General features: G+C 36.4%; 2 long non-coding RNA genes and 1 other non-coding gene across 3 annotated transcripts; 1 reads left to right on the top strand and 2 right to left on the bottom strand.

Moving 5' to 3' along the window:
* Positions 1-37644: 37644 nt before the first annotated feature.
* LOC132670811 (uncharacterized) lies at positions 37645-222764 on the bottom strand. The gene is made up of 4 exons (XR_009606928.1): positions 222583-222764; positions 43533-43587; positions 42869-42918; positions 37645-37772 (listed from the first exon to the last, which is right to left on the bottom strand). It is a non-coding gene; the product is annotated as an uncharacterized LOC132670811 (long non-coding RNA).
* On the top strand, positions 115382-117141 carry LOC132670812 (uncharacterized). The gene is made up of 2 exons (XR_009606929.1): positions 115382-115459; positions 117007-117141. It is a non-coding gene; the product is annotated as an uncharacterized LOC132670812 (long non-coding RNA).
* TRNAR-CCU (transfer RNA arginine (anticodon CCU)) lies at positions 150961-151033 on the bottom strand. The gene has a single exon. It is a non-coding gene; the product is annotated as a tRNA-Arg (tRNA).
* Positions 222765-279627: the final 56863 nt, after the last annotated feature.

Raw genomic sequence — 279627 nt, 5'->3', positions numbered from 1 at the left:
CCACATAATAAACAACTCACTCAAGACAATGATTTTTCTCTGAAAAAAGAAGAGAGGGAATTTGAAGAAGCAGCCATAAGGAGCTTCACTTGTGTATATAGTTTCATAAATTTTAATATTTTAGTAGGTTTGATCCTTTCACAATTTTGAAAAATAGAAGCAAGAGCTGACAACCTTTCCAATAACCATGATTCTAGAATTAACTTACTCTTTTCTGCAAAAAGTCCAAATCTGATTTCAAATAGGAAACACCCTAACAGTGTGTCCTACTTATTAAAAATGTTTATCTATTAGGCGTTAGTGCTTGGAAGGTCATGTCAGGCATGGAGACTACAGCAATGAAGAAGAAAGATAATTCTCACCTCCAAGAAGCACCATCTAGCAATATTTAAACAAAACATATTTTTGAACATTTGGGACACCAATCCTACTTAGCAAACTCATTCATTCATGTATTCAACAACTACTACATTCTATCACATGTTGAACACTCTTCTGGATTTGTGGGATACAGATGTGAAAAGCAGCAGTAATGGATACTTTAATAATGATAGTGATAATAATTCCTAACACTTAATAGGTACTCACTACTTATGAGACAGTGTTTAAATGCTGAGTATGTAAACAATACTCACAATAATAATCTACCCTAAGAGGAAAATATCATTATTACCGTTCCAATTTCATAGATGTTTCATCTAATTTTCATTTCTGATAGCCATCTTTGTGTCTGAAAAAAATCATCCTCCTAAAGCATGGGGGAGAGAAAACCTCCAACTCCTCTGCACGCTGCCTTTTCTTCTCCCTACTCTAGCAGATCATTTTTTACTGAACAGTATGACCAAAGGAGTTCAAGAAATATTGATACGTAAGCATATATTTTTCTATAGGTACACTAGAGGCCTGTGGAATTACCATGAAACTTCAGCTGATTTCAGTTCCAACCGAAACCCAAGGGCAGTGCACAGTATGATACAGTGACTTTAGGGGACAGTGCAGAACAACCATTTATTAGAGCCACTGAAATTTTCTTGTTTCGAAATATGACTAGGAGATCCTCTTAGAAAACTAGATCTTGTTTTCCATATAACAAAATGTAAATGCAACAGTGTTTGTTTTACTTTCGGCTGAGACCCCAGAGTAGGTGGCATCCAAACTTGCATTGCAAAACCAGAAGCTAGGTTCCTGGGCAGGGCTTCCAAAGGAGGTGGTTGTGAGCAAGCACGGCCATGCTTAGCTGAACCCCTACAACCGAATAATCTACCAAATAATATTGGACCGGTTGGAAGAATGAGACCGGAAATTAAAGGGAAGATTCTTTGAAGAGAGTTCGATGCATTCCTTCTACTTCCCTTATCTTGGTGGACAAGAGGGGACTTCCCCTTTAGCCAAAGCTATGTGAGAAAGGTTTCAAGACCACTCTTCAAGGAACTTGACTAACGTTTTAAGAACTGCTTCCTAAAAACTTTCCTAAAGACGAGTGGTTGTGGCTGGCTGGCTTCTGAGGGTAGCAAAGAGAAGCAGTTCTGTAGGGAATACATCTGAAATACACGGATGGTGAGTGCTTCCCAGTGGGGCAAGTGAGCACCAAAGAAGATATCTTAAGATCAACTTAAATGCACTTTTCCCAAGTGTGGCACTTCATAAGAGAGAGACAGTCCATGTCAAATGGACCATAGGAAATTAGGGGCCCGTAGGGAAATAGTAAGCTAGATGAATTCTTTGCCTGAATTAAAAGAACTGGGTAGGTCAGAAGTCTCCAGAACTGAAGGATCCTCCAAAGAACTCATGAATACAGTGCAGGAGAAAATAAATGACTCAAATTTAAGAAAATAGATGACTTTAAATGTAAAACATCTGCTCTCCTAGATGAAACTAATACCAAATTATCTGGGTTCCAGTCAAGGCCAATCTTCCCTGCCCTTTACCTCTCCTCTCTCTCCACTTGCAAACTGAAGGGGCCAGAGCTATTCACTGTGGAGGAGGAAGAGAAGGGCAGTGAGGTGTGGAGCCAAACAGAGGTGATGCTTCAGGCATTCTGCCCTCAGTAGAACCCTAACTGGGCCTGAGGGAGAAGCTTTAAATTAAAATGAGTTTCAAAGTATTGACTGTTAAGAGCACAGAGCATTCTAATTGCTCAACTAAGTCTACTTTTTGTGATTTAAAGATGTTTATGACAGGAAAGGGACCAAAAGTCATGGGATCCCTCCTAGTTTTTACTCAGGGAAGAGGGAAGAAGAGTCCATAGAGACGGCTTGAGTGAGCATTGGGGGTAGGCAGTGGGGGAGAGGGGGCGGGCAATCGAAGCGGAGAAAATGTGTTTCCTTATTTCTTCTTGAGTCTTGCTTGTTCTGTCAGTCAGTGTTTCGCAGGGTTGTTTAAAAGGACAGTTGACAAAATCAGGTGTAGGAGCAGTATGGGTGACTAGGATTGTCTACAGAGAGAAAGCAGTGACTACGCAGGAAAATCTGAGGAGTGTTTAAGAACAGGGGTATCTGGAATTCAGTTTCCAGTCATTTCTGGTATTAGACTAGGATGTAACTCCCAAGATACCCAGACACGAGGAATACTCTCACCTGCGTACCGTTTCATCTCTCCTGACTGATTTAGAGAATTGCAAAGAGTCTGTGAAATACCTTTGGATGAGTACCAAATGGGGATAAGAGCAGCTGCAGGAGGGTGAGATTCAAGCCACATCAAGTATCTGTGGAACCAAGGGGCAACTGGGTGGCTCAGTCGGTTAAGCATCCAACTCTTGACCTCTCCTCGGGTCATGATTTCATGGTTTATGAGCTCAAGCCCCATGTCAAGCTCCATGTGGGGGTCAGCTCTGCCCTGACAGCCAGCACAGAGCCTGCTTGGGATTCTCTGTCTTTTCCTCTCTCTGCCTCTCCCCCACTCATTCTCTCTCTCTCTCTCTCTCTCTCTCTCTCTCTCTCTCTCAAAATAAATAAACTTAGAAAAAAGAATACATGGAAGCCAGAAATCAGAGCAAGAGGTGGTTAGAAAACTAAGTCTCAGAAAATCCCTGCTTTTAGACATTGTTAATGAGAAGCAATGACTAGGTTTTCTGCCTGAACAGGATGAGAGCTTAAGAAATTTATATTATAAAGCAAAGAAAGACTGAACCTAGGAAACTGGAAAATTTAGTTATGTCCAAGTAACTGCCACCTCTATTAGATATACAGAAAATATCTTAGAACAATTATGAGTAATTAGATTGATAGGGACATATTGTAATAAATCCCTTTCTAAGTAAAATATAGGTTAATTATGGGCTAGCACATATGCCCAACTGACACCCTATGCTATTTAGCATTTATTCTATCAGTCAGAAGAAAATCAAGGCAAAATCACTGAGTGATAAGGTGCTTATTTATTTCTTCTAGTGCCTTCAATAGTGTTTTGGCTGCTGCGTAATCTTCATGAGACTCAGACATGCTAAGTGAAGCTAGTTTTCAAGTGTCACTCTTGGCAAGTGAGATTCCTTTTATAAAAATGTCTGCTGAGCTTTGACACTTAGACTGAAGTGTGTGTCCACATATCTGCTATAACGTGAATATGTCTTTGTTCATTCCGACTCACAGATCCTTCAGTCAACACAAAAGTGCTTTACAGATGAGCAATTCAAGACTGAAAAATCAAAGGTGGTATGCAAAGCTATCTTTCTCCAAGCACTGCTGATCGTCCTACCTTGGGGAACCGGTAACCCTGATGTTGCTATCTAGTTTCCAGATCTCCACAGAATGTTTATGCACGGTCATGTCATTGTCATTCTCTGAGAAGAAGAATGGTTTTGGAGACCAGAGACAGCACCAAATTAGCTGAGAATTACAGGAGAATGTCCCTTTTCTCTGTCTACCATCGGTATCTACCAAATATCTGGAAACTTTATTTCTTCTGTGGGATTTTATGAACCTCTTCACTGAGGGCTGGCCTTGACCACTTTATTAATGATGATGATGTTTGTTAATATATTTTCTAAATCACAACTTCTCCATTCAGATTCTCACATGCCACTGTTTCCTACTTTTAGTAATAAAAATAATTTCAAAGCGGAAGTCTATAAAACAGTCCAAGACATCAGTATTTATGATAATGGCCAAGCAGTTACATCAAGGCACCTCAGAATATTTTTAATGATATTTTTCATACTTGATCGGACAAAAATGGTATTTGTGAGCAGATAGGATTTTGCATTTTCTCCATGGCACTTTCCTGGCAAGTCCCAAATCTTGAAGATGTTCAGAAGGTTGGCAAGTTGCTAAAACAGTGATGACTCTGGCTAGAAGGCAACGTCCAGAAATATTTTTGTAAATATCAAGAAGTCCGCCAAATAAGAGTGAGCTCAGTATTTTGGCTTGGGTGTCTAATCTCCAAGCAGCAAAGCCCATTAAGGAAACAGCCCGCATTTTCAGACATAATAGCAAGGAAGAAGTTATACCTGTCACTGAGTACTTAGTTTCTTGCCTTGCATGTCGAAAACTACCTCTCTTCAATTTAAAGGTGCCCTAGCCTAATTCAACAGGTCAAAGGTCCTAATTTCTAATTTGCTAAGCAATTTATCACATATTACTTACACCCTCTCAAGTCAGATCAAAAGCTACCACCAAATCATGGCAATGAATCCAGATGTGAGGAACTTTGTGATTAATTCACTGGGAGGGTTTGTTGTTAAATATCAGATACATACCTTCAATTTGAAGCATAATGTTTGTATTCTAGCTTGCAATTATTTAAATAATATTTGTGCAAAAATATGGAGAAAGGAACAGGGTAAATCCTACTGTGTCTTTCCTGAAGCAATTACAAATAAATTAAAAGTTATTTAGAATTCAACTTCAGATAAAAAACCTCTTGGGTTACGCATAGAGGTTTTTGGGAGTACTTAGAAATGTTGCATGAATCTTCCCACTAGGAAGATGCTCTGAAATAACAGACCATATGTCTATATTTAAGAAATAGAGATTCCCTCTGTATCTGAACTGTGTAAGGGGACAGAAGGCAGACAGAGCAAAAACTATGTTCTAGCTTTCTGCTCAGCAAGAAGCACTGATGTCCAAAGATTGCTACCTCTGGAGCCAGACAACATGGATTTGTATCCCTGCTCTGCCCCTTATTAATGCCTTAACTTTACAAGCCCCAGCGTCCTTACTAATACAAGTGGGAGATTATTGAAAAAAGTGATGATTGTAGTCACTGCCTCACAAAAATGGAGATGGAATGATTGCCCACAGTATTGTTGTTATTTTTATTATGAAGCCCCAACAACAAAATTTATGATAAAGATGACATCCCAATGCCCCACAACAAAGTAATGATAGTCATCAAGTAGAAATGGTGATAGACCATGAAAAGCTGAAAATTGGATATTATAATATGTGAGTAATTGGAAGGTCAAGCATTAATTAAGAGTCCTAACAGGTATTTATCTATATCTAATGTTATTGGTTAGGTATAGCTCTAAGCATAGAGTGTCAGAGAGAAAGAGTATTTTTATTCATTTGTGTATTTACTTTTCTCTCATGTAATTGCCTAATAATTTAACAGTTAAAGTATTAATATAAAAACTAAGCAAATTCTGGAAATATAAGTTTTCCCCAAATCTCTCTAAATAAGCCATTTAGTTTAGTGAACACTGAAAGTAGATCTGGATTTAAATTATGATTATGTTAATTTCCATAAGTTACTTCTGAGTCTTAGTTTTTTCATCTATAAAATGGGAAATATAATAGCCACTCTGTTGAGCTGTTACAAGGGTTGGATGGAATAATACAATAAAGCTCCTAATATAGTATCTAGTCATGATTTCAATTCAATTAAGTTAGTAGTAGTTATTATTATCCCTGCTATTAATATGATTATTATCAAGAAAAAACCACAAAAATCGTGTCTTCTGTCATCAAGTCTAAAATCCTAAAAATTAAAACTATTTTCACAAGTTCAGCTTATTTCAGTAAGTCCTATTCAGTTATTTTAATTATTGTCTAGTGGCAGTAGATATCCATGCATCCATTAAACACATTTTATTGAACATATACTATGTGCCAGGCATGTGATAGCAAACAAAATAAACTTGGTCGTTGCTCCCATGGTGCTTGGAATCTTGTGAGGAAATTAAAAATATGCAAAGAGGCAACTACAATAAATGATGATTAGTGCTACCCTTGGAGAAGTACTAGCGAAATGGGAGCACCTGACCCAGACTCGTAAGGAAAAGCTGAGTTTGAATATTGTAGTAAGAATTACCTAAGAAAACAGAAGAATACAGTTTTTCTAGGAACAACACTGAGAAGGTTCAGAAGCTACATAGAATGCTATACATTAAAGTAACAGAAAAAAAAAAGACAAAAGTATTTAGATTTGTACAGTGTGGAAAAGTAAGAGGTACTAAATGAGGGTAGAGAGAGAATTTTGATGTTGATATCTCAGGGCCTTGGGAATCTCAAGGAAGTAGAATTTTCCATAAGAGTAATGTACAAAGAAGGATTAGAAATAAAACTACCATGGGGCACCTGGGTGGCTCCCAATGGTTAAGCATCCAACACTTGGTCTCAGTTCAGGTCTTGATCCCAGGATCGTGAATTTGGGCCCTGTGTTGGCTCCTACCTAAAAAAAATAAAATAAAACAAACAAACAAACAAAAAAACAAAAACAAACAAACAAACAAAAAAAAGAGCTTATAACTACCATATTATCCAGTAATCCCATATCTGGCTATTTATTCAAAATAATTGAAATCAGAATCTCAAAGAGATATTATCACTTTGGTGTTCATTGCACCATTATACACAATAGTCAAGATGTGGAAACAACCTAAATGTCCATTGACAGGTGAATGGAAAAAAGAAAATGTGATATATACCTACAACGGACCGTTATTCAGTATTAAAGCAAAAGAAAATTCTGCAATGACATAGATGAACCTTGAGGACATTGTGCTAAGTGAAATAAGTAAGTCACAGAAAGACACATGCTGTGATGTGATTCCACTTATATGAGCTCTCTCGATAGTCAGATTAACAGAATCAGATTGCAGAACGGTGGTTACCAGAGACCGTGAGGAAGAGGAAATATGGAGTCATTAAGTAACAGAGATAAAGTTTCAGTTAAGCAAGATGAATAAGCTTTAGAGATCTGCTGGACAAATATTGCACCTGTCCTCAAAAATACTGTATTTGTACTTAAAATTTTGTTAAGAGAGTAGATATCATGTTAAGTGTTCTTATCAAAATAAAATAAAGTGTTGTTTTGTTTTTTTTTTTAAAGAACAATCAGGGCTTACTGTTCAATTACGTTTTTAACAAAACTTTTTCTAAAGCGTGTTTCATAGATCTAGAGATACTTATATAAAACTTAAGGTTTGGAATCTCCTTCTATATGAGGCACAGTAACACCCAGGCCACCAGAATTCGACACTTCTAAGCCTTTCAACTCTACACAAAACAATGTTTACTTTGAAATTTCTCTTTTAATACCAAGGTGTGCCAGCGGCTTTTCTAATGGGTTAACGGCAGCTTCTGTCTCCTCAGAAGGGGAATATCAGAAATAAGCTGTTTTCTTTTGTGAGTCCGGCTATCAACTGAACAGGGACAGAACTTTTCAATTGGAAGCCACTCAAATGGTGACACCAAGCCTGAGCGCAAACAAATGCTGACCTCTGCCTTGGTTCTAAGATGCTGCTTCCTTTCTCCACAGCCAATAAGGCAATATTTTTATTTCCTTCAGAAACACCTGATAGGTTTCGGTGAGAAAAAGTAATTCTGCAGCAAATTGTGCAGGCAACGAATTGAAGTAAATGGGAGGTCCTGTCCATTAGCTCATTCCAAGGCCAGGATAAAAGAAAACTGTGGCTTTAAGAAGAGATGGAAAAATTGGACCAGACTCTTTCTGGATTTTAACTTTTAAAAAGTCCACCTTCTGCTGATTCAGTCGAATAAAGCTTTTTTGCCCGTTGCCTTTCATTCTTTTCAACTCTTATTTTTTTTCCTGTCACTCCATTCTATACAAACTGGCCACTTACATTTCATGTTTTGAAATAATCACTTACTTTTACGGGGAGAAAAAGTTGTCAGATATACCATTAACATCCTGAATAACTGATAGAAGGAAGGGACTTGAAATTTTGCTTTTTGAGATTTTCTCCACCTTGGAGAACTAATTAACATAAATTTTTCCAAGCAATACAGTTCAAGTCCTATAAACTTTGTTCTCTGATATTCACACTAGTCAGCTTATCTTATCTTAACTTAAATTTTCTTTTCTATCTATTAGCCTTTTCAATCTCTTAGATTTCTCATAAATTGTTAATAATTCCCTTTAGGCTTTAGGTTCTGTTCCAGCAATCATAGATTCAAATTAAGTCCTGAAAGCCTTTGTTAATTCAATAAGGGGTATTTTCAGTAGAAAATAATGAGAGATCCCTAAAGTACCATAAAATGTTACATTTAGATTTAATATCAATACCTGCACTAGCCGAACTCTGTCTCCACAGGTGAATGTTCCTGACCGAAGATGCTGTTCCCTAACGTATTGAGGATGATGCCTAGGGAAAGAGGGGTTGTGCACCGGAGAATAACAGAGAGGCGGCACATGCAGGTGCTTTTTCTCTTAGTAACTTCTGGTTCGTAGTGGGATTGATTTTATATTCATCCTTAAGATTCCTCAATATTCAGCTCAATATTCAGTTCCTTATTCAGCTTACTTTAAAGATAATGTTTTTAGTTACACAAAAATCATCTCAAAGACCTGAGCTTTGAGACATTCCAGTTTATCATGAGAATTAAAGATACAAATCAGGGAAGGGACAAGGACCTCCTTGGCTTCTATCACCACAACTAACAGGTGAATGAGTCCTCTTGTATGTGCATTAGAAGAAAACAAACCAAGTAACTAGAATGGGGAATATGAAAGGGGCTACAGATACAAAGTATAAAAGAGAAGAATGACATTAATCGCTAATGAAAGTTCCCTAAATATTCTTCCTTTTAAAAGCAAAACAATGTTTTCTTGTATTTTTAAAACTGATAATACCTATAATCCCACCAGCCTAAAAAAAAATATTTACCATTTTAGATGATCAGAATATCTTTTATACCACATACACCTTTCAAATAAATAAACATATTGCTCTACACCCACACACACAAAAAAAGAAAGATAATGTTTTTGGGGCACCTGGGTGGCTCAATCGGTTAAGCTCCTGACTTCACTTGGGTCATGATGTCACAGTTCCTGAGTTCAAGCCCCGCCCTGGGCTCTGTGCTGACAGTTCAGAGCCTGGAGCCTGCTTCAGATTCTACCCCTCACTTGCTCATGCTCTGTCTCTCTCTCTCTCTCTCAAAAATAAATAAACATTAAAAAAAATTTAAAGATAATGATCTTACTTATCTTGTGGATTTTTCTCTCTGAGACTACTCTTTTAAAAAAATTAAATCTTTTTTATTGAACTTAATGAATACAACAAGTAATGATTGTACTGCCCCTCAAAAATTCATGAGTTGACAGACCATAAATTATAGCCTGACTAAGAAAAGAAGAAGAAGAAAAAAAAAAATTAAACAAGAAACCGCACTTCAGACAGATTAGCCTAACAAGTTCAAGAGTATGCTGACAAAACTCTAATGCTTGGATCATTAATTCGCAGTGCTTGATTGAATTAAGAATTGCTCATAAATTCAGCATTTTCAATAATACTACACAACCAAATAACACGTAAATATTATTTCAACTCTTCTTTAAGAACATCTTTGATCCCCACCTCTCATTTCTTCCTTTCTGTCTTTCAATTTATCAGACCTAGGCATTTTTCACTTAAGTAAACTCACCTCTACAATATTAAGTCCTCAAGACAAGCACTGACTTAGAAACACAAAAATAGATAAGGGAAGAAATAAAGAATTAAATGAACCAGGTGCTCCCTCGCTCACACTTTTGGCAGGGGGAAAGAGAAAGGACGCGGTATGAGACAGACACAAATAAGAGAACACGCTGTTGCTATCAACAACAGCCATAAAGACAAAATGTGTAATGTATGAAACTCCCAAATTATATTCTGACATCTTGTGTTGAAAAATGACAAGAATTTTAAAGTTACTTAAGTTGTATTTTCTTCCTTTTTGGTCAAGTGGATTCTACATCGTTACCAAAATGTGAGTGGTTCACAGCTGTATGAGCACACTTGCGGTGTTTGAGTTCTTGTGTGTTCATTGGGTGTGACTATGCATATATTTGTTAACTTCTCTTGTCATACATACACTGTCAGAGATAAATGGAAATTGTTTGCCCCTAAAGACGCTGAAGCAAAACAGAAGCGAAGAAGAGACGGATGCGAGGAAAAGGAAGAAAAAAAAATCCAGAACATATTTGTATTTGTTTTCACTCAGAGTGCTCTAAATTAGTAGTAACGACATATGCTACATTATACGTTAGTTTATACCAAAGAATGGCAGCTGTTTCCAAAATATTATAACATCTATATGTAAAGGAAAATAACAGGCACTTATCAAACTTTGGGAGTTATTTAACTCTTATAGTCTAGAACATAAAATAACTCTGTAAGAAAGTGAAAAAAGCATGTCGAAAGCAGACGAGAAACCAGAATGAGGTTCAAGTATTCTGGGACCATGATGGCGGTTTACCGTGTAACAAGAGCCTGATTATATGCTTCATGTTTTAGAAAGCTGTGTGGTCAAGTGAATTTCCACACGTAAAACATTCATTTTCCTTTTGGTTCTCGAAGCTGACCCCAGCATCTCCAAAGTTGACAAAATATTTCTAATCTTTTCTCATCCAGGTTACTTACCATAAGACCATCTGCTGTGGCCTCTGCATGTGGAGTGTCGAGGCCACCCTCATAGTATCTCAGTACCACTAACAAGGTGCAGAACTACCTGACTTTGTATTGTTCGTCGCCCTTTTGAATTAATCGGGCAGCGTAAAGTTTAGAAAGTATATAATGAAATATTTAAAAATTAGTGAAACCAGGGGGAACGCTTAGAATTACTTAGAAGACCTCATTTCACTTTTCTGAACAAAATTCACAGCCCTTTTCCCAAAGCCCTTGGACCAGATGTGTTTCGGAATATAGATTTTTTTTTTCTTTCCATTTTGGAAAGTAATAGGATGCATTCACTACATAGTAGGGAACACTCACGATAGATTCTAGGACAACACTCTGCAATCAAGCACATTAATATAACTGCAATAAAATAGTTGAATAATCACACTGAGTAGAATAAAGACTATAAATAGCCCCATGATTGCTCAGGTCAAGTTTTTCTGCCAAAAGAGTAAATTTTTTGGCTTTCAGTGCTTTTGGATAGCAGGTTGTGGATTATGGATGGTAGACCCACAATTTTTTTTCCTCTAGATATTTAAAGGTAATTCTCTCATGATAGCTGCAAATATTAATACATTACCAAAAAAGCCAAAACTTGCTGGCTTGATTTAGTAGCACTGATTTACTGAAATCTTGTATTCGGATTGAAGTCATTTACTGAGAAAGACAAAAAAGGTTTTTTATAGGTCTTCAAGTGGTTTAAAGATTATAATATAGGTGCCAGAGTAGTGATTCTCTACTTCTGCTGAATATGGAAGTAATAGAAATGACATAGCCTTCAGGAGATTGGGCTGAAAGAACATTGACTAACATGCTATGACCTTCAGAATTGTAAGATATTAAAGGAAAATGGTCATGGGGCGCCCAGGTGGCTCAGTCTTTAAGCCTCTAACTCTTGATTTCAGCTCAGGTCAAGATCCCAGATTCACGGGATCAAGCCCCACATTGGTCTCTGAGTTGAGCATGGAGCCTGTTTGGGATTCTCTCTGTGTGCCTCTTTGCCCCTCTCCCCGACTCATGCTCTCTGTCTAAAAATAATAATAATAATAATAATAATAATAATAATAATAATAAAGGAAAATCATCATAGATGCTTAGAAAATAGTTCTTTGCATATAAAGAGAAGAAAAATACAGACAATTGTCTATCTGGAATGGTTATATTCAGTTTATTCTTAAGGAAATGAACCCCTTAAATTTATGATACAATGACTAACAGTCTAAATCATGTATTTTGACAGTAAGAGACCCATCATTGTCACTTCACTAATACCAATGTTTTTCCTGTTTCCTTACATGACCCATGTCCACCATCCAGAATGGATCCACATCATACTTCATGCACAAAATGGTGACTGGGTGGCTAGTCTATTTTCACTTCCAAGTTTCTATATTTATCGACTTTACATGTGGTTAAAGTGTCTTATTTAAGAAAAATATATCGTTGACAATAACAGAGTAATTACACAGTCATTGCTTCAATCTGGCTGTATAAATCATTGTGATTTAACCTACAGTAGTAATAAAAATAAATGATATTGTTTTTGGTTCATTACTGCTGATCTAATAAAATGTAATGAATTAAGAAATTTCCTGAGTGAAACAGACTCATAAAAATAACAATTTACTAATGGTGCTGTAATACCCAATGTGAATGAATAAAGAAAAAAATAAGCGTTTTAATAAAAATCTGTCTTTAAGAAAATGTCTTCCCCATTTCTCTCATCTTCTGTCTTTGCATGTTTTGATGACATCCATGGAGATCATTACCAGGAACTAGAATTTCAAAATGATTGCTTGTTTATATGAAAATTTTAATAAAAATTCCAGGAACTCATGAGTTTCTGGGTAGCCTACATGAATTTAAGACATATTCCATCTTCTGGGAATGCTGATGTGCCAAGAACTAACTCTTATTAATGAGCCAACATTCAGAAACAGAAAAACCAACGCTTCTCTATCTGTGTTAGAGGGACGACTTCAACTTTCTCTTACTGGGTAGCTGATCTCTAGATTAGCTATCTTCCTCTCTCTCTCTCTCTCTCTCTCTCTCTGCATCTCTCCTCCTTAACCTCCACCTACTGTGCCTTTTGCCCTTGGACCCACAAAGAGTCACAGCAGGAGCACGTGGCCTGTTCTTTCTTAGGTCAGAAATATAGAAGTTATTTGAAGTTTATGTTTCCATATGGTTTTACCTTTACACCACAATTACCTAAATTTCGGTCAGTACACCTTAAGTTCCTAATCGAATTATTACCTTCCATGAAAACACATTGTTCTTTTTTTCTCTGTTTGTGAAAGTGGTGCATGCTAATTATGGAAGGAGGAAATAAACATGACTCAAAATGCCACTGCTTTATAATACTCTTAATATTTAGCATAGTTACAGTCTTCCATGCCACACATTCAGATGTGCAAAAAAATTCACTCTTTCATCTTTTTTTTTGTAACTATTCTTCCATTACGATGTTGAATCCCCATTTCACCAGACTGTCAGGCAGACAAACCTGACTGTGGCCGTTAGGCTTCTGTCACGCTTCCTGGGTCATACACAGCATTAAGACACCACTGTTGTCGATCAGATAGGATTCTGCTGAAGAGTGATCGGGACTGGTTGTTGGCATGATCATTGAAAGAGTCAGGAAGAGTGAGAATCATAAAATGACACACACATGGCCAAAATAATTTATTTTCACTGAAAACAAAGACAAAGGCATTTGAAAATATATTGACGTGGGACTAATTTTTTCTATGGCTGCACTCATCGTTGAAGAGATTTTTATATAATCATATAATCTGTCCTACAATTTCAAGTGTTGGTTTCTTAAAAGTGGTATGAAAACTTTAACATGTTTGTAATCTGAGTGTGAATTATTTTAAATTTTTACATATAGTACCACCTGTGTATAATGCAACAGCAGTCTGTTTTTAGAGACTCATCTTTATTCAATCTTTCCAAATCATCAGCTTTGTTTTTGCATAATAGCAGGCACTTTTCACGCTTGAATTCTATCTGTTTATATAACATTTAATTAAATTATTTAATTGAAACAATACGTTCAAGCAGCATAAAGAGATCTTTGCACATTTATGTAACTCACTCTTGGTAAACAAATAGTTTGAAAGGTGAGGTTGAAAATAGTGAGCCTAACAACGTCAAGTAGTCTGTGTGGGGTGCAATTCTGTGACTGATTTTTTGAAGGAAATAATAGTATTCGGTTAATTTGGTGAGTTGGTTAAACAAAAGTTAGCTAAAAAAATCCTGTCCATTTCTCATCGAGTCATTGTTTTAATATTTTTTAAGTTTATTTATTTATTATTAAGAGAGAAAGAGAGCACAAGCGGGGGAGGGGCAGAGAGAGAGGGAAACACAGAATCCGAAGCAGGCTCCAGGCTCTGAGCTGTCAGCACAGAGCTGGATGCAAGGCTCCAATCCACAGACCCACAGACTGTGAAATCATGACCTGGGCTGAAGTCAGACACTTAACCAACTGAGCCACCCAGGCACCCCTTGAGTCATTGTTTTAACAGAATGCATACATACATGTAAAAATCAGTGATTGCTTACATATACCTTCTATATTGAGCTTTTAGAAACCTGCCCATGCATTTTTCTTTTACAAACAATTTGATCTCCTTATGCCTATGTATCTTATTTCTATTTAATATCTTATAAGACAGATAAACATTTCTGGGACAAAGTCGGATAATTAGGACAAAAGTATCATGATTAAAATTCTAATTATTTCAGTAAATTTGACTCTAGAGTTTCACATTCCCCCCAATTTTTTTCTATGTGTTGTCATATATAGTTTTTCATATTAAGAAGTGCCTTTATGCTGCTTTTCTAAGACCTTTTTTGCCTTCAGAAATGTTGCAGTTTTGGTCAAATGTTATATTCAAATAATACTTTGCTTTTTTCCCCTTTTACCATGATAGCATTAATTTGTTATCTAATATTATTAATTATTAACACAATTAATATATATTAAACAACTCTGCATTTCTGAAAAATACCTCATGTGGGAGTATCCTTTTGATATAGTGTTGAGTTTTCTTTTCTAATATTTCATTTATAATTTTAACATCTATTTTTTATAAATAAACGGTTTATTTTATTAAATGTGGTTAAGTATTAGTACTTAAATTATAGTAAGTTTGGAATACGTAAACATATTCCAACATGTGGAACAATTTGTCAAAGCATAGAGATGATCAACTCTCAAAATTTTGGGGAAACACTGATGTAAAATCAGTTATTTCTGATGCTTTACTGTAATCTATTTATTTTAGGATCAGCTTGTCAACTTGTATAAAAAAGAAACCTGGGATTTTGACAGGGATTGCATTTATAAATTCATTGATCAATTTGGGGAATATTGCCATCTTAATATTAAGTCCTCCAACCTAGGAATATGGCTTGTCTTTTCATTCAATTAGGTCTTTAATTTTTTCCACAATGTTTTGTAGTTTTCTGAGTAAAAGTTTGTCTTTCTTGGGGCGCCTGGGTGGCGCAGTCGGTTAAGCGTCCGACTTCAGCCAGGTCACGATCTCGCGGTCCGTGAGTTCGAGCCCCGCGTCAGGCTCTGGGCTGATGGCTCGGAGCCTGGAGCCTGTTTCCGATTCTGTGTCTCCCTCTCTCTCTGCCCCTCCCCCGTTCATGCTCTGTCTCTCTCTGTCCCAAAAATAAATAAAAAACGTTGAAAAAAAAATTAAAAAAAAACGTTTGGCTTTCTTTTTTTAAATGCATATCTAATTATTTTCTTTTTCCTTTAAGTTTATTTATTTATTTTGAGAGAGCGTGCATGCCCACAAATGGGGGAGGAGCAGAGAGAGGGAGAGAGAGAATCCCAAGCGGGCTCCACGCTGTCAACACAGAGCCCAACTCAGGGCTCCATCTCACAACTGTGGCATCATGACCTGAGTCGAAATTAAGAGTCAGAAGCTTAACAGACTGAGCCACCCACGAGCCCCTTGTATTATTTTTCAATGCTATTGTACATGGAATTATCTTCAATTTTTAGAATGTAATTGCTTGTAGATAGAAGTACAATTGATTTTTGTGCATTTTCTGGTATGCTGCATCTTGCTCAATTAATTTATCAATTCTAATAGTGTTTTAGAAGGATTTTATATATGCTAGTTTGCTACACATGCAAATAGAAATAGTTTTAGGTCTTCCATTCCAATCTGGATTCATTTCTTTTCTTTTTTTCTTTTTTTTTTTTTTTTTTTTTTTTTTTTTGCCACTTCAAACATGCTACTAAGAATCTACATTGTATTTTTCATTGTGATTGTTGCATTTTTCCACCCCTGAATTTCTCTTTGGTTTTTTCTAATAATTTCTGTATCATCACTGATTTTTCTTTTTTATTTGATGAGACATTGTCATCAACTTTTCTTTAGTTCTTTAAGTATGGTTTTCTTTAGTTCTTTGAATAGATCTATGGTTGCTGTTTTAATGCCCTTGTGTGCTAAGCTCATTATCTGGGCCTTTCAAAAGCAGTTTATATTTTGCTTGCTTTTTTCCCCTACATATGGGTCATGGTTTCTTATTTCTTTTCACGTCTCATTTTTTTTTTTTCTGGAACCTGTACATTTTAGGTAATATATCATGGTGACCAGGTACTGATCATCCCAGGAACTGTTGTTTACTTGTTTGCTTATTTGTTTATTTGTTAAGTGACTTGGCTGAACTAATTTTACGAAGTTTATTTCCCCTGCAGAATGCAGCCTATGATGTCCTTGATTAGAATTCTTTTGTTTTTTTAACTTTTATTGTTTAGACTGGCCACAGGATAAGTGTTCAGTTCTACAAGATTACCTTTTTACTCCACAACCAGTTCAGATGCCAGTCCTAAGCCCAGATTGTTACCTGCACTTTTCACCAACTAGCTACAGATTGGAAGTTTTCATAACCTCCTCCTTGGACCTCAGACACCAGTTGAAAATCCAGGTTGTTACCTGTACTTTTGGCCGACCAGCTATAAATAAGAAGTTTCTAAAACTTCTGTGTTGGATTTGGTTAACTTGCTAGAATGGCTCACAGAACACAGAGAAATGTCTTACTTACTAAATTACCAGTTAATTGTGAAAAGATATAAGTCAGGAACAGCTAGATGGAAGTGATGCCTGTGGGCAAGGTAGAGGAAGAAAGTGAGAGCTTCCATGCCCTCTCTAGGTATGCCTGAATCTCGTTATGCTCCCCAATCCAGGAGCTCTCCAAACCTGGCCTTTGAAGGGTTTTTACGGAGGCTTCATTGCATGAACATGACAGATTACATCACTGGCCGTTGATGATTGATTCAACCTCCAGCCCCTCTCCCATCCCTAGAGTTTGGGGGTGGGGGTGGGTAGAATTGAAAGCTCCAGCCCTCTAATCACATGGTTGCTTCCACTGGCAACTGGCCACTCCTGAAAAACTTTCCAAAGTCCCTCCTGTAGGAAATTCCAAGGTTTAGGGGAGCTGTGAGACAGGAACTGTGGACTAAGACCAAATATATATGAGAAATGTATTTTGGTCATCTAAGTGACCGAATACATATTTCTTATAAGTCACAATACTGCAGACAGTAAGTCAAATTCCCATTTCTCCTTCATGAACCGAAGTTGAAGACCGAGTCTTGTCAGTTTTAATGTAGTTTTGGCTCTTTATTTGTTTGAGGTTTTGTGTTTGTCGTGTTGTGGTTGTTTATTTTTGCTTTAGAAGAACCAGATTTTGGATTTGAAAAGTTCTGATTTTCCATTTCCTCATTACTTCAACCACTGTTTTCTTTAGTGCTACTTTCTGGAGGACTTTTCCAAAAGGCTTCTTATGCTCAATCATTTAATTCAATTTTGTTTTCAAATAGAAACGTCCAACACTAGAAATTTTTTATGTGTCGAGTTTTACTTTTATTTCACCTTATGCTGTATTCGTTTTATTTTCTTTATTTTATAAATTGTTCTGCCATTGTGTTAGCAATTTCTTCTTTGACTAGCCATCAGTAGTGTTTTAAAATGTCCAAGTTGCTGCATTCTACCTCATCTTTGAATTGCTGTCATGTTCCTCCCAGCTGCTGCCTGGGATCAAACTCTCCCCCAAAGTACCCATATTGAAACTTTGTCTCAGATTCTGCTTTCTGTGGAATTCAAGTTAACACACAGATCGACTCACTCAATAAGACTGCCAATGTCTTCCAGAACATTTAGAATAATATCCACGCTACTTTTCCTGACTTAACAAAACTCAACATGTTCTGACTCTGGCTCCAGTTATATCTGAACACAGTCTCTTCATCTACTAGGATTCAGGAATACTAGGCTTCTTTTCATTTCTTGAACATACCCAACTTATTCCTACCTAAAGGATTTTGCCACCAAAATAGTTTTGTTTTGTTTCTTGGTTTTTTTTTTTGTTTGTTTGTTTTTTTTTTTTTTTTTTTTTTTTAGAATTTCCCTCCTTCCTTCTTAAATACCAGTTTTTGCCATCTGTGTCTGAGTTTTATGTTATTTTCTCAGAGATCTCCCTTAGGCAGTCAATGCTTAGAGTGGTTACTCACTTACTTTCTATTACACAATTTAATTCTTCTAGCAGTTATTATTATCAACTCTTTTTGAATTTGTGTCTGAACTACTCATTGCCATACAAGACTAAGGATTAATCTTAAAATGGATTTTAAGATCAGAGACCTAAACCCTGTTGTTTATTGTTATATATTGTTCACTGCTTGCAAGTCTGTAGCAGAGTGAGCATTCAATAAATATTTGGTTAATGTATCCATGAATAAAATCACCATCTGAAAATTAATCATCTGTGCAGAATACAAAATGAATTTCTATGGCTTAACCTAGCTCTTTAAAGGTATTTTCCGGTGTTCCTATGATATCCAACTCTCTTTTCATTCCATTCCACTGTGTTTTCATCTCATCCTCTCTTCTTGTAGATGTCGGTTCTTACTCGATAAAGGGGTTTTACAATGGTCTCTTGGTTAGTGAGTTTCTACCAATGGAGAGTTTTAATAGCAATGGTATGGAGTTAGTCTTTGATCCTGAGGGCAGCAGATGCTATCTGTGACCTTAATTAAAGATGTCAAACAGTTTTAGAAAATTGCCTGTGGACGTGGTTAATTTCTTTTTTTTTTTTTTTTTTTTGGATTTGCTCTGGATCGCATGGCATTATGGCCTTCCAACTCCTCTCTCTCCCCTTTAAACTGTTGTTTTCATCTTATTCATCCTCTATGGAACAGAGATCTATCCAAATCCAGTGTTTATCATGGGACATTTTGTGGTATGTATTACCCTTTCCCCCAAGTCTAACAAATTCAAATGCTCTCCCTTCCTCAGATAGAACATGGTCAGTGCTTTGAGGTGCATGAACTTCTTCACAACTTCTACTGGCTGCAATATATTCAGTTAGTGGAGGTTACAGTGACTTGACATGAGCTCCTACACTCATTTTGCCAACACTCAGTATAGATGGACTACATATTAAGTTACAATCCTTAGTATATATTATGTTTCCTGGCTCTGTATCTATTTTTTTTTCTCTTCCTAGCATTTTATTGTAGATACTACAGCTACCAGGATACAGTCCACCAGAACTCTAGCTGCTTAAAAAAAAAAATAGCAGCTTTCTAGTTGTTTTGGTTGGCATTGACCTTGTGTTTCCGAACCAGGAAATAAAGTCTAAGGAGAGAGATGAAAAGTGTTCCTGAAACTTCCAAGAAAACAGAATTGCTACTCTTCTAAATTATACCAAGAAAGGACTATCAATCATTTGTTTCAGTACAGTTTCATCAGCCTTAATGTTATGGGACATTTCTTTCAGAATCTGGCATATTCTTTAAGAATATGACAATCAACTATAGCTTTAAGGTGTGTTGTGAGTTTTCTAATTTTCCCATATCTGCTTAGATATTTTAGGGTGCTACATCTAAGCAGTCAGCCAGATCTCATTTTTAGTTAAAACTTCCATTTGTCACCTTTTAAAGTGAATTATTTAATCACTCAGGAAGATTTGATTTTATTTTTCTGTATTTGTTTCCATCCTATTTTTCCAAACTTACTACCCTTCTCAGGAATATTCAAAAGTTATAAATGTGAAAGTACACGTAGAAACTAGAAAGACAGAGATGGGAGAGAGCCACACAGCATTTTTTTTTTCAGTTTATTATATGTGCCAGGCATAGTGCTATATGATTTATTTTATCTCATTTTAATTCAACCATATATTATCCCTGTATTGCTTTGAAGAAACAAAGGCTCAAAGAGATTAGGTAATTTGTTCAAGGTCACACAACTGTGTATTTACTCAAGTTTGATCTGGAAGTACTATAATAAAATGGAATCAGAAATTATTAAACATCCATTTGTTCCTGACCCGCAGCTCTCAGTTCCAGACTTTAAATGAATTGTTTAACAGAAAAACAAAACAGAATAATTTCCTCTTTCTAATTCATTTGCTTTTATTTAGAGAGATTTTTCTTCTTTATTTTGTGATAAGGACCCACGCATAATATATGAATAGATATGTAATTACAATTCTACAACCCAAACTAAAAAAGGATGCTCACAATATCTGTGAAACTATAAGAGCCCTGCTGTGTCCCCAGATTGTGAAATGTAGTCTTCATTTTTTTTAACTGATCAACAGGTTTCCTGATCACAGACTGGACACCTAAATTATCAGTTAATAAAAGGACACTAATACTCATGCAAGAAGCGTACAAACCTAATAGAATCATTATTACCCCACCTCAACCACTAAAGAAATATATATTTAGATTTTCAAGAGCCCTGGCTTCTTTGGGGATTTTTTTCTGGAAGAACTGACTGTGGGAAGCTTTGGAGGAGGCAGGTCTTATGCTTCCTGTGAAAGGAAGGAACCAGGTGAACTGTAAGACAGGAGGCAGGGTAGGTGACTGGAGAGTCTCAGGAAAAGGACTAGAGGCAGTAGTGGGAGATCTCACTGTGATCCTACTCCAGAGAGAATGTCATTGACAGGCTCAATATTAGAACAAATAAGTGGAGTGAGTCCTGCTAATGGAGAGCTTTGAAGGCAACAGTCAGGAGTTTATCTTTGAGCCAGAGGGCAATGGATGCCATCCTGGGACTTAATGAATAGGCTCTTTCTCAGGCAATGCAGTGGCCATGTAGGGCTGTTCCATGACACGTTTACTCCTGGAATGCTGCAGCCAGCAAAGGGGAGAAGAGACAAACAGGCAACTACTGAATTCAATGAGGAGGAGAAAGCAGTCCATTTTCATGTCATTGATTTCTACAGTTGGTTCACCTGTTTGTGGAGGGTCGTTTCATTTACTTGCTATTCCTTTTTTTCCACTGCTCAGCACTTCTCTCAAGTATTGCTTAGTTATTGACTGAGTGTGATACTTCCTGTGTAAGTTAGGCCATTGGGGGGGAAGGAGTGCGTAATGAAGGACAGTAGGTGCTGTTTAGTAAGTTATTCTGCTCGTGCATAAAAAATTCATTGACCAGAAAGGGTTAATGCCCCTCCAAATGGCTTAAGTTAATCCCCAAGTGCAATTGGCTCATTTGAAGGATCCGGCCCATTGAGTGCATGTTAGCAGAGAAGCTGAAACACCTCTTCACTAAGTCCAGTGCAGTGAGGTTAAACCCAAGGGCATATAACAGGTCAGTAGCAGAGTCAGGAGTGAAATCTCAGCCTTCTGAACCCCCTTAAAGGACCCTCTTCACTTGGCTAAGTTTCTTTCTTTTATGAGAAGAAAATTTAAGAAAGAAAAATTAAGCCATCAAATTAAAAAGTATTTTATATAATTTTTTTTTTCTCAGACCCATGGAAAGAAAAATTTGGAAATAGTTGAAACATACTTCAAGTACAAGTTAAGTGAAAATTTTATAAATGCTTCAAATGCAGCAGAGCAGCTGAAAGGCCAACCAGCTCTGTTTGGAGATTGTGCATGCCCTTATGCCCTGCAGTGTGAAATTAGCCATCTCAAGAAATTTTTAAATTAGCATCATTTCTAAATTATATACAGAACACACATATTGGAGAGAGGTGTGGAAGCATATAGAAAGTTTTTAGAAATTAAAACAGTGTCTGTGAAGCAGAAAACTGAAAAACTGAAGAACTGTACCTTTTATAAATGTCATACGGGTAGTGTTGTGGAGATGTTAGAAACCCTTTGATCAAGAATCAAAGGGCTGTTTGCATTCCTGTTCTATTGCTTTTAGCAGTGATGGTCAAAATGATTTAACCTTTTAGGCCTCGGAATTTTTACCAGGGGGAGTGGGGGAAATAATTCATAGTATGCATTGAGAATTAAGTGAGATAGTTTATAGGAGTTACTTAGAACAGTACCTGGCATACATTAGACACTCAATGTATGTTAACTCTTATTATAGCTTGCCATAGGGCTATACAAGTTGAGCTTGTGTTGAACAGAGAACAAGCATAGGTTTAGGGAGATAATTTATAGTTTCATGTATGTTTTTCATCGACAACAAAGGTAAAGAGTAATGTCATCATGACATTTATATCCAGAGCTAGGGAAAAGTGAATAGAATTAGAAAAATAAAAAGCCAAGGTAGAATGTCTAAAGAAACAGACACACACAAAGATGTTATAACAAGCAAACAGTATGACTTATGTTCTAAAACACTAAAGACATCTGTGTTAAAAATATTTGTAAAGCCATATCTTAAATTTTTATATGGCCTAGCAAAACTTTTCTCTCTTATATATCAGATTCTAAACTTTTGTAATTAAGGTATCAGTGATGTGGAATAAACTGGAAAAGTAGACTTTTAAGATATGTGCTGTGTTCCTGGGCAATACAAATTGAAGACTCATGAATCTGATCCATAAAACTATATAATCAAAAGGGCAAACATATTTTTTTCCCTTCAAAAAGAGTTCTGTGTCAGGGCGCCCAGCGGGCTCAGTCAGTTGAGTGTCTGACTTTGGCTCAGGTTATGATCTCACAGTTTGTGGGTTCAAGCCCCATGTCAGGCTCTATGCGGACAGCTCAGAGCCTGGAGTCTGCTTCAGATTCTGTGTCTCCCTCTCTCTTTGCCCCTCCCCGACTCATGCACTCGCTCTCTCTCACTCTTTCTCTCTCTCAAAAATAAATAAACATTTTAAAAATTTTTTAAAAAGAGTTCTATGTCTAAGTGATCTATATAATTGCCCACACTATCTGTTGTGATGATGTTTCATTTAAGATGTATTTCATGTAACAATTGAGAAGAATTCTTTTATTCAGTAAGTTACCCTGGCTTGTCCAGACTTTTGTCCAACAGCCTTACCTTATTCTAGATCAATAATCTATGGATACCTATGAAAACTCTAGAAAATGTTGAATGTGTGTTTCTGCCTGTGTGTATATACACATTTCTTTGAGAACAAGGTATATAGCATTTATCAGATCCTTGAGGAGTATAAGACATCAGAAAGTTGGCAATCATTAACCATTTGGGTCTTCTTAATTTTTGCCCAAGCATCTTCTGACCCAAAGTGTCATTTTGGTCTTTACATGACTTTTGCTTCTGACATCACGACCATGCCTAAACTACAACCCCATCACTCTACACACTTGATTGTCTTATTCCTAGTTTCTTGTCTTGTCGGGTAACCTTAGCTAGCCAAGGTCAAGTGCTAATGGGACTTTTACTTTTCTGATCGTTTGCTACACGGCAGCTGTAGCTACATGGAAAATGGATTTATTTGGAAGTAAGAAAGTTGCCTACTCCAGATGAAATACATCTGATGGAGGGGACATCAGGCTTGCAGACTGAGAACAGAAACAAAGCCAGGACTTTCTTCACTTCAAGGACCTAAAAGGTAGACTCTGAAAGGCAGTAGAAGAGGCCTGAATTGCACTGAATCACATGCTTCATGATATCGATATTGAACTTTTTATGTCTAACGGCCATATTTTTCATGACACGAAAGGTAGAGTTTAGATGACATAGTGTAGGTACATTTCATAACCCCCCACAACATCTAAAAGAATGCTGTTTAAATAGGGAACATGTAAATACCAAGGGGATTAATTCAGTTATATTCTTCCCTTCCACTTTTATATTTTCTTTTTTGTCTTTTTCTTCGGCTAATTCTTATTAATAATATTTATATGAATATTTGTGATTTCTGATCAGCAGAAATAATGATAACTTTTCCTATTCCTAGCAAGTAACATCGACTTCTTTTCTGATAATGCCTGAGTTATCATTAGTTAGAAATTATTGTGTTGCCAATTTGAAAGGCACTTACCTAGGCTTTACTTTTCGAATAAGTAGTCAGAGAATTTAAAATCTAGGGGTTTATTCCATTGAAATGCTAGTTTTTATTAGTGGAGAATTCTTACTGATTTTTCTTCATGTTTCCAAGTAAAAGAAGTCCTTGAGAGTGGTTCTTTATCAGGAGCAATTTTATATTCCCAACCCCTCCCGCTCCAGATTTGGCAATATTTGGATATATTTTGGGGGTTTTGTTTTGTTTTTGTTTTTTTGGGTTTTTTTTCCAAAAAAACAATTTTTATTTCTTCCAAAGGCTGATACAGATTGTATATCTTTCTTTTCATTGGCTCTTTTGAAGTTACTGAAGATTGATTGATTGATTGACATTTTTTGAGTAGATTTTATTGTCAAATTGGCTTACATACAACATGCAACGCTCATTCCCACAAGTGCCCTCCTCAATGTCCATTACCCATTTTCCCCTCTCGCCCATCCCCCCCCTCAATGTGTTCTCTGTATTTAAGAGTATTTTGTGATTTGCCTCCCTCCCTTTCTGTTTGTAATTATTTTTCCCCCTTCCTTTCCCCATGGTCTTCCGTTAAGTTTCTCAAGATCCACATATGAATGAAAATATATGATATCTGTCCTTCTCTGACTGACTTATTTCACTCAGCATAATACCTTCCAGTTCCATCCATGTTGCTGCAAATGGCAGGATTTCATTCTTTCTCATTGCCAGATAGTATTCCATTATATATATAAACCACATCTTCTTTATCCATTCATCAGTTGATTGACATTTAGGCTCTTTCCATAATTTGGCTATTGTTGAAAGCGCTGTTATAACCATTGGGGTATGTGTGCCCCTATGCATCAACACTCCTGTATTCTTTAGGTAAATTCCTAGTAGTACTTTTGCTGGGACATAAGGTAGTTCTCTTTTTAATTTTTTGAGGAACCTCCACACTGTTTTTCCAGAGTGGCTGCACCAGTTTGCATTCCCACCAACAGTGCAAGAGGGTTCCCGTTTCTCCACATCCTTGCCAGGATCTGTTGTTTCCTGAGTCGTTCATTTTAGCCACTCTGACCGGTGTCAGATGGTATCTCATTGTAGTTTTGTTTGGTGTTTCCCTGATGATGGGTGATGTTGAGCATCTTTCCATGTGTCTGTTGGCCATCTGGATGTCTTCTTTGGAAAAATGTCAGTGCATGCCCTCTGCCCATTTCTTTACTGGATTATTTGTTTTTGGGATGTTGAGTTTGATAAGTTCTTTATAGATTTTGGAGATTAGCTCTCTATCCAATATGTCAATTGCAAATATCTTTTCCCATTCCGTCGGTTGCCTTTTAGTTTTGTTGATTATTTCCTTCGCAGTGCAGAAGCGTTTTATCTTGATGAAGTCCCAATAGTTCATTTTTGCTTTTAATTCCCTTGCCTTTGGAGATGTATTGAGTAAGAAATTGTTGCGACTGAGGTCAAAGAGGTTGTTGCCTGCTTTCTCCCCTAGGGTTTTGATGGTTTCCTGTTTCACATTTAGGTCTTTCAATATGTGGATATATTTTGGGTTGTCACATCTTATGGGGGCACTACCGCTATCTAGTAGGTAGACCCTACAATGCATAGAACAGCCCCCTGCAATAAAGAATGGCTCAGTCCAAAATGTCAATAGAGCTGAGGTTGAGAAACTCTGCCCAAGAGTCATGTTCACTCACCACACCTTACATTCTCTTTCCTCAAAGAGGAGTGACTTAATTTGGTTTGCAAGTATGAACTGGATCTGCTTACTATCATCTGTCCCTTTGCTTTTCTCTGGAATCTGACAGCCTACAGAGAAGGTGGATCCTCACCTGCCATCAGTCATGTGATGGGGTTGGTCCAGCAAGCCATGCGGCTACCATTGTGCTTGGCAAGGCTTTTGTTTGTTGTCTGTTTGGTAGTAATGGAAAGAGGAGTGACTTCAATTCAGACGAGTTTTAGCAAGCCTATCAGGACTGATCTGAGCTATGTCCTTCACTATTGCTTTTATCAGTAATAAAGCTGACATTTTGATCTCAAACTGTCTGACTCCTATATCATTCTCTGTAAATTGGTTCTGATCTCAGGTTGGGAACAGTGGTGTTATTTTTTGACCTGCTAAAACCCAAAATCTGTTACTGTCTGATGGTTCAGGATCTTAATGGCTTACCTCCAGAATTCCTGGCCTTCTATGTCAGAAGATCTCATTCAGCAAAGACAGCCAAAATATCATGCTAACTAATTGACTTAAGACACACATGTTAAGACTCACGCCAAAATGATAAAAATACGAACACTAAATGTCAGTCTCAAGCCTTCCTTCTGGAACATAGCATTTTTGCTGTTTTATAGGTAATAGAAAGAAAAATTTATTATAAAGATGTGTTTATGAGATTTTCCCCCTGAAAATGGCAGTTAATTCCTCACTCAGAAAATATAAATAAATCCTGATATAACTGTATGAATTTTATAACTGCCTCCATGAATTTTCTTCACTGCTAATAGATACACGAGCTATATTGAACTTTGGGTAATATGAAGCAAAGTAAAAGAGAATTGGAGTCTGTAGCTAAAATAAGAGGGAGGAGTTAAAGTTGTTCAATAAAAACTGTGGTCCTGACGTGAAATAGTTCCTGTGAGGTACTGTCATAAACAATAAGACTGATTGCCCAAAGCCACACATAAGATCAAGCTCCCTGGCTCATCATACCTAGATATGAGAAGAATATACCATTCTCATGACACTGCACAGAGCTGTTATTCTAAGTGAGTTGAAATGGAAGAATTTTGTACAGCACAATGCCAAACACCCTACAACCTTTCCAAAACATGCCTCATCCATCGGATAGGCTTAGCACAAGTGCGATGCCTCCTATGATGCTACATGTCCAGCCCACATCCAGTGTCAGTCTGCAGGGGTCCCTGTGTTCCCCGTAGTCATGCAGATACCCAGGCTGATGGAGGGTTCACCTTCCACAACCTCTTCAACAGAGGTAAGAGAAGATGAGAGATCACCTTTTGGTGTTCAAGTCTTCTTCCCAGAGGAGACGTTTGTCACTTTGGGCCTAAGCAAATCGATGCTTGCACCTGCTTCAAAGGTGGGCCGTGTAATGCTACCGTGTGCCTAGAAAGAGAGGAGGACGGGAATGTTGTGAATAAATACCTCTATGGACTACCACACATTTTAGCCAAAATTCCAGAGCAAACCCAGTTATACTGTTTATCAAATATTTAAATGTGTTTTCCATTAGTGGTCATAATAATTTACAAAATGTCCTGTATTTCCAGCATAATTAGGATATCGAAAAGCACATTAGGCAAAATTACATCATCGTATGTTTGGACGGTGAGGTGTTTAATATTTAGTGTTCCAGAGTCTCTGAGGCCTGTACAGCCACAGTGATCCCCCCGCTCTGTTCATGGCAGGCACTGCCACTTACTAACACAGCGTACAATGTCCTTTGGGAAGATCTGCAACACCATAAGCCCATATTCTCACAGGTGCCCAGCTTGAGCTGCTGCAACACCTTTATGACATTTTCCTAAGAAAGTCTTAAAGGCACATACAGAAACACTCCCTACCACTTTCTTTACTTACATTTTTATTTGCAGTGACATCAATTTAGAGTGAGTATTATGGGAAACGGTAGCTGCTGCACAAAGGCTGTGGGGAAATGAGAGATGTTATCCGTCTAACTTGTTGGGAAAGGTCTCTTGTTCGAGTAAATTTCCAAGCCAATTTTAGGGAGAACACTGAATATGGAAAAGGAACACATAAGTGACCTGGGTTCCATTTTAGTCTGTGTGTCCTTTGGTTACATCTCTTAACTTTTCTAAACCTCACTGATTTTCCCATCAAAGGACAGGGAGGAAGAGTCATGTATGTTGTTCTTGCTTACATTGTTCTTATAAATCTAAAATGCGATTGTTCCTGTGGTGGTTGGTGGGTAGTATAAAGGTATAGATGAGAGAAGGTTGAGGGGTAAGAGGAGGGAGAGAGAGAGCAGGTGGAAAGAGGTAGAAGGGGCAAAAGAAGGAAGAGAATGAAGAAAAGGAGAAGAAAACAAGGTCATATTTGCCAACTGAAGTTTATAACACAGCATGAAAACAAATATGGACTTTGAACTAGGAGACAGTAAGCACTCATGAACACTGTCCAATCCTAACAGTAAGGAAAGGCACACAATTTCCCAAACATCCTTTGAGAAGGGAAAGTTTATGATGGTTTTAATGTGATGTTCTAAATCATAACTTTTTGCCATTAAGCAAATGTTCCATGATAATGTGGTGACTTTATACCTTTCTTGTTTAATCACCTAAATCTGGGCATTCTTGGATATCTTGGTGTACATGAGGTATATTACTCTACAAAGTCTTTAGAGATGCTGGACACTGAACAGACAAATCCTTGCTTTGTTCTTTAATAGTGATAATAGAAGCATTGGAAGCAATGGGATCAGGGGAATTAGAGGAAATGCTCATTAAAACAAATTTAAAAGGTCTAATGATTAAAATATTGATTAATTAGCCAAACATTGATTAGCAGTCACACTTTATCAACTACAAAGTTTCTAATTACTGCTCCATTATTCCATAGATTGACCTGTTCTCTCTTGTCACTTATGATGAAGAACAATTTTTATTAAGTGGGTTTTGGATTTTTGACCTGTGAAATTTTAATAGGGAGTGCAAAGTGGGTGTCGTGTGTGGTTTGGCATTTTATTCACCAAGGGACTAATAGTTACTGTCTCTACTTAACCAGAAGCACAAGGGCGCAGGAGGGACAAGAACACTTAGGGATTAAAATCTTACCATCTTCCCAGTCAAGGAAAAGAAAAAAGTCTCATGCTCATCCACTGAATGAGGAAAGAGGAATATGTTTGCCCTTCCGGTTCTTATGCACAGACTGGAGCTGTGACCAATAGTACATCAGTTACAGACTATCCAGAAACACGGAAACGCGATGAGTAATACAGAATAAAGGGTTTGTTTTAGAGATTGAATTTTAGGCACTTTGGAAGCACGTTAAGCCCTGTGTATCTGGTTCTGGGCATGATATCAGAGGGGCAGACGAGGAATTAATAACGGATGGGAAGTGGCAGAGAGCCAGGACAAATTGGAACTCACACCTGTCCCTCCCTGCCTCCAGCTTCAATGATGCAGGTGATCTGCAGGAGAAGCTGGCGCTCTCTGCACCTTGGAGCTCCCCACCCACAGGTCCAGGATTCAGCGATGCTAAAAGACCAGGTTCTGGAGGAGCTGGAGGAGCTAGCGGCCCAGCTACTGCTCCATGCCAGGAAGATGAGTCGCGATCAGGACGATACGTGTGAGCTGCGACAGTGTCTGCGTACGTGTTCAGAGGGTAGCAATGATCATGCCCTTACTTCTGGCTTCCAACTCTTGCACACAGATTTCTCTTGTGGATAAGGCTAAGCCACCGTCGTTGGGAAAGGCAGTTCCAAGGAACAAGGTTTCAGTTGAACTAAGTTGACACGGCCCAAAGCTGCTCCATAGAGCAAAAAATTCTCATCTGCAGCACCACAGGTCTCGATGTCTGAGCTGCTGAGGATGCATCATACAAGAACAGACATCAGGGCCCAGATACCACTTTGAAGGAGGTTGTCCCTTTCAGCGCGAATCCTTCCCCACCCCATCCCCCCCCCCCCCCACAAATACCAAGACGGGAAAGAGAAACCACAACGGAAAAAGATTCATACCAGGCCAATGAAAATACCCCATTTTTAATATTTCAGGTAGGCAATTTCTGGACATCTTGCAAAAGGAGATCTTGTTGATTTCAGTAACTGTCTATTTAAACCTGCTGATGCAGTGCTTCTGCCCTGGGACACCAAAAGAAAAGGCCAATACGCCACACAGGGTTACAATCTCAATATAACTGTCTGGAAGGGCTGCTCCAGGTTTCCTCCTGATGAGATCAGCTCGAAGGCCAAGAAAGCAGATTTACAGCATGAACATAAATGAGCAGGGGGCACACCTTTTTGATCATACATATGCTTGACAGGCAAAATGTGCTTACGACCTTATTGCCAAATAAGTAACAGCACGTAAGCTCCTTGCAGTCAGTGGAAAATGACATCCTGAAGACAATTCAGAGCAGAGCATTAGGCTGACAAGATCAACGACCACAGTCTGGGAAGAGCCAGGATGAAGGAGCTCGTACTCAGTGCCCCGTAGGAGAGGGACTCCTATGGGCTTAGCTTCTGGGTCCCACCGAGGGGCCATGTTTTAGAAACAACCAGCTTATTCTGAAGCAATTGAAAGGACAGCTGGCATTATGCCCAGATAAAAAGTGCTTTAGCTGCTTCTGTGTGTGAGGAGACAAGAAATAAAGGGAACACACTGCAAGACTTATAAGCCAAGTGAACAAGCCCAAGGTCTGAAGAGTTCCTGTCGTTCCTCTCATGTATGTATTGGAATGTACCATAGCGCATAGAACGGGAGGTCCCTTTGCTACCAGTGGCTTTATTGCTGTCCCGTAATTTAGATGATAGCTTTTGTTCAGTAGTCATCCCAAGCTGAATTTGCAAAGTGAAAGGAAGTGTTTAAGAAATTAACCGCATACCTCGAAGTTATCTGGGCACTTCAAACAAGGTGCTTTCTGATCCCCGAATTAAGAGTTTCTGTTCCTGACCATTTAGATGTGCTTATGTCGCCATGATTACACGGAACAAGACACGTGGGTACAAGTCTACCCTGACACTGCGTTACGTGCCGCAGCTCTAAATATTAGTTCAAATTTAAACATTAATCGACGAGCAGTCACAACACTACCTTAGACTAAAAGCTCATAATAGTTTGCCATTTTTCTGGTGAAAATAGGGAAACGATGTCAGAGAAGTAACACAGAATACAAAACTGGAGACTACATGTGGTGTAATATTTAGCCTAAAATAGGAGACGACAAAATATACCGACAACAATAAGAGAAGGAAAATAAAATGTTTTATTATTAACTTATGTCTTCTATTATAATATTGGGTTTTATTATTGTTATGAGTTTGGAAGAGACTCTTGCATATTAAGACAATTAGAAGTTGCTCTGTCACTCTTGTCACATCACCATCTCTGGTTTCTCCTATACTTTGGTGACCACTTCAAATGTATTGATTTTTCTTTTCGGTTCTTTTTGTCACTTTCATGTTTAAAAACTAGTCTTTATTCTTAATTTTGTAATGTTGGTTTAGTTTTGAAGAAGAGAGAGACAGAACATGAGTGGGGGAAGAGCAGAGAGAGAGGAAGGCACAGAATCTGAGGCAGGCTCCAGGCTCTGAGCTGTCAGCACACAGCCCGACGGGGAGCTTGAACTCACCAACCACGAGATCATGAACTGAGCTGAAGTCGGATGCTTAATAGACTGAGCCACCCAGGTGCCCCTAAAAACTAGTCTTATTTGGGGCACCCGCATGACTCATTCAGTTAAGCATCCGACTCTAGGTTTCAGCTCAGGTCATGATCTCACAGTTGGTGAGTTCGAGCCCCATATCAGGCTCTGTGAGACTGTCTGGGATTCTCCCTCTCTCTGCCCCTCTTCTGCTTGCTCTCTCACAATCTCTCTAAATAAATAAATAATCAAAAAAATTTTTAAATGAAACTAGTCTTATTCAAGTAAGAGTCTACCTACTTACAGAAGAAAGAGAGGAAGGGGAGAGAGAGAGACAGAGAGAGAGAAGAAAAGAAGCAGAGAGAGAAAGAGAATGAATTACCATCTTCAGGGTAGTATATCCGGAGGTTTCCCAAAAAAAACATTCAAGAAATTCTCAAATGCTTTCTGACTTTTAAAATCATGTCAATTTTTCCTCATTTTAGAACTTTTCAAGATGTATTCAATAGTTACAAAGTCAACAGTGAAATACACTAACTTCAATATGATGTTTTGATTTTCATAATTTCTTATATTATTTACTTTATTTTTATTTCATTTCTGAATTCTTGATTTTTTTTTACATATAGGGTCTCATAATTATATTAAGTAGTGTAGTTAAATGTTTACTCCAATTCCATTTTAGATGCTACAAATCTACTCTAGGATCAGTTATACTAAAATATTCTTCATCTTTCTGTTTTAATTTTAACATTTAATTACCTCAAAGTTTTGAATGACTGTCATAAATTGAATATCAACATTTATTGTTTTTCTAAATAGTCAATTTTGCTACCATGGATATTTGAATTGCCATTCCTTCTATATTGTTTTCTATTATTTCATTTTTCACCTAATATACAGATAGATGAGATAGATATATTATAGAGGGATAGTTAGATAGATGATAGAGATACATAAAAGATGATAGATAGATGGATAGATAGAAAGATAGATAGATAGAAACAGATAACTTTTATGACTCATATATTTTCATCCTTTCTTAAATGAATGAAATGCCAGCTATAAGTTTGCTTTGGTTAAAGTGTTGCCTTTACCCCATAAATTATCTTGTGTAATGTGGTAGATACACAAATGCCCTGTGCAGATCTCCCTTCAAGGAAGTTCTTTCTACTTCCTTTTTTCTATGGAGAGTATTATCAGTGTATGGTCTCCAGCTGTTAACCCTTTTAATGGTCTGTCTCAGCTTCAGAGGGCCCTTTCACAAGGTTATACCTTTCCTGGGGCAGCCAGTTTAGGTGACAGAATGAGGTGGAAATGGAAAGATCTGGCCATTTGGACCAACACAGGAAGCTACAAAGGGCAATCTGTGCTTCATGTGTCCCTGCCAATGCAGGCCATGGCTTTGACAGGCCTACATCACTGCAACTTTTTCCTTGACCCAGTTCCAGTTTATTCTTCCTTGTTTAACCCACGTTGATCCCTAAACAACATTTTGCTTCCCAAACCCTGTCTCCCTTTGGCTTCTGGAGAACCTAACCAGTGACAGTTCTTATTGGGAGGAAGCTCACAATAAAATGGGGTTTGGGAATTTGATCACTCATTACCAGGTTGCCATGAGGACTCATCACTGTTGGTAGATGGAACACAGACAGCCACTGGCAGTGGCTTGCAATTGTTAAAACTTCTTCAGGGGGAAGAGAATGAGTAAGAGCACAGGATGTCTCAGTTGTTTAAGATGTAGGAAGAAAATAGTAGGTATACAGATAATGGGATGGATGGCTGCTGCTAAGCCCTATTGACGCTCTGTGAGAGATGATAAACAGATGGTAGAGAGTGATGAGGTGTCAAATGCAAAAGGCCTTGTTGGTTGCATACAAGGAAGCTCCCATCACCTCTAACTAGAGGGAAAAGAAGGCTGAGAACCAAGCTCAGGATGCACTATTCTGAGCAGCTGAACCTCAAATACAGTTCAGCCTCCAAACCAAGGCAGGTCTGTAATGTCAATATCAGGGAAAAATCCTGAGACCTTGACACTAGAGATGAAACTATCTCTGTGTGCCCCCCCCCCCCACATTTTTGGCTTCTAGACTCTTTTGGACGCTTTTAGTCTGTAGGAATATTTTATCTGTCCTTTTCAAGGAACAATGGTCACCCTACACTGGAAGGCAATGGAGAGGCTTATCCCCTACAAGGCATCAAGGTCCCTCTCAGGAACTGCCACCATTGCCCCTCTTGGCTATTGCATCTTATGTAAAGTTGAGTCAACTAGAGACATATTGAGTCTGATAAGAGAGGGTTGAGACTATATTCCGAAAGAGCCATAAGACCTAGCCTGCCTGTGTGGCAGAACTGGGAAAGTGTTCAAGGGACTGAATTATTTATGTGGGAAATTGCTCACTGGAGAAAAAGAAATATGCCAGTATTTAGAGGCTTGCTGGACACTCTATGAACAGAGAAATTGATTCAAGTAGTACAAGGAATTGTCTGTTATAGACACAGAGATGCATCTCCTGGAATGAGAAAGAATTGCTACAAGCAGCCTCCTAGCTGTCAGGTCCTTCAGGGTCTGCCTCAGAAGCCATGCCTAAGATCATTCTCTTCCAAGAGTACCTGTGGTCGAGCAAGACCAAGGCATAAAGGCTGATCACTTCAGCCCAACACAACACACTGATGGTCAACTCTTGCCCCGAAGATCCATGCTCAGTTGGTATATTTGTTTCCTGGGGTTGTTTAAAACAATAGAAATGGATTGTCTCACAGTTCTGGAGGCTACAAGTCCAAAATTTAGGTGCAGTCGAGTTGGGTCTTTCTGGAAACTCTGAGAAAAATCTCATCCAGGCCTCTCTCCTAGCTTCCGATCACCTCAGGCACTCCTTGGCTTATAAATGCATCACTTCGGGTTTACAAATCCACATGGAATCCCCCCATGTCTCTGTATATCTACATGACTGTGTCTTATAAGGACAACATTCATATTGGATTAAGAACCCATCATATTCTAGTATGACCTTATTTTAACTTAACTTTAACTTACATCTGCAAAGTCCCTATTTTCCAATAGGGTCACATTTAAAGTTTTTGGAGGTCAGGAACTTCAACATCTTTTTAGAGGGAGAAGGTAGACACAATTCAACCCGTAACAGTTGGCCAAGGTTTTGTTTCACCTACCTGGCAGTTTGACCTCTCTCTCTGCCCAATCCCATTTCTTTCTCTTTCCTATCTTTACAAGTTTTGATTCTAAAAACATCTTGCATCTAAAACATGCTAGCTTCTGCTTTGGAAAAAAACCAACTTATGACTTAATATTCAGATGACCATTATTGTTTTACATATTCTATTGTTGTTGTTACAAGTCTTTTCTGGGGTCTCCATTTAGTTTCACGTATTCTTTTTTTTTTTTTTTTTTGAATTTTTTTTTTCAACGTTTTTTATTTATTTTTGGGACAGAGAGAGACAGAGCATGAATGGGGGAGGGTCAGAGAGAGAGGGAGACACAGAATCGGAAACAGGCTCCAGGCTCCGAGCCATCAGCCCAGAGCCTGACGCGGGGCTCGAACTCACGGACCGCGAGATCGTGACCTGGCTGAAGTCGGACGCTTAACCGACTGTGCCACCCAGGCGCCCCAGTTTCACTTATTCTTTTGCCATTGCCACGTCCTCTTAATGGTTATAGCTGTTAAGTTCCAATATCTACTTTGGTGAGTCATTCTGTGTTGTCCATCCCATTCTTCATCAAAGTATCTTAACCTTTGCAATTTTTAACCTTTACTCCACCAGTCACATTTTAAAATCAGCTCATCAAACTCCATAAAAACAATTTGATTAGAATTCCACTGACTTTACAGATGTATTAATATGAGGATATTTGACATCATTCCCATGTGTGACCATGGAATTATCCCCAGTTAAGTGTTCTTTTATGTCATAATAAGATTTTGTGAAACATGAATTTTGTATATACTTTATCTTATTTATATACATTACATATTGGATATCATTATATTTGATAATGATAAATAATTCACATTCTTAAAAATTATTTACCTAAAATCTCCAGTTATTACTTGAATTTGTCAAATTTATCTTTGTAATTCTGTCACGTTTTCTTTTTTTTTTAATTATTTATTTTTGAGAGATAGACACACACACAGAATCTGAAGCAGGCTCTAGGCTCTGAGCTGTCAGCACAGAGCCCGACGTGGGGCTTGAACTCATGAACCTCGAGATCATGACCTGAGCCAAAGTTGGATGCTTAACCAACTGAGCCACCCAGGTGCCCCTGTCACATTTTCTTTTACCTATTTCTAGGCTACATTCTTAGGTGCACACAAATTCATAATTTTTTAATATCTGCTTGGTGAATTGGTTTTTGTAAACTTACTGTTATTCTTTAACTCTATTAATGCATTTGCTTTGTTTCCTATTTTGTTAACATTAATATCTCTTCATTAACTTTCTTTTTTGTTTTGCTGGTATATCATTTTATTTTCATTCACATCATTGGATTGGATTTTTATTTTTATTTTTTTTTAAGATTATTTATTTATTTTGAGAGAGGCAGAGACAGCATGAGTGACGGAGGGTCAGAGAGAGGGAGAGAGCGAATCCCAAGCAGGCTCAGCACTGCCAGCACAGAGTCCAACGCAGGGCTCGACCTCAAGAACCATGAAATCATGACCTGAGCTAAAAGCAAGAATCAGAAGCTCAACCATCTGAGACACCCAGGCACCCCTGGTTTGAATTTTCAAACTCTGATCTGAAAGTTTCAGACTTTTAGTCAGTGGGTGTAAGCTATTGTGTGTATTATGGTTGTTAATTACATGTATTAATGTTAGGTACATGTCTTATGGTTGTTATTTGAAATAATTCCTACGTTTTTATTTTTATATTTGCCATGCTTTCTTTTATTTCATAATTTTCTCCTCTCCTGCCTTTGTTGGATAAAAAGCCTGGTTGATTTCTCCTTTCCTTCCTCTCTGCATCCTTGGAAGCTATAGGTTCCATGTCTATTATTTTAGTTGTTACTTCTACATTTTTACCACATATGTAGAAAAGTTTTTCTTTGAACCATGTGAGAAGGGTGACTTAGAATGCTTTATTGACAATAATAGCTCTGAATAATTTTTACAAATTCTCTCTATTGAAAAATAAAGTATAATTTTAGAGAACACTTTCTATGAAATCATTTTCATTAACCAATAAATAAGATTCTATGTTCACATGAAATCAGCTTATATTACAAGAATTTAATGAAATTAAATAACCTGTGAAAATGAGCTAGGTAATAATAAATCAGAACCAGTAGTCAATATCCTCAATTTAAGTTTTTTGGCCAGTATAGGTCATTCAGACTAAGAAATCTAAATAGTATTCAATCAATCTCTGATCCATAATTAATAAAAGGATTACGTTATTTTTCTTTCCTTTTTAAATTTTTGTTTTTGAAATCTCCCGATCTCAAGTTTAAATGTGCTTATGAAAAGATACAGGTGGGTAGATATACCTCCATTTGCTCAGACAGTTATTGAGGGGTGGTCTTACATCCAGACCATAATGCAAAACTCTTTACATGCCCTGCAACAGAAGACTTGTCCTCAGTGATCTGTTTTATGATCATTTCATTTTACTGTATCTCTCACTTTGTTCCCATATTTACCTACCCCTATCCCATTCCAAAAAAAAAAAAAAAAAAACGCAGGGCATGGAACACTTCTGGGTTCACCTATACCCCCAAAATAAATTCAATCAGTAAATACTTTTAAGACCCAGTGCTTTGAAGGCTGTTGAAATTTTCTTTAAAGCTCAAAATTGGCATCAACAAAAAACAAAGTCAATATAGTTAAACACGATTAAAATGTAAAACTTAGGCTTTTGTTGTTAATTTAACCTTAGAATTTAAAAGTGTTCTGTACTTAAGACCCAACTTAATATACTGCATAAACCATTTTAAAACTTGGAAAGCAGTCTATATTTTTCTGAAATTGTGTTTAAAATCAATTGCAACCATTAATTTATTCCAAATAGAACAAATTATGCAATTATTATAAAACAAGCTGTATTTTTCTATTACTTAGAAATACATTTTGTTGTTAGGAAATATATATAAACTAAGACTTTAGATTAAATGTAACAAAAATCAAATCCAAATCTTGATTCAAGAGACAAGAAGAATTCATTTTAAGGATACTCTGATCTTCACAAATCAAGGACAAAGTAACAATTGCATTCAAGGACACAAGTATCATTAGGATTCTCCCTTCATATCTGGCTTCCATTCTTTGAATATCCGATTTAATCTTCTCTTTCTCTTTGCAGACCAACTGCTGCTGTTCTTCTGGTCTTCTGAGCAGGAAAGATGGCTGTTGATTTCTCCTGAATTGTATAAAGCACAGCATCAAATTCCCAGAGAGAAATTGATTTTGCAGACACTTTTTTTTTTCTAAAATGATGTTAGAGTCTAATGGGTGCAGCGTGGGTGAAGTACCCAAACTGCTGGACAGTTATTTGTAACCAGCAGACCAGTAACTAGAGAAGGGACTGCAGTTTGTTTTACTTGGGCTAAGAGAGTCCTTCCCTGAACCTATCAGCTGCAATCAGCAGTTGTAGACCATCATCCTATATGGCAGTCAACATCATAGCCATTATATTCTCTGAAGCCAGTGAAGTTTTCAGCATTGAAATAATATTGTTTGGGCATATCTTTGTTTTTTTCTTGGCAATTCCTGGGAATTGCAACAAAGAAGCATTCTGAAAGTTAAAGAAAGGGGCTTCACTTGACTCCTTTAAGAGTCCCTCGTGTCAGTGATAGAGTCTACGGAGGGTGGTAAAGAGGGTAATGAAGACCCATACTTGCCAAGCCCTTGTCATGATAAATTTCAAAAATTGAAAACTTGTCAGACTTGGCACTGAAACTAATGATAATAATACATGTCTGGAAAACGGGTTAACATAGTTAACACAGAGGAAAGACATTATTTCAATTCCTTTGTCCCCTCTAGATAGAGTAAAACTGTGTAGAAATAACCCATCATCTATGACCACCACTCTATCAGGGCCTATTGGGTGGAGAAGGGCCTTATAGGCTTGCTTGTACCCTGCACTGGCCCCAGCCTGTGAGTCCCATTATGTTTGTGCAGTTCAGGACAGAAACAGAGATTCGGATCAAGGGTTCTCTGACATTGCAGATTTGTATTCTGAGTGATCATAAAATAGTGCTGCCAATAGTCTTTGCTTTTATAGCTCTGTGGGGAGACAAAGAAAATAAGATTAAGGAGAAACTGAGAAGTTGTGATAGAGTGCATTTGAGGAGTTCCAAAAGGGCCCTTGGTCTATAAGAGGAGAAATATACATATGTGTTCAGAACAAAACCATTCTTGCCAACATCAATGAAAGGCGTTTTGAAGGTACTGTACCTTGGCATTCAGCTGGATACAATTGAATTTTTTCAGGTGCTGATTTGTAAACTAACAACTTTAAAAAAGCTCTTTGTTGCTTTACAAACATGAAGTGGTGTGATTCCTCTGGGAATTCTGAACAAGCAAATATTTTTGTTAGACATGGCAGTGTTTTACAGGAATATGTTACTTTCATTGGTTTCAATGTAAATCCTGAGAAGAATTTTTTACTTCCCGTGTAAAGGGCTTGGCAAAGCATCCCATCTAGGAATCAAGCCTATTAATATGTGAATTACATACACAGCTCCCAAGGCGTGGATGGGAGAATAAACTTCATACTCCGTATATGCAGCAGCTATATTAACATGATAGATTTTCAGTCTCTACAGGATCCATTACTGTGTTTTGGGCCAATAGTCCATGAATTTGAAGGATTTATACAATGGACCATAACAGCTCCTTAGGTACGATTATGTCCCGTCAGATGAAAAAATGTCTTTTTAAAACCTTCCTATTAACCTGTTTGCTCCATAGACCATAATCCTTTGAAGGTTAAATTATATACATAGCAAAATGGGCCAGATCACCTCATTTTGTGTTTTAAAATGTATTTATAGTGAAAAAGCTCTCCAAGATGGGAGAGTGGGAATTGTACCCAAGAGTACCATCAAATCAAGGTGATTTTTAAATGTGAGCAACAGGTACTACTTGTAATTTCTGCTAAGGAAAGAAATCTTGACAATCCAAAGATAATACTGACTCCTTTATGTACCATTTACATTCAAAATCACCTGAAAACAGATCAAACAATTGAATACTACCTTAGCAGTCAAATAACATGAGATAACGGCTCTTAAATCTCAGGCAGGCACAAAGAATCACAATAAAGATGTATGCTACAAATTAAATGGAAAAACATTGTTAAAATATTATGGTGCCAAAAAAAAAAATATTATGGTGCCTATGTGTTATTTATTTTTGGTATGTATAGGAGAAGAATGAGGTCACCTGAATTTTGTTTGTTGTTCTTTTTCTTTTGAGAGAGAGAAAGGGAGCCCAAGTGAGAAAGGGACAGGGAAAGAGCAGGGGAGAGAAAGAGAGAGAAGCGGGGCTCACCCAAAGCGGGGCTCGGGCTCACCAGGTGCGGGACTCAAATTCACAAACCATGAGATCATGACCTGAGCCCAAGTCAGATGCTTAACGACTGAGCCACCCAGGCATCCGTGGGTCACATGAAATTTGAATTATTGATATGATTCTATTTTTTTCACAAATACTGTCGTACCTAGTATTTTGTTAAATAAGGCTAATTATTTAATGCATTTTAATTAATGTATCAATAAAGTCTAAATTATTAATTTAATATTCCTCTCAGGTAATAAGAGGCTACTCCTACCACTGCTCTAAGCCACAAAAGCAGCTATAAATATAGAGTTGCTGGAGAGAAGTACTTGATGATCAAAGCATTGCTAAACAGTTGCAATGAACCACAAACCAGCCTCCAACTACCTAGAACCCGTCCTGACAGGCATGGTTGCTCTCATTTCAAAGATAAGCACTGATGGCACAGAAATGTTTAAGATTTGGAGTGTGTAGGCTAAACAATTCAATTAAAATATTTGAAATCAGAATAGCGAATGGCTCAATGCTGAGAAAAGATGATTGTTTTTTCAGTCAGGTACTTTGGTGAATGCCTTTCTACTCGTATCCTGACATGTTGTTCTCCTTCTTCCTTTGAATTCCTATTAGCGATGTTCATTATTTTTTCATAAGCTTTGAGATCTTTGGAGAAATGACAATATAAATCTAAAGAGAATCAGAAAATAAACGCAATATAAATATAAAGAGGACCAGAAAATAAATGTCTGTGAACTGTCCTACCGTCATCTTCTTTTTAGCAAATGAAGAGGTGGAAAGAATGGACAAGGTAATAAAAAATGACCAGAAAAATTACATCATCCCTAGGTAAAAAGTCTCCATTTTCTCACTCAAATGTGTTCGTCTTCTGTGCCCCACTGAGTCCTTATCAGTACATGGAGGGTGATAGTACACATCCTTACTCTCTCATGATGCAGTTCTCCTTTGGATAGAGATCTGTAAATGGATTTAATTATAATATGGATTCCCTTCTAATCTGTATGCTCTGCCAGCTCATTTGTGAGTCTATGCATTATTAAATATGTTGTGATAATTAGGAAGGCTACACTTAAAAGTGATCCTTACTTAGCCTAAATATAAACAACCAGTGCAGTTGTGTTGTCTTTCTAGACAACATTTCTCCACAATGGTAGAGCAATTAAAACTGGAAAAATCCAAATAGTTTTTTTTTTCTTTCTCTTTTCTATATCTGGCATGATAGAGGCCCATTTTTATTCAACTCAGCTCTTTCTTTTAAAAATATGTGGGAGAGAGAGGGGGTAGATTTCTACTCTAAAGACCTCCAAGACTATTGGCTTCCTCTTTGCCTTCATTTTTGGGTTGAGGCCCTCATATCACAACAGAAAGATGTTCTCACTCATTCATCCAGTTAGGCAATAGAGCTTTGTTTTTGTTTTTACTATTTGTTCTTCTTTGTTTTGTTTTCATTTTTGTATTATCCAGTTGTGAATATTTAGCAATGAAAATGACAAGCACAAATTCATGAATATAAATGTTCTCTTTGACATTAGGCCTGACATAGCCTACAAGTACAAACCTTCTGTGGAAAGGATTGTATCTTATTCCCTTGTAAACCACTAATCGCACCAATTCTTAATGGATTAATCTTCTGAAAGATATAATGAATATGGGAGTATTGTGTATTTCTTGTTGCAGAATTTTGCCATCTTCTAAGATTCAAGTTTGTAAAAGGGGAGTGATGTTGAAAGTTTCATACCAAAAAAAAAAAATCTCTCAACTTTTGTATGCTAGGTATTCATGATTGTGACCTAATTTGAGCTCTGTGCACCAGACCAGCATATGGGTTGGGCATAGATCTGCAGACGTTAACATAGTAGAGAGAGCTAACCTTCCTTCCCCGTCTCCTCCCAGGCAAAAATGTGCACCAGTCACACGGCTGAGCATTAGGTAAACCTAATCTTGCCCTTGATGGGAGAAAAATATCAGGTTCATTAATATTGTAAATAATATGATCAATTGGGAACACATTGTGTCAACTACACATTAGAAACATTTGCTTTTAAAACCTTTCGCAGCAATTACCCAATTGGTATTTATAAATTACAATCACACACACAGATCAAGGAAACTCACTAGAGCAATTACCTATGCATGAATGATTTCACCTTTCAGGACACTAGTAAAAGTAAGACATCAAATAAAATAGTTTATCTTTCTCTGTGGTCTAGAAATTGAGAGCTAGTCATGCTTAAAAATTAGCATTAGTGGTCCAGGTTAAGGTCATGTGCCAATCCCAGTGATTCACAAGTAAAGAAAAGAAATAAAGGAAAGGATAGAAGAAAAATGGAAAATAGAACAGAAAGAAGGCAGCCAGCATTGAATTAGCCTAGAAAACTTTAAAGTGGATATGCAAACATCTATCTGTACTTTTCATAAATAGATTCAAGAAATAATTGGTAGCTAGCATCAGATCCCTAGCTGGAAATAGTTTCTGAAACAAAGCCTGAAGACATTTGTGTGCACACCAAAAAAGCTATATAACATGCAATTCCACTATTCCATATAGATGGGATACACCGACCATCTTTAGAGTTTTGGACACAGCCTGGTTCCCACGAAAATAGATTCCCTCCTTTGACTTCACAGTTAGAGAATGGTAGGCTTAAGGAGGAAGGAGGGGAAGGTAATGGAGCAGTATTGAATCTTTTGGGAAAGTACTGGTACAAATACCCTATGATGGCTGGCTCAATTGCACAAATCAGTTTCCCTCTGAAGCTTCCGTTGGTATGGTTACAAATCACTGTAAAGCATAAATGATTTAAAAATACACGATAATGTTGAAGTTACAAGCTACCCAATAATTATCCCAGGGTGCGATGCAGCTGTTTGATATTATTATCAAATGCTTTAAAAGAGAGATGTCACCACTTAATCTAATTCCCTACAAAGTCATACCTTAACTACATTTTCTGTATGTTGTCTCCTCCTTCGCTCCTAGGATATTTCTGTAAGGAAAAGCACAGTGGATCAAAATTGATTATGCAATAAGTTAGACCACTCTAATGTCTCATTTAGGTACAAAAAGGATGAACAGATTGATTGTGAGACAATTCTTCTGCTCAGTCAATTCCTACTCTAGCCATGTTGGGTTTCTTCAAACCTGAGATCAACTGCCCTTTGTTCTTGCTCATTCCTCTGTCTCATATGCTTCCTCCATATTCTCATGGTTCATTAAAGCTCTCACCCAAACTTCACCTGCTAAGTGATTGCTCCCCCCTTCTTCACTCCTTTATCACTCCATCCTCTTACCATGCTCTATTTTTCTGCATAGTACTTATCATTCTCTGAATGTGTCCTATCCATTTATCTACATACTACAAGTTACATAAGAGCGGGAGTTTTGTCTCTCCTGTTCACTATTTTCCTCATCAGTATCTGGCTTGTAGAAGACATGCAATGTGCAAATGGTGAATAAATGCACTTACTGATTACTCATACATAGAAACTAGCAACTAGTTATTGACCCAATGGTTGGTTATACTCCTGGTTGTAGCTCTAAAACTTTAAGACTGTTGTAGTTCTACCAACGTTCTTATTGCAATGAGCTATATATACACACCTCTCAACCGTAGGCAGCAAGGTGTTTAGCGTAGGATATGTAAGAATACATTTATCTAAAAAAAACAATGAGAGAAACAAAGCATTGCATTGTGTAACATACTTGGCTGGCTTTGACCCAAGATAATCAAAACCCCAACACAACCCTTCCTAATGAGAGATGTACCTGCTTCCCATTCTTGTAAAAACTCTTAGTGTGGGTATTCATTTGTGCAATACCTGGACAATAAGGAATCGTATTTTCAAATCGTATCAGTTTGTGTCATAACCTTAATGTTACTTAAAGCTACACCTTCAGGAAAATCTATTTGAAAATAAAAATAATTACTTAAGTATAGTGTTTATATTGTAGAATTTTGGAAAAGTAATCAGGGTAGACAGCTACTACTTTGTGTTACAAATCTCAGTGTGAAATTTCAGAAATTCTCCCTGCATTAAAAATGAATTAACTGTGTGATTATTAATTGTGCATATTCCAATCCCTTTGTGCTGTACTGCATGTTTCTTGAATCTCATTTGAATCCTTTGGCTAAGTAATGTGTCAAGGGGGGTACGAGCCTGAATGCCTGAGTTATTTAAAAGGCAGGACAGCACTTCCAGATTAGAATACCAATGAGTGGGGTTAAAAAGGCTCTGCTGTAGTTGGAGGGCAGCTCTCAGTCTGAGAAGTACCTGAAAAGGACCTCTATGGACTAATTTTCAGAATCACATTGTAATGTGGGCTCATGTCAATCATCAGAACAGACAGCTTCATCCCATGATATAAACTAGTTATACATTCAAGAGCTGCCAGAAGATCTTCATTAAAAAGGGACTTAGCATTAAAGGAAGAAGGTTGTTTTATTACAATACTTCAAACACAGTTTTTTGTTTTATATGTTCTCAGAATTCTTTTTTGTTCTTTGCTACAATATCAAAAAAGTACCACAGAAGAAGGAAAACATTAAATATTCCATTTTTTAATAGGAATCAAGGAAGCTTTCTGGTTTAAGGCATTAAAATCATATACATTTTTCCTAAATTTATTCATGGCTTTGAATAACAAAAAGAAATCTCTAGATGTAATAGGAGGATGTTTTTAATCTTTTGTGGGAAGGGATTTGCAGAGCTGACTACTCAAGGTAAAATATCTACTGGCAAAGTATATCAGTGAGAGCTTTATACATATAAATTTGTATAAAAGCTTTGGGCTCTCCACAGTTTCCAGATACCAGTTAGATATTACAAGTGATGTCATTAAAATTTAATATAATTGTGTTAGGAGGAAAACAGGAACAATATCCATGTAAGTAAATCATTGACATTGTAATCTAGTATTTAAAGAAAACTTAACAGGGGTTTAATAAAACAGATAATGTCTCTTTTTACCTATATTCCCAATGTCATATCAACACCTTAATTTAAATATATTTGTACAAGTCAGGTAACCTCTTCAAAATATCCATCACATACACCTATTTACCTAAATCATCTGGCTTCTGTCACGAAAAATGTCAACGTGAAAGGCTTGGTAAATGGAATTAAAACAATTACGTAGTCTCCTGTAAATAAGGTATTTGCCTCCTAGGCTGCCATAAGCTATGTTTTCTGTCATTCGCTTTCAGTGAAGAAAATGCAGCGTTGTGAACCATTGTCTTTCCTCCAATTCCAGTGCATGGAACTTCAAGTTGCCTTCATTATTTAAGAGTGTTCCTGATAGATGTATGGATACTTATTTATAGAAAATTCATTATAAACCACCATTTTCAACTTTTCCATATGATACAATATGCCATTTGTTCATTTTTAGTGTTTCCCCTCTGGAGTCCACGTGGAAGTAAAATCACCAAAACTACTCATGAAAGCCAGGGAACTGTCCTGGTAGGACTTTCTCCCACTATCGGGACAAATAGAGCTTACTTAAAAGTCTTCTGATGCTCAAAGACCAAGGGCTATGATTAAAAAAAAAAAAAAAAAAAAGTCTGAAACCTCTGTCTTCACTGTTTCTCCCATGCAATGTCTTGTTATGCACAATTATCCATTTCTTATCATCTTCATATAAATAGGCTCCAAAATTCACAGCATAGAAACGACTGAGCATCCTTTCAATGCTTTTAGTACTCATGGCATTCAAAGCAGTTGGTAATTTTAGCAGCCAAAATTTGAAAAAAGCCATAAATCAAATTTTTGTCTGATCCCCACAGTACTGTGGAAACATGCAAAATGGAAGAAGCAAAGAGAGGAATGTTACATATGTTGCCTGTACTTTCTCTCCTCTTCAGATTTCTCTATTTCATCGTTTTATACCACTGACATGTTGCTGCTTCATCTATACTCATAATCTGGCTAATGATAAAAACTCAGAAACACATTTTAATGAATAAATTAAAAAATATCAAACAAATAAAGTCACGGGGTGCCCAAGTGCCATTTTGATGGTAATTTAATGAAAAATTGGCTGGAAACATACAAAATGGAACTGCATATAAACTGGCCTGGAATTTACTGCTCCTTGTTACCGGATTCAGGGCAAAAAAAAAGTGCTAGCTCATTGAATTTGGCTGTTTGTTCAAAATATTTCAATACAAAAATCATTAAAAAGATTAAATCTTGTTCTTAAGTTAAATGGATGGGATTCATGGTAAAGACTTATGAGTTGGGAATACCTAATTAAATTAAATTCTATTATCTCTAACTAAGTTAGAATATCACAGAAAAAAACAACAACAACAACAGAAAAAGCCTATGCTATTTATATTACAGTTAGATTTTCATCTCCATGAAAGTGTATTTTATGAATATTTTTAAATGTTTATTTTTGACAGAGAGAGACAGAGCACGAGTGGGGGTGGGACAGAGAGAGAGGGAGACAGACAGACAGACAGACAGACAGACAGAATTTGAAGCAGGCTCCAGGCTCTGAGCTGTCAGCACAGAGCCTGACACAGGGCTTGAACCCACGAACCATGAGATCATGACCTGAGCCAAAGTCAGATGCTCCATTGACTGAGCCACCCAGATGCCCTTATTTTATGAATTTTTAACTTAATCTTCACTTCTCTGGTTAAGGATAGTTTTGTGACCAAATATTTTCTTAAATTATATCGTATTTTCCTATTTTGATACATTTAAATCATTTAAGTTTGAAATCAACACTGTTTATTGACATATTTTAAATTTTATTTTGTCTGTTTTCTCCCTATCTAAACTGTTAAAGAAAACTGAGAAATGAAAAAAAAGTACACCTGTTAATACTTTGTGATTCTGTTCTGTATCTTGTCTTCAGATGAGCCCTACCAAAACTCTTAACCCTGACACATGGATCTTATACCAAGACGCCTATTTGTCAGATATACTCATCTATTTATTGAAGGACACAGTGATTTTCAGCATTAATACATATATGGATTAATCAGATATTTTTAATACACTGTGTTTAAGGACCATTGTCTTTAGCATAGTTTTTTGGGAATAACCAAAAAACTCATCAGTCGTGGGCACAAAAAATACCTTGAATACTAACGTCTTATTTTCTATGGAAGCACCTTCTGGGAAAATCTCAATGTGTGTTCTTTTTCCTCATAGAGCTTCTATGTACTATTTCCATACTATGATAACTTCTTAGTAAACATAGCTGTGGAATGACAGCTACAAAGGAATGAATCTATATACTCCATGATTATTTAAAACTCTTCAGGAAAAACTTGGCTAAAGGAGAAAGTGGTGTAGCTGTGTTCTATGAATCTTTAGGGTAATATTGCAAGCCCACTTTTGGCTATGTCAGGATTTATGAAAAGGTTAAGGAATTTGCAGAAATTATACAAATGTATTGAAATATATAACTGGATCATTAGAAACTAGAATTCCAACTGAAGAAAGGACCCGACTGCCTTTATTTCACTTTATGTGTGTGTGTATACACACACACACACACACACACGTGTATACATACATATGTAACATACACACATAATGTGCATATCTATGCATTCATATTTATATACATATCCATATTTATATGGATCATTAGAAACTAGATCATTAGAAACTAGAATTCCAACTGAAGAAAGGACCTGACTGCCTTTATTTCACTTTATGTGTGTGTATACACACACACACACACACACACACACACACACATGTATACATACATATGTAACGTACACACATAATGTGCATATCTATGCATTCATATTTATATACATATCCATATTTATGTGGATCATTAGAAACTAGATCATTAGAAACTAGAATTCCAACTGAAGAAAGGACCTGACTGCCTTTATTTCACTTTATGTGTGTGTATACACACACACACACACACACACACACGTATACATACATATGTAACGTACACACATAATGTGCGTATCTATGCATTCATATTTATATACATATCCATATTTACATACATACTACAATAAACACATGACACAATGAAATGCATGAATATGTATGTATACATACGTATAGATATATCTGTGTATTTTAGAACTTTATTTCATATAGTATATATTTCTTAACCCTTGTTTAATGAAGCATGCTCTTGATATTTAGTAGAGATGATTAACTAATTTTGAATAAAAATACATTCTTCCTACAGGAAAGAAACACACACACATATACATACACATGCATGTATACAACACGTACACATGTACATACGTGTATACCTATGTACACACATATATGTACATATACATATACACACATAGAGACACTTTTATTTAAGGAAAACATATGTATATTTTTAAATATATAGGGCGCTTGGGTGGCTCAGTCAGTTAAGCGTCTGACTTTGGCTCAGGTCACGATCTTGTGGTTTGTGAGCTCGAGGCCTACGTTGGGCTCTGGGCTGACAGCTCAGAGCCTGGAGCCTGCTTTGGACTGTGTGTCCCCCTGTTTCTCTGTCCCTCCCCCACTCATGCTCTGTCTCTCTCTTTCTCAAAAAATAAATAGACATTAAAAAATTAAATATATATGTAAATGTTTACACCTATTATAAATATATGTATATAAATGTCTAAATGAAATGTACATTTAATGATGATTGTGTTCAAAAACAACAGTAACTTACATAAATTAGAATGTAGAACCAAGAACAAAACATATTCAGATTTATCCAAATTCATCCTTGTGAGCCTCCCATCGAAATATTACCGACCTCATTGTCACAAATTTAAAAGGAAGGAGAAAACTGGGGACGGAAGCGGGAGGCAGAGATAGACACTGAGGCAAAGAAACATGAATATAGCTGATCCAACCTGACAATCCTTTACCGAGCTTCAGGAGGCTTTCAATGATAGTATTCTAAAAAGGCTTCCATGTAACAGCAGTAAAGACACCAGCAACAGCCACTTCAGGCAGTTCAGATAGAGTTTCCCTCCGAGGATGGAAAGAAGTGATAAGTGGAATGCAGCTGTAAGCATCAGGACTTAGAAAGGTTTCTCTACTTTATATATTGAGGGCCGAGTGGAAAGAATGCGCAGCAAGGTGAGAATCTTGCTGGTGAAACAAAAAACCAAGGAAAGGCAGTCAATAAAAAGGTGGGTAGCAGTACAGTTGCACGATGAGAAACCTTGAAGTTAAATGGCATTTTGCAATTCGTTGTAAAAGGAAGAACAAAACCACTGAGACTGAACAAGAAGAATCTCAAAAGGATTCTCCATTTACAAACGTGCCTTCAGAAAAACTGAACATGGAAAAAGGAACCGGCTTCAGATCTGATTATACTTCATCACAGCCTCTGGATGCAGAGTGAAACACTGTGTAATCTTCTATAGATATTTTTTGACATGTGTGTAAAAAATAAAGTTGGAAACAGTTTACTGATTCATAAAATCGAGACAACTATTATAGAGTCAAATTTTCCTTACATCCAAAACAGTATGTAATCCTAATGAAGTGCTTTTAGAATTATTATCTTTACAGATTGATAACTTTTCTAAATCTAGGGACAAATGAAGTGAAGTGAGAGTGAATTTCATGTTTCTGAAATTTCTCTTTTTGATAAACATTATGATAGACATAAACTGTGGCTTCTTTATTCATTTATGGAGGAGGCATGTACGTATGTATTTATTATTTATTTGGAATATGCCAACACACAGCTATTTTAAAATATCTGTAAGTACTACATTTTGTAAACAAGTAGCCAAAATTTTCAGTTGTTTGTTTGCTTGTTTACCTTTTATAAGGTAGCCAAAGTTGCTTGTTTGTGTTTTGAATATCTGAGTGTGGGGCAGGGCGGGGCGGGGAGGGCTTGGAAGGAAGGTTGCATTGTTACTCCATCGGTGAAATTGATCACACTAACCAAGTATGGACAAAAAGAAGCAATATTCCCTTTTTAAAATGTTCTTGCACAAGCATGGTCATATCCACTTCCTCTTAACAGAAACACAGCAATAAAACGTAGGTCTCAAATATCTTAGTCAATTAGGACGATCTACTTTGAAGCAGAATATTCTTCAAATTATAGCATGATAGTTCCTCCTAACTCTACCGGGATAGGGCTGCTATTTAAAGAAACTCTGTGGTTTGCGAAATGACGGTAGGACAAAGAAATGTACACAATCCTGAAGGGAGCCGAAAGGACAGATGCTGCAGGCTATCTGAGCTTCTGTTAAATATGAGAAGCAAGGGGCATGAACTTAAGCTAGAGAATGGCCTAGCACTAAAAAGTGCTTCCAACTCTTTTGCAACTGCCCTTTGCGGAATAAACAGCCCAGAAAAAAGATAACAAGCAGCATACACACCAGGAAGGTGGGCAGTGGCTCTGGACAGTGCAATGAGCAATTTAATGAGTAGGAATCCTCAGTGTGCCATTTTCAGGTTAAGTATGTATATGAATGCTCCCCCAAAATGGGCATTTTCATTACAGCTAGAAATATTTTTAGGAGTTTAGGAGTACCTATATTTTTAGGGGTTTAAAATCATACTGTTGAAGGCCAAATATCTCTCTTCTAAATATTTGCAGTTCAGTAACACCTTTCAGGAATTATTAAGAAATCAAAAATGCTTCTATCTGGGAAAATTGTATACACATACAGTTTTATAGCTTTTTTTATATAAAGAGCTAGTACATTTTTAGTCTCCAAATCTAATCCGTCTGTTAAAAATGAAGTTCATTTCTTTAAGTAATCTAATTCAATTCCTTTCCTCTTATCAGGCACCCATAGAGCAGAGGACGTGAGAGAGTTAGCAAAAATAAGTATTAATCTTGCCCTCATGAAGCACTTAGGAAGGCATCAACAATCACGATATTATAGAATTATTACAGCTGGAAAGGGCTTTCGAGGAAACTCCCTTCATTCTGAAGACTGCAAGTGGAAATGTCAAGCGACTTCTATCTAGTTTTGTGATCTGAGCATTCGGATTCTCAATCCTCCATTTTTAAAAAGTTCCATTAAACAGGATGTGGTATCTAAAGCGCTTGCTATACTGCCCGGCACAGAGGTAGCACTTCACAATGGTTGCTAACGCCCTATAAAAAGCCATAGGTAGGACGGGGAACGCTTGCGCGAACCGACACTAAGCGCAGAGGCCCGGCGCACGTTCAGGGTAAGGCTAGGGAGAGTGTTGGGCCATTTTCCAAACGTGTTTTGGCCCTTCCTTTAAGTTGTCAAGCAAATGCTGTTTCTGGTAGCCGAACATTAACCCGGTTTGCAACCAATTCTCCCAGCGTGGTGAGAGCAGAATGTCCTTCAATCCCTACGGATTAGCGTGGACCAGTGGAGACCGTCTTCCGTCTTTATGTGCCGAGTACCTCTCACATAATAGGTTCTCAATAAAAGGGGCTCCGTAATAGCTGAGTCAAATGACAGCAAAAACGAAAACAAAAACAAAAACAAAAAAAACAAACAACAACAACAACAAAAAAACAACCATGGAGTAATAGGAAAATTCTCACTCCGAAAACCCAAACGTGAATGATGAGGATGCGCTTTGCTCAAATGAAGAAATGCACATGGCACTCCTCACCCCCTTACAAATGTTTTGCTTGCAGAGTTATGGCACAGGTGTGTCATGCATGGGTGTTTGGGGACACGAGCCACGTCTTTCGGTGCAAAGCAACGTGTTGCGGGCGGGTTCTCCCCGTCCTCTCACTGATTATCAAGAGTGACCTGCAGGTTTTTAACCTCAAGGAGCGGGTTTTTGGTTGGCATAGTGCCATCCCGATCTCTCTCCTGATAGAGTGCCTCTTGTTTGACCAACCAGACCAGCTCACCTGTCTGGGACTCTAGATACTTAGGGGGAAATTTCTAATTAAGCTAGTCTATACATTTAACATGTCTGGGAAATTGTAGAGTTAATGGCTACAAACCATTTTCGATACTTTAGACAAGGGATCCCTTTTTTTTTTCTTTTTCCATTTTCAAAACGTGCCTATGGGAAAAGGGAAAAGGGAGAGACCTGTGAATTCAGCCCCTCATCTCCCTTTGTGGTAGCTGTTAAGCGAGTGCATTAGTAGGAAGGAGAAAGGATAATAGGGCTGGTAATTGGCAGGGCTGTCCAACTACACCTCCCCTCTCTCCCACCACTTGGCCCTGCCCAATTTATCTCTCCCATGTCCCCTTGATGCCTCATCTCTTCACCAAACTTTTACAAAGTTGCCCCCTGTATCTGGTGGCTTGTTATGTAAGGATTTTCATCAAAGCTCCCACATGAATGTTCTTCCACTTGTTAAATCAATATTAAAACAAGAAAGAACCCCTAGTTTAAAGCATCCGTGTTGCCAGTCCCCCAGCTGGATGGCCACTGCCAATGGTAAGTGGTGAGGGAAAAGTATAATTAAAACTTCACTTTCAAATAGAGCTCATAGTTTATACCCAGTAAGAAGCTCTTTTCACCACGTGAACTTTCAGGTGACTGCTCTGAACAAAATAGGTGCTGATTCTTTTTATGTGAAACCCTTAAGATAACTTTAACATGGTCCTTTGCAGCTTAATTTATCATAAATTCCGGCACCATTTATCACTAAATGCAAAATGATGAAGAAATGGCTCTATTAAATCTGAATAACTACTGAATTAAAAAGCTGTTAAATGAGTTGAAGCACATAGTACCGTTAACAATATGTGGAAGCGTGTTTGGCTGGAATAAATTACTTTCACAGTCATCATTTGAAGACAGTCTACCTTTGGAGAAATATGCTCAAAATTTCACATCTTGATTCCCTGACTAAATCCACACGTACTGCTAATGTGCTTTTAAATTGACTTCACAGAGAACGTGAGAAAATGCCTGGTCTGAAATTCTTGGGTATCAAAACAAAATTCCTCTATTTAGAAACTGGAGAAAAGATGACTTTAGAATAGGCGTGTAAAATCTAATAGCAAATTCCAATTAAGATGTGCTTTATTTTCCCATTTTAATCTTTCGAGAAATGGCTTTGCAATATGTTCATGGGATCTAGCACACAAATTTCTCAACAATAGCTCTCTCAAGATGAGTATTTTACCATAGCCTATACATAGCACTTTTTTAAATAATAATACAAATATCAGTTCAAACACCTAATGGATTGCTCTTCATTCTGAGAAATTAGTTGGCAATTATAAACAGAGTATTGTTAAAAGCAGGGCTCTGTCACATGATGGGTATGCCATTTCTATTCTGAAGAGCATTAACAAAAAAGGCTTAAATAGCAAGACATTTATGAACCTCACAATATAGTATGTGGATTCTAGACTTTTACAGAAAGCACTCTCAGAATCTGTGCTGATGACAGAGCACTGTTCCCCAAGTCTGTCCCCTTGCAGGCTTTTAGCACACAGAGAGGGGGTTCTTAATTCTTACCCACATGAGGAGGGCACCTTGGAACGTCTTTAATTATCACCCTGGTCTTGTGGTTAGAAACAAAGACTTTTCAATAATAGTGTCCTAATGCATGTTTAGAGATACTTTAGTGTGAAATCTTTAATAAAGAGGATTTGTGAATGAACTTAATTAGCCCTGTTGAAAACATCCAGAGAACAACAATCTCATGTCTACAGAGAGGGCTGTGTCTTGGCATGGGGCAGGTTCCTTGGGGAGACTATCTCTGTGGAGAGCAAAGGTACGATTGCCCAAGAAAACACGAGCTTTATTAATATGTGTACCAAATGCAACATCTAGCTTATAGAAAGCAGTTTATTTGACTATTCTCAAAGCCAACCAGATATGTTGTTTTACAGGATTTCCAAAATATCTATGGACACAATGAGAATTTACACACCACACATACACATATGCATGGAGGCAAATTGTTGAATTCCAGAGTAGTACAGACATACCTTTGCTTTGTCTTTCTGTTTTAAAGGAAACTATATGACTATGTAGAAAAGAAAGCACATATCAATAAGGGCTATTTATGCAACAATGGTTTCTTTCTTTTCTTGTTCTCATGCACCCCTTCTCATCCTCCATTCTGTTAGCCCATCTACCCCAGGAAAAGAGCCTGATAGTACCTAAGTTATTATGTGAGGTGAGTCAGAGAGAGAGAAGGATAGACCACAGAAATTGGAAGATTGAGTGAAGGGAATAGAGTACTTACCTTCTGAGTGCAAAACATAGTAGGTCATTCTCTAAGAGCCGTGAGAGACTCTAGTAGGCTTTGGTAGCCGTGGGGGACTTTGAATCTGGTACCCACATCATTCTCTCTTGTCCCATTTAATTGTCTCAGAGAGTGCTTTCTGCTTAGGATATGCCCTTTAATTCTACAGAGCTAAGGAACCTTGGAGGAAGCTATTGAGGTGGTTATAAAGCTTAAAACTCTTACTTGTTTATTTGCTTGCTTGTTTGTTTTCTTGGATTTCTATCGTAACTTTCCTGTCCTAGTTTAATTGGGGAAAAAGTAGGTAAGGATTCAGGACTCAGGATAGTAATCTATCCCAGATTAAAGATTTTGTACTTGGCTGAGTCTCCCTCATGCTGTGATGCTGACTCAGTGAGTGTTTCTAAGATGAAGGATCCTTCAAGCATACACTCTGAGGAACCAAATTAAGTGACAGCATTGAAACCAGAAATCTGAAAGTCATCTCTTACTTATTTCCCTTTCGGTCATCTTCCTAGTGGCAGGAAAAATTCTAAAGGTCACCTCCCCCCCCACCAAGTTTCCTGTCCCCAAATTTTTCAGTCAAATGCTAATCTAGAAAATGCTGTGAAGGGATGTTGCAGATGGAACTAAGGATACTAATCAACTGATCTTAAAATAGGGAAATAATCTAGGTAGAACCAAGCAATCACAAGAGCCCTTACAAAATAAAAGAGGAAGGCAGAAGAGTCATTGAGAAAGCTGAAACAGTGTGAGAACAATCCAACACACCATGGTTCGGCTACGTGGAAGGATCGAAAGGATGCTGCTAAAAGTTCAGGGCCATCTTCAGATGACAGCCAGCAAGAAAAAGGACCTTAGTCCTATAACCACTTGAAACAGAATCAGTAAACAGCTTAAAATGAGCCTGGGAACAGTTACTTCTTAGAGCCTCCAGCCCCACTGAACACCTTGATTTCACCTTGTAAGACTAGAAGCGAAGAACCAGTGGAACCCCTTGGACTTCTGACCTACACAGCTGTGAGATGGTAATAAATGAGTACTGTTTTAACCGCCAGATTTGTGGTAATTTGTTATGGCCGCAATAGCGAACTAATACACTCCATTTATTCTGACATTAAGTTCCATTCTCCTCCTTTATTTCTGGAATCCACCCCTTCCTCTCTTTGTTCATTGCCACTATTCCACTGAATTCTCATAATTCCTTCACTGCATTACCAAAATACTCCTAATGGGTTCCCTCTTTTTGTCTTCGTTTATCCTCAATCTATTCGCCTTAGTACTGTAGGGATATTGTTTCTGAAACACAACTCTATGGCTTGTATGTCAGGATGATTGATTTGCTGCACACAATGATCTCTCCAAGATCCAATTATGATTTTACTATATAACACTTCAAAGTCATAAACTCATGATTTATAAAAACAAATGGGAAGAAAGTTTATAAGTGGTAAAAAATGTCCATACATTTCTAGAAAGTGGAAAGCATAGAAATGACTGGCTATTCAAGTGACAGGGCAAACAGATCCCTGCTTGGATCCTTAGAGAGGGTTCTGCAGCCAGAGGCGGAGCCCATAAGCTCAGCAAAACTCAAGAAATCTGGGGTTTGCAAGAGCAAAGTATGACTGGGAGCAGGAGAATGAGCAAGGGGCTGAAATCATGAGGCCTAGTGGAAAGTCAAAAAACATAACATTTGAATTCCCACTTCTTCTACCTCTGTGCACAAAGCAAATGTTCTACTTAAAGGAAGTGAGCAAACCACCTGTGGAGGGTAGGGCAGCGGGTGTGTATCTGGAGCACACAGAAAAATAGTATTTCTATTATTGGCTGCAGGCACAGCCAATGGCAGGCTCATTGACGACTCCCCAGGTAATGAAGTCTGCCAGTGGGGAAGCAGCTTTTCTCCCATTTCCCTCTTTTTTTTTTTTATTTTTAAGTTTACTTATTTATTTTGAGACAGGAGAGACAGAGAGTGTGAGCGGAGGAGGGGCAGAGAGAGGGAGAGAGAGAATCCCAGACTCTGCACTGTCAGCAGAGACCCCGCACCGGGGCTCAAACTCATGAACCGTGAGATCACGACCTGAGCTGAAATCAAGAATCTGATGCTTAACCAACTGAGCCACCCAAGTGCCCCCCTCTCACTTTGTTCTTATACATGAATGATCTTATGAGGATCACGAGACATTTGATGAAATTCTAGACTACAAAAGAGAAATTTCAGAGGAAACATAATTTCAATGAATACAAGATTTTGTTTTAAGCTCTAAATTGTATCATCAGAAAGACTTAAGAAGACATTACTACATGAAACAAACAAACAAAAAACATAATGCTATGAGAAAAAAGGAGTCACAGAGAATGAGGGAGAAATTTTATACACTAAAAATGTGATTACAAAAATAAGAAATCTTATAGATGGGTTTCAGGAGAAAAATCAGTAGTCAAGAAGCCAAACAACAGAAATCAGAAAATAAAAATTAAAATTATTTTTAAAATGTAGAGGATTAATCAAGAAATTTTATAATCATGCTATTAGGAATTCTAGAAAGTAATTAAATAACAATTAGCAGAGGATTGCCCAAGGCCAAAGGGCATAAGCTTTTAAACTAAAAGTGGCCAGCACAACTAATGAGAAAGAACCAGAACTAGACATATTATTCTAAACTTTCAAAATGCACACTTAAAACATTTGAGAAGCTTCCAGAAAGAAACATATGTCTCTTAGTGAGAATCAGTCTGGCATCAGAGTTATCATCTTCACCAATGGATATTAAAAGGAAGAAAATAAAACTGCAATGTTCTGCGGGAAAATAATTTTTTTTGCTTAGAATTCTACACCCAGGCAAATTATAATTCCAATGTGAGGGTAAAAGTAACTCTAATTTTATACATGAAAGAAATCATAATTTACCTCTTAACTCTTTCTTCTGAAATTATTTAAAATCTGTTCTACCTAAATACAGGCAAAAAGTACACATGCACACAAAAGGCTAATTGGATATTCAGGAAACAGTGTGTACGAATTAGGAGAGCAATAAAGAAAAGATGCAGGGTGACCTGATGTGCATAGGCCTAGAGAGAAGTTAGTCCCAATGGGAAATAAAGGAAGGAGGTTTTGAAGGGGATACAGACAGGGAATTTCAAAGATTTTATATTATTATCAATCAATTGGAAGTCCTTAAACATGCATTGAAAAGTCCTTAGGTGTGACAAAAATGCATGAAAAAGGAAGGCATTAAGAAACCAAATACTGCTCAATAAAAATAGATTTAAATAAAGTCTGTAGATTAACTAATAATCATGTTCCAGTGATAATTTCCTTAGTTTTGATCATTGTAATATGGGTATACAAGATGTTAACAAGAGAGACCTAGTTGAAGGATGTACAGGAATTCTCCATACTATTTTTTGTAACTTTAAGTCTAAAATCAATTAAACACCTCCCACAAATTAAGCAAAAAAAAAGATATGATAGTTGTATGCAACATGAATGTACAGTGAACGATAATTATGTAGTCAAGATGCAAATGATAGAAAATAATAAAATAGCAATTATTAATTTAGTCTATGCTATAACTTTGGTTTTGTCTGCATCAAAAACAGTGTTAGCTGAGTAGAACACTGCCATGGTAGATGGTCAAAATGTCAAAATAATAGCCCCTCGTTGCAGCTCTTACCAGGATTCATCTCAGAATGAATTCATTCTGCTCCTGGAGAATGGAATTAAGCAAAGTGTTAACTGAAAAAGTCACGAACTAAGAGACAGATGTGGAAATTGGGAAGAGTGTGCATGAACAGGAAGATGTTTACATTTTTCAGTGGCTGAGGCAAAATCAATGATGATTTACTGGAGCTTCTAATCAGGATTAGTGTCTGTGCAATGGCCACAGCCAACTGTATTTCTCCCTCACTTTACCCTAGACATGGGCAGAATAAGAAAACCAAAAGCCAAACCCTGACCTTGACCAAACTTGATCAGCAGAGCAAGACATTGATCCTACCATCTTCACGACATACATGTTTCTAAGATTCAGAGCTTAATGATATCCCAGTGAATAGATTGTACATGCAGCCGTCCTAAAGTGGATGAAAAATAACAACTCTGAGTGAAGCGACTATTTTCTCACCTAATACAGAGCTGAGTGACCTCCAATGAAGGCCACTGGAACGCCTTTGTCATGATGGACAAAGATGAGACTAGACCAGTGATATGGAGTCCGTGGACATAGGGGGGATTATAGAGGATCAATTGACCACCATTGTAAATATAGCTGCCAACAGGTATGCTTTTGCCATAAAATGAGTGACATCCTTCTCTATGCTGGAAACACTTGAGTTTTAGGCCCTCCTGACTCATGGAATCTCTCCTGATGTAACCATTTCTTGCATCAACATCTTGCATCTTGTACTTTGATGGAGTCATAGTCACCAATACCATACCTCTCTAGGACCTGTCTACGAAGATGGAAGCAAGATCTGCAAGGATCAAACTGTTTCCAATAACTTAATTACATTCCAGAACAAAGTCCCAGCAAGCCGACAAAGAATAAATATATAAATATATATTGGATAGATGATACATACTGTGATTTTTAGCTTTTCGTATGGTACAGGTCATACTATATAAATGTATATATGAATACACTTAACATATTTTAATGTATATAAACGTAATGTATATTATATGTAATATATATTTTGTAGACAAAAAAAAAACACAAAAAAAGGGTAAAAATCACAATACCACCCATCAATCCAATTAAAAAATCATTGGGGTGCCTGGGTGGCTCTGTCGGTTGAGCGGCCGACTTTGGCTCAGGTCACAATCTCGCGGTCCGTGAGTTCGAGCCCCGCGTCGGGCTCTGTGCTGACAGCTCGGAGCCTGGAGCCTGCTTCGGATTCTGTGTCTCCCTCTCTCTGACCCTCCCCCGTTCATGCTCTGTCTCTCTCTGTCTCAAAAATAAATAAACGTTAAAAATTCTTTTTAAAAAATCATCAGGCATGCAAAGAAGAAAACAAAACACAATAGAATAAGCAGAAAAATCAGTCAACCAAAACTCTCTCCTAAATGACACAGCACACACACACACACACACACACACACAATTACCAAAGACATTCTAAAAATGCTAAAACTGTATCCCCATACTCAACAAGGTAGAAGAAAGATTGAACATGTTAACTAGAGGCATGGATGACAAAAAACCACTCAGATCAAGCCTCTGGAAATAGAAATCACAAGACTTGAAGTAAAAAATATGCTGTTGAATAGTTTCCTTCAAATCATTAAGAAATGAAAACTCATGTGAAATACCACTATCAGAAATAATCACAGTTTAACATGGTGCAATATCCTGCTAGTAATTACACAGTATACATGGATATGTGTACATATGTGCAAGTAATTCTATATAAAGTGGTTTATACCACACGTTTAAATAGCATCAAACTTAGCAACATAGCAACTTGTTAACAGATGACAGAAGTGCAAATGTAAGAAGTCAAGAATACAGGGAAACTATGGCAGCTAATTCTTTCTTAAGGAAATCAAAATATGCTATTTCTGTTCAATACATACACACACACACACACACACACACACACACACACACACACAAATATAAATATGCTGTTTAAAATTTTAGTGGAAAGCTGTTACCAGAAATAGTGACATATTAAGATTGGTAAAATGTAGAAAAAGAAAGTGTGGGTGATATAAGTAATCACCGCCTATTATAGCAAATTGTAATCAATAATGTCTATGGTAGATCAATCAAGAAATCAATTAACATATTTGGAAACATATAGCAAGCACCAGAAAATGGAAAACAAAAAAAAAGGTATAACATATTCCCTCTAGGGAGTGGATGTAAATGGTGTAAATTGAGTATCTAACCCAAACTAAACAAATGGCACAATGACACTGCCTAGAATCAACTATGCTGGTACGTAAAAAGTAATGGATATTAAAAAATTTTTTTTTACTTTTAGAATAAGTCAAAAGACAATGTACTGAAGATTTAACTATGGTTTTTATTTTAGCTATTTTAATGTTCCTATGCATCAGTTAAAAAGAATAATGTCATTTCTTTTCCATATTTGTAACTTAGAATTTCATTCTCTTGACTAACTGCTTTGGACAGTGGTAAATACAATATTTCTCAGTTGAAAAAACTTCAACTGTTTCATTCACGCATAAACGTATTAAAGTGTGTGTGTGTGTGTGTGTGTGTGTGTGTGTGTGTGTAGGGTTAATGAAGGGTTTTTGTCGGGAATAAAGTAGAATCTTATCATTTATTTGTATCAAAAATAATGCAATTGCTGGAGAAAAGTGTTATAATGTTATAAGTAATCAACTGGGAAATTCTTGACTATTATCTTTATTTTTGCACATTTCGTTGTCTGTTAGTCTTTCTAAAGCAACCAATCAGAAAGCCCTGTTTCTGAGACTAGGGACTCGTTAAATAATGAAGATTAACATCCAAGAAGGCTTATAATTAAGCTTCAGTACTTCAAGCAGAATATTGGCATATTGGACAAGTGACCTAGGAGTGCAAATCTCTAAATGGTTACAAGTAAGTTTAAAATTAATTTCCCACCAAGATGAATGGAAGTTTTTAAACACGACGCCTGGGTTAATGCTATTGTTTTGTAATGCTGCAGATTCAAACAAGAGAGTTGGTTAACAGCTCCATCAGAGGAAGTAGCTTATCAATACAATCAAGAAAGATTTATTAACTTCTAGAATCTGGGTGTTGTATGTAAGCCAATTTGACAATAAATTACATTCATAAAAAAATCAGGTTTGCTTTGTTAACATTGTGAAAAATACTGCAAAACCATTTATTATAAACAAAATTTGTACTATTATCTGTTTCTTTAAAGAAGAATAATATCAGTGCTGTAATTTGCATAAATTTTAAGTCTGAGCTCTTGCAAAGGAAGGGCAAAAAGGGAAATACATTGATTACGTGTAACACAGAAGAATGTTAAATTTTTAGGAAAGAAATATTTTTTGGCAGTAAATTATAAGAGAAATTTCTTATATGAGCTATTATAACATGGCATTGACGATGATTTATAACAAATGTGGATACAATCTTTAACTGGCTCTCTCTTATTAAGAATTCATAAAAGTCAAAGAAAACATTAAACTACAACTAAGCTAAAGTGATTTTGTAGACTGCTAATGTTCAACTTTAGTTAATATACAAATTTAGTTTTCCACTAAACTAACTTTATGCAGGAATGGAATTTAGAATAACTGGTGTTCAATGGCAAATAAATATGTTTAATACGTCATTTTTTACTGTATCTACTGATTCTAATTTTAAAGAATCCCAGAAAGCTGTCAAAATATTTAAGTTGTATAATTATCAGCTTCCACAACTGTTTTTTAAAATCCCTTTGGTAGGGGCCCCTGGGTGGCTCAGTCGGTTAAGCGTCCGACTTCGGCTCAGGTCATGATCTCACAGTCCGTGAGTTCGAGCCCCGCGTCGGGCTCTGTGCTGACCGCTCAGAGCCTGGAGCCTGTTTCAGATTCTGTGTCTCCCTCTCTCTGACCCTCCCCCATTCATGCTCTGTCTCTCTCTGTCTCAAAAATAAATAAACGTTAAAAAAAAATTAAATAAATAAATAAATAAATAAATAAAATAAAATCCCTTTGGTATTCAATGTATCACTGTTGCTGGGAGACATAAAAGTAGAAGACATAGTTTATTATTGTATTCAAATCAACATAATATATACCAAGATGGGTGTGTGCGCACATACATGCACTCACAGGGATGGATAGATGGGTAGATGGAGTTTGGGTCACGGGAGCAATGTCCCATGTCTAGAAGTAATTGACTCTGGGATATTTGTTATTTCACAATGTTAAACTCATCAATGTAAACGTATATGAGATTTTGCTTTTTAACACAAGGCCTGTTATTGTAGGCTACATTCTTTTAGGTATTATGGGGTCAATGACCCCTCATAACTGAGGTTATCCTGATTGACTGAAAAGTTCTACATTAAGTAAAAATAAATTCGTAGGAATCAGGTCTTTTTTTCTTTCTGGTCTTACCTATCAGTATATCAGCCAATAGAAGCCCAAATTATATAAATGCTGGTTCAAGTCAAAATTATAGAAGCAGAGTGAACCAATGAAATGTTTCCACAATTATTGCTCTCACTTGAAGGCCACTCCCCTTCTTGCATCATAACTGCCACTGGTCTTCCCAATCTTCCCTAATCTGGAGTAAAGTAAGGAAAGCGCATGTGCAATGGCTATCAAGGCCAACTGGGTTCAGAGTTCTATCCACTGTCCCAGGTTCCTAGTGTTTCATCCTGATAGGCTTTAGTACCAAACTGTTTCTAACAGAATTTCTCAAAAAAGTTTTATCTTTACCTGTTCATTGATAAGCCTTTTCCCCTAATGAAGTCTTAAAATGAACCTTACACTCTAATTCATTCACTCCCACATCTTCCCAGTATGTGCCATCTTTGTGCAATAGCTAAATTATCTCATACAATTCCTGACATTGCTTCCCTGATCAGAGGGATTAAACTAAAAGAGTTTTAGGAATTTACAGACAGAGGACAAGGATCTCTGGATTTACGTGGAGAAACTTAAAGAACAGAAGATCAGTTCGCTGGGCATGAGGTAAGAAAACTTGAGGAATAAGATATTGGGGGAGGCCAAACTGATGAGGGCACATGTTGTAATGATCATGAATATTGGACAGAAAGCTACTCATAAAACTATAGAAGCCTACCAAAAGGGCATAGGGCATAAAATAAACTGCTCTTCTTCCTCTTGAAACAGGGAAAACTAAGTGGGATCACACCTAAGACACTGAGTATAAATACTTGAAAAAAAAGGTTGTATGAGAGATGCAGTAAATGTAAGGGGTTGGCAGTGAACCTTTATTAGAATTAGAATGAAGGTCATCATCTACATATTTATTTAGGAAAAATCAACAAGTCATAAAATAGCTCGCTCATTTATGGAGGTAAATCTATTCTAAGGATTTTATATATTTTATATATTTTATATTTACAAATGGCACGTTGAGGTGACTAGGGTATACTCTCGGAGAAAGATGACCAATTGGGTATCAGAGCCAATATACGTTTTAATACGTCTTACCTTTCCAAAGTGCTTTAGATTGCTTGGAAATAGATTCTGAGCAAAGATTTGAGTGCAAGTATTTTATTTGGAAAATGTAGTAACTGATGGCAGGAAGTGGGGGAGTGAGACAGTACAGGAATACAGCCAATAAATGGACCATCATGAAAACCAGCTAAAACAGTGAGCAACTGAAGCTTAAACCTAAAAGAAAGCCATAGTCACCAATATAAACACACCACACACACACACACACACACACACACACACACACGCACACACACCTCTTAGCGTTATCAAATATGGGGGACACAGAAGCTGTAATATTTATACACCAATTGTATCAGTCGTTGGTTTAGGATTCCCTGAGACTTCCAGCCTGCCGAGTCTGGGGTAGACCACCACAACAAGCCTTTGAAAATACTTGCAATTGGAAGCCAGTAAGGATTCCTAAAGTGGTAAGATCCCATGGATATAAGCTTCTGCTATGTGGAAGAAAGCAGTATTTTCAACGGAAGGGTATGCGAATGCATAACATGGATTTTTGAAAAAAATATCAAGAATATGTCAGCATATCTTCAGAATTATCTAAGTCATGATTGTCTTTGTCATGTCACAATCACACAAAGGAAAGTATCCAACTAAATCCCCCTGCTCTGATTTCATACTTCCCGTAATTATAATTTGACCTTCTCTACAAACTTGCCGATGGGTTAAGAGGATTCGGTATTCTAGTCATGGTCAAAGTTCTTTTCCTTACTGTACATGAACATGTAAACATCCTGGATGATATTTCCCTCCCTTTGATTTTGCTTAATTCTACTTAGTTACTCTGAGCCTAAACATCTCTGGAGCTCTTACTAATCTGATATCTGTATCTGCTAATCTAAACATCAGAGCCAAAAACATAGATATTTGGTTGAGGACTTATTACCCTTTCAGTAATTTTCTAGACAAAACAGTGTAGTGAGGATATTTGGAACATAGCAGCTTTCAGTGGGTGTGTATGTATTGGTACACGCAGAGACACTCACTCCCAAACTCGTTAACTTTTCCTTAACGTTGGGATAGACTTTATCCTTCTTATGAACCTCAGTGGCCATTCACCATAGGCTTACATGAAACCATCTCAGGTCTTGTGTTTTCACCATGATATGGACATTACCATAACCCGTAGTGTAGACTATGATGGTTTTATTATTCATATTATCCAAGAGATAAATATTTTAACGCCATTCTGGAGTGGTCTCATGTGTCTCCTTTTGTTTTCATCAATGCAAAAACTTACATGAAACTTCCAAGAGGATTTATGAGTGCTTCCAATTATTTATATTTGCTCTCCAGTGTTATAAGTGATATAATAGATACCTAAGGAATTTGTGGTTAATATTGGAATTATCACCAGCATTAATCATCTTCATTTCACTGCCATTATGTAAGGCATTATAATATTAGGAGCTTAAAACGTCCAAGACCTTGGTTCCAGATGTTTCTGAACTTTTGACAATGGAATATAAATTCTGAAAACTAAACTCCATTCTCCCTTTCTGTCTTCTGGTTTAATTAAAAAGAAAATTGAAGACCTAAGGCATCGAATTGGCGCTAGATAGAAATAGCCTCACGCCAAATATCATAGGTTTTGAACAGATTTTAAAAAAGAATATACGCGGCTACAGAGGAAGGTAAGGCAGGTAATGAAAAGATGAATTTCACTGAACACCAACTGTCAGGTGGAAAAAAAGAGAGTGGGAGAAAATTCCCCATGAGATCTAATTTCTTTTCTTTCCCCAGCTCTGTTATCTTTTGGGGCTTCAGTATCTTATCTCTAAAATGGTCATAATCATGATTTACCTGAAAGTAGTGGCCTCCAACTCCTTGTTAGTGCCAAGTTTTCTAGATTAAGGATTCTATGACATCAGAAAATGAAGTTAAAAGATCTCCAGTAGTAATTTAAAAAATACTCAGTATTCATTGGTAGTTTCAAAGAGATAAATATCATCCAAAATTTTGAAATGAAAAAAATCCTATGTTAAATTGATAATGTTAGTCTCTGTTAATAAGAGAAGCAAAGGGGATTGGACACCAAATATATTAAAATGACCATAATCGAATAGCTTCCTTGTTACTATATAGCCATTAAAAATCATGCAGTGCATGTAACTTTTTTATTGGTTTGGCATTTAGCCATTGCTCTTATTTTTAAATTTTAATGACTGCGCTTTAGCCCTTCCTATGAGGCCCTGAGAACCCCCGTTTTATTTTCTGTAACAACAGGCATATTCTATGAGTAAAGTTAAGAGAGGCATACTTGGCAATCAGTGGTTGGAGGGAAGTTGCCTTCAGATGATCTAATCATATCTTGATTTCGGTATTATAGATGACATTTAGAGGCCATAGCTCTTGAGAGAATCTTGGATTTAAGATTGTCCTTAAAGCATGTAATCATTCACTTCTTTGTATTACAAAATGTATATTATAGAATATAAATTAAAAATAAATTCTACATAAACATGGAAAATTGCATACTCTGAGAATCAGAAAAGTGAGGAGTAGCCATGGGCAATATGCATTCTCTCACACGCAGAAACAATTCCTAAGAAATGGTTTATTTAGATAGAAACACAGGACTGAGAAAGTTATAGGAAAATCAGGCGTTAATTACAAATTACAAACATATATTAAACCCCTGCAATATGCTAGAAATTGTGCCAAGGGGTGAGATACAGAGATGAATATGATTCAGCCCTTGCCTTCTCAGAACACACATCCCAGCTGGGGACACAGGCAAACAAGAATGATGTGTAATAAATGCACATTACATCAAAATGGAAAAATGCAAATTGGAAAAATGCAACTGTCTCTCCTGGTCCCTTCAAGCCTGAGTACATTCAGATCTTTCTTAAACAATGGCAGCCTTTGTCTTTCTAAGGGATTCCAGAAAAGGGCAGCTAGGGTGGAGTTGGTCTATAGTTTCTTTCGAAATGGATTCCCATATTAAATGTGCTCCACTGACAGGTTAGTTTTCTTCATATTCCCTGGGGATCATTTTCTTTCTCAGCAGGGAAGTTGATTCAGTGATCTAATTAATAGCACATTTTCATGTTGGAAACGATAAGTTCAATGGTTGCCAACTAAGAGATGTAATTTGGCAGCAATGCACAAGAGATCGTGATCTTCAAATTATGTTACTTCTTTGAATTAGTTAGAAGACAATGGTAATAAATGAAGGTCTAAGTATAAAGCCTAACTGCCACCTTCAAGAATGCAGAATTAAATGTATAATCTAGGTTGCTATTTTGTCCCATATATATCAGAATTGGGTTAATTGAACAAATTATTTTTAAGGTTTTTCTATTATAAATAAGATCCCAAATTAGAGTAATAGTGCCAAACCTAATAACTTGTTTATAGTAAAATCATCCTTGCAGAGAATTTATTTTAAAATTTTGGAAAACAAATAATTGGGACTATACATTCTCAGATTCTGCGAAAATTTTGCACTGATTATGTGTAAGACTCCTTTTTCTTGTTGATAATCTCTCTCTTTTTTCAAGTTTCTAACCTGAAACAAGATCACAACAGTTGTTTATGAATATCACACCCTATTTGGAATAATTTCCTCCTGTTCTCAATTTCTTCCCACGACCTCACTGCAAAACACAGAAACCTCATTGGCTGATGTATCAACCGTTTGACAATGAATGGCCTTGCCTTGATGTGACATTCCAGGTTGGTGGTTTTTATTTAAACATATCATATACTTTCGGTGAAATGGAACATTCTAAAATCGAATTATATTCTCTTTTAATAATAAGTATATGGGATTAAGGGGTACAAAACTCTAATTACAAAATAAACAAGTCATGAGGATGACAAGTACAATGTAGGAAATATGGTCAACAATATTTTAATAATTCTGTATGGTGACAGGTGGTTACAATACTTGTCATGGTGAGTATTTCATAATGTATGGATTGTCAAATCACTCTGTTGTACACCTGAAACTATTATAATATTGTATTGTATTGTAATATTATGTAATATTGCAGTGTATAACATTGTATACCTCAATTAAAATTTTTTTTAAAGTATATGGTTGAGTAAAATATAAAATGTATTATTGCTTTTAAAAACATATATACTAAAATGCTGTTTTTAATAATACAAAAAATAATAACACACCATGTACTCTCATTTGGCAACAATAGCAATTTGTTTTGAGAATCTGTTAATTAGAATATTCCTTCCCTCAGCCAAGGCAGATGTTGTGTTTGTTCCCTCTTAACAACTCACATTTCATTTACGACTGCAGTTATCTGAATGTTGTCAATTGTTATTTAAAATTATTATTTACACAACGGAAGGCCTTACCACTAAATATAAGCTCTTTGAAGACAAGAATTGTGTGTTGCAACCACCAGTACCCAGCCTAGACGTTTTACACAGCCAGTGCAAAAACAAACATTTAATTAATGCTGAAGACTAAAAATAAATAGATTATCATAAATAAAGTCTCTTCTTTTAAGAATCATGTAAGCTCAGCGAAACAGGTCCAGATGTGTTTACTACGAACAAAATTGGGTCATTAATCTAAAGATCTCTTACCAATCATATTAATTAAGTTCTTAAACATCTTGCTAAAAGTATAATTACCCACACTTTATAGAGGAGAGAAAGAGGCAGATGGCGATAAAGTACTGGGCCCTACTCAGATACTGTCATTGCACTGTAATAAAATGGAAACCAAGCACCCTGTCTGGCAGAAAATGTCTACATCATCTATTTTAACCTGCCTCTAAGTGTCGGCTGTATGCACAACCCTGATAAAATGACATTTTTTCCAAGATTATCTTTTTCCTTTCTAATAGCGCAGAACATGGGTTAAGAGCATGATCTGTTGAGTCAATCAGATTTAGACTCAAAATCGTGTCTACTACTTACTAGATGTAAGACCTGAGCAAACCATGAAAACTTGCAGTGCTTCAGTTCCCTCATCTGTAAAATGGGGGAAAAACCAACTGTGCCCATCTCAATAGGTCATTGTGAGGATTAAAAAAAAATCACATGCAAAAAAGCAACTGGAACGTGATACATGGTCAAGAAATAGCAATTAATAGGAACACAAGCACACCTAACCCGCTTTCTTTCTAAAATCGTATTTCTATGCTTGCAGTGCATCTGCAGGTTGTGTTCAGAGAACAATTTAGAAAACCTAATGCTTTTCTAGATGCCCAGCTTTCAGCACTGGCACCAAGTGAATTACAATGCCTAACAGAAGGGGGGAAAAGTTCTCAATTTCTTTGAACCCCCTTTGCCGTAACTATTAAATGATATACTTAAATTTAGACAATGTCTTAGGTCCCTTGTCTGCATATACTCATGTACTCAAGAGTCCTCATGAGTACCCTTTGCCACCCTTTTCTCGAATGGCTATCTGTTTGATGTTATTTTTATGCTTAGTGTCATTAATATGATTATTAACCAATATTTATTGAGGGTTTATTCTGCACTGGACATTGGGGTAAGTGTTTTATATAGATTCTCTCATTTATCCTAATAATCACCTTATCTCATGGATCAGAAAATAGAGGCTCAAGAATGTGAATTAACCTGCCCAAGCTCAAATATGTAAGAAGCACCTGACAAATTAAAATGTAAGTTTTTGTGACGCCAAAGGCAGTGCAATTTCTCTCCCTAATAAATTATTTTTTCTCATTTGAATTCTTTCTATTTTAACTTTTGACCATAAGATTTGCCTCACTTCAAAACTGAGGAACATTTCTACTACCTCATAGGATCAACTGTCAAGATTTGTGTGTGTGTGTGTGCTTGTGTTTTGTTCTGTTTCAATTTTCTGTCGTAAATCTATCCTAACCATAAAAATCTAGTTCCAACCAACTGTAATAGAAAATAACCCCAGAGTCTAATCAGTACAGACCATATACACCAAAAGAGAAGAATAAAAATATTTTAACAACTTGGTATAATGAAAAAACTCCAGCCTGTCTTCATTAAATTAGAACCATGGTGGGCACCTGGGTGGTTCAGTCGGTTAAGCCTCCGCCTTCAGCTCAGGTCAAGATTTCACAGTGTGTGCGTCCGAGCCCCACGTCGGGCTCCGTGCTGACAGCTCCAGAGCCTGGAGCCTGCTTCGGGTTCTGGGCCTCCCTGTGTCTCTGCCCCTCCCCTGCTCGTGCTGTGTCTGTCTCTCAAAAATAAATAAACATTAAAAATAATTTAAATTAGGGGCGCCTGGGTGGCTCAGTGGTTAAGTGGCCGACTTCGGCTCGGGTCGTGATCTCATGGTCCGTGAGTTCGAGCCCCACGTCGGGCTCTGTGCTGACAGCTTAGAGCCTGGAGCCTGTTTCAGATTCTGTGTCTCCCTCTCTCTGACCTTCCCCGTTCATGCTCTGTCTCTCTCTGTCTCAAAAATAAAAATAATTTAAATTATACCCATGGTTATTTTTCTTACATAGAAATTGAGACATCATGTAAAAGTACGTTGTACCCATGTTCTCCAAATTTAAAAATACCTATGTTTCCATATATTTATTTCCTGTAGTAATCCAATTTAGGCTTCTCTTTTAAGGATTAATCTAAATCTATTTTGGATTTATTTGAAATCTGAGCATCAGGAAAATAACTTCGTTAAAATCCTTCTCAACCTATGTGTTTATCCTTCCTTTTACCTTGACTAAATTTATTTTTCTTAAGCTTCAAACAGTACACTCCTTTCTGTCCCTCTTCCTTAAATGGGTTTGTAGCCTTCAATCGCTACTTTTTGCCTTTAATCTTTGCAATGATTAATGCTCACTAATCTGCTTTAGGTGGCCTATACCCGCAGCCTCAGTGGCTCACTTTCACTGACGATTTGTTGTTTGTTTGTTTTTTTAATTTTTTAAATGTTTATTTATTTTTGAGAGTCAAAGATACAGAATGTGAGTGGGGGAGGGGCAGAGAGAGAGGGAGACACAGAATCTGAAGCAGGCTCCAGGCTCCAAGCTGTTAGTACAGAGCCCAACAGGGGGCTCGAACTCATGAACCGCTAGATCATGACCTGAGCCAAAGTCAGAGGCTTAACCGACTGAGCCACCCAGGTGCCCTCCGCTGATCATTTCTGCTACTCTTTCCTGCCTTCTGGATTCTAATGAGTCTTTCTTGAGGTGTATTGACAACAATTTCAAGTAGTACCTTAGATGAAAAGTCCCTAGACCTTGTACAGTTAGATTTTATTTTTTGTTTCCAATGCCCTTCTATATTACAGTTAACATTCTGTTGGGCTTTTTAATCACCGCAACGTATTACATTTGATTTTTAACAGAATTTAATAATGCTTGCTTATCATTATCAATTTATAATCGAGAAATATATATGTTTATAATTGATAAATTATGAATCTATATATAAATTGATAAATTATGTATTTATCAATCATAAATCTAGTTTGGATTACTGTAATTTCAAATTTTTACTTTGCCTTTGTCTACACTGAAACACATTTGTCATCTTACTATTAACTTGGATATTCTTAAAAGAACTTCCTGAAATACATATCTATTGACTTACCTGGTTGTGATCTATGGGATAAAGTCCTCCCAACAGATCATAGTAAATCACTAAATAAGACCATCCCTGGGTCTTAAATATTAGCAAAACTTCTTTACTAATTCTCCAAACCTTTAAATTCTCAAATATAAGATGTTCAGGGAAACGGAGACAATAAATGTGATACAGGCCAAATTTGCACGCTGCCTGTTTTATTTTGTTTATGTACAGATGGGATTTGGAAATGAGCACTCCAGTAACTATTGAATAATTCCCAATCCCAAACTTGGTCCAAGAACTTGAGAGCATAATGTTATTAAAGGTTTATGAATCAGTCTGGACTTTTCTCCACACTGACCCCTAGTTACCCTCTGCCCTTTACTTCTGGGCAGAGATAAATTCGGCTTTTCACATAACATTTTATTATTTGTAATAACAACAATATTGTCACAAAATATTAAATCACAGTAGCTAGGGTTATTTTCATGGTTGGCCCTACAGCTTATTAGCAAGAGGAAAAAACAGCAACTTAAAGGAAGTAAACACTGATACTGAAAAGTTAATTTGAAATAATCACACTTTTCATTTACAAAGCCCTTTATATTTTATAAAGTACTTTCAAAGCTTTGATCCCAGGGTGGTTCAGGAACCAGACAGTTCTGGTCCAAAAGCTGGCTCGCAGCTTAGACTGTGTGGCTCTGAGCAAGTTACTGAATATGTTCTGGTTTCCTCACCTGTAAAGTGACTCCAAAGGTAACTGTGTAGATCTCAGAGGACTATTCAGAAGATTAAATTAATTAATGTTTATAAAACGCGTAGGACAGCATCTAGCATGTGGAAAGTATAATGTACTTGCAGGAAAAAGGAAACTAAAGGAATAGTACTTGTCTTAACACCTTAAGGTAAATGTTGTTGCTCTTCCAGAACAACATTGTCCTAAGAACATTCAACATTCTTAAGAATGTGTTGTTTAAGGAAATAAATGACTGGCCCCAGCTCATAGGACTAGCGAGGATTATAAGTATGATTCAAACCCGCTATTCGGCTTCAAGTCTAGCTTCTCTCTCTTCACAGACATTAAATTCTGTAAATTAAATCTTAAGACTATGCATATCTAATCACTTATTTCATTTGTGCATTATGCAGCCAGTAATTGTGATACACCGTTTCTGTATAATGAGGTACCTTTATCCAGCAACTCTCCATAAACATTCTAGCAAGTATTAAGAATCACACACTTTCATTGCATTATAGACTTCACATCCGGGTTCTGAACCCACTTCATCAGCAACACTTAAAAACTGTTCTCAGACAAGATCTCCACTAATGAGAGCCTAGAAGACAGTTAAAAGTCAGTATTATTACAGCTGTATCTTTTATGGTCTGGGAAAAAAATGAAGACTGGCTACTCAAGGTCATTCTACAATAGTTCCAGAATAACCTCTACACATCAACAGTCAGACTCTTCTCTGCAGCAGCGATCTTAACAAGCATGGCTGTTCTGGTCTCATTACCAGGCACTTATTTTGACTTTCCATGTGCCAAGTGCTGTGTTAGGGTCCCAGGAAATGGAAAAGATGCAACTTGTTCTCAAGATGCTCACAGTCTAGTGATAGAGATATATACATATTTACGGATTTACAGTGGAATATAATTTCCTATTGGGGATTTCATCCAGATACCAAAATATTTTAGAGTCATTAACCCTGCATATGAATGTATACAGGATTTAAAGGAAACTTCTGCTTTTTCATTTATATTTATATATATTTATATTTATATATATTTATATTTTATATATATTATATTTATATATATTATATATTTTTAAATTTAATTTATATATGCCTACTTCTTAAAAGAAAGTATGTATTACTTTCATAATTTAAACATCTTCTTTTCTAAATGTTTATTTATTTCTGAGACAGAGAGAGACAGAGCATGAGTGGGGGAGGGGCAGAGAGAGAGGGAGACACAGAATCAGAAGCAGACTCCAGGCTCTGAGCTGTCAGCACAGAGCCCCACGCCGGGCTCAAACTCACAAACCAAGATATCAGGACCTGAGCCAAAGTCAGTCGCTCAGCTGACTAAGCCACCCAGGCGCCCCTTTAATTTAAACATCTTTAAGGTGCAAAAATGAAAACTAAAACTGAACCTAATACAAAAAAGAAAAATATCTGTGCAGAAGAAATAATTGGGAACTGCAGGAAGATGTATGTATAAAGAATAGAAATAATAGTGATGAGGAACTGTTTGACTCTGTCTCTGCAGGTTAAAAAGAGTAGGAAAGCTTTACTGAGACTGTGATGCCCATGTACATTTGCAAGAATTTTAGTTGTTTACGAGGAAATTAACATGGTAAAGCTATTTCAGGTTTTGAGAGAAGCATGAGCAGAGCTGCAGAGGAATGGAACCATGTGGGATGGACAGGGAATGATCATTGTTTTCTCTTTAGCAATATCATAAAATGGAACACAAGGACTGATGATGGCAGTTGCAGAAGTAGGCAGCACCCAAATCTTGACGGGCTCTATGCAACCCTCTAATATTGTATTGTTATATTCTAAGGGATTTTAAGCAGAGAGCTATCATGGACAGATTTATCCTTTCTGCTGGTTGCTTTTAGATCATTTCCTCAGTTCTACTCAATCATTCAATAAATATCAAACATCTAAGGGCACCTGGGTGGCTCAGTTGGTTAAGTGTCTGACTTAGGCCCAGGTCATGATCTCGTAGTTTGAGCGATCGAGCCCCACGTCAGGGTCAGCCCCAAGCTCAGAGCCTAGAGCTTGCTTCGGATTCTTGTGTCTCCCTCTCTCTCTGCCCCTCCCCTGCATGCACTCTCTCTCTCTCTCTCTCTCTCAAAAAAAAAAAAAAAAAAAAAAAAATTTTTCCCAAATATATCAAACATCTACTAAGAGGTATACACTGTTTTATGTACTCGGGATACACTCAAGAGTAAAACAGATAAAAATCCAATAGTTCGCTAAAGCCAGTATGGACCAGTTCATGAGTTTTTTGGTGTTTTTTTTTTTTTTTTTTTTTTTTTTTTTGAGCAATTTTGCAAGCTGCTCATTAAAATTTGGTAGCTTGAAATGGACATGATGGGAACATTTACACCACAGATACTAACTTATGTTATAAATCAGGGCTTTTTCACCCCAGAGACCGGATTGTTAAATATGTAATGGCCCATCACAGCAGAAATCTCAAATCTCATAGGGTTTATATATAATATATGTAATTACATCTCTTATATTGTACATAAACTATATTCTAGATGGCTTATATTTTATATAAAAGGTGGTATTGAGAAAAAATAGAACAGGGTACGGTTGATCAAAGTAAGACTAGTGGACGGTGAAGGAGTAAACCACTCTCTAAGGGGCACTGAGATGAGAGCAAGCCTGTGGTGACGGGGAGAGTAAGGTGGCCGGTTCAACTGGGGCAGAGTGAGTGAGGCAAGGAGCACTGAGGACCACCGAGAAATGCCAACATGAGAATAAGAAACCCCTCTTCTTGTACAGATTTTGTCTTTTAGATTGTATGAAATGGAGTTTATCTATGACTGTCATTTGATATTTCTACTGAGCATCCAAACACTAGTGGCATGGCTTTGTAATTAACAACTGAACATTACAAGACTTCATTATACCCTATAACTGAATGCAGTTTTGATTTTATGATATAAACAAGCCTGCCCTTAAAAATGCTTGACCTGATTTGCTCACACATACGCTGATTCTCATCATCCCCAAATGGTGCAAGTGAAAACCTAGCCAATAAAGAAAAGGGGTCGACAGTAAGTACCAGGGAAACACCCTCCACTTCTCCAATATTACCAGAGGTACCTTCAGCTCCAGGCCAGACAGAGCCACTACTTTATACATGATTGTTTGTAACCAAGTCCAGGGAAACCTTCCCTGGCTGAATGGGAGAGGAGGCCACGTATGCCCCTCCCCCTCTGGTATTTTACAAATATGCCTCCCCCCTTTCATTTGTCACAAAGCCTGCATTATAAGTTTTCCTTTTTTACACCTACTTTCAGCAAATTGCAATGGCATGTCTTTATTTATGCACATGGATCTTTTAGGTGGCAAATTTGTAGAGGTCAGAGGCTGTGTTTCACTGATTCTGAGAACTATATGAGGTTGTCATTAGCAGGGAACTATTTAATAAGTGCTACAATGCTGATGATGCCGACGATGACTGAGCAAGCATCACAAGTAAATGGCGAACTTTATTTTAAGCCTGGTTAGCACATGACGTTTTTTTCTCATTCTTGCAAAAGAATGATCTGAGATGGTATTAGAAATCACAGGGGAAATGAGTCAGAAGCAGGAGATAGGGTGTAAGCTAGCACATACACAGAACCAAAGAGAAGAAACAAACATGTATTAGTACAAAGAGTCACAGTCTGCATGACTTCTGGAAGTGTGGTGAGCAGCTGGCTCCACCTCTAGCTTTCTAGCCGCCTCACCACAATGGTGACAAGGGAAGCTTGAGCTTGGAAAAAAAAAGGGAACTAAAATGTACATTATGAGCTATGCAAGACTATACTAAACAAAATGTTTCCAAGTCCATAATCACTCCGCATTGTTCTGCACAGGCCACCGTAATAAAATACCGGTGATTCTTAAAGATCCACGTAACCACTACATTCAGTAGCCCAATGATGAAAATATTTTAAAGCATCATTCAGTCATGAAAATAATTTTGATCACTCTAAGGCATTTTTAGGATATCTTTTTTTCATCTTATTTCTGAAAGTGAATGGGTAAGCTGAATAAATTTGAGCCATGTTATTTCAGTCAATACTGTATTATTTAACTAGCTAACTTTTCATTATTTATCATTTAGCTTACAGACTCTCTAGTGTGAATACAAGCTCAGTGATTAAAATGTAGGCGTAGTATATTTCTAAGATACAAAGAGCATGTCGGTATTCTTTGTGCATTCTGGACCATTTAATAAATAGATGAAACAGTTAACAAATGTGATTTGGGGACTTCTTGAGGTGCAGATTATTGATAGCATGCAACATCAATAGAATGAATATATGCCACTTTCTCTGCACTGTTTCAATTCTTTGATAGGTGTAGCAGCGGTCAATACAATAAGACTCAGCACTTCTCCATCAAATTTGTATTTGGTAGCAACATTGAAAAATAATACCTCTTACTTGTCTAATATTAGAAACATGCATAATAAAAGAGGGTGTCCATTCTAGTGGCTCTATAGATGCCATATGTTTTACAATTTTTAGAGATTTAGAAGAGGCATATTTAAAATAGTTATGTTGAGTGCACGTCCCTGCATCGATATACTAGAATGATATTTGTTCAAGACTCTTCTAAATTTGTGTGCAAATAATAAAGCAGAGTAGAAAACTGAGCGGCTTATACAAACGTGTAAGGTGTTTCTTTAAAATAACTTGGTGAATGCACGCAGTGCTTGAACTGGTTAATGAATATGGTGAAAAAATTAGGACGCTGTGAGAAAACATCACATGAGAGAGACTTTCTTTTTCAAAAGGCATATTCTCAAAAGAGCTTGCAAACTGTCAAATCTCACAGAAAACTGGAAGCAATTTTTATAAGATTTCTATGAGAAAAATCAGCCACTTCTAACCTGTTTCTTAAATAAAATTCTTTCTATATCAGTATTTTCTTCTTCCCAGATTTTTCAGGTGGCAAAAGCTAAAATATCGCCAGAATCAACCCAGAATTCATGTAAATTATAAAAGCCTATATCGTTGTCTAGTTCTACTCTCGGTGTCTAAACAGCGATGGCTTTGTAATAGTTAAAATTCTATCCATTTAATATCACTAATTATTTTCCCTCTGCAGTTTTGATGGGTTAGTTATAGCCTGGAATAAAAAACACTGTGGTAAGGACAACTGTACAGCAAGGTTAAGTGCCTTCTTGTCTTCAGTACCAATAATTACCTTTAAACAAAAAAAGGCTGTTTTCAGATTTGACAGTTAATTTACTAATGAGTATGTGGACCCAATTTATAATAAAGTAATATTGACCAGAAATAATCCTACATTGGTACTCATCTGAATTATTTTATTGTTCATGTCCTCTATTAAATAAATTGGAAAGGATTAATTTTGCAAGATGGGATTGTCAGAGACTGCTGCATAAACTAGATGCATGTCAGCACTAAATTTAATTATTGATCACAATACAATAGTGCTGAGTGTTCCGATCCCCAAACAGCTTCCAGTAACTATCAGCAGATTCCAAATATAGAGACTGAAGTAAAAAATTTGATTGCAGATGACTACACTTTTAATAAATAAATATTTCATCAGCACTAAATAAAAATTTAATTTCACAGTACTATTTACATCATTCATTGAAACATGGAGCAAATGAACATTGAATGAAGGTGACTCTCCTTAAGATACAAATTTTATTTCAATAGTTTAATGGTTTCAATATACATGAGCTATGCAAGACATGGGATTATTTGGCTCCCTTCATTTTGGCAAAGAAATAAAACTCATAAATAGAAGGCCATTCAGAGCATGCCTTATGTTGTCGAAAGGCATAAAGTAGCAACTGACTGGCTTGGGTTCATATCTAGAATTCTGGACCAAGGTCTCCTGCTACGTACCGTAGACTCATATGGGACAAAAATCGGTATTGGGATAACTTGAACTGTGACAATTTGAAACTAGTTGAAAATTGAGCAATTCATTATGTTACTTGGCTATAAAATAAGAAATAAATGAATAGGATTTTTTAAATTAAAACTGTCTGTATACATGAACTGGTTGTATTGTTGAACAGACTTTACTAGCCATAGTGGATATTCACCTTAATTGATAAAACATTTCTATATCAAGTAAAATATTCCTTAGGCTTAGTAGTCAGATTCACAGTTGCTTTTGCTAGGATTATGGTTAAAGACTCAATAAGTATGCTGGGATATAATAAAAATATATATAGGAACTGAATTAGGTGGTGAGTTCTGCTACCAAGAAAATAGATGTGATTTTAGTTTCAAGGCTGCTCTTTATGAAAACTCAAATTTTCAAGAGTATTCAAGATTTTATCAGATAACCATAAAAATTTTATTTCAAATGAGAAAATAAAAAGATATATTAGCATTGCCATTACAGTTTGTATGACTTGGAATAATCATTCTATGGCTAGTGTTCAAATAAAAACATAAAAACATTTAATAGTATATGAAATACATTGTGAGAGTAGAAGTCATTTTATCTTAAATCAGAAAAAAAGCAGCAAAACTGCCCTATTAAATAAATCTTAAGGGACAAAAAGTTGCTTATAACTTTTATCAAGAATTTATAGAGTGAAATTCATGCAAATGTTGATTAGATCATTTGACCCATTCAACCTGTTTTTGATCTGATATAAAACTTTGAAAATTAATATACTGTTTTAATTTTGATAAGCATTGGTAAGGGAGACAGTCATTATTCTAATAAATTTTTAACATGTATCTTGACAATTTTTCAATTTCCTCTGACCTTTTGAACAATATCCCTACACATAATTCTGTACTCTAAAATTCATCAGTTTAGTTTGAAGTAGAATTTATTCTTCTCTATCTCGAACTTGAATCCAGTTATTCATTTTTGTATTACTGTAATAAATTAGTAAATTAAAAATAAAAAGCTTAGATCGATCTCAGAAGTTACCCATTTATGTGACAGCACAGTACATTAAAAAGAGCCTGGCTTCAGGGAACAAGCAGACAGTGGTTCAAAACCTAGTCAGACACTGAAAGCGATGTCATCTCAGCAATTCACTGAACTCCTCTGACTTCCAACTTATTTATCTGAAGTTTTAAAAATTACTTTTATTTATTTATTTATTTATTTATTTATTTGGTAGGCTTCACACCCAGCACGAAAGGAAGGATTTATTGGAAGGCCAGCAGGATAATCGAGATGCCACCTGAGTGGCCTCTCCCTCCCCAACTTATTGTCTGGCCCACCAGATATAAGTACAGGTTAAAGCGTGGTGAATATGAGAGCATCCCTACGGTATACGAAGTGACAGGACAGGATGGCAGTCTCCAAAGGGAACATACAATGGTCATGCAGGAGGGACTGGCGTCCAAGAGAGCCTGTCGCAAGGTATGGGAATGTAACTGTGAGAGATGGAAAAGCAAGGTGCTTTACAAAGTTTCAAACAGATTCCAGGAAGGTGCTCTTCCTGTCAAGTTGAGGAAACAGCCAGCAGGTACAGAGGAAACTAATTACTGAGTTCCAGCTACATAAAAGAACTAAATATTGCATCATTATGATGGTTTAGAACATGTGATCATCCCTTGATTTAATCTATTAAAGCTGTTAACCAACAAACAAGAAAATATGACATTGGAAAACCTTTGGAATTAAAAGATATAAAACAGCAAAAAGCTCCGAAAAACAAACAAACAAACAAAACCTGAGATCAAGACCTCAGCTGACATCAGGAGTCAGATGCTCAACAGACTGAGCCCCTAAAAATCACTTTTAATTGAATAATAGTTTCATTTTGGATATGCGTCTTTAAAACTTACAGGTTAGTTTTGAGAAGATTCAGTCTATGAATCAACTCATTGTTTCACTAGTCACTCTCAAGAGAGTAAATGGTATCTCATATGTTATATGCCACGGCATACACTATACGTATTATGTATATGCTATCATATCATTGAGTTGTTGGGCAATACCACAGCACTTTAAAAATACCAAGCACATCAGTAATATGAAGTTCGTTAAGGATAATAAACACCTGATTTAGAAGATCACCTAAAAAGTAAAATAGGACATTGTTTTGTATAAGGTAGGACTATTTATAGATCAAATAACAGAAAATCTAAACTAAACTGACTTAAACAAGGAAGGCTCTTTCTTGGCTAATGTAGCTAACAAGAACAGAAGGAAAGAAGTCTTCAGACACAGTCCAGTTAAGGCTCTAAGTTCATTTGTCTGCAAGTCTTTCAGCGTGGCCCATTTCTGGGTATTAGCTTTATCTTCACGTTGTGTCCTCTCATGACTGCAAGGTGTTTGCTTCCTTGTCCATCTCTAAGACAATAATAGAGCAAGGGTCAGCAAATCAGACCTGCAGGAAAAGGCCGGCTTACTGACTAATTTTTGTATGGCCCACATGCGAAACATAGTTTTAACATTAGTAAGTAGTTGGAAAAAAATCACAAGGAGAGTAATGTTTTGTGACACGTGAAAATTATATAAAACTTACATTTTTCCGATGTCCATGAATCAAAGCTTATTGTAACCCAACCATCTTCATTCATATACTTGTCATCTGTGGCTGCTTCTGCATTGTAATGGCAGGCAGAATTGAGTAGTTGTAGCAGGGATAGTATCATAGGACGAACTGTAGAACATACGTCTTGGGTTCGACTTTGAGAGACAACCATAAAATAATTCTATGGCGAGGGAAGGCCACGCATTGAGTGTCTAACCAATCAATGTAGATTCCTGCCTTAAAATAACCAGTGAGGCAAAGGGGGTGGGATTACCTTAATTGACTTCGTTTATCTTTGTTTTCCTGTATGGAAGACACTATCCACTCGTGCAAGTGTGATGGAGGACTGTGGGTTTTTTTTTCTCTTCATTTCATTTTAAATTTTATTTTAATTTGAAAACATATTAACTACAGTATATTTTAAGTATGTTTGGAACAATATCAGTTAGTAAATTTACCTTTTTATTATAACCCTTATGAAATCCAAACACAGATCAAGTACTTCATATGACAACTTAGCATCCAGTTGACGTGTGTTGGTAGTATTCATACCAGATTTTGAGGACTCAGGGCCAACACAAGGATGTAAAATATTTCATTCATATTTTTACGTTGGTTACACATTGAGCTGATCATCTTTTGGATTTACTGGGATAAATAAAACATACGAAATTTGTCTCACCTGTTTCTTTTTGCTTTTTCAAGTATGACTACCTAAACCTTTAAAACTATATAATGACTTGCATTATATTTCTATTGGACAGCACTGGCTTTGATCAATTTCTACCTCCCCCAAATGAAGACCTATCTGTTATTTGCTGAGGGGGAGGGGCTTAGATGCTAGGTGGGCAACAAACATGTTTATGCTATAAAATGAACTGTTCTAATGTATCAAGAAAGCACTTAAAGTGAATATTTTAATGTGAGATTGTTAGACATCACCTAAGTTTTTCTCAAAATTGGACAAAAGCACATTTTCTAGTAAAAACCACAATGCTAACTTACCCAATTAAAAGGATATGAGGACAAGAACAAATAAACAAATTTGGTTTTGTTTCACAAATTAAATATAGTAGATGCATGTATTAGGACAAGGGGAAGTTGCTGTAACGAAGAGTCCCCAAAATATACTAGCTTTAAAATTTAGAGACTGATTTCCCCTAACAAGGCAGTCAAGAGGGAGGGAGATGTTTCAGAATGGGAGGCAGTTCTGCTCTTTTCGTTAGTCAGGGATCCCAAATCCTTCTCTTAGAGTAGCCGTGAAATTTCACCATTCAGAGATCAGGAAGCAACAAGTGCAGTTGACCAACAACTCCAGCTGTGCCCTTCCGGATCCACCACCACGGAAACCACATTTACCGCAAGATGCTGCCAGCCAATGACTATGAACAACTGAAGTACCAAAGCTAGTGCTTTTCCGCAGAACACGGGGCTAACAGGCAATGTTAGAAAGACGACTCCCTGCACCTCGGCTTACACTTTCTAATAACGTGCCTGCCATCTTTCAGATGAAGTCTCACTTTTCCTGCCCAATCCTCCTTCCTTCAGAATCCCTTTATCCTTCAGAAGTGTTTCCTCCAATAAATCTCTTGCACATCTAATCCCCTCGCCGTGTGTGATTTCAGGAGGACCTGGACTAACACATTTCTATCTGCTCCTATCCCCTCCCCTAGGCTGTGCCCTTGTCTTCGTGCTCATACCTGGCTGGCTGGTAACACGCTCACTCAGGGAGTGGGAAAAGAACAAAGAGGAGTTCGCACTTAACTTTTAACGGGTGGAAAACCCAGAAACTGCCCAAATCCCTTCCATTAATTTCCCACACAACAACTTAGTCCCATGGTCACACCTAGATGCAAGGAAGAGAAGAAAATCTGGTCTCTAGTTAAGAGGCAGTGTCCTGGTAAAAATCTTGGGGTTCTCTATATAAAATGAAAAGAGAAGCAGTAAAGCCTGGGGGGCATTTAAAAGTTTCTGCTGTAGGGGCGCCTGGGTGGCGCAGTCGGTTAAGCGTCCGACTTCAGCCAGGTCACGATCTCGCGGTCTGTGAGTTCGAGCCCCACGTCAGGCTCTGGGCTGATGGCTCGGAGCCTGGAGCCTGTTTCCGATTCTGTGTCTCCCTCTCTCTCTGCCCCTCCCCCATTCATGCTCTGTTTCTCTCTGTCCCAAAAATAAATAAAAAACGTTGAAAAAAAAATTAAAATAAAAAAATAAAAAATAAATAAAAGTTTCTGCTGTTTAGAGAAGTTTCTTTAAAAAATTCAGATGCTTGAAAGATTGTTTACAATTCTTCTCCTAGCAATCAATCATAAATAAAGTACATGTCACTCTTTTCGTAGACACTGACATCCAGGAAAGAGAAATTATATTTTATATGAGTCACTTGGAAAGAACCTCTTGAAATTATTAATAAAAGTAACATTGGGATATTGAATGAAAATCAGCAGAAAATGTTAATCCTGAAATTATCACTTTGACATCTCAATTCATGAATGATACAGTATCATTTTTAGCATCAGTTTAAATACTTCTGCTTTTGAACAGACTATATGACTCCTTCAGGCCTAAGAGGCCTGCCTCACTCTTGCTCCCCCCAGACACCCCTACACACCATGTCTGTTTCCTTTATTAACAAACATGTTATGCCCATGTTCCTATAAACTGTCCTTGCATTAAAAAGCCAGCTTAGGGGCTCCTGGGTGGCTCGGTTTGCTGAGTGTCCAACTCTGGATTTCGGCTCAGGTCATGATCTCTTGAGTTAGAACCCCATGTGGGGATTTGTGCTGACAGTGTGGAACCTGCTTGGGATTCTCTCTCTCTCTCTATCTCTCTCGCTCTCGCTCTCTCGCCCTCCCCCCTCCCTTAAAATAAATAAACATTAAACATAAAAGAAAAAAGACAACCCAAAAATGTCAGCTGAATTTGTCATGTAATTCCCTGCAGGGGTCCTGGCTTGATGGAGCAACGCATGTAAAGTGTAAAGGACCCATAAGGAGGAAGCCGCAAACTTAACTGAATGGCAGACATTGTCCTAGATACTCTCTGTCTCTCCACTTGTCTCCTCCTTGGGTTGGCCTCATGAGGCTGATCTCTAGAGACTGCACCATCCTGGTTCTTTTCCTTTCTGGGTTCACTCAATGGGAGGCGGTGGCAAACACATACATATATACATATATACATATATACATATATACATACTTCAATGGTTGAGAGAGCCGTCGTGGTATTTCTTATCCCTAGTCTCTCTTCTAGAAACCTAGGGTTGGTGGTGGTTGAATGCATCATCTGAAGGTTGCAATTCTGTCAGATAGCCCTCTTCTACAGTTATAGATTTCCAAGAGTTTTGGTAACTATTGCCTATCCTCACCCCCTTAAACCTGGGGATGATGGTGTCTCCACATTATTACTGATATCAAGGTGCTTCACCAGCCCTACTTCTCTTCCCTTTCATATCTCAGTAAACAGTCCCTTCAACACAACCTCCTCACTCTGTCCTTAGGTATGCTGTCTCCAGTAAGGTTTCTGACCAATATAGACATAAAAGGAGATCTGAATACATAAAGACCAACCACTGTTTTGAATGCAAAAATAGTATATTACCAAATGTTGCTTCCCAAAAGTAATCTATAGATTTACAAGTAATTCCAATGGAAAACTCAGTTTCTTATCATTTTTAACTTTACAGAATGAGTCTAGGATACATCCAAAAATCTTAAAATGTTTAAGAAAACTTTTGCAAAGTAATATTGATAGCAGAGGGCTTCTGTTAAGGAATATTAAAATTATGAGGCAATGGTAATCAAAGCAATCTGCTATTACATCAAGAACTGACAGATGGATAGTGGGAAAGAAAAGATTCTCTGCAAGTAGAAAGTTACAGAAAACAATTTTAAATAAGAATGCTGTCACATATTAGGAAAGGAGGGGAATTAATCATCATAAGATAATGATTTAATCATTGAGAAATGAAAAGAAATTTAGATTTTCCTCTGAGCAGTTAAACTTAAGTAAATTTCAGAAAGCAAAATAGGTAAATGAATTCAATTCAAGAGATGAAAGAATAAACTACTAAGTGTTGAAAGACACTATAAATGAAAACTAATGTTTTTGACTACTTCTAACCCCTAAAAAGAATCCATAAACGGTAAGAAAGGTGTGCAATTAACTGTAAAATATTTGTAATGAATATATGCATATAAGGGATTTTAAATTTTAACATAGCAATAAGTAAGAAAAATGTAAGCACAACTCAGAGAATAAAAAAATGATGTGAGCAAAAAAAAAAAAAATCTACCGAAAAAAATTTTAAATACGTAATCCTGAAAAAGTAACCAAATTCACTAGTTCTCCAAAAGAAGGGGCATTTAAACTATCAAAATTATAAATTGGATGGATAAAAATGCTATTCATCTGTATATGGTCTGTAACAGTATAGTAAAAGATGTTTACATGCTTCTGGAAATAAAATTAACTATCACCTACTAGATTTCTTTTCAACCATTATCAAAGTATTTTTTAAATATTCATAACCTTTTTAATTTTTTTAATATTTATTCATCTTTGAGAGAGAGGGAGAGACAGAGTATGAGTGACAGAGAGAGGGAGACACAGAATCCGAAGCAGGCTCCAGGCTCTGAGCTGTCAGCATAGAACCCAAAATGGGACTCGACTTCAGGAACCATGAGATCTAAGCCAAAGTCCAAAACCCAACTGACTGAGCCACCAGGCATCCCAAAATATTCACAACATTCCAAACTGGCTAATCTCTATTGAAATGATTTAATGATATTTAGTCAATTTAGGTTTAGATTTATTAATGAGCATATCAATCACAATTTTATTTATAATAGTAAAACATGGGGGGAAATACCAAATGATATAAAAATGGTTAAATAACTTACTAATCACTCATAAGAGACAATAATACATAGCCACAAAAGTAATAAAACAATCCAAGAATATTTAGTATCATGCAAAACACTTAAAGTAATATTAAGTTAAAAGGAAGATGAGATATTAACTTAATTTTTCTACTATGATTTTGTATGCTTTTATAATATAAAAAAAATGCCACAAAAACATATTCACAATTCTACTGCATAGATATTTAAATATTACATTACATCACTTGGATGCTGTTGGTTGGAATAGTTAAGCTAAATAGTGTAATCCATACCTCTTGCATAGTAACTGACTCACCTAGGTTAAATCAGAATGAATCACTAGACGTGTTTAATGGCAAAGAGGAGAACTCTGCTTTGCTTTGGGCAATATGTGCAGATGTGAGGCCTAGAATTTCTAGTCATTTTGTTTTTATGAGGAAAGTCAGCTTGCTGACAAAACTGACATATGGGGGAAGGCAAACTTGGGAAAACTCCAGAGAAGCAAGAGACCTCATCAAATTTTATGTGAAGGCTACCTGCATAATATTGGGATTGCATTCATCTGCTAGTAACAGAAACTTCAAAAATTAGAGATTTAATTTAAAATCTGTGAATGAAATCCAGAGATAGGTAATCCAGAGCTGGAATAGACTCTCTAATACAATCAATAACTCAGCCAATAGCTCAAACCTTCCACCGTCCCATTCTCAAGATGGCTTCTAGAGTTTCACCCATCTTCTCCCTTTTTCTGGCAGGAAGAAAAGAATAAAGAGTAAAAATGAAAGGTACAAGTTGCCTCTCGCTGAGTCCTAGAGCCTCCTCACCCAAGCGTTTCTACTTTTCCCTCTTTGACCATAACTATGTTATGGACCACACATACCAATAGGAGAGGTGTGATATATAGGTTTGGGTTTTGTTTTGTTTTGTTTTGTTTTGTTTTAATCTGCATACATTACCTCCCTGAATAAAAGTGAGGTTCTGCTAATAGGGGAAAATGGGAAAAGATATTTTGGCTTGTAAACAAGAATTCTCTGCCATCCTACCCAAACTTGGACACTTCACTGAAGTGTACTAGTAAATGATTTTATGATTAAAACAAAAATCAAACAAACAAAAAGAGTCAACAGAATTTTTGTTCATCTTGTTGTTTATCTGGTTGATTGGGTAGGAGAGTTTTGGTTTGTTTGTTTCTATGTAGCAATATTTTCTTGATTCCAATACTATAACAGAAGGCTCAAGATTTAAGAGAAGGCTATCACTTGATGAGATTTTGAATACTCCCAGATATGCCACATTAATTAATGCCTAGTTCTTTAATCTTTAATGTGTTCTCAACCAATTCAGTTTTCAATATAGTACTTGACTTTGACTTAATGTACGAGACTTTTCTATATTTGTTTCACCTGTTTTATAAAACCTTATTTTCTTTGGAATATCTCTGAGATTATGTGCTACAAAATTCAATACTCATAAACTGTAATAAAATTTTTCTATCAGTTTATTTTATATTTATGTTATCGCTGAAAACAATTACACACAAGTCTATGGCATATTTAGTATGGGTGTAAGCCAATCTCTGAAAACCTTAATGATAAAGAGTTTTCAATATATTAACTCACATTATAACAAGTATGATGCATTAGAACTAGTATTACAATATTATGTATTGATTGCATTTATTTTTGTCCTATTTATATAATTTTTACCATTCATCAACATAAAAATAAATGAATGTTTCAACTTTCTTTTTAATTCTTTCAGTTTCAGAAATATCTACTCTCTCCACCATTCCTCTTCTTTCTAAATGAGACCCATGAAAAAACACATTTGAACCCATTCACTATTTATATCCACTTACATTTATCTCTAATATATTTCAATACCACTTTACTAAGTGTTGTGTAAACACATTATTAACATAAAAGAAATAAAAGCTATTTGACTAAATCATGCTATGGAGCTACATAAATTTCCAACACATGTCAAGCATAATTTCCTGAATATGTCTTTACTGAAGAACTTCTAGTAATTTTTTTTAAATTTTTTTTAAAGTTTATTTATTTTTGAGACAGAGAGAAACAGAGCATGAACAGGGGAGGGGCAGAGAGAGAGGGAGACACAGAATCTGAAGCAGGCTCCAGGCTCTGAGCCATCAGCCCAGAGCCCGACGCGGGGTTTGAACTCATGGACCGCGAGATCGTGACCTGAGCTGAAGTCGGACGCTTAACCGACTGAGCCACCCAGGCACCCCAGAACTTCTAGTATTTTAAACAATAAAATCCATAAAGTAATTCCTGTCTTAACTGGCAATCAGACTTCAGATAACCACAATCAACTTCAACAAAACCACAAGACCCAAATAAGGTAATAAAAGGCTCCCGAGCATCAGAGAAAGCAGTTGTCACAAAGATCTTGTACTATAGGTTAGGCATGGAATTATCCTCAGGACAGAACAAATTGATTTTGTGTGTGTGTTTGACTAAAACAGTAAAGGGTAAATAGTACAAATCCAAAAGAGTCTGCAGGCAGATTAGGAAAAAATATTTCTCAAGAAGGACCTAGCAAATAATTGGGAGACCCAAAGGCCATTATTCATCTATCCATTGATCCCAGATGTATCTATTGAGCATTGTTAAGTGTTACTATTCCAGGTGCTAAGGACATAACAGCAAACAAAACAAATGCAGCTCCTGCTCTCAAGAGGCTTGCATTCTACTTGGATGAAAAATGTACAAATAGATGCATACAAAATGAACAAAATATAAATATCAGAGCCCTATGGGGATCAATAAATTATGTATGCTCTTTTCCTGGAATGGTCAGGGAGGGACACTCTGGTAAGATGACCCTTGTTTTATGTTAGTGAGAAAACAAGCTATGGGCATATAGTGAAGGAATCATCGAGGTAGAAGAAAGGGCAGTAAATACAAAAGCTATAATTGATATGTCTGATGAACTGCTAAAAGGCCAGTGTGCCTTCATCACAGTGGGGGATAGATGCAAGTTAGGAAACAAGACTGCAGACAAACCAAATGTCCAGAACACATAGCATCTTTTGGGCCATGCCGGGAGTTCTTGATTTTTTTTTAACTCAGCAAGAAACCATTGGAGAGTGGGAAAAAGAGATGTGCATAACATGATCTGGAATTTTATGTTTTAAAGATCTCTGGCTTCTGGGAGGACATTGGATTCTAGAGGGTGGTGAACAAAAGCATTAAGATGAGGCAGGAGGCTATTTCTATGGTACAGCAGTTTGAACCAGGAAAGCAGGGGTGGGAAAGCTAGTCAGATTATGGGTATATTTTAAGGTAGAGCTCACAGGATTTGCCAAAAAATTGGTTATGGGATGTGAAAGAGAGAAAGAAAGAAAGTAATAAACATTTTCTCCAACTTTTTAGGCCAGAGCAACTGGAAGAATGGAGTTGCTATTTCCTGAAATGAGGAAGACGGAGGAGCCATTTCACGAGGGCAAATCAGACCTATGAAGTTTGGAGTACCTCGTGGTCATCCAAGCAGAGATGATAAATAAGCAGCTGATGTTCAGGACTAGAAGCGAGGTTTGAGATGCAAATCTGTTGTTAGTAGCACATAAATATTTAAGTCTACAGAGCCGGGTAAGGTCACCCAGGGATTCGGTATAAACAGAGCAGTCCAATGTAAGAACACTTTTCAACATTTCAAAATCTGGAATACTATGTGGAACCAAAAAGCAGCCTTAGCTATAGCAGTCCATAAGTTGGAAGAAAATCGAAACATGATGAGGTTCTGGAAGACAAATAAAGAAAGGTGTTTCAAACAAAGAGGAATGATCCACTTGACCACATGCTATGGATAGATCAACTAAAACTGACGCTAGACTAGTGGATCTAGCAACGTCTACATCATTCTTGACCTCAAAATTAGGTCAATGATGAATAGTCTCTAGGTCTTGTAGCTTATGTATTTTAGGAAGACCAAAGCAAATGGAAGAGGAATGGGTAAAGCAGACAGAAGAAATAACAATCTGGTTGAACAGCTCTAAATGTTATTGCTGGTTACAGTGCATACTATATCTGAGAACTGACCTTGGGAAATTATTAAGCTGTTTACCCCAAAGAAAATTTCTCATATACAGATTTGAAGTGAACAAAACGTACTGTGGAGTCAGGATAAATAGGATGAGCTCCAAAGCAAGGACACTTCTACACACACACACACACACACACACACACACACACACACACTTCCATATCAGCCCAGAAAAGGAATGCATCATCAATGTTTATGAGGGAGGAGAAGATCATACAGAAAATTTCAAGGTTTATTGCAAGCTATAAGTATTATTTTTATGTGAGTTATATGTTATTTTCTATTACTAAATATCTCAATATAACTTTTTAAAAAGTGTTTTCTCCTTTCAGGTATTTCCAGGAGTGCTAAGAAAGGGGAATATGCCAATTGTCAGAATGCTATGAAATCAATTACCTGGGAGAATCCACGTAACAAATACACTGATTCAGGTGTTTAAAATTAAGATTAGTATTTTAACAAATGTGGTTGTCTGGTTTCCCTAGCAACTGAGACTGACAGGTGACAGAAGAAAAGCAATAGGGAAGAGAAGACCAACCAGAAAAACACAGCAATTTGAGTCCATTAGATATTAGACACAATCCGTTCTGCCTAGTTCAATGGTCCCAGAGGTCTGCATTGTTTTTCTGGAAAGTACAATGATTAATGCTTATTATAGTGGACCTGAGTCATCATGAAATGGTTAAATTAGTTCAACCTTGGTCTCTTATCTATAGCATGTAATACAATTTTGAAAAGATGTTTATCAAAAGTGGTTCCAAATAAAGAGGTTTGAGAGATTAGTTTCAGTTATCTGAAACATTCACTTACCCAGAAAGAGTTTTCTGATGCCAGATATAGAAGGCTTTAAAGTAGTCAAATAACTGTCAATGACTGGAAAAAACTGGGGTTAAGTAATTTTATTAATAAATTATTAATACATAAGGTAATTATTTTATTCAACAAAAATAATTGTTGACTGCAAATTCACCGTTCTTGGCCGTGGAAAGAGAGATCAGTAAGACCTGTCTTCTGTATTTCCAGAGCTCATGTTCTAGAACTAAGAGTCAATGTCATCCAAGTTTCTCATCAATTTTTCAGGACTAATGGAAAGCAGTGGCTTGCATGATCATAGTCAAGGCATTGTTTGGGGGAGGAGATATGTGTGGGCTTCCTAATAATGAAATTCTGGAAATGACCACATAAAAGGAAAGCCTGAAATGTGCATGGAGTGCAGGTGGTTGACATTTCTGATTTCTGTAGTGATTTTCCACATTGGGCCTGTTAGGCAAAACTGCAATAAAATGCTGAGTATTTTGATGACACCTGCTACATGGAAATGGTCTTTTCCACCACAGCTATAGGAGAACTAAACTACAAAACATAATGATATATTTCTTGGTAAATAATAAATTGTTATATACCAGTCAGTTTAGAAATAATTTGTACTGAATTTGAATTCAAGACCTACGACCATCACAAGAGTCTGCCAGATACTCCCAAGTTGAATTTCTAACTGCCTACTCAGTGTTTCTGTTAGGTTGTCCTGTCGCTTTAAACTTGAGGTAATTCTATATATCAGATTAATTTTTACACATACGTAAGGACATAATAATGATAACGTAAATAGTCATAAGGACCACATACTCAGATTTCTCACCATGTTCCAAAATAGAAAAGCTCTTTGAATCCTTTTCTCCTTCAGTGGTATCATATGTCTCAGTTACACAGACATAAGATCTACACTTATGATGAGCTTCCACCAATCTGATCAATTCTCCTTCTTTTCCCCATTTACAGTGCCACAACCTCCACATTTTTCTGGGTACCTGCAGTACTGCTACCTTTACATTATTATCCATGCTATAGTCGTGATGATCTAATACGTAGCTGTTATCCTAGAACGCCTAGTACCTCCCCATTGTCAACAGGCCTCCTTAGCCTGGTATCCAAAGACTCAAAGACCCAGCCCTTTCTAGAATATCTAAGCTTCTGTAACACCTCCATTTTACTCCCAATGCCCCAGTAGAACCACAAATTGTTCATGGTTCTATCTCACCTTGCTCTTTTCTGTTTTTCATTCTGATCCCTTTGCCTATGAGGCCCTTCTCAACTTTCAAAACCAGACTGGCTTTTATATATAGTCTTTAAAGTTTTCCCCAGACATCAATCCCTCCAGGAATATTTCCTTAAAGTATCTACTCCCTGTATTCTCATACTTTGGCTGAGCACATTTCTATGTCCATGGCTACCGTACTGGACTGAAATTATTTATCTGCCTATATCTACGCAAGGGTGCACAATGCTTGAGATCAAAAAAAAAAAAAATGTGCCTTACAAATGGAATCTTGCCATTTGCAACAACATGGATGTATCTAGAGGGTATAATGCCATGAGAAATAAGTCATAGAAAGACAAATACCATATGATTTCACTCATATGTGGAATTTAAGAAACAAAACAAAACAAAGAGAAAAAACGACAAACCAAAAAAACAAAAACAAAAAACAGAAAAAAACAGATTCTTAATGATAGAGAACAAACTTATGGTTACCAGAGGGGAGGTAGGTGGGGGGATGAGGGAAATAGGTGATGGGGATTAAAGAGTACACTTATCATGATGAGCAGGGAGTAATGTGCATAATTGTTGAAACACTACATTATACATCTGAAACTGTTATAACACTGTATGTTAACTATACGGAAATTAAAACTTGAAAAAAGAATGTGTCTTATGCATCATTGTCCCAAGATCATTTTCACTGGGGAGTGCCACTTAATAGATACATAATAAATATTCGCTGAGTTACATTAAATAAGTGTTCAAGTTCTTTTATAGTCTGGTCCCTGTCTTTCTTTTCAGTTTAATACCCCCATCAAACTCCTTCCCATTCCCACATGTTCTATTCAACAGTCCTTAAAAACCCTTGAACTTTTCTTTCTCCATATTTTGTTAATTACTTTGGCTTGGTTCACTCTCCCTTCTCTCTTGGACTCCATTTTCCTGACCAAGGTGTGCACAATGCATACTTGGATTGCCTGGGTAAGGAGCCTTTCTTGACTTTCAAATTTGGCCAGTGACTGCCTTGGGTAATCAGAGCCTTATTGGCCATAAGTTCTCAGTACCTGCAGTAACTTTGCTGAGACTGTGATTGGCAAGTTCCCTATTACTTCTAACATGTACCCCAAACATGACATAGTAACTGCTTGCCTGTGGCATTTTGTGATTGCTTTCCATGAGGTATCTTTTTTCCTTTCCAAAAGAAATTTTATTGCTATCCTCATTTGTCTATAGGGTCCAAATGCAGTAATATTTCCTCAAATGACTGCTGATTTCAAGGGAACTAAGGTCTTTTTTGTGAGTGTCCATCAAGCTTCCAGTTCTCAAGGAGCCATAAAAATGGGATCCTTTGAGCTCATGAGTAACTGGAAATTCTTCACACTATGTTATTGTTTTAGCAGCTCAGGCAAGGACTTTTATTCTTTGTCTGTTCCTTATTTCTCAAAGAACAGAAATAGAACTGCCAAAATGCCACAAGGGAAGCTATTCTCATTGTCAGGTCAAACCATAATCCCATTAATAATGCTAGTCGAAGTAAGAAATATCATACAATTATAGTGATGATTGTTCTTGTTAGAATTTCAGTCTCTTGATTTGAAATAACCATTTTTCCTATTAGAAGGGAGTTTCAATTTATTGTTGCTTTCTTATTAAGGAAACTTGGAAATTGTGTGCATTTTTCTTGTCTGGTATTATCCTTACTTAGATCATTGATTTCAATGACAGGTATAAATACATCCCCTAACCAGAAATAATGTTTTATGCAATTCATAGGCTCAGTTTAAGGTCCTGGCTCACGTTTTCCTATTTGCTTATTCTTTGAGTTCTGATTTAACAAAATTACTATACCCTTATAATATAGGTAACAGTAGAAGAGTAAGTCAAATCCCTTGCTCACCTCTCTCATATCCTGGAGAAGGGGTTGACAAACTTTTTCTGTAAATGATCAAATAGTAAATATTTTAGCCCTTGTGTGCTTTATGGTCTCCAATGCAACTACAGAACTCTGCCATTGTAGTGTGAGAGCAGATAAAGACAATGCATTAGTGAATATATTGTGGCTGTATTCCAATAAGACTTTATTAAAAAAAAATAGGATATGGGCTGGACTCCTGTCCTTGAGGAATTACTCTGTCAGTTGATCAGAGAACATAGTTATTGTGAACTGGAATATATTGAAAATAATTAATTGCTTGGGCAATCAGGACCCCACGAGCTCTGTTAAGTACATCTAAATTAGAATTTGTCTCACTTTTGATGGCAAAGTGTATTTGTAACCATGTATAGTTTAAAAAACAGAGGCCTCAAAATAGAGTGATTTCAATTACAATGAAATATATGTTTGTCTCAAGTTTTATGGATTGAATTATGCCCCCCCAAAAGATATGCTGAAGTCCTAACTCCGCGTACCTGTGAACGCCATGTTATTTGGAAATAAGGTCTTTGCAGATGCAATTAGACCAAATGAGGTCATACTGGAGTAGGGTAGGCCCTTAATCCAATATGACTGGTGTCTTTCTTAAAAGAGGGAGGACAATGTGAACACACAGATACACAGAAATAACACCATGTGAAGTGAATGAAAGAATTTGGTGTGACACATATACAAGCCAAGGAATGCCTGGGGGGCTATCAGAAGCTGGAAGAGGTGAGGAAGGATTCTCCCTTAGAAGCTTCATAGAGATCAAGACCCAGTCAACACTTTAATTTTAAACTTCTAGCTTCCAGAGCTGTGAGACAATAAATTTTTACTGTTTGAAGCCGCCTACTTTGTGATCCTTAGTTACAGCGACCCTGGAAAACAAACACCAGTGATAGTCCAGCTGTGAACTATACTCTAGAAACCCAGTCAGGAACCCAGAAGTTATTTCCATATTGCTATCTGTCTCCCCATCACCTTGAACCGTGGGTCCCTTTGGCTAGACTCAAAAGTCCATGAATGCCTTATTTGAATAATAGTTTATTATATAAAATAAAATAAATAGGAGTACAAAGAAAACCAATTAATATTAAAATATAAATCTAATCAAAATATTAGAAAAACAAATTCATGATATAGCAATATATGTGATTCTTTATTAATGCATTAAATATCAAGATTAAGTGGCTGGTATATTAACTATCAAAAATTTTTAATAGGGGAAAACAGAAACAATATTTTGACCCATGTTCAACTATAATGTGATACAAAAATATCTGTTATTCTATTAATGAAAAAGGCATAGATTCGGCTAAGGATACAATGGCTTTTGCCTAGACTTATCATTAAAAGAAATGCTAATTTTTAATTAGAGGTTAATGAAATTTAAGATGTAATCATTCCCTTCCAAGTTCATGCCTCCTTTGGATTCTATCCACATATCCCTCAGTTTGTGGCCCTTGTGAGGTAAGAATCCATCTCAGAATGTCCTCATCTGAGGACAAAATCAAAGCCAGCTCTCCATAAATCCTTTCTTTTATCCCAAGAAAAGTGAGGTTAGAGATTGTCCCAGGTAAGGAGATTTTGTTTAACTGGTGTCCCAGAAGTTGTATATAATCACTTCTGCTACATCCGGTAGGAAAAAAACCTAGGCATAGAAATGCAATTAGCTTCAAAGGAGGCTAGAAGTTTGGTCTGTATCACATAGCCATATTCCCACCTTACATTATGGTGTTCATTTAATAAAAAGAAAGTATGGAAAATGAATAACTGGGAACATTATTAGCTAACCCCAATCAAGAAATATATTTCCCTTTGAACAGGCTTATTTCTAGAAAAGTAGGAAAGAAAGGTGTCAAAATCAACTTATTTTTTTTTAAATATTTAGGATACTGGTTAAAAGAAAATGCAGGAAGAACCAAGAGATAGGCCTAAGGAAATTTTTACTACTTGCCTTAGGTTTTGTTCTATACCAAATTAGGCCCTAATGAAAAGAGAGAAGATTATAGGATGTAGACAAATTTCACTATTTTTCATTAGACATTTCAGGAATCTACTTATTATATTTAGTCTATGTGGTGTGCATGAAACTGACCTCTGTTTCCCAGGTTCCAACAACAGGCAGTCAAAAGTCACATCAGCATGGCCCCAGTAATTGGTTGAACAATGGATCTACTCAGAATTTTGACCTATGATAAAAACACTCCTGAATATCCTAACCAGTGAAGGTAGTGTACTCCTGCTCTCATATGGAGAGAACCTAGCTAGATATAAGCAGAGGTAAGCAAAGCCTGGAGACTAAAGTCATAATCCTAATGGCATCACATGAACTTCTGAATCTAGCCATGACTAAGTCAGATGCACCCATTTCCCAGTTGCATAAGCCAATTAATTTCCCCTTAAGTTAAATTAATATAGGATATATCTGCATTCAACGTATCTCTGTCTGAATCACAGAAATGGTTTTTGTGGGTTTTTTTGCATTTAAAAATTTTTGGACCAATGCAGGTATTTGGAAACTAAACACCACGTGTTTAATCTATGACATTTATATTCTTTGCCTCAATGCTTTTCTTTACTTTGATAACTGTCTTGCTCGATTTTGAGCAAAATTGACAAGGACGCTGCATGATTCTACTCTTTGTAATACACCAGATACTGGCTAATGTCAATATTTATTTATTCTCATAACTGTAAAATACCTTTCTTTAAATTGTAATTTGGTAAGATGCCGTCAGCCTATACCAAAGGATATCATAAGAAATAGCCATATGATGGGGCACCTGGGTGGCTCAGTCGGTTAAGCGCCCGACTTCTGCTCAGGTCATGATCTCATGGTTCGTGGTTTCCAGGCCAGAATCGGGCTCTGTGCTGACAGCTCAGAGCCTGGAGCCCACTTTGGATTCTATGTCTCCCTCTCTCTGTCTCTCAAAAATGAATAAACTCGCGCTTGCGCTCTCAAAAATGAAACTCCCACTCACGCTCTGTCTCTCTCTGTCTCTCAAAAATGAATAAACATTAAAAAGAAACACTTTAATGTATGCATATTAGTCCTCAAAAAATTAAAAAAAAAAAAGAAAGAAAGAAAGAACCCTATGAAACTGGTTGCTGTACTTCCAGTAAGATGTGAATGCAGGCAATATTCCCTAAATTAAGCGGTGCCTGCTCAATGGAGACCCAAAAGAAGTTTGTCTTTGTTATCATCAGTATCTCTGTGTTGCCAAGGCAACTAGATTATTTTTAGATTATGGATATTATGAATTATGTAACTCATAATGTGTTTTTTTTTTCCTTACAGGTTACTTGGAAGTTTAAAGCCAATGTATGATCCATCTCTGCTAGAAAAGCAAAATTATCCTGTGCTGTGTGCCAATCTCACCTACAGATTCATTTTGTTCCTTGCCCCAGTTCACTCAACTTAAAATTCTATAAAATCAACTTTAAAACTTTAAAACCTTTTATATTTTATTGTATGGATTTTCACATATAGCTTTTAATTCCTTTTTTGGAAACAGAATGAAGAGTATATAAATATTTTCTCTTACTGTTTTATTAATGCAGTAATAAATTATTACAATTAAGTATGTATATTAATGATATAAATAACATAATTGGGAGTTACCCATGATCAGATATCATTGATGCCTCTATAATTACACATGGTTTCTTTATTAGTTTATAACTTTGTACTTGGGGTTTACTAGTCCAGACAAACTGTATGTCTCATCATGAGTTTACCATAGCAACAGTGAAAGAGAGCAATAGAATTTTGAATATTAAATTTTCATCAGGGATTCAATGTGAGTTTGAAGCCTTGGGTATATTGGATGGACACAGTGCTTAATATAATACAATGAGTTTTTACTAAACAGAAGATAAAAAATTTGAAGATATGGGCATTAGCCATGAAAACTATCTTTAATTGGAAAAAGAAATCACAGGCCACTGTCAAACAGAAGAATGATGTGGAATATTATAGTAATTTTTTCTGAAATTAGCATCTAAATTATTAAATATACAAGTTTTTCCTTGACTTTTGTTATTTATTTTTTTATTTTTCTAAGTAAGATACATCTGACACAACTGAAAAAGATATTATTTTCTGCATAGCACTTAACGTATTCCCTATTATACGTTAAGTAATTTTCCAGTTGGCTTGCAATTTTCCCTGTTCCTGATTGCTTAATTCTATACCCTATTCCATCTACATTGACAGCAATACTGAAAACAGCCTAACATTTACAAGATGCAAGTGAGAATAGCATTGCATGCCCTTACTAGAACCCAGTTAATTAATATTTATTTGGACAGCCTTACCCTCAGTTTGTTTATATAATATCAAAAACAATACTGATCCAAAATAAGTTAAAATAAATTGGACATACAGACTTGAATACGAAGTCACTAACTGATTTTTTCACATTCTGTCTTACTGCTTTCATTTAACTGGTTTCTCCAAACAATAATTTCATGGGAAATACATCAAATTATTCTCTCACGGTAGTATCCTTTCTGGAATAGAGAAAAGATATACAATGTAAACAAAAATGACATTAATAAAAAAGTCCTTATACTATTTCTCCACCCCAACCACTGTTCTTAACTAATGTGAAAACTACTTTTGGTAAAGCCCTTGGAGGCAGTGATACTACATTATACTGTTTGGCAGGCCCTAGCAGCCCATAACACTGTGGTCTGTAGATCGTAGGTACTAAGATTTTTAGGTACTTCTAGACTCTGAGACAAAACCATCCTCTAGAAATTCCTCCTTTTATTGGATCAGCATCTACTAATGAAGCACTTTCTCCATATCAGACATAAGAGATACCATTATGATATGGCAGGTGAAGATCCTGCCACCATGAGATTTAGATGCTTCCTGACAGCACAGCACTAAAAATAATGTTAATTCTGGGCTATAAGAAAGAAAAGGGATTATTATTATTTTCTTAAGAAATTTTAGCTATATAAAATGTGTGATCAATCAATCTGTATGAAACTCAATGTCCGAAGGACAATTGGTAATGAGAAAATGAGGCGATATCAAACACTGAAAACAAATAGCTTAGAAATATGGAAACCATAAGGATATTCTGTGCAATCTCATTCAGATTCCTTAATTAATCTTGGAATTTTTTCATTATCAGAAATAATTACATAATGTTTGGGAAAAGGCTATAACTTTATGAACAATCAATCAGGAGTGATGAGAAGAATGTCATGTAAAGTCAATAGCTATCAATGGTAAAAAAGAATAAACTAGTGAAATGAAGAATATTCCATTCCCCACCTTGTCCATTTTATGAGCCAACCTCATGTCTGATTTAAATTGAAGTAAATTCCAGATAATTAGAAAAATGCTGCAGATGTCTTTCCCCTTCTAATAGTATTCTGTTATTTCCCTACAAATCCATAGAAAGATAAGAAATATTTTAAATACCTTCACAGCACAAAATACAGCATTGACACACTCAAATTTCCAGTAACAAGTGAAATAGTAAGGTGTAGAAAAATGCCAATCTTGGCCTCACCAAACCATCCTCCCAGCTCCAGAAAGCAGTAACAATTTAATCATTTGGCCACTTCAATGACATTGAAAAACAGTAATGAAACCATTCTACTTCATAATTCAATAACATAATTCATACTAGAGAATTTAAAATGGATTGCACACATTTAAAAATACATTTTTATTTTTATTGAATATATTTTATATATCACCAGAGGGAGTAGCTAAACAGCTCCAATAGCATTGTAACTGACTGAAAGCCTGAACTCAAGCAAAAAAAAAAAAAAAAAAAAAAAGCAAATTCCAAACTCTATTTTGTATTTTAATAGGATCAGTTAGCAAGTTTAAATTCCCTCCGCTCATTGTGCTTTCAAGTTACAAATGAGATCTAAAACCATAAAGTAAAAGCAAGAAGAAAATGATTTTCAGATTCTCTGACGCTGGAGAAAATATATACAATGGGTTATATGAAGAGATGACCTTTATCTGCCAAAGTAATCTGAATATATTTCATACACATTTTTGAGTACTCTACGAGAAAGCAAATTGTGTGAGATAAAGTTGTTAGAATCAAAGTTAAATGCGACAAAATGTCACTTCATTTAAAACGTAATGTTATAGAAATAAATTAATGCAATGTAACCAGTTATAAAAATGCAGAAAGGATCCTTTTTATGTTTCTCTATTTCTATGACTGTTAGTAAGAAGCGCGTAGTACAGCTTTGCTGTACCATAAGATACCCCAGTATCGTCATGTATAAGACCTTCAGATTTAACCTGACCTCCTCAGAATGGATATCCACACTACAGTATGTTAGGAGACCTTTTTGATACCACTTTGATAATTCTTTGCAAACCTCCATTAGAAACAGAGAAAAGCCACTTCAAGAGTGTGCACTTACAGCTTACTGTTTACCTATACACTCATAAGATCAAAACCCCTGGTCTTACTGTTTTTGTTAACAAGGAGCAGTAAAAGTCTTCCCACATACTGAGTTTTGGTTTCCATTTTACAATCTGAGATGACAGACGGCACAAAAATGATGAGAAAACTGTGGGGAGGCTTCCAGAAGATTGATTCTCTCATCAGCTGATTCTTTTCTAGTTAGTCTTTTATTGACTACAAAGGTATAGCCAATGCAGAAAAGGAAAACCAGACTGCCCTGTTTAATCCTGAGGGCATTGGCAAAAGGTGATCACTTTTTGAGAAAACAGAGGCCTACAAGGAAATCAGCACACTGTATGAGCCGTTAAGCTGATTTAAACACACAAGGGATGCCTGGGGTTGAGCGCAAGATCTCTGAGGTGTGAGATGAGAATGAAACCATTCCACAGACTAATATTACTGAGCTTTAGTAGCAGGTGGTACAGTTGATCAGTCAGGAACCTGTCATTTGGAGAATAGGCCAATATATCTGAGAGACACGAAAAATCCTTCATTTTTTTCCTCCTTCTCACCAAGAGTAAAAATATTGCGATTTTGAACTTTGAGCAATTATCAACTACAAGTTTCCACAATTTAGGCACCCATAAGAAGTGAGCAAAACTAAAATACGGCTAAATTTTCTGATATTTGCCTAAGATTGCAAAATATAATAACTCGTAGTGGCTGAGCCAGATATTTAGTTGTGATTTAAGTTCATCTGGAATGAAGCCTTTACATGTTATCAGCATAACCTGCAATCCAGACAGCCCAGAAAAATCCACATGGAATTTGCATAGCCAGAGAGAGAAGTAAAGACTCACATTTCCCTTTCTGTTTTGCTGATTTTGTGGTTTGGATGGTTGGTTTTGTTATTGGCATGTTATTACATAAACAATTGTAGAGAAAAATCTGCAGTTTAACGATATCCATTTGCTACCTGAAGTCTTAGAGAGAGGATGAAATGTTAAAGTGGGTTATTAACTTATATTTATAATGGCACCACCCGACCCTATCATTCCCCATTTGCTAATTCCTACAGACAATTCAAAAACAGAAGACTGAAGTGACAAATTAAATAAATTAGAATAGATGAAATACCACATGTTTTAAAAGGGTATTTTCACTACACCCTCCTCTGTACCATGAACATTTTGATTCACAATAAAAATTAATAAGGATATTATTAATATATTTCATTAAAACTAAGATACTATCAAGTTCAAATGCACCTAATTTCAAACATGTTAAGCCCTAAAAATGGGAAGATACAATATTTGATTTTGCTTTTACTTACTGTGAGTTAACCATAGAATTCCTAGATACAGCAGTCTTCTCTTCAGATAATCTTTTAGGACAGTACATATCATTAGTGACTATACGCACAATTATTTTTTGAATGTCCGCTAAGTATCTTGTAATTTCCTCAATTCAGGAGAATAGGTGAGTGTGTGTGTGTGTGTGTGTGTGTGTGTGTGTGTGTGTGTGTGGTGTGTGCGCGCGTGTGTGTGTGTGGTTTAAAGTCAATAATAGAAGAGTTGAAGAAAATTTGCTTTATCAACTTATCTATTTACCTCTTTACTAGAATGTTTTGATAATAGAGCCCAGAAATAATATACCAAAAATATCAGAAAGAAACATACGCAAGAAAAAACTTTGCAGAGCATAAATTCTTCTTACAACTTTAGCCAATTAAGTGTTACACATTTTTTTAAAAAAAAATTTGCAATATACTGCCTTCTCATTACTTCTCCCAGCTCTTTGGTTTGAACCTTGACATAACGTACTAAGGCTTACATGTATGAACTCGAATTAAACGAAATTATTTTCTCTGACTACAATCCTCTGTCTTTATGACTCTCTCACCTCATTACACCTACTGATTTCATATCGTCCCAGGTCCATTGATACCTGCCTATTGTAAAAGCCAATCAGCTCATCTCCCTTCCGCCTTCTCTATTTCTCTATCTCTGGTTAGCCATAATAAAGATCTGTCTTTCTTCATGTTAGAGATGATATCTCCAGACGTTCTGATTTTCAGAAAATGGCCAAGCAGCACACATGCCTACACCAGAATGGTAGCATTCACGGGGGCAAATTCAAGGAGCAGGCATCATGGCAGGTGTTTAGGCCCATTTGCCCCATCACATACTGTGAAGAGCACAGAAACCTGTCAGGACTCCTGGTGAGGATCGAAGGCCCTCGGACTGTGGAAACTTTAAAACTGAAGATCAAGGAAGCATTGCCCCTCCTCTGGCATGATCAGAAGTCAGAGTACAACAATACAACTGTGACCTGCCAGATACTGACTCCAAACTTAACCTGGCAGTACCAGCCCCTCCCCTGACACAATCACAGGGCCAGAGAAGAGCCATGCAGTTGTGTCACGTGATGAGCACCGTGTATCACCTCTCCTGAGTGAGGAAACACCACTCCCTTCACTGGTGTGGTAAGAAAGCTGAGGCCCAAGTCTCACAGAGGAAACCTGACCACACAGCAAGCACAATGTATCAGCCTTCACGGCCCCTTCCGAGGCACGATGTGGGCCTGCGAATCAAGCCTCCTCCATTGACCAGGATCGGTTGCCTGAAGCATTGGGTCTTGGCCGGTTTCCGTGGAACTTTATAGAAAGCTAGTGCCTTCTCTGGATGACCAGGCTGCTGGAGTTATGTTTTAAAAGCTTTAAACTTTATCTCGCAGGGATTAAAAAATCAAAATGACATGGAGGTTCTGATAGTTTATTTTCACAGACCACTTTTTACTTCTCTGGAGTCCACATTTTCTCCAAGCCTGGATAAATGGTAGCGCCTACGGTTTCATCTCCTGTTCCCTTTCTGCCAGGCATCTCAGGGAAAGTCAGGAAACTGTGTCCAGTTATTCCAATATCAGTTGGGTCCTTGACTGCCCTTTGCAGCAATCTTTATTTAATTTCTATGTTGTTTCCTACAATGTTAATTATAAACTTGCCCTCTCTTTGCCGACTCTCATTCTCAGGAGAAACTTTGCCCCTATAATTACAGAATTTTAGAAAATAAACATCTTCAATGTTTCTATTCCAGCCTCTAAATATTTCTTCATATTTATTTATTCCTTTTCTTGTTTTGTTCTTTCTGTATTACACAATCCTTTTCTCCTTCAGCCATATATTCTATTAGTTATCCACAATAGCTCTCATGCCTTCAGTTTCTTATTTATACATTTCCCCTCCACTCATAAATGTGTTCCCATGAATGAAAATATAATTTAATAAAATATCTCTATTTGTCCTCCAGCCATTTTTGCTCCATATCATTCTTCTCACTGAAAACTTCTTAAAAGTCTTTTTCTGTGCCTTGATTTTCGTTTTTTACCCATTCACTCATCTCTTAATTCCTATTAACCTGGGTCCCACCACTGGAAATGCTCCGTTTAAGATATACAATATCAGCAATTACTAATGAGGGTGAAATCTGTTAAGTGCTTTATAAATATGAGCTCATTCTTTTTTTAATGTATTATTTATTTTTGAGAGAGAGAGAGTGAGCAGGGGAGGAACAGAGAGAGAGAGACAGAAGATCCAAAGCGGGCTATGCACTGAAAGCAACAAACCCCTCGCAGACTTGAACTCTCAAGCTACAAGCTCATGACCTGAATAGAAGTCCAAGGCTCAACTGACTGAGCCACCCAGGTGCCTGAATATGAGATCATTCTTATCAAATGTTCTCAAATTTTCAGTTCTCTTCCTGTCTCTGATTGCTTATTAGCTGAACCTCAGATCAGAGCCATTCCTCCTGCTTTAAAAATCATTTTACCCCTAGGGTGCCTGGGTGGCTCAGTCATTTAATCCTCCGACTCTTGGTTTCTGCTCAGGTAATGATCTCACTGTTGGGTTTGTGGGATGGAGTCCCACTTTGGGCTCCTAGGGATTCTCTCCCTCTCTCTCTGCCCTTCCCCCGGTCACACCCCCACAGGCGCACACACACTCACGCGTGTTCTATCTCTCTCTCTAAACAAACATTTTTGAAAATCATTTTATCCCATATCTTATCATATTTAGACTCGCCCATACCAAATAAAGGTATTCAAAGAATTAACAAGGATATAAGCAAATTAATGATGCAATTAATGCATTTAATTGCAGTAGCATAAAAAACAGTACATGAATCTGTTTAGTCTCCTCCTCCTCTTATACATTTGGTGCTTACTATGAGGACAAACGAAACTATGAATCTGCCCAAAGAAAATTTTATGTATATATTTTTGTAAACTATGGCTTTAAAAAATAAGCTTTGCCAGCTGCATATTTGTGTTGCTTTGCATTAGGATTAATTAATTCTTTATGGTATTTTAGATGTTTTGTGAAATAAAGTCTTTAAATGATTCCTCTCTAACACTGTGGCAGCTTTTGCTTTCAGCTATGCATACATTATATATGACATGCATATTTAATGTAAATATCTCACGTATAGATGCAAAGCCTGATTGCACAATTTACCGCTTACCTTCAGGGGTGGGAGTTAAGAGACATTTTATTTTTAGAAGAAATTTCTTGGATTAAAGCTGGACAGACCTTCTCACTGCCAAACCAAATGTAATAATAGTAAAAAAGGAAACTCCTGGCAAATGTAGACGTAAAATGGAATTGATGTATAAAATAATAGCCTTGCTTAGCTACAGTACCAAAAAAAATATGTTTCCATGTTTCCTTTGCCAAATAGGGGAGGAAAAAGTAGCAGGAGGAAAATTTTATTTCTCAGTCTCTAAAAGTAGAAAGGAAAATTCTGTGTAAGAATACATAAATTGTAAATGTCATTTAACAGATATCACATGTGAAAGTGCCTTCAGTGCACTATTTCCAATTTGCTTAGACAACTTGAAAGTAAAACATCAAGATAAGTGCCCGTAACTTGCCCCAGAAAGGCCACGCTTTAAAGAGAAACAGTATTTTCTGATTTAACTTATTACTATTGATTCACAAGGGGGAAGTTGCATTCAAATATGTATTTTCAAAATAACACATCATACACTAAAAACATCAAAATACATTGAAACAGTGTTTAAAGAAAGAAGGATGAGAATAAAACTATCATAATTCACATGCAAACATATCCATTCCAACTCCCACTGACAGCCTAAAATATGAACAATTTCTTTTAATTTACACTTGGTAAAAATCCAATTAAAGTCAATTGTGAGAAGAAAAAAGCATCTACCAAATATTTACTTTTCGCATGACGTTCAAAGTTCTTTTGTGTCTCATTCCAAGTTGTAACCTTCTCATTTAAACAGCTCAATCACGTAGTCGATCACAGAGGCGTAATTACTGCCTTACCTCATTCGATCTTGCTTTTCATGCCCCGCCTCAGTGCAGGTAGCACTGACCATAGTTATATGTCAGGAAGACTGCCAGCTGGAAGACTGTGCTGTACATCTCACAGGGGAGTTTTCAATAGAGCCCGATTTTAAATAGTTACACAAGCATTGCTAAGCAGGTGGTTCAAGGAAGTCCGGGTTCTTCCTCGTGCTTGCACATCTCTTCTCCCAAACCAGGCATACACATCGGATTCAAGTTTAGTCTCCATAATGTGAAACCAAGTGACATTTGGGACATTCTTTAAATAATTCATTATATGAATCTATAAACCCAGACTATTAACCGTCTCTGTAATATTCTGGTCCTTCCAGTTCTAAATAGATCACTTTTACCGAATCATATACTGAGCTGAAGGGACACGGTTTTTTGCAGAATGTTTATATTATCTTCATGAGAAAAGATATGAACATATGAAAAAGGCTTCAGCAATAGGGACACCTGGGTGGCTCAGTTGGTTAGGCATCTGACTTTGGCTCAGGTCATGATCTCATGGTTTGTGGGTTCAAGCCTCTTATCAGGCTCCATGCTGACCGAGTGGAAGCCTGCTTGGGATTTTCTCTCTTTCCCTCTCTCTGCCCCTCCCCCACTTATGCTTTCTCTCTCAAAAATAAATAAACTTAAAAAAAAAGGTTTCAGCAATATAAAAGGACTGAATAAAGTTAAAAAGAAAACACTGTAAATCCAAAGACATACTTTGAAAGAGATTAAATATAATAAAGATGGAGAAAAAATATACCAGACAAATATGAACCAAAATATCCAGGTAGCAATTTTAATATCTAATGTTCTCAAACTTAAGACAAAACTATATTTAAAAAAGAAAAAAAAAGATACTGTATTCTGATCAAAGACATAAGAAAAAATACATAGTATGATGAACATTCTAACATATAGTTAACTATATAGCCTCATAATATATCAAGCAACTTAAAAGAACCATAAAAAAATTATTCTAGCTGTTGATTTTAAACTTCATGAAGATACAAACAAAGCAACCAAATAAAACTATGTGCAGAAATATCAAACATCTGAAAAAAGCAATTAATAAGCTTGAGATTATATATAGAACTGTACACCCACAGATAGACAAGACATATTGTTTTTGAGCACATATAGAACACTAACAAAAATAGTTCACATATTCAGTCATGAGGTAGCAGTAATAAATCCCAAAGGATAATATTATGCATTTGTTCTCTGTCCTCAATGCAACAAAATTCAAAATTATAATAGAAAGATAATTTTAATTTCCTACATATATTGGAAATTAAATAGCACACTATTAATTAATTCCTGGGTCAAAATAACGTAAGTTAAGACATATTTTAGAACTTAATGACAATGAATACAGAGCATGTCAAACTATGTAAGGCAGAGATGAAGTGAAATCATAGTTTAAATGTGTATATCAGGAAACAAGGAAGATTAAACACAACCGAACTCATGTTTAAAAAAGAGAGAGGTGAGAATAACAATGCCTAAAGAATCAAAAGAAAGAAATAATAAAGACATCAACAAAGTTAGGAATAAAAATGGAGACAAGTAGCAGAAACATAGCTATTCCTTGGAAAAATTAATAAGAAAGATTTTAGGGGTACCTAGATGGCTCAGTCTGTTAAGCATCTGACTCTGGCTCAGGTCATGATCTTATGTTCCGCTGAGTTCGAGCCCTGCATCGGGCTCTGTGCTGACAGCTCAGAGCTTGGAGCCTGCTTCGGATTCTGTGTCTCCCTCTCTCTCTTCCCCTCCCCTGTTCACGCTCTGTCTCTCTTGCTCTTAAAAATAAATAAACTTAAAAAAAAATTTTTTTAAAGAATAAATAAGCATTTAAAAAAATACGAAAGATTTTAGAAAAATTGACCTAAAAAAGAGGAAAGATATAAATAAACACAATGCAGAACAGAAAAAGGAAATAAGACATATAACAGGTTTAAAAATTAAAGTATTATAACAATTATATCAATAAACTTGAATGGCTATGTAAAATGGATATATTCCTAGAAAATTATAAAATTCCGAAATTGACAAAAGATAAAATAAAGCACCGAATAGGCCACTAAATCTTACAGAAATAAATGTTAGCCATATGGATGGCTTTACAGGTCAGTTCTACCAAACTTTCAATGAGTAGCTAATATCTGTCTTGTACAATACATATACATAAAATAGACAATACATATATATATTTTTTAATTTAAAAAGAAGAAAAAAAGGGGCTTACCTAATTTATGGGACTACTGTAATGCTAATATGATGCAAATGAGCAAAATTATGAGAGCTTTTCACTTATAAACATGCAAACAAAATTCTTAAAGAAAATATTAACTAAAATTCCGAGAAAATATACCATGATTAATTACAATAATGCAAGAGTGTTTCACATTCCAAATGTATGTTCTATCACATTATTATTAAGAAAAAGAAAAAATATGATTTCCTCAGGTAACAATTTTAAAAACTTTTGGCAACCTAGGAAAAAAAAACAGGGGAGTCTCTTAAAGAGTAGGTAAACTACGTGTTAGTTATCTATTACTATATAACATATTGCCCCAAAATTTGACAACTTAAAGCAACTAACATTTATTATCTCATATTTTCTGTGAATCAAGTAAGTGGATACAGATGAGTTGGATGGCTCTGCCTCAGGGGCTCTCATGAAGCTGATATCAAGATGTGTCCAGGGCCATAGTCGATTCACAATCCCTCTGAAGGAAGATCCACGTCCAAACTCACTCACATAGCTTTTGACAGGCCTCAGTAGAACTGTTTCCAAGCTCATCCACATGTCTTCACTGACCACAGAAAATCTACTTCCAGCTCATTTATGTGGGTCTCTCCACAGGGTACCTCATGAGATGGCAACTGATTTCTCCCAGAGCAAATAGGAGAGTACTACACCCGTGACAAAAGCAACAGTCTTTGTTATAACCTAATCTTGGAAGTGACATCCTATCACTTCTGTCATAGTTTATTCATTAGAAGTAAATAAATAAGCTCACTCCACGCTCGAGGAAAGACAAGTCCACAAGAGCATAAATACCAGAAGGCAGGGGGTACTGGGGGACATCTTAGGGGCTATCTACTAACACGGGATATACCAAAACCTACACCACTGGAGGAAATGTAATTGGGAAACTAGAATATGAATGCATTCAATGCGAGATAAAGAATAAGACAAAGAGGCCTATTGTCTTTATGCACACTACTTTTAATGATTGATACACTCTGTTGGTCTTGGACAACATAAGGGAATAAAAAATATTGAGTGAGATATATGAATTGGGAGAGAAGACACAAACTATCCAGGCATGAACATCTACCTTAAAAAAATCAACTATAAAACATTTAGCAAGTTTACCAACTAAAATATCAACCTACAAAATTAAAAGTATTTATTTAAATCGGCAATAATCCAATAAAATATGACTTTAAAATAAGATACTGTCACAATAGCAATATGAATCATAAAATACCTAAGAAGAAATGAAAGCAAGAATATAAGTTTTCTCTTTAGAGGAAACAATAAAATTATAATAAATGACTATATTAGTCAGTTCCAAGTACTATAACAAAATACTATTGACTAGTGGCTTAAACTGACAGATATTTATTTCTCATAGTTTTGGAGCCTGGGAAATTCAACATAAAAGTGCTGGCAAATTCAGTTTCTAGTGAGGGACCTCTTCCCGGCTTGCTTGTGACTGCCTTCTTATTGTACACTGACATGGCAGAGAAAGAAAGCTTTGGTCTCTCTTCCTTGTCTTATGCCAACACTAATCATATTATGGGGGCCCCAACCTCATTACCTCATTTAAACCTAATTACGTCCTAAAGGCCTCACCTCCAAATACCATCACATTAGAGGTCAGAGCTTCTACATTAATTTGGAGGGGACCACAAACATTCAGTACATAACAAGAACATAGCTGTTTATTTGAATAAATGAAGGGGCATTCAATACCTTGGAAGGGATGATTTCATATTATTTAAAAAAATCAATTAAAATTCCAGTTGGATGTTCTTAAGTAACCTAAAAAACTTACTCTAAGGTTTCATGGATGCATAAAGGTTGATGGAAACCAATCCAACCTTATAAATGTCTTCCCAGACATAATCCATATATAAATTTAAAGTCATAAGAAAGTGTGCTATTGATACAATATTAATAAAACAATATGAAAGAAAGCTCCAAGACAGACCCTGGCATATATGTGAACATTTTAGACCCATTAATAGTCAAATAATGTTTTTTAATGTTATACCAATATTGCATTCCTAGGATAACCTGATGACAACATATTAGTACCTTTATGTATGGTTAGATTCGGTTTGCTAAAATTTTATATGTATGCTCATGAGGGATATTAGTCTGTAGTTTTATTGTAATATCTTGTAGTTTAGGTATCAGGTTAATGAAGGCTTCATAGAATATATGGAAAAGTCTCTCTCTTTTTCTATTTTCTGAAGAGTTTCTGGGAAGTGGTATTATTTTTTTCATAAATATTTATTAGAGGTCACCAGAAAAGCCATCTGGACCTATAATTTTCTTCACAAGAACATATTTAACTATAGATTCAACATCTTTCATAGATATAGGACTAGTTGTGTTATTTATTTCTTCTTGAATAAGCTTTAATAATTTATGTTTTTCAAGAATTTTTCCCATTTCATGTAAGTTGTCAAATTTATTGGCAGAAAGTTGTTCATAAATTTCCTAATTATCTCTAATATGTGTAACAATGTTGTTTCTCAAATTCTTGATGTTGATAACTTGTATTATCTCTCTTCTTTCTGTTCATTCTGTTAATTCAAAAGTTTACCAATTTTATTGACTTTCTTAAAACACCAGATTTTCTTTTCACTGATTTTCTCTATCGTTCTCTGTTTTCAATTTTATTGACTTCCACTCTAATGTTTACTTTTTCCTTTCTCTCTGCATTTAGTATTTAATTTTCTCTTTTTTTCTCCTACCTACTTAGTATTTAATTTCCTCTTCTTTTTCTAGCTACCTAGTATTTGCTAGTTACTTAAAGTTGAAGCTGAAGTAATTAACTTGAGACCCTTCCTGTTTTCTAATATAGGCATTCAGTGCTATAAATTTCCTTGTAAGCACTACTTTAGCACCATCTCATAAACTTTGATATGTTCTCATTTTCGTTCATCTCAAAATTCTTTCTAATTTCCCTTTTTATTTCTTCTTTGACCCATGAGTTATTTAGAAGTGTGTTCTTTTATTTCCAAATATCTGGCTACTTTCCAGACACCTTTCTTTTATTGATTTCTAAATTACTTGCACAGTAGCCAAAGAATACATAATCTATGACTTAAATCCTTGCATATTGGTTGAGACTTGCTTTATGACTCAGAATAGAGTCTATATTTGTAAATGTTAATGTATGTTTAAAACAAATGTGTATTTTGCTATTTTGTACTTTATGTTTTATAAATATTAATATCTTCAAATAAGTTAGTTGTAGTGTTCAGGTTTTCTATAGCCTTACTCATTTTTGTCTATTTGCTTGAATTATTGAGAGAGTGAGAGACAGAGATGTTGAAATCTCCAGCTATAATTGTAAGTTTATCAAGTTCTCTAAGCAATTCTCTCAGTTTTTGCTTTATGTATTTTGGGGTTCTGCCATCTTAATAAATTGATCCTTTTTCATTATGAAATAACATTCTTTATAGGAATATTTTTGGCTCTGAAATCTAGTTTGTCTGATGTTAATATAGTCTCTGTGATTTGTTTTGATAAGTATTATAATAGTATATGGGTTTTCATCCTTTTACTTTTAACTTATTTGCATACTTACATTAAAAGTACATTTCTTGTACTCAGCAGATAATTAGTTCTTGTATCTTTGTCCAATCTTACAATATCTTCCTTTTAACTGGTATATTTAAACCACTGACACTTAATTTAGTTTATTGATATGGTTAGATTTAAATCAAATATCTTATTATTTGTTTCCCATTTCTCATATTCTTTGCCCCTTTTTTCTTCTTTCTACTGCCTTCTCAAGGTTGGATGAATCACTTGAAAGAGGAGTATGATGAAAGAAGTAGAGAGAAGAGATGATACTTCTTAATCTAAGTGGAAACTTTCAGTAAAATATGAATGTGAATTTCAGAAGAGTACTCTAAGCTGGAGATAATAATTTGAGAGTCATCTGCATATTCTTGGTATTTAAAGCCTTGAAACTAGATGTAATCACTTGCAATGGGAGTATGAATGATAAAGATAAGATCAAGGAAAAGTCCTAGGCTACTCCATTGTTACGAGGGAGAGAGCTAAGGAAGAACCTGCAAATGCTACTCATGAGAAATCACAAGAGACATTGCAGATTAATCATATTAGTGTGTTGTGGAAGCCAGGTGAAGAAAGACTTTAAAGAGAAGGATCAATTACTTAAAATGTTGCTTTAGTTCAATAAGGATAAAGACTGAAAAGTGACTGATAGATTTAACAATGTCGAAGGCTTTGATGATTTCAATAAGAACAGATTTGGTACAAAGGAAAGGATGAGCCAGATTTGAATAGATTCAATGGACAATGGGAGAGAAAATGTTGGAATGAGTGACTATAGATAACTTTTTTCAGAGAGTTCTCTTGTAAAAGGGCTTATTTAAGGCCAATTAACTAACAACTCATTTGTTGGATAATGGGAATAATATAGTAGAGAGGCAAAATTATCAGAAAACAGGAGAGAGTGTTTCATTTCTCAATTCATTTTATGATCCTGGCATAAACCAAATCCCAAACCTGAGAAAACATATGAAACAAAAATTCTAGAATACCCTTCATGAATACAAACTATAAGTTCCTAAGAATATTAGCAAATTGAATAAAACAGCAGAGAAAAAATGACAATACATCATGACCAAATAAGTATCTTTTATTCCTGGAATAGAAAGTTGGTTTAACATCCTGAAATTAGTCAATGTAATTTACCATATTAACTGAATAAAGGAGAAAATTACATGACTTTATAAAATTCAATATCCTTTCATAATAAAAACCCTCAGCAAAATAGGAATAGTAAGGAATTTTTTTAAATTGATAAATGGTTCTTTAAAAATATATGTAATAGTTATATATATATATATATATATATATATATATATATATATATAGTTAATGGTAAAAAATTTAATTGGTTTCCCATAAAATTGGGAACAAAGTCAATATGCTCACTTTAACCACTTCAATGTATTATTTCACAGAATGTCCTAGCCATTTCAATATAACCAGGGGGGAAAAAAGGTCATGAATATCTAAAATGAACAAGAAAAATTACTCATATTAGTAGATATATTATTCTATATAGAAAATATCAGTGAATGTGCAAAATAACTACAAAATTAATAAATGAATTTAGCAAGGATATATGACACGAATTCATCTAAAAATAATTTATTCTTATATTCTAGTAGAAAACTAGTGGAAAATGAAATTTTAAAATCTCTTTTACAAAACCAAAAATTATGAAAAAAACTAGTAAAGGATATTCAAGACATGTACACCGAATACTACCCCCCAAAAAAATGCTAAGGGAAATTAAAGACTTATGCCATGTTCCTGAATTTGAATCTTCAATATTATTAAGATGACAATCAGTCTTTAGGTTCAAAGCAATTCCAATAAAAATTCCATGTGTCTTTTTCTATAGTTTGACAAATTGATTCTAAAATTTGCTTGAAAATGCAAAGGACCAAAATTAACAGAAGCAATTTAAAAACAATGACAAAATAAAAGAACCTACCCTACTTGATTTTAGGTCTTACTATAGAGCTAAAGTAACACCGGGACACCTGGATGGTGTAGTAAAGCATTTGACTCTAGGTTTTCAGCTCAGGTCATGATCTCGCAGTTTGTGAGTTCCAGCCCTGCCTCGGGCTCAGCACTGTTGATGCAAAGCCTGCTTGGAATTCTCTCTTTCTCTCTGCCCCTCCTTGTTCTCTCTCTCTCTTTCTGTCTCTCTCTCTGTCTTTCTCTCAAAATAAATAAACTTTTTTAAAAAGCTAAAGTAATCAAGACAATTTAGGATTTCCAAAAACAAAACAAAATGGGGTGCCTGGTTGACTTAGTTAAGCATCCAGCTCTTGATGTCAGCTCAGGTCATGATCTCACAGTTCCATGAGTTGGAACACTGCATCAGGCTCTGCACTGATGGCATGGAGCCTGCTTGGGATTCTGTCTCTCCCTCTCTCTCTGCCCCTCACCCTCTTCCACACTCTCTCTCTTTCTTAAAATAAATAAACTTAAAAAAAAAGCACACACATATAGAAATCTAGATCAATGGAATAGAATACTCCAGATATAGGCCTACATAATGCGATCAACTGATTTTGCATGAAAGTAACAAGGGAATTCAACAGGGGAGAAGAAAGCCTTTTCTACAAATTGTGTTGCAATAACTGGAAATTTCTATGCATAAGAGTGAACAATGACTTCACATCTAACACAAAATTAACTGAAAATGGATTACGGACATAAATATAAGACCTAAAATAATAAAATACTTAGAAAAAGAACATTGGGGAAAATCTTTGTGACTCTGGCAAAGTCCAAGTTTTCTAACATTGAACACGGAAAGCTTGAGCCAAGTTGGAGAAAATGAACAACTGTACGTCACCAATATAACAAACTTTGTTTTTTGAAAGATGTCATTTTTAAAAAGGAAACAACAAACCACAGACTGGGGGAAGGCATTCAAAACACATGTAACACAAAAATCTTGTATACAGAATATTACAAATTCTTCTAACCCAATAATAAGAAAACAAAGAATCCAATAAAACTTAATGCAAAAGTATGTATATGAATGCCCAATAAGTACATTAAAAGATATTCTACAGTGTTACTCACCAGAGAAATGAAAATTGAAATTAAAATGAGATATCTTTACATAACCGCAAGAACTGATCAAAATAAACAATCTCAGTGAGGACATGGGGCAACTAGAACTCTCTTGCAGCACTGATAAGCATATAAAATGGTATAATCACTTTGAATATCGCTTGATCATTTCTTAGCTTGCTAAGTTAAGAAATGATCATGGCACTCAGTCATACTATTTCTTAGCATTGACCACAAAGAATTGCAAACATGTCTGTGCAAAAAACTTCTATGAATGAATATTCATTGAAACTTTATTAACTCCAAGGAATTGCAAGTCTCATCTATACAAAGACTTGCAAATGAATATTCATTGAAACTTTATTTGTAATAGTCCCAAACTGGAAACAACTCATGCTCACCAACGGATAAGCGAAAAAACAAAGTGGGGCATATTTGCTCAATGGAATACTTCCTCGTCAGTAAAATAAACTAATGTTATATATAACAACATAGGTGAATCTCAAAGTAATTGTGTTGAAGAAAAGAAGCCAGGCAAAAAAATAAATGAGTAAAATAGTACGTGAATTAACATAAAGTTCTAAAAAAATGCAAACTCAGCTATAACAGGTAGGTTTAATGGTTGCTTGAGGATGGGGCTGGTGGGAGGGATGGATTATAAAGGGACACAAGGAGACTTTTGGAGATGATGGAAATGTTTATTATCTTGATATTTGTAGTGATCTCACAGATGCATACATAACACTGAAACACGTATCAAGATGAGCACTGTCTAGTATAAAGAATTGTTGAATCACTGCATTATACACCTGAAACTAATAGAAAAATGTATGTTAACTATACTGGAATTAAAATTAGAAACTTAATTAAAAAGGTAATCTAATTAAACACTATATATTTTCAGTTTATTTGCCTTAAATTGCAATTCAAACTTTCACAATGTAGCTCCTATAAACATCTATTAAGCTACCAAATATAATTGAAAGTTATTATAGCCTCAACATAAAATGGACAGGTACAATCAGTGGGGCCTTATAAAGACAAATACCTTTGTAAAAATGTGTCAGCGTATATAGGAAAACTGAGAATTTTACTAAGCAAGGCACCTTGTTGTTTATTTCTTTTCATTTTAATTCCAGTAGAGTTAAAACATAGTGTTATATTATTTTACGTGTGCACTATAGGGATTTAACAATTCCATACATCTTCGAATGCTGAGCTCAAGTACATTCCTTAATCCCCATCACCTATTTTACCCATCCCCCACCCACTTCCACTCTGGTAACCATCAGTTTGTTGACTATAGTTAAGAGTATGTTTCTTGGTTTGTCTCTCTCTTTCTTTTTTCCTTTGCTCATTTGTTTTTTTTCTTAAATTCCACATAGGGAGGGGTGAAAACATATGGCATTTGTCTTTCTCTCACTTATTTCACTTAACATTGTACCCTCTAGATCCATCTGTGTTGTTGCAAATGGCAAGATTTCATTCTTTTTGTGGCTGAATAATATTCCATTACATATAGATCACATCTTCTTTATCCATTCATCCATCAATGGACACTACTTTAGCTGCTTTCATAATTTGGCCATTGTAAATAATGTTGCTATAAACATAAGGGTACATGTATCCCTTTGAATTAGCATTTTTCTATTCTTTGGGTAAATACCCAGTAGTGCAATGGCTAGATCACAGGGTAATTCTATTTTAACTTTTTGAGGAAGCTCCATACTGTTTTCCACAGTGGGTCCACCAGTTTGCATTCCCACCAACAGAGCAAAAGGGCCCCTTTTCTCTACATCCTCGCCAACGCTTGTTTCTTAAACAAGGCAACTTATAAGCAGCAGATGTCATAAAGGCAACTGTTAGAGCACTGCCAGTCTCTTGGATATTTCTACCACTCCAGTGTTACAAAAATCTTAGCACCTGCAATGCTCAGGAAAAGAAAGCAGCAGGGATAATAAGCCACAGGAGTAAGAAAAAAAACCTTTCAACCTTTCAACTTAAATATAAATATATAAGTATATAAATATATATATATATATATATATATATATGATGTAATATATAGCCATTTATATTATGAAAACCCCAAAGGTATTTCCACCTCTGAAAGGTATACTATCTTATCTGCTCACCCCTTCCCCTCTGCCTTTCTCTTCTCCAAGACCCAGCGTGCTTCATCTGGCTTTAGTCAGAGCCTTCTTTCTGGCTCTCTCTCTTCTTTTTTCTTTTTCAAATTTCAGAGGAGTCACAAGGATATTTTTAAAGCACAAATTCTTCATTTCATCACCCTGTCTTCAAAATGGACACAATACAATAACATTGCAGTGTTTTTAGGGATCAGAGGCTCAGCTATCTGTAGATGATAGATAGACACATAGATGCATACTTAGATGGCAGATATGTAAATACACAGAAAGACAGACAAATATTCATTAAATGATAGCAATTAGTCAAGTTAAAATATGCAAACAGTATTTTCATCACCTAGGATTTAGACAACTGCTTTTCATGCAGGCATCAGCACACTCATACACACAAGATCGAACTATAGATTTTTGCCTTCTTAACTGGGACTTCTTTCTGTAGTTAATATACAAAACCAGCTTCTCTTTTGAATTCCTTCACTAGGGTAGAGTAAGCTTGGAAATCAAGTGTCACACACAAAAGTAAACCTGTAAAAAAAAGAAACAAGCAAAAAAACAAAAAAACAAAGCAGGCCCCTTTCTGCTAGAACTGTAGTTACTCTTCTATTGACACTAAAACCTGACCTCTCTTAAAACAGTTTTGCAAGTACTTTTGAGGTAGAAGCCTGCCATAGAACAGATTTCTGGCAATTACTATGGGCAGCAGAAAGGAATAAATAGTGGCTTATGAAGGGGCTCAGTTCGGGCACCATTTCATTTAAGCTAGTTGTGATCACTTGCGCCAGGGTTATTATATGTGGGATCAGCCTTTTATTTTAGTTTTCAGTTGTGTTCCACAGCTGGGCCATGGTTGGTGCTACTTACTCTATGGATGCTACATATTTAAAGACACTAGTGCATTGTATTTGTACTTGTGATCTTTCATCCCCCCCAATTTGTTGATAAAGAATAGACTTGATTTTTACCACCAACCAACAACCCCACAAGAGGTATCAACCACAATGCTCTTTCTATTATTTCCTGCAGGGGTTGTCAGACTTTCCTGCTGGCACCCATTTTCTTAGATGGGCGTTCAAAAATTAGCCTTGTTTCCACACACACATGCGCATACACACGCACACGTGCACACCACTAAATTTCTGCAAAAAATAAGAAGATAATCCAAATGTACAAATCATGATAATTTCTTTGGTTGGCAATTTAATAAAGAAGTAAAATTCTTGACATGACACTTAAAAACAGTCTTTTTTGGGGGAAAAAAAGGGTTTTTTTTAAGCTTCATCATCAAAGATTTCCTAAAATACAAACTAAAATATAAGGCTATTGTTACTAATTAATTGCTATGATTTCTATTGTTCTTTCCTTTATAGGCCAGAATACCATGGTTCTAAACCGTTTCATGATAAATCTGATGCATCAAATTGTCACTTATTGGAGGAGACCATCTGTGCTTCAGTGTTGGCATTCTTCATCGCAGACTAATAAATTTGTCATATTCATAACTATTTCAGCCAATAAATCCATGGATAGAAAATCTGATCATGGGATGTGTCGTTAACAAACTGTTACTTCAGTTTGAAACAAAAGCACCTGTTTTCCCAATTCTTAAGATCTGTAAGTTTCCTTGCGAATATTCGTAATTCTGGTTTGCTCTGGAATAGACATACAAAGCCAAAGACTCTGTCCTATTTGCCAAAGACGCTGTCTGCCTAAGGATACTTTGACTATCTGAAAATGCCATTATCTTATGCTAATGATGTATCACCATAGTAAGAAATAATTAATTATTCAAAAACATATGACTGCTTGGTAAGTCACCCAGTGTAATGGGGTCGATACAACTTAGCAGCTAGTGTAAGTCACACTAATTTTGTGGAACAAACTGTTTATTTGATAATTTAATTTTATTAAGACGTTTTGTTTGCTTTTGTTTTGTTTTGCATATGTTATCTGGACAGTAAATATTTTACCACACTTTGCCCTATATAAAATTTAGAATTTTGGTGATCAAAAATTTCTTCATGTAGATTTTTTAAGCTACTGGTTTCAGCAAAGCTAGTCCTTCACGTAGATTAAAATATTAAATATTTCTATAAGACTTATTATGAAATAATGGTCTTTATGACCCCTTTCTCTGTTTCCATTCCCCAGAGGCAATAGCTTTCAACTCTTTGACCTGGTTAAATTCATTACAACTAATTCTTAAATTTCTTCAGCCTTAGAAGTTATTAATTGATTTCCCAGTATGAAAGATGCAAATTTAGTCATCTGTCAAACATCACTCACCTCCCAAACATAACAAAGTGTATATCTCCAAAATTATTTCTATCTCTGAAATATATCTAAGTTCACTCATCCTCTCAATTTTTATATCATACTTTTAGTTAGATCAATATTCAAATCTTAGATTATTACGAGTATTTGAACAGTATTCTTAGGTGAACTATGTGCCAGATTGAGATTGCTTTTGGTGGGGAGGAACAATTTTTTGTTTACACTGAAGATAACATTTATCTTGTTTTTAACCTTTTTTGTGTTCTCTTTCCCACTAATTCAGCTCCAAGTCTTCCCCAAGCTGTCTACATTTTCTCAATATGTTCAAATACCTCACAGGTCCTATCAATTCCCTCATTTTGAAGACAGGTCCCCTGGAGTCTTTTGACCTGCTTTCTATGTCTGGAGCACAGCTTTCACCCTGATGTCCCCTTTCACCAAGATCCTAGGGCAGTATCTTTTTCTTGAGTTAAAGCCATTCTTTCCTAGATTCTTTCTTGGTTTATCCACTCCTTCAGTTCTTGAGAAAGCATATATAAATGGTAAACTTTTTGAGAATTCCTATATCTAAAAATATCCTTGTCTACTTTACATGTAATTAATTGTGTATAAAATTCTAGGCTAAGTGTCCTTTTTTTTCAAAACTTGAATGCCTAGATCCATTGTCTTTTATTTTTTGGTATCATAATAGAGAAATCCATGAATACTTGGACTACTGATTCTTTCTATGTGATCTTCTTATTGTTTGTTTGTTTGTTTGTTTTTAAAGGTTTTGGCAATTGTCCCATTTACATCAGTGTTTTGATATTTCGTGATGATAGGCTTAATGTGGATCATTTTTTCCCATTGAGTATGTTTTTATTGAATAGAGAAACTCACATCTTTCAAGTCCATGAAATTTTGAATCATTTCTTTGATGATATTCTTCATTTAACTTTCTTTGATCTCCCTTTCTGGTATACCTGCCATTTGGTTTTTGGACTTTCTAGCCTGATACTAAAAGTAATTTTTTCTATATATTAGTTTTGGTCTCTGATTCTGTACGTAATGAGTCTTGGCAATTGATATTTACAGAGGGAACACCTAAAAATTGATTCAAAGTCTACACTGGTGAGTGGTCATTGTCAACTAGGAGCCTATCTATAGGTGAGCTGGCAGGGCTATTTCATTAAGGAAACTTGGATGTGAATCGTTTTAGGTTTTTTTTCTTCGGCTACTCAGATTCCGCAGAATAGAATCAGCCTATCTCCTCCATGGAGAGTTATAAGCCTGGCTGTCAGTAGCTGAGATCCAAGGTGGGACAGAAACTGGGCATTCAATAAGAAAAACAATTGAAAAGAAAACTTACTTGAAATGATTGCAGTATGATAAAGAAGATAGTTCAAAATAACTATTACAAATCAATATTTTTATGTAATAGCAATAAACACATCTTTTAAAATACATTCACACTTTTTATCATAATAAATCTAGTTGAAACAAATTTAAATGAATGAAACAGAAATTTGTTGGAACAGAAAATACCTAAATGCCCCCAAAAAGGTTAACTGTATTACATATATTAGAATATATTATGTAACCTACATTAGATTTTATATTTTATTATACATATATGGCACCTGTTGTTCATGGCTCAGTACCCAATTCTTGGTTATTTAAATAGAAAGAAAAAAAGGAAGGAAGAAAGGGAAAAAAGGAAGGAAAAAAAGGAAGGAGGGAAGGAAGGGAAGGAGGGGGGGAGGGAGAAAGAAAGAAAGAAAGAAAGAAGAAAAAAAGGGAAATAAATAGCAGAAGAAAGAGAAGAGAAGAAAAGGAAGGAAGGAAGGAAGGAAGGAAGGAAGGAAGGAAGGAAAGGACAAAGGGAGGAAGGGAAAGAAAAAGAGAGGAAGTAAGGGAGGGATTTATCTTTTCTAGTTCTTGCATTCCTGACCAGTAAAACAGAATGCCAGAATGTCAAATGTGTACTTTATTTACTCTCAGCATTTTTACTGGCTTAGTGGAAATGTCTTCATGTTGGAAGTGGCCAAGAATATGGAAGACACTGAGAACTTGCTAACCAGTTTATACAGGATAGAAAATATTCTAAAGTCCCCTCCCTCCACAACTAATACTTCCTTTATCAGATGTTGTAAATGCTGAAATACTGAAAATCAGAATTTCAAAACCATAAAAATAATGTAAATTTAGCTCTATGGCCATCTCAGTGCTTTTCAAGGCTCTGGTCTTTCAATAAGCCTTCAGAGTCAGAAGTGCTGAACATTTTTCTTTCTTATAAAAGGCAGTAGTAACCTGGCACAAACCAGAACAGTGCAGTCAGAAAGCCGGAGAAGTTTCTTTTGTTACATAGAACAAAGGAATGAGCTACACAGTTTAAAACCCATCAGGGTTTCTGGAATAAGTGAAACTTTTTTGTTTGTTTCAGAACTGTTAAAATTCTTATATACCAAAGGTTTTACAATCAAAATAGTCTATGCTCATGGTATCTCAAGGAAAGGAAACAACTTATTTGAAGAAAACTACCTTTTAAAAAAATCTGACTTATGGCCTTTTCTTTAGAGGGTCACATGACAAGAAGAAACAGATGTTCAAGACAATTGGTATTCAGCCCTCTCTAATCTTGCTACATAACTCCAAGAAAAAATAATTGGAGAAGGAAAGAAGTACATTATATATTCTCTATATAACTTCAGTAATAATGATCATTTTTAACTATTATTAACTGTGACTTTCATTCTATGTATCTTCATTTGCTCGGTTTTATAAATGTTAAGAGTTTGGAGGACTTGAATTTTACTCTACTACCTTCTTTTCTTCATGGAAAGTAGTTGATAATTACCATTAATATGCAAGCACTAACACAAACATAAGTAGAACATGAACGTGACACACAGACACGTCTCTTATATGATTCCAGTTTAGCTGGAAATTAAACTACTACTTTTTCTGAAATTTATTGGTAATAAAAGTCAATCATTCAAGAAATGTGACAAAATTCTTATGTGTTCATTGAAGACTTTTCTTATTAGTATTACTATTACTTATAGACAGTAACTGGGGAATCAAAATTAATGCCTATTCATCCACACTTTCTCTTTCTTATAATAATAATAACTTACTCTTTTTGGGGAAACTACCCTTTCCTATCAATAATGCTGTCAATAATCAGTCAAGTAGAACCAAGATACGAATACAAAGATGAAATCCTGACATCAAAACTTATGCCATGCCTAAAACATGTCTTTCCCATCCTGAGACCACATCTAAAAAAAATTACTTAAAGTTATATCTTTTTGAACAATGCTTAGGTAAGAGACACAAATATGGAGTAGTCATTGTATGACAAAACTTGTAATGAATCTGAAAACAATTTTAAAATATAAAGAATAAATCATCTCAATAAAGTTATAAGACTGAATATTATGTCAAAGATGTGTGATGGGAATTAAAAAGTAAATACATTAATTTTCATCTGAATAGTTTAATTGTCTAAAATATACTGAAAGCAACAAATACATGGCAGAGAGAATGGTCAAGAAAGAAATTAAAGATTTTAAATATAGAGAGTTAAATAAGTTTCAAAACCTTAACTAAAAAAACAGTACTTTGCATTCTATTTGTGTTTGGATCTGTTAGGATTCTTTCTTTTCATCTTAGAGATAAAAATAGAATTAAAAGCACGTCAACTATCACAATAAGTATCAATGAGATCAAATTAAAATCCTAAATTATATTTAGATGGGCTAAAAAAATACAAACTCTATCTGCTCACAAAAATGTAGTTAAAAGGTGAGAAAATGTTAAAATATTATGTTAAATATTTAATATAAAATATTACGTTAAATGTTAAAAAATGTTAGAAGGATAGGCAAAATATAGAGATTAGATCTTCTCTTCTCTCAAAAAAATACTAAGAAGGAAGGGGAGAAGGAGGGAAGGAGGATAGAAGGAGGGGATGAGGAAGGGAGACAGGGAAAGGTAAGAAAAAGTTGGTAAAAAAGAGAAGGGAAAAGGAAAAAAAAGAAGAAAAAAAGAAAGAAAAGAAAAAGGTCAAACATTAATATGCCCTTCCCAAATTAATTCCAGAAAGGTCTTTTTTAAAGTTTTACTATATGCATTTAAGTCTATGATCAATCTTAATTTTTGTACAGGTTGAGGTTTAGATTGAGATTCATATTTTTCTATAGGAATTACCAATCATTCCAACCTCAGTGATTGAAAAGATTCTCTTTTCCCTATTGATTTTGTACCTTTTCAAAAATCAGTGATCATTTTAGTGAAGTCCCCATAGTTTAATTTTGCTTTTGTTTCTCTTGCCTCAGGAGACATACCTAGATGCCAAAGAGGTTACTGCCTATGTTCTCCTCTAGGATTTTGATGATTTCCTGTCTCACATTTACGTTTTTCATCCATTTTGAGTTTATTTCAGTGTATAGTATAAGACAGTGGTCCAGTTTCATTGTCTTGCATGTAGCTACCCAGTTTTCCCAATACCATTTGTTGAAGGAATTTTTTTTCCCATTGGATATTCTTTCCTACTATGTTGAAGATTAGTTGACCATATAGTTGTAGATTCTATTGTTTCATATTGGTCTGTGTGTTCATTTTTGTGCCAGTACCATACTGTTCTCATCACTGCAGCTTTGTGATATAACTTGAAGTCCAGAATTGTGATGTCTGAAGCTTCACTTTTCCTTTTCCAGGGTTGCTCTGGCTCTTTCAGATCTTTTGTGGTTCCATACAAATTATCATATTTGTGTGGATATATTTCTGAATTACCTCTTTTGTTCCACTGATTTATATATGTATATTTCTTCACCAATACCACCCTGTCTATGCAGAAGTCTTTCACATTTTTCTGAATTTATTACAGAATTTTATATTAGCATGAATGTACATGAATTTTTGTTCTTGCACGTTCCAGTTGCTTTCTAGTAGTATACACAATGCTAATGATTACTGTGCAGTCTGATCAGAACTTTTAAAATCAGGTAATGATTTCTCCTTTCTAATTCTTATTTAATATGGCTATTTTGGCTCCTTTGCTCTTCCAAGTAAAAGGGCACAGAAATGACATAATCTAACTAGTTTTTAAACAGGATCATTCTCGTTGTCAGGTTGAGAATAGTTTGAGGGAGACAAGGGTTTATTAGTGCATAGCCTATTGGTATAGCACTTAATAAAGAGAAGATGGTGACTTGGAGTAGAATAGTTTATATGGAAATGATAAAAAAAATGCTTGAATTTGCATGTAGATTGTAGAGTTGAAAGAATTTAAAGGCAGAATGGAAGTAAGGTAGGCAAGAAATAGAGGAATCACAGACGAATTTATTCTTCATCTGAGCTATTAGAAAATTTGGACTTCAGGGCACTTGGGTGGCTCAGTCGGTTAAACGTCCGACTTCAGCTCATGTCACGATCTCGCGGTCCATGAGTTCGAGCCCCGCGTCGGGCTCTGTGCTGACTGCTCAGAGCCTAGAGCCTGTTTCAGATTCTGTGTCTCCCTCTCTCTCTGCCCCTCTCCCGTTCATGCTGTGTCTCTCTCTGTCTCAAAAATAAATAAACGTTAAAAAAAAAATTTTAAAAAAAAGAAAATTTGGACTTCAACATCCGTACTGTGTGCTAAGAAAAATCTTATTTTTTAAATTAATACATAAAGGTTTTCATAAAAGAACTATCTAAAATAACAATAAAAGAAGAAATTGAGGGGCTCCTGGATGGCTCAGTCGGTTGGGCGTCCAACTTCAGCTCAGGTTATGATATCACAGTCTGCGAGTTCGAGCCCCGTGACAGGCTCTGTGCTGACGGCTCAGAGCCTGGAGCCTGCTTCAGATTCTGTGTCTCCCTCTCTCTCTCTGCCCCTCCCTCCCCTGATCATGCTCTGTCTCTCTCTGTCTCAACAGTAAATAAAAACATTTAAAAAAATTTTTTTAAAAGAAGAGATTGACTACTTAAATATCCAACAATCATAGAATAAATATTGTATGACAAAAAATAGAGAAATGATACTTAAATATGATGCTATATTATATAATTTTATAAAAATTATATATTTGAAAAATTTAATGACATGGGATATGTTCATAAAGGAGTATTTTTGTAAAGAAATTAACACAAAAAACTATAAGGACAGTAAAAAAAAGGGCAGAGGGGACTCCTAGAGCAGTCACATTAATCTGTGGGACACAATAATGGTGGATGCATGTCATTATACACTTGTCAAAACCTATAGAATGTGCAACAACAAGAGTGAATGCTATGTAAACAGTGAAATTTGGGTGCTAACACTGTGCCAGTGTAGGTTCATTGATTGGTACAAATGTACCACTCTGCTGACAAATGTTGATAGGGGAGAGATTGTACCTGTGTGGGGGTAGGGAGTATAGGGGAAATCTCTCTACTTTTTGCTCAGTTTTTCTGTAAGCCTAAAACAGCTTTAAAAAATAAAGTTTATTGAATAAAGTATTACTTGCTATAAATATATACGTATATATACAGGTATGCATGTACACATATACATATGTACACGTGTGTATGAAAGAAAAATGGTAATAGTAATTAGCTCTATGTCTAGAATTGTAGTACACTTTTTATAGCTTTCTGTATTTTATAAAATTATCATGCATGTTATGTTCATAATTTGAATATAAATAAGAAGTTATTTTAAAATACAACTATCAATATATATGTGATATTTCTGATGAAAACAAAAGGATTTTTTATGAAAATAACAGGATTAAAATTAAATTTTATATATAAAGATTTAAATTAAACAAATTGCTATGTATGGCGAACAAGTATATGTTTGCACAGTTAATATATGGCTAATAATAGAGGAAGAATGGTTATTACAACTGAATGCCTAATGAAACCAGGATATAATCTTTTTTTGAAAAAATTAGTGGTAAAATCATTTTTATTAGTCAAATTTTAATTTTTCCTTTTCCATATATTTTCCATCTGTTTAGAGGGTTTATCTGCAGGGATGAATCCAAATCATCTGATTAATGCAAAGAATGGGTAACATACAGTATTCTATTTAAAAATCGTATTATTCAGAACATTTCAAAAATAAAGAAATTATATACATGTACATCTATATTTAATTTGACCTGAAAGCCATTATTATAATGTGTAAATTATGGTTTGCTATGGCTACATTAACAGGCTTTTCTTAGTATTTAAAGGTCCTGCTACGAAATTTGGAATATTTAGGTCTATGAGATAATCTTATGAACTTATTATAAATATTAGTATTTAATTTAAAGTAGTTTCCTTTTTTAAGATTTGTGGTCAAATATTGAAATATGAAAATTCTCTATATTACACAATATTCTTTATTTTCCCTCGTTTCATCAGCAATAGTGTGTTTCACTTGCCCATATTACAGTACATTACAAAATTAAAAACTAAAAACATCAATGATCTGGTTGATTTAGCAGAATGGTTTTTACTTCATCCACAGATGGTACATGAATACAGAATTCCAGATTAGCCAATGGAACACAGCCAAATGTATTAATCCTTGAAATGCTTAGTTCACCAGGTTGCTTTGAAAATTAAATGAGATAATGCATGTGCAACTCCTGAGAAACCTTCACAGCACAGCAGCACATGAATGTTAGCTACGTGATGGTGGTGACATTGGAAATGACAGCACTACTCAAGAGCAATGTTAAATTTAATTGGAAAGAAATCAATGGAGCACCAACTGAGTTGAAGTTTCCTGGATGCAGATTAGGACAAAAGGGCAAAATCATACCACTTCCTAACACCAGAATCTTGCCATTCAAAAAGCAGAGACCCATATAGAGAAAAATAAAATACAGAGTTACATACACACAAGCAATATACATCGGCACAAATGGAAAGGTAAATAAAGTGGAATTAAGGGACCGCCTTTAATCAGGGAAGTCTAAAATATGGTGATATGTCACGCAAAATGGTATCCATGAGGAAGAAGATCCCAAGTAGTCCAGCTTAGCGGGAAAAGCCACTTGTTCTTTCTCTTCTATCATGTTACTAAATGTCTGGATTTTAATCTCAGAAAGAAATAATTGTTTGTGACAGGTCAAGTAGAAACTGATAAATATTTAAGAGCAGCTTTTGGAGATAACAAGACAAATGCTTTAGAGAAACCAAAGCTTATTTCTTTAAAGCTTTTCAGTATAGTATTAGAGCTCCTTTATATAGAGATTTATCAATTTTAAATAATGTAAAAAACAGTTTTAAATAAATGTGTGTGTCTATGTGTGCACTCACACAATAGTATCACAAAGTTCACACATTTTACTCACACATATTATCCTATATGTCAGTGATGACAGTCCACCTCTCTTACAAAGTGTACTAGGAATTTTCTGGCTAATTTACAAATTTAATTTTAAAAATTTGAAGAAAGAAAGAAGGAAGGAAGGAAGGAAAATGGAAACATGCTTATGCAGAGTTGGATCTGTGCCCTCAATGATCCACTTACTGACTACACCATATGTTAACCACTTAAGATGTTTGAGGCACAGAATTCATTAGAGATAAAGTCAGCAGGATAATTACAGGGAATTGAAATCAATTGAATACTGAGTTTTAAGTCCCATTAATCCTTAAAAATTTCCAGCTGCTATTGGATAAACTCATAGAGTGGCTACCACCTTATATGAGAAATAAGTTGATTTCTTTTTCATAAGAGACATTGTTTTTGTAAAAAGAAAATTTTCTCAATTGATGTAAATATAGGAAAAATACACTAAATCCAATTTTTTTAATTTCAAAAGACTAAAATTCTTGGCTAACCCTGAATCTAAATAAAAAATGAAAACATATATATATATTGAACATTTACATTTGTAGAATCAAACCAAAATGGAGTAGCTTATGTCAAGGACAAAATGGAGATGGCCAATGTAGGCTCATAAAGGAAACTTAACATAATGTTATAGGAATTAAAGGTTATAAGAATGTACTGTTCTTCTCAGAAATAGTAGAGGCCACCAGCCAATCCTTTATCCCTTAACAATCTCTTAGTCTGTGAGCAATTCAGAACTCATCGCTCCTGTAACCTTGAATTTCCCAGTTTGCAGGTTGAAAGCCTGGCAATAAACTTAATTTCTGCCTTGGTTTTATTTTTTCAGTATGCAAAGTTTGGTTTTTGACACATTATATGTGACTGGTTCCCTTGAGGCACATGGTTGTTTAGCTAGTTTTTGCCTTACCTATGTGGTAGTAATTATAGTTTAAGAACAGAAGTTGAATATTTCTCAACATTAACACTCATGTCTACCAATGTTAGTGTTGCCACGGGAGTCATTTCCTTCTTTGTTTCTATAAGAAAGGGACAATAATACTTATCTTCTTCACAGGGGTGCTGTAATATTAAATACTAATGCCGGTGATTTCCACAGGCAGAATTTTATTAGGAACCCAATCAAATGATCCTACACATCAAGGAGAAAATAATAAATTTTTCATCTTGCAAAATTTGAAACCACACTCTCTTCTTACACACTGTGATTGTCGATATTCTCCCACAATATTATAGCTTTTCTTCCAACTTTTAAAAAATCAGTATATGTCAAAAAAGATAACATCTCTTACAATAAAAAGGGGTGAAAATAGTATTCTCTGGTTGAAAGGAGCCTTATGCATACTTGTGTTGGATTCCTCAATCTTCAAAGGAGGTCATTCATATAAATTCAGTAAAGACAGTAATGTGTGAATCTGATACTACCCTGACCCCTATCCACCTTCGAAGACAACTCTAACATCTCAAACAGTAAAATTCAGACCAAAAGCTACTTCTCTTGCTGCCAAACAGATAGATAGCCTATATCTGAACTCAATTTACAAAACAGGGACATCACTATATGTTAGCCACTTTAATAGATTCAACTTTATTTTCAGAATATACATCTACCTTCAACAGAAAGTAAAGCAATTCAAGACTAAGAGAAAAAAGTGCTGACGGGCCAATAAGACAAAGATAAGAAAGCATCAATTAACCTCCATTGATAGACTCTTAAAAAAAAAAAAAGAATAGTGAATCAATTTACTCATCTTCAAAACTGTTTCTGTGGTACTATTTCTCTTCTTCTAAGCTTCTAGATGTGGTAGACATATTCATGCACAGCATGTTGTAAAAAGCTGTCAGTAGTTCTGATATAGTCACCCCAAGGTCTAATCCTATTATATTAGATAAAAAAAAATACAAGGATGCTCACAAGACCAGCCCTTCTTAAGAGACATCAAGAAATACATAAAGTACTTTGGGTGCTTGGCCCCTAAGTGTTTCTAGAACAGTAACAGGCTGCAAACAATCTATGAATCTAGAGATGGCAGTAAACAGGATTGCTTTCAGTTTATGAGCTGTTAAGCCTGTTTCGTAAAGTAGTTCATGGTGACTGACAGTTAAAACATTGGGTCATTCACTAGTTCCTGTGTTATGTGCCAAGTGGCACAAGGCCATGAAAAATGATGGTACTAGGAGAAAAAATCTTACAACAAATGCCCTTCTTGTGCAACCACCTATAGGGAAGATGAACAAAAGGTGTAGAAGTAGTTTAAAGCTATACACATCTCCACAAGCAAAGTCTCAGATGGCTGCAACCAAGGTAAATAACCACATATAAAAGACAATTTTCAGTGACAACCCAACAATGTCAATATTATAGCATTATTTGGGGCAGTGTGGGTGGAGGAGTTGGACAAGAAGTTGGAACCAACTTTATCTGGAGTCACCCACACTCAGAATTGTAACAGTCTAAATCAATTATCTCAGTTAGTGTTTATAAAGATTAATTCTGTGTTTTGGTAAGTTTGCACCAAATATACTGTGTTATGACAACAAATAGTTCCCTGTGTGATCTATGTCATAAGCACATACAGTCTGAACTTCTGGGTCCACGTTGTTGATTGAGCAAGGAGCATACACTGTAATTCCCCTTACTACCCAAAATTAATTGAAATATTTGACAACATAAATAAATTAAGTATGGGAAATACATTTACAGGTGCCAGAATCTGAGAGAGAATTCACAGAAGTAACAAGTTAATTGGATTAGCTATGGAGTGTTAGGACTAGGTAGTAACCACAGCACTTCAGGTTCCCTGAGAAGAAGCCAAAATTACTGAGAATTACAGAGAAGAAGCCAAAATTACAGGCCCCTTGCATGTTCCACAGGACTGTGGCAGGAAGTCACTGCTGGAATAAGCCACTAACTTTGACTGTGTAGAGAGAAATCCCATAAACCAGAAACCAAGTCTGCATTTTGAGCCTGTTGAGCTTGAATTCATGGTATCCACCCAATACAGACCTCCTTAAAAGCAAAATAAGCCTATAGAGCCCAAGGAGAAGCAACACATAAAACACTATTCAAAAAGGCCTCTACTTCTCAAGATGAAAAAGCACCCATTTTCAGAGATTCACAAAGAAGATAAACTCACAGAAAGCAATTACAGGATGTGTAAAGAATGCCATTTCCAAGAAGGAGAATTTATACCTGAAGGGAGAATGTAATTAGATCTATCTGGACTTTGAAATAATTATAGTAATCCTCAAATAGGTAGAGTGAGAAACAGCACTCATATACCAGGAACAGAAAAGTTGTGCAAAAAATAAAAGTAAGTATATTGAAAAAAAGAAAAGAAAAAAAGCAAGAGTCTTAGTAAATAAAAACATAACCACTTATATTTAAAAAATCAATAAACATGGTCTATTAGTGATTAAGCCACAATTAAATAAAGAACTAGAAAATTAGGAGAAAGAACTGAGGATATCTTTCAGAATTTAGTTAATAGAAGGAAAGAGACACTAAAATATGAGACAGAAAATAGGAAATATGGAAATAGCATGGAAGGTCCAGAATCCATCTAACAGCATAGCAGAGAGGCAATTTTTCAAGAAATATTGGCAAGGAAATGAATAACTAGCAATGGGGAAAGCCACAAATTCCAACTGAAAAAGTACAGCAAACAGTAAGATCAATTAAGAAAAAAATCCTATATTAGAACATTATAACAAAACTGTAGAACTAAACTATAAGGAGAAAATTCTAAAAGCCACTCAATATATATAGCATGTACAAAATAATGGTAATTAATCGACATAGCTTTCTTTTTTTTTTTTTTTTAAACAATTTTTTTTTCAACGTTTTTTTATTTATTTTTGGGACAGAGAGAGACAGAGCATGAACGGGGAAGGGTCAGAGAGAGAGGGAGACACAGAATCGGAAGCAGGCTCCAGGCTCCGAGCCATCAGCCCAGAGCCTGACGTGGGGCTCGAACTCACGGACCGCGAGATCGTGACCTGGCTGAAGTCGGACGCTTAACCGACTGCGCCACCCAGGCGCCCCAATTGACATAGCTTTCTATATCAGGGGTCTTCAAACATCCTCCCCAAAGGTCCAAGAATTGCTAAGAAGACTCACAGCACTTACAGTATAGTCCTACTCATGGTTATGATTTATTACATCAAAAGATGAAAAGTAAAATGAAAAAAGATAATGGGAAAGGCTCATGAGGCAAAGCTCACAGGAAACCAGGAGCAAGCTTCCAAATGTCCTGTCCCACTGGAGTCTCACAAGATGCGCTTAATTCCTCCTTAATGGAAGTTGTGATAACATGCATGAAATGTCATCTACCAGGTAAGCTCATTAGAGACTGAGTGCCCAGGGTTTTGAGCGGGGGCTTGTCATGTAGGTACCTTCCGCCCAACATGGACCAACATTTCAGATTCCCAGAAGGAAAGTAAGCATTCAGCATAAAGTATGTTGTTTGTACAAACAGTTTAGGTACAGTGAGCCATTCTTATCAGGAGATGGTGGAAAGCCTCCCAATCCAAGGTCCCAGAGACCAACCAGGTTAATCTTGCAAGCAGGCCTTTCTAAGGCCTTTTCTGCACACCTTATTAGCAGAGGCAGATACTAAAAGACAATGAAGAGCAATTCTGTTCCACTGTCTGTCTTCAAACTTTAAGCAGTTATGCAAATGATTGTTGACAGATATTGTAAAAGGACAAAATGAGAGCAAATTATTACCTGTTTTCAGAAATCCTTCTGTATTTTATTCTTTTACTACATTATATTGATCTCATTAATGTCCATGTTTAGTTAGCACTCCATGCTGATAAATTGCCAAATTGGTATCTCCAAATCATATGTCTGTAATGTGTTCTAGGCCAGGATTTTCAGTGTGCATTGAGAATGTCTACATTTCAATAAATATCCCAAAGGGCACCTCACACTCAATAAGCCTTAAATGATTATTCTTGTGATTGAAAAGCAAAACTTTTTTTCCTTTATTTCATACCTACCAATGTCACAAATCACACAATCTAGAAATCTCATAGAAAATTCAAGAAAAATCTATCATAAAAGAGTTCCTAGAACTATAATAAGTATGTTTTGCAAAGTGGTTAGGTCTCAATTACCAAGGTCTCAGTGTACAAGTACACAAAACTTAATCATAGTCTTATATATCAACAATGAACATTTAGAATTTGAAATAAAATAATACAAGATAAATGTCACCAAAAAAAATAATAATAAGCACTAGCCAAATATGTGCAGGATCTGTACCCATTTTCAAGATTTATTTAAAATGCTATGATATTTTAAAAGGATAGGAAAATACATCAATGAAACAGAGAGCCCAGATATAAATAGGCCTGCACTGACATTTAACTGATATTTGAAAAAGTACAAAGGTAATACAACAGAGGGCAAAAGTTTTGTCTTTTCAACAGATGATGATGAAATAATTAAGGCTCCAAAAATAAAATGTAATAAACTGATGCATCCTCACAACTCATTAAAAATTTCATCCAGCAAAACAATGAAACATCTAAAAGGAAACATTGGAGGGAAGCTGAATGATCTTGGGGTGGGTTATGAATTTTCAGATTGTAAAATAATCATAACCCATGAAAATAATTGAACATTATTATATTAGAAGCCCATACTCTATTAAAAGAATGAAAAGTCAAGCCATAGACTGGAAAAAATATTTTCAAATAATGTATATAATAAAAGATTTTTATGCAGAATATACAAAAACCTCCTAAAGCCCAGTAATAATTAAACACAAAGTTAAAATGCTGGGCAAAAACTTTGAACAGAATCATGCACTCTTACAGTGTGAGAAGCTCTCTGGACTCATTTCCCACTGAAACAAGTATACCCTATGAAAATTATTTAAAGAAACAATCATTTAATGTCTCTGGAAATTGTCCTAGGGGCATACAGCAAATGAATAAATGTTTACACGCAAGAAAATCTACTAAAATTTGATAAGAACATCCTCTATTCTGGGAGTGTCCATGTATGAATGCAGGGGATCCTCCCCCAGGCCCCAGTCAAGAACCACAATGTCACTAGAGGAGGTACAGGACACAAGCATTTCTTATCCACCCTAGATACATGTTGCAGCAGCTAAATTCAGGATGGGTGCAGCCAAGAGGTCAGGAGTTCCCTTCTTCCATCCAGGCTACACACGTAGAGGGATAGCTTACCCCAGGCATGAGACGCTGAGAATACTGGGGACCTGAACACCATAATCTCAGCTCATCATAAGATGAAGAACCCACACTGGGAGAGGTAAGCCAAGAGAACCAGAGGCTACTGCCTCTACCCGGCATGTTGGTTTTAACACAGGGGTGTCATACCCAAAGAAGACTGTCTCTGTCTTTGCCCTCTGACACAAAGTGGTAGTTCTGAGATTTTTCCCTGGGGGAGAAAGAAGCAGGCCACAAATACAGAAAGTTCCAAAGCTCTCTTATATGGAACTGACCTTATTTAAAATAGAGCATGGGAGGGGTGCCTGGGTGGCTCAGTCAGTTAAGTGTCAGACTCTTGACTTTGGCTTCAGGTCATGATCCCACAGGTCGTGAGTTTAAGCCCCACATAGGGTTCTGTGCTGACAGCTCAGAGCCTGGAGCCTATTCAAATTCTGTGTCTCCATCTCTCTCTGCCTCTCTCCTTCTTACTCATGCTCTCTCTCAATCTCTCTCTCTCAAAAATAAACAAACACTAAAAAATGTTTTAAAAATAAATAAAATAGAGATGGGAAAATCAAACCTTTTAAAAATAATGAATATTTTAGTGGTAACCAATTAAGAGGAAGCTGGTGGCTTCCAAAGAGCAAGAAGGTAAGCTGAAGGCTCATTAACACAGAGAAGTAAAAAAATAAATATCTAAGAAGAGTCCTGATAGACCTCAGAATGATGTCAAAAACTAATCTTGAAAATATTTGGATCAGATTAGGGAGCAATGGATATCCTAGGACTTAGATGAAAACAATAGAGAAGTCAGCTGCAATTAATAGAGCTTAATAGCTGGGTATAATAGTAAAAAAGGCAACAGTTCAACGGAGTCATTAGGGAAAGAAACAGTTGAGAGAGCCCTACTAATGCCACTGTCATCCCAGGTTAATGTGCACATGCCTAAGGAGTGACATTGGAGGCTTCACAATGTGAGGGAAATAGCACTAAACTTATATGGCAAAATGCAAAAAAAATCACTATGGACCCATCCTTCATATTATATAGAAAAGCAACTTCAAATGAATCATAGACATAACTGTAAAATTATAAAATATTTAGTAGCAAACAGGTTTAAATTATCATGACCTTGGGGTAAGCAACGTAGTTTTTTAAATTTATTCATTTCGAGAGAGACAGAGAAAGAATCCCAAACAGGCTCCACACCATCAGTGCAGAGCCCAATAAGGAGCTTGAACTCACGAACCACGAGATCATGACCTGAGGAGAAACCAAGAGTCAGACGCTTAACCGACTGAGCCATCCAGGCACCCCGGCAATGGTTTTAATATAATGCCACAAGGATAAACAGAAAGACTAGAAAAGAGAAATCAGAATTCATCAAAATTTAATACTTTTTTGTTTCAATAGATACATGAAGAAAGTGAAAAGACAGCCCACAGAATAGAAAATATTTTCAAATCTTATATCTGTTAAAGGACTCCTATATACAATAAATCAAGAACCTTTACAGCTCAATAATTAAAAGGACAAATAGCCCAAAGTTAAAAATGCACAAAGGACCTGAATAGACATTTATCCAAAGAAGATATGTAATTGGCTAATAGGGCACATAAAAGGATGCTCAACATCATTTGCCATCTGGAAAATGTAAATCAATATAATGGAATGTTATTTGACAATAAAAAGAATGAGTTACTGATATGTACTGCAGTGTAGATGAACCTTGAAAGCATTATGCTAAGTGAAAGAAGCCAATCACAAAAGACCATATATTATATGATTTCATTTATATGAAATATCCAGAATAAGCAAATACACAGAGGCAACAGGTAGGTTTAGAGGTTGTCTACGGCTGGGAGATTCAAAAGAAATGGTGGGGAAAGGTGACTGCTTAAGGGTATGGGGTTTCCCTCTGGCATGATTATATGTTCTAAAATTGATCGTGTAGACAGTTTCATAATTCTGGAGATATACCAAAAAATTTATTTGTTCATCTTAAATTAGTGAATTTTATGTCACAAAAATTTCATTTCAATAAAGCTGAAACTCCCAAAAAAAGATTTGAACACATATCCTGCCAAAGATACAGGATAGGAAATGAACAGAAGAAAAATTGTTCAGTATCATTTGTCATTTAGAAAATGCAAACTAAAACTAGAATGAAATACCCACTAGAATGGCAAACACACAGAAACCAACAATACCGCATCTTGGCAAGGATGCAGGAAAACAGGAGCTTTCATTCTTTACTGGTGGAAATGTAACACAGTATGGCCACTTTAGAAAATAGTATCGTAATTTTTTTTATAAAGTTAAACTTGCACTTAACATATGGCCCAGCTCTATAGTGTTCACACTCCTAGATATTTAACCAAGTAAATTGAAAACATAGGTTCAAACAAAAATCTGTATGTGAGTGTTTATAGTAACTTTATTCATAATCAACAAAAACTTGATGCTATGGTGTGAATGTTTATGCCCCTTCCCCCAAATTCATATTTTGAAATCCCAATTCCTATTGTAATGCTATTAGGAAGCAGAGCCTTTGCAAGTCATAAGATTATTAGATCAGAGCCATCATGAATAAAATTAATGCTCTTATAAAACAGACTGTAGAAAGACCCCTCATACGTTCTGCCATGGAGTGTACAACAAGAAGTTTGTGATCTGAAAGAGGACCATTGTTTAACCATGCTGTTCCCAACTGCAGACTTCCAGCCTCCAGAACTGTGACAAATAAATTCTATTGCTTATAAGCCACCTAGGCTGTGGGATTTTGGTATAGCAGCCTCAATGTACTAAGTCACTGGAAATAACAAAAATATCTTTGATGAGTGACTAAGTAAATAAATCATGGTATGTTTATATAACATAATACTACTCAGCAATAATTGAAAAAAAAGAACAACCCACTGATTCCTGCAGCAACATAGATGAATCTTCAACGCATTATTCTAAATGAAGCCAGGCCTAGAAGGTTACATATTGTACAATTCCATTTATACAATCCTATAAAAAAGATAAAATTATAAAGATAGAAAAAGATTATTGGTTGTCAGAGCTGAGGGTGGGGAGGTGTTGAATACAAAAGGACCTTACATTGTAATTTTTAGTGTGATGAACTCTTTTTTGAATGGTACTGAGTAAGAGAACACATGACTATGCATTTATCAAAACCCACAGAACTGTGATCTTTACTATATACAAATTTAAGTAAAATAAACCAGGATTCGGGGTGGATCCTAAGATAAAATACAAACTCTACCAAATGAAACTAACTGTATTACAATTTATGAAATAACCTCAGTGAAGAAAGTGGAGAAAAAGGGACATTACTTAAGTAACTTTTGGAAAATGGTGTTTGAATAGAAACTATAATTATGAAAACAGAAAGAACTTTACATAAACACTGTACTCTAATTAGTAATTAGTAAATTTGATCCTCACAGAAGAATGGTTTGCAATCCTAAAACTAATTTACACATGTAGTTGGGTTGAGCAAATATGTAGAAAAAAAATTGTAGATAATGTGAGCCAGATTTATCACTGTCAGAGAAAGACAGGAAAGAATATCCAACGGAAAATAGACAGCTTCTTTCTTTTCCATAAATGGTGTTTGGCAAACAGAACGGTGACATTCAGAAGAATGGAACTGGACCACTTATACAAAAAATGAATCCAAAATGGATGAAAAATCTAAATGTGAGACAGGAAATCATCAAAATCCTAGAGGAGAACACAGGCCATAACCTCTTTGACATCAGTCATAGCAATTTCTTACTAGCCATGTCTCCAGAGACAGGAGAAATAAAAGCAAAAATGAACAATTGGGACTTCAAGATAAAAAGCTTCTGCACAGCAAAGGAAATAATCAACAAACTAAAGTCAACCTTCAGAATGGGAGAAGATATTTGCAAATCACATATATGATAAAGTGTTAATATCCAAAATCTATAAAGAACTTATCAAACTCAAACCCTCCCAAAAAACCCACAAATAATCTAGTTTAAAAATGGGGAGAAGACATGAATAGACATTTTTCCAAAGAAGACATACAGATGGCTAGCAGACACATGAAAAGATGCTCAACATCACTCATCATCAGAGAAATGCAAATCAAAACTATGATGAGATACTACCCCATACCTGTCAGAATGGCTAAAATTAACAACACAGGAAACAACAATCGTTGGTGAGGATATGGAGAAAAGGGAACTCTCTTATACCAGTGGTGGGGATGAAAACTGGTGCAGCCACTCTGAGAAACAGTATGAAGTTTCCTCAAAAAGTTAAAAATAGAACTACCAATGACTCAGCAGTTGTGCTACTATTTACCCAAAAGATACAAAAATACTAATTTGAAGGGATACATGCACCCTGATGTTTATAGCAGCACTATCAGCAATAGCCAAATTATGGAAAGAGCCCAAATGTCCATCTACTGATGAATGGATAAAGAAGATGTATACACACACACATACACACACACACACACACACACACACACCCACACCCATTCACAAAAACATACAATGAAATATTACTCAGCCATAAAAAAGAACAAAATCTTGCCATTTGCAAAAACATGGATGGAGCTAGACAGTACTATCCTTAGCAAAATAAGTCAACCAGAGAAAGACAAATACCATAGAATTTCATTCACATGTGGAATTTAAGAAATAAAAAAGATGAACATGGGGGGAAAAGTGAGAGAGAGGCAAACCATTAAATAGACTAACTATAGAGAACAAACTGAGGATTGCGGGATGGGAGGTGGGTCAAGGGACGGGTTAAATGTGTGATGGATATTAAGGAGGGCACTTGTACTGAGCAGTCTTGTATGTCAATATGTAGGTAATGAATCACTAAATTCTACACTTGAAACTAATATGACACTATATGTTAATTAACTGGAATTTAAATAAAAACTTGAAAAAAAAAGTTCCAGAAAGAGTGAGGAGAAAGATGGGAGAACTACAATATTTTGAAGGGATAGTAGCTGAGACATTTCCAGAATTCAAAGATAGGAATTCTTACGTTCAGGAGCCACAAAAAATCCTGAAGGAAAATTTTTTAAAAAGAGATGTAAGAAGACTATATACAGAACAACACACATAAAATGCTTCTTTCTATGTCCATATACAGAATCTGGCACATAAAACTTAGAAACACATTCTTTTCAAGCACACATATTACATTTATGAAAACTTAACATATATGGGATCCAAAAACATATCTCTACAGAGGACAAAATATTGACATGATATGTACCATAGTCTCTGTGCACCATGCAATATAATTAGAAGCCAAGGGCAAAGTTACCTAAAAAATAAAACTTGAACAAATTTGAAATATATCTATTTATATATATTTGAAATATATATAGTCATTCCAATTTTCTTACAATCTTTTTTGACCCGTGGAGTACTTAGAAGTATGTCAGTTAATTTCCAACATTTGGGGATTTTCTAGATCTTTTATTGTTAGAAACATCTAATGTAATTCTATCATGTTAGGAGAACACATAATATTCTTTATGGCTTCAAACCTTATAAACTTATTATAGCTTGTTCTATGGCCAAGCATATTGTCTATATTGGTGAACATGCCATGTGCACTTGAAAATAATGTGTATTCTTCAGCTTTAGGGTGTAATGTATAAATATGAACATTAAGATAGGTGATAGTGTTTTTAGATCTTCTATGACTTGTTTGATCTTTGGACCCCTTATATCAATTAAAAAGAGGATATATATATATATATATATATATATATATATATATATATGTATGTATATATATACCAAAAGTTAGGTTAGATTGACACCTAAGGTTCTAGATTACAGTTAATAATATCAGCATGAACTTATTTTCATTTTTAAATGTATAGAGAAAGACCCAAAAATGCATATAGAGGGGCACCTGGGTGTTTTAGTCAGTTAAGCGTCCGACTTCGGCTCAGGTTGTGATCTCATAGTTCATGGGTTCAAGCTCTGCGTCAGGCTCTGTGCTGACAGTTTGGAGCCTGGAGCCTGCTTCAGATTCTGTGTCTCCCTCTCTCTCTACCCCTCCCCTGCTTGTACTCTATCTCTCTCTCAGAAATAAAAATAATAAAAACATTTAAAAAAAAATCTTAAATACATATAGATTGTGTGTACACATAAGCTAGTATATTGTTCCTACCTCTATATACTGACAGGGCCTAGAAGCAGTGACACCCCAGTAGCAGTGAGCACCCAGATCTTGGTTTCTAAATCCTATTCTCTAATAAAAGGTAACCAGTATTCTTTAGATAAATGGTTGATTATAAGGCTGTGGCAATTAAAATACAAAATGAACCTGTAGCTTCATATAGCAAGTGGCAGAAAGAAAGGAAGTGGTCTTCAAAGAAAAAAAAGGTCATATTTAGCATCATCATACTTAAAATATGCATTTGTAATCCAAACACTTTCCTACTTGCCCCTCCCACTCTTGTGCTGAATTTTAGTATTAGGCTTTCAAGTAAAAGAGAGGCTGCATTACTCCTTCTCAGAAGAGCCATCATTAGAAACGCATCCTCTTGTTTTCTTCCATTTAGAGATGTCAGCTTTAAATCAGTCTCAGCTTTCAAAGCTAAATGAAATCTCACTTCCCAAAGCAATATCACCATCACCAATCAAACTAAATCTACATAACATCCTGAGACATTATTGTCCTTGGAAATTAAATGATACGTGATGTATCCCAATCACTCTTTAGTTAATATACATGTATTTTATGCACTCTTAAAGCTAAAAGAGAACTCTGACATTGAAACAATAGTTTTTGTTTTCCCAATGGTTTTATCTGAGATGTAATTAATTAGGTATCTAGCTTCTATGTCTATTTCATTGAATCTGTCTCACTTCATAAGTTGTATCATTGATGTGAGTTCTAAGTCCTGGTTCTTGTCTCACCTAAGCCAAGAACTGACTGCACAGCCTTATAGAAGTCATTAACTGCTGAGAATTAGAGGTATCCCCTGCAAAATTAGGAGAACAGAATATATTTTCAATATTCCTAAGACCTAAAAAGTTGTGCTTTTATTATTTTTATTGTATGAGCTAGGTGATTTAATCAGGTCTGTTTTTTCTTTAAGTTTATTTATTTTTATTAGTAATCTCTACACCCAACATGGGGTTTGAACTCATGACCCTGATCAAGAGTCTCATGCTTTTTTGACTGAGCCAGCCAGGTACTGCTAATCAAGTCTTTAAATAAGAGTAAATCTGTCTTCTACTTTGGGCCTGTAATTATAATACTGGCTACATGTAATTATTAGTCCAGAGTTTTTATTTCAAGATTCTCTTAAGGTAATTAACTGTTCAATTAGTAAAGAGTATATATAATTTGGTAGCTCAAAGTTTACCAAAAGACATCAGAAGCAGCTTCATTAGTACATCCACTAAACCTTTATCATCATCACAAGATTAGCCTCTTCAAGTTGTTTATTCAAGGGGTTGTGACTATTTGTTTCTCTTTGTTATTGTAAGTTCCATTTATAACTGTAACATGTATGTGATATTATCCATCAATCAAACATGGTCTAATCAAGAATATGTATCTTATATTTTAAAGTTTTTATTTATTTTGAGAGAGAGAGAGAGAGAAAGAGAGTGTGTAAGGAGGGGAGTGGCAAAACAAGAGAGAAAAAGAGAAAGAGAGAGAGAGAGAGAGAGAGAGAGAGAGAGAGAATCCCAAACAGGCTCCACGTTGTCAGATCAGAGCCAGATGCGGGGCTTGATCCCGTGAACCGTGAGATCATGACCTGAGCCAAAAGTTAGACACTCAACTGACTGAACCACACAAGCACTCCAAGAATGGAGTTACTTTAAATGTGGGATGAAAGGGAGAAATAAAATATTATGGATGCTGGATCATAAAGATCTGCATAGATTCATAATCAATCCTTATCTTAATTAGTTTTTGTTCAATTTTAGTTTTATTACTTATTATTTCTGGGTCTAAAACTCTTTACCTCTAGCATTTTTAATCTCTTTTTTGAGAGTGCTAAAACTATTAAATGAAATAAAATTTGTAAAATGTATGTATTTTGAGCACAGCAAGTGTTTATCATGGCTACAAAACAATTATTTTTAATGAATTTTCTAAATTCTATGAAACTTTTTGATTCATTGTCTTCCATATATCTTATTTATATAAAACCTGGTGATACCAATGAAATGTCAGAGATATCACCTTTAATACTACTTTTTAGTCACATCCTATAATTACTAGTCTTGCTGAAGATATGCTGCCTTTCTAGATTATAAGGTATGCAATTCAAAAATCAAAATTTGTCTTTACACTGAAGAAAATCTATGAACCAGCTATTTTTAAACATTGGATCAGAAGAAATTAAGGACTGTGATCCCTGAAAAAGGAGAAACAAATGAGATTATCTCCACAATTGTTCAACTATTATGCCTAAGACATGGTGCAAGGAGGAAAAATCCAAGCAGAATACACCAATCTCATTAAATTGAAAAGACAGGTTGTGTTTGGGGATCCTGTAAGTTTCAGGGAAAGACTACTAGAGAAGAGGGATATTCAGAGGAAGAGCTCCGGAAATCTGTATAAGGTTCCTCCTAAGACTTTGGCTAAATACTAAGCTGCACATGCATAAGGTTAGAATAATTCCCAAAGATCACACAAGACTGAAAGACTTTCAAATTTCAACCAGCAAAAGTGGAGAGACCTTGTTAAACACTTGAGACATTCACTGTAGACCTCAGTAGAGTTACACCATAATAGTAGGACTAGAATGTCCCTAGAGTAAAGACTATTCTAGACTTCTAAAGAAACTCAGGAGAAAACCTCAGAAGAATCAAACCAATCTGAAGTAATAAAACTAACTGCCAAAACATACATAAATGGACATTAAATTATCTCAACAAGGTAAGTCACAATGCCCAACATCCAATTAAAAATGACTAGATATGCAAAGAAGCAGTAAAATATTCACCCAAAATGGGCCAGGGGTAGTTAAAGTAACACATTCATAATGATGTCATATAACTTTAAAGGAAATGATGAACATAGGGGAGATATAGAGGCTATATAAAGGCAAATAGAATTCCTAGAACTTAAAATATGAAATAAAAATTTACTTCATAGAATAAACAGATTAGACACTGCAAAATAATAGACCCAGGAACTGGAAGGCATAATGATAGAAATCAACTGAACTGAGACACAGGGAAAAAATGCAAAAGACCAAAAAATATAAATAAAGTCATAATGAGTTATGAAAAAAACCAAATACACTATCATATGTGCAATTAGCATTCCAGAAAAATGGTGGTAGAAACATATTTGAATATGAGAAAATGTTTCAAATTTGGTGAGAACAATAAACCTACAGATCCAAGAGGCTTAATTAATCCAGAGAAAAATAAACATACAGAAAACTACAATAACAACAACACAAATCTTAATAAATTGCAGATAATAATAATAAATTACTGATAACCGGGTAAAAAGAGAAAATCATAAAAGCATCCAGAGAGGGAGAAAAACACATTATATACAGGACATTAAATAATTATAATTGAATTATCTCCTGGAGCAATGAAAGCCAGATGATAATAAAATGACATTTTAAAGTCCTAAAAGAAAAAAAGTCAAAAAGTACATTGTTCCATTTATCTAAAATTCTTGTTTTAATTTTTTATTAAAATCTTGTTAACATTTATTTAATTTTTGAGAGACAGAAACAGACAAAGCATGAGCGCGGTGGTTGGAGGAGAGAGAGGGAGTCACAGATTCCAAAGCAGACTCCAGGCTCTGAGTTATCAGCACAGAGCCCAACGGGGGACTTGAAATCATGAACCGCGAGATCATGACCTGAGCCCAAGTCAGACGCTTAACTGACTGAACCACACAAGCACCCTGTATATAAAATTCTTGAAAAAACAAATCTAATGTATATTGATAAAGACTAAGTGGTCAAATGGGACCTATTGGGAGATGGTTTAGACTGGAAAAGAACAGAGTGGAGCATTTCAGAGTGCTGAAAATGTTGCGTATCTTGATTCTGTTTATGCATACTTTTGTCAAAACACAACAAACTATAATTTTAATAGTGTATCTTATCAGCTAGATAGATAAATATCAATAAAGTTAATTTGAAAACAAAAACTAAATTCAAAAAATATAAAAATGCTTGGAGAAAACAACTCGCTGTATGTAAACAATGTGCTCATAAAATTATATACAAATCAAATTGAACTAAATAATATTCTAAATGGGCAAAGGAGGTCACTAAATAGTCACTTTGTAAAACAAACGCATACTTTAAAAGTTGCATTTCCCAAAAGGCAGAGCATGGGGCTTGGCACATCTTTTCTTTAGCAAAACAACAGTTTAACTGGTGAAAAACATACAAACAAACAATCATATAAAGTCTCTGTAAATAGTCCTGAGGGCATATAGTGATGGGAAAACATTTATTTAGGAAAATCTTTTAAATGTGAGTAAGAGGGGCGCCTGGGTGGCTCAGTTGGTGGAGCGTCCGACTTCGGCTCAGGTCATGATCTCACAGTTCGTGGGTTCGAGCCCCGTGTCGGGCTCTGTGATGACAGCTCAGAGCCCGGAACCTGCTTCCGATTCTGTGTCTCCCTCTCTCTCTGCCCCTCCCCCACTCACACTCTGTCTCTCTCTCCTTCAAAAATAAATAAAAATTAAAAAAATAATAAATGTAAGAACATCTAGAGTCTGTAGCATTTGAGCTACAACCCATTTCCTTACCCCCACCCACAGCACTATTTATGGAAACTCTTCCCTGACATTCTACTCTGGGTAAGTTTAACCCAGAAAATAGGAGCTTACCTTCCCCCCAAGCTCCTACTCCAGGGTTATAGTTTTATCCCAGGAGGGAATGGCTATCTACGTTTCTCTTATTTTTCAGCTGCGTTGCACAAGCTGGATTCCAGGCAGATACAGTTGAGAGAATCAGGGCTCCCTTTCTCCATCCAGCCCTCACTTGTACAGCAGAAACTTTACCCCATGTGCAGTAATCTGAAAATACAGGGAACTGGATCACCTCTACTCAGTTCATGCTCACAGCAGAGGTTCCAAGCGGGGAGGGGACCAACAGCTGCAACTTTTCTCAGGGCCCATGGAAAGCTGGAGTATCACTCGAGAAAAAAATGAGTTCTGATATCCAGTTCTGATGCAGTGGGGCCTCTGCCTAAGGGTAAGACAGGCCATGAGAAAAAAGAGTTCGGCAGGTCTGCCTCAAGACGCTAACTTTATACAAAATACAGTAGAGAACCTTATGTCTAAAGGCATTGTTGAAAACAATGGAGATCTTTCTGGAGAGCAGTTAAGAGCAGACTGGTAACTCCATGACACAAGCTAAGAGACAGAGCAGGCAGGTGTTTACTAGTGAAAACTAGAAATAGAGAAAGCCGAGAATTTTCCTGATATCACAGTCATCTCTGAGAGGCTGGGAAGGTCATGCCCATGCACTAGGGTGGACACACTCATAAGCAATCAGAGAGGGACGCGGGGCAGGCCTAAAGGCACTTCCCAAGCTGTCAGGTGCACACACACATACACACACACACATATATACATACACACAGGGACAGCAGAAGTCTCACTGACACAAAGGGGCTTAAGCATAACCTCTGACCAACACTGACTGAACAATAAGCTACTTTGACCCAGAGAGATGCCTGGAAAATTGGTATTAAAAATAAAATCACACACATCCCTAGCATCCTGGAAGACTGTGTACATGCCCAAGGCTATATACTCTCAGAAGAAATAAGAGAGGAAACCTCCATGCTATTAGTTGCATGATGAACATGGGACATAAAGAACCTAAGCTTCCTGAACTGTGGTGATAGCAGCCTTTAAGCCACATACACATGAATAGTAAGCAGTGAATATCTAACTGGCTAACAGGAAGAAAACACGATTTTGATCAATAAGTGACTTATAGCAACCCAGGAAAGACCCCATAGGTACCCAGGATAAAAGGTAAGTAAGTGGGATGGGAAGGATGAGCGGGAACATCAGACACTGCACACTATAGAAAAAGAAAAACAAGGAAAAAATATGAGTAGAGACATCAGAGGCTGTACCAGCAGGAAAAATACACTGTAAAATTAGATCAGCCAAGCTACTAAACAAATGAGCAAATGGCCAAGCAAATAATAGTAATAATAACCTCTGGGTGGGAGATCAATATCCAGAGTTTCTACAATATATTATCTGACATAGCCAGTTTTAAAAACAACAGCAAAAATTGTGAGACATCCATACAAACAAGAAAGCATGATATATGCACAGAGCAACCGAAGGGGCCCAGATAACAGACATGTTAGACAAAAACTTCAAAGCAGCTATTATACATATGTTCAAAAGACTAAATAAAACCAACTTAATAAAAGTCAAAGAAAGTACAATGTCTCAGCAAATAGAGCTTATCAATAAAGAGGTAAATGTTAAAAAAAAAAAAAGATCTGATTGGAAATCGTAAAATTGAGAGTATAATAAACAAAATTAAAAATTTACTACAGGCCTCACTGGAAGACATGACCTGGCTAAAAAAGGAATTTGAAAAGCTGAAGATAGATTAATAGAGATTGTAAGATCTGAAGAAGAGAGAAGAGAATAACAAATAAAAATAAACAGGACCTCAGAAAATGTTGCACACTTTCCCAAACAAACATGTGATGGGACACCAGAAAGGAGAAAAGTGAACAGAAGAAAATACTTGAAGAAATAATGGCTGAAAACTTCCCAAATTTAATGAAATATTTATCTACACATCCAATAAGCTCAACAAATCCGAACAGAATAAACATTTACAGATACACACGCAGACACACCATTCCCAAAGTGTTGGAAGAAGAAAATGGGAAGACCTTGAAAGCAGTAAGAAAAAAATGACTTAAGTACAGGGAACCTCAGTAAGGTTAAGAAATAACTTCTACTCAGAAACAACGAAGCCATAAATTAATAACATATACGAAGTGCTTAAAGTTAATGTCAAACAAGATTCTTATATTCAGCAATTAAGTTAATGTCAAACAAGATTCTTATATTCACCAAAACTACCTTTTAACAATAAAAGTGAAATAAAAATATTCCCAGAAAATTAAAAACTAACAATATTTATTACTAGCTAATCTGCCTTATGAGAAACACTGAAGGAAGTTTTTCTAGCTGAAAGCAAGTGGCATCAGATAACATAATCTCATATTTAGACAATTCTAAGGTATCCACTATAAAACAGAGTTAATAAGTTCATGGAGCAAAGTTTCAAGATATAATATCAAAACAAAAAAAATCAACCGAACTTCTAAATATTAACAATGAGTAATACAAATATGAAATTAAATATGTAATTCACAATAGTACCAAAAAGAATAATAGCTTAGGGCTCCTGGGTGGCTCCTTCTGCTAAGCATCCGACATCGGCTCAAGTCATGATTTCATGGTTCGTGAGTTCAAGCCCTGCATCGGGCTCTCTGCTGTCAGCGCTGAGCCAGCTTCAGATCCTCTGCCTTCCTCTCTCTCTGCCCCTCCTTCCCACTCACACATACACACACACACACACACACACACACACACACACACACATACTTTCTCTCTCTCAAAAAAAAATAATTAAGTATTTTTTAAAAAGAACTATAGTTTAATAACACATTGAACAATAGAATTGCAAGGCTTGTATGCTGAAAATTACAAAAAAAATTGCTGAAAGAAAGTAAAGCTCTACATAGTTAGAGAGACACTCTCTTATCATGGGTTGGAAGACTTAAAATTGTTTGGATAGTAAGTAGTGTTCCCCAAATTGATCCATAGATTTAACATGATCCTAACAAACTCCTAGGTGAATTTTTTACAGAATTTGAAAAGATAATCTTAAAATTGATATAGTAATGCAAAGACCAAAGAATGGCCAAAACAATGTTGAAAAGAATAACAAAGTTGGGGCACTTACACTAGTTGATTTTAAAACATAGTGTGAAGCTGCAGCAATCAAAACTGTGCAGTGCTGGTGTAAGGATAGACATATACATCAACGGGATAGATCTGAGAATCCAGAAAGAAACACTGTCACTTATGGTCATTTGCTTTTCAACAAAGATGGTAAGAAAACTCAAAGGGGAGAAAACAGTCTTTTCAATAAATGGTGCTGAAACAACTAGATATCCACCTTGAAAAGAAGAGTTGGACCCTATCTCACACCATATGGAAAAGTTAACTCCAAATGTATCATAGACATACATGTAAGAGCCAGAGATATAAACTTTTAGAAGAAAACATAGGATTCACTACTGATGTCCTTGGTGGTAAGCAATGGGTCTCAGATAGTAGCCAAAAATACAAACAACAACAGAAAAAGTAGATAAATTGATCTTGTCAAAATTAAGCATATTTTTGCTTCAAAAAGGACCATCGTGAAAATAAATAGACAAACTACAAAATGACAAAAAACACTTTAAAATCATATATCTGATAAAAGACTTGTAGATAAAATAAATTGATAATTCTTAGAACCTAAGATAACCCAATTTTTTTAAACGGTCAAAAGTTCTGGACAAACATTTATCCAAAGATGATATAAAAATGACCAGTAGGCACATGAAGAAACATTCAGTATGTCAGCAGGGAAATGCAAATCAAAACCACAAAAAGATACCATTCCACACCTATTGGAGTCACTATAATAAAAAAGATGAACTCATAGCAAGAGTTGGCAAAGATAAGGAGAAATTGGAAACCTCATATACTGCTGATAGAATACATAAAATGGTAAAATCATTTCGGAAAACTTTAGCAGTTCCTCAAAATGTGGAACATTAGAGTTACCATACGACCCAGCAGTTGCACTTGTAGGTATATACTCTCCCCGGAATAAAAACAGGTGTCCACACAAAATCATTTGCATAAATGTTCATAATGCTGACAGTAATCAAAATGGGGGACTACCCAAATGTCACCAACTAATGAATAGATAAATAAACTATGCTATGTCCACACAAAGGATTATCATTTCACGATAAAAAGGAATGTAATTCAAATACATGCTATCATAGGGACTAACTTTCAAAATATTATACTGACAGAAAGAAGCCAATCACAAAAGGTCACATATGATATGATTCCATTTATATGAAATGTTCACAATAGACAGAAAATGTATTAGTGTTTGCCTCGTTTTGTCAGAAGAAGCGGGTGGAAAGTAACTGTTAATGTGTACAGGTATGTTTTTCAGGAGAAAAAAAATGTTCTAAAATTGGATTCTGGTGATTGCACAACCCTGAGAATATACTAAACATTAAGCTGCACACTTTAAGTTGGTGAATTGTACGATATGTACATTGTATCTCAATAAAGCTGTTCAAAAGTGCACAACTATATCATAATTTTTCATCTATTTACACATTACCTCTAAAAGTAGCATGGTTTCAGGATCATCTCTAATATTTGTAAGCCTGGAACAGAAGTAAAAATGTAGTTCCACAAACCATATATCCAAATATTTAAAAGTTATATATTGAGTGAACAAAACTGTTAGCTAAAATACCATCTTTCCTTCTGCTTTGACAAATGTATCGCCAAAATGACAAGCATATTTAAAAATATATAAAACAATGATTTTTGCATCACTGAAAGTGAGTAAAATACGAAAGATGACATAATTAAACTATTATTAATTTTCTCTGGATTTCCAGTAGGAAATAATGTTTTCATGAGTAATAAAATGATTACATATATAACTCACGAAGTTTTATATGTTTATACCATCAAATTTACTTTTCCTTGCCTTCATTTCTTCAAAATTACCAATTACATGGTTATTAATAAGATACATAATTTGTGTTCTAGTTACAGTAATGATTTAAAGAATTAAAATAAAATGTAATGATATTAAAATGTACAGAATTTGAATCCATTTTTGTCAAAAACTATAAAGTATATATTATTTTTATTTGTTTTCAAAAGTCATTATTTTTCTTCTCAAATGTACAAAGTATTTAAAATAAAAGGTAAAAGTCTAAACGATTATTTACTTTATAATTTTATTTCTTAATTATATACATAAAACTAAACTTCTAAATCATATTTGGAAAATTTTCTAAAAATGTATTAAATATGTTTTAAATAAAATTCTTTGAAATTCTAGCTGACCAATTTAATGGTCAAAGTGAAGTCACTTAAAATTACAGATGCATTGTGCAAGGTTTGACTCCAAATTTCAAATGACAGAGCCACTCAGATATTCATGAAAAAAGTTTTTGTGTGTGTCCATGATATTTCGATTCCACTAAAGAATACCCCACTTGCCTGTGTCTAAGGACAATACTCAATAATTACATTTATGAGCCACTGTATTAGTCTTCAATAGCTGCTGTAACAAATTATCATAAACATGATAGCCAAAAGTAGCACAAATTACAGTTCTGTAGGTTAGAAGCCTCACACTGGTATCACTGGGCTAAAATCGAGGTATTGCCAGAACATTCCTCCTCGAAGCTCAAGGGGGAAAACCATTCTCTTGCTTTTTCTACTTTCTAGAGACTTTCCTCAGCCCTTGGCCTCCTTCCTGCATCTCCACAGCCAGCAGCATAGCATCTCTCTGACCCTGCTTCTGTCATTACATTTTCCTCTGATCTTCACTGCTTCCCTCTTTAATTTTTAAGGCCCCATGACTACATTGTAACCTTATAAACCAGGATAATCTGCCTATCTTAAGGTCGACTGAGTAGTACCTTAATTCCAACTGAACCTTAATTTCCACTCACCATTTAACCTAATATAATCACAGATTCCAGTGTTTAGGGAGTGGACATTTTGGTGGAGTCATTATTCTGCCTACCACAGACAGAGGAAGCTAAATTGTGCCATGATATACAGAGAAAGACAGATACCATATGTTTTCACTCTTAGGTGGATCCTGAGAAACTTAACAGAAGACCATGGGGGAGGGAAAGGGGGAAAAAAAAGTTAGAGAGGGAGGGAGGCAAACCATAAGAGATGCTTAAAAACTGAGAATAAACTGAGGGTTGATGGGGGGGTGGGAGGGAGGGGAAAGTGGGTGATGGGCATTGAGGAGGGCACCTGTTGGGATGAGCATTGGATGTTGTATGGAAACCAATTTGACAATAAATTTCATATTATAAAATACACAAGTAAAATAAATTATGCCATAACAAGCAAATAAAAATTCCAAAATTTTAGTGACTTATAATAACAAGATGTATTTCCTAATCATGTTGCATGTCCCTCTCAAGTTAGCAGGGAGTCTTTACTCCTGTCTTTAATAAGAGACCCAGGTTGACAGAGAGGCTGCCATCTTGAAAATAGCTAATTGATCTGCCAGATAGAATAAAGAACTCTAGCGGTTCACCTACTAGCAATTTCAATGCTTCTTCCTAAAAGCAACATATATCACCTCTTCTCAGAACTCACTGTTCAGAACTTGTCTCTTGACTTCACTCAATCTCAGAGCATTCAGCCAAGATTACCCTACTTTGTGCCTTAAAAAGGGAAAATTTGTAAGTATTTGGTGAACAACATTAGTACCCATCATCCACTTGTTACATATACAAATGCTGGGTAAGCAGAATAAAAAGTAATTGATAACTGAGCTTACAAAAATGAGAATGAAATCCTCAGATGCTCGAAATGAAATCCAGAATCACGAAAATGTGAGCTATTGCTGCTACTGCTTTGAAGATGGGAGAAGGGAGCAGGGAATGGTTAAATAGATCCAATAAAAACTGAGGGGTTGAGATTTAATATCCCCACAGGGAGGTAAGACAGGGACAAAAGAAGAAAGGGGGCAAAAGGAATTGAGATTTCTGCATTAATCCAGGATCCCTAAAAGGATATACTATTTACAAAAGAACCAGAGGGAAAATTCTATTCACTGAATAAGAAAAATCACTTTTCTACCCATGCTCTAGATGGGGAGGCAGTAGTGTCCATGATAAATTTCAGCCCAGCGGTGTATTAAATTCTCCCACTCTAAATATGGATTTGCTTTTTTTTCCTTTTATTTCTATGTATTTTTGTTTTATATATTTTAAGATTTTTTTTGTTAGGCCCATGCATTATAAAAATGTATATCACGTTGTTTTATTGATCTTTTTATCATTATTATTTTTTTTGGAAAGAGAGAGAGTGCACGAGCAGGGGAGAGGCTGAGAGAGAGGGAGAGAGAATCCTAAGCAGGCTCCTGACTAATAGCACAAAGCCTGATGCGGGACTCAATTCCACGAACCATGAGATCATGACCTGAGCTGAAATCAAGAATCGGACACTTGACTGACTGAGCCACCCAGGCACTCCTCAAATGTTTTTTTTTTATCTTGAGTAATATTTCCTGTCTTAAAGTTTGCATTATCTCATATTAATATAGCTATACTAGCATCTTAGTTTAGTGTTATTTAATACTTCTTTTTCCATACTTTATTTCCCACCTTTTTTAACCTTAGATTTTAATTTTGGGCCTTTTAAACAACATGTAATTGGTTGTATTTTTTAAGTTTATTTATTTATTTTTAAGTAATCTCTATACCCAATGTGAGGCTTGAACTCACAACCCCAAGATCAGGAGTCACATGCTCTTCCAACTGAGCCAGCCAGGTGCCCCTATTTTGTGTTTGTAATGTATTTTTTCAATTAGAATATCTACCAAATACTTTTGTGTGGAAAAGTACACCATGACCACATTAAAAACCAAGCGACAGACTAGAAGACATTATTACAATATATATAATAGACAATATATAGAAGTCCTACAAATCAGAAAGAAACAAATATCCTAATGGGAAAATGAACAAAGCACATGAACAGGTAACATATTAAAGATGTAATTCAAATGGCCAACAAGCAAAAGTCAAGTAGTTTCAATAGTAATCAGAGAAGTGTGGATGAAACCCCACTCTGAAATAGAATTGCACAACTAGGGGCGCCTGGGTGGCTTGGTTGGTTAAGCGTCCGACTTCGGCTCAGGTCATGATCTCACGGTCCGTGAGTTCGAGCCCCGCGTCAGGCTCTGTGCTGACAGCTCAGAGCCTGGAGCCTGTTTCAGATTCTGTGTCTCCCTCTCTCTCTGCCCCTCCCCTGTTCATGCTCTGACTCTCTCTGTCTCAAAAATAAATAAATGTTAAAAAAAATTTAAAAAAAAAAAGAATTGCACAACTATTGGATTGGCATTTATTTTTAAAAATCTGGTAATGGCAAGGGGCTGGTGAGGAGGTAGAGAAATAGGCATATACAGTGCTGATGGAGCTTATATTGGTACAATAACTTTGGAAAGCAATGTGAACATACAAAAGTAATCGGTTGGTGCACACACCCTAAGAAAATAATTCTACCCTCTGTTACCCATCCTAGTGAAATTTTAAGGCCCTCCTAAGGAAGCATGGAACAGGTTTTCACTCTTTAATCTGTACAAGTATGAAATTCAGAACAAACTAATTGCCTATCAGTATGGAAGTAGGTAAACAATAGATAAATAAATAAAATACATAAATAAATAAATAAATAAATAAATAAATAAGTAAGTAAGTAAATAAATAAATAAATAAATAGAATTTTATAACTGCACCAAAGCACATCAATGCATCAATATAGATAAATCTCAAAATATAATGCTATAAATTAAAGAAATAAGTTCAAAAGCATTAGGACCATATGGCACTATTTAGGTACAGTTTTCAAACTCCCCAAACAATTCTTTATATTGTTTGAAAATACATACATATGTTGTAAAAGTATGGAATTGAATACATACCAACTGAAGACAGCTTGTTGAATGTGGTAATGAATAAGAGTCAGGAATTAGGGTTGGGCTTTATCTATGTCTGCAAATCTTCATTATTTATTTTTTGGAATGAGAACACCTCAAGCCAATATAGCAAATCAAGAGCAATTTTAACATTTTAATGAGGTGTCCATGGAAGTAAGGATTATTATTTTGTTTACTTTTTCAAATGTCTGAAATATTTTATGATTAAATATTTCTTTAAAAATAAAATACTCCTGGGGCACCTGGGTGGCTCAGTCAGTTGGGCATCTGACTTCGGCTGGGGTCATGATCTCACAGTCCGTGGGTTCGAGCCCCTGCTGACAGCTCAGAACCTGGAGCCTGCTTAGGATTCTGTATCTCTCTCTCTGTCTCTGCCCCTCTCCCGCTCACACTCTCTCTCTCTCAAAAATAAATAAACATTAAATTTTTTTAAATAAATAAATAAACAAAAGACTCCTTGGTATTATGGGTTTTCATAATAAAGTACACATATAAAACAGAACAATTTTCAGCTAATACAGTAGAGACAGCAATAGATATAAAAATAAATTCAAAGCTGACAGTAAAAATAAATGAGCCCTATTTCTAAATTTTGTACCATCTCACTGCTATTTCAGATAGTTCTCATTAATGTATATGTTCTCTTGATGCAAATAAATGTACAATTAGATATTTCAACCAAAAATACAAACAGACAACAACAAAAAACAGGCTCAACTTAAAAAAAGTAAGGGCATTCTGGGGTGCCAGTGTGGTTTAGTTGGTTGAGCATCCAACTTTGGCTCAGGTCATGATCTCGTGGTTCATGAGTGAACCCCTCATTGGGCTCTCTGCTGTCAATGCAGAGCCTGCTTTGGATTCTCTGCCCCCTCTCTCTCTCTGACCCTCGCCTACTCACACACTTTCTCTCTCTCTCTCTCTCAAAAATACGTAAACATATTTTAAAAATTTTAAAAAGAGGGGTACCTGGGTGGCTCAGTTGTTTAAGCATCTGGCTTAAATCATGATTTCATGGTTCATGGGTTCAAGCCCCGTGTTGGGCTCTGTGCTAACAGCTCATAGCCTGGAGCCTGCTTCAGATTCTGTGCCTCCCTCTCTCTCTCTGCCCCTCCCATGGTCATGCTCTCTTTCTCTTTCTCAAAAATAAGCAAACATTTTTTAAAAATGCTAAAAAACAAGAAGTAAGGGCATTCAGGCACTAAAATTAAAACTATTGCTTTGATTAGGCAACAAATTTAAAAATTTTTAGCCACTGATACAACTTGGAAAATGGACATTGTTGAATAGATTCTGTTTTAGGAACACAGGAAGACTGAAAATCTACAGAAACAAGTATTTTTTCTCTTAAAATTAAACTCAAATTAACTTTATCTCATGGTTATTCATACCTAAATCATTGAGCAATTTAGCCATATGTACAACCGCAGTTTTTTGAAAGCTGCAGAAAGGCTGTTCAGCAAAATGCTTCTTTTATAGACTTAATCCTATAATGAAGGTCATGGTTACTACAAATATTTCATCTTCCCCTTACAATGTTTTTCCCATTCTTTTACTTAAAAGCCATCTAAATTTTACAGAATTTCCTAGAAGGAATTAAGGATCTTTCCTGTGAGTTTCCATCAAATACTGTACTTCCTAATCACAGCATTTTCCCACGCTATAATTCCCTATGTACCTGGGGGCATTGGCCTCAATCTCAGATCATACTCAGATTGGTCACCCTTTTATGTCAGTGCCTAGTATAGCACCAGTCATCAGATTTGTGCTCAAATACTCATTGGTTCATAGTTTCATCCATTCATATATTTTTGTTAGACTGTATTCTCTATTTCCATTTTTTTCAGTTCCTGCTAGTTATGGAGGGAAATCAGTAGAGGGGGAACATAGAGAAATAAAACAGTAAAATTAATGAATAACTAAGTAAATAACCAGTTATTTTCACCGCCCACATTGTCTTCTTCCTTCACCTTTTGCCCTCCGGCCTTCTCTTACATTTGATTGAAGTAGATAAGATGTGGGGTTCAGATCCCAAGCCAAGGCAATATTAATGGGGTACACCTCAGGGAACTCCCAAAAGTATCCACTTCAGCACATATTCATCCAAAGAAAAATCCTTATTTCTATGCATAGAAGCCCACACAAGAAGTACTTTGAGAATAGTCAGTTTATCAATGAATTAGGTTTTTATTTGATTGGGTTACCTAGAATTGAACCACAACCATTTTCTATTTCAAATATGAAGGCAGAGACTTGTACTTACTACATATGTACGTTTTCAGTAGGGTATTTCCAGAAGTTGCTGAGATAGCAGAAGCCACAGGAGTTTCTGCAGAGTAATCAGGCACAGGCTAGAGGAGTGCGTTCTTTGGGAGTCATCAGGAGACATGGCTCGAGCAGCCAGTGCACACTTTCATACAGTCAGGAGCATGAACTGTTGTAAAACTTTGTCAGGCAAGTCCTCTCAAGTCTCACGGCACTTGGCCAAATGCAGCAGGAATTCTGAATCAGCAACAATGTGAGGAAAGCAAACTTGTTCCTGTTTTGGGCCCCCATGTCAAAGTCTGGACAGTCCTGTAGGATAAGGCCAGCAATTTCAGTGGCATATGTCTAACCTAATTCTGATCTTTCAAATACCAGTTAAAGTTATGGGGCAATATCAGTAGAAATCTAACCTCTCAAGGACGCATGCATAGGAAAGCAGATGGCTTGCAACAGACTGTTTAATCCCAAATCAAATAACAGAATCAGCACTTCAGGATGACTGCTTATATAGACACTTTTGTCAGATAATGTGGCTGAGAGCTACACTTCCCACACAGTAAGCTCCATAAAGAGTTTGTGATACTCTGATTGATCAGTGGCAAATTCATTAAGCTTATACAGCAAACAGTGAGCTGTAGAGTGCAGAGTAAACACTGTCCCAGACTGACATGAATTTACATTAAAAGATAACAAGACATTAAGCTTTTGGTATAGAAAGACTTTTTTGTTGTTCATTGCTTCATTTTTTTTCATGTAGACTGCAGGAAGATGTAAGAAAGCTTGACAGTGAAGCCTGGAGATAAGAAATATTATTTCTTGATTTGACACAATTGAGAAAGATTTCCATGAAGACAGCAGTGAAAATGCTTCCAAATTAGCCACTAGGGTGTAAATCATCTGTATAAATCTCCCAATAAGGAAAATTAAGTCACTAACAAAGCTGTTCCTGGTACATCAGGCTTTCTTTTGGTTTCTGGCATGGTGGTTGTGGTTTGGTGAAGTCTCTACCTTTTTTTAAATTAAGGCAATCCCAGGCTTTGCTCTTCTTTTTAAGAGAAAATGTAAATAGATGAAGGTGATAGAATAGAATAGACATTTCCCAAAATGTGCCTTTCTTGTTATAGCAAAAAAAAAAAGTGTAAGAATGATTATATTGTCAAACAAATTTAGGAAATATTGTCTTAAAATGCAAACAAACAAACAAAAAAAGATTCATGTTCCCACAGGACTTCCCACAACTTTGAGTAAGCTGGTGTGAGTTTGACTCTTTAAGAGAAGATATTGTATGCAGCATTTCCCAAGATTATTTGAGCACAGGTGTGTGTGTGTGTGTGTGTGTGTGTGTGCGCGCGCGTGTGTAAGATCTTAAAAGACTAAAAGTTCCATGGGATGCACTTTTTGAAATGTTGATAATCGTTTGTACCTTTAACAAACAGTGGCTTCTGCTTTTCAATACATTCATTTTGAAGTTAAGCCATTTTCTTTCCTCTGGTTTAGACGTGCCAATAGATACATGGACTTTATAGCAACCTAGTAGTTGAGATGGAAGAAGAAAGATATGGAGGCAAGAATGTGGAAGATTGCAATAGTTGGAGCAGAAATAAAAGAAAATAAAAGAAAGTAGATTGGGGTCTTGGTGGTGGAAACCAAAAAAGAAGAAACTAGCTTTTCAAACATTATAAAAGAAAGAAATGGCAGGACATAGAAAGGTCCTAGACACAAGGTAGAAAGAGAGATAATCAAAGATGGACTCAAGGTTGTAACCCTGGGTGATAGGAGAGCTGTCGTGCTGCTAGCAATAATGGAGAGTAGAAGAGGAAAAATGATAAGCCTGGACTATTATTATGGCATGTTTTAACTGAAGGGGCACAATGAAGGAGGTTTTTATATGTGAAGGAAAAAAATTCAAAACCAAATACAAATTGATAAAATGTCAAAAAATTAAACAGTTCCCACACAAGTATCAAATACCCCTGTAAAACAGAATTTGTTGTTGTTGTTGTTGTTCATACATGTATGGCTAATTGATTTGGTCACTGGGGCATAATGTTTCTGTTCTCTTCTTCAACTCTATTCACTGGGATTTTAGTTCTGATAATAACATAAAGACATATATACTGTGTATGCTATAGATTAAAGACATCTATGCTTACCATTTTATATATATATAAATGCAAATACATACCTTTTGTGTTAAAAAAATAAATAAATACATTTGACCCATAAATACAAAGTTGCCCTAGCTGGGAAGGCAAAGGTAGTCTTAGGGGTAAATCTGAAAATTTAGCACTGTCAAAGAGTTTTGATTCAATTTGCTAGTCTAATACAGATGAGAATGACAAAAAGTCTTTATTTGCTTGAAGAGTCTCTGAGGTTTTTCAGTACCATTGAAATGCTGTCCTCAACTCAAGTACTTTCCATGTATCAGAGAAGTGGCAAATTTAACAAAGCCTGCACTAATGTTTTGTATTTCTATTCTGAGTAAAATGCCTCAGAAAGTAAACATGAGTATCCAATAATATTGCAACTGGAAACAATGATAACGGCTTCTGTTTCATAATAGATTGATAAGTAAATCATTTCAAAAGAAGCAAACAGTATTATTGAACGCCGAAAGGCGAACCCCAACATAAAATAGAGACTGCTTAAGTACCTTTGTTTATTTTCTGTGATAATATAAAAAATGTTGGCATGCATACGTTTTGTAAACAGTACACATTTTGCACATTTAAGTTAATATTTAAATACAATATGCATAGCAACTCCAAACTCTTATTACTGGGGTAATTTTTAACACTATCCAGAGCAATGAATTCCAAAATAGCAAAAAGAAGATGAAGGCAGAGTAACAAGCTTTCTCTGAAATAATTGCAGAGAACCTAGAAGGCTCAAATCAGGAAATCGCACTTTATGCTAACAATTTCATCTGTGTTATATCTTAAATAAGCAAACCTGCATGTGTAATTTATAATTCAGTTGGAGACTGGGGAAAAGGCATCTTGCTGTACAATAGTAGTTAAGAGCATGGCCTATGATTAAGCACACGTTGGTTTAAGTTGTTGCTGTCAGACATATTAGCAGCATGAGTTTGGGCACATTCTTTTAGTCACTGTGTGCCCTGATTCTCTCAATTAAAAAATATATAAATGGGTGAGATAACAATCTCATCTTAATAAATGCAAATATTTAACCCAATGCCAGCTGTGCCACCAATATTCAATGAAGATTAAATGTTTTATTATCATAATTATTATAAATATTATCATAGCATATCCTTTTTAAAGTCTAGTTCAACACATAAATCTTTAAAACTAAGCTAAAACTGCATAATAAGAGGTCTCAGGCTGACACTTTCATGAAGACTTGGTGGTAAGTATGGAGCATAGTGGTAAAATGCCAGTAAATATCGATATCTCACATCTTCTGTATTCATTTATATATTAATGGACATTTAGGCTATTTCCATATTTTAGCTATTGTGAATAATGCTGCAGTGAACAGTAGAGTACAGATAACTTTTTGATATCTTCTTTTCATTTCCTTTGGATAAATACCCAGAAGTGGGATAGCTGGATCATATGGTAGTTCTATTTCATAATTTTTTGAAGAACTTCCCTACTTTTTTCCATAGTGGCTAAACCAATTTACATTCCTACTAACAGTACATAACAGTACATAAGAGTTCCCTTTTCTCCACATCCTCACCAACACTTTTTATTTCTTGTATTTTTTGATAACCACAGGTTACATCTTATGGATGTAGACACTGGCCCTAGACTACTAAAGTTTGACTACTGGCTCTGATATTTGCCCACTTGGGGCAACCTGTTTGTAAAACGGGAAAATAGTAGAGCTGGCCTCATAAATGTTCCGTGTGTCTGGGTGTGTGTGCATGTGTGTATGCATAAAATGAGTCAATACATAATAAAGTGTTTAGAACAGTGCCCAGAACTCAGTGCCCAGCATATTATCAATATAAAAAACAACGGCCAACACTTCGAGGGAACTTGTGCAAGGTGACTCAGCCAGTAAGCTGGGGTAAGAGTACAACCTAGGTCAAAAACTGCAATTGTAATACATCTGACCAATATTAGGAATTCTCTTAGTTTTGGTACCTACAGCTCTTATGGGCCTCAATTACTTCGAGTATGAATCGAGGGGATTTTATTATCAGATGTAAATTCATGGCATTTTCCTCCTAATCCTGCCCTCTGGCACCTCACATCCCACCAAAAATGTTAACAAACAGCTTTAATCTGTAGAGACACTGCTGATCTTCAACTGGATCTCAGAATACCTGTCAGCTCAGCCTACTAGGCAGCCACTAATCATTGGCTCAATAAAGATTTACTAAGTGAAAGTCTCTCGTATTCTTTTTTGACATATAAATGTATTATCTGAGAACTGTTGAAGATTTACAGAAAAATTGCAAAAGTGGCACACAGAGTTCCCATACAACCCATACCCTATTTTCCCTACTATTAACATAGTACATTAGTATGAAACATTTGCTATAATTAATGAACTAATATTGATACATTATTAACTAAAGTTTAATTCCTTATATTTTACATTATGTTCCAGGAGCCCATCCAGGCTACTAACTTACATTTAGAAGGTATGTCTTCTTAGTTTCCTCAGACTTTCCTTGTTTATGATGACCTTGACATTTTGAAAAGTACTGGTCAAGTATTTTGTAGAACAACCCTAAATTAGGATTTGTCGGATCATCTCTTCATCATTACACAGGAATTTTGTGTTTGAGGGAGAAAGAACACAGGTAAAATGCCATTTCCGTAACATTATATCAAGAATGCATACTATCAGCATGATTTATTGCTGTTGATATTAATCTTGATTAACTAGCCGGGGTAGTATTTGTCAGGTTTCTCCACTGTAAATGTCTGCTTCTTTTCCCTTTTCATATTCTATTCTTTGAAATGAAGTCACGATGCATAGCCCACATTTAAAAAGTGCGGAGTTATGCTCCGCTTCCTTGAGGGAAGAGTAAGTACATAAATTATCTGAAATTCTTCTGTATAGGAATTTTGGCTATTCTCCATTTATTTATTTATTCAATCATTTATATGTAGTATGGACTCATTGATATTTATTTTCTATGGCAGGTTTTTCCATTTCACCATCCTACAATATTCCCTGTGTTTCACAAGTTCAAGCCCCGTGCCTCCAGCACCCTGCCAACTACTAATATTTTAATCATCTGTATCGTTTTATCTTTTGCAAAAATTCACATAATTGGAATCATGTAGTACATAGCCATAGCCTTTTAACGCTGTTTTCTTTCACTTATCAATATGCATTTACAATTCACCCATGTCTTTATGTGGCTTGATAACTCATTTCTTATCACTTACTGTATGGTTGTACAGACAACACAAGGAAAGAAAAGGCATCCAAATCAGCAAGGAATAAGTCATTGTATCGATGTATGTACTACAGTATGTTTATCCATTCATCCCTTGAAAGGCATCTTGGTTCTTCCAGTTCAATCATTGGGATGATTACCAATACTGTAAATATTGTTAATCAGGTTTTCATGTAGACATAAATTTTCAACTCAGGTAAACACTTAGGAGCATAATTTCTGAATTACCTGATAAAACTATATTTAGCTTTGTAAGAAACTGCCAAAATGTGTTCCAAAGTGGTTGTACTATTTTGCATTTTCACCATCAATGGACAAAGATTATTATTGTTCCACGAGCCATCAGCATTTGGTTGTAAACTTTGGACTTCAACTATTAGGGGGTAATGGTATCTCCTTGTTTTGATTTTCAAATTCCTAATGACAAATGATGTTAAGCATCTTTCATATGCATATTTCATTTGCATATCTTCTACTTTTCTCTGTTGATTTTTTTTTCACTTCCCCATTCTATATTTTTTTCTGTGTCCCAGTCTATGTAGCTAAGGAAATGAAATTTTTCAGGTACAATTTCAGTTTATTTTACTTTATTTTTAAATCAACTTTATTTTTTAGAGCAACTAGGTTCACAGCAAAACTCAGCAGAAAGTAAAAAGATAACCCATATCCTCCCTGCCCGACACACGCAGAGCCTCCTTCATTATTAACATGGCCACCAGAGTGGTGCATTTGTCACAATTTATGAACATACATAATATCTTTTTTAGTGAGATTTCTGTTTAGATCTTTTGCCGTTTTTTAGTTGTTCTGTTTTCTTATTGTGAATTTTAAGAATTCTTTGTATATTTTGGATAATAGTCCTTTACTAGATGTGTGTTGGCAAATACTTTTTCCCAGATTGAGACTTTTCATTCCCTTAGCAATAGTTTTTGTAGAGCAGAAAATTTTTATTTTAATAAAGTATAACTCATCAAGTTTGTTTTTTATTCATGCATCATGCTTTTGTGCTGTATTAAAAATTCAAGCTCATAAAGATTTTTTGTGTTTTATATTTAATTTTCTTATACATTTAGTGTTGATTTATGTGAAATATCTAAAGTACGTGTCTCATTTTATTTCTATATTTGACATCAAACACTTCTAGCACCATTTATCGAGAAAGACTATGATTTTTTCATTGAATTGCTTTTGTTCTTATTCAAAGATCAGATGAGGGGCGCCTGGGTGGCTCAGTCAGTTAAGCATCTGACTTCGGCTCAGGTCATGATCTCACAGTTTGTGGGTTAAGAGCCTCTCGTCTGGCTCTGTGCTGCCAGCTCAGAGCCTGGAGCCTGTTTCAGATTCTGTGTCTCCCTCTCTCTCTGTCCCTCCCCTGTTCACGCTCTGTCTCTGTCTCAAGAATAAATAAACATTAAAAAAAAAAAAAGATCAGATGAGTATAATTGTGTGGATCTCCTTATTAGCCCTCTATTCTGTTCCATTGATCCAAATGTCTATTCTTTTGCTAATATCATGCTGTGTTGATAACTGTACCTTTAAAATCTTGATTTTTGGTAGTGTGAATCTTCCAGGTTTGTTTTTCTTCATCTTTGGTATTGTGCTGGCTATTCTAGATCTTTTGCCTTTCCATATGAATTTTAGAATCAATTTATCAATATCTAAAAAACAGCTTGCTGTGATTTTGATTGGAATTGTATGGATCTGTATATCATGTTGGGAAGAATTGCATCTTAACAATATTGAGTCTTCTGATCCATGATCAGAGACTATCTTTCCTTTTCTTTTAGTTCTTTTGATTTTTTTCTTTAGTCTTGTAGTTTTACATACAGGTTTGTGCATATTTTGTTAGATTTAGTTTTAAGTAGGGGGGAAGGGGCAGTTGGTGCTATCGTTAATGATCTTTTTAAATTTTCAAATTCCAGTCATTTATTTATGGAATATTTTAAAGTAATTGACTTTTATATATTAATTCTGTGGACCTGATATACAGGCACATTCTTTCCTGGGGCGGGGGGGAGGGGACAGTTTGGAACCTTCTATTGTCTTCTATTGTCTTATGACAATAATATCATTCACAAATTAGGACACTTTTACTTCTTACTTAGAAATCCATATACAACTTATTTCCTTTTCTTGTCTTATTGTACTAGTAGCATTTCTAGTATGGTGTTAAGTAGGAATACCGAAAGAAGACATTATTTCATTGTTCCAGATCCTAGGGGGAAAGAATACTGTTTCTCACCATTAAGCATAATGTTAGCAGTGGGTTTTTATTAGATGTTTTTTATGGAGTTGAGGAAGTTCACTTCACTTACCAGTGTGCTGAGATTTTATTTTGAATGAGTGATGAATTTTGTCAAATGCTTTTTATTCATCAATTGATATTATCATAATATTTTTCCCTTGGCTTATTGACATGATAAATTACACAGATTGATTTCAAATGTTGAACCAGTCTTGAATGTCAGGAACAAATTCCACTTGGTTATAATGAATATTTTCATTACACAATATTGGATTTGATTTGCTCATATTTGATTACAATACTTTCTATAGTTATGATATACATTGTTCTGTATTTTTACTTTCTTGCAATATCTTTCTCTAGTTCTGGTATTAGGATAAGTCTAGCCTAATAGGATAAATTAGGATGTGTTCCCTCTGCTACTATTTTTCTGAAGAGATTGTAATGAATCGATATAATTTCTTCCTTAAATATTTGCTAGATATCCCAGTGAAATGACCCTGGCCTTGTGCTTTCTCTTTTGGAAAAATATAATTAAATATTGATTTAATATCCTTAATAGATTATAAATAGTCATATTTAGATTATTTTTTTCATGTTTGATATTTGATAGTTTATTCTGTAACCATTGATCCATTTCATCTAATTAATACATTTGGTGAATAGAATTACTCAAAATATTCCTTTATTATTCTTTAATGGTCTTGGGATTCATAGTAATAACATCACTGTATTTATGATACTGGTAAATTCTGTGTATAGTAGTCCCCCCTTACACACAGGGAATATATTTAAAGACCCCCAGTGGATGACTGTAACTGCTGATAAGACCAAACTGTATATATACTGGCTTTTTTTCCTATACATATGATAAAGTTTAATTTATAAATTAAGCACAGGAACAGATTAACAGCAATAACTACTAATAAAATGGAGCAATTAGAACAAAACACTGTAATAAAAGTTATGTAAATATGGTCTCTCTGCCTCTCTCAAATATACTGTACTCACCCTTTTTCTTCTTGTGATGATGTGAGATGATACAATGCCTACTTCTATGAGACAAAATGAGGCAAATGATGTAGGCATGGTGATGTAGCATTAGGCTACAACTGAACTTCTGGCAATACCTCAGAAGGAGGATTACCTGTTTCCAGACTGCAGTTGAATGAGGGTAACTGAAACCATGGAAAGCGAAACCATGAGTAAAGAGAAACTACTATACTCTCTCTTTTTCTTGGTTAAGTTGACTAAATATTTATCATTTTTTTATATTTTCAAATAACCAACCTTTGGTTTTGTTAAATTATACTATTACTTTTTTTTTATTTTTTATGTCATTGATTGCGTCTCTGATATTATTACTCTTTACTTTTTTTGGTGGGGGGAATAGAATTTAGGGATTTATCACTTATATATAACACCCAGTGCTCATCTCAACAAGTGTTCTCCTTAATGCCCCTCTCCTCTTTAGCCTTTTCACCCACCCAGAGCCCCTCTAGCAACCCTCAGTTTGTTCTCTGTATTTAACAGTCTCTTATAGTTTGTCTCCCTCTCTGGTTTTATATTATTTTGCTTCCCTTCCCTTATCTGTTTTGTTTCTTAAATTCCAAATATGAGTGAAATCACATGATATTTGTCTTTCTCTGACTGATTTATTTCACTTAGCATAATACACTCTACTTCCATCCATGTTGTTGCAAATGGCAAGATTTCATTCTTTTGATCACTGAGTAATATTCCATTGTACATATATACAACATCTTCTTTATCCATTCATAAGTAGATGGACTTTGGGGCTCTTTTCATAATTTGGCTATTGTTGATAATGCTGCTACAAAATATTGGGGTGCATGTGCCCCACTCTTGGGTCCTTTGGATGCAGCACTCCTGTATCTTTTGGATAAATACCTAGTAGTTCAATTACTGGGTCATAGGGTAGTTCTGTTTTTGACTTTTTGAGGGGCCTCCATACGTTTTCCAGAGTGGCTGCTGCAGTTTGCATTCCCACCAATAATGCAAAAGTGTTCCTCTTTCTCTGCATCCTTGCCAACATCTGTTGTTGCCTAACTTGTTAATTTTAGCCATTCTGACAGGTGTGAGGTGGTATCTCATTGTGGTTTTGATTTATATTTCCCAGATAATGAGTGATGTTGAGTATTTTTTTCATGTGTCTATTACCAATCTGGATGTCTTCTTTGGAAAAGTGTCTATTCATGTCTTTTGCCCATTTCTTCACTGGATTGTTTGTTTTTTGGATGTTGAGTTTCATAAGTTCTTTATAGATTTTGGATACTAACCCTTTATCTGATATGTCATTTGCAAATATCTTCTTCCATTCCATCAGTTGCCTTTTAGTTTTGCTGATTGTTTTTTGTTTTTCTGTTTTTTTTTTGCTGTGCAAAAGCTTCTTATCTTGATGAGGTTCCAATAGTTCATTTTTGCTTTTGTTTCCCTTGCCTCTGGAGACAAGTCAAGTAAGAAGTTGTTGTGACCAAGGTCAAAGAGGTTGTTGCATGTTTTCTCTTCTGGGATTTTGATGGCATCCTGTCTTACATTTAGATCTTTCATCCATTTTGAGTTTATCTTATTTATTATGGTGTAGACAGTGGTCCAGTTTCATTCTTCTGCATGTCACTGTCCACTTCTCCCAACACCATTTGCCAGAGACTGTCCTTTTTCCTTCGGATATTCTTTCCTGCTTTGTCAAAGATTAGTTGGCCATACATTTCTGGGTTCTTTCTTCTGTTTCATTGATCTATGTGTCTGTTCTTGTGCTAAAACCATACTGACTTGATGATTATGGCTTTGTAATACAGCTTGAGGTCCAGAATTGTGATGCCTACAGCTTTGGTTTTCTTTTTCAGGATTGCTTTGTCTATTCAGGTTCTTTTCTGGTTCCACACAAATTTTAGGTTTGCTTGTTCTAGCTCTGTGAAGAATGCTGGCATTATTTTGATAGGAATTGCATTGAATATGTAGAGTGCTTTGGTCAGTGACATTTTAACAATATTTGTTCTTCCAATCCATGAGCATGGAATGTTTTTCCATTTTTGTGTGTGTGTGTCTTCAATTTCTTTTGTAAGCTTTCTATAGTTTTCAGTGTATAGATTTTTCACCTCTTTGGTTAGTTTTATCCCTAGGGATCTTATGGTTTTTGGTGCAATTGTAAATGGGATCAATTCCTTTGATTTCTATTTCTGCTGCTTCATTATTGTTGCATAGAAATGCAACCGATTTCTGTACATTAGTTTTATATCCTGTGACTTTGCTGAATTCATGTATCAGTTCTAGCAGTTTTTTGGTGGAGTCTTTTCAGTTTTCTACACAGAGTATCATGTCTTTTGTGAAGAGTGAAAATTTGACTTCCTCCCCGCTGATTTGGATGCTTTTTATTTCTTTGTGTTGTCTGACTCCTGAAGCTAAGACTTCCAACGCTATGTTGATTAACAGTGGTGAGAGTGGACACCCTTGTCGTGTTCCTAACTTTAGGGGGAAAGCTCTCAGTTTTTCCCCACTGAGGATGATATCAGTAGTGGGTCTTTCATATATGACCTTGAGGTATGATCCTTCTATCCCTACTTTCTTGAGGATTTGTATCAACAAGGATGCTGTATTGTGTCAAATGCTTTCTCTGATCTATTGAGAGGATCATGTGGTTCGTATCATTTCTTTTATTAATGTAATGTATCACATTGATTTATTTGCAGATATTGACCCAGTCCTGCATCCCAGGAATAAATCGCACTTGATTGTGGTGAATAATTCTTCTACTGTACTATTGGATTTGATTTGCTTGTATCTTGTTGAGAATTTTTGTATCCATGTTCATCAGGAAAATTGGTCTGTAGTTCTCTTTTTTAGTGGGGTCTTTGTCTGGTTTTGGAATCAAGGTAATGCTTGCCTTATACAATGAGTTTGGAAGTTTTCCTTCCATTTCTATTTTTTGGAACAGCTTCTAAAGAATAGATGTTAAATCCTTAAATGTTTGGTAGAATTCCCCTGGAAAGCCATCCGTCCCTGGACTCTTATTCGTTGGGAGATCTTTGATTACTAATTCAATTTCTTTACTAGTTATGAATGTGTTCAAATTTTGTATTTCTTCCCATTTCAGTGTTGGTAGTTTATACATTTCTAGGAATTTATCCATTTCTTCCAGATTGCCCAATTTGTTGGCATATAATTGCTCATAATATTCTCTTATTATTGTTTGTGTTTCTGCAGACTTTGTTGTGATCTCTCCCCTTTCATTCATGATTTTATTTATTTGGGTCCTTTCCTTTTTCTCTTTGATCAATAGAGCTAAGGGTTTATCAATTTTGTTAATTCTTTCAAAGAACCAGCTCCTGGTTTCATTGATCTGCTCTACTGTTTTATTTTTAATTTTGATATCATTGATTTCTGTTCCAATCTTTATTATTTCCCTTCTTCTGCTGGGTTTGGGCTTTATTTGTTGTTCTTTTTCCAGCACTTTCAGGTGTAAGGTTAGGTTGTGTATTTGAGATCTTTCTTACTTCTTTATGAAGGCCTGGATTACTATGTACTTCCCTCTTAATACCACCTTTGCTGCATCCCAGAGGTTTGGGGTTGTGGTGTTATCATTTTCATTGGCTTCCATGTACTTTTTAATTTCCTCTTTAATTTCTTGGTTAGTTCATGCATTCTTTAGTACAATGGTCTTTAATCTCTAAGTATTCATCATCTTTCCGAATTTTTTCTTGTGGTTGATTTTGAGTTTCATAGCATTGTGGTCTGCAAATATTCAAGGATAGATCTCGACCTTTTTGTACCTGTTGAGGGCTGATTTGTGACCCAGTATGTGATCTATTCTGGAGAATGGTCCGTGTGCACTTTAGAAGAATGTGTATTCTGCTGCTTTAGGATGAAATGTTTTGAATATATCTGTTAATCCATCTGGTCCAGTGTGTCATTCAAAGCCATTGTTTCTTTGTGGAATTTCTGCTTGGATGATCTTTCCATTGCTGTAATAGGGTGTTGAAGTCCCCTACTATTATGGTATTATTATCAATGAATTTCTTTATGTTTGTGATTGATTTATATATTTGGGTTCTTTCATGTTGGGGGCTTAAAAGTTACAATTATTAGATTTTCTTGATGGATAGACCCCTTAATTATGATATAATGCCCTTTTTCATCTCTTGTTACAGTTTTAATTTTAAAATCTAGTTTGTCTAAGTATGGCTACTCCCGTTTTCTTTTGATGACCATTATTAGCATGATAGATGATTCTCCATTCCCTTACTTTCAATCTGCAGGAGTCTTTAGGTCTAAAATTAGTCTTTTGTAAGCAGCATATAGATGAGTCTTGTTTTCTTACTCATTCTAATACCCTATGTCTTTTGATTGGAGTCTTTAGTCCATTGACATTTAGAGTGAATACTGAAAGATATGAATTTAGTGCCATTGTGTTGCCTGCACAGTTGGCGTTTCTGGTGATATTCTCTGGTCCTTTCTAGTCTTTGCTACTCTTGTTCTTTTTTGTTTTGTTTTGTCTTTTCTCCACTCAAATTTCTTGCAGGACTGTTTTAGAGGTCACAAACTCCTTTAGTTTTTGTTTGTCTGGGAAGCTCTTTGTCTCTCCTTCTATTCTGAATGACAGCCTTGCTTGGTAAAGAATTCTTGGCTGTGTATGTTTCTGATTCAGCATGTGGAATATATCCTGCCATTCCATTCTGGCCTGCCAAGTTTTTGTGGATAGGTCTCTTGCAAAATTATTCTCTCTTCCCTTATAGGTTAAGGACTTCTTTCCCTGGCTGCTTTCATAACTCTTTCCCTGTCTGTGTTTTTGTGAATTTGACTATGATATGCCTTGGTGGTGGTTGCTTTTTGTTGACTCTAATTGGAGTTTTTTGTACTTCTTGGATTTTGATACCTGTGTCTTTCCCTAGGTTAGGAAAGTTTTCTGCTATGATTTGCTCACATAAAGCTTCTGCCCCTTTTTCTCTCTTCATCTTCTGGGACTCTTATGATCCAAATGATTTTCCTTTTTAACAAGTCACTGAGGTCTCCAAGTCTTGTAATGTGCATGATCTTTTGGCTTTGTTTTCCTCTTTTTTTCTGCTTTATTATTCTCCATAATTTGATTTTCTATATTACTGATTCACTGCTCTGTTTTGTCCATCCTTGCCACCGTGGCATTCATTCAAGATGGCACCTAGGTTATAGCATTTTTAATTTTATCATGACTAAATTTTATTTCGTTTATATCCATAAAAAGGGATTCTATGCTTTTTTCAAACCCAGCTAGTATTCTTGTTATCGTGGTTCTAAATTCTAGTTCAGACATCTTGCTTATAACTGTGTTCATTAAGCCCTTGGCTGTCATTTCTTCCTGTTCTTTCTTTTGGGGTTAATTCCTTCATTTTTTCAGTTTGGAGGGAGGAAAAACTTAATAAATTAAAAAATTAAAATTAAAAAATTAAAAACAAAATAAAAAAACAAATAAAGGAAGTTAGATCCTGGATATGTTTTTGTCTGCTTGTTGAAAGAAGCTTGATAAAATAGAGAAAAAAAGGGAAAGAAAAGAGAAAAAAAGTAAGAAAAATATAAAAATTAAAAAAATATATAATAAAATAGAATAAAATGAAATAAAGAAAATGAAATAGAATAAAAATTTAAAAAATAAAAATAAAAATATATTTTTCTCTTTATGTATCCAGAAATGAGGAAAAAAAGAAAGAAAGAAATTTTAAAAAGAAAACCAGAGAACAACTTAAGCAAAAACAAAAGCAAACAAACAAATAAATGAATGAGCAAACCAAATGAAACCCAAATGAAGTTACATCCAGTTTCTGATGTACATTCAGAAGTGAATCTATGAAGACTTCTATAGTCTATATACACTAAGCAGGTGAAGTGACTTGTGCTGGTCTTTTAGGGGATGTGCTTGGAGGGTACAATTGGGCGGGGCTTGGTGTAATGGCTCCATTACCCAGTAGGTGGCGCTGTTTAGCTTACAAGGGTGGATCAGTGGTGTGAGTGCAGGTGCAAGTGCATGAGCATGCCCTAGAAAGGTGGAAATGGCTTCATCCAGCTCCCTAGCCGGTGGCACAGGAACTTCATGCTCTCAGGGACCTGTGATCAATCGCCCTTCCTTTGTCCCAAGCCTCCGTCCACTCCCCACCTCCGTGTCCAAGCTGTCCACCTGTCAGGTGGCACCTCCTGCCAGAGTTTTATCTCAGATGGAGTTGTATTTCAAAACTCCACACTTCAGAGACCCCTGCAGCTTGGACCATTGCTGACTGCGGGGGGGGGGGGGGGGGGGGGGGAGGGGGAGGGGGAGGGGGTGCGGGGAAGGAGGGTTTCACTGAACAATAGCTGGGTGCCGTCTTGTCCCAGAAAATGTTCATGCAATCACACAGTCCCAGAGGTTCAGAGTGGAGAAACAGCTCCCTACCCTCCATGGATTTTCTCTCCCCCAGTTCACAAACCTGCTGAGTTCTGTGACCCAAGTTATGCAGATTGTGTGAATCCTCAGATCAATTTCCTAGATGTGCAAAATGGTTTGGTGCTGATCTAGCTGTATTTCAGGGACAAGACAAGCTCAGGGTTTCCATGAGCTCTGCCATCTTAACTTCTATTCTTTTCTTTTTAAAAATCTCCTCAATTTAGGTTTAACTACTCTTCTTTCTCTAAGGTGGGAACGCAAGTTATTGATTTAAATATTTTATTCTTTTCTAAGATAAATGTTTAGGGCTATAGGTTTTCTCTAAGCAAAGCTTTTGTTGCAGTCCATGAATTTGATAAATTGTATTCATATTTATTTCAAAATATTTCTTCAATTTTTCTTGAGACTTCTTATTTGACCCAGGTGTTATTCTGAAGTGTGTTAGTTACTAATATTTGGGGATTTTTTTCCTCTTAGCTTTCTGTTATTGATTTCTAGTTTAATTGCATTGTGGTCTGAGAATACACTTTGTACCATTTCTATTTTCTTCATTTATTTAAGTGTATTCTATGGCCAAGAATATGGTATATGTTACAGAATATTTCATATAAGCTTCAGAAGAATATATATTCTGCTGTTGTTAACTGGAGTATTCTATAAAAGTCAATTTGGTCATATCGATTGATAATGTTCTTCAGGTCAACAAATTCCTACTGATTTATTGCCTGCTTGATTTATCAAATACCAACAGGGCTTTGAAGTCTTCAACTACAATAATAGGTTTGTCTATTTTTTCTTACTGTTCTATCAGTTTTTTCCTCATGTATTATGATGTATATACATTTAGGACTGTGACACCTTTTGGAAAATTAACCCCTTTTCATTATACAATGAACTCTTTATTCTTAAGAATATTTCTTGTTTTGAGGACTGCTTTACCTGAAATAAATATAGGTACCCCAGCTTTATTTATATTTGTTAGCATGGTACATTTTTCTCCAACCCTTTATTTTGAACATTTCTGAGACTTTATATTTAAAGTGAGTTTCTTACAGAAAATATGTAGTTAGGTTTATTTTTTCATACATTGTGCTAATATCTATCTTTAATGCATCTATTTCTACCATTTACATTTAAAATGATTATTGATATAGTTAATTTAATATTGATATAGTTACATTGTTTTTACCTGTTTCTTCATTCATTCTTTGCTACTTATTTTCCCTCATTTTCTGTCTTCTCTAGTTTTAATTGAGCATTTTATGTGATTTTATATTATTTTTTTCTCAAAGTATCAATTTTAATTCTTTATTTTTTTAGTGATTGTCCTAAGATTCCAATGCACATTTTTAAATAATGTAAATCCATCTTCAAATAAAACTACACCATTCATGTATAGCATCAGTACCTTGTAACACAAGGTACTTGTAATTACAGTATGTGTAATACAGGTACATTATAACATGGTATTTCTAATTCTTCCTCTCATTCTCTATAAAATTCCTGTCAATTACTTCACTTATCTCTTTGCTATAATCATCCAATATATTATAACTATTACATTACTGTAAATGAACAGTTACGTATTCCAATTAAGACCAAAAAAAAAACTGAAAGTGTTTTACTACTTTCATTTATTCCTTCTGTGACACATTTCTTTGCATAAATCTGAATTTCTGACTTAGATCAATTTCCTTCTACCTAAAGAATGTCTTACATTTCTTACAGAGCCAGTCTGGTGGTAATGAATTTTCTCTGTTTTTGCTCGTCTGGAAAAGTCTTATATCTATTTTACTTTTGAAGTTTAATTTTGTTTAACATAAAATTCTAGATTGGGGGGGGGGGTTTCTTTCAACTCTTTAAATATTGTAATTTGCTGTCTTTCTGCGACTAGTTTCTGATGAAAAGTCCTTTGGAAATATTACCTTTGTTCCTCTAGTTCTTAGTTTTGCCCTGACTTTTTTCAGTATTTCCTTTGCTTTTGGTTTTCTGCAGTTTGAAAACAATATGTATAGCTCTTTTGTTACTGTTGCTTATTTGTTTCATTTTGGTATAGTTTGTTGTCATTTACCTGTCCTCTGAGCTTCCTGGATCTGTGATTTCGTGTCTGTCATTAATTTTGAAAAACTCTTGGCCATTGTTTTTTTTTCAAATATTTTCTCTTCTTTGTTCTCACTGTCTTCTATATTAAAATTACACGTATGTCATAGTTTTTGAAATAGTTTCACAATTCTTGAAGTTCTGTTCAACTTTCCTTTTGTATTTCAGACTGAAAAGTTTCTATTGCCCTCTCTTTTAGCAGTCTTTCTTTGCTTCATTGTGTCCAGTCTAGTGATGAGTCCGTCAAACAAAGGCATTCTTCATTTCTGCTACGATGTTTTTGGTTTTAGCATTTCTTTTTATCCTTTTTAGAGTTCCTATCTCACTGCTTTCATTACCCCTCTGTTCTTATGTATGTTTATTTTTTCCTATTCAACACCTTAACATGGAAGTCATAGTTATTTTAAATGTCTTGTCTTGTGTTATGTAATGTTTCTGTAGTTATAAGGTCCAGGGACTCTAGATTCCTCTATTATCTTTATTTTCTGTCTCTTTTCTTGACCTTGGGCTTCCTTAAGTACTCTTCTTCAGAGAACATCTGTGTCTTATAGCACTTTTAACTGTAATACACTATTATGCTGGATACTTGTTAGCCTTGTGGAAAGGTATAGGGAGAAGGGGAAAATCCCATAACATTCTTATTAACTCTCAGTTCCTTAGGGACTTGTGCTTTGGGGCTATGACCTTCACAAGTGTTTCCCCAGTACTTCCTTTCCCTGACTGTATCACTCCCAGTCTATTTCCTTATAGTCCTGGCATCTATTGACTATGTATTTTTGTTTTGTTTTGCTTTCTCCCTCAGTCAAGAAAAGGAAGATAAGAATGCAATGAAGTGTGAGAAATGCTTTTCCCCCACCTGTGATAATACTCCAGTGAAGTCTTTTTCCTTGGAGATTTGGCCTTTCTTACGGAGGACTCTTCATAAGATGTATTTCACAATGAATACTCTTCCACACTTTCCGTTCTTTCAGCGGTAATCCACTGTTATTATACTGCAGTCTTGTTGAAGAGGTGATAAGGTATGGGGAAGTGAAGCATTCTATAATCTTATGATTAAATTTCTGTGTTTTAATGAGCCTGTCTCTTACTGTGACCTTCACAAGTGCTTCTGTAGAGGTACAGCTTTTTTTTTTTTTTTTTTCCTTTACATATATGTGAGACAGGAAGGGTAAAGGGGACTGGAAAAATGCCCTTCCCTAGCTTGAGTAAGCTTCTACTAATTCCTCTTTTTTTTTAAATTATATTTCACAATGATTAAAATTCCCTTATCTCTACCATATGCTTAAAGGGATATTTCTCAGCTCTTTATCCTTAGAACCACAATGGGGTTTGTAGAGATAATAACTCATGAAACTGTGCTCCCCTGCTTTCTCAGACTGTACCCCCAAGGTGTTTCTCACTCTCATGCTCATTCATACTCATGTTCCAGCAATTTGCCATTTATTCATGCCATTTAAGTGTTTCTACAGTTATGGCTCCAGTATATTCTCCTCCAGGTACACAGATCTCAGCTGTGCCTCTCTGGATTCACTTGGCTTCCCAGATTTTGAGGTGGTGATTTTCTCCTGAAAATTTAGTTTGGATCCAAGAAAGTCATTGACTTTCAGTTTGTTCAGGCTTTTTTTTTTCTTTTGTAATAACGGAAGCGATGGCCTCCCAGCTCAGGTGAGCACCCGATTCTTGATCTCAGCTCAGGTCATGATCTCACAGTTCATAAGTTTAAGCCCTGCATTAGGCTCTGCACTGATAAGGTGGAGGCTGCATGGGATTCTCTCTCTTTCTCTCTCTCCCCCTCTCTCTGCCTCTCCCCCCACTTGTGCTCACTCTCTCTCTCTCTCAAAATTAATAAAGTTAAAAAAGAAAGTTCATGGATTTTATTTAGTTAAACATAAACAAACATGACCTCTAAACTCACAATTAGTCTAACAAAAGAACATAGATTTTAAAAGGTGCACACATTAATGTGTTAATTTAAAATGATGACAAGTGCTGTAAATTTAAAGAATAAAGTACTATGAAGAAGAATAGCATGCAGTATGTAGATTCGCATGTCAGGGAAGGCTTTTTGAGAAAGAAATAATAAAACTAAGACCAGAAGAATTAATGAGATTTAGGGTGTAACAGTGTGTAAGAAGGCTCAGAGATGGCAAAAAGCTGGACTCAATTATTTGCCTAATTTGTGGCTAGAGTAAGGGCAGAAGTAGTTCTGAATGGGTTTAGAGTAGTGAGCAGCAGTCAGTTTGAGCAGGTGTATTAGGCCATGCATGTTAAACAGTGTTGCTCTGGGTGCCTAAGAGAGTCATAAAAGAGCCTTAAGTAGCTATAGTGAAATGATTTCTTCATGTTAGATTTATTCTTGCTGTAGTGTGAAAAACTGATTAAACTGTGGACAAGAGTGGAAGCACCAATTAAGAAGCCTCAGTATTAGTTCAGGAAGTAGATGATGGTGGCTTCATCCAAATTCGTATCAGTAGAGAAGGAAAAATAAGTGACCTGCTTCAGAATGCATTTTTGGATACAAAACAAGACTGGTGATTATTTTTTAAACAGATTATCAAGGGCTAGTTTCCATTTCCACATGTAAGGAGCTTGTAAGTCACCATTCTTTCCTACCAATAAGTGAAAAGCGGAACAGATTGAAAAATCATCAACTCTTCCTGGATCTATAAGAGAGGAGAGAGCATAGGGAAAACCTTTGCTCCCAAGATTCAAGATCCAGACAAGAAAACACAGGGAGTCATGGCTTACTGGAGCAGAGACTCATGAGTGGAAACCTTTGCAGAAACCAGCACAGGGATAGGAAAACCTGAAATATAATTGATGAACTGCTGAGTATGGACAACTCAGAGAGTTAAAATCTCCAGGGGGGCCCATAGGAGGAGCCTCTATATTATTGTGAGATATACTTCTAGGTTCTCACAGTAAGTATTAGAGAAACATCCTTTCATGCTTCCTGCAGGGGAAGGGGAAACGAATCATTCTTATTTACACCAGAGCACTCTGTTCACCTTAACAAGGTCTACACCCAAGAGAAACCAGTCAACCAAAGCCTGACTGGGGTATTATTAGAGCCTAACTGACCTGGGAGAAGGGAAATATCCAAGTCCACTCCACTCTAGCCATTTTGTGTCACCCGGGGGGTGGAAGAGAAAAACTGAGAAACACAGTTCAAAAACATAGGCTCACTAAAAGACTGAGATTAAATCATAGGACTATAGAATGTGCCCCTTCTCCCATCACCTTACCACTACATTACTAAAGGACTGTAAGACAGTTCCTTTTACCTGGTACATTATGTTCAGCTATCATAAGGAAATTTCAAGGCATACCAAAAGGCAAAAATATGGAGAGAAAGTAAGCATCAAAATCAGACATGGCAGAAATGTTGGAGTTATCAGATTCAGAATTTAAAATGACTATGATTAATATGCTAAGTGCTCTAATAAGTAAAGTAGACAGCATGAAAAACAGATGGGCAATGTAAACAGAGAAATATAAATCTTAATAAAGAAACAAAAAGAAGTGCTAGAGATCAAAAATAGAAATAATCGGGGGTTCCGGAAGATGGCGGCGTAGGAGGACGCGGGGCTCACAGCGCGTCCTGCCGATCACTTAGATTCCACCTACACCTGCCTAAAGAACCCAGAAAACCGCCAGAGGATTAGCAGAAGGGAGTCTCCGGAGTCAAGCGCAGACTAGAGGCCCACAGAAGAGGGTAGGAAGGGCGGCGAGGCGGTGCGCGCTCCACAGACTGGCGGGAGGGAGCCGGGGCGGAGGGGCGGCTCGCCGGCCAAGCAGAGCCCCCGAGTCTGGCTGGCAAAAGCGGAGGGGCCGGACAGACTGTGTTCCGACAGCAAGCGCGACTTAGCGTCTGGGAGGTCATAAGTTAACAGCTCTGCTCGGAAAGCGGGAAGGCTGGAGGACAAAGGGAGGGAGAGCTGCTGAGCCCCCGGACGGCAGAGCTCAGCTTGGCGGGGAACAAAGGCGCCAGCGCCATCTCCCCCGCCCATCCCCCAACCAAAATCCCAAAGGGAACCAGTTCCTGCCAGGGAACTTGCTCGCTCTGCGCAAACACCCAACTCTGTGCTTCTGCGGAGCCAAACCTCCGGCAGCGGATCTGACTCCCTCCCGCTGCCACAGGGCTCCTCCTGAAGTGGATCACCTAAGGAGAAGCGAGCTAAGCCTGCCCCTCCAGCCCCCGTGCACCTTGCCTACCCACCCCAGCTAATACGCCAGATCCCCAGCAACACAAGCCTGGCAGTGTGCAAGTAGCCCAGACGGGACACGCCACCCCACAGTGAATCCCGCCCCTAGGAGAGGGGAAGAGAAGGCACACACCAGTCTGACTGTGGCCCCAGCAGTGGGCTGGGGGCAGACATCGGGTCGGACTGCGGCCCCGCCCACTAACTCCAGTTATACACCACAGCACAGGGGAAGTGCACTGCAGGTCCTCACCATGCCAGGGGCTCTCCAAAATGACCAAACGGAAGAATTCCCCTCAGAAGAATCTCCAGGAAATAACAACAGCTAATGAACTGATCAAAAAGGATTTAAATAATATAACAGAAAGTGAATTTAGAATAATAGTCATAAAATTAATCGCTGGGCTTGAAAACAGTATACAGGACAGCAGAGAATCTCTTGCCACAAAGATCGAGGGACTAAGGAACAGTCACGAGGAGTTGAAAAACGCTTTAAACGAAATGCAAAACAAAATGGAATCCACGATGGCTCGGCTTGAAGAGGCAGAGGAGAGAATAGGTGAACTAGAAGATAAAGTTATGGAGAAAGAGGAAGCTGAAAGAAAGAGAGATAAAAAAATCCAGGAGTATGAGGGGAAAATTAGAGAACTAAGTGATACACTAAAAAAAAATAATATACGCATAATTGGTATCCCAGAGGAGGAAGAGAGAGGGAAAGGTGCTGAAGGGGTACTTGAACAAATTATAGCTGAGAACTTCCCTGAACTGGGGAAGGAAAAAGGCATTGAAATCCAAGAGGCACAGAGAACTCCCTTCAGACGTAACTTGAATCGATCTTCTGCACGACATATCATAGTGAAACTGGCAAAATACAAGGATAAAGAGAAAATTCTGAAAGCAGCAAGGGATAAACGTGCCCTCACATATAAAGGGAGACCTATAAGACTCGTGACTGATCTCTCCTTTGAAACTTGGCAGGCCAGAAAGGCTTGGCACGATATCTACAGTGTGCTAAACAGAAAAAATATGCAGCCGAGAATCCTTTATCCAGCAAGTCTGTCATTTAGAATAGAAGGAGAGATAAAGGTCTTCCCAAACAAACAAAAACTGAAGGAATTTGTCACCACGAAACCAGCCCTACAAGAGATCCTAAGGGGGATCCTGTGAGACAAAGTACCAGAGACATCACTACAAGCATAAAACATACAGACATCACAATGACTCTAAACCCATATCTTTCTATAATAACACTGAATGTAAATGGATTAAATGCGCCAACTAAAAGACATAGGGTATCAGAATGGATAAAAAAACAAGACCCATCTATTTGCTGTCTACAAGAGACTCATTTTAGATCTGAGGACACCTTTAGATTGAGAGTGAGGGGATGGAGAACTATTTATCATGCTCCTGGAAGCCAAAAGAAAGCTGGAGTAGCCATACTTATATCAGACAAACTAGACTTTAAATTAAAGGCTGTAACAAGAGATGAAGAAGGGCATTATATAATAATCACAGGGTCTATCCACCAGGAAGAGCTAACTATTATAAATGTCTATGCGCCAAATACCCGAGCCCCCAGATATATAAAACAATTACTCATAAACATAAGCAACCTTATTGATAAGAATGTGGTCATTGCAGGGGACTTTAACACCCCACTTACAGAAATGGATAGATCATCTAGACACACAGTCAATAAAGAAACAAGGGCCCTGAATGATACATTGGATCAGATGGACTTGACAGATATATTTAGAACTCTGCATCCCAAAGCAACAGAATATACTTTCTTCTCGAGTGCACATGGAACATTCTCCAAGATAGATCATATACTGGGTCACAAAACAGCCCTTCATAAGTTTACAAGAATTGAAATTATACCATGCATACTTTCAGACCACAATGCTATGAAGCTTGAAATCAACCACAGGAAAAAGTCTGGAAAACCTCCAAAAGCATGGAGGTTAAAGAACACCCTACTAACGAATGAGTGGGTCAACCAGGCAATTAGAGAAGAAATTAAAACATATATGGAAACAAACGAAAATGAAAATACAACAGTCCAAACGCTTTGGGATGCAGCGAAGGCAGTCCTGAGAGGAAAATACATTGCAATCCAGGCCTATCTCAAGAAACAAGAAAAATCCCAAATACAAAATCTAACAGCACACCTAAAGGAAATAGAAGCAGAACAGCAAAGGCAGCCTAAACCCAGCAGAAGAAGAGAAATAATAAAGATCAGAGCAGAAATAAACAATATAGAATCTAAAAAAACTGTAGAGCAGATCAACGAAACCAAGAGTTGGTTTTTTGAAAAAATAAACAAAATTGACAAACCTCTAGCCAGGCTTCTCAAAAAGAAAAGGGAGATGACCCAAATAGATAAAATCATGAATGAAAATGGAATGATTACAACCAATCCCTCAGAGGTACAAACAATTATCAGGGAATACTATGAAAAATTATATGCCAGCAAATTGGACAACCTGGAAGAAATGGACAAATTTCTAAACACCCACACTCTTCCAAAACTCAATCAGGAGGAAATAGAAAGCTTGAACAGACCCATAACCAGCGAAGAAATTGAATCGGTTATCAAAAATCTCCCAACAAATAAGAGTCCAGGACCAGATGGCTTCCCAGGGGAGTTCTACCAGACATTTAAAGCAGAGATAATACCTATCCTTCTCAAGCTATTCCAAGAAATAGAAAGGGAAGGAAAACTTCCAGACTCATTCTATGAAGCCAGTATTACTTTGATTCCTAAACCAGACAGAGACCCAGTAAAAAAAGAGAACTACAGGCCAATATCCCTGATGAATATGGATGCAAATATTCTTAATAAGATACTAGCAAATCGAATTCAACAGCATATAAAAAGAATTATTCACCATGATCAAGTGGGATTCATTCCTGGGATGCAGGGCTGGTTCAACATTCGCAAATCGATCAACGTGATACATCACATTAACAAAAAAAAAGAGAAGAACCATGTGATCCTGTCAATCGATGCAGAAAAGGCCTTTGACAAAATCCAGCACCCTTTCTTAATAAAAACCCTTGAGAAAGTCGGGATAGAAGGAACATACTTAAAGATCATAAAGGCCATTTATGAAAAGCCCACAGCTAACATCATCCTCAACGGGGAAAAACTGAGAGCTTTTTCCCTGAGATCAGGAACACGACAGGGATGCCCACTGTCACCGCTGTTGTTTAATATAGTGCTGGAAGTTCTAGCATCAGCAATCAGACAACAAAAGGAAATCAAAGGCATCAAAATTGGCAAAGATGAAGTCAAGCTTTCGCTTTTTGCAGATGACATGATATTATACATGGAAAATCCGATAGACTCCACCAAAAGTCTGCTAGAACTGATACATGAATTCAGCAAAGTTGCAGGATATAAAATCAATGTGCAGAAATCAGTTGCATTCTTATACAATAACAATGAAGCAACAGAAAGACAAATGAAGAAACTGATCCCATTCACAATTGCACCAAGAAGCATAAAATACCTAGGAATAAATCTAACCAAAGATGTAAAAGATCTGTATGCTGAAAACTATAGAAAGCTTATGCAGGTAATTGAAGAAGATATAAAGAAATGGAAAGACATTCCCTGCTCATGGATTGGAAGAATAAATGTTGTCAAAATGTCAATACTACCCAAAGCTATCTACACATTCAATGCAATCCCTATCAAAATTGCACCAGCATTCTTCTCGAAACTAGAACAAGCAATCCTAAAATTCATATGGAACCACAAAAGGCCCCGAATAGCCAAAGTAATTTTGAAGAAGAAGACCAAAGCAGGAGGCATCACAATCCCAGACTTTAGCCTCTACTACAAAGCTGTCATCATCAAGACAGCATGGTATTGGCATAAAAACAGACACATAGACCAATGGAATAGAATAGAAACCCCAGAACTAGACCCACAAACGTATGGCCAACTCATCTTTGACAAAGCAGGAAAGAACATCCAATGGAAAAAAGACAGTCTCTTTAACAAATGGTGCTGGGAGAACTGGACAGCAACATGCAGAAGGTTGAAACTAGACCACTTTCTCACACCATTCACAAAAATAAACTCAAAATGGATAAAGGACCTGAATGTGAGACAGGAAACCATCAAAACCTTAGAGGAGAAAGCAGGAAAAGACCTCTCTGACCTCAGCCGTAGCAATCTCTTACTCGGCACATCCCCAAAGGCAAGGGAATTAAAAGCAAAAGTGAATTACTGGGACCTTATGAAGATAAAAAGCTTCTGCACAGCAAAGGAAACAACCAACAAAACTAAAAGGCAACCAACGGAATGGGAAAAGATATTTGCAAATGACACATCGGACAAAGGGCTAGTATCCAGAATCTATAAAGAGCTCATCAAACTCCACACCCGAAAAACAAATAACCCAGTGAAGAAATGGGCAGAAAACATGAATAGACACTTCTCTAAAGAAGACATCCGGATGGCCAACAGGCACATGAAAAGATGTTCAACGTCGCTCCTTATCAGGGAAATACAAATCAAAACCACACTCAGATACCACCTCACGCCAGTCAGAGTGGCCAAAATGAAGAAATCAGGAGACTATAGATGCTGGAGAGGATGTGGAGAAACAGGAACCCTCTTGCACTGTTGGTGGGAATGCAAATTGGTGCAGCCGCTCTGGAAAGCAGTGTGGAGGTTCCTCAGAAAATTAAAAATAGACCTACCCTATGACCCAGCAATAGCACTGCTAGGAATTTATCCAAGGGATACAGGAGTACTGATGCATAGGGGCACCTGTACCCCAATGTTTATAGCGGCACTCTCAACAATAGCCAAATTATGGAAAGAGCCTAAATGTCCATCAACTGATGAATGGATAAAGAAATTGTGGTTTATATACACAATGGAATACTACATGGCAATGAGAAAAAATGAAATATGGCCTTTTGTAGCAACATGGATGGAACTGGAGAGTGTGATGCTAAGTGAAATAAGCCATACAGAGAAAGACAGATACCATATGGTTTCACTCTTATGTGGATCCTGAGAAACATAACAGAAACCCATGGGGGAGGGGAAGGAAAAAAAAAAAAAAAAAAAAAGAGGTTAGAGTGGGAGAGAGCCAAAGCATAAGAGACTGTTAAAAACGGAGAACAAACTGAGGGTTGATGGGGGGTGGGAGGGAGGGCAGGGTGGGAGGGAGGGGAGGGTGGGTGATGGGTATTGAGGAGGGCACCTTTTGGGATGAGCACTGGGTGTTGTATGGAAACCAATTTGACAGTAAATTTCATATATTAAAAAATAAAAAAAATAAAAAAATAAAAATATAAAAATATAAAAAAATAAAAATAAAAAAAATAAAAGTTTGGGCAGGCCAAAAAAAAAAAAAATAACAAAAAACAAAAGTAGAAATAATCATAATAGAAATGAAGAACGCCTTTGATGGGCTTACTAGTACACTGGACGTGAGTGAGGAAAGAATCTTTGCACTTGAGGATATATAAATAGAAACACTGGAAACTGCAAAGCAAAGAGAATAAAGACTAAAAGAAAACAGAACAGAATGTCCAAGGACTATGAGAAAACTACAAAAAAGTGTAACAGATGCATAATGGGAATGCCAGAGAATGAGAAAGAAAAAAAGACACAGAAGAAATGTTTGAAATAATAACAACTGAGAAATTCCCCAAATTCATTTCAGACACCATATCACAGATCAGGAAACTCAGAAAACATCAAGCAGGGTAAATGCCGAAAAAAACTATGATAAGTTAGACTGTTTTTAAAACTACTAAAAATAAAAGATAAAGAAAAATCCTGAAAGAAGCCAGAGGGAAAAAATAAAATCTTACTTATACAGGAACAAAGGTAGGAATTACACCCAACTTCTCAGAAACCATGCAAGCCAGAGGAGAGTGGAGTGAAATATTTAAAGTGTGAGGAGAAAAAAACCATCAACCTAAAATTCTGCACCTACAAATTATCTTTTAACAGCGAAGAAGAAACAAAGGTGTTAGCAGACAAATGAGACAATTTGTTGCCAGTAGACATATCTTGCAAGAAATATTGAAAGAGTTTCGTTAGAGAGAAGGGAAAGAATACAGGCCCAAAACTCAGATCAACATAAAGAATGGAAGAGCATTGGAGAATGAACAAGTGAAGGTAAAATAAAAACTTTTATTTTCTTATTCTTAATGGATCTAACAGATGAAAGTTTGATCAAAATAATAATAGCAACAATGTAATGTATTCAATTATGTATATATATGATATGTATATATTATACATATCATAGATATATGTATGTATATAATGCTTAGGTATGCTTATAGACAAATAAAATGAATGACAGTGATGATACAAGGGATGGGAGGGAGGAGTTAAGATTGTTGTGTTATTATAAGGTAGTCACAATATCCATTAAATAGCACAGAGTTATTTGAAAGTAGACTTGGATTAGCTGTAAATGTATCTTGCAAACTGTAGGAAAAACACTTTTTAAAAAGCATAACTAAGAAAGGAGAGAAAGAAGAGAAAACAGACTCATATAAAATACTCAATTAAAACCATAAAAGGCAGAAAAAGAATGGAAGATAAAAAGAGGAACAAAGACAAGGGCAATAAATGGAAAACCGTGATGAATATAGTAGATATTAATCCAACTACATCAAGCGCACTTCAAACATCAATTATCTAAATGCACCAATTAAAACATATTGTCAGAGATGATCAAAAAACAACACTCAAGTATATTTGTCTACAAGAAACACTCTTTAAATATAAAGATACATAAAGACTAAAAGTAAATGGGTAAACACTTATTAAAAGACAACAAGAGTTACTATGTTAATTTCAGACAGAACAGACCTCAAAACAAGAAAAATTATCATGGATAAATAAGGATATCATGTAATGATAAAGTGGTCAATTCTCCAACAAGATATAATAACTTTTAACATATATGCCCCCAATAACAGACATCAAACAATGTAACAATGTGAGGAAAATACTAATAAAATTGCTAAGAGAAATAGATAAATTCACTACCCTACTCAAAGCCTACAATACTCATTTAACAGAAATGGGCACATCCAGCAGGCAGAAAACTAGTAAGGACATAGTTGAACTCAACGGCACCATCAATCAACTGGATAAAAATGATAACCATAGACTACTTCATCCAAGAACAGTAAAAAATTCATTTTTCTCGAGCTCACATAAAATATTCACCAAGATAGACCACATTATGGGCTATAAAACACACCTTAAGGAATTTTAAAAATAGAAATCATACAACATCTGCCATGAAACCACAATGGAATTAAACTTGAAATCAGTAACAGAAAAATAACTGGAAAAATTCCAAAATATGTGGAGAGTAAAAAACACGCTTCTAAATAACACATGGGTCAAAGAATAAGTCTCAAGAGAAATTTAAAAATACTATAAACTAAATGAAAAATCTAAAAAACTAATCAAAATTTGTGGGGTGCAGTGAAAGCAGAGCTTTGAGGGAAATTTATAGCATTGGCTGTACACATTAGAGAAGAAGAAAACTAAAAAATCAGTCATTAAGATTCACTTTAGGAAATTGGAAAGAGAAGTAATTACATACAAAGTATAGAGAGGAAAAGAAATGAAAATTAAAACAAAAATCAATGAAAATGAAAATAAGAAACCAATAGAGAAAATCAATGAAACCAAAAGCTGGTTCTTTTGAAAAGATTAATAAAATTGATAAGGCTGTAGCCAAGGTATCTAAGAAAAAAAAAAGGGAGAGGGAACAAAAATTACTAACATCACAAGTGAAAGAGAGAACACCTCTATATATACCACCGACATTAAAAGACAATGAAAGAATACTATGAACAGCTCCATGCCCTCAAATTTGGTAAGTTAGATGAAATAGAACAAATTCTCAAAAGACACAATCTGCCAAAATTCACACAAAAGAAATACACGATCTGAATAGTCCCCTACACCTATTAAAGATATTAAATCCATAGAACTATGTCTAAATGGGTTCACTGATGAATTCTGTCAAATGTTTAAGGGAGAAATTATAATAATTCTCTACAATCACTTTCAAAAGACAAAAGCAACAGGAGTACATACATCCTAATTCATTTTATGAGGCCAGTATTTCCCTTAAACTTAAACCAGATAGACATTACAAAAAAATAAAACTACAGACCAAAATCTCTCATGAACATAGATGAAAAATTTGCAGCAAACTATTAGCAAATTGAATCTAATAGTGTATAAAAGAGAATTGTAACCCATAACCAAATGGGATTTATCCCCAACATGCAAGACTGGTTCTCAAAAATCAATTAATGTGATCCATCACAATAGACTAAAAAGGAAAAATTACATGATCATATCAATAGATTCAGAAAAAAACTTGACAAAATCTAATACCCATTCATAAAAACTCTTTGTAAACTGTGGTAGAGAAGAAATTCCTCAACTTGATCAAAACTATCTTTAAAAAAAAAACTGCAGCTAGCATCACACTTAATGATGAGAAACTCAAAGAATTTCACTAGGACAAGAAACAAAGCAAAGATATCTCCTCTCATCACTCCTTTTCAACATCATACTAGAAATTTTAGCTGATGTTATAAGATAAGAAAAGGAAATAAAAGGTATATATATTGGGAAGAAACATAAAACCGTCTTTGTTTACAGATGACATGATTGCCAGTGTAGAAAATCTGAAGGAATCCACAAAAATACTGCCAAGACTAATAAGCATTATATCAAAGTTGCAGGAGATGACATAATCATCTAGGTAGAAAATCTGGAACAATCAACAAAAAACTTGCAGAATTAATAAGCAATTATAGCAAGGCTGTAGGACAAAAGGTTAACATACAAAAGTAATCACTTCCTTACATACCAGCAATGAATAAGTGGACTTTGACATTAAAAACACTGTATCATTTACATTGGCACCCCCAAAAATGAAATATTTATGTATAAATCTAAAAAACTATACAAGATTAATGTAAGGAAAACTATAAAACACTGATGAACAAAATCAAAGAACTAAATAAATGTAAAGATATTCCATGTTCATAAATAGGAGATTCAATATTATCAAGATGTCACTTCTCACTTCAATGAACTTCCAATAGAAATACCTGAAAGTTATTTTATGAATATCAAATATATAATTTTTTTTAAGTTTATGTATTTTGAGAGGGAGAGAGACCAAGTGCACAAATGGAAGAGGGACAGAAAGAGAGGGAGAGAGAGAGTCCCAAACAGACTCCGTGCTCAGCCCAGAGCCCAACTCAGGGCTTCATCCCATAACTATGAGATTACAACCTGAGCCAATATCAAGAGTCTGAAGCTTAACTGACTGATCCATCCAGGTGCTCCTCAAAAATATGATTCTTAAGTTTATATGGAGAATAAAAGACTCAGAATAGCCTGTGTACTATTGGAAGAAGAAGAGCAAAGTTTGAGGACTGACACTACTCAACTTCAAGACATATTATGAAGCTATACTAATCAAGACAGTGTGATATTAGTGAAAAAATAAACCCATAGATCAATGGAACAGATTTGAAAGTTCAGAAACAGATGCACATAAATATAGTTAATGGATCTTTGAAAAAGAAGCAAAAACAATATGGTGGAGAAAAAATCATTTTTTCAGCTAATATTGTAAAACAAATAGATACCACATGCAAATAACTGAATCTAGACATAATCTTTACACCCTTTACAAAAATTGTCACACATGGATCATGGATGTAAATATAAACACATAACTATGAAAACTTCTTGAAGATAACTTAAGAAAAATATGAAAGAATCAGATATGGTAATGACTTTTTAGATATAACACCAAAGGCAGGATCCGTGAAAAAAAAAAAAAAAAAAAAAAGAAAAAGGTAAGTTGGACTACATTAAAATTAAGAACTTCTGCTCTATGAAAGACAATATCATGAGAATGAAAAGACAAGTCACAGTCTGGGAAAAACTGTAGGCAAAATATATATCTGATAAAAGACTGTTATCCAAAATATTGGATACAAAGGATTCTTTAGACCCAACAATAAAAAAACAAAGGACTTGATTAAAAAAATGGGCCAAAGACTTTAACAGATACCTACCAAAGAAGATATTCAGATGGCAAATGAGCATATGAAAAGATGCTCCACACCATATGTCATCAAAGAAATATAAATTAAAACAACAATGAGATGCCTACTACACACCTATTAGAATGGCAAAATCCAGAACACTGACAATACCAAATGCTTGTGAGGCTGTGAAGCAGCAGGTACTCTCATATATTATAGGTGGAAATACAAAATGGTATAGCCACTTTGGAAGACAGCTTGGTGGTTTCTTGCAAAAGAAACTTTTACCTAAATGTAATCATATTCCTTGGTATTCACCCAAAGGAGTCGAAAACTTATGTCCAAAAAAACAAAAACACACAAAAAAAACTGTGCATGGATATTTATAGTAGTTTTATTCATAATTGCCAAAACTTGGAAGCAACGAAGATGTGTTTCAGGAGGAGAATGGATAAATAAACTGTGGTACATGCAATGCAGACAGACAATGCAATATTATTCAGTACTAAAAAAAAAAAAAAAAAAAAAAAAAAAAAAAAAAAAAAGGCTACCAAGCTATGAAAAGACATGAAGAAAACTTAAGTGCATATTGTGAAGTGAAAGAAGACAATCTGACCATGATTCCAAATATATGACATTTTGGAAAAGGAAAAGCCATGGAGAGAGTAATGGACCTTTTTAGATCCATTGTTGCCAGGGCTTAGGAGGCAGGGAGGGACAAATCAGTGGAAGACAGGATTTTAGGGCAATGAAACCACTCTGTGTGACGCTATAATGATGGATATATGTCATTATACATTTGCTCAAACCCATACAATGTACAACATTTTGTAAACTTGGACTTTGGGTGATTATGATGTGTCACCGTAGGTTCATCATTATAGCAATTATACATTCTGGTGGAAGGTATTGATAATGGGCCATTCTACACAAGTGTGGAGGCATATGAGAAATTTCTATACTTTCCTCTTAATTTACTGTTAACCTAAAACCGCTCTAAAAAATAGTCTTTCATAAAAACAAACAAAAAAAAGACTTTCTGATAGCTTGGATATAAAGGGTATATAGGAGAGAGGAAGGTGTTAAGGGTGACTCCCAGATTTCTACCTTAAGCAACAGGGTAAATTGTGATGGTGTTTCCTGAAATAAAGAACATGAAGGAACATATATGAAGGTAGGTAATTGGTGATGGGGACAGGGATCAATATATCCCTGGAAACAGTTTTAAGATATCAAAAAAAAAAAAAAAAAACAAGCAAAATGGAATAGACAGTTGAAATTGCTGGCTTTTAAAACAATAAGTTTGGTGGATTTCCCAGGCTACAGAATATGGGATAAGTAGAAAATACAAAGTAGCAAACAAGGTCTCTCAGCAAGTCAATTAGAGAGGCCTCTTGGAAGGAAACCTATTTTTCATTCCTGATCTAAGTGATTCTTAGGTTTTTTACCCAGATCTGGCACTGTATATATGAATCTACATACCTATCATAGTCTAGGGGCCAGATAAAATATTTTGATGCTTTTTCTGTAGCTACAGAAGATAGCTAAGAGAAACCAAATGACTGAGCACTTACCATATTCCACACACAGAGCCCATGTCTTGGGAAGACCAAAGGAATGAGAGAGCAGGTTGTTTTGTTTTGTGTTTTTTTTGTTTTGTTTTGTTTTGTTTTGTTTTGTTTTGTTTTGTTTTGTTTGTTTTAAGTGCAGAACCAGAAAATCAAAAAGAGAAGAGTGTAATGGAGGAAAACAATGGAAAGAATGAGGTCACTACAAAATAAAGGGAGAAAACATGGAAGAGGGAAGGGGTGACTAGAAATCTACATATCTTATTAAGGTCATTTTAATCATTGTCAAATCAAATCATTCTATTCATTTTTTCCTGGTGTAGAATAAAACATTCATATCTGATTTCAATTATTGTTGTTCTCAATTACCAATTGTGTAACGAGATGTACAAGACAATTTTCTGACATTTAAGAGCTTATAATATATATGTAATAATTATATAATATATATTATATAATTATAATTATATATAATTATAATTATATAATATATAACATATATATATATATATATAACATATATATATATATATATATATATAACGTATATATATATATAATGTTGACCTTTCCCTTTAAGTAATGCTCCCTGATAGAGGTGCTGAATTAGATGGTAACTTGCCTTCATCCTTGTAAAGTCAAGTATGCTGTGAAGGCAATTTTATAGTGAATTTATAATTAAATAAATTTAAAGAAAAACACATCCATAGGAAAGTACGGACAAATATACACAAAAATGATAATAATGATCCTTATTAGTGGATACTTTTTAAAAGCTGCCAGAGTCCTTTATACAAATCATGCATTTGTTTTATAATTCAAAAAAAATATCCAGTGATCCTCATACTGTATGAGGGAAACATGAATTCTGATTAAATTATTTTGTCATTTCATGTTGTTCTTCTGAATTATTTAGATGTGACTTTATTCTTCATTTTGTTAATGTGGTGTTCACACAAGCAGTTGACAGTTAAGCAAAGTATAGAAGCTTGATACAGTGTCAGAGGAAATGCTTCGATAAATAGTGTTTTAGTACAGTTGTCATTGGCGCCTATATCTTTGGTTGAACAAATTAGTTTCATTTTTGAATTTATCTATGCAATGGTTATTACCACGTAAGTCACAATTTACACCGAAATATAACAATTTCAGAAATTACGAATCTCTGTGACTTTGTCACATGACAAGAAATGTTTGACCTGTGAAGTCGTTTATGCTGCCCATATAAGAGTTTCCTTTAGTGCGTATGTCTCTCATTGGTCCCCTGCTGGTGATAAGATCTGTTCTGGAGGGCTTTTCTAACAGGATATGGCAAGAACTTATTGCTGCCCTATTTCTACCACATGGGGAAATCATTTTCTGTTACATGGTTGCAAAGCCTACTCTCATGTTCTATATTGATAGCACAGCCCAAAGACGGATCATCCAGTGAAGGCAGTGGTTGAATCCATAAATATGGTTTCAAGCATCCAAATAAGTTGTGACTGCAGTAATGTCAGTGGTATAAGTGCTCTTCAGAGTTTCCTTTACATAGAATCTTCTAGGAACGCAACTCTTGCCTACAGCGTGTTGGGTCCCCACTTCCCATGGTATTTGTACAGGGACGTATGGAAAGGTTTCACCTCCAAATCAGTCATCTAATTGAGGGCTCCACTTTTCATTAAACTTCCCAGCATTTCTGGGGGGGTTGAGTCTTTGTTTCACTCATATATACATCTAAGCTCTTCCATGGCAGTGCACAAGGAGTCCTTTTAGGGGAAGGCTGGAGAGTAGTATCATGACTCAGATAAGAGCCTGAAATTTTACATTTTAAGCACTAATGGGAGAGCACAATTTCTATTCGTCTTGCAAGTTTGCAAAAAGAGTTAATGAAGGCCAGCTACTTTTCAGAAAACAATTTGGAAGAGGATGAATTCTCAATATAGTGCTTGAGTTGTCTCAGATGTCAAAGCAGATTGTCATCAAGAAATGGCTTCGAGAGTATTTTTACATATACCACCTATTGTGGACTGAATTGCACCCACAAAATTCATATGTTGAAGCCCTAAGCCCCAGTACCTCAGAATGTGGCTGCATTTGGAGACAGAGTCTTTAAAGAGGCGATTAAGTTAAAATGAGTCCCTTGGGTAAGCCCTAATCCAACCTGACTGCTGTTCTTACAAGAAGAGGAAATTAAGGCACACAAAAAGACCAGGGATGCACATACACAGAGGAAAAGCAATGCGAGGACACAACTCTAAGACAGTCATCTGAAAGCCAAGGAGAGAGGCCTCAGAAGAAATCCACCCTGCTCACACCTTGATCTCAGACTTCAAGCCTCCAGAACTGTGAACAAACACATTTCTGTTCTTTAAGCCTCCCAGCCTGTGGTATTTTGTTCTAACATCTCTAGCAACCTAACATACCAAGCTTTTCTAGAATGATCTGTACACTAAAATAGAGATTTCCAAGCCCTATTCCAGTGCCTGAATCCTGGACCTGGTATATAAGAATCTGCATTTCAACAGTTATCTCAAGAGTATACTGATACCAGTTAAAGTTTGAAAACCTCTGATAACAAGGGCACCTTATCATCTTTATAGATCAAGACAAATAAACATTCAAACTTTTATTTTTTTAATTTTTTTAATGTTTATTTTTGAGAGAGAGAGAGTCAGAGTAGACGCATGGGAGGGGCAGAGAGAGAGGGAGACACAGAACAGAAAGCAGGCTCCAGCCTTCACACTGTCTGGACACAGCCTGGAACAATGAGATTGTGACCTGAGCAGAAGTCAGACACAACTGACCGAGCCACCCAGGCGCCGCTAAACTTTTATTTTTTTTAATAATGTTCTGTGGTTACATTTAGTTAGTAAAAAGTTTTGAAAATTAAGATTACAGAAAATTCACTCTCTTCCTCTTTTCAGCTCTGCACTAGCTGACGCTTCTTACAGAATCAGACATTCTCATAATGGCCCCAAGTCCTGCCTCTTACCTAGATAGGGATGCCTGACAGGTGGCAGACCAGGAACACTTCATGAACACAGATGGCCGATTTCATGCCTAACACCTGCAGTCTCAACCAAGACTTGCTCCTTTAAATAATTCTATCTTTATTCTTAAAATTCAAAAGAACATTAAATTAAAACCCAGTCACCATATATAGAATATATGACATTTGTAAAATACAGCAATACTTGTTGGAAAAATCTCGGGGCCAAATCTTGCCCTCAGACACTCCCACTAATGTCATATTAAGGCCCTCTCACTATTTTCAACTAATTAAAGACAACAAGTCTTACAAAGGCTGAAATGAACATTCTGATCAATTGTATAGTAGGTATTTTTTTCTCTGCTTCTACAAAAATAAAAATTCTGAATAGATACATAAAATGAAGTGTGAAAAGGGGCAATGAGGGAGGAAAACATAAGATAAAGTTTTTGCAAAACATTAAAAATAGCCTCTCTCACTTTCTTGAAAAGGAAAAATTTCCTCTATCTCCTGTTGTATGGTTCTGAGTTACTAGCCTCGAAATTATGCCCATTTTTTTCAGGTTTGTTTTTTGTTACTTAGTTTATCTATACACTCCATCTTTAAATTTTTTTAATGTTTATTTATTTTTAAGAGACAGAGAGATACAGAGTGTGAGCAGGGGAGGGGCAGAGAGAGAGAGAAAGACACAGAATCTGAAGAAGCTCCAGGCTCTGAGCTGTCAGCACAGAGCCCGACGCGGGCCTTGCACTCACGAGCTGTGAGATCATGACCTGAGCCCAAGTCGGCAGTTTAACCGACTGAGCCACCCAGGCGCCCCATATACATTCCATCTCTAATACAAAATCAACAACTTGAATATCGCTTTTTACTTCAACTGAGTTCAAAAGACACTTATTTAATACCTACGCGTCCAGCATTGTATCAAGTTCTCTGATGTCACACATCTGACTCTACAGACGTGACACATCTTCTTTAACTGAAGAGACAGTATTGCCAATGAGTGTCCCACATACACTAGAAAATACAATATTCCCAATGAGTGACCCACACACACTCTACATGTGTACACAAAAATGCACATGCGTAATGTATATTTGCCCTTCTGCCCCCTCCTCTTCCTCCTCCTCCTCGTCCTCATTCTCTCTCTTGTATAAATTACAACTATCCTAGCAAGGGCTGTCAGTTTTTATCTGATCGATAGACATAAAGCCAGGGAAATTTTTCTAAGTTGTGGAGAAAATAGACAACATGTGAGAGGGAGGGAGGGAGCAGAGGCAAGGGGCAGAGGGAAAGAGAATCTTCAGCAGGCTCCATGCGTGGAGCTCCACGAGGAACTTGATCCCATGACCCGAGCTGAAATCAAGAGTCCGATGTTCAACCCACTGAGCCACACAGGTGTCCCATTCGCCAGATTTTTATTCCTGTAACCCAACAATATATTTCCATTTTCTTTCTAACAACAATCATGATAATAATAATAATAAATTATAATATTTACTAGTTGCTTATTTCTGAACTAAAAGCAATGCTATGTGGTCTACATGGATTATACAATCACTGTTATCTCTGTTTTATAGATGAGACTTAGGATACATTTTCCTAGGTTTCAAAGCTAGCAACTGGTGGGCCAAGGCATCTAATCTGGTTGTCTGTCTCCAGAAACTATTTGTTTAATGAAACATGCCACTTCTAGTTTCACTGAAACAAAAAGTTCTAATGTGGAATTAAACTGCTCTTAGAGGGGCACCTGGGTGGCTCAGTCGGCTGAGCATCCGACTTTGGCTCGGGTCATGATCTCACGTGAGGGGAGATTTGCTGTTGGGAACATTATTCGTTAAGGTACTTAAAGACTGTCATAATTAATTGTTCTTGGAGCTCAGTCCCATTTTTTTTTTCACATCTTATTCGGGCATGCTATTTAGATTATACATTTTTTGTGCTGCTTTTTATTTCCTGAAATTTCACTAGTGTTTTTATTTGTATCCCATTATTCTATATTTTATTAAATGTCACTTTGCCTTTACTATTTTCTGCCTTACTAGACATTTGTGTTTACTTAGGTATAATTCTTCTTGCTTCTTTAGGTGATTACGGATATTACTTATTTTTATTTGTTCTTCTATTTTTATCAAAAACATTGGAAGCTGTCAGTTTACATAAAAATGCTATTTTAACTGCATGCCCCAGGGCTGGATACATATTGATTATGCTCAATTTCCTCAGTTGTAAATATTTTGTCATTTCCATTATGATTTTTTGAAGAAGCCATTACTTAGTCAGGAGTTCATTAAAATGTCTCTTAACATGAAAAACTTTTCAAACTTTTCCTCGTTGTTTTCTACTTTATTTTTTTATTTTTTTTTTTTTTAATTTTTTTTTTCAACGTTTTTTATTTATTTTTGGGACAGAGAGAGACAGAGCATGAACGGGGGAGGGGCAGAGAGAGAGGGAGACACAGAATCGGAAACAGGCTCCAGGCTCCGAGCCATCGGCCCAGAGCCTGACGCGGGGCTCGAACTCACGGACCGCGAGATCGTGACCTGGCTGAAGTCGGAGGCTTAACCGACTGCGCCACCCAGGCACCCCTTTTTTTTTCTTTTTTTTTTTTTTTTTTAAATTTTTTTTTTCAACGTTTTTTATTTATTTTTGGGACAGAGAGAGACAGAGCATGAACGGGGGAGGGGCAGAGAGAGAGGGAGACACAGAATCGGAAACAGGCTCCAGGCTCCGAGCCATCGGCCCAGAGCCTGGTGTTTTCTACTTTAATGGCATTATTGCGAATACGTTGTTTGGTATTGATTTTTTAGTCTTTGAAACTTCCTTTGCAAACTAATACCTGGTAAATTTTAACAAAACTTCTGAAAGTACCGGCAAAGAGTATAAATTTTCTAACTGTTGAAAGTAGATTTCTTTTACAACTATCAGCTCAAAAATTTTAGTATTGTTGTTCAAAGCGTGAGTAACCTACTTTTTTTGCCTGTTTGGTTAATCAGTTTCTGATAGGGCTCATAGATTTGAAATTTCCTAGTATCATTATGGATTTCTGGATCCCTTATTCCCATTTTATCTGGTTGCTTTAATATATTATTGGGCTAGATTGTTGAGTGCATATAAGCTTATAAATACGATGCCCTATTGGTGTATTTCTCTTTTTTATCATTACATAATGACACTTCTACTCTTTTTAATTGTGGGGGGAGGTTAAAATTTCATTTTATTTTATATGATTTCTGCCATTTTTGTTTTTTTAAACCTTGTATTTACCGATTACATTATTGGACATTATTTTTTTAACCACGTTATGCTTTTGTTCATGTATATCACCCACACATACCATATACCTCACATGTATATCATGTAGATAGTATCTCAAAATACAGACTGATAAATATTTTATGATTTCTTTAATTGCCGACTTTTACAATCTAAATTAGATTTCTCATCTTTTAGTGTTACCTTTGTTTTTAGTATACACAGACTTTTTAAAGTCTACACTATCCAGTACTTGTAATCTCTTCTTAGTCATCACAAGGAAATAATTCTACTGTTTTTTAAACTTACTTTCCCTCAAATCTCATATTTTGGTAAACATTTGTTAACTCTTTAAAACTTTTCATTGCTTTACCTTCACAAAATGAATGTTTTTTTTTTTTTTTGATGGGGAATAGATCATTAAATTTAACCAGCAAATTTTGCTAACTTTTGTGTTTGCAGTTCCATTTATCTTGTAACCCACCACGTCTCTACTTTTCCTCATTTACTTTTTCTCATTGCAAATACATCTTTAACAGATTGTGTTTTTGTCTGTCTGGGTTTTTGTTTGCTTGTTTGTTTTTAGATAGGGCTTATTGGTTTACATATCTGAATATTTGATAATAATTTAATTTTGCTCCCACTCTAGTTGGGCAAAATTTCTAAGTTGACATTAATTTATGTCATCATTTTAAAGTTATTATTCCATAGTTTTCTGGCATCCATTATTACCAGTGAAAAATCTGATTATTTAGCTATTGTTTCTTTCCATGAAGTTAGTATTTCTTTTCTTCTGATTATATTGAAAGATTCTATCTTTATCCTTAATTTCTTTAGATCACTTCAGAGAATCTAAAAATGAGTTTCATTTTATTTTTACTTTTCATTCTTGGTTTTTAGAGTGAGCTTTGTATCTAAACACTAAGTGTCTTTCTTTAGTTTTAGAAAATTATCTGAAATTATTTTTCAAATATCGCTTTTCTCCTCTTCTCACCTACCAAAGACATCACTATGAACATTTGAAACTTAATGAAAGATCACCTTTTAATAAAACAAAAACTCCTAGAAGTGGTACAAAAGCTATAGTAAATATGGTAAAACAACAGAAAAGATCAAAAGATGTATATACATAGCTCAGGAAGGACATAAAATGACATAAATAGAAAGCCACATAGAAGCACAACAAAAGAGAGGCGCCTGGGTGGCTCAGTCGGTGAGGCATCTGACTTTGGCTCAGGTCATGATCTCATGGTCCATGGGTTCTAGCCCCGCATCAGGCTCTGTGCTGACAGCTCAGAGCCTGGAGCCTACTTCAGATTCTGTGTCTCCCTCTCTCTCTACCCCTCCCCTACACTCTCACTCTCTCTCTCTCACTCTCACTCTCTCTCTCTCAAAAATAAATAAACGTTAAAAACTTAAAAAAAAAAAAAAAGAAGCACAGCAAAGAAAGCAGTATTTGAGTATATTTGAGAAAGCAGTAAGGTACATGGAAGTTAGGGCCAAGAAAAATAAAACGGGTATGAACAAAGAGTTTTTATAATTGGCCACTTACCTAAGGGTCCATTAGCATAATTCCTAGATGTCTGGGTTCCTGCCATTTGTTCTAGTTATAAAGCTACAAGTTCAGAATTTCCTTTCACCAGAACTTGTCTTAGGAGTTAAGAGAGATAGATTAGAATTGAATTCATGCCCAAGTATGCTCTGCCACACTGTCATTTTAGCATGCACCCTATAATCCTGAGATTAATAAAGTATACCTAGTTTAGATGAGATGATGCTAGCAACTAGCCAAACTAGTTTTTGCACATATCATTGTGTATAACTCTCGATCGGAAGGGGCCAGGTGAACTACCGTAAGGTTTAGTATTACTTACGCTCACTCATTCAAAATTACCTTGGTACTATGTGCCAACCGATGACAAGTTTTACTTTCAAGTGAAAGGGTGAGAATCGAAAGTATACATCTTTTTCTGTTCAGTTGTTGCTGAATTATCCGAAATACATAATTATTCACTTAATTCTTCTACATCCTTTAAAGAATTAAACCATGCTTGATTCATCTACATCATGTCTACATCTGGTCTTTCTAACAATCTGAGATCAATCTAGAAGAATTTCTTGCTGCAAAAGGTTGAGAACAAAAACGATAGCTATGGAAAACAGGTAAGGTATATCCTAAGCATATTTAATTGGTATTCCTGAAGAAGACAATCAAAATTATTTGACTTTAAAAATATATAAATTAAGGGACGCCTGGGTGGCTCAGTTGGTTAAGTGTCTGATTCTTGATTTGGGCTCAGGTCATGATTTCACAGTTCGTGGGACCAAGCCCTGCATGGGGCTCACACTGACAGTACAGAGCCTGCTTGGGATTCTCTCTCTCCCTCTCTCTCTCTCTCTCTCTCTCTCTCTGCCTTTTCTGCTCATGCTCTCTCTCTCTCTCTCAAAATAAATAGACACTTAAAATATAAATATAAATTAAGAAAATTTTCCATGGGGTGCCTGGGTGGCTCAGTCAGTTGAGTGACTGACTTCAGTTCAGGTCATGATCTCAAGGTTTGTGAGTTCGAGCCCCGCTTCGGGCTCTGTGCTGACAGCTCAGAGCCTGGAGCCTGCTTCGGATTCTGTGTCTCCCTCTCTCTCTGACCCTCCCCCACTAATGCTCTGTCTCTCTCTGTCTCAGAAATAAATAAACATTAAAAAAAAATTTTTTTTAAAAAGAAAGTTTTCCAACTATAAGAAAAGATTGAGCCTACTGATTGAAATCACTCATCATTACTCCAAGATAAATGTGAAGGGAAATCAAAACCAAGATATAGATTGTTAAAGTTACTGAATGTTGAATTAAAAAATATAGTCACTTAGAAACAAGGCTAAAAATAAAAAGATGACAGAAGAAAAAGCAAACTGGCTTCAGGCATCTTTATAGAAATACCTAGTGCTAGAAAGGAGTGAACATCTAAAAAACCTCAAGAAAAGAAGGTATGATCGAATAATCCTATGTTCAGCCAAGATATGGTAAGTTCCAAATGTGCAAAACCAGGGCGTCTGGGTGGGTCAGTCAGTTAAGCGTACGACTCTTGGCTTTGTCTCTGGTCATGATCTCAGTTTGTGAGTTTGAGCCCTGCATCAGGTCTGTGCTGAAAGCACAGAACCTACTTGGAATTTCTCTTGCTTTTCTCTGCCCCACTCTGGCTCTCTCTCTCTCTCTCTCTCTCTCTCTCTCTCTCTCTCTCTTTCTCTCTCAAAAATAAATAAATAAATAAACTTGTTTTTTAATGTGCAAAACCTCTATTATATTTTCAGGAGCTTTTCATAAATAACCATAAAATCCTTAAGTCAATGTAATTATAGTAAAAGGAATGGGGGCAAGCATTAAATGCATTTAAATGTAAGATGAAGACTTCTAAAAATAGGGCTTAGAGCTTCAGAGCAGTCTGAAATATAAAATCATATCACTGAAGAAGAGAATCTAAAAGGTAAGGTAAGTAAATCAATCTCTTCATCGCCTCAATTTCTTTAAAACCTGAGATTAGTCAATGGATATTTGAGCTTCTTCATAATTTGGTTATTGTTGATAATGCTGTTATAAACATCAGGATGCATGTGTCCCTTGGAATCAGTATTTTTGTATCCTTTGGGTAAATACCTGATAGTGCAATTGCTGGGACATAGAGTAGTTGTGTTTTTAACTTTTTGAGGAACCTCAATACTGTTTTCCAGAGTAACTGCACCAGTTTGCATTCCCACCAACAGTGTAAGAGGGTTTCCCTTTCTCCACACCCTCACCAACACCTGTTGTTTCCTGTGTTGTTAATTTTAGACATTCTGACAGGTCTGAGGTGGTATCTCATTGTGGTTTTGACCTGTATTTCCCTGATGATAAATGATGTTGAGCATCTTTTCATGTGTCTCTTAGACATCTGTGTGTTTCTTTGGAAAAATGTCTATTCATGTCTCCTGCCAATTCCTTAACTGGATTATTTGTTCGATGGATAAAGAAGTTGTGGGGCGCCTGGGTGGCTCAGCCGGTTGAGCGTCTGACTTCGGCTCAGGTCACGATCTCGAGGTCCATGAGTTCGAGCCCCGCGTCGGGCTCTGGGTTGATGGCTCGGAGCCTGGAGCCTGCTTCCCATTCTGTGTCTCCCTCTCTCTCTGCCCCTCCCCTGTTCATGCTCTGTCTCTCTCTGTCTCAAAAATAATTAAACGTTAAAAAAAAATTTAAAAAAAAGAAGTTGTGGTATATATGTACAATGGAATATTACTCAGCCATGAAAAATGAAATCTTGCATTTGCAATGATGTAGATGGAACTAGCATGTATATGCTAAGCGAAATAAGTCAGAGAATGACAAGTACCATATGATTTCACTCATCCGTGGAATTTAGGAAACAGATGAACATAGAAAACAAAAGAAAGAGAGGCAAACCATAAAACAGACTCTTAACTATAGAGAACAAACAGGTTTGCTGGAGGAGAGGTGGTGGGGATGGGTTAAGTGGGTGATGGGTATCAAGCAGGGCACTTGTGAGGAGCACTGGGTTTTATACGTAAGTGACGAGTCACTAAATTCGACTCCTGAAATTAATATTACACTACGTTAACTACCTGCAATTTAAATAAAAACTTGAAACATACATACATACATACAAACATAAAACAAAAGCTGAGAGTACTTTAAAAAATAATAAGTCAAATAATGAAAGTTTAAATGTAAACTGTGGCAAACATCATTCTACTCCTTTAAAATACAACCTCCCTCTTCTTTGTTACTAGAATCTGCAGGCATGAGCAATCCCTTTATCTTAGGGAGTAGAGGGTTCTAATCTAGCTATAGGAGATAAGTTGAGCTTAGTCTAAAATGATTATGGCACACTTCCTCGCATTTGGTCATTAATTGTCTCAAAGAGTCATGTAGCCTAGTTCTGACCAATGAATATAAGCAGAAATCTGTTGGATGGAGCCCCCAGGAAAAATTTTACTATATTGATTTTAAAATAAAAGACACTTCAGCTAGAATTTCCACTTGCCCCTTCCTCTTTCTCCTCCTTCTGGTTAGATTGGAGAAAACGATAGCTGGAGCTGCAGCAACATCCTTGTGACCAGGAGGCAGCAAGAATGAGGAAAAGATGAGAAAATTTCCAGACAAGAGCTGACATTGTGAAGCCCTGAAGCAACAATGAGCAGCCTCTTGTCTCCAGATGTTCTACTATGTGAGACAAGTAAAACTTGATTTGTTTATTATTTTATTTGGCCAAAAGCATTAAGCAATAATAGTGAGACAGTTTTCATTTCAAAAGATGGCATTCGATAAATGGCCATATTTTAAATACATATTAAAAATACGTAAATACCTCATTTACACCATTTAGAAACAGAGTACCACATGAATTAAAAATGTAAAAAAATTAGAAATTATTAGAAGAAAATGAAGAAAGATAATATTACACCCTAGAATTTATTCTTGGATCCCTGCACAGATGCCATAAACAAAGTTGAAAGACAAGTCATAGACCGGCGAAGATTCTATAACACATACCAGATAAAGAATTCATATCAAGAGCATATACAAAACTCCTACAAACTGTTATATCATCCTCTCTAATTATGTGTGCATACATATGTATACTATAACATACAGATATAGATATGGGTATATCATTTTTATCAACTTTGACAAAGCAAAGAATAAAACATGTTGAGTAGATCCTGCACTGTTTTTCTGTCTCTCAGACTCAATCTTGAGAAAGATGCTGGTTTACAAATATACAAATCAACTCCAGTGAAGCAAGGAGCAAGGAATAAGCAAAAATTTATTTCTAAACTTTAGTGGGATTATGTGCAAAAGGACAAAAGAAACTAAGGTAAAGACCTTTATGCAGTTTATGTAATCCTATGTGCTTGCGTGCTTATGAAAATATGTCATGCTATGTTGAAAAAAATACATAAGCTATAAAAGAAAAAGAATATGAATTCAGAGGCAGTTTTTCACTTGTTATTAGCTGTGTAATCTTGGACAAACAGACTAACTTCTCCAAACCTCTGTTCTCCAGCTTTGTTTTTTTTCTTAACTTTTTAAGTTTATTTGTTTATTTTGAGAGAGAGAGAGAGAACGCAAGAGAGGGAGAGGGAGAGAAAAAATCCCAAGCAGGTTCCACACCATCAGCACAGAGCCCAATGTAGGGCTTGAACTCATGAACCATGAGATTGTGATCTTGATGAGGTTTTGGGGTGATGGTGGGGGGTCCAGAGCTGATGACCAAAAAAAAAAAAAAAAAAAAAAAAGGAATTCTTGAAGACTTCTTTGGGCTAAAAAGGCTATTTTATTAAGGCACCGGGACAGGACCTGTGGGCAGAAAGAGCTGCGCTGGGGTCCTGAAGGGTTGCTCTTCTTATACTATGAAGTTGGGGAGGTAAAGTTAAGTGGGGGGCCTCCAGAGGAACTTTGATATGCTAAAGAGGACTCCTAAGATACCCGAGGCCTTGCTATTGTCAAGCTAAGGTTATTTTTCCCTCAAGCAAAGCATTAACATTAAGACAGTCAGGAGTTCCTGGAAACTCTGCCTGCCTCAAGTATCTGTCAATGGGCAGCAGGTTACAAGGAAATTTAATTTCACCTGCCATTTCTTCTTGCCTTTGTTGCCCACATCACTATGGAAGGGTGATGTTGGGATTCCAGGAAACTGAGTCTATAGGTTTCTGGGGACTGGGCTATTGATAAGATTACCTTTTTCTTGTAATTTACTAAGATATTTGTAAACTGACGGAGACCCATGTCCCGTTTGACTGTGATCTTTATCAGTTAAGCATTGGTTTTCTTTCCTTTCCTTTGTCCTTGGGCAGCCAGGAGTGCCTGAGGAATATCACACATCTCTCCTGTTTGGGTGGGGGTGGTGCCCTAGCTTGCACTTTGTCCTCAACCTGCCCCATCAACCTGAGCTGAAAGCCAACGTCTGATGCTTAGTCTGATGCTTAAGCGGACGAGCCACCCAGGCACCCCCTCTATCTTTGAAGTAGGTATAATGGTACCTAACTCATTTGTTTTAGTTTGGAAATTAATTACATAGTATGTCTGGTATAGAATTTAAGAAAAATCATTCTTTTTTCTCTCTATACTTTCTGACACTGTTATTTTAAATAATTTTTAATGTATGATTTCCACGTGTTACTTTTTTTAAATAAGGTTTTGAGTTTTGTATCTTTTAGAAACACTTTTTGAGGATAGTTGACCCAATGTTACACTTGTTGCAGGTGTACAACGTAGTGATTCATTTTCTGTATACATTTTGCTGTTTGTCACAAATGTGGCTACCATCTGATATATGCTACCCTATGTGAACTGCAATTTTATTTACAATAGCCAAGAAATGGAAGTAACCTAACTGTCCTTGGATTGATATGCCCCGATTCGAGAGACCCCCCCCCGAAAACAAACCACCAGAGTCCAGAGCCAAAGCCAAGCGGCAAGGGTCGTTTACTGCAGGTTCGAACCCCGTCCTCCGCGCACTCGTTGCCGGTGACGCAAGAGGCCCCGAGCAAGGATCTTACAGCTTCTTTTATAGACAGGCACAAACAAGTTAGGGATTTTTTTGAGACTACAGAGTTGTTATAGGTTGACATTTAAATTTGAACGCTCAGCAGAACTTGATTGGTTCCCGCCTTTATTTCAAACCATTCAGCAGAACTTGATTGGTTCCCGCCTTTATGTCAGACTATGACAGGGCACGCCCTGGCTGGTTTCAGGACCGGCGGGGGAGGGGAAAGATCTTTTCTTTGCAGTTGTGAGTACACCTGGTAATTTTTCTCTTAACCTCTCAGGATAGAATTTTGTATCTTTTTTATACAAAATTGACAAAGATTTGTTTGGATAGTGGTTCATTGAGGACTATAAAAAGAAAGACCTATAATTACAACCTGCTTACATTGTCTCCTAAAAAAAAAAATCATCAATAATCACATGTTCAAAGTTACACCTATCTAAAAAACAAAACAACTTTCTTCGAAAACCAGAATGTAAAATGTTAACCTGGGATCACCAGAGCTATAACTTCAGGCCAACTACATGACATAGGTGACTAAAGCTAGATTATTAATTTTGAAATTCAGTAATGAAAGTGTAGTTGAAGAAATTTTTAAATATTTAAGGCAACACCTCTCAATGAGCAGTGAACTCACAGGAGTAACAGTGTATTGGCATTGTAGATTATTTCTCATAATGTATCGGCAATCTTCATCTTATCTTATTATAAATTATCTAATTTAATTGTTAAATTTTGATTTCTTTCTACTGAAAATTTTCTTTTTCCTGTACTTTTATGTTTGGCCATATTTGTATAAACTATTCTCTCAAATTATATAGCCAATAATAATACAATTTTAGGAAACCCATTCATTCTATTCATTTGAATTCATTTCATGATGAGAAGATAGGTTTTCTTTTTATGTTTCCCTGGACTGGTAAATAATGACAAAAACAATAGGAACAATACCTTACATAGTTCTTACTGGATTTCTCTGTCAATAGCCTTACAAGTTAAGCTACTAAAAATGAATTTGGGATTAACAACAAGTTCTCTTTCTTTCACAACTTCCAAGGTGAATGAAAACCAATTTCTATCAATTTGACCACCTTTAGCTCCCCCTCACTATCTAAACAGCTACACCTTAATCTGAGCCTCATCATTGCTTTTCTAGGCAATGCCACAGCCCTAGGACTCCCCTCCACGGGGCACTCACATTTCCAAAAGACAAAGCTGATAACATGACTCTTTGGCTACAAAATCTGATTATAAGTTTGTGGTTAGTGGGTATCTTTAGAATTTAGGCAATGTTATATTTATATAGATAACTTTAGACCCAGACATTTCAGCTTCGAATCATGTTACGTATTTCAGATAGGTGTGAGGAATGTGGGAAAAAAGAAAGACACCCTTTGGCACTCTGGATAGAAATAGGATTTTTTTTCATGGAAAGAGGAAATGAAAGAACAATGATACATGTCTTTCAAATTGAACTTCTGACTTAACCACCGTATTTGTTAGAATCATTAGGACAGGAAGGTTATCATTTTAGGGTCACATAAATTTATATTTATGAAAGTGAAATTTTTGGAAATGTGCCACATGGTATTTCTCAGAGAAGCCTCTAAGCTGCACACGGAATATAACGGATCAAAGAAATAACTACTTCATAAACATAGTTTGGTAGGCTTACATTATACAATAAGCAAGAAAAACTAAAGTCCTTTTACAAGCAGAGAGTCACGTGTCTTTTTCATTGATTTTGTCACTTCACCACGCACAGCAAATCTATGTCAACATGAGTGGGAAATCTCAGAGGGAAAAAATGTACAAGTCAAGGCCATGAAAGCAGAAGATATACTTAGGAAATTGTCTGCTCTGGGCATAATGAGAGGGCTTGTCTTTCAGAAAGGATTCACAACACTCTGTATCCAAAGAGATGTTCAAGACTGTTTTATTAATTTAATATAGTCGTCTCTCAGGCAATATAAATGAATTTTTTAAGAAAGAAAAAATATGACTATCAATGGTAGCCCTACTGACTGGGCATCATTAGTTCCTAAAGTATTATTAGTTTCTTATTATATTAGTTTACTAGGGCTGCTGTAACAAAGTACCACAAACTGAGTAGCGTAAACACCAGAAATTTATTATCTCACAGTTCTGGAGATTTGAGGTCCAAGGTCAAAGTGTCTTAGGACCATATTCCCTCGGAATATGCTAGAGAATGATCTATTTCAAGCCTCTCTCCTAGCATCTGTGTGTTTCTATGTCCAAATTTTCCCTTTGTATAAAGACTTCAGACATATTGGCTTAGGGGCCCAACCTATTCCAGTATGTTAATTACATCTGCAATGACCCTATTCCCAAGTAAGGTCATGTTGTAAGGTACATGTGTTCAACATATAAATTTAGGGGTGAGGGTTCACAACTGAGCCTTTAACACTTACTAACACTTGGTATTTTCATTACCCTCCAGCATTAGGGATAATGTGGGAAATCATTCTCCACTCATTCTTTTTGAGAGATTTTCCTCTGTTCCAAACAACATAAAGAAAATGAACATCTTGTTAAAAGAGCTTGCAATTTTGGAAGGGAGATGCACTGTGGATATGTGAAGAGATACTAAAAATGTAAGGCAGCAAGTGATGTGGTCAAATGAATATTACTAAGAACAAGGAATAATGGAGTTCTAGTAGGCTTTTACAAGGATGTTCAAGAGGTACAAAAACAAAGTCATACAGTTAACAGAAATTTATGCGCAAAAATGTGGACGTAGTGACTTACACAAGCACAGACACACATGCCCTCAGAGATCTTCTGAAAGGGGAAAGTGGGCACCAGGCTGAACTCATTTAGAGGGATCCTTATAATAGATGAGCTAAAGAGTACATTTTGCCGCATAAACAATGGGAAGACACAGAAGTATTTAAGAGTAACATTCTAAAATGATACTTCAGGAAAATTCATTAAGGCAGCATTCTAAGTGACTAAAGGAAGGAGTCACGGAAATAACTTCTATGAAACCTCTTTAGAGAATAAACCAAAGGCTGGACACGTTTCTTTCACATATGTGAAAGCCCCTTCCCTCTTCGGAAAGAATTCACTTTGCCAGGCCTCTTCCTTTCCTGACACTTCATCAGTGAGGAAGGAATGGAAGCCTGGAAAAGCTGCAAAAGGGGACTTTCGGCTGTACCTGATTACAGTATGCTGGATCATCATGAAACAGAATGACACAGTGATTTGAAAGCCCCAGCCTCCAAAAACGTGGGATCACAATTTCCCAAATCTACCAAATAACTGCATTCACAAGACGGGAAGTGAGTTCATATTTCTGAGATATTTTAAATATTACCAGAAAGTAATTATGAGCAGGTTCATACTGAAACTTGGGAAGTAAAGAAGGTCATTGTTATTCCGGACCTGCATATGCAAAAGAAGAAAATTGTTATGGAACAGAGGAAGAGTCCCCTCTTTGTGATTCAGGAGAGACTGAAGCAGGAATATGCATTCAGTTTGGGGATCTCATTATAAGAAAAAGAAAGACACGCTGCAGGAAGTTCAGAAGAAATCAACAGGAATAATTAAGGAACCAGAGGTATTTACTCTAGAGGAAATATTAGAAGAATAAATAATACACGTGCAGTTGGCTAACTAAGGGAAACACGAGAATTGTCTACAAATACCTAATGTGTGTAAACATTGAAAACTGAAAGTTGATATAAAGCCTAGAGCAAGAAGGTAAAATTAAAAATAAGGCAATTAAATAAAAAAGAAAATTCTGGCAGAGTACACGAGACAGCAAGGCAAATTCTGTGCAATAGTTGGTCTAACTTTCCCCAGAATATCTGAGAACTAGTGAAATAAATACGTGTGTTCTGTGGGGTAAATACACATATAATAAATAAATAAATAAATAAATAAATAAAGTGTTAGCTTCTTTCCCTTTTTAAAAAAAACCGGAATTTTAATATTTGGTCACTAGAACAATGATAAAGGAGAAGGATTTCTTGGCTTATTAGAAAATAACAATGCAATTAGCCATTTGAAATATTTGAAGATAGAACACCGTGTCTAGGAGTTAGCAGATTCCAGTTGATGTCCTTTCTTATCTGGAGCAACTTTCCTGCAAATGGGGGAGATGAGCTGAATGTTTGTGTTGTTTTATCCTTTTTCATTACCCCTCTCCCCTTGGAAGCAAGATGAGGGAAAAGGACTTTTTTTTTTTAATGAGGTTAGACAGCTACCCCCCACATTCCCCCAGACTTCTCTTCTCATTTGGAAGTGTTTGATAATCCTATCACCACCAAATCACACTTCTACACCTCCTTCTTGCATTCACTTCACCTGGAGTCTCTTTTACAATCTACCCAATTTGAGGGCTCTGTACCAGGACCTCTCAAGTATAAAGCAAGACCACCGAAGGGAGGCAGTCATCACGATCAACATGACACCACCTTTGGTCATTATCTCCAGTGCCTAGCACAGTGCTGATTCCAGGTCTCAGAAAATATTTGCAGGTTGAATGGATATGCTACGAATCCAATCCTTTCTTCATAACGAGGAGGAGACGGTTCTTACCCTCTTTAATACTCTCCAAATGGTGAAAGAATTTCTGATGATTTCGTGATCACTGTTATGGATTTGCCTTTTTGTTTGTGGGTCTGTTTTCTGGAGTGTGACCACTGATTCCTTGTTATTATAGGTAGAGTATTTCTTTCAAAGTGGCCTTCAGGAAAAGCACTATGCATGTCTCTGTTTTTACACAAAAGTACAGCTCGAACATTTATCCTCACATCAGACCTCGCTATGCGCAAAGTGGGTTGAATGGAGTGTTCTGGAACTGGGGGTACTTCTGAGGTTGAATTCGCTGCTTTGTTTCTGAGTGTCAGTGTGAGTCATGTGTAAATAGGATCCACTCCTGCCGGACCTGTGTCGTAGAGAGGCTTCACTTTTCCAAGGGAAGTGCCCTTTAGAAAGGCAAATAGAAATCCCTTCGGAAGACCAATGCGAACTGAAGTAACTGCAGGATTTACTGGCCACTTCTTTGTAGAAGTTCACAACCATGGGAAACTTCCTCCCTACCTGTCACCATTCAGAGGGCTGCTTGCATCCACTACGTTCAATTTTAATATCATTCCTCCTGTAGCCCCAATAGTTTAGCATGTTTCCTTTTCAAAATAACACCTTTAGTAAACACCTAATAAAGGCTTATTAAGACTTTTATAAAAGGGGCCCCTGGGTGGCTCTGTGGGTTAAGCGCCAACTTCAACTCAGGTCATGATCTCAGGGTTCATGGGTTTGAGCCCCGCATCAGGCACTGTGCCGACAGCTCGGAGCCTGGAGCCTGCTTCAGATACTGTCTCCTCTCTCTCCGCCCCTCACCTGCTCGCACTCTGTCTCTCTCTGTCTCTCAAAAATAAACATTAAAAAAAAAAGACTTTTCTAAAACAAGTTAGCCCTATCTGAGTTTCATAATCTTTCTGTATAAAAACACTTCAAACCTCAGCCCGTTACACAAAACCAGCTGACAAATATTCTGCACTATTATACTTCAACCGGTAAAAACTACTGCTTATTCCCTGACCTACACTAATAAAAAATTAATTCTATTAAAAACTTAAATATAAAAATACATATTCTTGTAACTTAAACTTTTATGGCTATGTAAGTTCCCTTCCACTTAAATTTTAAGAAAGCAACGGTGAGACCAGGTGGGAGGTAAATTGACCACAAGCCTATATCCCATGGATTTGAAGACATATGGTTTTACTTGGAGCTGGAGAGTGAACGTTCTCCTGGCCTAGCGCAGTTCATGAAGTGAAGTGTAAAATAGGACACAAGTGACTTGAGGACAGTCATTTAGCATCTGTTCCAGTCATGTCAATTCAGGTTGGACATCATACGAAGGCAGGAACATAACATGATGCAGAAACACTTTAAAAAACATAATTGCCAGTTTAATAGCTTGGCAAGAAATGAATGTTTAACCTTTGCAAGCAGGAAACTGGGTTTGTTTTCACAGTGAGTCTCCATTTCCCTGAAACCATGAAAACATACCATGAAATAAAGGTATCCTTCTCTCTAATAAAGGCAGTGGTGTCACTATTCTATCATTTATTGATTCACTCATTCTTTAAATCTCAGCTCAAATAGGAGCCCTGCCATGAAGAATGATTAACAGTTGTAAACGAATATCTATTAGAGTAGAGACGATAGCAACTATGAATGACTTCCCAGAATCAAAAGTAAAAAAAAAAATTTAAAAATAGGGTATTGGTTTCATTCCAGAAAAGTACATAAGACAGTATGCGGAAGAAAAACAAATTATGTGACATGAGGCATCTTGACTAAGGACTTGAAGCATATCATGTATTTTAGCTAACCCTTTCTATCTATAGTAGGGTAAAGATCATTTTCCTCCATATGGTTTTGCCTGGAAAGGGCAGAAATATACTACACGTCCTTCACTTTATGGTGTTCTGAGGCTATGGTCAAAGTTGCAATTGAATTATTTTAAATGTGACAAATGTAACAAAAGAAATATCAATCAACATGCTGTGTTCATTAGCATCAGGTCCAATGAAAATTCGGTAGTTTCATAACATCGTTTTAGAGAGCAACTGCTAAATATGTGAAATGAACACTTTACATAATCTCCATACAGAGCTTAACAGCAGGAAGGCAGCGTGATACGGGAGGAAAGAGCAACTGGAAGTCAGGAACTGCGGCTTCTAATCATGAACGTTAACGAATTACAGATGAGTCCGTCACTAGGAACTTCAGTTTCTTCATCTGTAAAATCAGTGAGGTGGACCAGATGGTCTCTAAGATAGGTTCCATCTCTACAGTCTACTTTCAATTCATGATCTATTATCATTAACAGCAAGAAAAAAATTAATGGGTTTCCATTTCTAAATAAAGTTGATATTACTTAATAAACTTTTGTTTGCCCTGAGCTATACATACTGTTAATGAATCTCCATTAGCACTAATACCATCCATTTCCAAGATAGCTTGTTGAGAAGCAGCCTAAGGACAGAAACTCGAGTGTTTCTTGGATTCGTGCTCCGGAGTATTTTGGAAATAAGACTCCTAATTTTAGTCTCACTTACAGGCATACCTTGGAGATATTGAGAGTTTGTTTCAGACGACTGCAATAAAGCAAATATCACAACAGTGCAAGCCAAATGAATTTTTTGGTTTCCCAACTCATATAGAAGTCATGTTTACGCTGTACAGTGGTCTACTAAGTGTGCAATGGCATTATGTCTTAAAAAAAAATGTACATACCTTAATTAAAAACTACTGTATTGTTTAAAAATGCTAGTCATCATCTGAGCTTTCAACAAGTTATAATCTTTTGGCTGGAGGAGAGCCTTGTCTCAATGTTGATGGCTACACACTGATCAGGGTGGTAGTTGCTGAAGGTTGCGGTGACTGTAGGCAGTTTCTTAAATAAGACAACGATGAAGTTTGCCACATTAATTGACCCCTCCTTTCATGAGCAATTTCTCTATAGCATGCAAGGATGCTTTATAGCATTTTACCCACAATGGAATTTCTTTTAAAATTGAAATCAATGCTCTCAAATCCTACTGCCGTTTTATGAACTAAGTTGATGTAATAGACCTTTGCTTTCATTTCAGCAATCTTCACAGCATCTTCACTGGGAGATTCCACCCCAAGAAACCACTTTCTCTGCTCATCCATAAGAAGCAACTCCTCATCCATTCAAGTTTTAAAGCTCTTTTTTTTTTTTTAACGTTTATTTATTTTTGAGACAGAGGGAGACAGAGCATGAACGGGGGAGGGTCAGAGAGAGGGAGACACAGAATCCGAAACAGGCTCCGGGCTCTGAGCTGTCAGCACAGGGGCCCGATGCGGGGCTCGAACTCACGGACCGCGAGATCGTGACCTGAGCCGAAGTCGGCGCTCAACCGACTGAGCCACCCAGGCGCCCCCATTCAAGTTTTATCAAGAGTTTGAAGCCATACAGTCCCATCTTCAGGTTCCATATTAATTCTAGTTCCTTGCTGTTTCCACCACGTCTGCACTTACCTCCTCCACTGACATGGTGAATCTTCAAAGTCATCCATGAAGGTTGGAATCAACTTCTTCCAAACTCTTGCTAACATTGATATTTTGACCTCTACCCATGAATCACAAATATTCTGAAAGGCATCTAAAATGGCAAATCCTTTCCAGCAGGTTTTCAACTTTATTCAGATCCATCAGAGGAATCACTATATATTGTAGCTAGCTTATGACTGTGTTTCTTAAATAATAAGACTTGAAAGTCAAAATTACCCCTTGATCCTTAGGCTGCACAGTGAACATTGTGTTAGCTTGCAAGAAAATCACATTAATTTTGTTGTACATCTCCATCAGCTCTCTTGGGTGATTAGGTACATTGTCAATGAGCAGCAATATTTTCGAAGGAATCTTTATTTTTAAGCAGTAGGTCTCAATAGTGAGCTTAAAATATTCAGTAAACTGGGGGTGCCTGGGTGTGTGTCAGTTGAGCACCCGACTTCAGCTCAGGTAATGATCTCGCAGTTCATGGGTTCGACCCCACATCGGGCTCTGTGCTGACAGCTTGGAGCCTGGAGCCTGCTTTAGATTCTGTGTTTCCTTCTCTCTCTGCCCCTTCCCCACTTGTCCTCTGTCTGTCTCTCACAAAAATAAATAAACATTAAAAAGTATTAAAAAATATTCGGTAAACCATATTGTAAACAGATGTGCTGCCATGCAGGTTTTGTTGTTCCATTTAAAGGGCATGGACAAAGTGGATTTAGCGTAATTCTTCAGGACCCTAGGATTTTCAGAATGGTAAATGTGCATTGGTTTCAATTTCAAGTGACCAGCTGCATTAGCCCCTAATGAGAGTCAGTCTGACTTTTGAAGCTGTGATGGCAGGCAAAGACTTCTCTCTAGCTATGAAAGTTCTAGATGGCATCTTCTTCCAATAGACAGCTGTTTCATGTATATTGAAACTATGTTGTTTAGTGTAGCCACCTTCATAATATCTTAGCTGGATCTTCCGGATAACTTGCCACAGCTTCTTGTTCCTTCACCTTGCGCCCTTCTGTTATCAAGATGGCATCTCTCTTCTTAAGCTTTGTGAACCAACCTATGCTACTTCAAACTCTTCTTCTGCAGCTTCCTCACCTCTCTCAGACTTCATAGAATTAAAGAGACTTAGGGCTTTGCTCTGGATTAGGTTTTGGCTTTAGGAAATGTTGTGGTTGGCTTGGTCTTCTATCCAGACCACTAAAACTTTCTCCATGTCAGCAACAAGCCTATTTTGCTTTCTTTATCATCCATGGTTCACTGGAGTAGCACTTTTAATTTTCTTCAAAATTTTCCTTGACATCTATAACTTGGCTAAGTTATGCAAGAGTCCTTGCTTTTGGCCTGTCTCAGCTATTGACATGCCTTCCTCAGTAAGATTACTCATTTCTAGTTTTTAATCTGAGAGATGTGTGAATCTTTCTTTCACTTAAACACTTAGAGGCCATTGTAGGGTCATTAACTGGCCTCATTTCAATATTGTCGTGTCTCAGGGACTAGGGAGGCTCCAAGAGAGGAAAAGATGGGGAGTAGCTGGTCAGTGGAGAGTCAGAACACAAAAAACACTTATCAATTAAGTTCATCATCTGACTTATAAGGGCAAAACAAGAACGATGGTAACATCAAAGATCAGTGTTCACACATCATCATAGCAAAAAGAATAATAATGAAAAAGGCTGAAATACTGCAAGAATTACCAAAATGCAACACAGACACAGGAAGTAAACAAACGCTACTGGAAAAATGATAGACTTGCTCGATGCAGGGTTGCTTCAAACCTTCAGTTTGTAAAAGATGCAATATCAGCAAAGCACAATAAAATGAGATATACCTATATTAGTTTATTTTTTTATTTTATGGAATGCCTACCAAGTGCCAGAAAATATGCTGGTTATTCGAAAATAAAGCAAATACAAAAATGCTTTGTGATCATGTTTGCCATTACTAGTATTCTGATGTCTTATATAACCTTTCTAGATTCTTTTCCTCATAATGATATTTCAAAGCTCATTTTCAGAACCCAAAATAAAAAACTTAGTAAATTTACCAAATTGCAGCATGAATTTTTTTTAAAAAAATCTAAAAGGCTTCAATAATGAAAAATAAGAAAATATAAAACAATACATGTACCCATTGTTTTGAAACCAATAGTTACTCTGAAGTTGTTTCTATACAGTGTTGTTATATCTTAAAGAAAAACTGGAATTGGTTAGCTAAATATTATTATGTAAGACAGCAGATAATATGTCAAGTTTATCATTTTAATTTTTGAGGACATTCTGAGAGGTAACATATATGCATAAAAAATTATCATGGTGGGTTTAAATAATTTCTATATGTAAAAAAAATGAAAATACTTAAAGTAAATGTATATTAAAATGTAGCCTCTTTGGGGTGCCTGGGTGGCTCAGTCGGTTGGGCGTCCGACTTCGGCTCAGGTCGTGATCTCGCGGTCCGTGAGTTCGAGCCCCGCGTCGGGCTCTGTGCTGACAGCTCAGAGCCTGGAGCCTGTTTCGGATTCTGTGTCTCCCTCTCTCTCTGACCCTCCCCCATTCATGCTCTGTCTCTCTCTGTCTCAAAAATAAATAAACGTTAAAAATTTTTTTAAATAAATAAATAAATAAAAATGTAGCAGCTTTACATAGTGTATAATTAAAAAAAAAAAAATTCTTTGTGTTTTTGTAACACTCTAGAAAATGCTTCAGCTAGATCTCCAACCTCAATGTTTCCCTACCTGTACCCATAACCCATACTCCAGCCAAACATAAAAAACAATTTTCTTTCATCCACAACCTGGCTCAATAGCCTTCCTCCACCTCAACTGCTTTCTCAAGCCATTTCTACTGTAAAAAGTACACTATTATTCTGAAGTAGAATAATAGCGCACATGACAAGCAGATGGTAAACACTTTGGTAGGTGATATTATTGTTCCTAATTTTATTATTCCTAATTTTTCAGGCCAACTGTCCTGTAAGAAGATCATATATCCCTGCTCATTGACTTGTAGGGTCTTCCTGAGGGAGAAATTATATCTTAAAAACACCCCACACATCACTTCACACCTGCTAAGTGCTCAGTAATGGTTGTTAGAGTTACGTTCAGTTATTGGAGAAAATGAAAAAGACACTAGGATATATATATATACATATACATATATATATATACATATACGTATATGTATATATATATATACACATATATGTATATATATATGATGACCTTCCATAAAAGAGGAAATTAGAGTCTCACAGTTATTTCGAAGATCTTACTCTTTGAAAAGAAAAATCATTTTCAGCTTTCTTGGAAACCAGAGGTTCTTCTCAATCAGAAACTAATTAGATTGGAATCTCCCTTGAGAACCAAGCATTTCTCATGTAGCTTTGTGCCCTACACAATACACAACAACGATCAGAATAAACAAATGTTTCCTGAATTGAAAGAATTAAATATTTGTAATAAAATATGGACACCGTACTAATTAAAGTTATAGAGACTAGAATCGGTTTATGTTTAGGGATTTTATATATGTGTAAGTAGGACTAACACTAATAATTATTAATAATACTGATGAGGATAATAACTAACCTGTAGTAACTTCGATATGCCAGAAACTGTTCTAAGCCTGTTATATATATTAACTCCTTTAATTTCCCCCAACAGTTCAATGGGAAAAGTACTATCATCATTTTATGTCTTTATATCTTATGAATCAGGAACCTAAGAATTAGTGAGCTAAAGAAATTTACCCTCCATTGCTTACTATGGGCCAGGAACATGCCAAGCACTATATACACATTACCATGCCTTATTCTTATAACTTATAGTTATCCATTGAGGTAGGAACCATTTCACATAAGCAAAAGTAGAGATTTTGCAAGGTTAAGTCATTTGCCAAAGGTCACAAGCTAAAAGTAACAGAGGCAGAATATGAATCAGATTTGTGTGATTTCAGAGAAGGAGTTCTCAGTCACTACCCCACTCTGAAGAACCACACACATATGCACACACGGAAACACATGTGTCCACACATATACACGTGAACATGCACAGCATGCTAAATTGTGAGTTACACAAAAATTGGAATGACATAAAGTATGTTGACTGATACAGTTTCAATTCAAAATATTTCCACAGACAGGAAAAAACATAGATTTTTATAAGAAGAGGTTGAATAGGAATAAATATTATGCCCTATATTTGAATCTAGTGAACCATCAGCACAAATAAAATATAATAAATGTAACTACTTATGATAACATGTATGAAAATAAAAAGGATTTGGGAGATTTATACTTCATGATTTTAACAGGAGCCAATACTATACAGTAGCCACTGAGTGTCAACCTTAAACACCACAATCAATGGTGAAGGACCTGGGAATTTGTAACCTGTAGAGCAGAAGAAGATAGGAGAGTTGTCCACAAACATTAGTAGGACTGTACTGGGAAGGAAGAACATAATTGGCTAAATACAAACCTAAATGGAAGGACAAGGTATGCTACAAGAAGATGGACTTTTCACTCTAATAGTCAAAAACATTTATTTTTTTTAATGTTTATTTATTACTTTTGAGAGAGAGAGTTGGGGAGAGTTGCAGAGAGAGAGAGGGAGAGAGAGAGAGAGAGAGAGAGAATCCCAAGCAGGCTCCGTGCTGTCAGTGCAGAGCCTGACCAGAGGCTCGATCTCAAGAAATGTGAGATCACAACCTGAGCAAAAATCATGAGTCAGGTGCTCAACCGACTGAGCCACCCAGGCTCCCCTAATGGTCAAAGATATTTAAAGATGGAAGTGACCACCTCGAAGAGAGTACCATCATTCAAGAAGTGGCTGGAGTGCAGTGTGTTGGAGATATTGTCCAATAAATTCAGGCATCTGTCAATAGGTCATATTTAATGTCTCTTCCAAACCTCATTTTCAATGACCCCATAGAGTCCCATGTAAGTAGAAAAAAAACAAAACAAACCTACAAGTTTAAGTAAAATTCAAGCTGACAGTGGAAATAAGGCGGCAAGTTATTTACTGCAATTCCTCAATTTCTCCCACCAATTCTGGACTTGCTTGACCCCTATGTACATTTCAGGAAGTAAAAGAACAAGGAGTCTAGCTGATTATTTTGTTTGCCAATAAACAAGTTCCCCTTATTTTCCCACTACCATGTGTTGAAAACAAATTTTAAAATGATTCATATGTCAACACACTCCAGCTGTGCTTTTCTCTTATGTACGCAGGCTTTTCCTGGCCGTAAATATAAAATACATTATTGGGGCACCCGAGTGGCTCAGTCGGTTAAGCGTAGGACTTCGGCTCAGGTCATGATCTCCTAGGTCGTGAGGTCAAGCCCCTTATCAGGCTCTGTGCTGACAGCTCGGAGCCTGGAGCCTGCTTCAGATTCTGTGTCTCCCGCTCTCTCTCTCTCTCTCTGCCCTTCCCCTACTCTCACTCTGTCTCTCTCTCTCAAACATAAATTTAAATAATAAATAAAATAAAATACAACATTATTTTGCAAGTAAAAATTAATATTTTTATTAACTCACATTCCAAAAGAACTTCAAAAATTCCGTTCAGGGAGAAACATATTCGTTTTCTTTCTCATAAGGAGTATAGTGTGTGAAAAACCACACAGAAAATGTATATTGTTGCTTTAGTTACAGAACATTCCCTGTCAAAAGGTCTCTCCCCCCTCCCACCTGACTGTTGTTTCCAGCATTCTCTGTCTCTCCATTATCCTTTGCTTGCTAAAGTAGCTTAGTCTATAATAAAGGCAACAGAGTACCGGCTTGAGCCTGCCATGAAAACTCACATCCATATAAAGCGTTTTTCCACTTTTGTTAAGCTTCTTATCACACACACACAAAAGAAAGAACCCTCTCTCCTTCTCTCTCTACGCCTCTCTCTCCCTCTGCCCTTTTTAAATGATCGTTCTAATTTTATTGAGACTCTTTTGCTAGGGTACCACACTACAGTTCACTCACTATAGGAAAGTGAACCCCAAAGAGCCAGCTTGCGACTATGACAAACCATTTCCACTTCTTATGTTAACATTTCATCTCAGAGGACTCTTTTCTCTCTCTGGCAGCTGCAAGGCACCTCTTTGTCTCTATTGCGCTTACTGTGTGAAGGTGCGTCATTGACTATAGTGAAGTGAACTCAAAATTGCCAACTTGAAGCTGGCACATTTTTTTTTTTTAATTTTGTTTAAGTTGACGCCCCCGCGGGACTTGTGCTGCCTAAGCAGCAGTTTATACTTTCATGACATTTCCCTTCGGAGACAGCCTTCGGTAGAGCCAATATGCCAACTTCTATACCTGGGGGTTGGGAGAGTTGGTGATTTGATGGAACTCATTTGATCACACCTGCACCCCCCTCCCGTGTCCATCACAGGTGTCCTTTCCCATTGTTCTCTCTTCTCTCTTCTGAACTCACTTGGTTCTTTAAAGCAGAACAAGTTCTAAAATGCTAACTGTGGTGGTCCTCTCAACGGGAGAATTTCCCAGCAAGAGAAAATGCGAGGCATTAAGGCAGTCCGCTTACCAAAGCTATAGACAAAATTCTCTTCTCAAAGTCCATTTCTACGGCCCTTACCGGGACCCACTTCACAAAGAAAATTATGCAAAGACGTAGCTGCTGTTTCTTTCCAAAAGGACACTAAGTGTGCTGACTATCATTTAGGCCAGTGGTTCTCAAAATGCAATCTGAAGACCAGCAGCATCAGCATCACCTGGGAACATGTTAGAAATGCAAATTCTTGGACCCCACCTCAGGCCTGCATTATCAGAAACTCTGAGGGTAGAGAGCATTAATCTGGCTTAACAAGACCTCCTGGTGATTCTGATACAGAGTACAGTTCGAACTGTCTCAATAAACTAAACAGCTCAAGGACTATTGTATTTGACAAAAAGCCCGTAATTGGAGTAAAATCAAGGAAGTGTACCGGGATAATGGGAAATGAAGAAATATGATAGTGGAGCGATAATTATGATGCAGTAAACCGGGTTTTGGCGAACTGACCTCATCAAAACACGACCACTTCAAAAACTGATAATTCATTTGAAAAATATCCTTAAGAACATGAATAAGAATAACACCCCAATATCAGGACCAGTTTCTCTACACGAGTATCTGCTGAAATAAGTGTGAGGATCAGTTATTGGTGCAACAAATACAGCCTAAGTACTTGCTTTCTGTGTTACACGGTGCCCAAATCCAAGAAAAGAGGCAAAGATCTCAACCTTCCGCCGAGGACAGGAACTAAGACGTTTCCGTGCGATGCTACTATTCCAGGGAGAAAATAACTCCACAAAGCAAAGATAAAACGCTCTGGAAACGCAGAAGAGGATGCGAAATTTTTGCCTAGCGAATTGAGAAAAGCTTTCTGAAAAATATACCAGTTCAATTTCCACAAAAAATACAAAGGCCAATAAAGGAGTGGAAAATATTCTAATGTCATTGAACGTAGCAAGTAAAAAGCTATAGGGTATGATTTTTACCCATTACAGTTGCAGTGCTTTGTGAGATAAGGGTGCAGTGAATCAGAAACTTTAATCACTGTCTGGATAGGCAAATTGTTACATTTCTGGGAGGAGATTTACGTATCAAAAGCCCTAAGCATGTTTGTACTATTTGACCTAGTAAATCCATTTTAAGAATTTAACCAGAAGGGATAACCAAAAATGTATACAATGTTTTGAATACAAGAAATATTATTGAAACAAAAAACTATCTTAAAAATGAGTAGTTAAACACAGTTCAAATAAATATGACACACATGTACAGAGGAATATTTTGCTGCCATTAATGTCCTAAAACAATACGTATTGACATGGAAAAAAATGTTCACGGTGTATTATTAGGTTAAAAAAAAAAAAAAAAAAAAGACAAGTCACAAAACTATGCCCATGCTCCTGATCTTGTTTTTTTATATGTATTTCTTTTGTTATGAATTTCTACATATGCAGAAAAAAGTACTGAAGTAAAATGAGTTGATACTTTGACTGTAGTTAGTGCACACTATTGGACTATGGGTTCTTTCTTTCTTGTTTTGAATTTATTTATTTATTTATTTATTTATTTTAATTAATTTCTTTTTTTTTCTTCAAAAGGGGATGAAGACACAGTGGGCAGTGACTTGAGTGGACGCTCAAGATGAAATGCGAAATGATAAACAGGGCAAACGCCTGAGAAGGGAATCCTAATGGGTACAATGTGTGCCAGTGGCTTCAGCCTGGCGGCTGCCCTGTGGTCCCCTCTCAGACACATGGGGTCTGCTCCCCTTTCCACACCGATGGCCTTGTTAGGGTAGGGAGCTCTATTCTGTTTTCAGAATTACTTTTAAGTGGCAGAGTTGTGCATGCCTCCTTCTCCTCTTTTAGTACACTTACCCTTATTTTCCTCACCCGCCTTCCTTTTGTTCTCCAAAGTCTGAAATCACAAGATCTGGGGCATAGCAGGATGGGGAGCAGGTCATTCTGTCCCCCACCTCACTCCATGCCCACCACAGACTTCTCTCTGCTTCCCCAGCTTCCCCACGCCCTGCAGGAATAGCCTGGGAGGGGGAAGAGGCCCACTAGTTGTATGCCTAAGATGACCAGGCAGGGCAGCCCTGGTTTGGGTCCACTGAGCCAGTGGACCTGTATCCTAGGATGAGTCTCCAGAGATGTCCCAAGTGGGCCAAGACAGAGAGAGAGAATCCCACGCAGGCTCCACATTGTCAGTGCTGAGCCCGACCCTGGGCTCGAACTCACAAACCGTGAGATCATGACCTGAGCCGAAAGCAAAAGTCAGATGCTTAACTGATTCAGCCACCCAGGCACCCCTATTTCCTCCTTATATTTCTGTATTTATATATATATATATATATATATATATATATATATATATATATATATAATATTATAATATATATTATATAATGTACATAAAACTCAGAAAATGTTGATTCCTTATAATGGCCATGGTTTCTGCCTTCTTCTGTGAGTTCATTTTTCCTTACTCTCTGATCACAAGATACTCTACCCTTTTTTTGGTCAGATATATCAAGCACAGTTTGGTCTTGGATCCTTTGCATCACTTGTCCCCCCTGCCTGGAGTGCTCTGCCCCCCAGGTCATTGTGTGACTCCTTCATATCACCCTGTTCCATATATCACATTCTCAGATGACCCACCCAAATTGAAGCCACCTCCCTGCCCCACACATTTGTCCTCACCTCTTCTCTACTTCCCTCATCACTCTCTAAAATTACCTCATGCATGTGTTGGCTTATTGCTAGCTCTCTCGTCTCTCTAAAATGTGTTGTCCCTGGGAGCTCACTTATCTTGAATAGCACTGTATCCAAGAACCAAGACGAGTGCCAGACATAGAGCAGAACCTTATTCTTCTAGAATTGGTATAAAAACTGTAAACAGGTTATTTGGTACTTCTTAGGGATCAAAATCACCCTGTCTCTCTAATTTTCCTTTGTCCTCAACCAACTTTAATTCTTTGCATCCCAATTTCTTGCCCAGTATGTGTTGTCAGAAACCCAAATGTCTGTAGAAACAAACTAAGCAGTTAAATGATAATTAATGTGCATGCACTTATATATGGCCTAATAAAGTTAGGATTGTATAAACGAAAACCACTGGCACAAAGTGCACGAAACAGGAAAGGTTTCCCGGAAGAGGTGTACCTTGGGGTTGTTAAAGAAGTGATGAGATTCAGCTTCATGGAGGTGGTAGAGGATATTTGCATGCAGGGACCGCATGAGCTGTAATGAAGCAAGCCACGTCTGATGCACCCCAGTAAGATTACTCACACTGTTCCCATGAGTAGGATACTCTACGTGTATTTTTATTTTAGACACTGCATAGTAGGAATGCAACAAAACCCATAATCTCTAAAACTTCAGTGTTGCATAATAAATATGTCTCCTCTTTGTCCCCTTGTACCTGAGAGAGAAAAACTCTAGATTTCGAATGTCCTGAGTGATAGAAGTCTTTGCTATTCCTGATGGACCTATCAGACCACACCTGAGTATATGCTAATGAGGTAACTCACAGTGGGCATCTATATTGTTTCAGGATGGGGGCTGGCCTTACCTTAAAGAACTCCCAAGTCATTAGAGGGTTTAGACTTTGTGTCACATGGTATCAGCCCAACCTCAGAAAAGGGAGAGGGCAGGAGATTGAGTTCAATCACATGGCCAATGAATCAATCAGTCATGCTTTCTTAATAAAATTCTAATAAAAACCCTGCACACTAAAGCTCAGATGTGCATCCTGGCTACTGATACACACATTTATTGAGAGGATGATGGGTCTTGAGAACACAGAGGCTTCACATTTGAGACATCACCCTATACATCTCTTCATTTAGCTGCTCCTAATCCTCACCCTTTATAATAAAAATATAACCGTAAATTAGCACCTTCCTGAGTTCCGTGAGTCACTCTAGTGAATTATGGAGCCTGAGAGGTAGTGGAAATTTGTAGCCAGTTAGTGAGAAGCTCAGGTAACCTGGGGGCCCTGGAGCTTATGAGTGGTATCTAAAGTAAGGTAGGAGGCCCCTGGGTGGCTCAGTGGGTTAAGCTTCCAACTCTTCATTTCTACTCAGGTCATCATCTCACAGTTTCTGAGATCAAGCCCAGCATCAAAGCTTAGGACTATCTCTCTCTCTCTCTCCATCTCTCTCTCTCTCTCTCTCTCTCTCTCTCTCTCTCAAAATAAATAAATAAACTTAAAAAAAGAAACAAATAAACAAAGAAAAACTTGATTTTCCATGAGCCGACAGCAATTTTTCTTGCACATATGCCTATGAGAATTCTATTTAATAATACTCCCATTTTCCAGATGTTAATCAGTCAAAACTTATGCCATACAGAGTTCCATCACTAACAGGATAATATTCTATTCATAAACTGAAGCTTAACCACAAGCAAAGTTGACTTAGTCTTTCATCATTCAGAAGCGGGTAAGTATAATACAGTCCTGGGATTTTCCAAATAAAATTCAACTATAGAAGTCCTAACGCTATAGAGACTCTACGTGTCCTGGGGCCTTATTCTATAGAAGCAGAAATTCTCCCTGAAAAGTAATTTCTTCTCAGTAGTTGTAGAAGTTGAGTAATAATGTCACCTACATGATTCCTACTTGTGCTGAACTGTAGACTAGATTGGAGAAAATTTGAAGCTATACACAATATGCTATTATTGCTTTTTATATTTTAATGCAAAATTTAAGATTTACTTGTGTATCTTCTGTACTCAAACAATAATTGTACGATCAAATAGTTTGGAGTAGAGAGAAGAAAAGAAGAGAAACTTTAAAAAGACATCAATCAACCATGAAACTGTTTTTTTATTTCTCATGTTGCTTATTCCAAGGAAGTAACTACAAATATTTCCTTGATATGATAAAACTCAGGAAATGGCCTGAATCTTCTGAAGAGGGAAAGTTTTCATGTTTATATCAAAAAGTTCCTGCTTTTCTTGAAAATGCCACCATTGAACCTTTCAAAAAACTCAATTTATTTTTACTTTTGCTTTGTAAAATACCAAAGTTGAGAAATATCTAGCTCAAAACATAATTGTGGAGTTAAACTATAATATGACGGGAGATGGTAGATATATGCAAACGAAGATCAAGGCTGAAGCTTTTGATCCTTGGAAGAACCCCTAGGGGAAATGGATCAAGTAATATAACCGCCACTTTCCATTTAATGATGTGGAGTGTTTGTTTTTAATAGAGTAAAAAAATAGGTAGGGAATGAGCAAATCTTCAACACATCCTAAATCCTCTGTAAACTAGTGTAGCATTTAACTATGGGATGCAAAGAAAGCAAACAATTGGAACTGAGCTGACATTCTCTGAAATAGATAACACCATTCTCATTAACCACGAGGTGCAAGGTTGGCTCTGCGTCGTGAAGAGAGTGCCAAACCAGGACTCCTCCTATGAGTTTCAGTGGCCAGAGAAGAATTACTGTTTCTTTCACTTAACAACTTCTGTGAATCTTTAGAAGTACAAACTCTCCCCGGTGGCCCCATAATCTCAATCATTCTGCCAAAGACCTTGCCTTATCTCGAGATTTCATAACAATAACAATTCAAACAATTGATATGTATTGAGTGCCAAACACTATACGCTAAGTGTGTGTGTGTGTGTGTGTGTGTGTGTGTGTGTGTGTATGAAATAAGGAATAATCTTAGTAAGAGCTCTATTTGGCAAGTAGCATTAATTCTATTTCAAAGCACGGTAATTGAAGAAAGAGATTATTACTTGCACAAGATTGCTTAGTGTTGATGGGTTAACAGTCGATAAGTAGTAGAGCAAAGATTTGAACCCAGGTCTGTGTGTTCTAAAGCCTCGAATCTTATCCACTGCAGGACACTGAAAATTCGAATGGCCCTGTGAGGGGAAAATAATAGAAAATAGAGCTTCTGCAATCTGTACCTAGAAAGTGTCCTGTTAAGCTTTTAGGTCCTTGGCTGAGTCTGATTAAACAATCAGGTGTTCATTTGGAGGCTTTAACATCAGTCCATTTGTTTTTTTGGAATATATGTTATTCTTAGGTAAAGTTAAGCTAAACTAAACCCAGTCCCTTCCTTTTACACATAATGAGTACCTGAAAAAATACAGTGTATGAACATCAAATGACTTATACAATGTAACAAAATTTAAAAGTTTACAAACTACAAGTACACAGATTTTTAGAAGCAGTCTTTGGTGCTGTTTCCAATATTTCACACACATTCTATACTATAAATGTTTTCTTAACAATTAAACTCGTGGTCAGCCGGCTTAAGTTCACTGAGCTTCCAAATAAGGCTTAGGGTTCATTCTTTTTCAGGGCTTACTTATTTCCATCTTTCTCACAATTGTTTTTTCATATATCTATCCAGCATAAGCATATTCATTTTCTGGTTTACACTTACTTTTATATATTAGTGACAGAATTTGATAAAATAGTCATCAGGTGCTCAAATATTTGCCCAGAGTGGCAAAGCCCCCCAAAAAGAATAATTGGCTGGCAAACACTACCCCCAAGAAATTTGGTGACTTTGAGAAGTTGATGTAGGTGGTGCACAGTTATAGACTGTGAATATACAAAAGTGCAGGGGAAAAGTATGGCAGACAGGTTTTTCAAGTAGAATCCAGAGGCAAACAGACCCGAATTTGAATCTTGAGTCTAGGCATGCTTTTTGTATTTTATGGTCTCCTCACCCCTACAAGAGGGGTGACATTAATACTTGTCTTAACCAGTTTGGACTGCCCTAACAAACAGCTGTGGACTGAAAGGCTTAAAAAACAAACATTTATTTCTCACAGTTTTGGAGGCTGGAAGCTCACATCGAAGGGCCCGCGTGATGAGGTTCTGGTGAGGGCTGCTTTCTCAGTTGCAGACTGATGACTTTTCCTTGTTTCCTCACATGATGGAGAGGGCAAGCCAGCTTCTTGGCCTTTCCACATAAGAGACTAATGCCATTCATGAGGTCTCTACCCTCAGGACCTAATTACTTCCCAAGAGCCCCGCCTCCAAATACCATCACAATAGGTATTATATGTCAAAATATGAATTTGGGGGAACACAAACATCCTGTCTCTTGCAATACCTATCTCATATGTTTATCTTAAGAATCAAATGGCATGCCAAGTAAGGGACAATTTCTGATATACAGTAAGGCCTCAATAAATATTAGCTATTATTATTGTTATAATTTTAATAATTATAACTACTGTACTTTAGCATATAGGAATTTGACAGGATCTATAGCACTAAGGTTACTCCATACTCCCCTTTGGCATTCAGATCAAGTTTAAGATCAATTCTTCTACCTAATGGTGCACAGTAATCAGAAGTTGCCTGCTTTAGGGGCTCCTGGGTGACTCTGTTGGTTAAAGCATCCGACTCTTGATTTCAGCTCAGGTCACGATCTCATGGATTCATGAGATCAAGCCCTGAGTCAGGATCCGTGCTGACAGAGCAGAACCTGCTTGGGATTCTCTCTCTCCCTCTCTCTCTCTGCCCCTCCCTTGCTTGTACTCACTCTCTCTCTTTCAAAATATATAAATAAACACTAAAAAAAAAAAAAAGTTGCCCAGTTTAAGAGTGAGAAATCTTTTATGAGTTTCAGTAAAATCTTAGAGACTCAGGTCTGCCTTCCAAACAAAAGATTGTTCCTAAGTTATATACACTGGATTCAAATTAATTGATTTGCCTCAGGTCAAAAATAAATCAACATTTACTTTAGAAAAGAGTTTCAGTCTCCTGAACCATTTATTATTTTCTATTAATTTTATTTATGACATTAGTCAAAATTTACTATATTGAATATACTTAATGAATCAGACTTCATCACTATACAGAGTCTCACTAATAACCAAAGTAAACATTTTGAATAGAAGAATGCACTATTTCTAGCCACTTGGGCATCATTTGGTATGGCCAATATTTACTGAATGGTATCAGGGGAATCTAAGTAAATAAATGTAAAACTATATTAATGTACTTAATACATTACTAAATTTATTCCAAAAAATTTAATAAATATTCCCCTAAGGAGAAGAGGGTTATGCTCATTATTAATCACAATTTTAAATTAGAATGAAATAATCCAACAAAGGAGAGACACGATGTGGAGAGTTGAGTTGGATACACTTGCTAAGGAAAGCAACATGGACACTTGACTTAAGATGAGAGGAAACAATAGTTTTGATCAAAACTTTTAAGTTCTCTATGTAATTCCAATACTAAATCAGCTTTAGAAACCACTGGAACCAGAACTGAATAGCTCTGGGTGGTACATTATTGAGAATCAATATGAAAGACCTGTCTTATATCCAAAGACTTATAGAGAGAAGAACAGAGGCATTTTAAATTTTCAAATAAGAACTCTGTTAAAAATAATCAGTCAAAAGTTTAAAATAAATTGCCCCAAGCTTCATATGTCTTTAGCAAATTAGAAGAGATCTACAATTGGAAAATTCACTGAAATTTCTTTGGCAATCTTTCAAAGAAATGAAGAAGCATAACGTGAACATTTTGTCAGGCCTCAGGAGTCCTGGTGAATATTCTATAAACAATTCTATTTCAGTATTATCCCCAGTCACCATCATACCAGATGTTATGCTTCCAACCCTTACTCCTTGGCTTACAGAAAAAAGAAAGGGGGAAAAAATACCCTTCTATTTACGACAATAGAAGTAAAAGGTAACTATTTTATCAACTATCAATTGAAAGGTGGTAGGCTAGATAATCTTGACTTGAACAGAATTGTAATTATAACGGCAAATAATGGCAGTGTGGATTTATGATATCCTGTTTTCGCAAAACTCAGCTAAACTTGAATTTTGCTCTATTCACAGTATTTCAGAGGAAAACCGAAAGAGATATAACATGAGCGATAGTTAGTGGCAACTTTCTATGAGATTGGAAATGTATTCACTGTGAAAATATTGAGTCACTAAGCCTTCAGACTGCATTCCAAAAGTCTACTAGGGACATTTCAATCAAGTGTGTGAGAATGTGACAGCCAGGCCATTTGGGCTAAAAAGCATTGTACAGAATTATGTTGGTGAATCTAGTGCCCTCCAAATGACCTCATGTGTGGCCATGGTATTAAGTCATGGAAAAACCTATTCATAAGTTGAATTTTTTTGTCCAAAAAAAAGGGAGAAAAAGAAAGTCTTGAGTTCCCAGTAAGAATGCTAAATTACCCCATCTCCCAATGGGATGATTCACTTTCATTTCCAATAGCAGTAAAGCCTATTGACCCCCGTGGTGTTATCCTTCTCACTGCTCATGCAGTACTTTCTTTAATCTCTCGGATCAAAGATTGGTCAATAAAAATCATCTCTGCTTTTGTGGGGAGCAAACAAACTGCACTCAGTCCTATGATAATTGTAAGTTTTCACAAAATTCTAGAGAAAGAAATTCCCATGTGTTGTTATTAAATTGGCAAAGGAAAAAAAAAAAAACTTGTCTTCTATTTGGTGAGTCCATTTAAAATGCACTAGCTTTTCCAAGTAAGGTACATATTACCTCTCTTGGGGAGTTTTCGTTCTGTTTTTTTCCCATTCTTCCTAAAAATTTTAAATGAATTTTGAATCAGTGAAAGATCTCTTACCAATGACCCTGAACACTGAAGTCCAATTTTTCTGCAGAAAAAAATTACATGGAGGTGTCATTTTGAAAAAGAACATCAATATAAATGACAGCCTCAATATGAACTGCCCTTTGCAATAGAGGAAACATGCCTCAATCCCAAACGAAAAGGACAACTTCTTGGGCAAAAGAGTAGACCAGTTGTTTTCTCCATTAAAGTTTGGTCCACTTTGCTAAGTAGTAGTAAGTTTTAAGAGGAGATGGAAATAATATCTATGGGTTTTTTTTAGGTGTGTGATTAGTCAATTGAAACTAGACTCAGTTCATTGACTTATCTCATAATAGATCATCTAATAGTCACTCATGAGAGATTCATGGTTCTACTGAATTATTTCAAAGTTGACAAATTGATAATTTAGTAGGGCACAGTTTGCCATTTCCAACCCCATTAAGCTTTTAAAATTTTATTTCAATTTCCTAATTGCTGGTCATAAGAATACATACTACCTTCTGAACTCTATTCTTCCATCCTTGTTTAAATAAAAAAATGATGGGAAATTAACACTTTGCAGAAGTGAACTCTGTAAGGGATATTCTGATACCTTTGCCATCAAAAGGAAATAATGATCAATTTCAGTGATATGCTGTGAAATACTAATTATGGGAGATGATTATTCTAAATATTACTAGGTATTTTATGTAATGCACCAGCAAAAAAGAAGTAACTGAAATATGAAAATCTATAAGGACTATCAAACACAAAATAGCAGAACTGATTGCCAGGGAGACAGAACAAATTCCACACTGGAGTTTACATTCCCACATATTTTGTTCTGCATTAATATGGATACTACTACTGGTATTTTTCTACGTAAACATGTTTTTAATAACTTGTGTTATAAGGAACAATATTTGCCTACTCCATGTCTAATGGGGCTATTGTAAAAACAAATGATCAGAAGAATAAGATTAAATAAATTTAAAAATTGTTACTATTCAGCATGAATTTGGGAAAATAATTCAATGAAACTTCGTAGTATTTAAAAACAAGTTTTTACGATTTCTTTAAAAATAATAATTAGGAGCATTGGCTTTGGAGTTAGAGACTTGAGTTAAATTTCCAGATTCATGATTTATCTTTATAGAGTTCTTATAATTATTGACCTTTGGTTTTTTTCTTCTATAAAATTAAAAAATTTTTAAATACACCACTGCTTTGGGGTATGAATTAAATATAAATAGTACATACAAAAAATGGTTCTGGCTTACTCTAAGTACTCTAAAGAGCTAACATTTATTGAACACTTACTATTGCCAGGCCTTTTCTTATATTAACTCATTTCAACTCCAAAATTATCTATTAGGTGCACATTATGACAACCACATTGTACAGATAAGGAACAAGAACAAAGAAATTCAGTAACTTGCCTAAGGTCATAGATCTAGTGAATGGTATAGGCAGGATTTGAACCCAGGTAGTCTGACTCAGGAACGTGAACTTTTGGACAACACACTGTCCTGCCTCTCTAGTTAACAATAACTACTAGTTTATCAACTACTTTGTTAATGTGTATAGCAGTGTCTTGCATGGAAAATATTTGAGGTTTGCATTCTTTTAACTTGAGATAAAAGCCTGGCTTTAGGCCTCAATGGTGATGTCCACATGATCAGCCCAATTGATGGCTCTAACTCTCTTCTTCATGAGTATTATGAGAAAATGACTCTCATTGCTACAGAGATCACAAAAAATGATGGATATAAATATGTTAAATAAGCATGATATTTTAGTGGACCCTGTTGTGCCCTGGGGGGAAAAAAATTCTACTTTACCCCAGTGATCCAAATACTTTGTGATTCCATGGTTTTCTGACTGTATTTCCCAAATCCAGGCCTCTAGGGATCCTCATTAAGAGTCAGACAGGAAACTGAATTCCCTCCCCCCGCCCCCCGACCCAAACAACCAGAACTTCTTGTTTATACTTAATTTTCATGCTCCCATTAAGAATACACTGGGTAAAAAAAAAGATTCTAGAGCTAAAATCTTTAAAATCTCTGAATCCAGTGGTCAGAACCTTCCAAGTAAAATTAAATTATCCCATCAATGTTACCACTTATATACTAAAGAGATTTGGAAATGCTAATTAATTTAAATGTAAACTCCTTTTGGGAAGCATGGGTGGTTCAGTCAATTAAGCTTCCGACTTTGGCTCAGATCATGAACTCATGGTTTGTGAGTTCCAGCCCCACACTGGGTTCTGTCCTGATGACTCAGAGCTTGGACCCTGTTTCGGATTCTGTGTCACCCTCTCTCTCTCTGCTCCTCCCCTGCTTGTATTCTGTCTCTCTCTCTCAAAAATAAATAAACAATTTTTTTTAAATAAATGTAAATTGCTTTTTAAGGAACTAGATGCTAAACAGTATGTTTCTAAGTTTGGGGAAAGTTTAGTTAAACCACTCATTTACAAAATGCCATAAAAAGAATATGAAATGGGAGCTGAATACTGTACTTTCTATCACTAATCTGACTTGACTGTGTGTATACAAATGAACCACTATACTGGGGCACCTGAGTGGCTCGGTTGGTTGAGCGTCCGACTTCAGCTCAGGTCATGATCTCACAGTTCATGGGTTTGAGCTTGATGTTGAGCTCTGTGCTGCCAGCTCAGAGACTGGAGCTTGCTTCGAATTTTGTCTCTCTCTCTGCCCCTCCCTGCTCACATTCTCTCTCTCTCTCTCAAAAATAAACATTAAAAAAAAAATTAACCATTTTATGGATGATACTGTCTCAAAATTCATAATTCAAATACCTCACAGTTAACTCTAATTGAGGAGTAAATTCTACACTCATGCATTCATTCATTTAAAATTTACTTATTAGAGGGACACCTAGGTGGCTCAGTCTGTTAAGTGTTCGACTTCTGCTCAGGTCATGATCTGGCGGTCCATGAGTTTGGGCCCTGCGTCAGGCTCTGTGCTGACAGCTCAGAGCCTGGAGCCTGCTTCGGATTCTGTGTCTCCCTCTCTCTCTGCCTCTCCCCTGCTCGCACTCTGTCTCTTACTCTCTCAAAATTAAGTAAACATTAAAAAAAAGATTTAAAATTTACTTATTAGACATTTATTGAAACTCATGTGGTAACCGCTACAGAAAATGTATTATTTTATATAGAAAGCTACAAATACAGAAAAGGATAAAAAATATTTTGCTTCCAGACTTTCAGCCATTTTACATAGCTTCATCTTACCCCCGAACAACCTGCATGAATTGAGTTTTAAGTAGTATCATTTTCTGACTATAAAAATAGTACATACTTAGTATAGCAATATTGGGATATACAAAAAGTTAAAGTGAAGAAAAAGAGCTCATCCAAAATTCTTGTAAAAGTCATTAGCAATTGGTGTGTTTTCTTACTATAATGTCTCCTGTGCATCTTTTAAATAGTTGAAATGATTTTGTACATTCCAATTTTTAAATGTACTTAACACAGCCTTTTGGAGATCTTACCTGGGAAGGAAGTTAAGGTGAATGATCCCTGCCACTGGATAGTCCCGGTCAAATTAAAGCAAACGTCATGCCCAGGTCATTTACTCTAAGTTTAAATATGCAGAAATTAATTCCTTAAGTACCCTGGAAACGTAAAACAGTAAAAAGGCCATTTTATTGTTCTATGCAACTCTGCTATGGATAAAGAAAAAAAGACATTTTTCACTCGGTCTCCTAACTTATGTTAAAAAATTGTTAGCATAAGCTGAAACAGAATATCATCAAGTTTAATTAAAATTCTCATTCTTGCCATCTATGTTTACTTCTTTTTAAAAAAAAATTTTTGATGTTTATTTATTTTTCGAGAGAGAGATTGACAGAGTGTGAGCAAGGGAAGAGCAGAGAGAGAGAGGAAGACACAGAATCTGAAAGAAGCTCCAGGCTCTGAGCTGTCAGCGTGGGCTCAAACCCACGAGCTGTGAGATCATGACCTGAGCCGAAGTCGGACGCTTAACGGACTGAGTCACCCAGGTGCCCCATGTGTTTACTTCTTAATGCTGCATATTGGGAGAGGGTCTCAAAGTTTTAAGCATTGTTTCCCAAACTTTGATGAGTGCACAGGTCCCCTGCAGATCTTGTTCAAGTGCAGATTGTGACTGAGTAGGTTTGGACAGGACCTGGGATCCCTCATTTCTCACAAGCTCCCAGGGGACAGAGAGGATGCTGGTGTCTCTCCAGTTTCCACAACCCACGGACAGACGCACAGGTGAGATGCCCCCTCGTCTTCGAATGCTGTATGCAGACTCGAGGCTCCTGATGGAGTCAGGGAGCACTTTAAAGAGGAATCTGCCTACCTTCTTTTAGGTCATTGAGACTGGTCTGCTTCTTGTTTTAAAATCATTTACAAGCCACAGATTGATTTTATGTCTTGATTCTCATTATTTCTTGTGTTCGTAAGCACGGTAGTGGGAAATTAGGAGAAAAAGCATCAGAGGCAACTAATCGTAAGCGTTTAAATCAGAAGTTGGTTTTAGATTACCTTAAAAACACATTGTCTTGAAAGGAAAGAGGGAAGAATGTAATGTCACACGAGTTGCCTCAACAGCCAGCAGTGAAGAAGTTGGCAAGGAGGAGCTGCCCAGCAAGTTGGAAGAATAATGACTCTCCCACAGGACGCAAAACTACCTTTTTATTCCTATTTCTTTCAATGCAAAGTGTTCAAATGATATTAGCAGCCTAAACCTGTGGTGCCGACAGGTGAGTGTAGACATATCCTAGGAGAGTCCATGCCTGGGGCCAGGCACAGATGGCTGTCAGTGATCCTGTTCGGCATTAAAAACCTCCTGCAGCATGAGAACCAGAGCAGAATATAATTTAGACCACATTGCAAACAAAATCAAGTGGGAGAGAATTTCACTTTTAAATGTTCCTTCGCCAAAACCAGAAATAAACAAAAACAATCTATCTGCATAACATCATGTTCCCCTGAGGCAAATGATTGCATCTATGCATCAATTGGTTTCAGAGAGAGCTCTGTGAGCCAAGATAATTAAGTACTGTCCTGCCCAGAAGCAGGGGGATGGGCAAAATGACCTCTTGAAGTCCCAATCCTGTAATTTAGGAAATGCTAACTGATTCCTTCAGTATAGCCACAGAAGTGGTGGTAAAGGGGTTAGCAGGCACCCGTAGCCAACAGGCATCCTACTTTAACCCTCTGTCAACCATGCCAGAATGTTCACAGAGAAAATGTCTTCGCTTTTGATACCTGGAAACTTCCAAATCCTGTGGCCCTCTAATCCTAGTGGAAGTCATCCTGTAATTTCCTATTGACATCAGGACATTCTCCAGGGAGTCTTTATGGGTAGCCGCACTGTTTGGTAAACAAGCACAGATTTGTTTTTAACCTGTAGTTTTATAGGAAAGGTACAGAACCAGAGGTCTTAGAGTGCCCTGAGAGATCATGTTGCCTTAATGGTTCCAGACCAATCAGTACTAATTTTGCTTACTCCTCAGTTATCCAGAATGGTGTTGGCTAGGAAAGTTTTATTTTAAAAATACATGTGTTTGATTTGAGAAATTACACTCTATGTGGATGGTCAGCTTCCAAAGAATTAGAATACCTGAGCCTGAACTCTCCTGGTAACCCTACCTGGCTATCCTTGTAATGTGGAGCTTTAGTAGGAAGGAAATTTGGACAAGAGACCTGACGACTTTGCGATGCATTAACTACTAAAAGCAAAACCAAACAAAAAAAGCCGAATTCACCTACTGATGGGGGGGGGGGGGAGGGGCGGGCAGAAGAATTTTCACTGTTGACGGAGGAGAGACGTCATTATGGGGCACTGCGGGTGCTGTGTTGTGTTCCTCTGTGGTTTGGACCAAGCTGCCAATGTCGGGATTAGAATCTGTGACACAGAAATGCAGCAGCAGCCGGGCCTCCCTGGGATGCCCCTTCGCAGGCTCCTCAATATCTCCTTCATGGGATCCAACAGTTCATTACGACTTTGTAGACTTTGCCTTTGTGGATCAGTCGATGAATCCTCCTGCCCTTCCCCACCAGGCTGCAATAACGTGCTGGCAGAGGCTTTTTTTGTTGCTTGCCTCTTGAATCCACAGCTCTTCTGAAGTTAGTATCCCGCCTGTGGTAGGCCCTCACAAAATAGTCATAGGACAAATTTTTAATACATTTTGGATTTTTAAACATAAATTCTCCTGGAGCCAGCAGAGGTTCACTGATCTTTTGATAAAGACGTTTTTCAGGTAGCGTTCCTTTTAGTCATAGGAATAGTGTATTTAAATATTAATACTTTTCATAGGACTATTGGCTTTATCTGTGGGACTGATTTCTCATTGTCCTACTGTCTTAAACTAAAGAAGGCAAGTGGTCCCCTGTTATGGAGGACGAGAGAGAAGGACAAAGATTCCCGATTAGCAAAATTAATATCCCAGATAAACAGGGAATTAAAAGCCAGATATGTAATCGGGTTCTTAAAATATTCTGTTACCTGTTCAACCACGAAGTATGACTCCCTCCGTTACTAATAGAGTTCATCCATTAGCTCAACAATTATATTAATGGAAGCTCTATTTAAATCACATGAATGCCTGATGACTTATTTTTAAATTTACATGTATTTAAAAAGTAAATATACAGTATAGAAATGCATCTGCATGCAATTAATAAACAGCACTTAAAATTTTTATTTTCTTTTTTCATGTTAGAACATATAACATTTTTCCTATAAGAAATGAAAGCAACTCATCAGAAAATATCAAGGTTTATTTGTTAAACAAAGCACTCAGATACTAAAAAACTGAATACTTCATAAAGAAAATAGGTTGCTCTCTCCTAAAATTGCCTCTAATGTTAGCTGAATATTAATAAAATCCATAAACCATTAGTACATTATAGCTGCTTTGTTCTGAATTACATAGACCTTTTATGTTTATTCCTCAGTGAAAATGCATAAAAAAATGAAATCCACTCTAATTGTACTCTCTGAAGATAGCCGGTAAAATCATTTCTAGCAGCTATAAATCAATTGTAGTATTAAAATGACCTGCCAGGTGCATCTTCTGGGTATCAGACTAATTAAGGGAATGTATTAATTGCAACTATTCATCAACACCACCAACGTTGTTAGGTAACCCTTACAATGAATCTTTTTTTACCATATTATCTAGCAATAAAACCGCAGTTTTATAAAATGTGAAGAAAAAGAGAGAGGGAGAAAGCTGGGAAAGTGGCTTGTGCTTCTGTTCCTACATTTCAAAAAGGTCTTACAGAGTTGCAAGGGGGCTAGAATAAAATCTTTTCCTACATAAAATCTTTAACTCACTTTCCTGCTTGGTTTCAACAGTGTTTTGTTTTGTTTTGTTTTATTTTATTATGTTTTATTTTGTAAAACACCTCTAATATGTCCTCATAAGTCAATTCTGAATTTTAAAACCCAGTTATTTTGCTGCCTTTATTTTAGCATATTATGGATATACATGTATACATGTGTGTATGTGTATGTGTATCCCTTTGCACATACACTTATGTACGTATATAAAACAGCATTGCATGGTTATGTGTGCATGTGTGTATGTGTGTATGTTTATTATATACATGTATATATGTATACATATATATGTATGTGTATGTAATATATATACGCATATATACATATATACACACACACATACATATTTATATCCTTTCCCAGATGGAAGTCAATTAATCTATAATGGTAATTAGTATCAAAAGAATGTTAGAAAAACGTAGACTTTGATCTTAAGTAGTAAACTGAGTAGCCTTTTGAAATTACTTTCAAATGACTGCCATATCAGTATTACATTTTCTATTCCTCCAAGGAGAGAAGAAATGGAAAATCTAGAAAATTGTTACAAAACAGGAAGTATTTTTTCTTTCTTAACGAGCCAAATCTTAGAAGGTGTTAAATGGCTCACTAGTTCTAAGACATACATTAGTTCATTTTGTCATTATGGTAACATTTTTTGAGTTTGGCTTTCTTTAGTACTCTAAATAATACAAGTGACAAAATGACAAATTCCAAATAGAAGAGACTGCTATTTTCTGCTCTTCGGTGTAAATCACTTGGAGACTCTGAATTGACTGTGAATATCCCCGAAGAAACAGTTCTTAGAAGCTTGTTCCAAGTTTCCAAAAATTTGGTTCCTTTCAGATCAGGTCTTGCCAACCTGCTCCTTCTTTGGAGTTTCTCTGCAAGAAATACGTTCCATGTTTCGAGTACTCTGAGTCCACAGGATCCAGAGTGGAAGGAGTCCTAAGGTGACCCTGCATTACACTAGCACGTGTGATCCTGGTCTAGTTCAAACAGAGAGAGACTAAGTCACCGGAAGCAATTCTGTCAACAGCACTAAGAGGAGTGTCACTAATGTCCACTGCTCCAACACAAGTTGCTTATTAGTATTTGGCCATGACCAAGTGGCCTCAGGTAATGTTGGCATCTAAAGCTTGTGCTGAGGAAGAGGGATTCTCCTCCTGCCTGGTTGGAATTGTAAGGTGGGACTAGAAATTTGTTTAACAATTGCCCTAAGTCTAAGAAGCTTCTACTACATCCCCCAAAATGAGCACCCTGGAGATTAAAACAAAAACAAAAACAAAAACAAAAACTGACAGCCGCTGTTTCCAACTTTTGCTTAGATGAGTAAACTCTTCAATCCATTCATGGGGAGGAATCGTCCCAAGCCTCATATCAGTGATTAGAGTCTAAGTTCACTCTTGCTCTCCGTTTCTCAAGGAGCTGAGATAGAAGAATGGCAGGAAAACAAAACAAAACAAAACTGAAGGCTAATGGGGCAAAGTGCCCCCACATAAGAGCAACTCAAGCCAGAAGGCCCAACAACCATCAAAAAGCCCCAGGACAGGAAGGCAATCATTTAAGCAGCTCTGCCTTCTAGAAGCAGTACTGGGTATCTGAGTCTTCAGGACCAGCTCATAAAGAGATAGTCATCTGGAGTCTAGAAGGGAGAGGGCAGAACACCAATGTGCATTTGCCAAAGGAAATGCTCAGACTTCTGTAGTTCTCTAGTGATGGACATGAGGAGAACTGAGGAGCAGTAAATCCCCTGCCCATGAACACCTGAGATGTTTCTTTTGGTTTGAACTCTCAAAGTTAGGTCTGGAGAAAGAAATGTAAAATTTTAATGCTAGTACCATTTTTGATGAATCACTACGTTAGGTGCCATGCTGAGCCCTTTGCAAACATAATCTATTTTACCCTCACTTCACCTCTCACCATCTTAAACGAAGGAGCTGAGAGTCAGTGAAGATGAATCACTGCCCCGAATCCCATAATTAGTTGCCAAACAGAATTTGAATCTAGTTCTGTTTGATGATAAACCCATGTTCTTAATCAGTAAGCTATACTATCCCTACTTATCTTCATGGAATTTGGAAGCATCTCAATGTACAAGTCAAAAACATGAATTTCCCCGGATTCTCTTCACCACTCTGATTTCTGTTACTCATCCAGGCCCATCAAATACTGTCCATTTGGCTTATGTCTTCCAAATTTCCTATATACTCCTGGGAATACACTTTTGATCTGAACCATTTTAAATTTTGATCTCTGTCATTAAGGCAGGACTGGCAAGACTGACGCTCCCTTATGTGAAAGTTAAAATCTATTGTGCATGCCATACTCCTTCACTGAAAAAAATAAATGTAGATTTTCAGATCTTTGTTTACTCACTTGGGTTTTCACTGCATGTTATTTCAGGAAGGTTTTTTTTTTTTTTCCCCCTTCCAAGTAACAGGGGATTTAAAAAAAAAGATGTATTAATAATTATGACATGTAACACCTAGGAAAACCAGAACATTTGCACAACACAGAAAAGCAAATGTGACATGCTTTTCTTTATTCAAAAGTCAGACTAGAACATACCAGAGAAGTGCATATCAGACCACAGCTATGAAATCTATACTGTCAGGACTATAATGACAATAACCATGACTGTGGTGACAGACTGAAGAGAAATTATTTTCCATGCAATTTAAACAACTCTCCCATTTTCAAATATTCTTACTTAAAACGGCAAAGAAGTGTGTTATTTTGCAGATTTTACCTACAAAAAGAGTCAGCTCACTTTCTGATACTAATCAAGGAGAGTAGAACAGGGCATAATCCCAAAATCACTATGGGCTCTGAAATAAGTGTATTCGGATTTTTTTTCTTTTTTTGAACCAGGGATGCTGTATGAAACTCTTTTTATTTTTATCTCCCTGTTCTTGACAAGCCCAAAAAGGAGATTTATCCATTATATCTTTGTGGTTTGTGAGCACTGTACAAAATGAAATAGATCTAATTCAGAAAATGCTTATATGCTATTCAATTTTCCCAGTCAGTTCCATTGGTTGATACCTTCTTGAAATTCTCTCCATGCTAGGATAATTAACTCCCACTCAAGCTGACATTTTGTATGGCTCTTCATCTTTCTGTGTATATATCAAAGGCACGATTATCTCTGGCAACATTCAAGCCTGTAAATATAATCTCGTATTTGCCATGTCTCTTCTTTTACCTTTGACACAGAGTCCATCATCCATTAATTCTTCCAAATCCATCCATGGCCAGACCCTATCCTTTGCCTGTATAATATAAAACATCATTTTTCAGATATTTCTGCTTCCCCACTCTCTATCCTATAGGTAGAGGAATTTTTTTGTGTTTTTTTTTGTTTTGTTTTTTTGGGGGGTCAAGGATTTTGATTGTGTCAGTTCACTACTCTGGTCAGCTCCTGAGCGATACATCCTCTGAAATTCAAACTGCAGTTTGAAAAGAAAGTGTAGTTTTAAGCAGTATCCTTCAGAAAAGACATTTACAGTCTTCTCATGAAAGTTGGCTTCTTCTTGCTCATTGCTACCACTGTACCTTGTACACATCTCTATTTTATAACACTGTCCATGCTGAAGAAATACTGATTCATTATTTGATGCCCCATCAAACTGTGAGCTTCTTGAATGCAGAAATCATTGTTTATATAACATATAAATCCAGTATCTCGTATTTTGACTGGCATAGAGCAGCAGTCATTAAATGCTTTCTTGAATAGATAAATAAATACATAATTGCCATTACCCTGCCACACATACACCACTCCCCCTCTCAAGTCTATCCATCCTGCTCACTGGGTGTTGTAGGTAAGTGATGAATCACTAAATTCTACACCGGAAACTAATAAGCTGTATGTTAGCAAACTGGAATTTGAATAAAAACTTGAAGATGGGGCGCCTGGGTGACTCAGTTCATTAAGTGGCCGACTCTTGATTTTAGCTTAGGTCATGATTTCATGGTTCATGACTCTGAGCCCCGCATCGGGCTCTGTACTGACTGCTCAGAACCTGCTTGGGATTCCCTATCCCATTCTCTCCCTGTTTATGTACACACTTTATCTCTCTCTCTCTCTCTCTCTCTCTCTCTCTCTCGCAAAACAAACAAATAAAAACTGAAGACAAAAAAGGTCCTCCACGACATTAAATTAAAATATTTGCCTCCAAGTTATACCACTAATATTCCCTCTAAATTTGAATGTTTTTTTTCCCCTTGTCTGTCAAACCTGGCCCTTTCAAAGTGCTAGTCAGTATTAACCTTAACCCTTTAAGAAGGGTAATTATCTCACCTAACTCTACAAGGCACTTTGCAGTTTGGTTGAGGAGGAGGAAGATGATGATGATGATGATGATGATGATGATGATGTTGAAAAACATTAACTATCTTTAATGCATTAACTAAGAGCCTTTATTAATTTCTGCATATCAATTATCTCTTTTCTTTACAACAGTTCTGAAATGTATGTAGTAAGTGTGACATTATTCCCATTTTACCGATGAAATAACTGAGGCTGAAAGCAGCATAAATACCCTGTTGGCACCAACTTTTTGTCACTGAGCAGGACACAGTCCCGTGTTAAATGATGAGCAAAGGCTTTAGAGTCTGGAGGGTCTCCCTCCAAATACTACATTAACCATTGATGACCTGCAGGACTACTTAAAGAGTCTGACCTTCACCTTTGCTAATTTATGAGAAGAGGTTAAGGAGTCCAAGAATCAAGTTTCCTTTTTCTTGTACCCCAGCCACATTGTATTTTACATGCAGCCGTCAATAAATGGCGTTGATGACAATGATGTTTATAATAGTCTGTGTCTTCTACTCTCTACATGCACAATACAAAGGAAAAGAAGTGAATTTTTTGTTTTCTTTATCACTCAAAAACACCTATCAAGCTCTCTTATACATAAGCGCTATTTTGGACAGGCATTGTATTACTTAATATTTTTTAAAGTTGGAGTTCCTAGTTAATCATGCAGCAACTATCTATATAACTATATCTGCTACTACTACTAAGGAAAAATAATAAGCTGAGAAAAATATATCTGTACTATTGCCAGATGAGAGACTTTCCTCATAGAAAAGTGAGAAAAAAAATAGTTTAGAAATCATAACATTATTTCCATTTCATTAGAGGAGGCTCCACCAGGGTAATAGCATTTAAAATAGTTTTCTAATGGAGCCTTTTAGTATATACCTGGATGATCGTTTCTCATCCTTAAAATCACAAGGCGAGATTTGACAACCTCAATTTCTTAATGTAGCCGTTTGAAACACTCCTTTGTGACACTCCTATCTCTATGCTTAGTTAAAGCCCTCTGCAGCCTTAAAATGGGAACCAAATGTCTCCTGTCAAGAAAGAGCCTTAACACATAGTAATATAACCAAATGTTACAATTTATCTTTTGACTGCCCTGGAATTTTCCTGTCAGGGTGCTATTTCTAACTGGCCCAGTCACATCCCTTGGTTTTGCTTCTGACACAGTCAGAAGGGGCTCCTGGAAATTATTGATCAGCTGTGGCCCTGCAGTGAGAGTCTGAATGCCATTTAGTCGCATTGCTGCCAAGAAAGCGATAGTGCTGCAAGTTGTCGCGAAATTCCCACCATGCTGGTTTCCTTTAGGTTCATTGATGCCTCAAAAGGAAGCCTGAAAAGCAAAGACGTGACTGATGTGGATGGCGAGAGAAGGAAACACAGGTGGGATTTGAGGGTAACATCAAGAAAACATTTGTTAAAAAACATAAAACTCTCTCGGGTGCTTGTAGGCACCCTCTCTAGCACTGCCATTTCGACAACACCCGCTCTCTGCAGTCCTTTATTCTCCGGTCTTCTCAAAGGGCTACTGAGCCTGAAGCAATAACACAACAGGGAGTACTTATGTCAGCCCCCACACGCATTTCTGTGAACTGAAATATGAGGTGTGGCTAAGTAGACCTCACGATCGCCAGGGTCCACATATTTTATCTGTGCATTCACTCCCTAGAATTGCTCTCCTATTACTTCCCTGATTGTGGCTAAAAACAATAAATGAAAATATGCTGAAAGATGACAGTCTGAAGTCATAATAGAAATTACAGGCCCATAAAAAAGCACTGAGGTGCCTGGATGGCCATTTGACTAGGAGTACAGATGTCCTGCTCATACGTAGCAGAGCAGCCCTTCACTGGGGCCACAGAAAGTACGTTCCAGGCACACAGAAACCTTGAAACTTTGAGCGTTGGTTTTTCTGGTAGTGACCCCCTGGCACCTCTCTTACTCGAACACGTGGAGTTACTGGGACCCCGTCTGCCACACACAGAAGTCAACAACAAACTAAAGGCACTGCCCAAGCTCGCACGACATGAATAGCTAACCATTCCTTATGTCAAACCCGTAACGTTAAACCATACTGGGGGCACTGGGAATGTCGAACTGTCTCTGAAGAGGCTACGGGTCAGCCATTTGTGAACATGTTCATGAAGACTCGGTGAAAGAATGACGGTAATATTCGTAGGAAGAATAGTTCTGTTCCAAAATGTAACGATTGGTACTCTGAAGAAAAGTGATTCTGTGGTCAATCCATTGGGGCGGTTCTTTAGCATCTCCTGAAGATAGACAGTAATGAAGTCTTGACATGTGTTTTCCATGAAGTGCCATTCCATTTAATATTCCGGGAAACATACTTTGGAAATCGTTTGAGACGAAAGAAACTGTTGGGCCATTCATTTTTATTTGAAGTTTTCTTACCTCATTGTCATTGTCTAACAGAAATGCTAAGTTCAATCAAACTCGGATGTGCCGAGTAATATTAAGAAGCATTGTGTTCAAGGATGGCACTATTGTTTCTATAGGGTGCTCCCTCTGGAGTCCATTATCTGGATACTGTATAACTTAAGGGTCCCTTAGAACTTGAAAAACTAAATTCTTTTCCTGGAGAACAAGACAAATCCACCTCAAACTAGATGTTATTTTTATTACGAGACTTCTGTTGGATGGTGAAAAAAGGATTTTTTTTTTAAATTTTACCTGCGTAGAAAAAGGAAACATGTAATTACCACTATAGCAGTATAAGCTACTATGCGAATTTATTCCCCCAAATTCTGCCCAACCTTCACCAGCAATGGTACCCCGCTTGGGCTCGTTGAAGCAAAACAAACACGCATTCAGCAAACTGCTGGTGGTACAGGAGGAGAGTTCTAGCTTATCCACTAATTTACCACATCTCTTTGATTATGTTTACTTTTTAGTGCATTGCTTTCTAGCCACCTGGATTCAAAACTTTCTTTGCACCTTTGAACATCGATTGGTGAATTTAAAATGCCTCGAGAGTTCAGTTTCTATACTGAAGCTAAATAAGAAATTCTTCACTCTTTTCTTCTCTTATCACACTTTTTTTAAAACCTTCCTTTTGTCCTCTATCTCCTACTTATCCCTTTCACCTTTCCTCCACTTGCCTCACTCTCTTGATCCATCAGACACAGCCCAGCCATCTGTTAGCTAGACTTTAAAGTAATTTTGGACAGAAGCAAAAGGCCTTGGAATCCTTAGTAATCCGCTTCAGATCCAGCTACTGAGAGCTGGTTAGGCTCCTGAACAGCCAACAGTCTTTTCAGGCAACTACCTTGGAAATTGAAAACCTGTTAGAGCACCCACAGAATAACGTCAGCCCTGAAACAAAATCATACAAATAGAAAAGAAAATGTCCCTTCGGCGTTAAGTGAAGGCACTCCCAAAACAATCGGAAGGAAGATGGGCTCCAGGTGATCTCTACTGATGGGCCTCAAGGTGGCTGGTGCTTAGAAGCAGACTGGTTGTTTTGCCTGTGTTTCAGGTGTCATTAGGCCTCTGCCCAGAAGGCTGAGCCGCTTACTCTACTGCGCAAAGCTTCCTGGCTGAGAAGGAATCACAAACCTGAGATAATGCATATATGGGGGTTAATCGTGGGGTAAGCAAGCCATACATGCACAGAGCATTCTAGCCCACAATGCCTGTGTGTTGGAGGGACAGCTGCGCAAAAGGCCACAGCTGCTTCCAAGTTTACATTCTGTCCCCAGCCTCCACTCCTCCCTGGGGAAAGACCCCCCCTAAGCTCTCCCCCAGACCTCCCTCCTCTGACTCCCTGTCCCCTGAATTACTTTCCTGCCGCCTCCTTCTACTCCTTTCCTCTCTTCCCCTGGTCCTGACTAAACTGCAACAAGCCAAAATGTTTCACAGTGATCTACAAATATGCCAAATACATATGTTTGTGGAGTCCAACTTAGAAGAACTCTCTCGAGGCACCTGGGTGGCTCAGTCAGTTTAAGAATCCGACTCTGGCTCCGGTCATGATCTCGCCGTTCGTGAATTTGAGCCCCGGGTCGGACTCTGTCAGGCATTCTGCTGAGGTTCAGAGCCTGGAGCCTGCTTCAGATTCTGTATCTCCCTCTCTCTCAGCCCCTCCCCTGCTCTCTCTCTCTCTCTCAGAAACAAATAAACATTAAAACACTTTTTAAAAAAAAAGAAGAAGAACTTCTCTCTGCTGAGATCATCTCTGCAATGATTCCTACAGTTCAACATATTCATTCCTACCTAACACAAGAGGTATTTTTAAGCAGGTCATTTTATTTTTGTTTGCCAGACTGTCACTATTAAGAGCTTCTAATGTGCCGAGCATAATGCATTTCCAAGAAATTCAAATCGCATCACCCACTGCCTCCTCTTAACATACTCTTCTCTTTCTTATTTCATCCCCTCTCCATTCCTCACTGCACACCCTCCCAAGCCTCCCTTGTACTGCTTGTATTTTTCAAGCTCCCCTCTGAGCTGTTTTCTTCTAGTCTTCTCCAACTGAAATGGATTTCTCGCCTGGCCATTTCCGGTCATCCTGCTACCATCCCAACAATGCGTGCTGCCTTTCCTTTCCCATTTCCACCCTATTCTTCACCCTGGCTCATCCCCTGGTCCCAGGACAACCAAGTTCCCTGAGATTGGGACAAGGATCAGGGGCAGGAAATTTAACAATGGCAGAGCTGTGACAAGTTAATTCAACTCCTGCTGTTAAATTAACCAGCGTTCCAGCCGAGTTAACGCGTCACCCAGTTTCAAAAGGTTAAGCTCCAAGCTTAATCTTATTCATCATTATGAACTCTTCAAATTGGCTGAAATATTTAAAATTCAGTGAAATGAAAGGACCGCAGGAAACATTTAAGAGCCAACTGCCCGGTCTTCAAAAAATGGAGAAATAATCTACAAAGATTAGGAAAAGAAGGCTTCAGAATGGGTGAATGGAGACACTTGAGAACCAGGTTAGAGTGAATAATAAAAGGACACAGAGGACAAGGGCATCTTATCTTCCCACTATCATAAAGAGATTCAGGCGTTAGGAAGAAATTTAATGGAGCACCCTGAAAATGCTTGTCCTATCTCATCATATGCAACAGACCAAAACTGAATGCTAATGAAAAGGGCATGTACAATCACACCTCCTGAGCTCTCTGCTTCCCTTTAGACTTTGGACACAGACGGGAGGTGGGCCACAGTGTGCCCCCCACTTATCACTGACTGGGAGAGAGATCACAGCCCCCTGAGTCCTCTCTGCTTGGGCTCCTGTGACAGCACAGAGCCCATATGAATTTTGAAAGAAGGAAATGTGCAGCAGACAACAACACTAGAGGTGCTGAGCCTAGCATTTCTAACTTAGCAAAATGTTTAGTATACAGTAGGGCTTAATAAAGGTTAACTCAACCATTATTATTATTACTCTTATTATACACTTTCAATTACAAACCTCTGCAGACTTTTGAACGGCACAACAACTGGGATGGAGGAAAATGATATTCCACATGCATCTCTGTCCCCTCCCCAGTGTCTCACCGCAAGCTAAAGCACAGGGACTCATTTAAAAGGTTCTTGCACACGGGCACGACCTCCTGCTACCAACTCTGCACCTCAGACCTCTCTACACAAATAGCCACATTTTGCCCAGGCTGGCTTCAGGGCTCAGTTTCCTCCTAAATATTTCTCAGTTCCTTCCCGCACTTTGCTCTCTACCTTTTGATGACACAGGACGGCCTGAGCAGGCCCTAGTTGGTTATTTCCCTTCTCCCAGGTCAGTTAGGCTCCGATGATGCTCTAGCAGGTTAGTCTTTGGTTAACTAGTTTCCCCTGAGGGCAGGCCTTGCTAAGAAGAGCGTGCTACCTTGCATTTGACAATGGTTTCTTTTCCTTCCCCCTGCTGGAAGCTTCAGGGGAGGGAGTTTTCTCTGATATTTACTGTGCAAACCAGTTCCAGCTCATGGAGGTAAATTGCACAACAATGTGCCTCTTCTCCCCTTTGAGGACTGGGTCCTCCTGGAGTGTGTAATCTCAAAATTGTCCACCCAGGGCCTCCAGCAATTCACCAATCACAGGTCAAGTGCTCCTGTGCCTGCCCTGGCTTCTACAGATGCTTCCACTCAGCAGTCTGCTCTCCTGAGCAGAAGCCTTGACCCCTTGTGTTCACCCGCCTGTCTCTCCAACCTTGGGGGCAACCGTTTTTTCCTGTGTCCTCCGCTATTTTATAGATCCAAGAAGAGATGATTTTTCTTTTTTTTTTTTTAATTTTTTTAATGTTTATTTATTTTTGACAGAGAGAGAGACAAAGCATGAGTGGGGGAGGGGCAGAAAGAGAGGGAGACACAGAATCTGAAACAGGCTCCAGGCTCTGAGCTGTCAGCACAGAGCCCGATGCGGGGCTCGAGCCCACAGACCGCGATATCATGACCCGAGCCAAAGTCAGACGCTCAACCGACTGAGCCACCAAAGCACCCCAAGAGATGATTTTTCAACCGGTGTAGTTTTTTACTTGTTGTGGGAACAGAGTAGTAACTTTCAAACTCCTAATATGCAAACAGGAAACTGCAAATCCTTTGATTTCATTTTTATTGACCTAATTATTTAATTCCTCTGATCATTGCTTCAATGGTATCCGAGAGAACCTGTTATCATTATTATTATTTTTGGAAGTTTATGCTTTACATTTGACCTAAGAGTTCTTTAATATGGAGTTTTCTAAATTTCTAGATGAGAAGGACCTTTTAAAAATGTTGTCATTAAATGCCTATTTTTACTGCATTTGACCACAGAACGTTGATCACATTGTTTTTCTTTGTGGCAGTTAGTGAATTGTTTTTCTTTTTCTTTTTTTTTTTTTGATTGGTATATAATCAGAGTTGGTATATAGCGAAGATTCTTGCGCACTTGAAAAGATGGTGTTTTCTCAATTTTCAGGTTCCCAACTTTAGCGTATATTCATCAAATTAAATAAAATTAATTTAAAAAGTTAATTACTATATTAATTTTGTACTTTTAGTCTTCTGTAGGTTTATGTATCTTTTACACTTAAAGGGACTATGAGTGGCACATATAAAAACTGCTTTGTTAGTGTCTCTCTTTGCATGTTCTGCAGTGGCTGTGTTATTTGGTACACATAGGTCTATAATGGTTATGTATGTATTGTGAAAGCTTCTATGTTCTTTATATGTATTGTGTAGCTTCTAGTTCTATGTTTAATACTTTGAATCTTGAGCTCAAGTTTGTCAGATACAAAGAATGGAATCCCTGTTGTGCTTCGGTTTTCTTTGAATTTGAGTAGTGGCTTAGACCAACACCATAGCCTGAGGCAAACATTCCCAAAGGGCTGGAGCAAGGGAAGAGTGAGGTGAAATAAGGAGAGAGGTAAAGCCAATAAAATCAAAATATATGCGCTTATCAAAGCGGCTGTAGTTACAGATACCTGGTTCTGAACCCTACAGAACTATCTTTGGAGCCTTATGAAATTCATCCCATTACCATTCATCCAGGTCCAAGGCATGAAAGGCAGAATCGTTTATCCATAGGTGCCCACTGTCCCTTATTCAAGGGTGGCTCCAAGGTGTTAATTTTTTTCACTTCTGGTTTTGTCCATGACTGCTGAGTAGTTGCCTTAAGTAGCCACTGCCATGGCATCACATAATCCCTTCTCCTGGAAGTGAGGTAGATGGCATAGGTTCAAGGTGAGGTACTATCAGGTGCAAAGCCTACTTGGAACCAGTAGCCACAGCAGTGTCTGAAGTTAGAAGAGGACTTAATAGGCTTAGGAATGGTGCACAGAAGTGTACAATACACATGGGAAGCTTTACCAATACTATTTATTTTTAGTCTTCTGAGTCACTGTGTGTCATATACATAACTTGCACATAGCAAAGTTAGGTTTTTCTTTGCAAGCCAATTTTTAAAAGGCATCTTTTTTCAATAAGTGACTAATCCCATTTAAATATATTGATATGACTGATATATTTGCTCTCAGCTCTGTCAGATAGACTGATAAACATATGTGTACAATTAATTGCATGATAATAATTGCATTTTTCATTATGTTTTCTGTTTTCCTTGCTCTTTCTTTTTTCCACTGTTGATAGGAAGAGATGTAATTTTTTTCTAGTGATTAATTTTAAACTGACAGTTTTATATATTCTCCTTAGCTTTCCTTTTCCTTACTTAAGCTTCTCTGATTTGTTTTCTCAGCTTGAAATAATATTTTTTTAGTCCACAATGATAATTACATGACATTTCATTGGCTTTCCTATATGCTACTTTCTCCCTTTTCTCATTTTCTATTTAGTTGCATTATTTCTACTTTGCCAAGCACGTATAAAAATTACATACTCTTCTTCCATACTTATAGCCATCTAAATGTTTCCACTTCTCATTATCAGCCTATTTGCCAAAAATTCCCCTAGCACTGAGAGGTTAGATAAAATTTGTTCCACAGTAGTTAAGTGGAGAAGAGCTTGAAGGTATGAGAGTTTTTGAGTTTTTACCATTTTAAACTGATTTTGCTTGAACCTAATTTTTAGAAGACAGCTTGACTGGATTTAAAGTCCTTGTCATTCTATCCTTGAGTTTCTTGAAAACATTTCTCCACTATTCATGATTTGTATGTTTGCCATCAAGAATTCCAAGGCCAAGTGAATTTCTTTTCCTTTTTAAGTGACTTGTGTCTTCTTCTTCCTTTTCTTAAATCTTAAAGCCAGAAGAATTTCTTTTTTTTTACTTTATCTTTACAGTCCAGCACTAAGGGGAGCCTGGGTGGCTCAGTAACAAATCAATTCTTGATTTCGTTCCAGGTCATGATCTCCTGGTTGGTGAGACTGAGCCTCACGTGAGGCTCTGCATTCACACAGTGCAGAGCCTGCTTGGAATTCTCTCTCTCCCTCTCTCTCTGCCTCACCCTGCTTGCCCTCGCCCTCACTCTCTCATGAAATGAGTAACCATTAAAAATTTTTTTTAAGTCCAGTGTTTTTACTAAAATATATTTCAAAGTAAATTTTTCCAGCACATGGAGGACTTTCTTCAGTACGTAAAGTCAAGCCTTCTTTTATTTCAGGGAAGTTTTCTTAGATTGTCATTTTAAAAATTAGTCCTGTTCCATTGTTTTGTTTTGTTTCATTTTTCTTGGACTCCAATTATATTAATCTTTTTTCTCTCTGATCTTTTCCCATATTTAGTATTTTTATCCTTGTGGCTTTTTTTCATTCTTATTTTCTGTATCTTTTACTGTTAACAAACGTATCTAATTTCCCTTGGGCATCTTGTAATTAATTTACTACTTTACTACTGGTATGCCCGTCTTTTTCTTCAATTATTTTTTAGTTCAGTCAGCTCTTATATTATATATTACATGATTCTGATGTTTCTATTTTGAATTTCATGGTTGCCTTTTATATTTGCAATCATCCTAATTTATACTGGAGCATTTCCTTGTTTCCATTAGCTCTTTATCTTCAAATGCTTTTTCTTCTTTTATGACCAAACCTCAAATAGATACTTTTCACATCTTCACTGCTGCCCTTCCTTTTGGACATAGTATCTTCCCAAGATTGCCACCTCCTCTGGTCTCATACACTTTCCAAGTGCCTCCCTTTAATCTCATCTACAACTTACCACACTTCTTTACCGCATTTCCCCATTGGGAGTAGGACTCTCTTTCACCCAGGTTAAAACCTACTTGCGGTGCTCAGAATTTTGTCCCCACAAAGATCACTTCTCACTCATCTTTCTTTTCTATCTTCTTGATTTTTTCTTGAACGGTTGAGAGCCTGCTCTGCTTATTTTGAATGATTATTCACTCACTCAGTGTGAACTATAGTTTGTAGTTCTCTTTGTCTCCTGGTTAATCCTAGCCAAAGGCTACAGATAATGTTATTTATTCTCTTGTTTGTCTGCATGCTTTTGGAGGCTGTTTGGAAAGATTTCATTTCCAAATGCAGCAATTAACTTACAAGAATTACGACATACTAAGTAATATAATATGAATATTGAACTAAAATAGGTCACTTAAAAATCATTTACTGGCAGAAGAAATTATTGAATATTAATTGACTTACATTAGGACTACAAGGGGGGGGGAACATCTAATATTTTGAAGTATTTTGAAAAACTGTTGAGCACCAAATTAGCTTAACATGATTACTTTTTTCCATAAGCCACCAGACAAATTCGTAAGTAAAAAAATCGTGAAACTTGGAAGTAACAATAATGTTTAATTTCATGAAAGCCAGTAGATTAAAACAGTGCATAGTAATAGTGCATAGCTCTCATTTAATGGATTATCCATCGTTTCTATTGACGAATTTGCTCTGAGCATATGATACTGAAGAGACATTAAAATTTCCCTGTATTCCTGTAAAAAAATTCCTTTGACTTATAAATAAACAAAAACCACAGGTTTACTCAAGTCTTGGTTGTATAAACAGCAGATCTACCTAAAAAAGGTCCAGCTACTACATAGAAAATGTGATCTTCAGTAAATGTACCATTAATCCATTGAGTATAAATGATGCTTTAGAGACAGCGTCTAAATATAAAAGACATAGTATCTAAATATAAAATTATATTGAGGACAAGTTACACTATCTTTTATATCTTTTCTAAAACATTTGCCAAACAGTGATGGATTATTGACATTTCCTAGCTAGTGTTGCTGGAGACTTGACACTCCATTTCCAGCCCATGATCTGTTTCTTTCCCCTTCTCCAACCTTTTAGTACAACATACCTTAACCACACTCTGCTGTCTCATTTCCCAGCCTTTGCACAAGTTATTCTTCCTTCCTTGGAATGTCATTTCATTATTGTCCCGGTAAGATCTCATTCACATCATTTTGGTTTAGATTTTTTTCTTTGATGATGTGTTCCATGTCTAGCACCAACATTCCAAGGTTTTGTTTCTCTACAAGACTCTTGAGACTAATTGAAGTACTGTAAAATTTTGTTGAATGTAGCTGTCTACTCTCAATATACATTTTGCTGAGAAGTACCATTTAGGCAAAATATTATATGTAAACAACATAGATTATAATTGATGTATTTATGCAAAATACATCACACATCAATGCTAAGATCTATTTATAATAACCAATACCCTTTCCTTAAGTAACACTAAGCACAAAAAAAAAATAGAGAAAAATTGATGAGTATGTGGATATCCATGAGACTCTTAAAAATTTCACAAGAATAAAGTATTGTTGATAGGAAGTCACAGAGATATCATCAATGGTTCATTGCAAAGATGTAGTTGAGGGCACTGTGTCCTACAGTGGTCAGCACTAATCATTAATTTATCAATTATTTTAAAATATCTGTACAATGGAATACAAGATAATCTTTAATGTTCTGGGACAGATTCATATCCATTCCTTAGGCTAGGTGTTATTACCTTCTGTACCTCCCCCTCCCTCTCCCTGAGTAATTCAAGAAGCAGTGTAAGGGTTGAGAGAGTTGATCCCAATTTAAAATAATCCTTTTTTTGTGTCTTAGATCTAACATGCTTTCAAACCTCCTCATTTAATATGTGTCTCATAGGCTTTTCTCTTTGTATTGTTTTGACCATCTGCTCACACTTGCTCATACTTGGTTTTTTGTTTTTTTTTTTGCAAAGATTCCTGACCACATCCCAACAAATTTACATCAAGTGTTATATAAATATGCAATAGACAGGGGCGCCTGGATGGCGCAGTGGGTTAAGCGTCCCACTTCAGCCAGGTCACGATCTCGCGGTCAGTGAGTTTGAGCACCGCGTCAGGCTCTGGGCTGACGGCTCGGAGCCTGGAGCCTGTTTCCGATTCTGTGTCTCCCTCTCTCTCTGCCCCTCCCCTGTTCATGCTCTGTCTCTCTCTGTCCCAAAAATAAATAAAAAACGTTGAAAAAAAAATTAAAAAAAAAAAAATATCCAATAGACATAAATGGGACTAGAATCAATAGAGGCCAATGACAAAAGTTTTCAAAATAGAGATTAGCTACCAACAGGCTTATAGGCATAATCTTGAGTCTATCAATAAACATTTAAAATCCAAATGCTCTAAACCAAGAAGGAAATCAATAATCATGGAACCTGATATCTTAGAATAAGAATGTAGCTCAGAAAAAAATGGGATAGAGAGAGAGAGAGAGAGACAGAGAGACAGAGAATGTAGCTCAGGAGAATTTCCTGCTTTCAAACAGATAAATATTAGTTTCCTCATTTTCCAAATATGTCCACTAAACTTCAGACATTTAAATAAAATACCCAAAGTCCCACAGGAAATATTAGTAGTAGAGAAGAAATGGTCTTTTTACTCCTGTGTCCTTTTACAATATTGTGACCACTCTATCCAAATGGTCACCTTAGTTTTATACAGAAATATTTTAATAAATTTATAAAATAGTAGCATTAACTCTGCATTGTAAGTGATGCAATGAGTAAGATTAAAATTGGTCAAATAAAACTCATTTTATCAAAACATACTAAACATATATTAATGGAGAAAATGTCCATAATAATGGAGAGAATTGTAAAACAAAAACTGGTTACATAAAAAGTACAAATATTATGTATGAATATGGACAATGGAGTTCAGTCAGGGGAAAGCAAAAATACATGGAATTCAACTCTGTGGTCAAGAAAGCAAGACTTTGATCTAAAATATATTGAAGTATATGATAACTAATAACTTTAGTTAAGATTAATGTAATTAATAACTCAATACTTGAAATGTAAAGCACATAACTCATGATGTAAACACCTAAAAAACTAAAAAGTTAGGACTTTCTTATTTTGGGGCATATTAAGAAAGTCTTCAAAGAAAACTAACAAGGTTGGAATGTGGTTAGAAGACTAGGTTAGGGCATAGTCAATCCAAATGCAGTTAAAAAATAATGTTTTTTGTTCTTAATAATTTAAAATGTGCAATAAGCACAAAGCCTTCTAAAATTGGCAATAACTCAAGTATAATGTATAATTTCAATGAAGGAAGCATTGTTGCTGCAATAACATTTGCTTTATTGTCTCAGAACTAAACGTTAAATGGCATTACATTTAAAGAATAAAATATATTTAATTCAACTCAATAAATACTATTGTTTTGAATCAAGTTCTTAATGTCAAAGATTACCAGCTAGAATTTTTAAAATATTATTTTTAAAACTTTTGAAGACTTTGAATTTTCATTTTATCATCTTTGAATAGCTTACACAATAAGAAATGCAGTTATACACAAATTTACCACGGACATAAAATAATGTGATGACAAGGAAATGCAGAAAGAGAAAGTCTGTTTTATTTCCTATAATGCAACCTCTACAAAACGAAAACAATGAACTCTGTCTTATGACTATTACGATCACTTTTAAATAAGTGATCCTCCTAATCAGAGTTACTGCTAAAGAATTTATCAAAACAAGTGACTCTCTACTGAATATAGCCATGAAACCATGCACTTTGGAGAGGGTCTTTAATTATTGCTTCCTTTTTAAAAAATGCGATGCCATAGTTTAAAAAAGAAGAAAAGAGAGTGCTCATAATTCTCATTCTTAACACAATAGTGGAAACTCACAATTCACAGCATTATTAAGTCTATTGTTGACACTGTGTACAAGGCTGGCACTTCTCCATTTAGATTGATGTCACTTAATCCAGCACCACTGATACTTTTTAGTAATTTGCAAGAAAATATTTGAGATCTATAGCAAGACAAAAGCCTACTGTAGAAATAGAGGAAATGTGCAATAAATTAAATAACATTTCTAAGCAAAATCCAAGGGATGTTCAACTAATATGGCATTAAATTTTAAATGGCAAAGGTGGATCAAACCCTGAGAGGATAGGGTTTATGTTATGATTTTAAAATATTGTCCTGAAGCAGTTTTCTAATATCACCTATGTATATAGTTTAGACTTCAAAATGATACCATTTCCTGAACTTCGTTAAGACTACCTCACTGGGACTCCTCCATCCATATACACACATTAACTAAGCGCTCTGGTAGACATGTTACCTGCTCTGGACTTGGACCTAACTCCATGCTTCTAACTCACCCTTTCTCTTCAATGTTCTTATTTAGTTTTGTAAGTACGCATTTCTCTTTATTGCACATTTGGCCAGTTTAACCACACTTCCTATTATATTTCATTATTTTTAAACATGATGATTGCAACTCTTTTTTTTTTTTTTTTTTTTTTTTTTTTTGTGATAAGGCTCTTTACAAATTCAAACCAAGGTCCGATCCTGGACTCATGGGATGAGAATATAAAGAGTCATGGGTTAACTCCCTAAAAGACTGATTGAGTCAAAAGTGCTGCTAGAAGCAATCTGACCTTGTTCCTTAGTTCTCCCACAACTGAGTTCTAGCCAGTGATTGAACTGCTATCTGTTATCTCCAGCTTCCATAAGAAAAAAATTTCCTGTCTTTGAAGACCAGTTTTATTTTGGAGAAAATTGTATTTCAGACATTGTTCAGAGTTGATCTTCCAGGTTTCTATTACCTCCAGATTACCAAGCATTAGCAAGACAAGCAACCTGTAACTAGATCTAGTGTTAGTTAGGCAAGAATTTGTAAGACATAAAGCCAAAGTATTAGACATAATATTGTGGGCCTGAAAGATGAGGGTGAATATTAAAATTGCCTAAGACAAACCATGCTAAATTAGTGTATATTAGAATGGCTTCAATTTCTATGTGCTAAGCTAAAAGATTTTCATTATAAGTAAAAGGATAACTTTACTTACCAGGTGATCAGTTTCAAAACTATCCTAAGACTTATAATTTAAAACCATTGAGGAGCAACGATAATGAATACCAAACTGTATTAACAAGATGAAACATAGGACATAAAGGAGCTGATATTACTTAGTCTGAAAAAGGTCCAACTAAAAGGACATAACAGTAGCTGTAATAGGTGGGGAAGGTTACTGTTCAAAGCTGGGTAGTAATCAGGTCTCTCCAGAATTCCCTGGGAATAGAATAAAAATAAATTATCTTAAAATATACCTTGCCAGTTCTGCAATTAATGAAAAGTGGCATACTTTTAGTGTTTTTAAATACTGGAGGTGATTCAAACATATTTAGAAACAGTTTTATAAGTTTATAGAGGATATAAATTGCCTCTATTTCACATTTTCTAATTTTGAATGCTTGGTGATATACATTCTCTTGTTTGATCATCACAAGAACCTTGCAAAACAGAAAGACAAATAAATGGGTCCTCATTTACCCAAGGTAGCCCCAGTTTGAGCTTTTTATCAAGAAGACATGGCCACAATGCTTCATTTTTAGCATTGCCTGAAGTGCCCCCAGTTTAGACAAAATTATATGGATATCATAGATATAACCTTCTCCACCCTATTTTACAATTTGGAAAATTCAAGATGCTCACCTGGGATTTTAAAACTAATAAATGATAAAACTGATATTTAATGGGAAGCTTCTAATTCTTCAATGTTGAAGGCATGGTCTAAACAGGACTAGATCATTATTAGGGTGTAGTTTAATTCTTGAAAAGAGGGTTTTTTCCTAACAGAATGACTGATAATTGATAACCAAGTTTCAAGACTCCAAGTTTTCCAAACATTCACTACAAGAAAAATTTTCCCATACCTCAAGAGTCTCAGTTATTATAGTTCATTGAAAATAGAAATAGGATATTTAGCACACTCAAGATGACCAAAAAGTCCTTGAGACTATGCCCATAGAAAGTGACCTATGATCACTGAACTAGAATCTGAGTGAATTCAGAGACTGCTTTGACTAATAGAATATAGTAGAAATATACCTGAGTCAGTTTCAAATCCAGGGCCTTAAAAGACACCATCTTGAACTTGTCTCTTGGAACATTCCCTCTGTTTAAGCCTTGGGCTGCTGCTGTGTAAACAATCCATCTACCTTGAGACCTCCATGCTAAAGCAGCCAGATATAGGTGATGTGTTCAAAAATCCCAGATGAACTGAGTCATCTAGCCATCCCTGCTTGGGACCAGAAATGTGTGTGAAACCAACCAGACTCTCCAGACCATCCCATCCAGCAGCTGAATACTACCAAGTGGCATCACTGAACATTATATAAAGCAGAAGCATGAGCCAGCCGAGCCCTGTCCAAATTACCGATTCACAAAATCATGAGATATAATAAAGCATTTCTTGTTTTAAGCTTCTAAGTTTGGGGTAATTTATTATGAAGTAATAGATAACTGGGACAGACTTTGGTACCTGAAAGTGAGGTGCTATGTTAACAAACAAAACACACAAAATGTGTAGGATTGGCTGAAACTGGGTGGTGGGCAGGAGCTGGAAGGAACTCTTGGTGAAACAACCAAGATTGGCCTTAGGGAAACTATTAGGGCTTCAAGGACAATGAGGGAAATGTTGTTGAAGGCCAGTGAAAAGGGCAGCTGAGTTATATACAGACAGAACAGTTAGCAAACTGTTGCCTGCAGCAATATGGAAAATAGAAAAGCAACCTAATGATCTCAGAAATCTTGCTAAAGAGACTTGCAGGCACAGATTCTTCTAGCTATCCACAACAAAATGAAAAATGAGAGACAAACTTAGGAAAATTTTCTTAAGTTTTCTAACATAATATGGAGGAAATACTAAAGAACTCAGGATAGTCTTTCCAACACACACACTCACGCGCGCACACACACACACACACACACACACACACACACTGCTAAAAGTAGGATAGCCTCAGAGGAAAGATCTAATTCAGTTTCCTATTTAGTAAAGTAAAGTCAAGGTAACAGAGTAAAACCTTTTTTAAGACCCCAGAGAGACTTAAGATGGCATTTCATAGATGCTTTCAGCTAGACAAAATGACTTCTAAGGACAAAAAGCCTTCTTTGGCAAGACCTATAGACCTTCTCCTTTTAAATATTGGGGTTCTCAGGAATTTGAGGGCCCAGGTAGAGAAGAGTGTATTTTGGAGATATTTATGGGTGTGGTGTTGTCTGTTGGAACAGATTGTAGACTGATACAAGTGAAAGTCTATAAAACTTAAAAGGATTATACCACTTGAACTGAAAAAGACAATGATATTACAGAATGGAAACAAAACAAAACAAAACAAAAACATCAGGACTCCTAACTTCCTACAGGCAGAAAGAAGGCTGAGAAAACTACCTAGCTACAAACATCAGCTATTTATTATAGAAAGGAAAGATAATTCCAATGTCAGACCAAAAGGTGAGAAGACATAGCCAATAGTCATAGGGAATCATTTCTATGGAGCAGTTCTGGGCTCTGATTTTTTTAAATATGGCAACATGTATGTGATTGGCTTTCAGAATTGCTATGGACTGGAGATCTCCATAACTTCTTGCTTTTCCCCTTTTTGAACAGGAGGGTCTATTGCTGTTATCCTATTCCTAGCTCACTGTTGTACCTTGGGTGTGGGAAACACATAACTCATATATTGCACACAGATGAAGATCAAGAGAAACCATACATGAAAAACTGTGCACCAGGAGCCTAATGTACACCTGGATTTGATTTAGAAAAGTGACAACTTGGACTTTGAGATAATAGTGAAATAGGATAAGAGTTTGTGGGATTTAGAGGAAGTGAGTTTATTTTCCATGGGGAAGAAATAGAAACAATTTGTGGTTCAGGGTAGATTGTGGTGAATTAAAAATGGCTGCATATTCTTTGAAACTCTTCCCATTGAGAGTTGGTCCATCATTCTTCTCTTTAAATTAAGTGAGCTCTACTATTTTGTTGACTGAGAATTCTGCAGAAGTCACACTCTGCCATTTCAGTTCAGTAAACCTCTTCAACTCAATAGAGACATTTACAAAAAACCTACAACTAGCATCATACTTGGTGGTGAAAGACTAGATATTTTTCTCCTAAGATGAAGAGCAAAGCAAGAATGTCCTTTCTTGCCACTCTTATTCAACGTTATGTTGAAAATTTTAACTAGTACAATAAGACAAGAAAAATAAATGAAAAGAAGAAATAAACTGATGACACAATTTCTTTGTAGAAAACCCCGAAAACCTGCAAAAAAAACCAAGCCCTTGGAACTAATCAGTGAGTACAGCAAGTTCATAAGATACAAGGTCAATATATGGGCCAATTACTTTCATTTATACCAACAATGAACAATTAGAATTAGAAGTATGAAACAATATTTTTTATAATGGTATGGACAAATAAAATACCTAGGCACAAATAAAAAATGATGTCCAGAGTTGGTATGTGGAAAACTCCAAACACCAATGAAAGAAATGAAATATATTCTAAAAATGATATTCCATGGTCATGTATTAAAAGCTGTGAGGCTTTTCTAGATATCCTTTTCTTTTTTTATTGAGGTACTGACATTGAACATATTAGTTTCAGGTATATAACATAGCAACTTGACATTTGTATGCATTGTAAAATGATCACTGCAATAATTCTCGTCACCTTACAAAGTTAATACAATGTTATTGGCCATGTTCTCCATGCTGTACATCACATCCCCATGACTTGTTTATTTTATGATTGGAAGTTTGTACTTCTTAATCCCTTCACCCATTTCTCTCTCCTCAACACCCCTTCCCAACTCTGTACTTATGAGTCCGAGTTTTGTTTTGTTTTGTTTGATTTTTTTAGATTCCATATATAAGTGAAATCACATAGTATTTGTCTCTCTCTGACTTATTTCACATAGCAAAATCCACTTATGTTGTCACAAGTGGCAAAATTTTATTCTTTTTTATGGCTGAGTAGTAGTAGTAGTAATGTGTACCTATATATAATTTTCTTTTGATAGATACCCAGTAGAGGAATTGCTGGATCATGTGGAGGGTCTATCTTTACTTTTTTGAGGAAACTCCATACTGTTTTCCATAGTAGCTGTAACAATTTACATTCCCACAATAGTACCCAAAAGTTCTCTTTTCTCCACTTCCTTGTCAACACTTTATTTCTTATCATTTTGATGATAGACTTTGTGACAAGTGTAAGGTGATGTCTCATCATGGTGTTCATTTGCATTTCCCTGCTGGTTAATGATGAGAATTTTTTCATATGCCTGTTGGTTATCTGTACATTTTCTTTGGAAAAATGTCTACTTAGATCCTCTGCTTATTTTTTGACTGTTTTTTTTTTTAGTTATTACGTTGTTGGAGTTCCTTATATATTGTGAATTTTGCATAGACCTTTTAACAATATTAATTCTTCCAATCCATGAACATAGAATATCTTTCCATTTGTTTGTGCCTTTTTCAGTTTTTTCCATTAATATCTTATGGTTTGCATTGTATAACCTTTCACCTCTTTGGTTAAATTCATTTCTAGTTATTTTATTCTTTTTGCTGTGATTGTAAGTGGTATTGTTTTCTTGATTTTCTGATAGTTTGTTATTATTGTATAGAAACACAACAGATTTTATATATTAACTTTGTATCCTACAACTTTACTGAATTTACTGATCAGTTCTAATAGCATTTTGGCGGAGGCTTTAGGGATTTTTATATATATTATCGTGTCATCTGCAAATAGTGATAATTTGATTTTTTTCTCTCCAGTTTGCATACCTTTTATTTATTTTCACTGCCAAATTGCTGTGGCTAGAAGTTCCAATATTACGTTGAATAAAAAGTGGGGAGAGTGGGCATGTTTCTCTTGGTCTTGATCTTAGAGGAAAAGCTTTCAGCTATACTCACTGTTGAGTGTAGCATTAGTTGTGGGTGTGTCATATACGGCCTTTATTATATTAAGGTACACTTCCTCTACCTCTACTTCATTGAGAGTTTTTACCTTAAATAGAAGTGTAATTTTGCCAAATGACTTTTCTGCATCTATTCAGATGATCATATGATTTTTATCTTTCATTTTGTTAATTTGATATACCACAATTGATTTCTTAAGGCTGACCAATCCTTGCATCCCTGGAATAAATCATACTTAATTGTGCTGTATGATCATATTAATGTATTGTTGAACTTGATTTGTTAATATTTTGTTAAGGATTTTGCATCTATGTTCAACAGAGTTACTAGCTATAATGTGTGTGTGGCAGGGAGTGTCCTTGTCTGGTTTTAGTATCAGGGTAATGCTGGCCTCATAAAATGAGATTGAAACCTTTCCCTTCTCTTCAACTTTTTGGAAGAGTGTGGGGGTAGTATGGTCCCTTTGATATTTTTTGTAAAGCCAGTTTAGCAATGATGAATTCCTTTGGTTCTTTAGTTTTTCTTGTCTGGAAAACTCTTTACCTCTGCTTCAAATATGAATGATAACCTTGCCAGGTAGGGTATTCTTAGTTAAAAGGTGGGGGTTTTTTGTTTTTTGTTTGTTGTTGTTGTTGTTGTTTTAGCAAAAATGAACTATTGGGACTTCATCAAGATAAAAAGCTTCTGCACTGCGAAGGAAACAATCAACAAAACTAAAAGGCAACTGGCGGAATGGGAAAAGATATTTGCAAATGACATATCGGATAAAGGGTTAGTACCCAAAATCTATAAAGAATTTACCAAACTCAATGCCCAAAAAACAAATAATCCAGTGAGGAAATGGGCAGAAGACATGAATAGACACTTTTACAGAGAAGACATCCAGAGGGCCAACAGACACATGAAAAGACGCTCATCACTCATCACCAGAGAAATACAAAATCAAAGCCACACTGAGATACCACTTCACACTGCTCAGAGTAGCTAAAATTAACAACTCAGGAAGCTACAGATGCTGGTGAGGATGTGGAGAAACAGGAACCCTCTTGCACTGTTGGTGGGAATGCAAACTGGTGCAGCTGCTCTGGAAAACAGTGTGGAGTTTCTTCAAAAAATTAAAAATGGAACTATCCTATGACCCAGCAATAGCACTACTACTAATTTACCCAAGGGATGCAGGAGTGCCAATTCATTGGGGCATGTGTACCCCAATGTTTATAGCAGTGCTTTCACAATAGCCAAATTATGAAAAGAGCCTAAATGTACATCAATTGATGAATGGATAAAGAAGATGTGGTTCATATATAACATACAATAAACTATGTTAAAAAAAAGTGGTTTTTTTGTTTGTTTTTTGGATTTTTTTTTTCTTTTAGCACTTTGTATATATTATGCCACTCCCTTCTGGTTTACAAAGTTTCTGCCAGAAATCTGCTGATAGCCTTTGGGGTTTCCCCCTTTTACATGATGGCGTTGTTTTTCTCTTGCTGCTTTTAAGATTCTGTCTTTAAAGACATAATTAAGATGTTTTGACATCTTAATTTAATGTGTCTTGGTGTGGCTCTTTTTGGGTTATTTTATTTGGAGCACTCATGACCTGGATGTCTGTTTCCATCCCTAGGTTAGAGAAATTCTCAGCCATTATTGTTTCATAACTTCTTTTACCCTTTGTCTCTCTCTTCTCCTTCTGGGACCCCTATGATGTGAAAATTATCCCATTTGATGTTGTTCTAGAGGTCTCTTAAGTTAGCTTCCTTTTTTGTTGTTGTTGTGCTGTTTGGGTGAGTTCCATTGCTTTATCTCCCAGCATGCTGATTCCTTCTTCCACTGCATCTATTCTGCTCTTAGACCCTCCAGTTTATTTTAGAGTTCAGTTATTATAATCTTTAGCTCTGTGACTTCTGATACCTTCTTATGTTTTCTATCTCTTTGTCGAAGTTCTCACTGTGTTCATCCATTCTTCTATTGAGTTCAGTGCATATCTTTACAACCATTACTATGAGTTCTTTATCAGGTAGATTACTTATACTTGATCTTATATCATTAAGATCTATTTTTGAGGTTTTGTCTTATTCTTTTTTTCTTTTAAATATTTCTCTTTCATCATTTTGCTTGACTCTTTGTATTTGTTTCTATATTAGGTGAAATAGTTACCTCTCTCAGGCTTGAAGGAGTAGCCTTGTTTGGTGATATACTCAAACTTGTCCTAGCTTTTGGTTGTCTCTCAAACCTTTGTGATTGTCTAAACTGCTTGATTATTCTTGTTATGGCCCCATTGTTTTAAGGTGTGCTAAGACCTGTCAGTGTTCTAAGGGGAGGAACCTCATTTAGCACCTAGTTCCATGCTGATTGGAAGCCAGACCCTCAGGCAACAGCTTTTAGAGTATGCAAGTATGTTCAGTCCTTTGGGGCCACAGTTATAATCCTTGCTGTCCTCTAAACCAGGAGATCTGGAGGGGTTACCTAGTCGATAGTTGCAAAAATTGGGGTTCCAGATGAGTATATAAGCTCCTTTCTGAGAAGTCTCATCAAGCTGCAGCGAGGTGAAGCAAGTATATCTCCCTGCTTCTGTTCCCTGGGAACACTTCCTTAGTCTCTAGATGTGTGGGAAACCTGAAACCTCTTCCTTAGGCTGTACCTTTAGGCTAAGTAAATAAGCCTTTTTCACAGGAAGACTGAGGTTCTCTTTCAGTCTTCTGTTGTGCAGTGCCCTGGGGGTAGTGGTCTGACAAAAAGTCTTTTCAATTGTTCCAGTCCTGAGGAATTCTAGAATGCCAGCCCTCTTGGCCACCAGGGCTGGGCAATCAAGGGGCATATCCTGAGTGGATTGCACATGCCCCCTGGCTTTAGTAAGGTAGCAAGAAAGTGTATTGGTAGGGTATTCTCATCAGCTTCAATAAAAGTAGGAATAGGATGTTTTGACTGAAACCAAATAGGCTACCTCAATGCAACGGGAGAGTGACTTGCCTGTGCACATTTGCCAGCTTTTGGATGGGAGGTAGAAAATGCCATGACTGCTCTCACCCACCAGCCCCAGTCAGGGGCAGGGAAATGTCATAAGCACCTGCATGTGCAGACTTTAGGTAGGAAATGGGAAAACTCTGCAACCATTGTTCTTACCTATCGCAGCCAGGGAGCAGGGGCTCACTGCAACTACTTCCCCTCTCTAGCTCAGCAAGTGCTGCAGCTGTCGCTCCACCCATCCCAGCAAGAGATAGGAGTGTGCCCCCCCTGAGTTTACGCACCTGTGTTAGAAGACTATGTGGAGAATGGAACAAAGATGTCCACCAGCACCTCCATCTCCAGGAAGTATCTCCACTGTTCCCACCCCTCCAACTGATGACCCTAGATCAGCAAATTCATCTCCCCTACCTATAATTGAGACATTTTTCAAACTTCTGGCTTTTTGCTAAGTCTCTGAGTGAGCGAGACTGAACACAAACCCTCCAGAAGGGAAATCCCACCTATTATTATAGTATTTTGAGACTCCCAGGTATCAGCCCTGCTGATTTTCCAAGCTACAGGTTGGTGGGCTTGTCTTTCCACTGCAGATCTCAGGCACCAGGGTGCCCAATGTGAGGCACCAAATTCTTGTTCCTGGGGAGAAGTACCTGTCTGGTGATATCCCTCCTTATAACATGTGCTACACTGGGGGCGGGATTTTTTACAAGGCCATTTCTCTGCCTCTCCCGCTCATCTCCGAGTGGTCTTTTTATCCTTTGTTGTGGAGAGCAGTTTATCTACCTTTCAGATCTTTTTCATAGGGAATAATCCATTTGGCTATACATTTGTGTTTCTATTAGAAAAGCTGACTTTCTGTTGCCATCCTAGACCCTTTCCTTATAGATATTCTTTATCAAATTGAAAAGGTTCCCCTTCTACTATAATTTACTGAAAGTTTTAAATTGTGAAAGATGTTGGATTTTTTCAAATGCTTTTTGTGCATCTATTGGCATAATAATGTAATTTTTCTTCTCTAGCCTATTGATTTGATAGATTATATTAACTTTTTTTTTAATGCTGAACCACACTTGCATACTTGGTATAAATTCTCCTTGGCCATAGTGTATAATTCTTTCTATGCATGGTTGGATTTTATTTGCTACTTTGTTGAGAATTTTTGCATCTATGTTCATAAGAGATGTTGGTCTATAGTTTTATTTTCTTTTAATATCTTTGTCTGATTTTACTATTAGTGTAATGCTAGCTAATAGGATGAATTAGGAAGTATTCCTTCTGCTCCTATATTCTAAAAGAGATTGAAGATAAATACTATAACATCTTCTTAAATGTTTTGTAGAACTCACCAGTAATCCCATCTGGGTTTGGTGCTTTTTGTTTGGAAGATTATCAATCATTGATTGAATTTACTTATTTGGTATAGGCCTATCCAGATTATGCATTTCTTCTTGTTTGAGTTCTGGCAGAGTGTGTGCTTTAAGGAATTAATTCATTTCATATAGGCTATTAAATTTGTGGGCATTGAGTTGTTCATAGTATTATTTTATTATCCCTTTAATGTTCATGGCATCTGTAGTGATGTCCCCTCTTTCATTTTTGACGATAGTAATTTTTGTCTTCTCTTGTTTTTTTCTTAGTTTCCCTAGCTAGAGGCTTACTGATTTCATTAATATTTTCAAAGTACCAGCTTTAGTTCTATTGACTTTTCTCTATTGATTTTCTGTTTTCAATTTCATTGATCTGCTCTAATTTTTTTTATATGTTGTATTCTGCTTATTTTGGCTTTACTTTACTCTTTCTGGTTTTCTAAGGTGGATGATTAGATGATTTATTTTAGATTTTCCTTCTTTTCTAATGAATATATTCATTACTATATATTTTCCTGTAAGCACTACGTTTGTTGCATCCCCCAAATTCTGGTAAGTTGTGTTTCCATTTTCATTTACTTCAAAATTTTTTAAACTTCTCTTGAGATTTCTTCTCTAACCCTTGTTTTCTAAGGTCATTTTTGTGCATTTGGATATTTAATTTTTCCATTACCGTTGGTTAAAAAATTATTCTTTCAGGAGGCTCAGCCGGTTAAGCATCCAACTTCAGCTCACAGTTTGTGAATTAGAGCCCCACATCAGTCTCTGTGCTGACAGATCACAGCCTGGAGCCTGCTTTGGATTCTGTGTCTCCCTCTCTCTCTGCTCCTCCCCTGCTCACTGTCTCTCTCTCAAAAATAAATAAACATTAAAAAAAAACAACTTAAAAAAATATTCTTTCTTCCTTATCACATTTGTTGAAAATAAATTGGCCATATTAGTATGAGTAGATTTCTGGATACTCTATTTTTTTTCATTGCTTTATGTGTCTATCTTAATGGCAATACATACTGTGTTGGTTAATATAGCTTTATAGCCTACATTGAGTTCAATTCACACATTCCAGATTCTCAAATCTTGCTCTTATTTGAAATGAACTTTTTATTTAAGGTGGGTTTACATTCACAGAATTATTAAGAAGATAGTATAGAGAGTTCCCATATATTTCATGCTCAGTATCTTCTTTTATTAACATCTGATATTAGCATGGTATATTTGTTGTAATTAATGAAATAATATTGACACTTTAGAATTAAATAATATTTATGCTTTATTCAAATTTCTCAGTTTTCCATAATACCTTTTTTTTGTATTATAGGAACTAGCCCAGGGCATTACATTGCATTTAGTAGCCATCTCTCCTACAGCTAACACCATACTTAATGGTGACAAAATTTTAAACTTTCCTAGTAAGTTCAGGAACAAGCAAAGATTTTCCCTCTCAACACTGCTTTACAACATTTTACTAGACATCCTAGAAGATGCAATAAGACAAGATAAGGAAATGGAAGGTATATGGATTAGGAATTGGATTTTATCAAAATTCAAATTTTCTACTCTGTGAGAGACCAGATCAAGAGACCTTGAAAAGACAAGTCACAGACTGGGACAAAATGTATGGGAAAGATATATCTGATAAGGGACTGTTGTCCAAAATACACAAAGAACTTTTAAAATTCAACAATAAGAAAACAAATGACCTTAACAGACACCTCACCAAAGATATACAGATAACAAATAAGCATATGAAAATGTGCTCCACTTCATATGTCATCATCAGGGAAACGCAAACTAAAACAAACATTACTTATCTATTAGAATGGCCAAAATCCAGAACACTGACATCACCAAATGCTGTTAGGCATTTGAAGCAACAAGAATTCTCGTTTATTACTAGTAGGAATGCAAAATCATATAGCCACTTTGGAAGACAATTTGGTAGTTTCCCACAAAACACAAAACTAAACATACTCTCACCATACGATCCAGCAGTCACACTCCTTTAGTATTTACCCAAAGGAATAGAAAACTTCTGTCCGCACAAAAATCTGCACATGGATGTTTATAACAGCTTTGTTCATAATTGCCAAATCTTGGAAGCAACCAAGATGTCTTTCAGTAAGTAAATGGATAAATAAATTCTGGTATATTTAGACAATGGAATATTATTCAGTGCTAAAAAGAAATGAGCTATCAAGCTATAAACAGACATGGAGGAAACACAAATGTACATTACTAAGTGAAAGAAGCCAATCTGAAAAGGCCACATCTTCTATGATTCCAAATATATGACAGTATGGAAAAAGCTGAATTATGGAGACAGTAAAAAAAAAAAAAAAAAAAAATAGTGTTTGTCAGGGGTTAGGGAGAGGTAGGGATGAAAGGCAGAGCACAGAGGATTTTTAGGGCAGTGAAACCTCTCTGTATGGTACCATAATGGTTGCTATATGTCATTATAGATTTGTCAAAATCCATAAAATAACAATACCAAGAGTAAACCCTCATGTAAACTATGATCTTTGGGTGATAATGATGTGTCAGTATAGATTTATAAGTTGTAACAGCCGTACCACTCTGGTGAGGAATATTGATAACGGAACAGGCTCTGCATATATGAGAGCATGGTGTATATGGGAAATCTTGTACCTTCCTCTCAATTTTGCCGTGAACCTAAAAGTGCTGTTAAAAAAAATCTTAGGAAAAAACAAAAAACTCCACCCTTACTTCACAATTCCACCAAAGTCAACTTGAAATTGATCCTAGTCCTAAACATACAAGCTTGAACTATCAATATTCTAAGATATAATACAGACAAAATATGTGATTTTAAGCATTATAGAAATATAGAATGATACTGATCTCTGTAGAGACACATTTAGAGAGAGACAAATAAATTCGGCAAATTGTTAACAACTGTATAATCAAAGTGAAGGGTATGTGAGTGTTCTTTTCACTATTCTTGAAACTTTCCTGTAGGCTTGAAAGTTGGGGGAGAAGATAATAACAGAGTCAACTGAAACTGAAAAATGGAAAACACTACATTATACTCTTGGACTGCTCCACATGCCGTGAAATAATTAAATTTGACTCTATTAAATATCCCATCTTTAGCAACAAATGACTTTAAAATAAAACAAAAGAAAGCGGCAATCAGACAAATACACAAGAGACAAGAGTCAGATGAAGACTGAATAACAATTTGTTGAATTTAGCAACATGAAGGACATTGGTGGCTTTGCCAAAAGTAGTTTCAATTGGGTATTAGGAGTGAAAACCTAATTTAATTGGGGGGGGGGGGCGTGTAAATATCTGTTAGAGAAATAAAAGCAGCCTTGTAATAAACCCTTTTGTAATAAACCAAAGATAGATGCAGGGAACTGCTTCTTTTTTTTACAGGAGAAAAGTAGGAGGAAATGGGTTCAGAGGTAAACAGAGTTTTAGGTTGTGGTGGGAACATGATGGATTTTAAGTCTATTAGTTTCTGTTTTTTCGATGAGAAATAAAGTAAGGTCTCCATCGGAAATTTAGGCTGGGGAAATTGGGAGGCTTAAAGAGTTGGAACATAAACTTCTAGAGCATCATAGTAGGGTTTCTGCGCTACAATGGATGTCCATTTAAGGATGAATTTGTGTTCACACACTATTCATAGCTACATATGAATCATTGTTAATTGGGTAGCAGCACTATTTTCTGTGCATTTATCAAAGAGAAATAAAAACTATGTTCACCCAAAAACAAACAAACAAAAAACGTACGCAAATTGTTAGAGCAGCTTTATTCCTAATTACTAAAACTCAGAAACAACTCATATGTCCTTTAGCCGGCCACTGCATGAGATACATCCAAATAACAGAATACTCCGCCACCATAAGAGAGGAACAAAGTAATGATTGGTATATGTGGCAACGTGCATGAATCTCAAATGTATTATGCTAAGTGGAAGAAACCAGATTCAAAGGAATGCGCAATGCCTGATTCCATATCATTCCATGATATTCTGGAAAGGCATAGTTACAGGGTACACAAAACAGACCAGTAGTTGCCTAGGGTCTGGAGTAAAGGAGGAGCAGATAACAAAGGGTACACGGGAATTTCTTGGAGTGATGAAATTGTTCTATATCTCGATTGCATTGGTAGCTACATGACTGTAGGTGGTTGTCAAATCTCATTAAACTGCACACTAAAAGGGAAGAACTTTACTGGATGTAAATTAAACCTCTTTTTTTTTGATTAGTTGATAGCAGGTGTGGAGGCTTGGACTTCTGACATTGTCTGAGGTAAACAATTAAAAAACAATGATGAAAGTCATCTTAACAGTCTCTCAGAGTAGAAATTCCCAACTGAGGTAGCAAGAATAGGTTTCAGGTATACCAGGAATCCTTGTCTCTTAGCGCTGAGGGCAACTGAGCAGGTCCCGGGCCCCAAAGCGCCTAAACTAGACAGTACAGCTAGAAGCAGCCTCAACTGTTTACCCTATTGGGCTGTATTATTATATTATTATTGTCTGTGCTTTCTATGTTGTGGAGAATTGCAGGAAGCACTGTCATGGAGGAAGATGGCCCTCCTTAGAGGGAGATGGTATTGTAGTCTGACTACTTCACTCGGTGGTATGATAGCTTCTAGAGAGTAGCGCCTCAGTGATTAGGGAGTGCTGCCCACTCCACACTCCTTACAGAAATCTGGTGGAGACAGAAGAAATCACCGCTACTGTTAGAGACTACACGCAAAATAACAACATGAGAAAAGCTCCATCACAAAACTTAAAGGATGCAGTCAAAGCTGTGGTTAGAATTAATGACCCTAAAATGTTCTCATTATTTAATAGGGAAGACGAAAACTCAATGAACTTAGCATTTAATTCAATGGCATGGGCTGGGAGGTTGAGGGACAAAATAAATGTAATTTCACAATAAACAAAAGAAGGTCATATAATAAAGCAGAAATGTATCCATTTGAAAAAAGAAAACTTGACACTGAAGATCTCCCACACACAAATGAGCAGGCAAATGAAAGAAAAAATACTCCCCCCAAATCAGAAAATAAGTTAACTACAGTTAGAGCAATAAATAAAAATATGAAATTTTCTATAAAAACAATAAGTTCCTAAGAAGATTTTTAAAAACTACTAACATCTAAGGACACAAACCTAAATAAACCAATAACCTCTAAAGAAATGAGATAAGGTGCCAAAAATTAAACTCAAATTTCTCAAGCTACATGAGCTTTTCAAGAACACAGAAAAATTCTATCAGGACATCTAGTAATAAGGGGAAATTCTCCTCTTCTTTTCCATATTTCCCAAATATGGTCAACATGCATTACTACTGTATTCAAAAACTAAACTCCAAATTTTATTTTTTTAAAGAAATAGTCCAGACTAACTTTCTGTTACTATTACTAATTAATTCCTTTTGGATTTGAATCTGGTAATCCTGACACTTCAATAAACTAAAATGAAAGCCCACATTTTAAAAGTTCATCCTCATTTTTCCAATTTTTTAAAATATCTTCTCAGTGGATACATGTACAATTTGTTAAGGAGTATACTTGGTTGGGAGTAGAGAATGAGTTTAAGTACATTTTCAACTAATGGAACTTCAGAAAACTTGAGTGACCACATGTGGAGATAAAGTGCAGGAATTCTCAAACAGATCCATTCAAAGACCTGCCTCCAAGTTCTCCTGCCATCACTTAACCGTTGCATTAAAAAAACGTTGAGATGACTAGAAGTGTTGACTTATAAATTCTTTTGCAATCTAAGTTGTATTTTTGTAGGACTAAGAGAGCTCCCAGGTTTCTGACAACTAGTGGGAAATTTATTTTTTCTTTAAACAAAATAAAAGTTTTAGGAAAAGATCCTGCTACATTTGCCCCATATATGCTGACAGACAAGCCTCTCGTTGTCATCAGTGGAGAGCACAGAGACATTATATAACAGAGCAAATAATTTTGAGTCTGCACGGTGATTGTGAAGGAAGAGTGAGGATGGTAAGAAGCCATTCTTTTAACAGAAGAAAAAGGAAGAAAAACACAATAGCATGAGGAAAGAGAAAAAGTTGGAATCACCTAAAAGCATCCTCGGTTTTATTTCTTTTCTTCTCTATGAGAGACTTCAAAGTTATCTAAGACAACAAATACATTCAAGGAAAAACGGACTCCAAAGATGTCTGCAGGTATTGAAGGGGAGAGATACAAACCACAGTAAAGGGAGTAAGCAAGTTACACACAGAGAATCCTCACATCTTTAGCAAATGTGAATGAAGTGAGGGACACACAGGAGGGAATGAAGTTTCAGGAACATGAGGAATTTCAATGACCAGACACCGTTTACTGAATAAGTATCTATCATAGGTTCTTTACATCAGTTAAATTCTTTCCTGTGATGGCAAAGTAGTGCCAGAAGAATGTCGGTTCATAGCTGTCCGTTTTTCAGATAGGCCTAGAGTTTCTGACTGGAGTCAGAATTAAGGAAATCGAAAGAAAAAAAAAGTACCTATAACTTTGTCTCTGGAAGTCACAATAAGCAAACTGACATAGACTTATGGATATGGAACTTGATTTTTAGCACACACTATGTTAAAATATTTCATATATATGCTATATATGTTGCTTTAAAAATATTAAAAGGAAAATATGTTAGGATCATATGGTGAAAAACAACACAAGCGTGGCCAGATATCACATATAAGAGGAGACCATTTAGAAACTTTTCAAAGTAAGTGCTATATAAGTTGAGATTTAACCATAATCTCTTTCAGGAAGATGGCAAGCAAATGTGATTCTATAACTACTGTGAGAAATATATACGAAACCGTAAAACACAAAGATGGATCAAAATCTTGGAAACAAGGAGGTTCCTAATTTTTTAAGCAGGGGAGTTTATGGGTTTATTCATTCATGAAATATATATTGAGCACATGATACATATTAGTTTTTCTTTTTTTTTTAATTTTTTTTACATTTATTTATTTTTTGAGAGACAGAGCACAAGTTGGGGAGGGGCAGAGAGAGGAAGAGACACAGAGTTGGAAGTAGGCTCCAGGCTCTGAGCTGTCAGCACAGAGCCGGACGAGGGGCTTGAACTCACACACCGTGAGATCATGACCTGAGCCGAAGTTGGACGCTTAACTGACTGAGCCACCCAGGCACCCCATATATTAGTTTTTTTGATAGCAGTGGCAAATAGACAAAGACAGTAGTCTCTTTAGTAGGGGAAAATTAAGACAATCCACTAAGGTTGAAAATAAAATCCTAGACTTTTTCTTCTATATTTTTTTAGCTAGAAATGAGAAAGACACAAAGCTGTACTATGGTTTAACATACAGATTGGCAAGGCCATCCTCACTAAGCTCAGTTGTGAGAACATCATATATACTGTATGGTTTATCAAGATATCCTTTTGGCACAGTGGAAGTTCAATAAGACAAGTGGCCTTTGCTCATATTTGAACTATTGCAGTTTAATTGCACCAGTTAAGCAGATTTACAGATTACATTGATCAGTTTTAATGAAATTCACCCTCACAAAATGAAGTGAAACTTCACCCTCACAAAATGAACAAGAAATTCAGAAAGACTCTTACAAAGGAGCCATGGATCAAAGGCAATTCTATTAACACAAGTACACCTAAACATTTAGAAAATGGCAGTGCTAAGATCTCTCTTCCCCCTTGGGCAAATTTCTTATCAGCTATTTATGAGTTAAAAGTCAATGACAATCTCATCAGGTCTAATACAATCATGCTGCTATCACTAAACTATTATAATTGACAGTATTAATATTGACTATAATTACTAAAATTAAACGAGAAAAAATTTTCACACCGAAAGAAAAAGGCAATAAAGTAAGCTGCATCCAAATTCATTCTTTTTCAATTCCTATAATTGGTCAAGTTTTGTAATATAGTTATCATATTTGTATAAGATTATATTTATATTTTAATATAAGAATATAATTTATGCATAATTAAGCATATATATGGGTACAGGTTCATAAAAATATTTTGCTGCAAGGGGTGCACTATCAAAAACATTTGAAAACCATCGATCTGGAAAATACAAATTCTACAAATAATAGATCTGTGAGGCTAATATCAATGATCAGGAACATTCTAAAAGAGGTATTCTGAGCGAACATTTGAAAAGAAATGTAAATATAATGAAAAGCGTGTAGTGATCATCAGGAACCACGAATGACTTTTGTAAAAATAACTTGCACCGCGGACTTGATTTGTGTTTTTAATAACGTCACTCTGACATTAAGAGAATGGAGTACATACTACCATCTTGATTTGAGCAAAGTACTTAGAAAAAAATCAAGATGTGAAAAAATAATATAATTTAGATGACACATACTAGGAGGAATAGCTAATATGATAGATAACCAGAATAATCTTTTCAGCTCACTTCTGCTAGTACCACAAGTCCAAAGTCTTTTAGATAGCTCTGAGAATGAGATCTGCAATCCATCAATCCTACCACCTTCCACTGCCCCCACTTGCCCTGATGCCCTCACTACTCTCCTTAGCCAGTTTAAATTCCATGATTCATTCATTACAACCATTCTCTTGCCTAGACTCTTAGCTCTCTTGCCTCTCCCTGGCTTCCTTGACTGAACTTCTACCCTCTACAGCTAACCCTATGCCTGAATTGAAACATGACTGCAGCTAAACTAGTTATAGCCAGGCTATCTAATCTCACTTTAAGTTCATGAGCAAGTAGCCCTTAATACCAGCCAGGATTATATTTCCCTTGTCCATTCCTACTCTCTCCCTAACAAGTGTTTTACAAAGATTTTTGTTTTCTAACATCAGTGCTTTCTCTCCCATCCTCACTATGACTTTGCTTTTAATTTCATTGAGAAAAGTGAAGCCATTGCAGCCACCCACCTGTATCTGAGCCCATCACTTCTACCCACCCTTCTGCTAACATGGAGAAGGGCCTAGGTTCCTAGCTGTAGCCTATCAAGATTTATGAAGGGTGTGAGCTTTTACTCTACCTGCCAGCTTAAAAGTTAGCTTGCCACAGTTTCATGGGTGATACCAAAAGTCATGAGAGTCCTGGGTTGGATACAAAGGATGGTTCATTACTCATAGAAATCACAGTAGTAAAAGTATGGTTATTTGTCTGTAATGGTTCCTGTGATGTGATTTTCTGTGTTAACTTGGCTGGCCCATGGGTGTCCAGATGCTATGGATGAATGCTTGTGTTCCCCTAAAATGCGTATGTTGAAACCCTAATTTCCAATATAATGGTATTTAGAGGTGGGGCCTTTGGGAGGTAATCAGGGTTAGATTATATTATTGGGATGGGGTCCTCACAATATAATTAATGCACTTATAAAAAGATGAGGAGACGGGCACCTGGGTGACTCAGTCAGTTAAGTGTCGGACTTAAGCCCGGATCATGATCTCCCAGTTTGTGAATTCAAGCCCTACATCAGGCACTCTGCTGTCAGCACAGAGCCCTCTTTGATTCTCTGTCACCCTTTCTCCCTCCCCCTTCCCTACTTGCATGCTCTTTCTCTCTCACACAAATAAATATTTGGGGGAAAAAAAAAAAAGGAGATACAGGCCTCCAACCTCCACCCCTATCTCTCCAAGTACCCAGCAAGGAAGACCAGGAAGAGAGCCCTCCAAGAATTTGACTATGCTCGCACCCTAATCTGAGACTTTCAGCCTCCAGACCTGGGTAAGACATAAATGTGTGCTGTTTAAGCCAGAAAATCTACAGCATTCTTCTATAGGAGCCTGAGCTATAACAGATATTTGGTTATGCATGATTTCTGGGTGTGTCTGTGAGGGTGTTACAGAATGAGATTAACACTTGAATCTATAGATTGACTAAAGCAAAATGACCTCTCCAAAATGGGTAGGCTTCATCCAATCACTGAGGACCTGAACAGAATAAAAAGGCTGAGTAAGAAAGAAGTTTCTCTCTCTGCCTAATTTTGAGTGTGGACATTGGACTTCTCCTACCTGTACACTCAGACTTGGACTGGAACTTATACCATCAGCTCTTCTGGTCCTCAGGCCTTCAGACTCAGACTATAACTATACCTAGTTCTCCTGTGTCTCTAGTTCGCTAGCTGCAGATCTTGAACTTCTCAACCTCCATCAACCACGTGAGCCAATTTCTTAGAGTAAATCTTTATATATGTATATAGAAAATCTCTTCGGTTCTTTTTCTCTGGAAAACTCAAATCAATAATGTTCCCTAAGTCTTAATTCGCACAGGCAATGTTATGATGATCAAGGAACATCTGCCCCTGTAGTCAGTTGCATTACAGAAGAAGAACTCTGAGCTTAGGAAACCCAGATATTTTATAATGGGATGAGACATTATCTTCATTGTACTGGACAGAAGCAAACCCATCTTCTCTCTAAAGGAGATAGATTCTATCTCCAATTACCAAGGCTATTTGCCAAACAAACAGCCTTGAAAAGATAGTGTAGAACAAAAAGGCAATAAGTGCCTTTGCTAACAAGATACAGAAATGCCAGAGACACATGAAGAATTCTCTTTTAACATGGCCACCCCCTCTACTTCCTTGTCTATTGAAGTCTGTCCCTTCTTGCCTACTTAAAAATGTTGCTATAGCAATTTCCCCATCTCTCTCCTGGGGATCTATTTGTCCTTTTTCTATTAGCTTTTTCCCATCTACATAAGTTTTTTCCAGCTTCAAAAAAAAAAAAAAAAAAAAAACACAAAAAACTCATTTTCATTTCATTTACCATCCCCATTTTTCTCCTTTCTCCGTAGCAGATCTCAGGGGGGAAAATAACTGTTTATATTCACTTCCCTCATGTGATCTTCTATTGTCTCCAAATCTCATTCTAATTAAACTTCTCCTTCCCATCACTCCCACCACCACCACCCCCACTTTGTCAAGATCACTAATGACTTTTATGTTGCTCAATCTGTTTGTTGGTTATCAATTCTCATCTTGACCCATGAGAGCATTTGATAGAAATGTGTTCTCTCTCCTTTTTGAACACAGTCCTCACTAGATTTTCAGGAAACTACCCTCACCACATCAGCTTTTCCACCGTTCACTGACCACTCCGTATTTTCCTTTACTGGTTTCACATCACCTCTCCAAAGTCTAAATGCTGAAGTTCCCTGGCTCAGTCCTTGGATCACTTCTATATTCTCTCTACACTCATTCTCTTGATAATTACATAGTTCACTGGTTTTACTATAGGCTATTGACTCTCAACGTTGTATTTCTGGTCCATATCTTTTCCCAGAACTCCAGAGTTATATGTCAAACTGCCTAGTTAGCATTTTTTCTTGAATATTCACTTGGTCCCTAAAATTTTAAAGCTCCTGATATTTTCTCCTTAACTCACTCTTCTTCCCCATTTAAGTAAATGGCAACCATTCTTTTAGTTGTTCAGGCCCAAAATCCTAAAGTCACCCAAGACTTTCTTTCATATTCTGCATCCAATCCTTCAGCTAATCCTGCCTGTTCTACTTTCTTCTTCTTTTTTTAATGTTTATCTATTTATTTTTGAGATTGAGAGAGAGACAAAGAGAGAGGGAGACACTGTCAATGCAGAGCCCAACATGGGGGTTGAACCCAGGAACTGTGAGATCATGACCTGAGTCAAAATCAAGAGTCAGATGCTTAACCGACTGAGCCACCCAGGTGCCCTAGCCTGTTCTACTTTCAAAATTATCTAGAAGGAAGTGATTTTCACCATTTCCTTTGCTACCATCCTGGTCTAAAACACCAATATCTGCAACAGCAACTTCCCTTCCCTCAAAACAAAACAAAACAAAACAAGACAAAAAAACAACAACAACAAAACAAAAACAAAAACAAAAACCTCACCCTGTCTTTTTCCTTTTGCTTATGAGCAGCTTTGGTCTATTCTCCATGAAGCAGCCAAAATGACCCCGTTATAAGTCACTCATGTCATTTCTCTATTCAAAATCCTCCGGGGGCCTTCCAAAGTAAGATGCCAAATTTATTGCAGTGACATATAAAACTACCATTTTTTCTCTGATCTCATCCTAATCTCCCCCTTGCTAATTCCACTTGTCTTCCTCCTGTTCCTTGAACACACCAGGCATACTTTTCCCTCCAGACATCTCCTATCCCTTCTACCTGATATAATCAATCCCAAAAGGCCAAATGGTTCATTGTTTCCTTTACTTGGTGAGACTTATTTGACCACCCATCCTAAATTTGTAACACCTTTCTTCTTCCCTCAGATTTCCGATCTTCCTTTCCTTTACGTGCTTTCCTTAGCACTTAAAATCATTAACATTCTATATATCTCATGCATTTGTCCTATTCGTTGCCTACCCCCCCCCCCCGCCACCTGAATGTCAGTTTCAGTAGAGCTGAGATTTGTGCCAATTTTGTTCATTCCTCTATGCTTAGCACTTACAATAGGGATTGTAACATGGATGACACCCAATATTTATTTGAAAAATGGATTAATAAGTCATCCAAGGAGACAGAATTCAACAACCAGAGATGAGTTAGATTTACATGCAAGAAGCATAAATGAACCTAGAGCTATGGGAAAGAAGCCAATCACAAATGGACAAATACTGCATGTTTCCACTGATATGAAGTATCTAAAATAGTCAAACTCATAGAAGCAGACAGTAGAATGGTGGAAAATCTCAGTTATACAGATGAAAAACTTCTAGAAATCAGCCAAACAACAAAGAGCCTATATTAACAATACTGTGAAATGTGCTTAAAAATTTTAGAGAGTAGATCTCATGTTTGGTGTTCTTACTACAAAAACAAGAGCAAAACAAAACCAAAAAAAAGGGACATAAGGGCATTTTGCAGGTGATACTGTTTATTAACTTGATTGTGGTGATGTTTTAATAGGTCTGTGCATATATCTGGACTCATTAAATTGTAAACAGTAAATATATGCAGTTTTGGGGCACTTGGGGGGGCAGTCGTGGGATCAAGCCCCCTTGTCAGGTTCTAAGCTGAGCTGAGCGTGAAGCCTGCTTAAGATTCTCTCCCTCTCTTTCTATGCCTCCCCCGCTCGCTCACGTGTGCGCATGAACTCTCTCTCTCTTCTAAAAAAATAAATATATGCAGTGTTTTTGTATATCAAATATATCTCAATAAAGTTGTTAATAAAACCAATAATAAAAATAAATGAAGGAGGACTTTAATTTGGCCCCTCTTGCAATTTCCCACACATATTATGTTGTTTGGAGCTCAGTACCTATGCATGTCATTTTTCTTCTACCTTACATTTCTTTCCTCCTCACCGTGCATTTCAGTTATCAGTTGCTCAGTGAAGCCTCTCCTGTTATAAGACCCCTCCTTTAAACCTATTAAACCTACTTCTGTGCTGCTTCTGTAATATGTTCATACTTCTGTTGTTGCCCCAATTACATTGTGTTGTAACTCTTTGAGTCTTTCTCCTTATAGCCTATGAGCTATTAGGTGTTTGGATCCATGGGCACGATTTGCTGTGTTTGACACCCCCACATCCATGTTACAACTGATTTTCAAATGTAATTGAATGTGTTTCCAAAAAAGTCTAGAATGATCTAATTTTCCAAAAGCATTAGTATGAGGCAAACTTGTCATCAGTAGATATCCATTATCCCAATCATGAAAAGTGGATCTCAAAAATTGTGACAAAAACATGGCCACATGAGAACGTGAGCCTCCCTCACTGGGTGTGTGTCTGGGAAGAGCCTGGATCATCAGTGCTCAAGAGCCCTTGTGAAAGAGATTCTCTAATCACACTGGAAGTTAGACTAGAAGAGCCCTCAGAACCTGAGAAAATCATTCTCTGATCAAAGGAAACCATTCTCTGATTTTTCTGCATTTTTGTGTAATTTGTAGCAGTCTTCGAGGTTTTTAGCATACTGTATGGTCCTATCTCATGCAGTACGATTGGGATATATTTTAAAGGTGAAATGCAAAATCAAATATAAATCTGTAATGAACACATTTGTTCAAGTAATCTGAATCATTTTATAGTGAAAACATATTTTCAATTAAAGGCCTCCATCTATTTTCATATACTTTTTATATTTGTAAGCTTAGGTTTTAAGCAACACAAAAATATTTTGCAGTTCTAAAATGTTATTAGCAGTGATATTTTTACTTCGATGTTTACTCCTTATTTCCTTTTCTCCCCCCCTCCCTTTTTTAAAATCTTAATTTTAAATAGTTGTACTTCTGTGCAACTTTTTTTATGATTTTAAGGTGTTTAGAATTTAGAGCTGTTTATATTTAATACTGAATTTTATTTTTTAAAAGGTATATTTAATCATTACAGTGTTAATGTTTCAAGAGCAACAACTTAATTTCAAAATACCTCGGTGACTACCAAAAACATAAAAAATGTGCTTCTACTGATACTTTTACTATACATACATTTCACAAAGTAGTTATTACCTTTTTTTATACTTTATCCTAAAAACAAAACCAAACCTAGAAATGACAGATGTTATCTTCATTCTATAATGAGCATTCAAGCACAAAAAGGTTTAAATGACTTGTCCAAGATCATATAGCAAGTCATGGCAGATTTAGAAGTAGAATTTTCGGGGCGCCTGGGTGGCTTGGTTGGTTAAGTGTCCGACTTCAGCCAGGTCACAATCTCGCGGTCCGTGAGTTCGAGCCCCGCGTCAGGCTCTGGGCTGATGGCTCGGAGCCTGGAGCCTGCTTCCGATTCTGTGTCTCCCTCTCTCTCTGCCCCTCCCCCGTTCATGCTCTGTCTCTCTGTGTCCCAAAAAAAATAAATAAAAAACGTTGAAAAAAAAAATGTAGAAGTAGAATTTTCTCCTGATTTTAGCCTTGATCTCAAACCAACGTGTCTAACTTCCATAGATGGATACTTCTTAATTATCTTTTAAATTCTTCAAGACAGAAAGGACAATTTGCTTTTGTTTCCTAAATTAAGCAAAGAAAATATATTTCATATTTCTTGAATTTATTATTTATTCATAATTTACTATTTATCTAAAAGGGCAGAATCAATTCTTAGAATACAGTATTTAGTGGGGCACTTGGGTGGCTCAGTCGGTTAAGCATCCGACTTCGGCTCAGGTCATGATCTCACGGTTCATGTGTTCAAGCCTCGCATCAGGCTTTGTGCTGACAGCTCAGACCCTGGAGCCTGCTTCAGATTCTGTGTGTGTGTGTGTGTGTGTGTGTGTGTGTGTGTGCGTGCTTGTGTCTGCCCCTCCCCCGTTTGTGCTCTGTCTGTCTTTGAAAAATAAATAAATGTTAAAAATAAATTTTAGAATACAGTATTTGGTACCTGAATTGCAGTTACCCCACTAATATTTTTTTCCTGTAAGTCTCTCTTACCCTGGCCCTCATCTCCAAAATAGTGCTTTCACATATGAGTTCCCATCTGGCAGGAGACCTCTTCTGCTCTTGATTTTAAAGTAATCTGACATAATTTAAAATCATTCAAATTCCGAAAAGCACATTTGGTTTTTGGCTAAATTTTTTTTGTTCCTTGTAATGCAGAAGTTTGATGTCTTATTTGTTTTACTATAAAATGAGTTACTCTCTGTACATCAGTCACTATTAGCAAGAAAGTCACAAAAATGTGCCATGACTCTAAGTTGCTAGTACAATAAGACTTCTCTGAGGGATGACATTTGAAGTCCAGGAACCTGCAGAAACCAAGAAAATATTCCTTCAAAGTACATCTTGTGATTTCAAATTCCTTTTGCTATGCTTATGATAAATCCATAATTTTTCTACTTGTATTTGCATCACGCTAATAATAGCCTTTCTTTGTTAATCACATAGTAGAAATAAAGATAGTGACAGCAAAAAAATGAGAATTTGAGACCTGAAATCTGTATATACTGTCATTCATTAAATTGAAATCTCATAGGGTATATACATAATTATTTGAGGAAAATAGTATGGAAAATGTGAATTAGCCTCAGTAATTTTCAAGGACATATTGTATGTATATATGTAATATTCTCCTTATCAATAAAAATTGTGCACTGTCTAGGACACACATATGATCTCTTTCAGCTTTTTCTTCTTTATTTTAGGTCTATATAATACCTGATAAAGGGAAACTCTCCAGAAGGCAGAGAATAGTTTCCAAGAAAACAAAAATGGTAGATGATAATCCTCAACCATTTGGTAGGAATCTTAATTGTTGCCATGTTAGCCTTCAGTCTCTGAGAGATAAATGAAATCAGAGATGGAGATACATCAAAAAGTGGCCTCATATCTGTCGGGTAAATTTCTACTAAGATTTTCAATAATTGTAATAAGCCCTCAGTCAGCTTCTTAAATGGAAATAACCATTCATGAGACAAGTCAAGTTGGAGCATATTACAGAAACTGTCAAGACATTATCCAAATGAATCAAGCAAAGACTTCTGGTCCTGAACCTGAAGGGGACACATATCTACACCTATGTGGCTAGATCTGCTTTAATGATACAAATTACTAAACATTCTAGAGAACCATTAAAGATTACTTGGAGGAAATCACGTCCTTATCCATCTAGCCCATGAAGTTATAATTTATGTTCATATTAGAATTCATATTCAGAATAATGTTCAATCTATCCAATGGGCAATCCATCCAAACAGGCCCTGTACATGCAGAGAAAAGGGAAGGAAAAAGGGAGTGAGGAAGAGAGAGAAGGAAGCATGGAAAGAAGGAAATGACTGGCAAAATCTCATACTTCTGTAAGCCCGTCTAGAAAGATTATACAACTGAGCTCTAGTATACCTTTTGGTTGTTGTTGTTAAGATTATTTATTTATTTTGAAAGAAAGAGAGAGAGCATGAGCATGAGCAGTGCAGGAGCAGAGAGAGAGGGAGAGAGAGAGAGAGAGAGAGAGAGAGAGAGAGAGAATCCCAGGTAGGCTCCACATTGTCAGTGCAGAGCCGGTCTAAGGGTTCAAATTCACAAACCATGAGATCACGACCCGACGGGAAATCCAGAGTCTGAGACTTAACTGACTGTTCCACCCAGGCACCCCCATAGTATTCCTAAACTGAAATGTGATTATCAACAAAATAGAAAGCACAGTCATGTGAGTAAGATCTTTGCATGGGAAACGCAACTCAATAGAGTTTTCTTCTTGTAAGCTTATGTATATAAATTTGTTATAATATCAAGTTTAGAAAAAATATACAGTTCTCTCAAAATCTTTTGAAAATTTCAGCTTGCTTCCCCATTTATAAAATAATTAACTTCAAGGCGACTGGGTGGTTCAGTCGGTTAAGTGTCCGACTTCAGCTCAGGTCATGATCTAGCAGTTGGTAAGTTCAAGCACCGCATAGGGCTCTGTGCTGATGGCTCAGAGCCTGGAGCCTGCTTTGGATTCTGTGTCTCCCTCTCTTTCTGTTCCTCCCTCACTTGCACTCTGTCTCTCTGTCTCTCTCTCAAAAATAAAGATTTTTAAAAAGTTAAAAAAAAAAACAACAATTGAGTTCAAAAATTCTTGGAGCTTAAAAGAATTCTCAAAATGTTCACTGAACACGAAATATGCATAACGTACATATGCACATATACGACGCATCCCAGATTTATAAATTATATAGAAGTAGATGTATGGCAATATCATATAATTGACAATGCAGAATATGTAGATAGTACACAGTTTTCAATTCCTCATGTAACTACATAAAAGAAATCTAGATTACCAAAGTGACATTTATATGTTGTTTGTGTTTCAAGACTGATGGAAACTGGAAAAGAAATGATGCATTTCTTCGATGTCTAAATCACCCAAAACATACCTCTCTTGTGGTGCATTGTGGCCTGAGTGAGGATGGATATATCCTTAGCTTCATAGATGTTTGCTAATTTCCCTAGGTTCATTCCTTTCTGTTTTTTTCTGACACTTGCTTTGCACTCTTGTTCCCTCTCCTTCTCCCTCTCCCTTGCTCTCCTTCTCCCTCTCCTCTAATTAGGCCACCTCTTTCTTCCTCTCATTCTTGCTCTAAATATACTTGCTAAGTCCATCGCTGCAATCGCCTCTTTTCCACGTTATCTTTTTTTAGGCACAATGCCAGTGCCATTTTTCTTGTGATTTGTGAAAGTCTTTCTTTCCTCTGTCCCTGCCCAGGCCTCCTACCCCCTGCCTAAGCTTTTCCTTTTTCCTTTATTATCTACTATACTCTCTGTTATATTTCTAGCCCTTAAAGTTCACAGGGCTCATGAGAAAAGAAAACTACAGCTGTGGTGAAACAACAGAGGTTTGTCCAAAACTACCCTTGGTTATTTAGATCTAGTTTACAGTGTTGCCTCCAAACAACAGCTTAATTGCAGGAATTTTGGAGGGGAAAAAAATCTTGCAAAAATCAAGCCAAAGCCTTGGAAAAAGCATTTGTCATCTGTTTGCTCTCAAGTCTTAGGGCCCTCTACTTCTCCCTGCCTCTGCATCTGTATGATGAAACAAGACATATCTGCATTTTCCCCTTGTTTACTCAGAACTGGACCAAACAGGTTCTTCTGTTCACCCAGCTACAATGAACTCTCAATAATAATATGGCACGGAATACACTCCATCTTAAACTGTAAGTGGTGAGTGTAAGAATATACATTTGATTTGAGTAGGAGGTTTGCAGTATTATCCAAAACACTGAGGAAGGCAATCTAGTTCCTGATGCCCAGCTCTTAGCAGCATGCAGAGAATATCCCAAGCTAAAGAAATTCC

This window comes from Panthera onca, chromosome C1, assembly GCF_046562875.1.
Source record: "Panthera onca isolate mPanOnc1 chromosome C1, mPanOnc1 haplotype 2, whole genome shotgun sequence".
Lineage (NCBI taxonomy): Eukaryota > Metazoa > Chordata > Mammalia > Carnivora > Felidae > Panthera > Panthera onca.
Note: the sequence above shows the minus strand (reverse complement) of the source record. Positions and strands in the feature narration are given on the sequence as shown.